At 34.1% G+C, this 262948-nt stretch overlaps 22 protein-coding genes, 2 long non-coding RNA genes and 2 pseudogenes across 46 annotated transcripts; 10 read left to right on the top strand and 16 right to left on the bottom strand.

The window, feature by feature from the left end:
* Window positions 1-1788: 1788 nt before the first annotated feature.
* LOC132040515 (CASP-like protein 2C1) lies at window positions 1789-4979 on the bottom strand. Of its 2 annotated transcripts, none has more exons than XM_059431170.1 (3): window positions 4752-4979; window positions 3896-3953; window positions 1789-2193 (listed from the first exon to the last, which is right to left on the bottom strand). In XM_059431170.1, exons 1-3 carry the CDS (start codon window positions 4898-4900, stop codon window positions 1903-1905), a joined length of 498 nt encoding a protein of 165 aa, XP_059287153.1. In that variant the 5' UTR covers window positions 4901-4979; the 3' UTR covers window positions 1789-1902. The 2 variants fall into 2 exon arrangements, with proteins under 2 accessions (XP_059287153.1, XP_059287152.1); XM_059431169.1 differs by having other exon boundaries at window positions 3896-4034; window positions 4752-4971.
* A 10821-nt stretch (window positions 4980-15800) lies between these two features.
* LOC132039660 (uncharacterized) lies at window positions 15801-16415 on the bottom strand. The gene is made up of 2 exons (XM_059430161.1): window positions 16292-16415; window positions 15801-16197 (listed from the first exon to the last, which is right to left on the bottom strand). The coding sequence occupies exons 1-2, from the start codon at window positions 16409-16411 to the stop codon at window positions 15904-15906; spliced, it is 414 nt and encodes a 137-aa protein (XP_059286144.1). The 5' UTR covers window positions 16412-16415; the 3' UTR covers window positions 15801-15903.
* A 2671-nt stretch (window positions 16416-19086) lies between these two features.
* LOC132040798 (probable xyloglucan endotransglucosylase/hydrolase protein 25) lies at window positions 19087-21489 on the bottom strand. The gene is made up of 3 exons (XM_059431468.1): window positions 21149-21489; window positions 20857-21050; window positions 19087-19573 (listed from the first exon to the last, which is right to left on the bottom strand). Exons 1-3 carry the CDS (start codon window positions 21428-21430, stop codon window positions 19204-19206), a joined length of 846 nt encoding a protein of 281 aa, XP_059287451.1. The 5' UTR covers window positions 21431-21489; the 3' UTR covers window positions 19087-19203.
* Window positions 21490-24393: 2904 nt separating this feature from the next.
* LOC132040283 (xyloglucan endotransglucosylase/hydrolase protein 24-like) lies at window positions 24394-26961 on the bottom strand. Its single transcript, XM_059430918.1, has 3 exons — window positions 26614-26961; window positions 26256-26449; window positions 24394-25092 (listed from the first exon to the last, which is right to left on the bottom strand). Exons 1-3 carry the CDS (start codon window positions 26899-26901, stop codon window positions 24693-24695), a joined length of 882 nt encoding a protein of 293 aa, XP_059286901.1. The 5' UTR covers window positions 26902-26961; the 3' UTR covers window positions 24394-24692.
* A 4035-nt stretch (window positions 26962-30996) lies between these two features.
* On the bottom strand, window positions 30997-35601 carry LOC132040083 (xyloglucan endotransglucosylase protein 7-like). The gene is made up of 5 exons (XM_059430700.1): window positions 35311-35601; window positions 34159-34262; window positions 33261-33483; window positions 32518-32711; window positions 30997-31677 (listed from the first exon to the last, which is right to left on the bottom strand). The coding sequence occupies exons 1-5, from the start codon at window positions 35536-35538 to the stop codon at window positions 31275-31277; spliced, it is 1152 nt and encodes a 383-aa protein (XP_059286683.1). The 5' UTR covers window positions 35539-35601; the 3' UTR covers window positions 30997-31274.
* Window positions 35602-50271: 14670 nt separating this feature from the next.
* Window positions 50272-51710, bottom strand: LOC132039930 (probable xyloglucan endotransglucosylase/hydrolase protein 23). Its single transcript, XM_059430489.1, has 3 exons — window positions 51368-51710; window positions 51068-51261; window positions 50272-50846 (listed from the first exon to the last, which is right to left on the bottom strand). The coding sequence occupies exons 1-3, from the start codon at window positions 51644-51646 to the stop codon at window positions 50447-50449; spliced, it is 873 nt and encodes a 290-aa protein (XP_059286472.1). The 5' UTR covers window positions 51647-51710; the 3' UTR covers window positions 50272-50446.
* A 4110-nt stretch (window positions 51711-55820) lies between these two features.
* Window positions 55821-57473, bottom strand: LOC132039989 (probable xyloglucan endotransglucosylase/hydrolase protein 23). Its single transcript, XM_059430584.1, has 3 exons — window positions 57132-57473; window positions 56843-57036; window positions 55821-56397 (listed from the first exon to the last, which is right to left on the bottom strand). Exons 1-3 carry the CDS (start codon window positions 57411-57413, stop codon window positions 55995-55997), a joined length of 879 nt encoding a protein of 292 aa, XP_059286567.1. The 5' UTR covers window positions 57414-57473; the 3' UTR covers window positions 55821-55994.
* Window positions 57474-72670: 15197 nt separating this feature from the next.
* Window positions 72671-74543, top strand: LOC132040220 (pre-mRNA-splicing factor cwc22-like). Its single transcript, XM_059430847.1, has one exon. The coding sequence runs from the start codon at window positions 72717-72719 to the stop codon at window positions 74310-74312; it is 1596 nt and encodes a 531-aa protein (XP_059286830.1). The 5' UTR covers window positions 72671-72716; the 3' UTR covers window positions 74313-74543.
* A 351-nt stretch (window positions 74544-74894) lies between these two features.
* LOC132039220 (E3 ubiquitin-protein ligase CCNB1IP1 homolog) lies at window positions 74895-77408 on the bottom strand (annotated as a pseudogene).
* Window positions 77409-81533: 4125 nt separating this feature from the next.
* LOC132039219 (putative F-box/LRR-repeat protein 23) lies at window positions 81534-85131 on the top strand. The gene is made up of 3 exons (XM_059429754.1): window positions 81534-81623; window positions 83372-83565; window positions 84648-85131. The coding sequence occupies exons 1-3, from the start codon at window positions 81534-81536 to the stop codon at window positions 85120-85122; spliced, it is 759 nt and encodes a 252-aa protein (XP_059285737.1). The 3' UTR covers window positions 85123-85131.
* Window positions 85132-87745: 2614 nt separating this feature from the next.
* Window positions 87746-89216, top strand: LOC132041156 (probable xyloglucan endotransglucosylase/hydrolase protein 23). 2 transcript variants are annotated; one of them, XM_059431975.1, is made up of 4 exons: window positions 87746-88083; window positions 88189-88382; window positions 88674-89107; window positions 89138-89216. In XM_059431975.1, the coding sequence occupies exons 1-3, from the start codon at window positions 87808-87810 to the stop codon at window positions 89065-89067; spliced, it is 864 nt and encodes a 287-aa protein (XP_059287958.1). In that variant the 5' UTR covers window positions 87746-87807; the 3' UTR covers window positions 89068-89107; window positions 89138-89216. The 2 variants fall into 2 exon arrangements, with proteins under 2 accessions (XP_059287958.1, XP_059287957.1); XM_059431974.1 differs by having other exon boundaries at window positions 88674-89216.
* Window positions 89217-91670: 2454 nt separating this feature from the next.
* On the bottom strand, window positions 91671-100350 carry LOC132041155 (calmodulin-binding protein 60 B-like). The gene is made up of 9 exons (XM_059431973.1): window positions 100193-100350; window positions 99887-100004; window positions 98706-98781; window positions 98094-98152; window positions 95943-96436; window positions 95250-95410; window positions 94940-95143; window positions 94500-94737; window positions 91671-92549 (listed from the first exon to the last, which is right to left on the bottom strand). The coding sequence occupies exons 2-9, from the start codon at window positions 99991-99993 to the stop codon at window positions 92017-92019; spliced, it is 1872 nt and encodes a 623-aa protein (XP_059287956.1). The 5' UTR covers window positions 99994-100004; window positions 100193-100350; the 3' UTR covers window positions 91671-92016.
* Window positions 100351-102817: 2467 nt separating this feature from the next.
* Window positions 102818-122223, bottom strand: LOC132040796 (transcription initiation factor TFIID subunit 1). Of its 3 annotated transcripts, XM_059431467.1 has the most exons (23): window positions 122029-122223; window positions 120916-120976; window positions 120390-120496; window positions 119961-120023; window positions 119715-119760; window positions 118777-119055; window positions 116778-116956; window positions 115890-116058; window positions 114707-115796; window positions 112980-113182; window positions 112632-112869; window positions 111502-111838; window positions 110228-110437; window positions 109980-110072; window positions 109450-109656; window positions 108752-108955; window positions 107720-108206; window positions 106675-106865; window positions 106466-106585; window positions 106286-106342; window positions 105214-106206; window positions 103277-103616; window positions 102818-103176 (listed from the first exon to the last, which is right to left on the bottom strand). In XM_059431467.1, exons 2-23 carry the CDS (start codon window positions 120959-120961, stop codon window positions 103169-103171), a joined length of 5667 nt encoding a protein of 1888 aa, XP_059287450.1. In that variant the 5' UTR covers window positions 120962-120976; window positions 122029-122223; the 3' UTR covers window positions 102818-103168. The 3 variants fall into 3 exon arrangements, with proteins under 3 accessions (XP_059287450.1, XP_059287448.1, XP_059287449.1); XM_059431465.1 differs by having other exon boundaries at window positions 102818-103616; XM_059431466.1 differs by lacking the exon at window positions 122029-122223 and adding an exon at window positions 121836-121918 and having other exon boundaries at window positions 102818-103616.
* A 2445-nt stretch (window positions 122224-124668) lies between these two features.
* Window positions 124669-127253, top strand: LOC132040700 (large ribosomal subunit protein uL16-like). 3 transcript variants are annotated; one of them, XM_059431358.1, is made up of 4 exons: window positions 124669-124819; window positions 125612-126113; window positions 126613-126694; window positions 126865-127253. In XM_059431358.1, the coding sequence occupies exons 1-4, from the start codon at window positions 124810-124812 to the stop codon at window positions 126931-126933; spliced, it is 663 nt and encodes a 220-aa protein (XP_059287341.1). In that variant the 5' UTR covers window positions 124669-124809; the 3' UTR covers window positions 126934-127253. The 3 variants fall into 3 exon arrangements, with proteins under 3 accessions (XP_059287341.1, XP_059287342.1, XP_059287343.1); XM_059431359.1 differs by lacking the exon at window positions 124669-124819 and adding an exon at window positions 124837-124959; XM_059431360.1 differs by lacking the exon at window positions 124669-124819 and adding an exon at window positions 124881-124989.
* A 156-nt stretch (window positions 127254-127409) lies between these two features.
* Window positions 127410-137527, bottom strand: LOC132040699 (bifunctional dethiobiotin synthetase/7,8-diamino-pelargonic acid aminotransferase, mitochondrial). Its single transcript, XM_059431357.1, has 15 exons — window positions 137323-137527; window positions 136034-136204; window positions 135558-135819; window positions 135010-135093; window positions 134189-134309; window positions 132488-132636; window positions 131941-132035; window positions 131477-131592; window positions 131257-131403; window positions 130713-130846; window positions 130468-130599; window positions 130151-130285; window positions 128884-128996; window positions 127803-128022; window positions 127410-127690 (listed from the first exon to the last, which is right to left on the bottom strand). Exons 1-14 carry the CDS (start codon window positions 137451-137453, stop codon window positions 127857-127859), a joined length of 1956 nt encoding a protein of 651 aa, XP_059287340.1. The 5' UTR covers window positions 137454-137527; the 3' UTR covers window positions 127410-127690; window positions 127803-127856.
* Window positions 137528-142282: 4755 nt separating this feature from the next.
* LOC132040300 (zeatin O-xylosyltransferase-like) lies at window positions 142283-144114 on the top strand (annotated as a pseudogene).
* Window positions 144115-144239: 125 nt separating this feature from the next.
* On the bottom strand, window positions 144240-148431 carry LOC132040299 (receptor kinase-like protein Xa21). Its single transcript, XM_059430939.1, has 2 exons — window positions 145414-148431; window positions 144240-144905 (listed from the first exon to the last, which is right to left on the bottom strand). Exons 1-2 carry the CDS (start codon window positions 148181-148183, stop codon window positions 144529-144531), a joined length of 3147 nt encoding a protein of 1048 aa, XP_059286922.1. The 5' UTR covers window positions 148184-148431; the 3' UTR covers window positions 144240-144528.
* A 4257-nt stretch (window positions 148432-152688) lies between these two features.
* Window positions 152689-165165, bottom strand: LOC132039596 (uncharacterized). Of its 3 annotated transcripts, none has more exons than XM_059430093.1 (15): window positions 164927-165165; window positions 161164-161243; window positions 160712-160829; window positions 160414-160592; window positions 158964-159046; window positions 158700-158884; window positions 156440-156501; window positions 156165-156273; window positions 155940-156056; window positions 155538-155657; window positions 155264-155384; window positions 155026-155182; window positions 154376-154448; window positions 153473-153600; window positions 152689-152978 (listed from the first exon to the last, which is right to left on the bottom strand). In XM_059430093.1, the coding sequence occupies exons 1-15, from the start codon at window positions 165144-165146 to the stop codon at window positions 152856-152858; spliced, it is 1875 nt and encodes a 624-aa protein (XP_059286076.1). In that variant the 5' UTR covers window positions 165147-165165; the 3' UTR covers window positions 152689-152855. The 3 variants fall into 3 exon arrangements, with proteins under 3 accessions (XP_059286076.1, XP_059286077.1, XP_059286078.1); XM_059430094.1 differs by lacking the exon at window positions 164927-165165 and adding an exon at window positions 161995-162037; XM_059430095.1 differs by lacking the exon at window positions 164927-165165 and having other exon boundaries at window positions 160712-160873; window positions 161164-161219.
* Window positions 165166-168034: 2869 nt separating this feature from the next.
* LOC132039527 (dihydrolipoyllysine-residue acetyltransferase component 2 of pyruvate dehydrogenase complex, mitochondrial-like) lies at window positions 168035-176805 on the top strand. Of its 2 annotated transcripts, none has more exons than XM_059429992.1 (19): window positions 168035-168189; window positions 171746-171839; window positions 172066-172154; window positions 172266-172348; window positions 172445-172485; window positions 172835-172890; window positions 172988-173062; window positions 173174-173266; window positions 173823-174059; window positions 174158-174230; window positions 174401-174489; window positions 174678-174763; window positions 174840-174915; window positions 175515-175582; window positions 175668-175734; window positions 175832-175927; window positions 176011-176113; window positions 176189-176284; window positions 176384-176805. In XM_059429992.1, exons 1-19 carry the CDS (start codon window positions 168151-168153, stop codon window positions 176452-176454), a joined length of 1632 nt encoding a protein of 543 aa, XP_059285975.1. In that variant the 5' UTR covers window positions 168035-168150; the 3' UTR covers window positions 176455-176805. The 2 variants fall into 2 exon arrangements, with proteins under 2 accessions (XP_059285975.1, XP_059285974.1); XM_059429991.1 differs by having other exon boundaries at window positions 168036-168189; window positions 172033-172154.
* Window positions 176806-177460: 655 nt separating this feature from the next.
* Window positions 177461-192781, bottom strand: LOC132039872 (uncharacterized). Of its 10 annotated transcripts, none has more exons than XR_009410508.1 (3): window positions 192651-192781; window positions 180083-180201; window positions 177461-179419 (listed from the first exon to the last, which is right to left on the bottom strand). It is a non-coding gene; the product is annotated as an uncharacterized LOC132039872 (long non-coding RNA). The 10 variants fall into 10 exon arrangements; XR_009410513.1 differs by lacking the exon at window positions 192651-192781 and having other exon boundaries at window positions 177461-178189; window positions 178273-179419; window positions 180083-181458; XR_009410514.1 differs by lacking the exon at window positions 192651-192781 and having other exon boundaries at window positions 177461-178638; window positions 179052-179419; window positions 180083-181458.
* Window positions 192782-196375: 3594 nt separating this feature from the next.
* LOC132041064 (mediator of RNA polymerase II transcription subunit 21-like) lies at window positions 196376-200961 on the top strand. The gene is made up of 4 exons (XM_059431820.1): window positions 196376-196585; window positions 198979-199056; window positions 200172-200223; window positions 200576-200961. Exons 1-4 carry the CDS (start codon window positions 196376-196378, stop codon window positions 200650-200652), a joined length of 417 nt encoding a protein of 138 aa, XP_059287803.1. The 3' UTR covers window positions 200653-200961.
* A 5614-nt stretch (window positions 200962-206575) lies between these two features.
* LOC132040688 (uncharacterized) lies at window positions 206576-226891 on the bottom strand. Of its 5 annotated transcripts, XR_009410751.1 has the most exons (3): window positions 226802-226891; window positions 223136-223281; window positions 214325-214501 (listed from the first exon to the last, which is right to left on the bottom strand). XR_009410751.1 is itself a non-coding variant. In XM_059431342.1 (2 exons), the coding sequence occupies exons 1-2, from the start codon at window positions 226204-226206 to the stop codon at window positions 214443-214445; spliced, it is 411 nt and encodes a 136-aa protein (XP_059287325.1). In that variant the 5' UTR covers window positions 226207-226229; the 3' UTR covers window positions 214325-214442. The 5 variants fall into 5 exon arrangements, 2 of the variants coding, with proteins under 2 accessions (XP_059287325.1, XP_059287326.1); XR_009410752.1 differs by lacking the exons at window positions 214325-214501; window positions 226802-226891 and adding an exon at window positions 206576-206594 and having other exon boundaries at window positions 223136-223435; XR_009410750.1 differs by lacking the exon at window positions 226802-226891 and having other exon boundaries at window positions 223136-223435.
* Window positions 209197-209888, bottom strand: LOC132041165 (uncharacterized). The gene is made up of 2 exons (XR_009410919.1): window positions 209579-209888; window positions 209197-209353 (listed from the first exon to the last, which is right to left on the bottom strand). It is a non-coding gene; the product is annotated as an uncharacterized LOC132041165 (long non-coding RNA).
* A 9668-nt stretch (window positions 226892-236559) lies between the features above and the next one.
* Window positions 236560-245788, top strand: LOC132041043 (uncharacterized). The gene is made up of 9 exons (XM_059431789.1): window positions 236560-236972; window positions 237469-239478; window positions 239596-239700; window positions 240201-240353; window positions 241786-241949; window positions 242058-242205; window positions 242412-242531; window positions 242645-242732; window positions 245225-245788. Exons 2-9 carry the CDS (start codon window positions 237592-237594, stop codon window positions 245389-245391), a joined length of 2832 nt encoding a protein of 943 aa, XP_059287772.1. The 5' UTR covers window positions 236560-236972; window positions 237469-237591; the 3' UTR covers window positions 245392-245788.
* A 7858-nt stretch (window positions 245789-253646) lies between these two features.
* LOC132039951 (transcription factor MYB36) lies at window positions 253647-255996 on the top strand. The gene is made up of 3 exons (XM_059430516.1): window positions 253647-253945; window positions 254245-254374; window positions 254933-255996. Exons 1-3 carry the CDS (start codon window positions 253810-253812, stop codon window positions 255786-255788), a joined length of 1122 nt encoding a protein of 373 aa, XP_059286499.1. The 5' UTR covers window positions 253647-253809; the 3' UTR covers window positions 255789-255996.
* Window positions 255997-259971: 3975 nt separating this feature from the next.
* On the top strand, window positions 259972-261552 carry LOC132040546 (TPD1 protein homolog 1B-like). The gene is made up of 2 exons (XM_059431196.1): window positions 259972-260107; window positions 261152-261552. The coding sequence occupies exons 1-2, from the start codon at window positions 260029-260031 to the stop codon at window positions 261472-261474; spliced, it is 402 nt and encodes a 133-aa protein (XP_059287179.1). The 5' UTR covers window positions 259972-260028; the 3' UTR covers window positions 261475-261552.
* Window positions 261553-262948: the final 1396 nt, after the last annotated feature.

Here is a 262948-nt window from a genome sequence, read left to right as displayed (position 1 = left end):
ATTGTAGTATACAAGTATTTGGGCTTGGTCTTGGGCTTGTTCCTAATATGAGCTTAAAAGCCCACTCCTGAAGAGCCCAATATATATTTTCCAACATATTATATACAAAATAAGTTAAAAGATTCTGCTTTAGCCCAAGAATTTTGTTTTTTGGACCACCTTATTTAAGGACTGTGTTGTCATAATAAAAACATTATTGGAAGGTACCCTATAAGTGGAAGAAATTGCCTGGTAAACCATTCAAATGGGCTAGTCTTTAATTTTCGGAACCCTTCAAATGGACTGATGTTTAATTTTGCCCTTCAAAATCGAACTTATACCTAGCGGGGCATAAGTTCTTTAAGAGCGCGGTACATAACTTGTAGAATATTATGAATGCGAAAATATAAAGTTATGGCTCGCAAAAAAGTTATTTATCCTGAGGGACAAAAATTAAAGACCACCACAAAATAGGGATAAAAGTGCCAATGACCCCAAGATTTTTGTTTTTAGGACCACCTTATTTAAGGAGTGTGTTGTCATAATAAAATTATTGGAAGTCCTAAACAATATATACTATAGAGGTTGTTCTAGAATTGGCCCAACTAAGAAATACCTTAACGTAGAGTATGCGAGTCAACTTGCTAAGCTTTTGGATTTGAAATATATTTTTCGAAATAACTTTCTTAAAAATTCATAAACTACATCAAAGATATTTCTAAGGACGTTGTTCCATTTCCAATCAATTGATGATTATGTAATCCTGTTTTGCCTTTTTTTTAGGTTTTCAAACCGATGTTTGGTATCCATATTAAGGTCCGACTAATCTTGATTTGAGTTGAAAAGCCCCACTTTGCGGTAAGGTGCTCCTTATCAAAAGCTACTTCATTCCTAGAACTCGAACTCTCAACCTCTAATAAAGAATGAGAGAGTACGTACTTATCAATCCACCACAACTTTTCATGGTCTTCTTTTTGACGTTTACTTTCACTAAAGTGTGGCTTTTTCAAACTTATTATGCAAACTACTAGATAAAGCTACAAGAAAGAAATACCTCAATCAAATAAAATGAAGAAGTGACATATATAGACGTTTTCACATTCTCCATCGAATCAAATAGTAAAAACGATTTAAGTTTTTTTAGTAATTGTGCATAGTCAATTAAAATTAAAGAGCTCAAAGAAACAAGATGAGTATATAGTATATACATATTAAAACTCAAAAGTAGGATTAGTAAGAAAAATTTGTTCTTAAAGAAAAACGTCCGTAGTTGTCCAAGTGGCAAGCAGCTGGTAAACCACAATACTGAAGAAGAATTAAATTGGGTATGGTCTATTTGCCAAGCTTTTCAAATGCTAAAAGTGTTTCCTCTTTTTTTTTTTTTTTGAAAAACACTTATTTTAGAAAAATGAAGGTGTTTACCCGAGCTTTTGGTGAATAAATAAGTGTCTTTCACTAGTAGAAGAAGTTGTTTTCTAACTTTTAAACAAAAGCTAAAAAGGTAGCTTATCCAAAAATGAGCGCTTTTGATTTTTCTAGGACAAGATCACCCATTTCAAAAATTCATATTTAGTAAGTAATTTCCTCTTATGTAATTTAACATTTAAATCAATAATTGAAAGGAAAAAAAAAACACTTTTAATAAGATCATACTTCACAAAACAAGTTGATTCCATAACTAGGGAATGAATTAAAGAGAAAGGAGGAAAAGAAAACTAGAGAAAATTGAGGAGATCTAGACAGTGAAAGAAATGTACTGCTTTCTCTTGTTTGGTTGAAGTAAACAGAAACTGTATGAACAATTCTCCATACTGTATTAACTCTCTCTTTATTAATTTCACTATGTTCCCTAATTACACAAGAAAAATAAATATTGCTGAATAAAAGGTAAGTGCCATATTACAAAGTCCACAATATATAAATTTATATAGTACTAGTAGAATGCAACTCATCATCATCATTTAATTTTCTTTTAAGTTTAAGGAAATGCTTAGGTGAGTAGAGCCTGAATAATTGATAGGCAGAAATTGAAGAGACCACAGCCAATAGGAGGACAGCAACATAGCCCACTATTAAAGCACTTGCAATTTGGATACAAAATTTTGGGAATTTATTGCATAACTTCATCCATTGTAAACTTTTAACCCCAAAGAGTGCTACTGCTGATGCTTGAATTGCTGCTGTGTTTGCTGCAAATACAGTGTACACAACCACCTGGACAAAATACATAGACATATACCAAATTACGAAAGATTTTTATGTTTTTAGGTCAATTAATTATAGGCAACCGTACATATATATATAATAAAATAATTGGAAAGTAATTTGAAAAATAAGACAAGTAATTAACTTGGTATGAGAGGTTAATTAAATATATTGATATAGTAATACACTACAATGTCAGTTTTTTAATAATAGTTGTTTTACGAGCAACCATGCATCGTTGCACGCACCCTGTGTAGTTGTGTATTATTCTACGAGATACCTATCATGTAGTCCTATAATACATGCATCGACTTTGTCGACCAAAATTTATGCATATCTTAAATCTATTAATCAACTATCATGCTATATTAGGAAATTTATTTTTAAAACAACATAATAATAAAAAGGAAACTTCCCATTAATGTGACCTTTCAAATGTCAAAAGAAAATTTGAGAAAGAGCGAAAAGGTCTTTCTATTTTTGTTGAACTGACCGATCAATATATATTTTAGTTAATCTTTTCCATATTTGTTACTATTAATTAGTGGTCTCATTTAAGTATGAGTTGTCTCACATTTTTTTTTTTTTTGTGTTAAGAGTGATAAAATCAATAGAAAATAGATTGCACTTGAGAAAAATAAAAGTTGGTATTGTAAAACTAGTTATATTTAATTAAGATTTTCATGATTTTGAAACCAAACACGGTGGATTTTGATTTTTTTTTTCTTTCAAAAAGCCCTACATTTTTGTTATTGATGAAAGCGCAATACGGAAAAGAAACAACAACAACAAACCCAGAATAATTTCATCAGATGGGATTTAGAAATGCGATTGGACAGAACATGACTTTTGACTTATAAGCCAAAAGCCATAAGTTAGAAATTCTAGCTTATGTCTTTTGACTTTTGGCTTATTTTTATCATTTTAACTTAAAAATAAGTACTTAAAAGCGCTTTTTTATTTATACAAACATTACAAAAGTGCTTAAAACTATTTTGGCTTAAAAACACCTAAAATGAGTCTGTCCAAACAGGCTCTTAGAGTAGACGAAAAAGAAAGAAACGACGAAATTGAAATCTCTAGGGTAGGGCATTAAATAACATTAATATCTCAACTATAATTCATATTTTCAGCTTTAAAAGCAACAACGTGGAGCATGCATGCTTATTAACAAACCTAATCACCTAACTAGCTCCACTGATGAAGGTAGAAATACAAACTTCCCACCTTCATTTATTAAATCTAGTCAATGCTCTGTTTAGTTATGTTTTTTTATAACTATCTCGTATTCTAAATTCACTGGTAAAAAAATTAATTGAGGGACATATTTTCGATTAGAAATTTCATCATTTTGAGAGAGCTCGAACTCAAGACTTCTATTAACAGTCAAATGGTTTTGTTCATCCCATCACATCCTTTGATGGTGTAACATATTATCCACTAGATTACATTAACGGACTTCTCAGAGAAATTGATCGCATTTATTTTTTGTTTGAAATCAACAATATTTCTTTTGGTCCAACAAACATATCTTAAAGGAAGCATATCTCTTACTTTTCTGCTTGATGGTATTAAAGTGATACTAAGAAAAAAAAAAGGCACAAACACAGAGACAAAATAGACAATTGGAAATTAAAAGGAACAAAAAAAGTAGGAAAAAAAGGAACATTATATTGTTATGATGGAATATTTTAGAGAGTTAATTAATTACCTGGTCTAAGAAGAAAAACAACCAACAATTCTTGTAAGATGATTGTTTAGCATCCCCCCTTGAAGTAGAAATGAAGAAACATCTTAACAGTTGGAGTACGTTATAACAAGCAACAGCAGCATCAATCCATACCAAAACACTACAAATATGGGCAATAATTAGTTTCAATATTATTTCAGAAATAAAAAACAGACGAAAATGATGCAATGCCTCTAAATATAAACTGCAATATTCTTGGCTAAAGACTATAATTTTCATGTTACATAATGATCCATATTTAATGTTGGGGCGTAGCCAGAATATATCTTCTTTTTTATTAAAAAAAAAAAATTAAAAAAATTAGTAACGATTGCTAGAATATATCTTACGGGTTTAAGATTTGAATTTCATGGTTCAAGTTCAGGATTCTATATTTACATGGTTCGAAATCTATATTTTATACTAATCTAATAATCTTTTTCAAGTTTCAACACGTACATAAATTATGAGCCAAAGATGCAGGTGCGGATAAACCCATAGCTAATGCAAAAACTCCTGAACGTACTTAAATAAAAGGGGAGATGGAGAAGAAAGAATATTACTCCCTCCGTTTCAATTCGTTTGGCTTGATTCGGAGTACGAGGATCAAACTAACTAATGTTCAGTGTGAATTCATATATAGAATTTTGAAATTTCTTTTATATAAAATTTACATATTTAAAAACTACATAAAAAATAGTATAAGTTACAATAGCTAACAAGTCAAAATATTTAATTTTTTTAAAAAAAAAGTCATGATTAAATAAAATATCCTTTGATTGTCCAAATATATCAACTAAGACAAACAAAGTAAAACAGTGACAGTAGTAAAACTCACCTCAAGACATTCAAATATTTGAAGGTGGCTTTTCGGTGGACATAGAATAGGACTTTAGTTTGAGTATCAAATCCAACCAAGACAGCAGTCAAAACCAAAAACACAGTAGCAAAAAGCCTTAAGAAAAACTCTTTTCTCACAATGTCCATATTATGATCTTTAAGTTTCAAAACTGATGGAAGAGATGATGGCAGATAGCATCATGCATTTATAATATGTTGTTAACACTTGCTGTTAATTTCGAAATCATTAATGTTATAGTTGTTGGTGTAGTGGGGAGGTTGAATAATAAAGTTCTGGTTTGTAAATGGTACACGTGATCAAGAGGGGACCTCATGTGACAATATAGGCCACTTCAAATTAAACGGTTCATACACATTCCTAAATATTGAGTTGCTATTACATTTAGAATTAAAAAGAAAACGAAAAAAAGTTGCTATTACAAGAGTATCATATTTTATTAGACTGAGAGTAGTCTAGCCTACTTGGCTAAAACTAGTGCGTTTGCCTTGGCTGAGCTCTTGTTATTATCTTTTAACAATAATAATAGTAATAATAAACGTATAAAAGATAACAATTGTTCAAAAGAAATTATCATATTTTTTTAATCCATTTTTGTCTGTCCTCTGAGTCTGAGTTCTCAGAGACACTGAGACATCTACTAAATTTAAATTATTATAATTGCGAATGTCATCAATTGGATGTCGTTAAAAAATCCAACACTAGGCTATCGCCTTTGATTCCTATCGATCATTTCACTTTCCAAAAGTTCTAATTAAAAAAAAATGGATTTTTTCTTCTTAAATGATTGTTAATTATATTCCTTTATATGATCTAATGTAATTATATTTTGTTTAGCGCATTAACTTAATCCCTCATCGCTGTCCCCTAGCTAATTAATAATCTACCTTCAATGTTAGGTACGGATAGTTGGAGATGGTTCTTGATTATAATCAAGTCAACGAGCTAAATTGATACACTTTGAACAAATTAATATTTCTGTTTTACATGGTATTGGGTGAAATGTAATAATAATACCAAAGGACACCTTTAATTTTCCTTTCTCCTACTTTATACTTATAAGACCTATATTTTAGTTTTACCAAAAATCGCTGCTTTAGTTTAATGTTTTAGTTTACGTATATCTCCCCGTTGCAAGTCTCCTTCATGTTAGGTTTTTGAGTTTTCCCTTCCTATGTGAAATTGGATTAAAAACCCAATCCAATTTGGATCAGGCCAATTTTGCCCAAAATTTCCTACATATAGGATCAATTTAGGTCTTATTTTCACAACACAAGAGTGAATTTATAGCGAGCCATATAGAGAGAAAAACGTGAGAGAGTTACGATTTTCGTCCGAAATTTTCGCTTCACAACTGATCCGCTTTAAATTGCGTGTTCCGATTCGTTAACCGTTGGATCGTGCTGAAAATTGAACTGGGGATTCTCAACATCTGGTTCTTCAATTTCAACGGCGGCGATCGGATTTTGTGTCCGTAGCTCCAGTTTTCGAGTACGAACAGTAGCTCGTTTTGGGGGGTGATTTCTCTCTTTTCTTAGCTAGTTTTGGTGCTATCTTTTATTTATTGTTGCTCCGTGCTTGGCTTTGTTGTTGTAGCCTTTTGGAGAACATTTGTTGTAACTCTTGTTGATTATAGTGGAGCTTTTGTGGGCCGGAGGTCGTGGATGTTTCCTCTTCACCTTGAAGGGTTTTACCACGTAAATTTAGTGTCTCTTCCATTCGATTTATTTTTGCTTGCTTTGCTATTTTATTGTTGGTATATTCTTGCTCGGATTTCCATTTGTGCTAGTGTTTATTGTCTTCTCTTGGTTAAAATAGTGTGGGAAGTTTTGACTTGGGTATTTCTTCTTCGTTACCTCGTCGTGCAATTTGGTTATTGCTTGTTTCTTCTAACAAAGTGGTATCGAGCTTGTGCTTGTATTTGGTTGTGTTGATTGTCTATTTGAATGATGGAGGCAAATATGAGCAAGATGGTTTGTTTACATATGGTAATTACCATATTTGGAAAAGCAAGATAAAAGATCTTTTTGTCGAAAATTGCATTTACTGTGTTTCTTAAAGCCCGAGTCTATTGAAAGATGAGGATTGGGAATTTGGGCACTTACAAGTTTGTGGCTACATTAGGCAATGGGTTGAAGATAATGTTCGAAATCACATTGTGAATGAGACAAATGCTAAAAGCTCGTGGGAAAATCTCGAGACACTTTATGCTTTGCAATAATAAGTTGTTCCTACGGAAAACAATTGATGAATATTAGATACAAAGAGGGCGGCCTATTTACGATCATATCAATGATTTTCAAGGTGTCCTTGATCGGTGGGTGCGGAATGGGTGTCAAGTTTGATGAAGAAATACGGGGACTTTGGCTTAATACTTTGTCACTCTTGGGAAACCTTAGCGTTTCTTTGACTAATTGCTCCCGAGTGATGGTGTAACTATGGAATATGCTAAGAGTGGTGTTTTGAATGAAGAGATGAGAAGAAGATCTCGAAGCTTCGTCTTCAACTTCACATCTGCTCAGATGTTTTAGTTCTGCGAAGACGGGAGGGAGAAGTAGTTTCGAGAGGTCAAAATGATAGAGGTAAAAGTAGAAGCAAGTCAAGAACCTCTAAGTACAAGAATCTTACATGTGACTTTTGTCACTTGAAAGTACACGTCAAGAAACATTCTTTACAAGTTTAAGAGAGACCGAGAAAAAGCAAAAGAAAGAAGGCGATAATGAAAATCGTGTTTAACATTATTCTTTGAAAATGACCTTCTTGTTGCTTGTGGTAAAAATGATATCAATCTTGTTTGTGATGAATCTACCTGGTTTTGTGGATTCGGGTGCCAGTTTCTAAAAATTGTCACGCCAAAGAAGGAATTATTTTCTTAGCAGACTCAGGTAACTTTGGAATGTTACGAATGGGCAATGATAGTGAGGTTGAGGTATTTGGCATTAGCACAGTTTGCTTGAAAAGTAAGAACGGTTCGAGGTTGGTTTTTAACAATGTTAAGCATGCTCCAGATGTTTGTCTGAATTTAATTTTTGTAGGAAAGCTTGATGATGATGGTTGTGATCAAACCATTGGTGGTGGCCAATGGAAGCTTCTTAAAGGTTCAATGATTGTGGCTCGAGGTTACAAGATGTCTGACTTGTACTTATTTCAGGGCTCCATTTGTGGTGACTCAGTAAATTTGGTGGAGAATGATACTTCATCAGAATGATAGCATAGAAGGCTGAGTCATATAAGCGAGAAGGGGATTGATAACTTAGCTAAGAAGAATTTGCTTTCTGGAGTGAAACAAGAAAAGTTAAAGAGATGTGTTCATTGCTTAGTTGGGAAATAGGAAAGAGTTTCCTTTCGAGTCATTCGCCTTTAAGAAAGCTTGATTTGCTAGAGTTGGTACATTCGATTTGTGTGGTCCTTTTAAAGTAAGCTCGTGGTAGTGCACTTTACTTTGTGACTTTTATTGATGATCATTCTCGCCAAACTTTGGGTATTTCCTTTGAAGTCCAAGGATCAAGTACTTGATATGTTCAAGACTTTTCGGGCCTTGGTTGAGAGACGATCGGGGAAGAAACTAAAATACATCCGCTCGGACATTGGTGGTGAATACATTGGTCCCTTTGATAATTATTGAAGACAGCAGGGTATTCGGCATCAGAAAACTCCTCCAAAGACTCCTCAGTTAAATAGTCTAGCAGAGAGGATGAACAGAACTCTAGTTGAGAGGGTTAGATGTTTGCTTTCAGATGCTAAGCTACCAGATTCATTTTGGGCGAAGCACTTAATCTGTTGCTTATGTTATCAATTTATCTCTCTTGTTGCTTTGGGTAGTGATGTCCCTGAATTGAGTTTGGTTTGGTAAGAATGTCTTTTATGCTCATCTGAGAGTCTTTGGGTGTAAGGCTTTTGTGCATGTTCCTAAAGATGAGAGGTCAAAGCTGAAAGTTAAAATTAGGCAATGTATCTTCATTGGTTATAGTCATGACGAATTTGGCTATCGTTTACATGATTAGTTGAGAAGAAACTTGTTAGAAGCGTGATGTTGTGTTCTTTGAAGACCAAACAATTGAAGATTTTGACAAAGTGAGAAGGTTGATTCTCGAACAATGAAAGCTTAGTTGATGTTGATCCGGTTCTGACTATTGCTTTTTGATGAAAATCTTCAAAATAATGAAGATAGTGATCGTATTCGAGAATGACCGGCGTGATGTTGTTAATGCTCGGTGGAAGATGATGTTATTGGCCCAACAGTCTTATTGATGTTGAGAGTTCTCTCGGAAGATCTATTAGAGAGAAAGTACCTTCATCTCGTTATTCTCTTGTGAGTTTGTACTCTTGGTGATGGGGGAGAATGAAAGTTTTGATGAGGCCATGGATAGTGAAGAAAAAGAAAGGTGGTTTGATGCTATGCAAGATGAGATTAAATCCTTGCATGATAATCATACATTTGATCTGGTTAAGCTTTCTAGAGATAGAAAAGCTTTGAAAAACATGTGGGTTTTTAGGGTGAAACATGAAGATGGTAACCCAGTTCCACGGTACAAGGCTAGATTGGTTGTCAAGGGCTTTAATCAGAAGAAGGGAGTTAATTTTGATGAAATCTTTTCTCCAGTTGTGAAGATGTTATCCATTCGGGTTATTCTGGGCTTGGCTGCGAGTCTAAATTTAGAGTGTTGCTTGATCGCCGGGATGACGGTTTCCTCCACATAGTTGGGGAGGGAGAATTGTTAGGTTTTGGGTTTTCCTTCCACGTGTGGAATTGGATTAATAAAACCCAATCCGATTTAGACCGGGCCAATTTTGCCCAAAATTTCCTCTATATATAGGATCAATTTAGGTCTTATTTTCACAATACAAGAGTGAATTTATAGCAGCCATATAGAGAGAAAAACGTGAGAGAGAGAAAGCGATTTTCGTCCGAAATTTTTTATATATATATATATATATATATTTTTCCGATTCGTTAAGCGTTGGATCGTGTTTGAAATTTGAACCGAGGGTTCTCAACACACTCGGTTCTTCGATTTCAATGGTAGAGATCGGATTTTGTGGTGCGTAGCTCCAATTTTCGAGTACGAACAGTAGCTCATTTTTGGGGGTGATTTTTCTCCTTTTTTCGCTAGTTTTGGTGCTATCTTTTATGTATTGTTGCTCCGTGCTTGGCTTTGTTGTTGTAGCCATTTGGAGAACACTGTTGTAACTCTTGTTGATTATAGTGGAGCTTTTGGAGGCCGGAGGTCCCGTGGATGTTTTCTCTTCACCTTGAAGGGGTTTTACCACGTAAATTTGGTGTCACTTCCATTCGATTTATTTTTGCTTGCTTTGCTATTTTATTGTTGGTATAGCTACTGCCCGGATTTTCATTTGTGCTAGTGTTTATTGTCTTCTCTTGGTTCAAATAGTGTGGGAAGTTTTGACTTGGGTATTTCTTCCGCTGTTACCTCGTCGTGCAATTTGGTTATTGCTTGTTTCTTCCCAACAAATTGTTGGGTGTGCGAACAAAGTACCACATTGGTAGCTAGAAAGAAAAAAGAGCTACTTATAAGGAGTTGGATACTCTTAATGATGTGAGGCCTTTTGGGAAAAATCGTGCGGGCTTGGCCCAAAGCGGACAATATCACATCATGTTAAGAGTATCTTTGGGCCGTTTTAGCCCAACAACTGGTATCAGAGCCAATAGTATGGCGGGATGAGTATGAAGATGGCGGAGTGTGGCGTGGGGACCCGGCTTAGTGCCTTTGCCCGTCTATGGGCCGGTTTATAATATTTACCCGTAGCTTTGAAGACGCCTACACAACCTTTGAAATTCGGTGACCGTAAATACTCTGACGATGTGGGTGGCACATTGACATATTGAATCTCTGACCCGTAATGAGTCATGTGGAACTTAGTTCGAGGGGGAAATTGTTAGGTGTGTGAACAAAGTACCACATTGGTAGCTAGAAAGAAAAAAAAGCTACTTATAAGGAGTTATATACTCTTAATGATGTGAGGTCTTTTGGGAAAAACCGTGCGGGCTTGGCCCAAAGCGGACAATATCACATCATGTTAAGAGTATCTTTGGGTCGTTTTAGCCCAACACTTCACTTGAAATTTTACAACTTAAGCACTTATCTGATTTTTTCAGAAAAATAATATCCTAATAATCTCCACCCAAAGGAATGTAAATGTCATGTAAGTAATAATAATCAAAGGATTTGCTTTTATATATGACTCTATAAAATTCTTGACATTATTAAGTTATTTAAAAATTAACTACAAGTAACTTCTATAAAAAAAAATGGTAGATTGTTCTTGTAAAGAGAATAAGTAACTTTCATACTAATGTGTGTTGTTTTCAGTTTGTGGTCCTTTATTTTAACTCATTTACTATTTGTTTTCTGTTTTGCTTAGTGGTATTTTGTCTACTCATCTATTTATTAATTAACTGCTTTACTTACTAATTAATTGCAGGTTATTAAGATGATAAAAGTCAACTTATTCTTCCATCATGGTGGTGATTGGATTAGAGTACCACATGTATTGTATGAAAAGAAATGGGTTCACTATTGAAGAGGGTATGATCCTGATCTCTTATCTTATATTGACATTGTAAATGAGTACACTTCCTAGATAGGATTTGTAGGTGTCCAGCAATTAATTGGCTGGACCATCTGGAAAGTACTTTGAATTAGAGGGTGATGAAGGTATTAGGAAATTATTATCATTTGTCTCTAAAGAATACCATGTCATTTATTTCTTTGCTACTGATGATTGTGAAATAGCTGTGCATGTTCCAAATATTCTACAAAATGATGAATCATTATTCTTAGTAACTAATTTTGTTAATGAAGTTGGGACAGATGTGCATGTTCCAAATATTCTACAAAATGATGAATCGCTTTTCTTAGTACCTAATTTTGTTACTGAAGTTGGAATTGATTATAGTGATAGTGACAGTAAGGATGAGAATGGTATGGTGTTTGATTGTCCAGAATATGATAGTGATGAATTAGAGAGACTTGTTACTTACAAGAGAAGGGCTATCACTGAAAATTTGAATGATTTTAGGGAGTTAGTTAAGGGTATGACCTTCAAGGACATACCAGAAGCAAGGAATTTCTGTAGACTTTATGCACTTCCAAACAAGAAAGAGTTAGTTGTTGAAAAAAGTGATAAGCATATGGTGAGACATGTGATGTTGTAGGATGCCCATTTATATGCCACATATCTGATGATGGGACAACTGTTGGGTGACTATTAAGACTTTAATTCCTCATAGTGATTGTGGTGTAGTATATGATAACCCACTGATTAACTCTAGTACCATAGCTCAATATTTCAAGGGAAAGTTACAAGATTACCCAAAATACAAAGTTAAAGATATGAGGGCTAACTTACATAGAGTTTTTGATTTAAATGCGAGTGAAGCAAAATGCAAAAGAGCCAAAAGAGAGGTTCTGAAAACTCTGGAAGGTAGTTTTACAGATAATTACAAAAAAACTGGAGGCTTATGCAAATGAATTGAGAGAATCAAATCCAGGAAGTGATGTTGTAATTAATTTGTCCAAGGAGCCACTAGCTCAAGGTAAAAGGAAATTTCTAAGAATGTATGTTTGTTTCAAGGCATTGAAAATGAGTTTTAAGGAAGGATTAAGACCATTTATTGGGTTAGATGTACATTCCTTAAAAGAAAAGCCAAGGGTCAAGTATTGGTTGTTGTTGGTTAAGACAGTATGAACCAGTTTTACCCTCTAGCATGGGCAGTAGTTGATAAAGAGACCAAGAGGACTTGGACTTGGTTCTTACAGCATTTGCAGCACTCACTTGAACTCCAGAATGACCAAGGAATAACCTTCATATCAGACATGCAGAAGGTAAACTACACTGTTATTTTTTACCTGTTTTTTTATAGGTTTTGTTCTGGTTTTTTGTCTTGAAGTTAAAGATTGGATAGTTAACACTTTATGGGTTCTGATTTTGAGTTGTTCATTTTGTTAATGCTATTCATTCTCCATAGAAGTACCAGTGGTTGTTTTGGTGCACCCGAATATAGAGCATTGTTTCAAACAAAACTGCATCATTATATCGGTAAATAAGCAAAGTGTAAATTTTAACAACTTATTTTGCAGGGCATGTGTTTACTACTTGTTTGCTTGATCTACTTAATGACATTTTTTTAGCACCTTGCTTTAGTGTCTTGGTTTGATATCAATTGTTTGGTTCTGTTTGGTTCTCTTTAGTCAAATTCTTTAGTGTAAATTCTGTTTGGTTCTGCTTTAGTGTTAATTCTGTTTGGTTCTGCTTTAGTGTAGATTCTTCAGTCAACTGTTTGGTCCTGCTTTACTGTAAATTCTGTTTGATTCTCTTAAGTCAAAGCCAATTATAAATGAAGCACACTCCTAGAGAAGCAAATTTAGCATACAAAAAATGCAGAAGAGACTTTTCCATCCCATTTAAAGTGCCTGAATTAGCATACGGAAAATACAACTATAAAACAATGGAAGAAAACAATAAGTTTCATAAAGCAAAAGCTTTGAGCATTAAGTGGATCTCATGTGACAAAACCAAAATAATGTTGATAACTGAAAGTATTTAACATCTTTTGTTATGTTTATTCCAGTTTCTGTTGATTTCAATTATTGATAACTGATAGTATTTCTAGCAAAATATTGTTGTGCTACTTTAGAGATTTAATCTGTCAATTAATATAGTTCATATTGGTTGTTGCTTGTATGTAGGGACTGCTTGATATAATAAATGTACTTGCACGAAGCATATCGGATCTTTTTTGTGTCAAGTAAATTGAGGCAAATTGGTGCAAAAGGTGGAGTAAAGGTGAGTTGAAAAGCTTCTGTGGTGGGGTGCATGGTCCTCCTATCTTTGAGGAGTTTGGAGACCAACTTGAACAGATGAAGCAGTTGGATGAACTTGCTGCAAAGGACTTAATCAGCAGGTATCCTCCAGAAACATGGTAAAGAGCTTATCTAGATACAGTATGAAAGAATCAAGGAGTGGACAACAATTTTACTAAGTCATTCAATTCTTGGATACTTGAAGCAAGGTATAAACCTATCATTGGAATGTTGGATGCCATAAGGACTAAGGTGATGAATAGGTTGAGAGAAGATGATGAGTTTGTGATGAAGTGGCATGGTTTGGTCAGTCCTAATAGAATGAAGTTGTATAATGAGTATCTGAAAATAACTCAGGTGTGCAAGGCTAATGGCAATGGGGACAGTGGATATGAGGTAACAGAAGGACATGATAGACATGTTGTGAATTTGAGGGAAAAGAGGTGTACTTGTAGGACATGGACCTTACTGGAATCCCATATCCACATGCAATCAAGGCCATGATTCACAAGAAAATTGACACATTTTTTAGATACATTGGTATCACAGCAAGGAGGCATTCAAGCTAGCATACAAACACAAGTTGCAGCCTGTTAGGGTGTACAGTTCTGGAATGTTGACCCTTCTCAGGCCATAGAACCACCAGCTTTGGTCAAACTTACTGGCAGACCCAGGATTAAGAGGGATAGAGGGAAAGATTAGGCCCTTAAGAGGCAAGGTGAATGGAAGCTTTCAAGGAAAGGTAGAGTGATGAGTTGTAACAAATGTGGAGAGCCAAATCATAATGTTAGGGGTTGTGATAAGGTAAATTGAGGCTTCTATTAACTGTTGTGTATCTAATTTTAGTATAATTAACTATTTTCTAACGATTTTTTTTTTTTTTTTTTTTTTTTTTTTTTTTACCTTTTTGTAGCCAAAGAAAGGCAAGCAGCAAGCTAAGGAAAAGCAACCTGCTAAGGGGAAAAAGAGGCAGACTAGGGGCTTAGTTGATAAAGCTAAAAATTCCCAAGTTGAAGAAAAAATCAACATAACAGCCCCTCAACCAAAACAAGACAGTCAGCCCATGCCTATTCCAGTGCATTATGGGCATGCTTCTAGTAGCAAACACCCCATTTTCTAACTTTGAATATCCTTCATTTGAGGAAGATGGCCCAAAGTGGTTTCTGAATTTTCCACAAGACTTCAAATGAGGCAGAAAGCACAAGAACCAGCGGAAGAAGGGACAATAAGCTTTAGAGATGAACACGATGGTGTTAGTGATGCAACTAATCTTCGGTCTCGGTAACAAGCTTAACAGCGAGGGGAATGATGCGATTACTACCAACCTTGACTTAAGGCTAAAGCTCAAGAGAGGATTGGGAAGTTGAATCCAAGAAGGGGACCTAACAATTGATTTAGCTTTATGAAATGTTCTTTTTTTGTGAATTATGGTGATGTATTTTTGCTTAAGACAGTACTCTTAATTTGCTAATTATGTAATGGTCAAACTAAATGGATGCCACATTATTACTTAGGGTGTATTAGTTTTTGGTGTTATAGCGTGGCACCCATACAACTATTGGCTTATTTTGTGTTGCGTTGACAGTTTCTTTAGCATATTTATGGTGTATGAAATGTCCAGTTGTTTTGGTGAATTGAATTATGATTAGTTTGACTGAAATGTTGATGAATGTCTAGTTGTGTTGGTGAGTTGAAATATGCAGTTGTGATGTGCAGAAACTGCAGTTGTGCAGTTGAAATGTGTATTAAGTGTGGTGAATTGAGATCGCAGAAAGTATGCAAAACTGTGTTGAAATGTGCAGAATTTGGTGGTAAAATTGTGTAGAAACTGTGTTGGTTATGTGCAAAAAATTGTTAATTGGGATTGTTGGTAAGAGATTTAAACTACGCAGAAGCTGGCAAAAAATGTTTAAATTGGGACTGCTCTTTAGCATATCTATGGTGTAGTTGAAATGTGCAGTTTTTTGAAACCACAGTAATCAGCAGGATATATTGACAATATTCATGTAAAAAATTGCAGCATATCTGCATTTGCAAGAGGTTAGTTACCAAGTTAGCCTAAAGTTAGACTCTTGAAAAATCACTGCTCTCTTATATCTTGAATTAGTTTCAAAACTTGTCACTGAACTAGGCAACATATAATTTAGCGTAGTTTAATAACTGAGAAATGAGCTTACAAACCAACACTTCAACTCCTAAACAAACAATTCTACTCCTAAACATCATCATCTGCCAAAACAAGCATCATCATCTACCTAAACAAGCCTTTCACTTCTACTACTAGACCAAGCATTATTCATCCCAAATTAGCAACAAAAAAATCCAACTAATACAGCCAATGAAATCATAAACAACATCTTCAACTTCAATATCTTCTCTTCCAATTTCCTTGATTTATTCACTTGAGAGTTGTTTATAGCCTCCAAGTTATCCACCTTTTTCTTCAAGTTGTCTCTTTCAAGCCTAATCGCATCCAACGACTCTCTTAAATTGTCAATTTTCACAGTAGCCACTTCCAATTTACCCTTCAAATCACTTATTTCCGACAAAGTATTGTCCGAAAAATTATCTGGCCACTCCCAAAAACCACAATTTTTAGCCTGTCCAAACCAATAAAAATACGAAAAAATGATCAACACTTGAATGAAACAACAAACTAAAAATCTGCACAAATAATTCAATAATAACACTGACCTTAGGTTTAGGACACTTACAGAATTTCCTACCAGGATTTGAAGGTATTTTCAAAATGAAAAAACGATTAATTTCACCACAATGACAGTACTTCGTTGAATTGCAACTAATTTCGGACATTGTAAGCCTTGAATTCACTGAAAAGCAAAACCCCAGATTTCAAAACACTAACATGCAACAAATTCAGACCCAACAATCCACAACAAACCTTAAAACAAAATTAAAAAAATTTAATATCAAGACTACAATAATATTATAGCATCAGTAACAGATAAATTATAAGGAACCTTCTACATGACTCAGATACTTGTCTCTTCTTCAATTACATCTTTTTTTAAGTTTCAGACATGAAGAAACCTTTTAAGTTCAAGTATGGTAGATTAGGGACACATAGCAATACTCTATCATAGGCTTCAACTTGATTGGTTCCCTACGTAAGATTACAGACTTCTTTGTTGTAATGGTTGCTTATCTATTTTGTATTTCTCATTTGACTTCTGCTTTAGTTTGTTTAAATTAGCTCCAGCAGCAACATGATTGATTGGATCTCCTAATACACTAGTTTTAAATCACCATCAGAGTTCATGCATCTCCGTACTAAAAATTATGATTTTCTTTTGTGCTCCGTACCAAATAACACTAATTTCGGACAGATAAAGAACAAAAACTGAAAATACAAGAGTATATCCGTGTCGTGTTGGGTTAAGTTGGTGTGTGAGAGAGAGAGAGAGAGAGAGAGAGAGAGAGAGAGAGAGAATTATTTTGGGGGGGAAAATGGGTTGGGCATATAATTTTGGGTGTCGGGATGATGTTGGTGATGCCACGTGGCAGGCCGTTTAACATAAGGGTATATCTAGACCATAGTATAACGATAAGGGTATAATTGGCCCTATAATATAACGAATGGTATGGATGAACTATTTCCCAAAGTTCAGGGATAATTTTGGCCCTTTTCCGTAGTTTTAAATGTGCATATAATACTATTTCATAATAACTTATAAAGATACATGTATATTTTACCATGTTCGTCGAAGATTTATTATATGTAACCTTTCCAAAGAAGGATATTCTTGTTATAAATACACCGTATTATGGAAGTCCATTCAAATACACGATTTTCTGGATAAGCTTGCAATTGGATAACCTTGCAATCAAGCAGGAAGTTTGCAATTGCAGGCAGGTTTGCAAGCAGCTCCCTGAAAAGCCCTGCAGCAACTTCCTCAGGCTTGGGATCAAGCAGGCAGCTTGCGAGTAGCTCAAGCAGGTAGTTTGCAAGTAGCTCAAGCAAGCAGCCTGTCAGTGGCTTCTGAAAAGCCTCGTAGCAGCTTCCTGAAAAGCCTCGCAGCTGCTTCTTTTCTTCTTTAAATAAGAAGTTAATTCAGTTCATTTGTATATACATCAATTGAAATAGCAATAAAATCTCTCTCCCAGCTTCTTTGACTACCTCTTTTGTTGGCGTGTACTTTCAATATTATTTCATAACAATTCTTGACTTTTACATTTGTTCACTCCTTCACATTTGTTCACTCCTTCATAAATACAATAACAACTTCAAATATATATGATCCATAGGCATTAGATAAATTAGCAAGTCATTAGCACAAAAAGTAGTCCTCAATTCAAATCTTAGTATTCCTTATTATAAAAAAAATGTAGAGACTCTTAAAAATAACTAGGCTCGCACGTAGTTAGGAGTGTATTTTAACGTGGGCATCAATCCCCTCAATGAATTCACTGCGGCATCAAATGTTGTGTTACATTCATACATATCTTAGTAGGCGTTTGGACATGCGGTTTGAAACCATGAGATGAAACCGGCGTTTGGATATGCATTTCATTTCATGATTTTAAATCATGGTTTGAAACCCCAAATCATCTAAAAAGACATGATTTGGGATTTCAAACCATGGTTTCAAAAATTTTAAATATAAAAATTGACCCATAAGTTTATATTTTATATAAAAAAAAAAAAATCATAAATTAGTAAATATTTTTAACAATTACTCCCACCAACCATTTACAACCTCATTAACTTTCACCAACCTTTATTTATGTCTACAATGTGGGAGGATTATATTAAAGAGTAGTTAAATTACTATTCATGTTAAATTTTCGTTTTTATTGAACTAAAATTTGATCAATTGATGTTGTATTTTTTAGAAGAGGCCTTCTAATAACGTATTAATTTTGTTATGAACTATGACTTGCTCATTTGATAAGATTGTATAAGAATTGAGAATGTTTTGATAGTTTTTACAACTTGTAGGAGTTTGGAGTTTTATGTCTATAAGAGAAAATACAACTTAAGTTATCCAAATTATATATCCAAACATGATCTGAAACCATGGTTTGAGGGTTTCAAACTATGTCCAAACGGCTCCTTAGTTAATTGTTCTTATATTGCAAATCCGTGACCTATGATATTTTTTAGGACGACACGTCAAATTTAGCACCCTCAAAGACTTAAAAGTCGGCACAGATACAATTATAGAACAAGTTGCATATAACACATCAAATATTTAAAGGACAAGAGCACTTAGAATGCTGTGCTGCTTATAGTGTTTTGGTTTAGCTTCTTGCAAAGATATATAGCTGATGAGGATAAAAGATTGAACAATAAGAAACATAAGATTAATCAAAAAACAGAAAGGAAAAAAAAAACGTAAAAAAGGTCAATGCGGACGAACACTTTTACCTCCATTATTACTACTAACACGTAACAATAATTAAACATACGCACATAACACTTTCAACTTCCAATATTAAAAACCATACATAGAAATATTGCAACACTCCCCACCTTACCAATTAGGCCACAACATAAATTATGGAGAGAAAAAAAGAGACAAAAATAGAGGAGGCTATTAATATAGACTTATTTTCTACTTATAATTCCTACATATTACTAATAATTAAGTGGCACTACACTCTGGAGGAAACCCTTGAGGAAATCTCTTAGTATCAGTACAATAATTATATATCATGTATTTTTGCTGCACCCTTTTCAATTTTTCTTTACTCACAGGATCCAAATTTGCTACTCCTAAAAATTTGCAAGAACTATTATTGGAAGAAGTATTGCAAATATTGGCATTGAAATTTCTGTAAGAGGCAATGAATGGGGCTTGGGCCCAATCAGTCTTGATAAGCCCACCCCTTGTGGCCCATTCATCAGCATTCCAAAGACTTGAGTAAAGTTTCATTGGTTGAGATTTTGGGAATGCCACGCCTCTGTCTTCCATGTTCTTGAATTCTCTTATTGGTACATTGTCCACTGAGAATCTGAAATTTTTTAAGATCAAATCATCAAAAAGATAATTACAGTAACATATATATCTCTAAAAACAAAATTATATATAAAAAGTACTACTCCCTCCGACTCAATATATGTGATATAATTTGATTAGGCTCGGAGTTTAAGAAAGAACTGAAGACTTTTGAAACTTATGGTCTAAAACAAAGCATAAATATTTGTCTGAAAATCATTTTACTAAGGGTAAAAGGGAAAGTTTTAAGTTAAATTATTTTTAAATATAATAATATATCATTCTTTTTCGGACAGACTAAAAAGAAAAGTGTATTACATAACGTGTTCAAGTAGGACAGAGTGAGTACATATTACCTGCTAAAATTAAAATACACTATCGATGTAAAAATATGACGTCAGTATAAATAAGTTAAATAATATCAAAATTTAGCCTTAATGAAGATGGCGACACTATATAGGAAAGGAAACCATAATATATAAAGAAACCACATAGACGTTTCGACATGAATTTAGTAATGTTTGAAAAGGAGAAGTACCTGAAGTTCAGTTAAAAAAAGCATTTGAAAATCAAAGTTGTGTCTAGAGTTTAGAAATACATATAAATTTCACTTGATGAGTACATTTGTAGGAACCCTTTTTTTATTTGAAAACCGGTTAAAACTAGTGAACTTCAAGTTGAAGAAAAAATATCTGCAATGTATAATAAACAATTTTTTTGGGACAAAAAAAATAACTGAAGAAAAATAACATGTTCAGACGTGCGCCTAAGTTTTCTATTGGATGTATTATTTAACACAGTTTGCTAGTAGTACTTATACGTTTTATGGTTGTTGAATATTCTGCTGGTGATCTTACTTACATTAATAGTGTATTTTAATTATGGTCCATTATATTCCTTCCTTCCCATTATAAATGTCATCTTAGCTAAAACTATTTGGCCCATAATAAGTGTAGTTTTAGGAAATCAAGACGTAAATTGACTAGTTTTTTTCAATTCTATCCTTAGACAAAAATAGACAAGTTAAAGTAACTTCTAAATGATTATTGGAAAAGCCACGTAATAACTTGGTGTTGTTGAATTCCAATGTCAAAAGGATTACTACTTGTACATGCTCTAATCAAAAGAAAAAATAATTTATTTTTATTATATAAGGGTAATTTAGTAAACTTCACATTGCATTATTAATTTTTTAATATCCGTGTTTTTAACTTATGTGACGCTTATTATGAGGCGGAGGAGTAAAGAACACGCTTTCTAAGAGAATTTCTTACACAGTTACTCCTATTTGACACTTACACAATAGTCTGTGGATTCCAAAGGACAGAGTATGTATGAAAATCAGCAGTAGGATCAAACCACAAGTGAAACTGTTGCTCTCGATCACCTTTGCCTTGTGTAAACACATTTGTATGAACTGTGTATGGCTCCCCAGTCAAATTCCCAAGAAACTCAAAATCTATCTCATCATGGCTTGATCCTTGTGATGACAACTAATTTGAAAAAAAAAAACAACATCACAAACATAACAAATAACATAAATAACTAATTTTCTTGAAAAAAAAAAAATTTTTGTAACAACAAAAATTACATAGTAAGCAGTGACAGTGCCAGCAGAATTTCCAGGGACCAATTTGATTTGCATATCAATTTTTCCAAACAAGTATTCCCTCTTTGATTCAAAACCAGAGCCTGAAGTATTATCAAGTGTAAGAGTAAGAATATCCCCATTATTTAATATGTTTCCCCTGCCATTCCCCCATGTGATATCAAAATCTTGATTAAGATCACTAGCAGAATATTCAACAATCAAACAACTTATAAGTACTACTAGCAAACTAAGTCTAATACTAAAGGAAGCCAAAGAAGCCATTATTATTAGTAGTAGAATGAGGATGGATACTTTTTAGAGAATTGAAAGTGGAATGAAATAATTGCCCTTTTATAGAGGAATGAGAATGGAAGAGACAAAATTGTGTCCAGAAAGGGTGGTTCAATGAATGCCATCTGAAAACAAGAGAGTTGTCAACAGCTTGCATATACTATAATGTAGCTAGCTGAGGGGATAAGGTAATTTTTCTGAATATAAAAATGGTTAAAATTTAGCAATATAGCTCGGTTTGTTCATTACTCTATGGACGATGACAAGAGTAATTTGTCTATCTTGTTGAATTAATAATACTGGTACAGTTTGTGGGAAAATAGATAAAAACTTGCAAGTATAGTACGTTTAATTAAAATGGCATGTTACAAAAAATTTGGTGCTGTAAAATTACGTGCAACTCCATTTTGGCAAAGCTGATGTAAGTCTCAATAGGAGGCCCTTGACATGTAAAAATATTCAATGAAAACTAAATAAAATGTAAAAGTTATAATTCTTATCAAGAGAAAACAACGATAACAATCGAGAATAATATTATCTCTCAAACACAACCAATTTACGTATTAATGAAGATCTTCATATTGGCATTTTTTTTTCTTCTGCTATATCATTAGCTATTGCAATTATTTTTCACATAGCGGGTTGCATATATAAGATTAATTAGAGTACCGGTTAAGCAGTGAAAGATATTTTAGAAGCTCAATTAGAGTACCGGTTAAGAAGGGAAAGCTAATTTAGAAGCTCATAAAAGTTTCTTTAGAGGTCAGTGCTACAAAAACCTATATGAGATCCTCATTATAATGTTTGATCCGTTCAAATTCTAACTTTAACTCAAGCACATTAACATTCTTAATACGTACTACCTCTTTTGTTAACCTTAGTACTCGATATTTATAGTTTTGTATATTTTCACAAAAGTGACCATTGACCTTCTCAATGAAGTAAGAAAGAGAGAAATGGGAGGAGGATACTCCTCGAAATTGGGAAAGAAATGATAGCTTTGTGCCTAGTGCCGAGTGATGAGTTGATTACTCTGATTTTGTTTTTTGATATTTCCTCAGCAATTTGCATGCAGATGCAGTCAATAATACTGTGTGAACTCATGACTCATCAACAATTTTTAGTTACGTGTCATCTTCTTGTGACCTTCTTTGCTATCTAGGTAATCCTGTGGATATACTATAAATTAAATAGTGACAAGATCAGTCGTCGTCTCAAACTTAGAGGTTAGGTTCAACAATTTGATTGGACCTAACTTTACTATTTAATTGCAGCATAGCGTGAAGATTTTCTTCGAAATACGATTGGACCTGACATTAATCGATTGATTTGTTAAACTCATGTGAGCAGGTTGGTATTTGGTTGGGGAATCAAGTGTACAAATATCCGATTTTGAGATCACTGTTTAAGATCACTGTTTAAGTTACAGTTGGAGGTTGAATTTGCTTGCAAGTTTATCTACTTCTAGAATAACTTCAGATATATGACATTAAAGTTATAAAGATTCGTGTGTGAAGTTGCAAAAATGTCTCGATTGGTATGACTAAACTTTAGTCACATATGACTAAGGTGCTTGAATGCTTTTTTGCATATAATTCAATCATATATTACTAAATATTTAAATATTTTTATTTAATGTTTGGCTTAACCGTTTCAAATATTTCAAATAATTTTATCTATAGTTGGCATATCGCATGTGTGAAGTTAATTTTGAAAAGGTAACACAATGGCCGATGTGTTATATATTGAGATTTTTATTTGAAGTTTGGCTTAATAGTCACAAACTTCGGACAAATGATTTGAAGTTTGAGTTTGGCTTGACATTTACTCATAGTATCATCATTTTATGCTTATCTCTATCCAACTTATTCATTTTCAGTACGAAATTAACTCAAAAATAAAGAACAATCTACGAAAACTGACAACACAATAAGCTATGAAATCTCTGTCAATGAATACTGGACAAAACTTTTAAAACGGGAGAAAAAGACTGAGAATAAGCGGAGGAACAATTTTGTCTTAAATTCGCCTAAATCGGGTACCAATTATATGTTATAAAAAATTATATAAGGTTTAAGTACAATTTAGAAGAGAGCAATCAAGTAGAACGACCGAGAAATTTTTACTATTTGGTCTTAATTAAATACGATTATGGCTTGAAAGTTTTGATGAAATTTCATGAGTTGTGAGGTTTATGTGCAACTTTGCTTGTGTACGTAAGATAGGGATAAGTGCATCAAGGAGTTGAAGGGATTTTGCCACACTTGACACTTGTTGATACACAGCATATGTTTTATGTTAGAAGGTATGTTCCTTATTAATAAAGCTATTTGAAACATATGGTTACACTTGAATTTAATCTATTATGCTTATTAAATGCTTGACTACAAATGTAAGATGAGAAAACATATAGCACTGCCGTGTACAGTTAAATCATTCTATAGTTTTTACTGCTATAACGAAATGATAATATAGTGAACATATAATACAACGTAATATAAAAAATTAGTTTAAAAAATGTCAACCGATAAAAAAAAAATATTATTATTATAAAAGATGATCATCATATAGAATCTAATGGTATTTATTTTAAAAAATGGAATTTCACCCACTAAATTAATGGTACCACAAATGAATTAGAGGCCTCAAAAAAAAAAAAAAAATATTGCAAATGCTCTTAACATGCCTTGGTCTTCACTTTACACTATTCTACTACAGAGCAATGTGTCGCCTCTAGCATGGGGTAAGTTGGACCAACAACTAAGTGGGATAAAATAGGAATTAAAAGCAGATAAATTTGGTAATTATTTGGCTTTTTAGCAGTCAATGCAAAGAGTGTAAATAGAAAAACAGACTATTATAAATTTACCTATTAAAACAAATATATGTCAAAGAAGCTTTAACGATGAATGAAACCTCATACATTAATTACAAAACTCACAACAAGAAAAACAGAAGATAAAAAGAATTATTATATATGCACTGCAATTATCATACTTCTGTAGCATTATATTTTATTGCATGATCCTATTCCAAAATTTATCATCTGTGAAAATGAATTTCGTCAATTACAAGAGGAATGTGATAATTAATCACCAAGACCGATAAAATCGATGTTGCGAAGACTCTTCAATACTTGTCAGATCCTCCAAAATTGCATGTCGGATCCTCCAAAAATAGTGCATTTTTGGAGAATCCAACACAGGTGTGACAACATTTCAGGAGAATCCGAGCAACACAAAATAATACAAGATTAACTAGTTGTGGAGTTGAAAGTGCATTCTAGAGGAAGGCCTTGAGGGAACCTTTTAATATCATTACAATAATTGTAAACCATATAGTTCTTTTGCACCCATTGTAATCTAGCTTGGCTTGTTGAATCAAGTTCTTGAGAGTACCATGGCTTTGTTGAATTTGTGTTGCTGCATGAGGATTTTCCAAATTCCCAAACACAAGCATTGGCTTTGAAATTTCTAAAAGAAGCTACGAATGGAGCATTGGACCAATCTGTTTTAACAAGGCCACCCCTTGTGGCCCAATCATCTGCATTCCATAGACTTGCATACACTCTCATAGGTTGGTTATTTGGGTAAGGTAGCCCCCTTGACTTCATGTTCTTGAACACTCTTATTGGTGTGCCATCCACATAGAATCTAAAAAAAATAGTAAAAAAAGGAAAAAAAAAAAAAAAAAGATATACAATATTGTCAATTTATTGTGAAGGAAGAAAAAACATAAAAATTTCAAGTTGTTAGCAAGAATCAAAGATGATTTGATAGATTTCAACTTCTAATCCTGTTATTGCGTCCTCCGGTCCATTTTAAATGTCGTTCACATAATAGTTGGGACGTTTTTCTTAGAAAATTGATGGTTTATTGGAGCAAAGGCTACATTTGTAAAAATAAAAAGAGAAAAGGGTCAAAAATACCCCTCTACTTTGAAAAAAGGGGTAAAAATATCCTCCAAACTTATTTTGGGTCAAAAATACCTCTCCCATCCTTAAAGTTTTCAAATATACCCCTATCTTGACGGAAATTATCCCCCAAAATAACCCGTAATTATTTTTTAAACCCGCTCCATCATTTAAACCTGACCCAACGAAATAATAACCCATAAGACCTCCTTATTCCCCCAATCCCCTCAAACTTCATACCTACGTATTGGGGGAATAAGGGAATCTTATGGGTTATTAGGCTGGGTTTAAATGATGGAGCTGATTTGAAAAATATTTCGAGTTATTTGGGGGGATAATTTCCGTCAAGATAGGGATATATTTGAAAAATTTAAGGATAAGAGGGGTATTTTTGATCCAAAATAAGTTCGGAGGACATTTTTAGCCCTTTTTCCAAAGTAGAGAGGTATTTTTGATCCTTTTCCCAAATAAAAACTTATGTCTAAAAGTGAATTCAAGATTTGAAATTTATGATCTGAAAACTAATGAATTTATTGATCATTTGAGTTTACTTGGTTCAAATTTAATATTTATACATATTTAATATATTCCTTAATACATATACGTGGTTTGAGCTAAAATTACTGAATTCGACTGAACGAATAATTTTAATTGGGCATCCTCATGCGTATATCTTCTTGGTTTCTAAAGCGACACGTACTTTAAATAAAATTTATTCAACTTAAACAAAAATGGACCAGAGGTAGGATAATATTGGTCATTATTATTGGAAATGTCGAAAAGAATAAGTCAATATTAAGATAAAGTTAAATTTATAAAACTTTAGGGTGGGAAAAACTAGAAAGATTTTGATATGTCTTGTATATTTTGTTTTGGACTCTAGAGTATAAGGGATATACTTACATAATTGTTTGGGGATTCCAAAGTATGGAGTATGTATGAAAATCAGCAGTGGGGTCAAACCAAAGGTAGAATTGCTGTTCTTTGTCACCTTTGCCTTGAGTATACACATTTGTGTGAATAATATAGGGATCTCCACTAAGGTTTCCCAAGAATTCAAAATCTATCTCATCATGTGTTACCCCTTGTGATGATAACTGCATATAAAATTGAAATAAGAAAATTCTTAGTAATCATAGATGATATTCCATATTTATCACGACGGATCAACAACATCATTTGATGCATATCAAGTCGTGACAACTATATATCATTGGCAAATACTAAAATACTTAAGTCGAGCCTTAGGTGTAATACTTACATAATATGTAGTAACTGTACCAGCTGAATTTCCAGGCACGAGCTTAAGCTTCATATCGATCCTTCCAAAGAGATATTCTTTCTTGGATTGAACACCAGAACCAGAGGCTTTGTCAAGGGATAGGGTAAGAAGTTTCCCATCGTTTAGAACCTTTGCCCTACCATCTCCCCATGCAACATCAAAGTCTTGATTGAAGTTATTAGAAGCCAAACTATAATGCAAAGAGCATAAGGCAAAAATGACCAAAAAAAGAGCTAAAGAAGAAGGAGAAGAAGAATAAGAAGCCATCGAGTAATTGATTTTAGTGATCTTTCTTGATATGACTTTTACAAGTTAAATATTGGTTTGTAACTTTGTATCCATAGGCTATATAGGGATGAGAAAGTCGTTAGGAACAAAAGAAAGTTCTTAGAAATTGGAGGGCCATTTTGGTAATGGTGTAGGACAGCTGGCAAATAGTTTTACTCCCACTATAATAGTGGGTGGGCCCTATGCATCTGACGTGGCCTAATTCGATGGTTTAGCAAAGTCCATAAAATAGTTTAGTCATCATTACACATCATAATGAAAACAAACTACAAACTCCTATACAAGTTGACGCGGTTTTAGACTTTTTAGTTTTCTTGGAGAAGATAAACACCTTTTCTTGTGTAATATTGAGTCACAAATTTTACTTTTAAAAAGTCTAATAAACCATATTTATATTTTCTTGAGGTTCTTAAGGGAGTAGTTCATATATTTTGAAATTGAACTCTAAAAAACATTTTTTTAAAACTTTTTATCAGATAGGGAATGGAAAGAGAAGTAGGAATGGAATTGTAAGAATCAAACTTATACTTATTGTGTGAGAAGTTTCATTGATATTACAAGGCTATAAGCTTTAATGGAATGTATAAAATTTCTCTACACTTAATTAGAGATTTGGAGTAGGTGTTCGAGCTCTGGAAGAAAAAATATGCGTAGGGATGCTAACTAATGGCCCTTACACTTACGCACTATGAATCTGGATTAATCGGGTCTCGAAGCAAATACCGTATATTGGATAGAAAGGCAAAAAAAAAAAAAAAAAAATTGGAACTACATACTATGTCAAGATTCTTTAAAAAGTTCATGAAATTAATTAATTGCAAATCTACTTGAAGTGCTTAATTGTTTTTACGCCAAAGCATGGATCCAAAGAAATTACTTGTATTATATAAATACAAGGATATGTCTCAAAAATTAAAGTCAAAATCCTTTAGCAGTTAGAAATGCTCAACACTCAAAATATTAAATTTACAAGTCGTCAAAACATGACGTTTGAGGCTGTCAGTTTCAATATATAGGTTGGCAAAACTAATTAACAAGAAGGTAAAAGGACTTATTAATCTAATGGCTAGAATCACTCTTTACCTACTCTTTGTTTATATGTGTCTAAATTTTAAACTACGCGGACCTGTCATTTTATGAGATTATGTCTCAACTTCAACTTCAAATAAATTATTTTTTATTTTTAACTAGATATTATCCAAACATCTATAAATTATTATTGCTTTGAACTTGAATCTACTCCAAGCTTAGCATTCTATCTCTCTCTCTCTCTCTTTTTCTGACTTTAGGATGTAAGAGATATTTAAGTTTTTATGCATTAATAATATAGGATTTAGACAATTAGATCGTTTAAAAAACAATTTATCAAATAACTCTACGTAACCACCTGATCGATTACCTAGAATAAATGATCACATATATATACTCTCTCCGCTCCATTTTACTTGTCGTCTTTACTTACAATAGATGGTCCGAAATAATTGTCATTCAAGATATAATTAACTATTAGTTTCCACTTTTACCCTTACTCAATAATGTATAGAGAGATTAATTTAATGAAAAAGGAGTAGTATTAAGTTGAGATCAAAGAACAATAAGAATAATTTAGTCAAATTATCTTTGTAATTAATATTTTTAAGGGAAGAGAAAAAAAACATGACAAGTTAAACGGACCGGAGGGAGTAAGTAACTTCTTGTACAAGGTCAATTTACTCAAATAATGTACAAAAATATATGTTGTTAATACTCTCTCCCCCCCCCCCCCCCCCCCCCGCGCCTCAAGTGTCGTTTAGCTCATTTCACGCTCATTAAAAATTAATAAATACAAGATTTAATTTACTAAGTTATCCCGTTCTTTAGATGTTTGTTGAAAACTGAGCATTATTGAAAAAAGTTTTTTTTTTTTTTTAATAATATAAGGCGTCATTTGGTGCATGGTATTTGGGATATTTTTTTTTGTACTTATGTTTAGTAGAAGGTATAAATTTATCCGGAATAATGATATATATGACAAATATATATATGTGGATGGAAGGGGTAAAGTCTGGATATACCTTCTTATACTATGTAAAATTCTAAGAACTATTTTATACCATCTTTTAGATGGTATAAAATAGTCCCAAGATATGGGATAAATTAGTCGGGGATTGTAAACATCTTTTCATTTTCATTGGCCATGCACCAAACGACCACTAAGAGTATAGTAAATGGGAAACTTTGAATAATAAATACCTCCATTTCATATTAAGTGAAATAAACAAACACTTTTTATTTTGTTTCAAAATAAGTCTGATAATTCAATCATCAATGGAAAAATTAATCTTATTCTTCCAAATTTACCCTTATTTATTATCAAGAATCATTAAATAACTTCTTTTTTTTCTAAGCATTAATTAGGGGTAAGTTAGTAAAAATACTCATAATTTTTTAAAGGGTGTGCATGAGCTAAAAGAGCCACTTATTGTGGAATGGAGTACTATTTTTTGTCTTCAATTCCTAAAGTGATACTTAAGTTTGAGATAAATCTTTTTGCTAAAGTGACACATATTTTGGGAAGAAGGGAGTATAGATAACTTTATTAATAATGATATGATCTATATGGGAAATATACATGTGGATGGAAGGGGAAAAGTCTGGAAAATTCTATTGGCTCATGTAGAAAATTCTAAGAACCAATAGATAAAAGTATTTCTTTTGCGTGTAATTCTAGTACATTCCGAATATGCTGCTATTTGAAGAACCAAAATTTTCGGATATTACTAGAAACGTCTTTTCATTTTCATTGGTCAATGCTGACAGCTAGAGAATCAATAACTGGTGCTCTAATAGTTAAATGGGAAATGGTCTTTGAACAGTAACTACTGTACTAGCTTTACATGGGAAGTTACAAATAAACAAACACAATTAGGTGTGTTTATGCAATGTTCATGTCTCGACAATGGTCAATGGAAACAGCAATTTGGTTCTCAAAGTGAATAATAACTTTTTAGTGCCTCAATTTGTCGAATTCCTTATTAATACTGCATTGTATCAGTAATATGAAGTTAGAAATTTCGCTAGAATATTTAAATTTTGAAGAACTGAATAATAAAAGACATAGATTAATAGGTGCATCGAATTTTTTCTAACATTATGGCACTAAGCAACTGCCTAAAACTCCATTCAAATGCGACTTGTAAATTGCGTTTCTCCAATCCGTCTTGTAAATTGGGCTTCTTAAATGCGATTGTAAATCGATTTTGTAAATGCTATTTGTAAATCACATTTTTAAATGCGAGTTTAAATGAGTTGTATATCAACTTCTCAAACGCGACTTGTAAGTTACATTTCTTAAATACGATTTGGAAATCGTGTTTTTCGACTTGTGCATCACACTTCTCAATTGTAACTTGTAAATCACATTTCTTAAATTAGACTTGTAAATCGAGTTTTTTAGAAGCGACTTGTAAATCGCCTTTCTGAAATGTCATTTGCTAACTCTCATTTCTTAAAAGCGCTTATAAATCACCTTCTTCTAATACCACTTGAAAATCCCGTTTCTGAAATGCGATTTGTAAATCACATTTGTCAAATGCGACTTGTCTTTAATCATCATCGCAATGTCTTTTTGTCTAACTGAGATAACCATGAATAATTTTCTTTGCCACGATATAGTCATCAATAGTATTCCTTTTGTTTCAATTTGTTGTCTTACTTTATTTTTGATTTTGTTTCAAATGAATGCATCACATCTAATTTCGAAAAACGTTTTTAATTTATAAGCTAAGCCAAACGGGCTCATAGTCATAAATAGTATTCCCTTTGTTTCAATTTGTTTATACTTTATTTTTGGTTTTGTTTCAAATGAATGCATCATACCTAATTTGGCAACTCTTTAATTTCAATATTCCACATGACATGTTTAAAATCACAAGATTAAAGAGACCTTTGGTACATTATACATATTTTTAGCTTAAAACCACAAGATTTAAAAGTCTATTTCGTTTTCTTTAACTCGGTAATATTCAAATTAAGACAAATAAAGTAAAGAAGACTGAAAATTATTTCTGAATCAGTTGGACCGGGCTTATGAAATATTCAAAGTTCTACGCCCAATGGCCCAATTCATGACTTTTTATATAAGCTCTAAAAGGGGACCAAAATGTTCTCTCTTTCTTTTCTCCCAAGCATTTAAGAGACACTTCTTAATTGTTAACAATCTATAACATCCTCCTGTATGATTCATTATATAGATTACAAATAAATAACTCCAAAATTTGTAATAAGTTAAAAAACCTGTAGAAAATCCCAAAATACAAGACATGTGAAACCTTATACGTAATGAATAAATTAAACTTGTAAGTTTCCTATTGTTATTGAAGCTTGCATTCAGGAGCAGGGCCTTTGGGAAACCTCCACTTATCATTGCAATAATCATAAATCATATGTTTTTTCTGCAAAGCTTTCATTTTCGCACGACTTCTCCTGTCTAACTCGTATGTTAGCCAGGCGTTGCTTGTATCAGGAGGAGAGTCGATATTGCATGAAGACGTGCTAGTTAGTCTTGAATAAATGCAACCTTCATAAGTGAAATTTTTGTAGGAAGCAACAAAGGGTGCTAATTTCCAATTAGTTTTGACACGTCCACCTTGCGTAGCCCAATCATCTGCATTCCATAGACTTGAGTATAATCTCATTGGTTGGTATTTTGGATATGAAACACCAATTCTCTCTGCATTTCTGTATTCTCTAATAGGTATGCCATCAACATAGAATCTACATTGAAAAACAAGAAGAAACAAATGAGTGAAAAATCCTATAAGGGAATCTTGGAAATTAAGAATATTCTTGATGTAATTAATTGCATAAAAGATGTAGTAATTCTTTGGAAAATTCCGATTCTGATAAAAAAAATGGAACTTGGCATAATTAAACTCAAAAGTTAGCTTAAGAGGTGAGGATTGTAGACAACCTAGGAAGATAAATTGTCATCGCACCTACCGATGTGGGACTACTAACTCCCCCCGCACAACAAGGCTTGACAATTAAAATGTGGACAGGATAATATAGGGGCCAACATCGGGTGGGTCCAGTATGATATAAGGATTGCCTTAGATCATATTAGATGACAAATTGCCATCTCACCCACCGATGTGAGAATATTGACAGGTTATCTTTACTTCTAAACTGCATTCCTCAATCTACTGATTCCTTTCATCGTATGCCTCCCCGGCTGACAATAGCCGAACCACGTTGCCTTAGTGCCTCGTCCCATACAGTTACTTCAGAACCAACGTGTTGCTCCTTGACTGAAGATGTTCAAGATATTGATGGATACCACATATGATTGAAACATGTTCTTTGTCAGGATTGAATGGTTAAGAATGTCTTCTCCTAGAGAAACTATTTCACCAAACGAGTCATAGATCGATCAAATGTGTTATTTTTTAGTACCAGGAAATTTTGTAGATAAATTTGCAAGATAGTGAAGAATGAATTATGTCACTAACTAGTTTATATAATCTCGGAAAAAAAGCTTGAATTGGAATTTTCTAAAGGAGGGAAAACACATATTTAAAAGAAATCTAAAGAAAGAAAGTTAATAATAGTACTTACATAATACATTTAGGATTCCATAGGATTGAATAGGTGTGGTAATCTGCAGTTGGATCAAACCATAAGAAAAATTGTTGTTCTCTGTTGCCTTTGCCTAGACTGAAAACATTAGTATGAAGAGTATAAGGATTCCCTGTTGAATTCCCCAAGAACTCAAAATCTATTTCATCATGCTTGTTCCCTTGTGATGATAGCTGCAACAAAGACAAAAAAAAAGTTATAAAATAAATAAATAAATAAAGGAAACTCTGAAATACAAAGGCAGCATTTTGTTTCCCCAAGAAAAAAAAAAGTTTAACTATATTTTTCAAGAAAATGCAATTTTTTTGGTTAATAGCAATTTTGGTCCTTCAAGTATTGATAATTTATGATTTTGTGATATTTGACTAATCATATTTAAGCTTCAATTAATTGAAATATGTACTTCTGATCCCTTTGCTTGTGATTTGTGAATATTCACATGTTTATGCATAATTATTAACCTTTCCTCTACGTAATTAAGCATGTGTTACGTTAAGCTTGTACTGTTGTAATTCCAAAAATTGTCCGAATATAACATACATTCCACAAAAAGGGACCGATAAGAATATTTCAATTGATTGAAAGTTAAATGTGCTAAGTCAGTTATTACAAAGATCAAAATCATAATTTAGCAATAACTGAGAGACCAAAACTATAACACACTTCAATATTTTTTTTTTTTCGTAATGTACTTCAACCGAATGTTATTAGAGAGGACTTACGTAAAATGTAGTAACAGTACCAGCTGAGTTTCCAGGGACAAGCTTAATTTGCATATCAATTTTAGCAAAGAGATACTCTTTTTTGGACTGGAAGCCTGATCCGGACTGCTTGTCTAAGGAGAGTGTTAAAAGCTCTCCATTTTCATGTATTTTTCCTCTGTCATCTCCCCATGATAACATAATGTGCTGGTGAAATGTGCCATTTACCAAAACTACTGGTGGGCTGCAGCAATATTTCACAAAAAAAAAAAAAAAAAAAAATATATATATATATATATATATATATATATATATATATATATTTAGTAGTTTGCCATAGTAAAAGGACCAAGAAAAGAATAAAGAAAGAATCTGCGACAAAAAAGAGAAATAAGCGATAACTATAGGTCATTCTTCTTTTTTTGGAATTTTTTTGTTTAGAATTTAAATTTTTCTATATTGTCGGTTTAAATGGATTTTATAATTATCAGGTCAGCTAAAAGATACATATAGATAAATATTCATAAAATGTGATATTGCTAATCTGAAAAAAAAAAAAAAAAAGCTATGATGTGTGAAAATTCACTTACCATGTCAAAAAACTTTTATACTATCCGTACATATAAGTTAAACTTTGTTGTTTATTATATGTATTTTCAATGTCTAATTAACTCATTAGGTAAAATATATATATATATATATATATTTATTTATTTATTTGGTGTTAGGTATTCTCTTTGGCATCCGAGTAATGCAGATTCACAGTGGGAAATGCCAATATGCAGGATAAAGCGCCCCTTACTCAAAAGGGGCTCCATTTTCAAGACTTGAACCCGATACTTCTGATTAAAAATAGAGGGGTATTATAAAGAATAACGATAAGAAAAAACTAAAAATAAGGAGGAAAAATATTGTGTACCTATCATGATTTTCTTGGGTTTTGGGCTTCAATAAGATACGACTAGGAGTGTTCTCCAGGTTGCGACGGGCTGAACTAAACGACTGAGATATGATAATATCTACCTGCTCATGTAATTAATTCCATAAACATGATTAATTTCAAATATTCAGATATATGTTGATGCTAGAACAAGGCACAAAAATCATTTTTATTCAAGAGAGATCTAGATAGAGGTAGGAGACACTAAAATTCTATCATCAATTTTTTTTTCTTTGTAAGTGTAGAATCATCTATTGGGATTAATATTTACAAGGGATCCTTTATGAAATTTGGACGAATGATCGTTGAAACAGGACGAAAAATCATAAGGCGAGCGTCAAATCGCTAGCACAAGTTGTTTCCCACATATACCAAAAAATGAGAGGGAATGTGATTCCCCATCAATTGTGACAGCTTAAAAAACAGCTGTTACAACTAAAAAGATTGAAGGACCATCAAGAAAACACATTGAGAAAAGTATGCACTTTGCATAATCGTAGAAACAACGCCAGAATTATCATATTGATTAGATTTTCGTGTCAATGGATATTAAAACATATATTAGAAAAACATGAATATTCAATGCAGAGACGGATCTAACATTTAAACTTTAGGGGTTTAATCCTTACTTTTTTTAGCATTGAGCCATTATATTTCTAAAGTTGTGGGTTCATATCTAATACTTATTTTAACTTTAGTAAATTTTTACACATAAATTTATACCCCGCATTAAAAGTTTGGGGTTCAATAACCCCTAATTATAGCGCTCCATCCGCCTCTGATTCAATGAACATTTTCGTTAGAACATTATTGGACCGTCGAAAACATTTCCGAGCTAATTTTTACACATTTTGTTAAAAAAAAAAATCGTCTGATATTTGCATACTATTTAGTATTGAACATTGATAAACAAGACTAAACAATGACGGACGTTCCGACTTGCTTGTCGGACTGTGAGACAATTGGAAACATTTCCGACAAGTCAATTTTCGATGAATTTCATTGGAAGTTTCCATCAGAAATTCATGAACATTGATCAACAAGATCAAGATTCATTGAGGACTACATATACAATCTTTGAGATGATAATAAAAGAAAGAAAGAAGAAGAATTTAGAAAAGTAGGACATACCTTGAAGACAAAAAAGGCTGCAATTAAGAGAAACACCAAGTATGGAAGAGAGGACCTGGACCTTGATGAATACCTTGATGGAAATAAAGCCATTGGACTAATTTGATCTTTGAAAACTTTTGCATTCTTGTTTTTGTATACCTCATAATATATTCTATACAAATGGAATTTTTTTTGTTCATTGATTAGTACTTTTTTTTGGGGATTCTTTCTTCGTAGTGGGTTCATATTGGTAACCAACTACGTCCATTCCTTCTTTCTTGCTGGCTTCAATCATCATCACCTAACTTTTTGTGGTCAAATATTCATATTTTAACGTAAACTAGCATCCTTTAATAGTTTGGTCCCATTTCTTTAATATATTCTTTTCTTTACAACATGGAAGATGCTATCGGTGATATTTATTAATACTTAATTGCACCGCATCTCCCACATCATGACAAGAATTCTTTTTGTTTAATTATTTTTTGGGATAATAGCACTTTTGATACTTAGGTTATTGGTTACATGACTTACATATTTAATATTTAATTTAACTAAGCAAATGTTTATTTTTGGCCCTTTCACGTGGAAATATGTCTTATATTTGACTTATATCATGAAATAATTATGTTGTGGAACAATTTACAGTTATGCTAAATTGTGAATATTCACGAGCAAAGAAATCAAACATGCACAATTTAATCAATTAAAGGTTTGATGTGATTAATAAAATTATACGGACTACCATCAGAATTATCAATAACTAAGAGATCAAATGTAATATTAACTTTTATTTTGTTGTTTTGTTATTGTCGGGGGGTGGGAACGCATCCTCTTACTTTTAAAACACTTTAATAAGATAATTATCATTCTTTAATCGTATTTGACTTTACTATTAAGTTATCTTCTTCCTCTTTCTCTAACGTTGAAAAAGATTATATATTTGATGGTTGGATAGTCTTTTCTGATAGTTACAAATAAGTTCCCAAAATAAAAAAAAAGTTCCAAAATGTCAAAATTTTGCTTTGATTGGTTATATTTCTATATTGGTGAAAAAACGTAAGGTTATATTTCTACGACCTAATAACCATGTGTGACCAAGTTATTGCCTTATTTTTTTCATCAAAAGTCAATTTGAATTAAAAGGTTGACTAACTCGCTAGATTACAGCCTGAAAATGATAATTATCAATGGAGACAGCGGAAGGATAAATTTAAGCAATAATTGTTGATATTTAATCTACTTTCTGTTACCACAAAATGTTCTGGGATGCACTCATGTTTGATAAGTTTTTATAATTAATTAATGTGATGGATTATCTTCAAACAAATTATTAATCAATGGAAATCTCTAAACCAGTTTAATCCCTTATGGGAGCAAAGATTTTCATTAAGAGGAGCCAAAATATAAAAACTCAAATATATAAAAAACCAAAGGAATTTGTATAGTATATATAGGTAAAAATATTTTTGCTTACTTATTTACAAAGTAATTTTCCGACAAAGGACTATCAATTTGACATCTCTCGGATAATAATGGCTCCGCCACTGCCTCCCGTGCATCAACCAAGTTTGCACTTTGCACTACTTATGTAAAGCCAAAGACAGTTAAGACCGAACAGTAATGGCCTAAATTTTACCAATTAGATAAGTAGAAACTGCAAGAAAAAAACATATCAACAAACAGATTTTAGCAGGGCATCTAAGTTAATTCTATTATTATATAAAAGTTATACTGGAAAGTGGTGCGTGCAATGCAAATGAGATATTACATAAACGTAAACAATGTACAAATTATCACAATATATGTTATATAGATAATAGATGCACCACCATTTCTGAAGAGGATTTCCCAAGAGGTAGCAAACACTACACATAAAGGAAAATCATCCTTAAGAGTTTATATAATAATAACTAGACATAAAACAAACCATAGCGGCCAAAAACTAGATCTAACTAATCTATAGGAATAGTTTATAAGCATGCCTAGCAAATCCTATAAAAGCTAATCAATTGTGGTACTTTTGAGTAAAAAGACCACATATGTTAGCAATCTCCATTTGATTTACCACTCTCACCAATGACAACATTCTTCGTGTTATTTTCTGGTAGATACATAGTAGAGTTATTCATCTCATAATTCACAAGGTACTGGTCAACGCAATCCATTGGATCACATTGGTCAGCGTTATTGTTCAATTTTTCATGTCCAAGATACTCACCATAACATTCTTGCATTGTATAGCCACCACTAGTACAGGAACTGAAACAAGGTACACCAAATCCTTCGCTTTTCATGGTGTGATCTTGTCTGATTGAGCTGCTGGTAGCTCTCGCAGAAGAGATAGGTTCGATCATCATAGGTGAAGGGGCGCATTGGTGAAAGGTATCATTTGTCATAGATGTACCTTCATCAAGGACGCCATTGAATTGAGGTACACAATTTTGGTAGTCATATGCACTAGTTGTGGACCATGGCATGTTACAAAATGTTGGCATGTGAGAGCTCTGAGCCAAGTTAGAAAATCTCGTGGGAACTTGAGGGTGAAATGTTGTTGCATGATTGTTGGGATTACATAACATGTCGATGCAGTTTGTGGGGCCGTGTCTAATAGAGTCCTGACCTGCGGACTCGGAAAAAGTGTCAATATGGCTGCTCAAGTTTTCATCAGAGGATTCGTGAACTTGCCCATCACAAGTGTCTAGAACTTCACCAATATATTCATAATCCCTACTTCTCTTTCTTTGGGTGAACATAGTGTTATCCCTATCTGATTTCTTGTAGATCTTGCACAAAACCCAATCATCCAACTGCACGAAAAAAAAAAAAAAAAGGAAAACAGTGACATACCATGGTTAATTAGGAAACATAACAAAAAATGAAGTAGAAAAACAATGAAATGATAAAAGTTACAACTACTATACAAATAAGAAAACCACAGCATTCAAGGACTTTTTGTTAAATGACCAAAGCTGAAAAACCAAAAGAAGCAAAATGAAAAAAAAAACAGATAACATGTGTTAAAATAACCAAAAGTAGTTGGGTTACTACATAAAGCAATTACAATAAATAACCTACTATAATATCATGCTTGGTTAGTGTTGTTTTTTCCAGTTCAACCATTCGGTATCTGAAATCACTGACATGACAAATGACATTCTTACGTGACATAATATTATACTTGATAAACCAAATAAATAGACTAGGAAAAAGATTTAAGTTATATATCCTTATAGTGCCATGATTTTCTTATACGAGTTACTTTATATCATAAATTAAGGTATATCATAGAGAATGAATGTAATTAGTTTATAAGTAACTTGAACGAACAGTACATAGAACTTAATTAACTCTTAGGAAAAATTAGAAAGTAATTAAGATAGTTAATTACCGTCTGGTCACCAGCTTCTCTTTCAGCTAAATTTGGAATCCCAGGGACTCTATACTCATGCATAATCCAATCAGTCTTTTTTCCCTTTTGTGCCTTTCCAAGGTAGAAAACTAAAGCTTTTTTAAATCCAACTATAGTCCTTTTAGGATCCTTGATTGGTTTATCAGCTCCAGTAGCTTTCCAATATCCATCACCAGCAGATCTGTTGGGTCGCTTTCCATTTGGGTACTTACGATCTCTTGGTGTTAATATGTACCACACTTTTTCTTCAGTCGTTGGCTTAACATGTGCTGCAAAAAAGAAATTAACCTAATTAAATAGCCATACATCCAACTACTTAAATTAAAAATAGCAGGCAGATGTGTAAAAGGTGTACAATTACTTATAATCAGTGTAAAATCCACGGTGATTGTGTAAAGATCCCAAAAAAATTGAAACAACAAAGTAAAGATGAGTGTTGAGTATTTAAGGAAAATATGCATCATAAGCAAGAAATAATTAAATTAGAGACAATCACATTATTTGTTGCACACATAAGATATTAATTAGTACAGATAGCTAGTAGATATATAAAGAAAACAAAATTATAGTTAAATTATCACTTAAAAAGGATTAGATTAACCTGAATATTGTGAAAAAATAGATCAATTGGTTGCCAATCAAAACCCTAAGACAAACCTAAAACAAGATTGAATTGAACAATCACATGAGAATTATAAGGTACACTAAATACTGGTACACGAAACTAAAACCTAAAAATCTTAAACCCATAAACCCTAGGCATCTTAAACAATCACATGAGAATATGACACAAAAAATACTGTCATAAACTCTTAAACCCTAGCCCTCTTAAACTATCACTTGAGAACAAAGCACACTAGACACTTATATAGAAGAAAAATAAAACACATAAAATCTTAAACCCTCGTCATCTTAAACCAAAAATTCAAAAGAAAAGGCATGTTAAATGGAATACTTATACAAGAACAGTAAAACATTTAAATATTAAACCCTTAAACACTAGTCATCTTAAACAAAAACAAACCGAACCATCAAGACTATGTACTAACCATTCATAAAATTAAAAAAGATTGTTCAAACAAGTTATGAGATTATACACATATGAACGACGTACCAGCAATCATCTCAGGGTTGTAGTTATATATATTCATCTCATAAATTTTGTTAGGCTGCAATGGCAAATTATCTATCTTCCGTTTCAAATAATGCGTAACGAGCTCATCATCGGTAGGGCAAAACCGATACCCTGGAGGGAAACTTTTGATATAAGCTTCAATTTCTTCAGCAGATTTAGTTTGATCACCATTGCTGTCATTGTTGCTAAGCACAGCAATAATTTGAAGCTCATTTATATGATTAACACTAATTGAGTTCTCATTAGAGATATTAGCATTGTTTGTAGGAGATGATGAGTGATGGTTCTCCATAGTGCAAGGGACTCTCAAAAGAAAACTAAAAACCCTAATTAGATGAAAGACGTCAATTAACAAGAAGAAGAGTTTTTATAATTATCAAAATGGTGTTTATGAATTTTTGTTGGAAAAGGAGTGGATGAGTATAGATTGTATTTCAAGATAACTAAAAATCTCTCAGGTATTTTCTATATATCTTTAATTTGTTGCTGATTGGATGGAATATAATTTGAAAGTTAATCCAATTTTTTTTTGGTTAAATGATTAGAAAATTAATTAAAACGTCCCTGTAATATGACTCATGTGCAAATATACCCCTTTATATTTATGAATTAAGACTTAATTAAACAAAGTCTATTAAAAAGAAAAAAAAAGTTTTTATAATTATCAAAATGATGTTTATGAATTTTTGTTGAAAAAGGAGTTGACGAGTATGAATTCTACTTCAAAATAATTACATATCCCTTCTATATTTTCGGTATATCTTGTTGCTGATTGGATGGAATAAAATTCATATGTGTTTTATTTAAATAATTGAAAATATTAATGAGAAATCCTTGTAATATGATTTGTTTGCAAATAGACCCCCTACATTTGCGTATTAGGAACATAATTAAACTCCTTAATCCTTATGTAATGGATATATTACAAAGTCATCATTTCCGTATCTTGTGATTTGTTTTAACGAATTTATATAGGAGTACTTATCACTTCATACCCCATATACAGTGTTGCCTTTTTACTTTTTTAACAATAATATTTCTACATTATTTCATAGTCCATTCATTAGGAACACATCCCAAATTGAAACGATAATGAAGATTAACATGGCAGGATGACACACACAAATAGTAAAAAGGGATGATGCATTTACTTTTTGCTTAGATTTTCATAGTTAGATTAGTGGGCACAAAATATAGTTATCATCCATGAAATTTGTGCCAGCTCATCTAAATAATGAAAACCTAAGCAAAAAGTAAATGCATCATCCCTTTTTATTATTTATGCGTGCTATCCTAACATGCTAATCTTTGGTATTGTTTCAATTTGGAATGTCCCCAATGAATGGATTATGAAATGATGTAGAAATATTATTGTTAAAAAAGCAAAAAAAAAATAACACTGTATGAGTTTGAAATGATAAGTACAACCAACAGAATATATGGTTATATATATAGATTTTAGTATTTCTATTTGTCGAGAAGTATATAAATTCACTAAAACAAATCACAAGATACGGAAAGGATGACTTTGTATATCCATTACATAATGGATTAAGGAGTTTAATTATGTTCTTAATACGCAAATGTAGGGGGATCTATTTGCAAACATATTACAAGTCATATTATTTAAATATATGAATTAACTTCCAAATTATATTCCAGGCAATATAAGATATCTTGAAGTAGAATTGATACTCGTCAACTCCTTTTCTAACAAAAATTCATAAACACCATTTTGATAATTATAAAAACTCTTTTTCTTGCAAATAGACTTGTTTAATTAAGTTCTTAATTCGTAAAAATAAGGGGGTGCATTCACACACGAGTCATATTACGAGGACATTTTAATTAATTTTTCAATCATTTAACCAAAAAAAAAATTGGATTAACTTCCAAATTATATTCCATTCAATCATCAATAAATTAAATATATATAGAAAATACCTGAGTGATTTTTAGTTATCTTGAAATACAATTCATACTCGTCCACTTATTTTCCAACAAAAATTCATAAACACCATTTTGATAATTATAAAAACTCTTCTTCTTGTTAATTAGACTTTTAATTGCCTTCTTTTATCTAATTAGGGTTTTTAGTTTTCTTTGGAGAGTCCCTTGCAGTATGAAGAACCATCACTCATCATCTCCTACAAACAATGCTAATATCTCTAATGAAGACTCAATTAGTGCTAATCATGTAAATGAGCTCCAAATTATTGCTGTGCTTAGCAACAATGACAGAAATTCTGCTCAGTAAAAAAAAAAAAAATCAAATCGCTAATGAAATTTTGCCTTAAAGCGCGAAATTTAGACCTTGCAATTTCTACCCATGCAAATTCTGCCTGAAGGTAGAATTTCTGCATGTGCTTGTGCCATATAAATTCTGCCTGAATGGAAAAATTTAAAGACTACCATCTTGAGAGGTAAAAATTAAAGACCACCCCACCAAAGGGCAATCCTGCAAATTGCCCGCCTTTTAATGCAAGATGGAACGGGCTTTTCTTTAGACTCAGTCTCAGACTCGAAGGGTCCATAACTCTTTACTTGGTTATACAACATAGAGATTTTACAACCAAATGGCCATCAAAACGAACCAAAGACCCTGTTATCCCTGTAATATACTCAAAAGGGTGCCTTCTCAAAAGTCACTTACCATACAATAAATCAAAAAATGAAAATTCATTTGATAAATATACTTTTCGTTTTAATTTATGTGTCTAAGTTAAAGATAATGTACCAAAATGTATGTCTTCAGCATGTTATGTAGTACACTGGGATTAACAAGTTACTCCCTCTGTTTCAATTTATATATTGGGTAAAAATCATTTTAATCCTCCAACTTTACTTTAAAAATCAAAGACCTCCCCAACATTGAACAATCGACATTTTCTACCCTTATCTCAACTTCCGTACATTGACCAGTAACTTTATATTATTTGATTGTCATCAAAGGGGTAAAAGGGAATTTCACTTATATTTTAATTAATTAGTTAATACCTTAATTAATAATATATAATTTTTCATAGTTTCCTGCGTTAATTAATTCTAACACTTTCTTCCGTCTTCAATTTTCTCCATAACCTAAGCAGTTCTTTATATTTTTAAAGAACCTTTCAAACCCTAATAAACAATTGTTCTTGGGAAATATGAAGGTTACAAGGATTTGAAAGGTTCTCTAGAAATATGAAGAACTGCTCTGGCTACGGAGAAAAATTGAAAATGGCGGAAAGCGTTAGAATTAATTGATAGAGGAAAATGTCAAAAATTTATATATTATTAATTAGGGTACTTACTAATTAATAAAAAAATATAAGCAAAATTCTCTTTTACCCCTTCGATGATCGGTCAAATAATATAAAGTTACCGATCAATGACTGGAGAAGTTGAGATAAGAGGATGAAAATGTCGATTATGTTGGGGGAAGGTCTTTTTTAAATAATTTTAACTTTATACTTTCAATGTAACCCATTATATACTGAATTTTTTTATAACCACATAAATATCATGAAATATTTAAAATTACAAATTTAAAATATCTTATAGTCACACAAATATTATTACACATTTAAGATCATGAGTTTAACAAATCTTATTTTTTTCTCTTACATTTTGTGCATAATCAGACTACATCAAATAAATTGAAACGGGAAAGCATTAAATACGAAAAAAAATGACATTTTTTACCTTAGATACTCTCCTACCATGGCCACCAAACTTTGGGGACTGAATGGTTCCACCACTTTGGGTGTGAATGGTATTGAACTTGATGAAGTCGATAACACCATAGTATGCAATATAAATCTCCTTTATTGGACCTTTCAGTTTGTAATTCCATTCAGTTCCACCAGAGCCTCCCCATGGCTCAACATACAGAGAGTCCTCCACATCCTGCATTAAAAAAAAAAAAAAGCAAATACATTAAAATGAGATATCTACTTTTATGAGCGCTCATTATGAATATAGTTGATAAAAATAAAAATTCTTGTACCATTAGGTGATTGTTGTTGTTCCAAGAACTCTGCCTTTCTTCAATGTGCAAGAAGCCATTTTATATAAGGCAAAGAGGAAAAGAGGAAAGACGTAATTAAGGTCGAAATGTATCTTCATTGCAGTGAGATGATAGATGATTTTGGCAGACGCAAAAGATTGTATTGGAAAAAATAAAAGATCTGGGGTGATGTGAAAGAAGTGAAAGTAAGAGGGTAGCTTTTGAAAGAGACATATTGATTTTCTTACTAGTAAGGATAAATACTTATTTATATAGAGTATTTGTACTAACTTACGTTCATTTATGGAGTATCATGCATACTTTCCAAAGTACGTTAATCCAACATTCACATTTGTTTATCATGTATACTTTCCAAAAGTGCATTAATCCAACACTATATTAGTACCATGAAGTTGGTAGCCAGAGCTAGCTTATAAGTCACACGTTTCCTTCTATTGAGTGCTACAAGCCACGTCTTGTAGCCAACCTATTTTATCTACTTGATAATTATTTTTGAATGGGTGTTCGAACATGAATCCAGTGATATTTTTGTCTATCGTAATAACTTTTCTATTTTTATGAAATAGGAGCTAAACGTCTTGTAGCCAACTATTATCTACTTGATAATTATTTTTGAATAGGTTTCATTTGTGGAACTATGCACTAAATATATTGTTGTTGTTATTGTTGTTGAAAAATAGTATCGCAAGGTCCTCCACTGAATGCAAGGCTGTAGCAAATGCAGCTATTAAGCGCTCATGTTTGTAGTCTTTACTATTTGAGCTTGGTTTGCATATATTCGACAGTCACCTATATAGGTGATGAGATGACAACATTGATGCAGCTTTGCTAGTCTCTTAGTTTCATGCTATTCATTTTGTTCGTGTTAAAGTAGGGGTGGGCATGGGATGGTGGTATATATCGAATATTATATCAAAATTAAAAAAAATTATATCGCAATTTCGGTATTATGGTATTTGATACGGTATTTGTTATGCATTTTTAAAAAGTTTGGTATTAATTCGGTACGGTATTCGGTATTCATAAGGAAATACCGAACATTATACCGAAGTATATAATTACATATACAATTCATATATCTTAGTATTATAATACCAATAAATATATAAACTAGTATTATTAGAAAACTAATTGTTTAAATGTTGAAACTTTGACTACTTTATCTTACTTTAAATGTCTTTTTTGTGTAATTGTTTATGAAGGAGATTGCTTGTACTTTTTTTTTTGAATATTTTTACATACCTTTTTTTTTAAAAAATATTTTTACATGTGTAAGGTATTTAGTACATAATAATTGAGACGTTTCTTAAGTAACGGAAGTCATAATTCTCCACGATATGAGTATATGTAAGCCGAAGTCGGACAAATTATGATACCAATTTATCATACCGTAAATACTGAAATCGAACTTTAAAATATCGAATCATACCGAATTAATTTGGTACGGTAATGATATAATATTTTTAGAAACCGAAATTATCGTATTGAAGATTCAAATACCGTACCATGCTCACCCTGTGATAAAGTGGAGCCCAATGATGTCTCTATATAGTTTATTTCACCAAGGATCAGTTAGTTGAAGTGCTGACAAAACCATTATCTTTTAATTCCTTCTATCCAAGTTGAATGCAGTTTCACCAACCTCAACTTGCAAGGGGAGTTTGTATTAACGAAATTTAGCTAATACATTTTAATATCTTGTAATAGGTGCTTAAAGTTAGTTCTGTTTATGTAATAGCATATATTAGTGTTAATTGTTACATTAGATAAAAGCTGACGTATGATAAATAATTTTCATATCTATGAAAGATGATTGTTTCTTAATTTTCACATATAAAAGACCGCGATATATAAGAATTAATTACTACTAGTTATTGTTGTAAACTTAAGATATTGTATCTTTAATTTCTTTTGGGTTTTAACCATCTTACACTTTAAAGGTAAGATTAATTACATGTAGAGATCTTATCAATGTCTTTACCTTTAATTTAGCATTCTTTTATTCAAAAAATTTCTTTATCGGTTTTTTTAGATCTTTTCCAAATTTTCCTTGTGATGCCAATCTTTAATTATTATTTTTTTGTACTGAAAATGCATAAGGTCAAGAAAGATACCATCTTGTGTATGGATCTAAAAAAGCATCACTTGATAATTAGTTATAGTTTATTTTCTCTGTTGATTCCCTTCCCCCGCCCCAAGAAACCCAATTACCCACCTCACTAAGATAAAAATAGCCTAAGCGTGTGGGGTTTAGGCATGAGGAAGTAGAGACGAAACTTCAGTGTAAAAAAGAAAGCAGGAAAAAGTGATGCCATCAAAGCTAAGTGACAGCCCATATTCTGATTTTTCCAACCTTATGCTATCATTTTCGAATAAAATTATATCTTGGGTTTTGAAAATGAAAAAAGGATTAGTAGAAAATATTTTTCTGAAAATGAAACTTTATTTAGTAGCTAACCTTTTCTTTTAATGAGCTTTATGCAGAGCGAATTTAAATTAGTTGAGCTTTAAAACGAGTATTAGATGCTGAGCGGAAAAAAAAATTAATGTAAAGAGATACTTCCTCCGGATAAAAAAAAGAGTCCACTTAGCCATTTTCACACCCCCTAAAAAAATACTAACTCCTAGATAAAAATAGATAATTTAACTAAACTACCCCTAATTAAATAGGCATTGGGATTTGATCATCTAACACTTAATAGGGGCAAATATGAAAAAATAAAGTTAATTCTTTCTTGATTTGCCAAGTGAATTTTTTTTTTTTTAATTCAACATAAAAAGGCTAAGTGAACTTTTTTTTTTTTTTTTTAAAGAGAGTATTAACTAGCAGGTGGGTGATTGTGATTTACCGCAACATCCAATAAAAATACATGCACTGACTTTAATGATTTGGGTGGAACAACGGACCCGAAACTTTTTTAACCCAAAAAATAACTTTTGAAACCAAACTAACCCTTTAAAAAAAAAAAAAACCAAACTAGGCTTCACGCACGCAAATCTTTGCATGAAAGGACCAAGATGTCTTTTTGAGTTTGGTCCTTTCACCAAGGATTTTGTGCAACTTTTTTTTTTTTTTTTTTTAAGCTATCAAAATCACGTTTTTTTCATACTTTTGGCAAAGATTAATCATGTTTCAAAACCTCGAAATATTAATATTTTATATAGAACTTAATATATTTTTTTGCGTACAATAACGTCACAAAATTTCATTACATCAAGTATACCTAAACATTTGGATCGTCGTTTTAGGAGTTGTAAAGTGCCTCAAGTAAGTTTTGTTTGCTTGGAAACTTGTCATCTTTAGATCTAAGTGTCATATTTTATAGGGTTTTGATTTAAGTGTTTTGAAATAAAAATATTATATTAAAAAATAATCCATCAATACGAGAGGTTCAATCAAGGTATAATATATCTCATTCAATGCTCCCACCAAGGTTTGATCCCATGTTGTTGGCATAAAAAAGAAGTAAGTAAAAAAGAGAGGCTAAACCACCAAGCCAAATTGGTGAATGTTACAAAATACACTTTTTATTTTTTGTACTGTTCATTAATGCTATCTAACTCGTTTTCATAAATTGAATTTCGAACCTCGAAATTGACATTCAAAACATCATTACCAAGGGATTAGTATCTTGAAATATATTTTTTATCATTAGATTTTTACTAGAGAAGAATGAAATTTTTGCACAAATTTGGGGCAAAATTCAAATTGAATGGGATAACGGGCGTTTTTTGAAAAATCGGCTCGGCCAAACAGCCTTGTGGCAGATTGTCCGCGTAGATCTCGAAAAAATACCCTAGATCAAAAAAAAGAATCGCGTAAATCGGACATCCAAGCCCAAAGTTATGACCATTTAAAGTTTCAATAATTTACAATTAGTTTTCTACCTAAGCTCCGTCCTTATTTTTTATTTACGTGAGTGAAGAGGCATATGTATACTTGATGTAATGAGTCGATATTATTGTACGCTAAAAAAATATTACTATATAAAATATTTATATTCCGGTGTTTTGAAACGTGACTAATCTTCGGTCAAAATACGGAAAAAAACTTAAAGATAACAAGTTTTCAAACTTACTTCGAGACACTTTACAACCCCTAAAACGACGATCCAAACATATATGTATACTTGATGTAATGAGCCAACATTATTTTACACTAAAAAAAATATGAAGTTCTATATAAAATATTTATATTCCGGTGTTTTGAAAAGTGACTAATCTTCGGTAAAAGTACGGAAAAAAACTTAATTTTGAGTTTGATTTCCAAAGAACAAAGATGACAAGTTTCCAAGCAAATAAAACTTACAAGTTTCCAAGCAAATAAAACTTACTTCGAGGCAATCTACAACCCCTAAAGAGAAATACTCCCTCGTGATTAAAAAAAAAGTCCGCTTAGCCATTTGCACATCCCTTAAGAAAATACTAATGCTTAGATAAAAATAGGTAATTTGACTAAACTATTTCTAATTAATTAAGTATTGGATTTGATCATATAATACTTAATAGGGACAAATATGAAAAAACAAGATCAATTCTTTCTTGATTTGCTAAGTGAACTCTCTTTTTGATTAAAAAAAAAAAAAAAAGTCTAACAGAACTTTTTTTTTATCCAGAGTATTCATTTTCTTACTAGTAAGGATAATTTGTATAGAGTACTAGTGTACTAACATACGTTAAATTATGGAGTATCATGTACACTTTCCAAAGTGCATTAATGTATACTTTCCAAAAGTGCATTAATCCAACACTATATTAAAGTACTATGATGTTGGTAGCCAGTGGACAGAGCTAGCTTATAAGTCACCCGATTTCCTTCTTTTCAGACTCTCCTTGCATAATTACTTTGAATATATTGTTGTTGAAAAATAACATGCAAGCTGTAGCAAATGCAGCTATTGAGTTCATGCTTGTAGTCTTTACTATTTGAGGTTGGTATCCATATTCAACAGTCACCTATATATCTTATGGTGTGATAATATTGGGGCAGCTTACTTAGCTCTTGGTTTCATAATAGAAACATCTTTTTTGACCGAAGTAAGTCATTATTTTAGCCAATTTACCAAAGTAATATGTGTCTTTAAAAATTTACAGAATTAGAATTAAATGTATTCCACATTAACGTATTATTTTATTCAAACAAAATTAACGGCAAAAAAGTTAATGGTGAATGGTGTTAAAGGGTAATTCATTACTGTGAGTAACATTTTATGCTTAATACGTGAACGATGATAACAATTCTAAAGAATTCGAGCACGGACAATCTCTATACGAAATCGACAACAACTGATCTTAAAAGATGGTTGTTTCTTAATTTTCATATATAAAAAACAGTGATATATAAGAATTAATTTCTACTAGTTATTATTGTAAACTTAAGACACAGCTGTATCTTTAATTTCTTTTAGGTTTTAACCATCTTGCACTGTAAAGGTAAAGATTAATTTCACGTAGAGATCTTATCAATGTCTTTGCCTTTTAGCATTCTTTTGTTCAAGATGTTTCTTTATTGGTTTTTAAAAATCTTTTCCAAATTTTCCTTCTGATGCCAATCTTTAATTTTTTTTGTACTGAAAATGCATAAGGTCAAGAAAGATACCATCCTGTTTATGGATCTAAAAAAGCATCACTTGATAATTAGTTATAGAGCCCGTTTGGATTGGCTTATAGCTTAAAATTGTTATAGCTTAAGTTCTGAAAAAAAATAAGTTGGGGTAATCCAACATTTATTTTTTTTTTATAAGTCGTTTTCACTTTATATTCGCTTTAGATAAACTAAGTTAAATGGGACCAATTATTTTTTTGAGCTTATTTTAAGCACAAAATGACTTTAAATTTTCACCAAACACTCAAAAAAGCAAAAAAAATTTTATAAGCCAACTTATAAGCCAATCCAAACGGGCTCATAGTTTATTTTCTCGACTGATTTATCTCATACGTAGTGTGAAGATTGCTGTAGATCAATTTGAGTTACGACCTTTAAGATCAATCAATATCAGATTTCATACAAGGATTGTTTCTTTAGAGCCGTTACCATCAGTTACGTATTAGGCATAAAACGTTACTCACAGTAACAAATTACCCTTTAACACCAATAACCATTAACTTTTTTACCCGTTAATTTTTTTGAATAAAATAATATCTGATACATTACTGCAGAATACGTTTATTTTAATTACGTAAATTTTCAAAAAAAAAGTATTATTTTTATGAATTGGCTGAAATAATGGCTTAATAGCAATGAATATGGCTAATATATTTTAATATCCCGTAATTGGTGCTCAAAATTTGTTCTGTTTATGGCATATATATTTGTGTTTACTTTGTATCAGATAAAAGCGGAAAATATGATATGTTAAGTAGAAACCAATGTGCAAACTAGCTCTTACTTAATGGATTAAACAAAAGGATAAACAAAACAAATTTATGGTACGCTTATAAAAGAATATATCAATTTCATGTTTATAAGAATTTATTACAAAACTAAGCTGTTTCTGATCTTCAAACCAATAAAAGAATCATTAAAATACCTTATATAAGATCATAAATAAAAGAATACTATGTTCCTAATATTTTTTTTTTTTTTACTTGTCAATGCTTAGTTGTTTTGAACACAATCAGCTGGAAATCCTTGTGGAAACCTCTTTGTATCAGTGCAATAATTGTAAACCATGTAATTCTTCTGCACCCATTTCAACCTCTCTTGGCTTGTGTTATCCAACTCTTCATTCAACCATGAATTGCTTGTTGAAGTTGCAGAATTGGAACTGCAAGAAGATGATGGAGTCTTGGGAATACAGGCATTTGCATTGAAGTTTCTGTAAGAAGCACTAAATGGTGCTTGACTCCAATCAGTTTTCACAAGTCCTCCTCTTGTAGCCCAATCATCTGCATTCCATAAACTTGAGTATATCCTCATTGGTTGGTTTTTGGGATATGACACTCCAATTGATTCTGCATTCTTGTATTCTCTAATGGGTGTTCCATCTACATAAAATCTGTTCAACCAAAAAACAAGAGAACCACAAGTCAAAATTGACACTTTTTAAAAAAAACATGAGAACCCAAAGTCAAGATTTGACTCTTATTATAAAAAAAAATAACAAGAGAACCTCAAGTCAAAATTGACATTTTTTGAAAAAACAAGGGGACTCCAATTCAAGATTGATTTAAAAAATGTGTAAGATTTTGAAGAAAGTTTGAATCTTTAATTACTTACATGATGCGTTGTGGATTCCAGGTGATGGAATAGGTGTGAAAATCAGCAGTTGGATCAAACCAGAGATGAAATTGCTGCTCTCTGTTGCCTTTGCCTTGGCTAAATACATTAGTATGCAGAGTATAAGGATCACCACTTAGATTCCCCAAGAACTCAAAATCTATCTCATCATGTGTTGGTCCTTGTGATGACAACTGCAATAAAATTCAAAAAAAGATCAGTTTCATTTCAACTCAATAAACATCTATACTATATAGTCTAGCTCAAAAATGTTACTTTACAAAAAGAAAAGAAGCTTACATAATAAGCAGTGACAGTGCCAGCAGAATTGCCAGGTACAAGTTTGAGCTGCATGTCTATTTTACCAAAAAGATATTCATTCTTGGATTGAAAACCAGAGCCAGATATTTTATCAAGTGATAGAGTTAAAAGGTCTCCATTGTTGAGTATTTTTGCTCTGCCATCACCCCATGTTATTTCAAATTCTTCATTAAATTTACCTCCAATAGCAACACCAAAAGCACTAACCATAACACATATCATAAGTAGTACTAATTTAGAAGAAGAAAAAGAAGCCATCTTTATTTCCTTATATTTCAAGATTTGAGACTTTTCAAGTTTGTTGGATGAATTTGAGTTGGACAGTCTAGGTGGGGTTTTATAGGGCTTTATTACCACCCAACCCCCACTCACCCACCTCACTAAGATAAAAATAGCTTAAGCGTGTGGGGTTTAGGCATGAGGAAGTAGAGACGAAACTTCAGTGTAAAAAAGAAAGCAGGAAAAAAATAAAGATTTGAGTATTGAGCTGGAGACAGAAAAAAAATGATGCCATCAAAGCTAAGTGACAGCCCATATACTGATTTTTCCAACCTCATGCTATCATTTTCGAATAAAATTATGTCTTGGGTTTTGAAAATGAAAAAAGAAGTAGTAGAAAATATTTTTCTGAAAATGAAACTTTATATAGTAGCTAACCTCTTCCTTTAATGAGCTTTATGAATGGTGAATTTAAATTAGTTGAGCTTCAAAACGAGTATTAGATATTGAGTGGAAAAAAAAATTAATGTAAATATGTATGGATAAGATTTTATCATTCAAGTCGGTTGGTTTGATCCAACAGTCAGAATATTCAAAATTCCAGAATATTAGGGGTCATTTGGTGCATGATATAAGCTGGGATATCCCAACACTAACTTTTTGTACCATGTTTGGTAGAAGGTATAAATTTATCTTGGGATAAATTTATACATTGTATCAAACAAAGTATAAAATGCATCCCATGGTATAAGTTGGGTTATAAAGATATCCTTATCACAGGACTATTTTATACCATCTAGGAGATGGTATAAAATAGTCCCAGATAAGTGGGATAAATTAGTCCGGGATTATAATCCCAAGATAATTTTGGTCATGCACCAAACGACCACTTAGGGGTCGTTTGGTAGATAGTCGAAATTATCCCGAGATTATAATCCCCAGACTAATTTATCTCATCTATTGAGATTATTTTATACCATCTAAAAGATGGTATAAAATAATCAAAGATAAGTGGGATAAGAAGGTATAAGCTGGGATATCCCAGCACTAATTTTTGTACCATGTTTGATACAAGGTATAAATTTATCTCAGGATAAATTTATACCTTCTATCAAATATGATATAAAAATTAGTGCTGGGATATCCCAACTTATACCTTCTACCAAACGACCCCTTAGAGTTTTATCATATAGAACCGCCTATTTGACTAGTAAGTGGGTGATTGTGATTTACTGCAACGTCCAATAAAAACACATTCACTGAATTTAATGATTTGCGTGGACCTACTGGCTGGCCTTTTACCATTTTAGATGTACATTTTGATTGGCCTTTTCATTTATTTATTCATCAGGTCCTTTCCAAGGTGCATTCATCAATTCCTTCATACTACTAGTACTTTAAACTTTAAGGGGTCGTTTGGCAGAAGGTATAAGTTCTAATATTTCAAAGATTAATTTTTTTACTTTATTTGATAGAAGGATAAATTTATCTGAGATAAATTTATATTTTTTACTTAAATAAAGTATAAAACGATCCCATGATATAGCGAGATATACCTTTTATATCACTTATCCGGAACTATTTTATACCATTGGAAATGGTATAAAATAGTCAAGATATTAGATAAATTAGTCCGGGATAATTTTGGCCTTGCACCAAACGACCACTAAAGTTGGTCAAAATCAAAGCCGGCTAAGTCACACGTTTCCTTCTGAAAATTTCTGAAAAAATGTGAAGTTCTTTAAGAAAAGCAAGAACTGTGTGATCCAATAAACCTCATAGCTGAAATTTCAACTCACTTTAAGTTCAAAGACGCACTACTAGAAAAAGAAATTTTTTCCATCGATATTCAGTGAAAATTTATCATATAAAAGTTGATTTTCGCACGTCTTTCGCACCTTACAATTTCATTGGAAAAACGCATGGTGAGAAATAAGTTCTCATTGAAACGTTGAAAAACTTTCTAATTTTTTCGTGTGAAAACTCTACTATTTAGTGGGAAATAGACACTAAAAATTTTTCAGTGAGAAAATAGTAATTTTTTAGTAGTGTCAGCATCCATATAGTCCTGGACGAGCCCGACACTTTTGTAACCCAAAAAAAAAAAAAATTTGAAACCAAACTAACCCATTAAAAAAAAAAGAATCAAATTAGGCTTCACGCATTAATAGATAAATGCGTGAAAGGATCAAACTGTAACTTTTTGAGTTTGGTCCTTTCATGTATGGATATGGAGGATTTGTCCATCCATATTGGTTCAAATTGCAGTGAGATGATAGATGATTTCGGCAGACGCAAAAGATTGTATTGAAAAAATAGAGTTGGGCTGATGTGAAAGAAGTGAAAGTAAGAGGGTAGCTTTTGAAAGAGAAATATTGATTTTCTTACTAGTAGTAAGGATAAATACTAATTTGTATAGAGTACTATTGTACTAACATACGTTAAATTATGGAGTATCATGCATACTTTCCAAAGTGCATTAATCCAACATTCCCATTTGTTTATCATGTATACTTTCTAAAAGTGCATTAATCCAACACTATATTAAAGTACTATGAAGTTGGTAGCCCGAGCTAGCTTATAAATCACACGTTTCCTTCTATTGAGGGAAAAGATTTCCACAAAGATCTTATGGCCATAATGAGTGCTAGCCATTTCATCCACTTGATAATGATTCTTGAATGGGTGTTCGGACATAAATCGAAAGAAATTATTTAAAGTTTTGTTGAAAAATATTTAAGTCGAGGGTATATCAAAAATAATTTTTTTATTTTTACCAGGTAGGGCGTACGCTTTTTCGTTTTCAGACTCTGCTTGCGTAATTACACTGAATATATTGTTATTGAAAAATAGCATGCAAGGTCCACCACTGCATACAAGGCTGTAGCAAATGCAGCTATTGAGCTCTCATGTTTGTAGTCTTCACTGTTTGAGCTTGGTATCCATATTCAGCAGTCACCTATACATCTTATGGTGTGATAATATTGGGGCAGCTTACTTGGCTCTTAGTTTCATGCTAAAAACACATTTATTTTATCAAAGTAACTAAGTAAGTCATTATTTCAGCCAATTCACCAAAGTAATACGTGTCTTTGAAAATTTTCAGAACTAGAATATTAAACGTGTTCTCATAAAGTAACGTATTAGACATTATTTAATTCAAAAAAATCCAACGGCAAAAAAGTTAATGGTAAACGGTGTTAAAGAGTAATTCGTTACTATGAGTAACGTTTTATGGCTAATACGTAACTGATGGTAATGACTCTAAAGAATTCAGCCACGGACAATCCTTGTGTGAAATCTGACAACAACTGATCTTAAAATCTGACAGTAGATATGAAAGATGATTGTTTCTTAATTTTCATATATAAAAGACCATGATATATATATATGAATTAATTGCTACTAGTTATTGTTGTAAACTTAAGATACGCATCTTTAATTTCTTTTGGGCTTTAACCATCTTGCACTTTGAAGGTAAGATTAATTACGTGTAGAGATCTTATCAATGTCTTTGCCTTTAATTTAGCATTCTTTTGTTCAAGATTTTTCTTTATTGGTTTTTAAAAATCTTTTCCAAATTTTCCTTGTGATGCCAATCTTTAATTATTATTTTTTTGTACTGAAAATGCATAAGGTCAAGAAAGATACCATCTTGTGTATCTAAAAAAGCATCACTTGATAATTAGTTATAGTTTATTTTCTCTGTTGATTTTTCTCATACGTAGTGTGAAGATTGCCTATAGATCAATTTGAGTTACGACCTTAATATCAATCAACTATCAGATTCCGTATTCTTTAGAGCCGTTACCATCAGTTACGTATTAGGCATAAAACGTTACTCACAGTAACAAATTACCCTTTAACACCGTTAATCATTAACTTTTTTGTCCGTTGAATTTTTTGAATAAAATAATGCTTAATACGTTAGTGGAGAATACGTTTATTCTAGTTATGTAAATTTTTTAAAAAACGTATTATTTCTATGAATTGGCCGAAATAATGGCTTATTGTAATGAATACGGCTATATTTTAATATCTCGTAATTGGTGCTTAAAATTTGTTCTGTTTATGGAATAGCATATATTTGTGTTAACTTTACATCAGATAAAAGCGGAAACTATGATATGTTTAGTAGAAACCAATGTGCAAACTAGCTCTTACTTAATGGACTAAAGAAAAGGATAAACAAAACAAATTTATGGTACGCGTATAAAAGAACATATCAATTTCATGTTTATAAGAATTTATTACAAAACTAAGCTGTTTCTGATCTACAAACCAATAAAAGAATCATTACAATACCTTATATAAGATCATAAATAAAAGAATACTATGTTCCTAATATATATATATATATATTTTATTTTTTTTAACTTGTCAATGCTTAGTTGTTTTGAACACAATCAGCTGGAAATCCTTGTGGAAACCTCTTTGTATCAGTGCAATAATTGTAAACCATGTAATTCTTCTGCACCCATTTCAACCTCTCTTGGCTTGTGTTATCCAACTCTTCATTCAACCATGAATTGCTTGTTGAAGTTGCAGAATTGGAACTGCAAGAAGATGATGATGGAGTCTTGGGAATACAAGCATTCGCATTGAAGTTTCTGTAAGAAGCACTAAAGGGTGCTTGACTCCAATCAGTTTTAACAAGTCCTCCTCTTGTAGCCCAATCATCTGCATTCCATAAACTTGAGTATATCCTCATTGGTTGCTCTTTGGGATATGACACTCCAATTGACTCTGCATTTTTGTATTCTCTAATGGGTGTTCCATCTACATAAAATCTGTTCAACCAAAAAACAAGAGAACCCCAAGTCAAGATTGACACTTCCTTGAAAAACAAGAGAATCTCAAGTCAAAATTGAAACTTTCTGAAAAAATAAGAGAACCCCAAGTGAAAATTGAAACTTTCTTAGAAACAAGAGAACCCCAAGTCAAAATTGAAACTTTTCTAATAAATAAGAGAACCCCAAGTCAAAATTGAAACTTCTTTAATAAATAAGAGAACCTCAAGTCAAAATTGAAAAGAAAAAAAAAAAAGGAGAACCCCAAGTCAAGATTGAAACTTTTTAAGAAACAAGAGAACCCCAAGTCAAGATTGACACTACCTAATAAAAACAAGAGAACCCCAAGTCAAATCACTTTTTTGAAAAAACAAGAGGATCAGATCAAGAATGATTTAAAAAAAAGTGTAAACTTGGAAGAAAGTTTGAAGCTTTAATTACTTACATGATGCGTTGTGGATTCCAGGTGATGGAATAGGTGTGAAAATCAGCAGTTGGGTCAAACCAGAGATGAAATTGCTGCTCTCTGTTGCCTTTGCCTTGACTAAATACATTAGTATGCAGAGTATAAGGATCACCGCTTAGATTCCCCAAGAACTCAAAATCTATCTCATCATGTGTTGGTCCTTGTGATGACAACTGCAATAAAATCCAAAAAAAAAAAAAAATCAGTTTCATTTCAACTCAATAAATATATTATCTAGCTCAAAAATGTTATACACAAAAAAACTTACATAGTAAGCAGTGACAGTGCCAGCAGAGTTACCAGGTACAAGTTTGAGCTGCATGTCTATTTTACCAAAAAGATATTCATTCTTGGATTGAAAACCAGAACCAGATATTTTGTCAAGTGATAGAGTTAAAAGGTCTCCATTGTTGAGTATTTTTGCCCTGCCATCACCCCATGTTATTTCAAATTCTTCATTAAATTTACCTCCAATAGCAACACCAAAAGCACTAACCATAACACATATCATAAGTAGTATTACTAATTTAGAAGAAGAAAAAGAAGCCATCTTTATATTTCCTTATACTTCAAGATTTGAGACTTTTCAAGTTTGTTGGATGAATTTGAGATGGATAGTCTAGCTGGGGTTTTATAGGGGTTTAAGAAGTAGCTAGAGCGTTTGGCCGTGTGGGGTAGTGTTTAGGAAGGTTCATAGTAAAACAGAAAGCCAGAACAAAAGTATTGAGCTGGACACAGGAAAAAAGTGATGCCATCAAAGCTCAGAGACAGCCCATATACACTACTACTACTGTTTAAGATTTACCTGTTGGCCTGAAGGTTACTCATTCCAACCTCACTCTCTCATTTTCAATTGCAATTGTCTCGAGTACCGGTCCATGAATTAGATTTTTTTATTTTTTATTATGAAATGTATTTTATTTATTGGGTCTTTTATAAGGTGAATTTAAATTAATCGGGATACTAAAATAAGTGTTATATATAGAGTGGAAAACAAAAATCTGTTGTAAAAATTTCATTATAAACTTTTACTCCCGTCGTCTCAAAATACTTGTCACGTCGTTTTGAGGGTCAAATTACATGTATTTTGACTAGTATTTTAATACGTATTTTTATCATATAATATTAGAAGACTTCGTAACTTACAATAATAATACTAGTATTTTACGTATCGAATATCAAAATATTAGTAATTAAGTATTTTGAGAGGGAGGAATACTCAAAATTCCAGAATGTCAGATAAATTATTTGACTAGCAAGTGGGTGATTGTGCTGTAAAATCCAATAAAAATACATGCACCGAGTTTAATTATTAATTATGGACCAACTAGCTGGCCTTTTACCATTTCAATTTCGGACGTGCATTTTGATTGGCCTTTTCATTTATTTATTCACCATGTCCTTTCCAAAGTGCATCATTTTTTCAACTCCTTCCAAGGTGCATTCAATACATCGTATTAGTATCAAGTTGGTAAAATAAAGCCCGCTAATACAGAAATACTTTGTTGATTTTATTTGTTCTTGTATTTTACCCCATTTTTTATATTATTTATATTATAATCCGACTAAATTTACATTCGTGTGGATATTTTATATACCGTGTAGCATAGTACTCCTAACAAAGACGACAATATATCTAATCCTCAAACTCAAAACTTCTATGAAAGATGAAAGAATACTCACAACTTCGCCATAACGTGGTTTCATTTAATTTGTTTTTATCTTCACTTAACGGACTAAGAAAATTAAGTGAAATATCTTTTTGTAGAGAAGAATATCTATAAAAGTTTGAATAGTACTAACCCTTTTTTAGCCAGGATTGCTCTTCATATGTGTTGGTCTTTAATTTTTGCCATCCATCTCATTTAATTAAAATTCTTGGGTCAAAGTACCTTTATTCGTTGGTCTATAAAATCAGAGATTCTGGGTTCGAATCCCAACGGAGAAAAAAAAAATTCGCGAGGCAAGGTTTCATAGAACTATGCCTATTTGGGCAAAGTTACATAGCAATTATGTCTTGTCTGACACAGTTTTGTAGAAATTATGTTATGCGGCATAAGTTTATAGAAACTATGACTATTCAGGCAAAGTGACAACAAAACTATGCCTTGTCCGGCATAGTTTTGTAGGCATAGTTCATGTAGGATAACTTAATTTTTAAAGAATTATGGCGGACAAGTTACATAAAAACTATGCCCTGCGATATAGTTATGTAGGATAACTTAGTATCCGGTATAGTTTCTATGTAACTTTGCCCTAATAGTATAATTCTATGAAATCTTGCCTTGAAAAATTAGGTCATAAATCCAAATTTTTATTTTAGTTTTTCAATGCCAAGGGGATTATCGATCATTTTTTTATTACTTAAAGTCCCGCAGGAAAAAATTAAAGACCTGCTATTTGAGGGCCAAAAATTATAGATCACCCCAAGATAGGGGCATCGTACGAATTGCCCTAGTTCTAGTACGGTAATACCTTCCCTACAATCTGAATGATAGCTTTTCCTTAATGATTTGTATTTTCTTATGATTCTACAGTAGTAATTCAACAAATGAATTGAAAATCAATTTTTAATTTTGGTCAAATTATCAAAATTAATTTATTTAATTAGAAGTGTTTTTTGAGAAAAAAATATGTTTGACCATTACTTAAAAACAAACTGATTTTAAGTTTCAAATTAAGAAAAAGGAAGTTACTATTAATTTTAATTTGGTAAAAACAACTTTTTGATATGGGTAATCTTGTCATAAATCAAAACATTTATTTTTGGAAAAGCCACTTTTTTGCTTTAAAGTTTGTAAAATAATTTCTACTACTAATCAAAAACATGCTTTATCTCTTCACTAAAAATTTGGTCAAACACCTTCATCAATTCGCTAAATAAGTATTTTTTAATAAAAGAATCTGGCCAAACAAGCTAGTATTAATCAATTAACTAGGTTATCAAATGCTAGATTACTCCTAGACTAACATGAGATGCTGGAAGTACCTCCATCCTTGGACTTTAGCAGCATCTAGCAAGATTTATACAACAGTTTTTCAACATTAAGAACAATGTAATGCGAACTAGCACTAGATAGCTCTTAACTAATGGGTGATGACAAGTATTTATAGTGATCAAAGAATGTAAAATACTCGTTCTATGGGCGAATTTGTGTGCCAACTTTGGGGCACGTGAACTCATGTTCTCTCCATAAAACTAGATAATTTATGTATATATTTTCTAAAATGGTATAATATTATCTGCTAGAACCTATACTACAAGAAGGTTAAATGGTGCACTTGATTGAAGATTGAGTTATTTACCTAGAGGACTAGGGATTAATTCCCACTTAATACAAGCTTCTCCTTATTTTTTTTTAGTGGTGAACCCATGTTTAGGAAATTCTAGATTCGCGGAGGCAAGATTTTTCCCAACAGAGTTCAAATTACAGAAATTGTTATTAGTGAGACTCGAACCTTCATTCTCTATGAAAATTTGAACCTCCTTTACGACAAAGCTAAGATTTTGGTTTGTGTTAAGCGGGATCAACAATTAATAGATACACATAAAACAAGAAATTTAACATATATACATAGTGTATTTCTACGACGAAGTGGGTTCGGAACCCCCTGGACTCCATGTAGCTCCGCTCCTGTCTACGTTGCACTTGGTAGCTTGCTCAAAAGTACTCATTCATTCCGCGGAAGGTTCTGAGCTGCAGTATAACATCTAGCGTTGATCAAACAATTTTGAATCTTGACTCTTAACTTGTTCCAAGCAATCTTCAAACTTTTAAATGCGGTATTCTTTGCATCAAAATAGCTCTCCAAACACCTTCTAACAAATTCTGAAAGATCATGCAACTCCTTAATGTGCATTCCTTAAATGCTCTAGTCTTGAAACAAGTCAATAGTATATCACCATTGGCTTATAGGTTTTTGAAAACTTATGTATGTTTTGAACCAGACTTTTTTTTTTTTTTTTCTTTGCAAAGTATCTGACTCTCCAAAAGTGCTTTGCGAAAGCATAGTTTAAGTTAGGAGGTTGCGTTGACATGAAGAATTTAGGCACTTCTTAATTAAGTTCATTTACGATTGTGCATATAACTTTAATTGCATTCATAAGTTACCAATTAAGGCGTAAACTTGATTAAATAGTTATATATATTCAGACACACACACAAAATTGTTCCATTAGGAGTGGATGGTAAAATGCCTGGAACAGATTGATTAAATAAATTTATAAAGTATGAAGTTCCTACCTTTGAACTTTGGATGACAAAAAAATGAATTAGCTTAGAAATAAATAAGAATCTATATACTTCTATAATATAAAGTCAGGCATAGATAAGGTGATGTAACACCTCTCTATGGCTTAGAATCATATTTATTCTTTTTCTCTTTTTTTTTTTTTGATTTTTTCCTCTTATTTTTATGTATCTTTGTATTAATATTAAATGACTCAATAATTAATTCTCCACTTCTTCCTATTTTTTCTCCCAAATTTTTCATTTCTCAATTGCAGTTTGCGGTTGTGCATTTAGTAATGCAATAAATAAAGGTTGGTGCGCAAAAAAATTGTTGCTTGCTGTGAAAAAGAGTCTGAAGAAAAAAAAGTAATATGGAAAACAAGCCTGATCCATTTGATGTGCCCTTTAAAGGCGGCTGTCCGTTTTCTTAAACTGAGCCCAAGTAGTATGCTAATATCACTTAATACGATTTGCAATTATCTTTCTCCCTTCTTTATTTGTTTTTTTTTTCAACCTTTATTTACTTTAAAAAATTTACCTCCATAACTCACCTATTAAATTTCTACTCTTAATAATATTCATAACACTCATGCTCTTCAAGTTTTCATATTCATAATCCCCAAATATTTAATTTAAAAGTCCTTATGGTATTCCTCCATTTTTATCTATATAAATTCATATTTTTTGTTTCATGAGACTCTATCCAAGGTTATTCTCCATTTTCATTACAGTATTATATTTATTCTTTTGTTTGACTTGAAGAAGAAGAAGAAAGGCTCTTGAATTGTGATAGGCTTGTGGGAGTGGAAATTGACAAGAGCTTGAAAAATTATGTATTGATTCCATATTTTTCCTTCTAATTTTTAATGATTAAGGTCGTAATGAACTGTGCATGGTATTATTTTCTTCTTTAGTTTTGTTCCTATGTACCTCTACGATGCCTCTTAAGTTTACTTTGTATATGAATTTATGATTGTTGTAAGTTGGTAATTTCTTTTCATTCAAATTAGTAACTTATGGTTTGAAGTATAAATTCATATTTTTTGTTTCATGAGACTCTACCCATATATTCATGCTTTTTGTTTGACTTGAAGAAGCAACAAGCTCTTGAATGGTGATAGGCTCGTGGGAGTGAATATCGACAAGAGCTTGAAAAATTATGTATTGATTCCGTATTTTTTCCTTCTTTATTCATGATTAAGGTCGTAATGATGTGAGTATTGTAGTATTTTCTTCTTTATTTTTTATCCTACGTACCCCTATGATGCCTCTTAAGTTTAATTTTTATATGGATTTATGATTGTTGTAATTTTGTAGTCTCTTTTGGTTCACATTAGTAATTTATGGTTGGATTAAGTCTGCTAATTACTATAACCAAATTTCAAAATTTATAATAGATTGTTTAAAAGGAATAAATTTAATTGATTGAAATACATCCTCCATTTGACGTTTGTTATGTTTAAGTTTTTAGAACTACCAAAAATATGCATCGCGATAATTAATAAATATGAATCAACATGGAGCGAGGGAGAATAAGGTAATATTAAAAAGTTTATGTACATGAAGAAGAACCATATATGTTTTACTTAATTTTTTTTTTTTTTAACTTTCAGAAATGGTGTATTTATATAATTTATTTTAAAGTCATTGTAAATTGCAAGAATAAATATTGACCTAAAGAAGATGATTACATGTGAATTCCCAACCTTTTTCTCTATGGAACCAATTTTTACGTCTGCATATTTATAGAAACAGCCGAGTAGGTGTAATGTTCTTTCATCTTTTGTATTTGTTTATTTTATATTTTTTTTTTATGTAGGGAGAAACTCCCAATAAATATTTAAAAGTCTTGACTTAAATATATGTGTGTGTGTATTACAAATATTATCTATTTATAAACACAGGCCATCTGGAAGCTTTCATGGACAACATGTAACATGTAATATTGCTTTTTTTTTTTTTCCTCTCTTTGGTTTAAACATGTAACCATTGCTTGAGGGATAATATTATTACGATATATATTTAGTAAATTATTTGTGTTTTTTATAACCGCGCGAAGCGCAAACTAATTCACTAGTTCAAAATAAAGTCAAAGCGAAATCATGTAGAATATTTCATGAGATAAAGTCGATTTAATTATTCAAAGAAATAACATGTAGAAAATGATCTAACGCACATTACAATCCATTATTTGTCAACATGCAGATCACTTATTTTTTTGTTTCCTAATTTATTGTGTCCTATAGTTAAAGACTGCAAAAATGCCAATATGAAATCATACTTATTAAAAAGGTACGTCTTACCTATTTGTTCAATGAATAAAAAGAAAAAAAGGGTCTAATATACTCCTCTATTTTGATTTATTTGTTTTAACTTCATATTTTGTTATATTATCAGGCTAATTTTACTCTTGCCGTTATTAAATTTATCAATATGCCCCTCCACTAGAGATTTTCCTAATCTGACCAAAACTACCCAATTTCAATCGAAATTATCCATTTCGAACGGATTCCCAATTAAACCCCACCCGTGACCCACTAGTTCTTTGCCTCAACAACCTCCGACCATCCCTTCCATTATCACAACCATCGTCATCACTTTCACGTCCGGTTACTCCCCTCCTCGCCCTCTTATCACCTCTTTCATCATCCTCATCATTCGAGTTTCTATCCCCATGCCTATGCCGCTCTACTTCTTCCACATCCTCATTGTCTCTTCTCCTAATACGCACTACAACATTATGCATAGATAGCTACGAAATGCAATGTAGCTAAATATGAAAATTTCCGTGGCTAAACACTTTAGCCACAAATTTTAATTTCATAGCAAAATGTAGCGTAGATAAAGGATAGCTACAGACTATACGTGGTCCGTGGCTAAGGATTTGATACTTATTGCTACGAGAGTTTTTGTGTTGTAGCTGTGATGATAAAACTTATGTGTAGATTCCTCATGTGTAAGGCTAGCCCATGAGATAGAGAGGAGAGGGGGTAAGGGGAGAAGAAGAGTCACTGGAATGGGTGAAGGAAAACAGCAAAAACCTGCTCACTTTTTTCCAAGTTCATCCTGAGACTGTGTTTTGTTTGTTTGTAACCCCAGAAAAGAAATAAAATTCCTGAATTGTCATGGACAATCCTACGAATCTATTATGTAACTTGATTTTTCTGATATACACTGATATATAGAAATATACACGATACACACTTGTTGTTTCATCCTTTAACAGCTTTCAGCTTTCTCCCTTTCTCTAATCTAATGTCTTTTACTAAGCTTTATTCATAGGTCCAAAAATCTGAGGAGGCATAGACAAGGTGATGTAGCACCTCTCTATGATCTAGAATCATATTTATCTTTCTTCTCCTTTTTTTTTGACTTTTTCCTCTTATATTTTATGTATCTTTGTATTAATATTAAATGACTCAATAATTACTTCTCCACTTCTTCCTATTTTTTCTCCCAAATTTTTCATTTCTCAATTGCATTTTCCGGTTGTGCATTTAGTAATGCTATAAATAAAGGTTGGTGCGCAAAAAAATTGTTGCTTGCTTTGAAAAGGAGTCTGACAAAAAAAGTAATATGGAAAACAAGCCTGATCCATTTGATGTGCCCTTTAAAGGCGGCTGTCAGTTTTCTTAAACAGAGCCCAAGTAATATGCTAATACTCCTTCCATTTCATAATAAGTGGCTTTTTAAACTTATGCACATTCTTTAAAAAAGTGATCATTTATGAGTGTTTTGACTAACTTATCTCTAATTAAATGCCTAGAAAAATAAAAGCTTAATGATTCTTGATTATGTAAATAAGAGTCATTTTGGAAGAAGAAGATCAATTTCTTCTTGAAATCCTAAAACACCATTTATTTTGCAATAAAATGAAAAGCCTAAAAAGTCACTTATTTTGGAATGGAGAGAGTATCACTTAATACGATTTGCAATTATCTTTCTCCCTTCTTTATTTGTCTTTTACCCTTTATTTACTTTAAAATTAAAAAAATTTACCTCCATAACTCACCTATTAAATTTCTATTCTTAATAATATTCATAACACTTATGCTATTCAAGTTTTCATATTCATAACCCCCATCACGTGAAAATTAATAAATATGAAGCAACATGGAGCGAGGGAGAATAAGGTAATATTAAAAAGTTTATGTACATGAAGAAGAACCATATATGTTTTATTTAAATGTTTATTATTTCTTTTTACTTTGAGAAATAGTGTATTTATATAATTTATTTTAAAGTCATTGTAAATTGCAAGAATAAATATTGATCTAAAGAAGACGATTACATGCGAGTTCCCAACCTTTTTCTCTATGGAACCAATTTTTACGTATGCGTATTTATAAAAACAACCAAGTGGGTGTAATTTTCTTTTATCTTTTGTATTTATTTATTTTATATTCTTTTTTTATGTAGGGAGAAACTCCCAATAAATATTTAAAAATCTTGACTTAAATATGTGTGTGTGTGTATATATTACAAATATTATCTATTTATAAAGCTGGGGCATCTGGAAGCTTTCACGGACATCATGTAATATTGCTTTTTTTCCTCTCTTTGGTTTAAACATGTAACCATTGCTTGAGGGATGATATTGTTACGATATATATAACATTTAGTAAATTATTGTGTCTTTTATAACCGCGCAAAGCGCGGACTAATTTACTAGTTCAAAATAAAATCAAAGCGAAATCATGCAGAATATTTCATGAGATAATAGTCAATTTAATTATTCAAAGAAATAACATGTAGAAAATGATCTAACGCACATTACAATCCATTATTTGTCAACATGCAGATCACTTATTTTTTTTGTTTCCTAATTTATTGTCCTATATTTAAAGACTGCAAAAATGCCAATATGAAATCATACTTATTAAAAAGGTATGTATTACCTATTTGTTCAATAAATAAAAAGAAAAAAGGGTCTAATATATTCCTCTATTTTGATTTATTATTTTAACTTCATATTTTGTTATATTATCAGGCCAATTTTACTCTTGTCGTTATTAAATTTATCAGTATGCCCCTCCACTAGAGATTTTCCTAATCTGACCAAAACTACCCAATTTCAATCGAAATTATCCATTTCGAACGGATTCCTAATTAAACCCCACCTGTGACCCACCAGTTCTTTGCCTTTACAACCTTCTACCATCCCTTCCATTATCACAACCATCGTCATCACTTTCACATCCGATTATTCCCCTCCTCACCTTCTTATCACCTCTTTCATCATCATCATCATCCTCATCATTCGAGTTTCTATCCCCATGCCTATGCCGCTCTACTTCTTCCACATCCTCCTTGTCTCTTCTCCTAATACGATGTTCATTCTCACCCAAATCCTACTCCATAAGCTCAACTTGTGCTTACAATCATAAAACTCGACAAGCACATACAATTTATCGATTCTTTAAAGGACCAATAATGTCTAAATATAGGAAAAAGAAAATTAGGATTTTTCAAATAGCGGTAAATTCTAGGGTTGTTGAAGAGCGTCATCATCATCATTTTCACGTTCAATTATTCGCCTTCTTGCCCTCCTATCATCCCTTTCATTTCGACCCCTCTCCTTCCTATCATCCCTTTCATTAAACCATCATCATCACTTTCACGTTCAATTATTTGCCTTCTCCCCCTCATATCATTCCTTTCATTTCGCTTCCTCTCCCTCCTATCATCCCTTTCATTAAACCATCATCGTCACTTTCACATTCAATTAGTCCCCTCCTTGCCCTCCTATCATCCCTTCATTATCATTATCATCCGCTGTGTTTGACCATAGTTTTTGAAATTGTATGTTTTGTTGAAATGTAGTTGTTTTGGTTGTGAAAAAAGTGATTTTTTTTGAAAAACAAGTTTTTCTTATTTTTGGAATTCCGGAATACAACTTCAAGATGTATGTGGAATTTTCATGGCCAAACACTGATTCCGGAAAAAAGTGAAAAAAAAGTTCTGGAATAAAGTGAACAATTCTTATGGCCAAACGGGCTCTTAATTGAAAAAACGACATATTTATGAAGAATACTTGTGAAGCTAGAGCTTCTAACAAAAGTAGCTGAATCGGCAAAAGTTTTTGATACTTAGATCCGCTAAGAAAGAGGGTGGATATTTTATCGGGACTGGGGGACTGTTTTGCAAATGTAAAAGTAAAACATCTTGATTAAAGGAAAATATATATGTATAAAAAAAATTAAGAAAATTCGTAATCTCTCATCAAAATTTTGCTTTAGGCCACAAGTATAGTTAAGTACCAAAATGCTTACCCATTAACGACGAAATGAAACTATTTTGATCAGCTTCATGTTCACTTGTAACATATTTGTTTGTTTATGTGAGGAAGTTGTTTGGAATTGGTGGTCCAAAAGCTAAGTGACAGCCAAGATATTTTTTATTTATTTATTTACGGATTTATTTTGTCAAAGAAATATTGGAGTGAGAAGAGATAGTACTATTTTAGTACTCTATATATATATATATATATATATATATATATATATATTAAGAAAGTATTTTTTTTTTAAATTATCCTTGTTTAGATAAGTGGGTTTTTACATAAATAAAAAACCATATTAAATAGGTTCTATTTAATTAGTTTTTTTTTCTTTTTTTACCCCTCCCCTAGGAGCTCCCCTTTTTGCTCCTTTAGTAACTCGAACCCATAGCCTTCGGGTTGAAGGTGGAGTGTGCTTATCAACTCCTCTTGTCTAATTAAGGTTGATTACTAATTTGGTGAAAGCATCTTACTTTCTAGGGTAAGTGAATTTCTTATAGAATTTTCAGCCAAAGTTATCATATACGACCTGTTAATAACAATCAACTTATAACAACATTTCATTATACTTTGGAACCGATTTTCTATGTTATATTTTACTTCTGTAACAAAATGTTACCTATAACAACAATATTCATTATTATAACAATACACTCTTTGTGATATTACTCATCGATAACAGCCTACTCCTTAGGTATTCATCCTTCCAGAAAAGATTGTTCGGTTTATTGAAACAATTTGTAGAAGGTTGATCTCTGCAATTCGGATATGAAATTGGAAATATAATCGAGATGGCCTAAAGAACAAATTGAGAGAATTTTCCTTGAACAGCTAACCCTAGAACTCAATTGAGCTCGAAAACTAGTAGAGAGAGAGAGAGAGTTTATTGCGATTGTACATCTTACATTGATATCTACAAGTGAGACTGTTACAGCTAGTTATACGCGGAGGAATCAGCTGAGCGTGAATGATAAAATGTCTAGAGAGTTTGTTATTAGTTATAACTAATTCTGCAACCGGCCTAACAACTTCAGCACGTGCTGTGACTCAACTAATTCTGACCTTAATAGCATAGGATAAGCAGTGGCGGGGCCAGGATTTCCACCGAGGGGGTTCAAAATATAAAAAAGTAAACATACGAAGAAGCCTAAGGGGGTTCAACATCTACTATATATACATAAAAAATAATTTTAACCTGGTAAAAACAGTATTTTTTTTTCTGCCGAGTGGATTCGGATGAACACCCTCGGCATAGTGTGGCTCCGCCACTGAGGATAAGCTGTGTTACCCTCAAGCGTCAGGTGGGCTGAATGTGGTCAATATTGACAGATGGAATAACCCAGCTATTTGCAAGCTGCTTTGGCATAATTCAGTCTCAACCTTGTCGATGGTGGGTTACAGTTCAACTGAGTTTAGGCAAATTCCGGATAGGCGGGCCAAACCTCAGTGCTGAGTCTAGGTAAATCCCATTATGTGTGTGCCACACTCTAGCTTAGGAGAACTGCTACATATGGCTTACCTCTTAGTGACGCATTTTAAAACTGTGCGGCCTAGGACCAAAACGTATAATATAACTAGCGGGTTGGGTTGTTACATGAATACTCTTTTTACAAAGAAAGTTATGAAAGACCCTATCCTCAAGGAAGTGATGATTCATAGACAAAGTAAAAAGATTGTTCAGTCACAATACAAAGCAAGCATCTGCTTGAATGTATATTTCCCGCATTGAAGATGAACTTAGCAAATAATATTCTAACCAATTCCTCGGTAAAACCATGAATTTGACACCCAAAAAAAAAAAAAAAAAAAAAAAAAGGAATAAGAAAAATAAATTGAAGAAATTAATTAAAAGACAAAGAAAGAAATTAGTTAAAGGCGTCTTAATTAAAAGTGTTGGAATGGGTAACTATGTTAGCTGTTTGGATTGTGTGTTGTTCCAATCATTTTAAAATATTAAGAGGAGTTTAAAACTTATTAAAGTGATTTGGAGTAGATTTGAGTTAAATTTTAGATCTAAATTTTTCAAATTTGTTAGTTGTCTAGATTGGTTATTTTTACAATCGATTCGAAACATCACGAGGAGTTCAAAACTCAAATATGAAGTTATTTAGTGTAGATTTGAGTTAAATTTCAAGGAGGCTCAAGGAGAAGACGAAGTTAGCTTTTTGTATAATAATGTATGATATTGTATAATAGTGTATACGAGTGTATTAACACCTCTTATACACTATTATACACTTATATACATAATGTGTCTGCCTTGTATAAAAGAGTATAATATTGTATAAAAGTGTATAGGTGTTTGCAAACAAACTTCTTCTATGATTTTCAGTTGCAAATTTTGTTCAAAATCAGTCCAAATCTATATTAAGTGACTTCAAATGTTGTATACAACCCTCCTTAGATTGTTTCTAACAAGTCTAAACAACACCAACTACAAATTTCTCACAAAATCAGATTCAAAAATTAAAACCCGCATATTTAAACTTGTTCAACTATGACAGATTACCTTAAAAATCTAAATTTCACCATCCAAACATTTTTAGTTTGTTGAACTAATATTTGAATCACAGTTAGTGATTCAGAGATTGGGTTGGAAGCTCTAGTTTTTTTTTTGTTTTTTTTTATTTTTTTAACAGCGATTTCGAGAACCTATTTGGAGTAGGATGTTGAATCTTGGCCTATTATTTTAGGACAACAACTTCGCAAAGTTGTACATAGGCCACCTGGTTGCAATGTATGTGTGTGGGTTGTACTTATATGTAATTCTCTTTATTTTATATACGGAAAAGGGTTAAAAATGCCCTCTTTCTATCTATTGGATCAAATTTGTCTTTCTCTCCACCTATTTGGATAAAAAAAAGCCCTTCCTTCCACCTTTTTGGACAAAAAAAGCCCTTCCTTCCACCTTTTTGGATAAAAAATGTCCTCATTATTTTCGAAATGACTCAAAAATTCTCTTCTTCCACTTGTTGGATCGAATGTATCTCTATTATTATTTTTAGGCTTAAAATTATCCCTTTATTAATGACACAATTAGATGGTATTTAATTAAATTTTAATTAAAGATGCGGCCTCATTTTCTTATATTAATCCCATTATATTATTTATACGTCAAACAACGTCTGCATCTATTGGAAACTATTTTACTTAGTTTGTTTAAGAGAATTATTGAAATTGCACCAAGAGTTCAGCAGATTTCACTCGTACATTTCTCTGCGTAAACAAATTCTTCTGTTAGTAAGTATTGTAGGCTAGAATAAAACAAAACAAAATGACTATTTGGGAAAACTGAATTACATATGGTGATATGTATACCAAGTTTAATTCAAAATTTGTTTGACAAACTCCACGACACATTTGTTTTTTACAATCCATATTCGAACTAATCGTTACATAACTGGAATCTTAAACAATTTTATACACTCGGATAACAAAAAAATATTCTCCACACTTTAAACCAATCATGAATATTTTGTAAAATTTATCAAGCTACTTTAACAAAACTTAAAGAAGCAAGATAGAGGAAAATTAACGAAAAATTATGTGATGGAAGTGAGGATATTTTCGAAACAAAGTAATTGTGCTACATGTATGATTAAAAGAGGCCACATGTTTAATTAAAATTTAATTAAATGCATGTAATTGTGTAGTTAATAAATGGGTAATTTTAAGCCTAAAAGAACATTCGGGATAAATTTGATCCAATAAGTGAAAGAAGGGTATTTTAAAGCCATTGCTTATGCGTTAAGCGCATTTTTGATCCAAATAGGTGGAAGAAATGACAAATTTCCAATCAAATAGATGAAGGAAGGCCTGCTACTTTCGGCCAACTTTTACACAAATAAGCCCGTGAGCTTAACCAGCTTAAGGATCAAAGTCAATTGCTCTAAATATTGGAAGAGATAGCCATTTTGGAAGAATAATCATCTTTAACCATTACTATAAAAAATATTAACATTTCGCCATTTTTTTATATGAATCTTTTTGGACAAAAGTACTCTTAATTAAATTAAAGTACATAATAACTCAAGCAATTGGTGTTGGATTTCAAAACCTTTACTTGTAAAACTCCAACATCGAATATGAAATTCCGGAAAAATTTAGGGGTTTATTTAAAGTGCCAGCACCTTTCTTAATACTATTTTTTTCAAAACAAAATTCCTAACTTCCTTTTCACTTCCTAACCGCTGTTCCCTTTTTTTTGTGCGGATATGTTTGCATTTATAATTTTTTGCATAAATTTAAAGTGTATTTTGGTCATTCTAATAAAAAAATAGCTTATTAGTTCTGTTTTATCAACTGTTTGTTAATAGTTTTCGCATTTATATTCAAACACGTAACTGCTTATTTATAAAATGTGTTTTAACATTTAAAAAAAAAGGCAGCACTTAAAACTTATCAGCTATTTATCATCAGCTAATTCATTCGGGCTGTACATCACTTGTTTGTCATATATTACATGTGTATATCATGTATAATGATAAGCACGACATATGTAGGATGTACAATTTATATACGCACGACATGCCGTCACTCCACTATCGTTAGACCATAACCGAAAAATTAAGTAAAATTATCTTATTTAAATCAAATTTACGTGATTAACAATTTATTTGATTAAGTTTTTGGAAGGCCAAAAGTGCTAATTTTTTTTTTTTAAATAGATTTTGACTTAAAAACATCTAAATTAAGCCAATCCAAACAAGCATTTAGAAGCACTTTGTAAAAGTTCGACCAAACACTAATTGCTGCTCAAAAGTGCTTTTCCAAATTGATTAGCCAGATACACACTACTTCTCGCCAAAAATATTTCTTCGAAAAACACCTTTTCATTTGGGGTGGTCTTTAATTTTTGCCATTCAAATTGGTGGTATTTATGTTTTACCCTTCGCTTAATACCCCAGGGTTGTGGGTTCGAACCCAACTCAGTAAAAAAAAAAAATCGCAAGAAATTCTGCCTTGCGAATCCAAATTCTACCTTGCAATTTTTTTCAAAATTTTTAACTGAACGGGAGTTCAAACCTAAAATTAAGGGATTTTTAGTGAAAGCCAAAAGTTAAAGATCACCAATTTGAGGACAAAAATTAAAGACCACCCCCGGACAGTCCTGCAAATTGCCCAAGTTCAATTACGTATGGGTTAAGCCCATTAATTCTCTTGAAACTTGATCTCCAAGCAACTATTCCGAATCCTATAGGAAATAAATAAAAAAATCCTAATCCTAATCCTAATCCTATTGTAATAGGAATTAGGAGTTGTAAGCATAAACCACAATTATAAAAGGACCACCACTTTAGCCAACTTAGGTCATCACTCATATTTTCCAAAAGATTTCTCAATGGAGGAAAGCATAGAGTACCAGAAAAAGAGTTGGATTGCTTTGAAAAAGAGCATAAATGGTTTTCTAAACAAAATCAATAAAGCCAACATAAAACACATAGTTCCAGAATTGTTTAGTGAGAATTTAATACGTGGTAGGGGTTTGTTTTGCAGATCAATTATGAAATCACAATTATGTTCTCCAGTTTTTACTGATGTTTTTGCAGCTTTAGTTGCAATTATCAACACCAAATTCCCACAAATTGGTGAACTTTTGTGTAAAAGAATGATTCTACAACTACAAAAAGCTAACAACAATAAAACTCATACATTAGCTACAGTTAAGTTCATTGCTCATCTTGTTAATCAACAAGTTTTGCATGAACTTATAGCTCTTGAATTGGTTACACTTTTACTTGATAAACCAACAGCTGATAGTGTTGATGTTGCTGTTTGTTTTGTTAAGGAATGTGGTTCTATGCTTCAAGATTTGTGTCCTTTAGGATTACATGGTATTTTCGAGCGATTTCGAGGTATACTTCATGAAGGAAAAATTGATAAAAGGGTTCAGTTTTTAATTGAAGATCTTTTTGCATTAAGGAAACACAAGTTTCCACCTGCTGTAACTCCTGAACTTGACCTTGTTGATCAAGAAGATCAATTAACACATGAAATATCTCTTGGTGATAAAGTTGACCCACAAATCGAATTGGATATTTTCAATCCTGACCCCAATTTCGTCGAAAACGAAAACAAGTATGAAGAATTACAGAAGAGGATATTAGGTGGTAGTGATGATCAAGAGGAGGAGGAAGAAGACGACAGTGAGGCTGAAGACGAAGAGGAAGAAGAATCTGATTGCCTGGGGAACCGTGCCACCCCCACACAACTAAGGATTGAAGATGAGACAGAGACAAACTTGATCAATCTACGAAGGACGATTTACTTGACAATTATGTCGAGTGTTGATTTTGAAGAAGCAGGGCATAAGCTGATGAAGATGAAACTAGAGCCTGGTGAGGAGATGGAGTTATGCATAATGTTATTGGAATGCTGTAGTCAGGAAAGGACTTATCTCAAATACTATGGACTTTTGGGACAGCGGTTATGCATGATCAACAAACTTCACCAGAAGAATTTCGAGGAATCATTCGTGCAGCAATACTCGATGATCCACAGACTTGAAACTAATAAACTGCGCAATGTGGCTAAGTTTTTTGCTCATTTACTTGGTACTGATGCACTGCCTTGGCATGTTTTGGCTTATTTAAGATTGACGGAAGAGGATACTACTTCTTCGTCTCGTATATTCATCAAAATCCTGTTCCAGGAGTTGTCAGAGCAACTTGGCATTCGTATGTTGAATGAGCGCCTTACTGACCCCGATATGCAAGAGTCGTTTGAGTCAATATTTCCAAAGGACAATCCGAAAAATACGAGGTTTGCTATCAACTTCTTCACTTCAATTGGTCTAGGTGGGATAACTGAAAATCTGCGAGAGTATCTGAAGAACATGCCAAGGCTTATCTTGAAGCAAGACAAGCGTGTTTCGAGATCAGGTGAATCAGATGGTGAAAGTGATGATCATCAAAGGAAGAGGAGGAGGAGAAGTTAGCTAGTAGATTGCTCTTAGTGTTGTAAGTCTTAACGTGTTCTAATCTGACCAAAAGGTAGTTAGCAAATTAGAAAAATCTTTTCCTTTTGGGGTTCTAAGTTTTTTCTGTTTTTGGAGGTTAGGGTGCTTTTGGATTCTTATATGTGTATTGGCTGTTAATGAGCATTAGTACAACAATGATAAACATGTATTGATCTATTTCTTGTTCTATTGAATGTTTTGTTATTTAATGTCTAGTATATTTGCTTTTCAATTCTTTTGCCTCTTTTCTTGAGTATCCGAGTTTATTTATGGCATGGAACAACTCGCAGTATGGCTCTAGCTTATTGATACATCTAAGAAAACTCTAGTTACAAAGAACCGAATTATCCATCCGGAGAGGATCGTTTAATCATAGCAAGAGCGCGAACTACACCACTGAACAAATATCAGGAAACCTGATCCATCGTTGCATCTTAAGTATATATTTCTCCACAAGATTGAAATTAAAACATTCCCCGACCTTACAACCTGGAGAATCAATAACTTGTAAGAACTCAGCTTTTCACATGTCAGCTTATTGGATGTAAATTTTGTGTCTTACTAGAACATTGCGGTCAGTTGAGGTCTCTTAATTGGTGAAAAGATGAGATTCCTAAGGATCACTGGGAATTGCTTACTCCAGCTCCAACACCAAACATATGATGCGTCCCTGGCCTTCTGTTTCCAGCATCTACTAGTATTGCTGATTGTCTAGCAGCAGGGGAGCCACTCGAGTCACCGCAAGGACCAGAGTTGGAACTTTTCTGTCTCACTGGAGGCCATATGATGTCTTCTCTTGGCCCTGGAGTTTCAGGTGCGAGAACTGAGTATTTAAATACTAAGCTGAATTCATCTTGTAAATACAATTTTTTTTGGCAATGAGTATTCATACACTAAGAAGAACACATCTTGTTTGCCAAACCACAGTACCAGCCTCGCATATGCCACATGATTATTCTGAATACAACATGATTACCTTTTCTCACATGTGATTCTGTCCATCATATTAGTAGTATTTGCAAAAAATCAGGTCCTGTCCTTGAAAAGAGGTTTTTGGCTGAATGACTGAGCACTTCACTGATTCATATTCGTTTATCAACTGATCATACATTTAATCAAGTTTTCTTTTCGCCTGACAGCAAGAAGCTATGTTAATCTGAGATTTGTAACCACCCCAAAGATTTTAATAGATGATAGTGGATAACAAGAGCAGACTTTTGAAGTTCCATGAATCAGAATTGACGACTCTGAGGAAGAGAAACCTGGAATTCTCAGAGTTGAAAACTCTTGAATTTCCTGCTGGTCTTTAGATAAGCTCTCAACCTCTTGTTGCATCATTTGTCACCTTTTAGTCATCTTCTGCATGCAGTATGCACTTGCTCCAACTTTTCTGAGCAATTTTCTTGCATCATCTCACACTTATGACGACATTGAGCTACTATCCTATTCATCTTGAGTTTCATTTCTAATCACGCTTCTGTAGGCACTTTTTATAACAGGCTACGATTGAGGAGAAAGTAAGGAAACTAATGTAAATACCACATTTCTGTATTAAGTTATGTTACAATTCAACTAACAACTCAATTATGTTAAGATAGTCTCATACTCAATTGTTGTAAATGGGGGGTTGTCTAAACCCTTTGAGGCTAACGGAGGACTGAGGCAAGGTGACCCATTGTCACCCTATCTGTTTGTCTTGGCTATGGACTATTTAAGCAGGTTATTAAATAATCTGAAACAAGCAGATGACTTGTTGCTATTTTGTAGGGGTGACCTCAATTCAGTTAAGGTAGTGTTTGATTGTTTCCAGAAGTTTTCTCTCAGACTGTTCTGATAGCAAACTTGAGCAAGAATTGTGTACTTTGAAGGGGTAAGTTTCAGCAGCAAAAAATTGATGTTCTAGGGTTTGTCAAAGGTGAATTGCGTATCAGGTATCTAGGAGTCCCACCTAGTACTAGAGATTATCAGCTATTCAATGCTAATCTCTGCTTGAGTAAATTCCTGGACAGCTAAAGTCCTGTCCTATGCTATCTGGGTTCAATAATTAAAGAGTTTACAGTTCTCCATTCAGGTCTTCTGGTCCCAAATGTTCATTACCAAAGATATCGTGTTACTAATAGACAGAGTGTGCAGAAGATTTATGTGGACTGGTGCCACTGAAATATCTAAAAAAGCTTTGCTGGTATGGGATAAATTGTGCTTGCCTATGTTTTCTGGTGGGCTTAACCTGTTAACCATAGCAATTTGGAATAGGGTAGCTATATACAAGATGATATGGAATACATGCAGAAAGGAGAAATTAAGGGTTAAGTGGATACATGCTTACTATCAGAAAGGAAGGATAATATGGAGGCCAACCCTAACTGCAAGCTTCTTGGATGGTCCAGAAGATTTTCAAAGCAAGGAACTACATTGTTGATGCTGGTTATACTTTCAGTGAATTGCAGACCATGCATGAGTTCTCTATCAAAAAAAATGTACCAGAAGATGATAGGGGTATTTCCAAAAGTTAACTGGAGATGACTACATTGCATTCATCAAAGGATCTTCCAAGTTTATTTATATTATTAAAGACTGGTGGCACCTTCATGTGGGAGAGACGGGGGGCTAGTCTTCTCTTCCGCTTTTCTCCTTATTAGCAGTATTCCTATTTAGTACTTGTGTAGTATCTTCTACTTCGTTTCTATCGTTACATGTTGCTTCTTTGGCTGTGCCCATCTTGCCATTTTGGTGCCATTACTTTTCTTTCTAGCCTGTCTTGGTATTTTGTTTTAGTTGCTTTGTATCTTGCTATTGTGTTGTCATATTTTTTCTTGCAAAAATGCTTCCATTTTCTTTTTTCTGTTGAGCCGAGGGTCTATTGGAAACGGCCTCTCTACCCCACAAAGGTAGGGGTAAGGTCTGTGTACATCCTACCCTTCCCAGACCTCACTTGTGGCATTACACTGGGTATGTTGTTGTAAAGACTGGGTGGCACATGGAAGATTATAGACTAGGGACAGGCTGTTTCAATGGGGGCTCATTACTGACCAAACCTGTCCCTTCTTTAATACTGCCCAGGAGAGCATATCCCATCTATTCTTTATTCTTTAAGTGTTGTGATGTTGCAGCAGCTATATTGGAAATGTTACTCCAATGGCAAGGGACAAGAAGACAAGCACTAGATTGGGAAAAAACTTGGCTGGGCTGTAACACATTGCAAAGGGAAGGATGCCACTGCTGAAGTATTCTGGATGACAATGGCTGGAAGCATTTTCTACTTATGTTGATAAAGAAATACTATAGAGTCTTCAACACATTCACCAGGTCTACTGCTACCCTTGTGAGGCTGATTGTTCAGGAAGTACAATTTAGAGGAAGTCTTAAACCTAAACTAGCTAGGAAGTTGCACGAATTAGATTTTTATCCTAGTTAGCTTGGGCTGGTGGAATGGGACGTTAAATATGAAAAAGTTGATAGTAGCTCTTTAGCTGTAGTCTTTGTATTAGCTAGGCAGTGCTTGTTGAAGTGAAGATTAAGGATAGCAGAGATGTTGACACTATATCACTGGAGTCCGTCCAGTGATATAGGAATTCTGTTTTTTTTTTTTTTTTGATCTGCAAATTCTCCCAGTTGGTAATAAAAGTTTTTGATTACCAAAAGAATGGTACATCTCGGGTAGTACATCAATTTAAATGAACCCAAGTTAACTACATGTTTTAAAAGTAAAACTGAACGTCACAGATGTTGCAACACAGGACAGACAATGAAGGATACCATCTGCATAAGAGTGTGAACAAATTTTAACTGAATGTAAGGGAAAAAAAATCAGAAATTTGATTAATTGCAGCCAATTTGGCAAAATGACACACATCAGATATGGGTAGACGGGAAGAAATCACTTGGTGTCGCCTATGTTAGATGCGAACCTTAATTCCCAAGATTGTCACTCCAGTTCTTCGACACTAAGCCACCCCCTTGGGGGGCTGGACCACACAAAACTAATAAATGTCTATATGGAATACATACAAAACTAGGGCACAGAAGAGGTTGACACAAGTGGTGATGGCCTGTCCTTCCGGTTCTAGCCAGCAAGCATTGCATCTCATCTTGACATTCAGAAACGATTGTTAATTTCATATCATATTATACAAAGTTCTGGAACCATACAAAGTTCTGGAGTCATTCAAAATTCTGAGCATTCTACAGAATAGTCAATAAAAACAATTAATTATCCCTAGAACAAAGTTGACAACATTGCTGAACAGATTTTATGTGAAGGACAGTCTAATGCCAGCTAGAATATCAATGACTGAAACCTCAAGGTGCTTAGGAACAGCTCAAATAGCAGGTTTCATACTTTGATACCTGAAAGGTACTAACTGCAAACATACATAACTCATTTTGATAACTAGCATAGGAAAGTGAGTTAACTATCCCACGAAATATCTAGGTGCTTATTTGTTGAAAAGTCAGAGTTTATCATGTTGATGAATACTCAACTTCTTTTTAAGAAAAATGCCATGGATATGCATGAATGAAGACCACTAAGAAATCAGGTAACTGATTAGCGTACCAGCTAAACTTCACTAATATAGTGTAATTTGTAAAACACAGTAAGTTATGTTAAAGAAACACAACATGAAAGATATTACAGATTCAATATATAAAAATAATTCCTATGCACATCCTTGAAAGACGTATCATTTTCTGTATTCTCAGACTTTATTCGTCAGCTTAGTGTATAGGTACTCTTCATAAGCTTGAAACTTGTATCAATAAGTGCATCATTTGGGTTTTTTTTTTTTTTTTTTTTTTTTTGAACTTTTATTCCTATGATTTTTGTTTAGAAGTTAAACTTTCTCTACTGGAAACAAGTCATGGAGGACTTTGTAGGCTAATGTCGCAATTTGTACTGGATTCCTTGACCCGAACCGGCATGTAAACAACAATTCGAATAACTAATATCCCAATTCCCAATTAAAAACTTTCTTTTTACTTTATCAATCGTGTAAAAAACATTTTACTTTTTATAGAGAAAAAGGAAAGAGCATTTAAAAATATCCACCCGAAAATCGAAATATGATAGCACACAGTATACGACAAAAACCCCTATTTTACCTCAAATAATGGTTCAAAAATAAAAGAATAAAAAGTTTTCAGTTACTTACTACTCACTACAGAACAACTTAGTTCTCTTTTTATTTGTAGTTCTTGCCCCGTAACTTTTCAAAATTGATTTAATTTTTTTTCTTAATAAAAGAATTATGGTGAGTATTAAGTTTTTCATATATATAAGCCTCTTGCATATTACTGACTATAGTAATTAAACACCGAAAGTTTTTAAAATATACTTATTAAACTAAATTAACATGCACTATCGTTATGGTCTAACTTAGACGTAGATTAAATGTTACTATATGTCAAATATGTGGCCAAGGGTTGTATAGTTTTTACAGGAAAATAGGAGGGTAAATTAGTCTTTACATACCAATGATTAGGAGTTGGTTAGAGCTGTTTTTAGAAGAAGCTGTTAGACAAGTTAATTATAGAGGTTAATAAGAAGATTAGCTCGTTAATTGTATTCCTTCAATTCTGATAAGATCAATAATATCATGAATAAGATCAATAACATCATTAATTGTACAAAGAATTGCTAGTCTTGGGTTAGCTAATCTTCTAGGGGATGGGTATGAGGCCAGGTTGGGTTGGGAAGAGGGGCGGATTTACATGATGCCGAGGGTGCTCAGCAAAAACTTACAATGTATATATAGGGTCGATTTTCTGTGTTTATGTACATATATTAACTTTTGAACACCCTGAATAAATGTAAAAGATTAGCTCAAGTAGTCTAGGGTGTTCAAAATTGTCTCTAGCGTCCTAGGTTCGATTCCCATAAACAATATTATATTTTATATTTAGCTTTTGTTATTTGCTCGAACCCCCTGAGTGAAAATCCTGAATCCGTCACTGGTTGGGAAGCAACAAGATAAGCACTCTTTTGGACTGCATTTCTAATTCCGTTCAGGATAATTTCCTCATATGTAGTTGAATACTTGAATAACATATACTTTGATCTATTTTTTTTCTTTTCTTATAACTGTGAAATTTGGGTCATGAATGTGCAAGCACATTGACTTTTAGGTACGTATAGTACTACCTCTCAGTAACATGCATGTGTGATGATGTATCAGTAATTTTACCTATCAATGCTTAAGCTGCAGATAGAATCAAATCATCTAGACATTTTAGTATTTGCTAGAAGCGCTGGCCTTAATTACATTAATACTTTGAATCTAATTATGAATTGCATGAGTGCTCAAAAAGAGTTCCAAAAGGCTAGGAGTTAAAAAGTTATAATAGAAAGTAGTGTGCTACCAGTAAATATTTAATTCTCAACTTGTACTTCGTGAACAAACTTAATGCCTTGAAACTTGAATTCGTAACATTGCAATATAGATTGTTTTTTCTTGAATATTGAGCTATGTTGGACTGCTCGTATATGGGTCTAAAGTTCTTGACTGCACTGAGTAAAAGAAAAGAAAAACTAGAGAAGAAACTCGAGGAGTGAGGCTCCACCTATGCAAATCTCTCAAGTATTAAAACATCTCTCAAGTGAAGTAATAAAAATCGTCTCTATATCTCACTGTTAAATAGTTTAACCAAAAAAATAATTATTTGCCTGCCTAAAAACATATGTTGTGTTTGCTGTCCATTTTAATTGATCTGATTCGATTGTTGGTTCCGTTTGACCTCTTGATTTTTCATTTTTTTTGTACAGCCTAACTTTCACCATCACGCTTGCCATAATTGGTTGCAGTCCTCTGTACTAAAAGAGTATGGGCTTGGAAACTTGTGTGTACTTGTTCGTTCTATTTTTCAATAGTTTTAAAATATTATGTTATGTCTATGATAAAATTCCGATGTTTTCGTAATGAATAGGGGGAGTAGGAAAGTCCAACTATCAGAAATTCGAAGTCGAGAACTTGCAAATTGACTCGAGGTAAGTCTAATTGGACATGCAGTGTAAAGTATTGTCTTCGAGGCCTAGGATCAACCCAATCAAGATAATAGAAAAAGGATTTAAGTTGACACTGAATAGAAAATTTGTACTATAAATATAACTTAATTAACACATTTATATTGCGGTGGTATTCATACAGAGTATTCTTCGTTTTTTTTTTTTAAGAGAATTATTTATAGTTCAAATAAGAGAAAATTATGAATTTGATTGAGGAGCGTTGGGCAGAATGGATCAAGGAGATGCCCTTGAAGATCACTTACCCAATTGTGGAAGGACATAAATGGAGAGTTGTCACCGGATTTGATCCAGAAAACATATGACAGAGTTACCTTATTGGTGAATCTTGACCGGTTTTGATCCAAAAAACACAGGGCGGAGTTACCGTATTGGTGAATCTTGGCCGGGTTACCTTTAAGGAAGAAAACCTCATTGTAGGTTACTTATAATTTAATTTGCGATTAATTCAAAAATAAAAGGAAAACGATGCTTAGTACACACATTAGATTTACTAACTCAATTGATTCTATTGTGTCTAGATTCCTAAAGAATATTCTGCATGAGCATCACCGATACGTTGTAAGATACTAGAAAATTATACTTTACGTTGACATACACATTATATAGTATGTGTTTTGAAAAAAAACAAAACAAAAATCAACTTTAAACTAATCTGAATTAAGTTGTAGACATAGCAAATTGATCGACATAAGAAGTTACTTAAAATATGCATGCTCTATTAAATTAAACAATTAATAACAATATATTAAAAGAAAAGAAATTCACACATTGTTTTGAAATTTTTTTGAGCGTTTGGGTACACACCAATTAAAAAAATAAGTTGGACTACCCCAACTTATTTTTTTTTTTTTTTTTTAATCTTACTATTAATAGAGATTTAGTCCATAATAAGTCATAAACCCAAGATAAAATCCAAACGTAGACACATGTTAGCCATCTAACGTGTGATTGATAATTACCGGAGCGAAATACAGTTGGAGGCGCAAGGGCAAAATAGTCATATTGTAACATTCCACGTAACCCTTGGCGCGTTAATATTCCTTCACTCTCTCAGTAGTTACTGTAATAGCTAATAAATGGTTCGTAGATGTTGAATGTTGTTTCATTCTCTTTATGTGGCTGAAGAAGATCCAGGAGATTGTTTTGCTTAGCTCTCTCTGATTAGAAAATGAAAATCGAAATTCAACCGTCCATTTTTACTTGTCCTGTATACTAAAAATAATTTTCCTGTTTGGAAATTCGATTATTGAGAGTTCATAGATATACAGATCAAAGAAAAGGAAGAAGAGACAGTTGAGAAATGAGAGATTGAAGAAGAGAGTAAATCATGTATTCATTATGATTAAGCTTGTTCCATACAATGACTAATTAAGCTTGTTCCATACAATGACTAATCATATGTATAATACACGAGTGATTACGCTTAACTACTCAGCTAATTTAACCTTATCATTAATTATTGGGTTGGAGAATTCAAGGAATTCTTAGTGCCTGCACAACTTTTAACGTATGTTTGATTAATTTCAATCATTAGGTTACTTAGCAATAATTAGGATAACATTGTAAAATTGTTATTCTATTTTTGGCTTACATGACAAGTAAAAATGGGCGGAGGGAGTAGTGTATAAGGCATTATTCCACTTGTATGTAAGATGAACGTTAATTCTCTATGAAGACTTAGGGAATATCAGGCTATCTCCTACTTTAAATCGAGAAAATCTCCTGGGGAATTATATGATGATGTGCTATATATGGTTGTTGTTTGATCTCTACCACTGAAGGTTTTTTTTTTTTTTTTTTTTTGTGGGTGACCTTAATATATAGAGTGTTCTTATTGAGCCCTTTAGATTTTGGTTTCCCTGAATTATTGCTATGTACATGTAATGACTTCTGCTGAAACTGAGTTCTAGGAGAATAAACCATTACATTACTGTTTATTCTATAACTCTTACTCTAATTAGTGCTTCACTATTGTTTAACTTTTGATTCACTATTCTTCTTCTTATTATTATAACAGGTATGCAGCACTTGGAGGCGCCTTTGCAAGGAACCTTGGATGTGGCAGCGGATCGACTTAAGGGATAGTAAGTGCATACCTCTCAAGGTGATGCGCAATCTATTCCGTGTCGCCATCGACCGTAGTGAAGGCAAATGTACTGAGATGAGTTATGCTTCCTGCGGATCTAATGACATCAAATACATTGCTGAAAGGTAAATCCATATCATAACAGTGAAATTTCTCAATTCAGGGACAATCCTACGAGTAGAAGATGGATAAAATGAAAGAGAGTAAGTAAAGAATATTTGGATGGAGTGGAGAGTTTTTTAAATCATGCTTTCTGTGAAAAATATGTGTGACTTCATATGTCTTCAGACAAAGGGTTTCCTTCTAGAAATGTAATGTGCTGCTTCAGGATTCTTATTGATGACACTCTAAAAATTTGAGCTTAAAATAATGATAAACCTTTCTTTGGGATGAATCAATCACACTGTTTCCAATGGTCACACCAGTTCCGACAACCTATAGTGCATACAGATAAAAGCACAATTAAGGGATTATGGTTGACTGTGATATTTTTTTGTTAATTAAAGAATTTTATGACAAAGTGAAGATATGTGCATCTCAACAAAACAAAACAGCTCATCTGCTCAGAATATCCCAGCTATCAGCTCATTCTAAGTTAACTATCAACTTCTAAGGCACTGTAACATATGACTCAAGCGTAGAAATTCAGATTTTGCAGCTTCCTTGCTAACCTTAGCTTCATATTCCCTCCTTGGAAGCCTGTATCTTAACTTTGTTTGACTGTGATATTAGAAAGCATGTTGCTTAACTTTCAGTATTGTGCTTTTGAGCTCAATGAATGTTCATCAATGGTTGACGTAATTGAGTGAAGTTAGATGAAGAATGAAGTAGAAAAAGAAGAGAGAAGAGACAGCTATTGAGTAGAGAAGAAAGAATGAATGTATTCATTATCATCAAGCTTGAATCCTACAATGAATGATCACAACTATATATACATCTTTTCATGAGAGATTAAGTTGTAACCTCTCTAACTAAACGCTGACGTGTAATGAGCTTACTAATTACTTAACTAACTCAGTTAACTTATTGTCTGCTAGGATATACATATCACTATACATGATATACAAACTACTACTATTATGTAACCCGATCTTTCGGATATACACTGATATACATAAATATACATGATAAACACTTGTTGTTTCATCCTTTAACAACTTTTTCCCTTTCTCTAATCTAATTTCTTTTACTAACCTTTTTTCCACAGGTCCAAAAATCTGAGAATATTGTGGCTTAGGGGTTGGGCAGGGGGATGGGGTATCCCTCTTTATTCTAGTTTGATTAGAGCAGCGCCGGGGTTATGCCACTTGGAGGAGCTGAGTCTCCAGGAGTGCTTCATTACACCAGCCTGTATTGAGGCCATAGGTGTGCACTGCCCCCGGTTGACGTCTTTCTCATTGACTCACTTTGATACTGTGGATTTTGAGACGGAGGAAGAGAAAAATGGGGATGCTCTGGCTGTTGCGACCTACTTGCCCCCACTACGCCGACTTCAGCTCATCGGCAACTCTTTGACCGTGTGGGGGCTTGAGGCGATTCTTGAGGGTTGTCCTAACCTCAAGTCCCTCGACCTGCGTAGATGTTTTGGAGTTCAGCTTTCAGGGTGTATCGGAGACAGGTGTAGAGAGATGGACTTCCGGCACCCCGGTGATTCTATGATCGACTTCATGTTTTTATTTTAGGGGTAGGTTGTTGTTCACACTTAAGACGACAGTGAGCTACTGTCCTATTCATCTTGCATTTCTAGTTCCTTTTGCCCTATGTAGGACACACTTCTATAGTCACTCTTCATCCTTTGGAGAAAGTAAAGAAACTAATGTAATTACCATATTTCTATTATATTAGAAGAGTAAAGGGGTGTGACAAACACCGCTAACATAGTCATTTACTATGAATTTGTGCTTCTGTCTATTGTACAATGAACTTGAAAAAAGTGGTAACTTTCAACACTTTGGCCAAAAACCCAACTCATTTCTAGCGAAGCACGTGCCCATGCTTTGAAGAGGCCTGCTTGGTGAACTGCTTATTTGCTTTGATGTTGCTTATTGTGCTTCTGAATGAAAGATCTTATGTTAATTTTAGAGGCAGTACTAAGCCACCACCAACAGTTTCTGTTTTCTCCTCCATATCATTTCCTTGCTTTGTGTTCTCTGCTGCTCTTCTTCCCTCTCACGCAACAGGTTTGCCACAACAAAACCTCTCATCCTTTTTAATTCAATATATCCTAAAAGGTTTTAGGTTTTAATGCTCAAATATTCTGCTTACTTCTAAGTCATGCAACATAGGAGGAGAAAGGTTTTATTGAGTCAGATTCTGAATAAGAATGTCAAAGGTACCGCTGTGTTCTTCGCCTGAGATACAATTGAGGAAACTTTATTAAGAAGTATGTTAATATTAACTGTATCAATGGATAAGGGTGTCTCTGTCAGTAGTTGACAAATTTAGATGCACCTGATTATGTACTTCAAATTTGTCTCAAGGAACTTGTCAGAAGTATGTTTGAAGTTTGATATGAGGAGAAAATATCACTGACTATTGTGATATCAAGAACTATTGCCTCTCTGTTATTAATTGTGACTGCTGCTTATAGGAAGGTCATGATTTTTTTCCCGACGGTATTCACCAATAAGATTATTTCTTTGTATGCCGCTATTCTTCTATTTGTGTTCTGACCTATTTCACGTCGTTCTTCGTTATGCTTTTTCATCTGTTCTTGATTTGGTTTTTCTGTATCTTGGTTGGGGCTTGGTATTGCCAGTGAGCTCTGCTACCATTATTTGTATTTATTTGCTGTGTTTTTCTGTTGTGATGTGTTAGATATGTAATGACGGATGTTTTATTTGTTATACAATTGCAATTTTGGTTATTATAAATTTAGCTGAATATGTTACTATAGCGCCTTGCTCAATCTATTGTGTTTATTCAAAGAATCGATCTGAACGGTGGTAGTTAGTACATGCGACCACACGGGGGTGGCAATTTCATGTCCCCTTTGTTTATCCTGAATTATTTGTGGGATTTCTCCTCATGGCATTCTTATCTTAGATCAGGAAATAAGGATTTCTCTCAGATCTCTCATCTAAACCTTATAAGGATCCAGTCTCTATTAGACCGTGCATGCCCTACTCTGATCCGGAATTGTATGGAAGTGTGGTTCGGTTGAGCAATAGAGTTCTGACTATGAGCTACTACTGAAAGTGTTATTGTTGTTGTTGTACCACATTGTGGTATTTCACTGGGTATGTTGTTGTAATGAAAGTGTTAATTGTTGAGTATTGTAAACTATCCATTGAGTTCTTATAGGATCTATCAGCATGTACTGTTCTTCTTTTGATATTTATATGAATGTGCCTGTGAATTTTTTGAACTACTCTTTGTATTACCGCAATTGCATTTCCTAAGCACTTGGTCTATATCAGAACAAGTGATGTGCATCATCAATGTTAAGGTGGACCTCTTTTCATTATTTTGGAAAATATAGATTAGTTTGGTGGCTTACTTGTATAGGCAAAGAAAGAGTAAGAATAAGAACCGTGGTTAGTTTTTATTAACAAATAAATGGTACCGTCAATATTGTTGTCGTACCAAAATTAAATTGAAGTCAAACCTTAGACCGTAAGGCTTCATTTTTTACAAATTTCTTAATGAAAGGCTCTACTAAAGTGGTTGAACGAAGGTGTATAGATGGTATCTTGGATATGCTTCACAAAAAAAAATCCAGCTTCAATAAGATTGATATACTTGATTTTATAGCCACGAAAATATCATGCTATATTAACAATCATAAATTTCAAAGAGTTTACCTATGCAAATGTCATGGCAGTTGAAAACTACAAATTTCAGACATCTTTTCTTTATAAACTCCAAACCAATTAAACAAAATCACATAAAATGTGTGTATTAGCTAGCTCACAGGAACAAAAATAAAAAATCCATGCAACATAGTAGAACTTCACAAAGGTAGGTACACTGAAATTAAGTAGACTATTTCTATATAATATCTCTACAATATTTGTTTGATAAGATAATTCCATGAATAAACAAACAAATAATAAATAAACATATGTCTTGGCTGTCACTTAGCTTTCTCTTTCCAACAACTTCCATAAATAAACAAACAAATATGCTAACCTTCTGTTTCCAGCTCAGTACGCGTATCCACCCATCCACTTCTTAGTTTTTACCTCTTTCAAGTTTCAAGCCCACAACTTTGTTACAGTATGAACCTTCCTATTTCCTTCTTCAACCCACCCCCCTCTGGAGGGGGGTGGGGTATAAACCCTTATAAAACCCCACCTAGCTATCCAACTCTAAATCATCCAACAAACTTTGAAAAATCTCAAATCTTGAAATCCTAAGATCTAAAGATGACTTCTTTTTCTTGTACCAAGATACTATTTGTGATATGTGTTATGGTTAGTGCTTTTGGTGTGGCAATTGGAGGTAAATTCAATGAAGAATTTGAAATAACATGGGGTGATGGCAGAGCAAAAATACTCAATAATGGAGACCTTTTAACTCTATCACTTGATAGAATATCTGGTTCTGGTTTTCAATCCAAGAATGAATATCTCTTTGGTAAAATAGACATGCAGCTCAAACTTGTCCCTAACAACTCTGCTGGCACTGTCACTGCTTACTATGTAAGTCTTATTTTTTTTTTTTCTATAACATTTTTGAGCTAGCTAGATTATATACTGTTTATTGAGGTGAAATGAAACTGATTTATTTTTTGAATCTTATTGCAGTTGTCATCACAAGGACCAACACATGATGAGATAGATTTTGAGTTCTTGGGGAATTTAAGTGGTGATCCTTATACTTTGCACACAAATGTATTTAGTCAAGGCAAAGGTGACAGAGAGCAGCAGTTTCATCTATGGTTTGATCCAACTGCTGATTTCCACACCTATTCTATCACCTGGAATCCACAACGCATCATGTAAGTAATTAAAGATTCAAACTTTCTTCAAAATTTACACTCTTTTGAATCAATCTTGAATTGGGGTCCTCTTGTTTTTTCAAAAAGTGTCAATCTTGACTTGGGGTTCTCTTGTTTCCTAAAAGTTTCAATATTGACTTGGGGTTCACTTGTTATTTTTAGAAAGTTTCAATCTTGACTTGGGGTTCTCTTGTTTTTTTAGGAAGTTTCAATCTTGACTTGGGATTCTCTTGTTTTTTTAGAAAGTGTCAATATTAATTTGGGGTTCTCTTGTCTTTGTGGTTGGAACAGATTTTATGTGGATGGAACACCAATTAGAGAATACAAGAATGCAGAACCAATTGGAGTGTCATATCCCAAAAACCAACCAATGAGGATATACTCAAGTCTATGGGATGCAGATGATTGGGCAACAAGAGGCGGACTTGTGAAAACTGATTGGAGTCGAGCACCTTTTAGTGCTTCATACAGAAACTTCAATGCAAATGCTTGTATTCCCAATTCTCCATCTTCATCTTGCAATTCTAATTCAGCAACTTCAACAAGCAATTCATGGTTGAATGAAGAGTTGGATAACACAAGCCAAGAAAGGCTGAAATGGGTGCAGAAGAATTATATGGTTTATAATTACTGCACTGATACTAAGAGGTTTCCACAAGGATTTCCAGCAGACTGTTCAAAATAACTGAGCATTTACAGTAAAAAAAATAATAATTAGTAATATAGTAGTATTCTTTATTTGTGATCTGTATAAGCTATTGTAATGATTCTTTTATTTTTTTGAAGATTAGAAACAGTTTTGAGTAATGAAAATGATATATTCTTTTATAAGCATACCATTAATATAGTAGTATTCTTTTATTTGTGATCTCTATAAGCTATTGTAATGATTCTTTTATTGTTTTGAAGATTAGAAACAGTTGAGTAATAAAAATGATACGAGTATATTCTTTTATAAGCATATCATAAATTTGTTTTGTTTATATATTCTTTTATAAGCATACCGTAAATCTGTTTTGTTTATTGTTTTCTTTAATACTTCAATTAAGAGCTAATTTGCATATTGATTTCTTTTATAACATCAGAGTGTTGCATATATACCCATTGTAGTCCACTGGAGTGGGTAGTTATATGAAAGATTTCTTTAATATTTTAACTTCCATTTTGATGAAATTATTTAATTCAAATGTGTAGAGTTATTTAGTTCTAAATAAATAATCTATACATAGTTTATGAACTTTTAAGACAAATACATAATTTAATGTATGTTCTCTCATTAGGGATTAGGGGTTCGAACATGGATATAAACAGCTCATTCTATCGAGCACCAATCACCGTGAAAATTACGATAGCTTTTGAAAAGTAGACTTTAAAAACAAAAAACAAAAAAATTGACTTAAATAAATAAGATTAGGACCTAAAAGTAATTAATTAAAAAGTTTTAAAAAATTTGAAAATTATTGTGAGGACTACAAAAGTAGCGATAGCTTTTTACTTTAAAACAAAAAAACAAAAAAATTGACTTAAATAAATAAGATTAGGACAATATTACACAAAAATTGTTTGAACCCTCAAAGAACATGATAAGGATATATACATCATTTAAATCTAATGGTAGATAAATCATTTCTTGTTGATATAGATAAAATTATTCAAAATCACAATTTACGAATAAAATATGACCATTATACAAAATTCAAGGTATTTGTTTCAAATTAGCACTCTAATATAATTTATGTGATTTTGAAATTGAAATGAAGATTTTTGAAATTTGTGATCTAAAACAAACCTTAGACATTTATGTGTCATTAAGTTGCCAAAGAAATTTTTTCAAGTTAAGTTATTTAAATATAACCACATAAATCAAACCGATCGAAGTAAGAGATACAAATTACACCTTTTACAAAGGCCCACGTAAATTGTGTTAAGAAAAATCAATGATGGTAAAATGAGAATACAAAAGAAAAAGAGAGAGACTCATCAAGACTCTTTTGATTAACGTTTATATATAATGGTAATGTATGTTCCCAACCTAATCACCATTGACTGGTTTCACATAGTATGTTTGCACCGGGAGAAAAAACTGAAAAAAAAAAAGATATTGGTTTGGTTTGGGCCACTTTTATTTTGGCATAAAAAAACAATGTAATTTATAAATATTTCTTAAATTTTTTCGTAGTTTTTTATCTATTATCATATTATTTAAACTTCTTAGAATTTTGAACAATAAGTTTTATATAAAGATCTACAAACCAAAAAATACTAACAAAAGAAATTCTATTTACCATTACACTATTCTTTGTTTTGCATAATTGATTTAGAGAGTGGTCATGTAATTAATACTTATTTGTCGTACTTATTTTAGCATGACTTAATATTTTTAATTACGGTCATTTTCTTTATGGCTTGTTAATTAGCAATATTTTATTTTAAGTTGAGTCATCACTCTTCTCACATTTTGTGTAAGAAACACCTGAAGTAAAAGTTATATGTTTTGTATCAAGACTATTCCGGAAAAAAAAAAAACCCGAAAAACCCACCGGGGTTGAAAAACCAATTTTATTGTTGTATAAATTTAAAAAGACGCAATTGATTTGGTTTGATGTTTAAAAATAAAGTGTCTTGTTGAACCCTCAAAGAACAATAAGGATATATACATCATTTAAATCCTTAGCATTTGATATAGGTTCAAATCACAATTAGATTAGACCATTATACTCATTTGTTTCAAAAGCACTCATAAAGTGATTTTGAAATTGAATCTCCTCTCATTAAATTGCCACCATTTAAATAGACCTACAAGAGGGAGACTCATCAAGACTGATTCGAGCCAACCTCCATTGACTGGTTTCACATAGTATGTTTGCAGGGAGAAAAAACTGAAAAATCTATGTTGGCCACTTTTTGGCAAAACCAACCCCATCAAACATAAAGATCTACAGAATACAACTTCCCGGTACACATTCTGGTGGGATTAACAATTACCCAGAGTAGTTGAGTTGAGGTGTGCTCAAGTTGACCCGAACCACACCATTGTTGATAAAAGGATCTATAAAGTGTCTTGTTCTTGTAACCTACCATCATTCTCTCTCTCATACCAGTTAAATACAAAATACAAACACATTGAATAACAAATAAAAGGATCTGCAAATAAAAGGATCTATAAAGTGTCTTGTTCTCGGAAGCTACCATCATTTTCTTTCATATCAGTTAATCAACCATCATTTTTGGCACTAAAAATGGCAATGGAGAGAGAACAACACCCATAATGTAAGTTAAACACTCAAATGCAAAGCCAATCAGCATCCTTTTTATCATATAAGTTCATATAGAATTCAACACACAGGAGTTCTTGAAAGCATATTTCCCTTGGGTCTGCAGACTACTACATTATATCTTGAAACAGATAAAGACAGTGAGCACAATGGAGTTAACAATGAGCGTTAAAAGTGAATTTACTGTACAGGCTTCTGTACATGAAAAAAACAACAATAAAATTCCACTAATCCCTCGGAAAATATACTATGCAGCATCGAAACCTAATTACTCGGGCCTTCATGACCACAGCCTTGTGAATAGTTATTCAAATGGTCGATGGTTAAGTCTAAATGCCCTACCGTTTCCAAACCAGATATTATTCCTCATCCAGTTCCACAAGCTGTGCACGCCTCTCAGCTGCCTTCTTCCGGACAAAGAAACCCCACCTCATTGCAGCCTTAATTTTCAGCCAACCCACAACAGCTTTTCCTGAGCGTGTACGGTCCTCATCATAACTAAAACCGGGAGATGGCGAAGGCATGAAAGATGGGAAACCATATCCATCTTCAGGCACATTGACAGAGTGATGGCCTCCCATGCTGAAAAGTCTCAGCAAATGTTGCATATCATCATTCTCAAGAATTTCATTGCTTCTCATTCGGATTTCCTCCTCAGACAAGAATTCGTCAAAAGGATTAAGATTGTTTTGTGTCTGGAATGAAGATGATTGTGGAGGACCAAGAGCCAGGCCAACATTGTTGTCATATCTCGTATTTTGGAGCTGATGAGTGCTGGTTATTTGCTGCTGAGGCGCAAATGGAGTGCTCTCAAACTGTGAGCGAGGATTAGAATTCATCATAGGACTTTGGGAAGGCATCCTAGCAACCATGCTGTCATTATAACCTGAACCTGTTACACCAAATAAAAAGATGACAGAATTATGACATTGATAGTGCAGGGGAAAGAAATAGAGAGCATAACTATAGGACCATAATGCACAATCATATCTCCTACACCCCACAGCTCTCGTCTTTCTGTTTTTTTTTTTTTTTTTTCATCCAAAATATTGACTTATCTTTCAGTTCAATACTCAACAGTCTCATCACGCTGGTGTCACACGAGTTACGGAACTCTTTTTTACTTCTGTACATTTTTTACAAGTCTCTTGAGAACTTAACATATGCCCCAACAGGAAGTAAAACAACAACATAAGCTTCTTCCTCCTCTTCTTGTGGATAAGGAACAAAAATATAAGAGCTACTAAAATTGTCTCGAGAAAATTTATTAATAAAATCACAAAGAGAACTGACTATTTGGTACATAATATTCACAAAAGATTATTACTGAAAGTCTCAGTCATCCTTATTGCATATTTAGGTCTATGATATTCGCGTTCTTCCCCATTACCTTTCTTTTTTCTTTCGATTTATTTCATCCTTCAGAGTAGCCACCCCAAAAATTGAGTCATACTTGAAATTATATTCAACTCAACCAGCAATAAAGCCAAGGATCATCAAACGAAGCACAGAATGACAAACGCATATAGGATAAAAAAACACTAGGTGATTTCTTCCCATCGGCCGAAGGATGTGGCCTAGTGGTCAATGAAGTGTGTGGAGAACCATCAGGTCTCAGGTTCAAATCCCAATAGAGAATAAAAATACTAGGCGATTTCTTCCCATTTGCCCGAGCCTTGGTGGGCAGAGTTGACTGATAGATAGCAGGTACCCGATGGAATAGTCGAGGTGCCCGCAAGCTGACCTGAATACCACCATACATAATCAAGAAAATAAAATAAAATGTCAAACTTTTTGTAATAGTTGTGAACCAATTACACACACTAATGGATTCCTCATTCCTATACAGCTTTGTCTTCTGCTCCCATTTTAGCAAGGCTTCCAAGGTGGGAGATGCGAGATTTAGCAACAGTCCCTAATCATCATATACTCTCCTGAACTCAAATTCCATACTAACCTAGATCACAAATTTTATTACTCACTTGTCTCAAGAGAAGTGCTAGACTTAGAAGCTTTCTATAAACTCCTGCCAATGCTACCATATAAATGTCTAATCTATGATAAGACCTCACCGCAATATTTCCTTATTACATATTATCAATCAATTAGAAAAGTTCCTGTGTGTCTAGAATCCATTACCACAACTCTGCTACGTTCCAGATCACCGCACAATCTCGATTAAGAAAAACTCATTTGCACAAACGCTATAGGCAAAAGTAGCTTCTGAAGCAAAAACAAAATGAAAATGAAGGGAAGGGGATCAAATTTTGACATGCTACAAGTATGCATTGCCCTCATATTGCCAAGTAAACGTACTCTAAGCACAGCCTAAGAGCATTCCCTTTTTTTTTTTTTTTTGGTGTGTGTGTGTTTGTGGGGGGGTGTTTAACAAAAGGAACAGTCTAGATTTAAACTAAGAAGTTACAATGCGCCATTTATAAGATTTTCCACAAATCTTTACTTGAAGTGCAGCATCTACACTATGGGAGGCAATCTTGATTCTTCTTTTCTATTATATTAGTATTTTCTGCTATATTAGATATATAAGACTTAACTTTACTATTCTCAGCAGTGAAGATGGTCAGTATGTACTCCAGGGATAAGATTTAATGTAGAAGATATATTCATTAAAAAAAATTCGAAGCTCTGCCAATAGACCACTAAAACGGATCAAGATTCAAAGTACAGTAAGCATACCATTAATGACTCATGGATTAGATAAACTAGCCAAATCAATTAAACAAACAGAAGTATTTGAAAGAAAAAAGATGGAGGAAGGAATAAAGAAACCACTGTCCTTACCACGAACGAAAGTATAAAATCCTGAAAATTAACATTTTACCTCCAATTAGCAAGTTGGGGTCCAAAGAAGATTGCTCAGATTGGACTGAAACAGGAAGTCGTGATTGCGGAAGCTGATTAACAAAAGTGTTGGGATAATCCACTGGCCCAACAGGATGCTCGTTCCTTGAAGAGCTTGGTTTTTGATTTTGCTTAATGTTCAGAAATGACTTGCCATCATATTCAACGACTTGATTCCAATTATCATACGCTTTCTTGACCAAAGAATCTACGTATACCTACAAGAACATTTGAAGTCCATAAGAGCTGCCACGTTCTTTATCAAAAGTTAAGCACCACAATTACATAGAATACACTTCAAATTCAACCGCAATTCGATATATTGAGAAAGTCAGCTGAATGAACATCCACTAATATCAACCCTAAGTAAAACTCAAAGAGAAAAAATAGTTTCATATATGTAAAAGAGAATAAAAAAACCTTCTGGCTGTCTGAAAGTGAATCTGCAGAATGGTATTGTTCACCAGCTATAAGGCCATTCAGCTCATAAATATTGTTGAAAACAACACCTACATTTCTCGAATCATCGGAATAATAGACATAAAGCTTCCCACTCAAGACACAAGTCTTTGCATGCTCTAATAAAGCGTCCCACATCTTATTTGACATACCGCTTCCAAGGATCTGCCAAAAATACAAGTCATATTGAAGACAAAGTGCAGCGAAATGTAAAGTTAAATTCTATTTCTTTTATTCACTTTTTCCTTTTTATAACCCACTAGACACTCACACTTCGTAGTTTCTGCGGATCTCTAACCACAAGCCTAAGGAAGTCTTCAACAGTAAATATCGCAGCCTTATTTAACCTCTTGTGGAAGGAACCATCCTTGCCAATCTTCTCCAATCTCCAGACCTCGTCATTTAGCGCTGGTGGATAATGTTTCTTGTACACTGCAGGGAGTAAGAAATTCAAAAATAGTCAATAACTGTTAATAAGGAAAAGGAGAAAATGACAAACATGGTCCCCTATCTTTGTTAGTAGGCTCAAATAGTCCCTTAAGTATCACTTGAGCAGTTTTGGTCCTTTAAGTTTGCCAAAAGTGAGCACTTTTATCTCTGTCAGGTTAAATTTAATCAGAACTGTGAAAACATAAAATATTTAACGGGAACTCACATTTGAAAATGCAGATTTTGTAGTTTATGCTATTTTTGTTCTATTCCAAGAGTCTGGTGAAATTTTTTATGTTACCGTTTCTGGAGTTCTGACAGAAATTTCTGGTGTTTGTAGTTCAATTTTATTTCACCATTCCGGTTAAATTTAACAATTAGAGTTTGGTAAATAGAGAGACCAAAAGTGGTCACTCAAGGACAAAAACTACTCAGTTGATAGACTATTTTGAACCTACTACCAAAGAAAAGGGACCATTTTCGTCATTTTCTCCAAGAAAAAGTAACAACAAAAAGTTTAGACTAAGCACCCTACATTCTCCACGATGATCTTTAACAGTGAAAGCCTCGGTCTTTGCTTCTCGTATGCGTACTCCTTCACAATATCCAGAAGCAACTTTCATGCCAAGTCTGAACTTCCTGCTCCTTATCCAACTTGAATTATCTGTAAACGTTAGATCCCCCAAAGTTCCAACACCATCCTTGAGTGTAACTTGCAATTCACCAGTTAAAAGGGGTCTCTTTCCTTCACGTTCTTTAACGACATGACTGTCAAATTCTTCTTGCGTCCACCCTTCATCATCTTCATCGTTGAAATCACCTTCCAGCACAACAACATCCAGTTTTATACATGATTCAGGTCCAGTATTCACAAGATGGCCAGTATTTGTGTCAATTAAGACAACATGGATAGCAGCACCATGCTCCCCTTCTACTTTGCCGCCAGTGAACAGAGGCAAAGCTAGCCTAGACCTAAACTGAAGCTGCAAGTTTCTTCCATCAGGCCCTTCAATTCTCTTAGGAGATGACCTGAAACCTGAAGATTTTAGGATGGCATCTACTAGAAAAACCTGTTTTGATTGCATATGACCAGAAATGCTTAAAATTTATTAAACCAACCTTGATATGCTTAAGGTTTATCAAGAAACCTGGGATTCAGGGATAGGGTATTTCAAAAATATTTGTCCAGAGCCCTGAGTCTCATAAAATTACTTTTGTTTCTAATATCATGGAAATTGTTGGAAAGCGAATATGCACGTAAAGAAAGAAGTTCAGCATACTCCCCTCATCCACTTTTTTGTAAGCATAAATGAAGAATCAATAATAACAAGACAATAAACTGCAACCTTAGGTTTATGTTAACATATTTGAAATTGTTTCATTAGACATGCTCCTTTTATATAACGTGGTGTCCAGACATTGCATGCACCCCAACTGTTCCACCAGCATAGGTAACGAGTAACTCTGCCCAAAGCTTAGGCAGACGAAAGGAAAATCACCTAATGTTCTGTCTCAGTTAGGATTTAACCCTGATCTCCACAACAAGCTGATATACAGTACTCAAATAATGTAGAAAATTTTGTATACATCTAGTGCAATAATGTTTATTTTTCATTTTTTGAGCACCCCTACCAACCTATGTTTGGGCAGAGTGGAATCCGTTTTTTTATGAAATGTTTACATCTCTGATGCACAACAAACCATTCTGGTGGTATCAGAAAAAAGGTATTTCAGCACTGTTAGCACCAAGAATATGGCCTATGATCAGGTGGTCAATGAAACTGGTACCGGAAGGCTAGAGTTGCCAAGAGGATACATCTAGCCAGTGGAATAGTCAAGGTGGGCATAAATTGTCCTGTACACCCCTTATTTTAAAAAGAACAAAAAGCACGAAAGGAGCACATGTCCTCGAAAATCCTTTCTTTAAATAACGACAACACGTTTAAAATGATCGCCAAAATCCATTAAAGATGCACAACTAGGAAAGAACACGCAACTTCACATAGATTACAGTAGCACATAGTTAGAATACTCCACATTCAGAAAAAGAACCACAACATAGCGCACACTGCATCTGCATCTATGTCTTAAAAAAGAAAGTACTAAGCGATGACCAAGAACGAACTAAAGTATTAAGGTTCCTTGAAAATTCTACAAGCATACTTCTTAATTTCTTTTGTTTTTGAACTTTCTTGATAAATCAATAACATGAGCTACACACATACTATGCAATGTAACCACAAGGTCCACATGACCTTCATGACTTCATCTCTCTCACCTAGAAGGATTTCTTTTCAGACAAAATTTCCCCATTCCTCGTTGATTTCTAGAGGGAGGAGGAAGACGAGGAAAGAAAATGGGGGATGGATTTGGAATTTTTTCAGAAAATAGCTTTTGTAAAATACAAATGATGAGATTGAGGAACTCCCAGGGTGGTCCAAAAGGGTTTAAAACACTAGCTTTGAACACTTAGTTGCCTAAATGAAACCCCATGAACCGGGGGCAGTAACACAATCTAGTGCAACTACAGGAGTCTTATTTGGCTATTTGGCCTTTTTAAAATAAAGAGGTAGAATTCTCTCACCTAGAAGCATAAAAATGCAAAAAAAAAAAAAAAAAAAATCGAAATAGCATCTATAAGAAAACCACGACTTAAAATGCCAAACAACATAGGTCATAGCCTAACCTTCCACCAACTCTGGCAGGGCCTAATTTAGCCAATGCTCGTTCCACCTCTTCACTAACCTGTTCAGTTCAAATGGTGAAAATCCAATAAGAAGCTTAGACATCGAATAACTGAAATCGCAAAAGATAATTTACACCAAATGTTAGAATATTAGATTTTGTACAAATACATGCACACGTCTTTATATAGTTATATGTGAAGGGTCATTCATCTTCTCACCCTAATAGCATAATCAACTACGCCTTGGGGAAATGATCCTTGTACAGAGAAGGGTACCCAAAAAAAAAAAAAAAAAACCGGTATAATTTCAAAACATAAAGGAAAGAACAAAGCTAGCTTTTACAGTTGAAGGAAGATAACTCTTATAAGAGCAAATATCTACAACCAGTCAAGATGACTTTCCAAGTTCAAGTTCCACATAAAAACGAAAGAAATGCAAACATTAGGACGTAACAAAAAAGCAATGGAGACCTGACGGTTATGAAAGGAATTACTACTCCAGCATTAAACATATTTCAAAGGAATTACTACTCCAGCATTAAACATATTCAGAAGAGAGAGAGAGAGAGAGATGACAGGTGAAAACCCAAATCCTAATGTTATATATCTTACAACTCTCCGAAGAATCGGCTCCAACGATGAGCAGAGCTTTTGAAGACTATCCACCTTGAGAGCTTCCACAATTACACTGCATAAAATATCATTTAAGACTTGATATCTCGGATTTCTTTTAGGCAGAGAAAATGCATAGAGGTATACATCTCTAAATGAGCATTTAAGCAATATGATGGCACACCACAAGTAAGTAATGACACCAAAGCATGTACTTATTTATCTCCATAACCCTTTGCTTTCCCCCACACAAATAAAAAAGGAAGAACCAAAAAACAAAAAAGGAAAAAGAAAGAAGCAGAAAGAAAATTGTTACAGTTTCGAAATACCCAACAAATCTTACCTGTATATTGTTTCCCAGATACCAATAGATGCACACTGAGCAAACTGTTAAGAAACTTATTGTATTATGTGACACAAATGTCAAACATGGATTAATCAAAACTATAAAAAGAAACTCAATATCAAAATATGTGAAAATTTGCACTAGATACATACAAAGACTATAACCAAAAGAAGAGCAAAATCACAGTTTACAATTGTGGGATCAAGCAAATATGTCAAAAGAAGAATTCCACAATCTTCCAACAACTAATTTCGGATTGCAAGAGAAACTACTGTAGTAATACTCTGGCTAGTTTCTACTGCCTCCGTCCCATTTTAACTATCACTTTAGCTCATTTCACACTCATTAAGAAAACAAGAAATACAAGGGATAGTTTACTAAGTTACCCTTATTTAATAAAAGTAGATTGATTGTTTGCTCTTAAATACCGTGCATTATTCTTTAATATTAAGGGTATAGTTGGAAACAATAATCAACTTTAGTCTTGAATTCGTAAAGTGACGAATTATTTTGAGCTAAAGGACAGTTAAAATGGGACAGCAGGGAGTAACTTTTACTTCAAAAGGATTAACTTTTTTCAGCAGTTACAATAATGAATCAGCCAAACAGTCAAAAGTATTATTTAGTTTTCTGCATCAAAATCCCAAGTTATAAATTCAGAAAAAAACACAATTACCACAGTTTCACACCACAGATTCAAATTAAGGTGACTAAAAACATGAACTTTTTTTCAGCTGCCTCAAAACTCACCCTTCATATACCACAATTAACAAGAAAAACACATCATAACAGCAACAAAATCACTTCAACTCAAGAAAAAAAATCACAACTTTACCTAGCTAAAGCAGGTCTTTTTCTCTCAGGCTGCTGTTCATCATCATCACCACCACCTTCTAAGTTCCTCTTCATAGATTTAGTCCTCTCCATATACCTAGTCTGCATTTAGACAAATTCTTTTTCCCAAAACAAAAAACAACAATCAACACAACAATTCACAGATCTTTAAGTTAATTCAAGAAAACACAAAAAAAACAAGATCCCCACATCAAAACCCTAATTTATATACACAAAATATACACATATATACATAAAGAACACAACTTTACAAGTGGGGTTTTCACTATATGTATGTAAAAGTCACCTGAGTGGTAATTCTTGAAAGCTTAGTTTGTGAAACTCTGAGATTTCACTGTTTCTCTCTCTCTCTCTCTCTCTCTTCCAAGAACTGAACACAGTATTTATTAGTTTTACAGTTTGTTTTTTGCCCTTTTGAGGTGGTAGTATAAGTAACAAGAAAATGATGAAAATGGTCCCTTATGTTTGAGCGTAGGTTCAAAATAGTCCCTTAAGTATGCGCTGAACAGTTTTTGTCCTTTAAGTTTGCAAAATATGACACTTTTAGTTTTCATCAAATATTTACTGAAGAGGTTTGTTGGAAAAAAAATTAGTGGAACTCACATTTAGAGGTATAATTTTTTTAATTTCTGCTACTTTTTTTATTTCTAGAGTATGATGTAACTTCTTGAGGTGCAATTTCTACTACTTATTTATATCTTTGTGATGTGTAGTGCGGTCTTTTATGTTGCATATGTTAGGTTTGATGGGACTTTCTTATTGTTTATGATTAACACTTCTTGTTTTCACTGCTTTCGTCAAATCTAACCAACATAAATGGTTAAGTATTTGACAAAAACTAAAAGTGTTAACTTTTAGCAAATTTAAAAGACCAAAACTATTCAGTGCATACTTATGGGACTATTTTGAACCTACCCTCAAACATGAGGGACCACTAGGTAACTATGAGTTGGGTGGGTGGTTGAAATACCTGGGGTGTAATGAAGGGGGTCCCACTTAGAAGACTATTGAGAAAAAGAAAGAGAGTTTTAGATCTTTTTGGTTTTTGCTTTTTTGTGCTTTGATGATGTTGGGTGGCTGCCTTAGTTCTGGATAGAATGGTAAGCAGACCAATTAGCTGAATGAGAATTGAGGAGATCTGGACCGTTTATTTTGGGTGAACTGGCGTCGGCATAAATTTGGTGGTGTCATCTATTGTCGTTTCTTGAAAGTGTTAAGATTAGATTGTATTTTAAGGGATTAAAAAGGGAAATTAAATTGTTAGTTATCACAAAAGTAAAATCTATTTTTTTTATGAATAGTTATAGTGGAATGATAAGTACACTCAGACCTCTCTATGATAATATTCACATATAATAATATCTCTTTATAATAATTAAGTTTTTTCAAAATCGATTTTTTATGTTATATTTTAGTTCTCTAAAATTAATTTTGCTATAACAGCAGCAATCAACTTTATAACAGCACACTCTTTATAAAATTAACCCACATATAACAGCTATCTTCTTTTTTTGGTAATATAATAATTATCATCTTTATAAAAATAGAATATCTATGATTATCAAAAATAAGTACAAAGATTTTGACTAAATATTTTATCCTTTAATAGACGATTTATGACAAAGAATATTATATGAATATATATATTTTCATCATTAAAAGATTTTTTTTCGTTATACAAAGTGTGATTAAGCTTAAAATTTGGCAATTTAAAATTAAAAAAAATAGATTTTATGCATATTTTTTTTGCCTATAACAGCGAAATATTATTTAAATGTCAATATTGTTATAGGTGTATAACAATCATTTTTTATAACAGCCAAAAAATTTCAAACCCAACGATGCTGTTATAGAGAGGTTTAACTGTACTACTCTCCTAATAAGATTTCTCATATTTGAGCTTTGAGAATAATATCACTTTTGGTAAAGACCGTTTTACTTTTAACATGGAATTGTTGAAACAAATAATCTGATGGCATATCATATATAATCTCATCGTCAAGAGGTACTTAATAGATGCACTAGGTGATTTCGGTCACCGTTGACTTGGGACGTCATTCTCTAACTGAACAATTTCGACAAATAAGTCAAACTACAAAGCGAATACCGTACACCGGATAAAAAACAAGATCGTTTCCTGTCAGAAATAGGTTACAAAATAGATAATGCAGGTCACAAAGGAGATTTTTAAACTAAACTTGTTTTTTTCTTTGAATTATAACAATTATTAGTTTTATTTAAAAAAATTAAAATTATAACAGAAGTGCTGTGTTTGTGAAAGGTACTTTATCCCAGCCTGATGTGCAAAACTTATGTTAGGTAAGTATAAAAGATTTGACACTAAAAATAACAAAAGAGTGAGACTTTGTATTAATAAAAAAAACGTATCAATGGCCTATCGTAAAAAAATTAGGGCAATCCCAATTAAACATTTGAATGACAAGTTCATATATAATAAACTTCCAGTAACTATCAATAACTCTTTTTAATTCATCCCTAACTACCATCACTTCAAACCAATGACTTTGGGAACCACGTGCATAAACGACTAATGCACTCATTTTTACCTAACCAGTGCTTGCTTTTCTTTGACTCCATCTTGAGAAATATTTAATAAAACAATCAGAATACCATCTAGATAAACATCATTCGTACATAATACAAGATACATTTATTAATCGTTTGATCATCAGTATATTCAACAAACTCTAATAAACCTCTGTTGAATATATCCTGATCACCTAGAATATATGTACCAACAGGATTAAAGTTAGATATTTAGAAAATGCCACCATAATGAGAAGTCCTCAACAAGAAGAAAATCAAGGGCATTGGTCGGGACTCAATTTACAAACCAACATAGACCACGTCACATAATTAAAAGTTCACAATAGTTAAAAACAGCAAGATGTACTATGAGGAATAAATCCAATTGATTAGCTGAAATTTCATTCTATTCACATAGCTGAAAGGGCAAAACTAGAACCAAGAGGACTATTTTACATAACTAAAATATTTTGCACATACATGTCACATAATTGAGCTCCCACTCTACAATTAAGATACAGTTAATCATTCTCTCCTCCACACCACATCGTCGTGTTGCCTTCCTTGACCATGAGTTAGAACAAAATGGTCGATACAGCATCATCAGCTACTAAATCCCATTATACGGTTGGGATACAATCCCTTCAGTCGCGTCTCGTTTATCTGATACATGTGTTGGGGTAGCTGCAACTGACACATCTAAAAGATCTATCCTCTAGATTGCTGAACAATAGACAACTATGAGTGACCAATGAAAGCTTGCTTAATGGCACTTAAAATCCAACAGAGACGGGTACAAATATGAAGCATCATAGCTCAATACCAGATTCAGCTTCAGCTAAGATGGAAGCATTCTCATCCAGCAAGTAGTCACAAATCTCTAAAAGCTGATCTGCAAGGGGAGGAATACCTGGGTTGCGCCCGTCATTGTACAGATGTGCATTGATGGTGATCTGTGCCACATCATGCCTGAATTGCAAGCGGTTTTTATATTCCAGTTTCCTGGTTCTCTCTTTGATTGTGGATAGGTCCATAGGGCGCTTTACATACTTGTGATAATCTGGAGCGTCCTTTCGGGTCACTGGCTTCAAGAAGAGGTAGGATACATCCACACGTGACTTCAGTGTGTCAACGATTTCTTCCAAAATATTTGACAAACCAACCTTCAGACAAATTCGACCACATCTCAGTTAAATAAAAAGACTACTGCACACCTGCCCTTTGGTACTACAGAAGAAGTAAGCAACTCTTAGAAAGAACAGATCAAATAAGATCAGAGGTTTTAATGACAAAAAGGTTCTTATCTTTGGTATGAGCAGTTTTGGTCCTTTAATTCGCCAAAAGTAAGCATTTTTTTGTTCCCGTCAAATATTGACCAAATTCTGATTGCTAAATCCAATCAGAACTGAAAATAGAAAATATTCAACGAGACCACACATTTGGAAGTACAGATTTTGTAGTTTATGTTATTTTTTGTCTATTTCAACAGTCTGGTGCAACTTTTTGAGGTGCAATTTCTATTGTTTTTGCTCCATTTTGTGTACGGTGTAGTTTTTTATGTAGCAATTTCTTGAATTTTGACGAAAATTTCTGGTGGTGCTGTTTTTTTTTTGTCACAGTTCCTGTTAAATTTAACACGAGTTTGGTAAATATTTGATGGAGACTAAAAGTGCTTACTTTTGGCAAACTTAAAAGACCAAAACTGCTCTATTGATACTTAAGGGACTATTTTGAACCTGCTACCAAAAATAAGGGACCATTTTTGTCATTTTACCCTTCTCTAACTGCAGCTAACTGACCAACCATGACAGAATTATGCAATAAGAGAATGTATACTTGCTTAAGATGTGACAATCACTCACATCAGAAAAACCAGACCAGCATGTTACTGTTTGACTAGATGCTCCCAGAAAATTAAAACTTATAAATGATTGTGTCAAACAACACTTGCCACAGTATATGCGATCCATACTCCTATAAGAGTAAGCAGGCCTTTTATCTTTTTCCCTTTCTATTTCACATGCAGGATGCATGGGCCTCAGTTTTTCAAAAAAACTAACCAGTAACCTCAACCCACCATGACGGTAGTTAGACGAGTATTCTCTTAATCAATACTATTCACTTCTTATCGGAAAATTCTATAAACACCACCATGCAACCAAGTTAGCCAACAAGAACATGAGAGATTAGACCATTTGGACACAACACAAAGGGTGTGTTTGGTAAGGAGGAAAACATATTCCGGAAAATGTTTTCCAATTTTTCCATGTTTAGTTAGTCAAAATGTTTTGGAAAACATCCTCTCTAGAAAAACAAGTTCCTTAAAAATGAGAAAAATGACTTCCTTAATGGAACTAGGGAAAACAAATTCCATAAGTGACTCCAAGCACATTGTCTCCTTCCTACCTACCCAATCCCCGAAACCCCACTACCCTCCCCTATAGTGTTTTGCTAGATTACTTATATTTTTTATTTTATTTTTTGAGACTGGTAACACTAGATTAAATATAAATGTTCTTGGGACAATATTTTTTTTTGCTTAGTTACCAAACACTAGAAAAAAAGTAAGAAACCCACTTGTTTTCCAAGAAAACATTTTCCATGGAAAAAAAATTTCTTCATACCAAACACACCCAAAATGAAATAAGGATTAGATGATCTAGGTCTGTGGCATCTGTGGCCATAGTAAGTGGACCAATCACTATTACCTGCAGAAGATAAGACATAAACAAGCTAATCAAGCACAACAGATTTAGTTACCTCTCCCCCTCTTCGGCGCTTTGTTGGTGGTGCAAGCTCTTTAGCATGCCTTCCGGACTCGAAAGGTTGCCTCCGCTTCATCGATCTGTCTCGATCTGGTATCCTTCTATCATTTCTTCTGGGAAGAAAATCATCCAAGTAATCATCTCTTATTTCAGGCTTCTTCTTTTTCTTCTTCCTTTCCTTTAGACGTTCTTCTTCTTCCCTCTCTCTTCTTATGGCATCTTGATAGCTTTCAATCGCCGCTAATTTCTCCTGCTCCTCTAATGCCTTCTGTCGCTCATATATCATCTTGGCTCTTTCTTCTCTCTGCCTCACAGCAATTCTCCTCCTCTCTTCCTCTTCCCATAATCGTTTATCATCCATTCTTTTCCTTGCTAAAGCCTCTTCATAGAAATGGTCCCTCTCTTGCTGCCCCAAGTACGACAATTCGTTGATTTTCTTCGTCTTCCTGAACTCCATGCCACCGCTTCCATCCAGGAAGCCTTCATCCATACTTGTGGAGTCCTTAAGTTGCTTGATTACAATTTTCTTGCTGCGATGTGACTCTGCAGTCTCCGTTGGTGCCCTTAGAACGGAGGACCTATGAGCTTCATCGGAAACATCCTCAGCTTTCATCTTATTTGAAAACTTGATTTTACTAAATTTTATGGGGGGTGGTACAGTTCCAGTTTCAGTATCTGAAGTCACCGGTATGTCAGAATTAAGTGAGGTAGCAGGCGTAGGTTTATCAGGAAGCTTGTCGGTTGAGCCACATTTAACCTTCAGAACTTTGGCCTTTGAACTGGAATTATCATCCTCATGAGCTTCGACCATCACATTCTTAGTAGCACTTTTTTGGATGGCTTTTTTGGAGAAGATCTGGGGCTGATCCAAGTGATCGGTAGAACTCATAGCTTTACCTGTAGTCTTTTCGAGATCAATGATTTCTGCTCGTGCCTCCACATCTTCCCCATACTTGGGACAATTCTTATTAGTTCTCATGTGACCAAGCTGTATAATAAGACCAGTCAATTGATTAGCCTTCATAACTTTTGGAATAAGATGATTATATTCAAATATAACCACGAACCTGACCACAGGCTCCACAGACAAAACTGTCTCTTGCTGACTTCTTCTCTTTCACGGGCTGTGTGCAACGACAGTATCACATCAGTTACATGTCTTATAAATCAAGAAACACTGGGCAGGGATATATTCAATTCAAATATATGCAGCTAAATGCAGAAGATAACTATGTAGGGACATTTACCTTAATTCCATCCCCTAGTATCTTAATTTTTTTATTAAACAATCCACTGTCCATAATATCAACTTTTTTCTTGGGTTTCACCTTGCTAGATGGGGTTCTTTTAGTAGCAAACCCTTCAGCCTGCAGTTATAAAGAAAATCAAAGAATTGCACCACCTGGTTGAGATACTAAGGACACAATGGAATTAGTGAGGAAAAAAGGGAAACAACCTCCTTCTGATCTCCGATGAAATTCAATGCATTTGGCCCATCAGACTTGATGCTTGGCTTGGGAAATATTTGAGGTTTTTTACCCCGATCAGTGCTTTCAGTAGCAAACTTGTATCTTATATCTGGCACGAAACCAACTTGCTCCCCCATGGCTTTGTCCTTTTTTTTCTTCTTCCGCTCAGCTTCATCATCTGCAAGATAGTAGTTAAGAGATAGAAATTACCAAATAAGAAACATGTTCTAAGATAGGCTGCACTTGCTCGCAGGCAACGAGAAAAGGTTACAATCCACCTCAAAGGAAAATTGTTCTCACATACCAATAAAAGGAAGTAGGCACTTTTCTTATGTGCACTTTGGATCAATTTATATATCAACCTCTATTTGGTAATATTTCCTATAATCTTTTTTTTATTGATAAGGTAAATAATTTTATTAACAAATGGGGGGAAACCCCGTATACAAGCCGTATACAAGCCATATGCTAAAAGAAGAGAACCTACACCAAAATATGGTTCTCAACAAAAGAGGTCCAATTCTCTATATCCTACGATCTTCTTAACCAAAGCTAATTCCGAGTTGGAGAGTCTTTCAAGGATAAGATGCAAGTTAAACAACTTGTCAAGACTTCCATAAAATCCTAAACAGTACTCTACTTTAGGCCAGGAGCAACATTGCTGCTTCATTCGCAAACTTCACTTGAAAAGGATTTTAGTATTGACCGCGCCGAGACGTATCAACAAAGAACCCAATCCTTGACAATACAAAATCCCAACTCATAGGCATAGAGGAAAATGTCATAGTCCACCATCCTACCCTACCCAACCAGCAGCAGCATAAGGACCCACTTAATATGCCTTTTTTTTCCATCCAAATTCCTCCCACTAAATCTCCATTTTCCAGGAGAAACAGAAAGTAACATTGAAGTGGCACCAACAGAGAAGGTACACCAAATTCTTAATTTTCTCAATCTTGCAGAATATAGCATCAAGATGTCAAGGACAGACTAGAAACAACATATAATAAAACATATACATATGTTCCATACCATCCATGAGCATGCGGCATAATTCTGCAGCTTCAGCTGCCTCATCCTCGATTTCCTCGTCCACCTGAGCCTGAAAGGGGCGTCTCCTCATCTTGAGTCCTTTGACTCCATCTACATTATCATGTTTGGGCTCATGACTACCCTCCTCACCATCCTCAAAGTCCTCTGCATCAAGAAGATTTTCCAAGTCACCAGCAAATGAGTCCAGGTCACTGTTCACTTCAGTGTCACTCTCATTTTCTTCACCATCAGCTGCACTAAGATTTTGGACTTGGCGGTCCCAGATCTCCTGACATTTTTCTCTGGTTTGCTGCTGCAGCTGCAAAAAGGACATGCGCTGGCCACGAGCATATTTGCTTATTGTTGTTGGATCAACTTTAACACCTGATGCAGCTTGCTCGCTAGAAAGTTTGCGAATCATAGCAATTCGGTGCCACCTTGTTAGTTTAGCAATCTGCTCCTCTGGAACATTAAACTTGAGAAGAACCTAAAATGTAGGGAAATACACACATGGTGGGATTATACTGGGCTTCTTGTTGTTGTTGTTGTATGTAGAATGAGAAACACATTGGGCTACTCATCCATAAACCACATACGACTAGCCACAAGATAAAAAAGTAGAAAGAGAAATTGGGTTCAATCTGGACATGAGCACTGCATGCATCAGAGCCATAGGACTAAACAATCAACTACTCATGCACCTATCAACTAGGCTGTAAACTAAATAAACACGCTTCCAATAAGCCAGAATTAATTTTGTTCTGAATCATCTTCCACAAGGGGTATATCCATTTAGGTTCCATAATCAAATCAGGGGAATTTCTTTTCCTCACAATTTACCACATACAGTAGTAGAACATAAAAAGAAACAGTCAGTCCAGATTGATAACAATCAGTTGACATATATGTCAATAGAAATGTATGTATGATATAAAAGCCAATTTATTTTTTTAACTAACCGCGTTTGATGCTAAGTCAAAAAAGCGGGAAGTTTTGTAAAATCCAATCTTAATACTATCCCGATCAACTCACCTCGCGTGCAGCTTCCATGCTCAGTCTTCGAAGGTCTGCATCAGTGCCTGTTACTGTTGAGCCTTTGGCAACAACTGCTTTTTTCTTGGAGATTGCATTTGATATTGGTGCCTTAGGAGTGGTGCGGACATAACTGAACCCTAATCCCCGACCAGATGGATCACCAACACCAGTAATTTCCAGACGCTCAATATTTTCTCTATCCTGCAGAAGAGTATCAAGAAGATCAAGTTTCAGGACTAGTTAGGATGTTATGAATTACAGAAAACAATGTGTGCACGTATCTCACAGCACTAACTTGATGAAACAGTACATGATACAATAGGAGTATTTATTATACTTTTTTTAATGATGAATGGAATGTTCCTTATACTCTATCAAGGCAGCAGAAAGTTTTGAATTATTTAAGGATACCAGGCTGCCATGTCAGCACATCTCTGATGACCAGGAAAAAGGTTAAGAAGACGGCAGAAGTGACCATACAAACACAAGAATAACCAAACGCAGTTTCTGAGATGTATTACCATGCATTACATTGAGAAAGTTAACTGCCAGTCACCAAGAAGGAAAGGACAGAGCTCCGAAGTTATTGGATTGAGTTTTCTCATACCACTCTTTCCTAGGCGCGCGCACTCCGAAAAAAGACACGCATTTTGTCGGACTAGACTACAAAGATAAATGACGCAAGTATGATCTACCTGGTTTGTACAGGCAACGAAGTTGCTACTCAAGTTCCAAGGTGTGATTTGAAGTTCCCTTTCAATATGTGATGCAGCAGCTAAAGCAATTGCTTCATCTGGGAGCTGGTTCATTGCAGCTGATAGACCTGTAGGATTAGTTAGCCTTGTAATACCTAGGCGCTTAAGCCTATACAGTCCAGCTTGCATGCTTTCATATGCACATACCTGAGCCAAAGAACACACACAAAACAAAGAATTTCTGATAAATAACATAGTCAACGTGAAACAGTAGAGAAATAGACTGTATTAGGGGCAACATATAGCGTAAAACATTAATATATTCTCCGGGAATGACATTTTAATCCTAGTCTGCACCCAGGTCAATGACTTTCAGGGGTCACAACAAGTGCACGACATCTCTTAATGACATTTTTTATAACCCGTTTTCCTTTTATTTTTATTTTTAATTGGGGGGACGGTGATCTTTTCAGGGGGTGGGGGAGGAGATGAGAGGGAAATTAAAAACAGGATCTTTTGAAAGAACTCACACTTTCTGGCGAAACCATCCTCCTCAATTCCTCCTCGGATGGTATCCGAAAATTGAACCTCATAACCCATTGGAACTGTCCATTTGATCTTCTCTGCATCATGTCAGCATCCAAGTTACTTAAGACAGACACATAAGGGGAAGGAGCACACACAGTGCGACGAAGACGAGTTTCAATAAAAAAATTCCCTCTAAATGTCTGTACTAAAGAGTTTACCCAGGAATTGAAATGATGCTTTCCAAAAGTACCTGCAAATCAGCACAATGTTTGAGCCTTTTCCTAAGAAAGGCCTCTGACAAGCTAGGGAACTGTGCAGACAGCTCATCCGCACGGATGAAAGGACGTGAACCGCGTTTTTCAATAGCACGAAATTCACGATACATATATACCAATAGTCTGTTCATTATGTAGGTCTGAACACCTTTTGATCCAGGAGCGATTACCTCCATGTGAGGTTCCTTCAAAGATAGGGAAAGGCAGATTAAACCAGGAAATAGATCCACCATATATTCATACAGAAGCAAAAACCATAAGATATTAGTCATAAATTATTCATGATGGATGATCCTCTTCTGGCATAAGATTTCACATAGCTATAGCATGCTTGCATATTAAAGAAACATGGTTACCCTCTTCAGGTATAAGCATCGACATAGCTACAGCATGATTGCACATTACAGATACATATATTAGCATACTGCACAAAGAAAAATCCAAAGCAGAATAGGAAAGCAAAATCTAGAGGACGAAGTGAATTGTCCTCAAGCACTATTGCAAATTTGTAACGAGAATGTGGTGTCAATATACCTCCATGACACATAAGTAGAAAAATCCAAAGAAAAAGGTACTTAACCAAAACAAATGAAAAGCAAACTCTACTTCCCCAGGAATAAAAGAAAGGAAAAAACACTTAAGTTACTAAATTATGTAGGTTCAGATTCAAGTTTCCTTCACGGGTTACTGATCATCCAATTTTAGCTTATTTATTTCAGATCTGGCAACCTAAGACCTCTTACTCTGCCCTCTTGGGCCTGGAATTTAGCATCACGTCACCATTAAAAGATATAGTAATGGTGTGCATTTTTGAATATGCAACTGTCATCAAAGCTACTTTTCAATCAAACCAATGAAAATATCAGGCACATGTAACATCAAGAGAACTTCTAATCGCTAAGCATTAAAGCTCAGGCCACCAGATCTAGCAAAACAATTTGAATGCTTCAAGGAGAGTGCATGTGGACAATGCAAAAATATGAGAAAATCAAAGGCATCCCCTTCACAGGAGTACCAACTCATATGCCTTCCGCATTTCAAAACTCAAGCTTATTCTCATTGTTTTAGGTTCCATGCTGGCAAAACATAATAATATGAATCCAGAAATATTCATGATGCCATGGTTCAAAATAATGTCTACTAAAACAATCAATATTTTAGCAATAAGTCATCAGATAATGATATATAAAATTTGCATGGTGCAATCAGGCAAGTACTTAGATGAGATAAGGTAAGGATAGTAGATAACCTGTTGCCCTACGACATCAATCCTGTCAATCCGCCTTATGGACAGCTTACCCTTTGCTGAGCGAACCAACAAATAATCAGTTGATGAGACCTTCTGCTGAAAAATTGGTGCCCTATACATATTTGTTTCAAGAGATGACTGGCTGCAGCCAGGTTTTATATCCCCAAGGAAGGGGGATTTATCAGCAGGATCAAGTGTGAGCACACTACCCAATCCAGTATTTCCGTTGCGCATCAAGGTGCCTTGCTGATCATTTGGAGATAATTTTTGGTAATAAGTACACAATCTTGCACCCATTCCGGCATTTCCAAGGAGCAAAGGTCTCTCCTCACAGTATCTGCAAGTAGAAAAGCAGACAAAAGTGTTGAGGCGGACTAAAGATACATGAAATTTAGATGAAACAAAGTTGTATATACATGAAAAGAAGTGATGAAATTCTTTTTATTTATTTTTTTAATCAAAAGGTTTCATTAGAAACACAACAAGGTAGTGACGAAATATGTACCATGTGGTTGCATAGAGTGCTTCGTTATAAAATCTATTCAATTGTTATACGAAAAGGGATCTACTCCTCACACCTAAAATTTAGATGAAACAAAAAAGATCTTTATTCATCAATAACACCAAGGCGGTCACAAAATATGAATGGACGTTGTATAGAGTGCTCCTCTGTCAATCCAACTGCTATACAAAAGGGGATCTTACTCCTTACACCAGAAATATAGATGAAAGGAAAAAGATCTCTTAATGCTTTATATATCCACCTCTATACAAATATAAAATTCTTCAGTATCCTGTTTGGTTATTGAGAAGTTCTATTACAACACAAAAAAAAAAGACTTCGAAAGATTCACACCAATAAACTACTTACATGAACACAAATATCCACTAAATCAATGCAAAAGACCTATTCAAATTGACATAAATCACTTTTCCTTTTATAAGCAAAGGTATATTATTCATCTATCACAACACCAAGAGAGTGCTGGATGTATCAACAGTACAAAAATTAGCCTCCCATTTGAAAACATACAGGGTATTTATCCATATTGAGCGTGAAATAAACGAAGAAGAAATGTCATCAGAATATCAACAGAAAATACACAGTAAAAATCTTTGGGTTTACTTACTCCATTAGGAAAACATGGCCATCTTTCACGGAAAGATCGGATTTTTTCTTAAATGCCCCAGGAGGACGCAGGGACTTGTTCTCACCGGGAAGCTTTTGTGCCCTAGGCAACAAATGTATCCTGGTACGAACAAGATGCAGCACAGAGTTTGGTGGCACATTTTGGGCAGAAAGCGATTTATCATCTTCAAGCTCCTTCCCACAATAAATTATCTTCACTGGCTCAGACAGTTTGAAATCTGTATACAAATAACATGGTGTAAGTTGGTAATAGCTGGGACATAAAGGTAATAGATAGATGTAATATAAGTGAAGGTTAGGACTTAAAAGGATAGAAAAAATTACAAACCAAGCTTCTTGGACGCCTTTGACTTAAGGGAAGAAATGTTTTCTTCTGCTGCCACATGAAGTTTACTTCCTTTGCCACCCAAGCTCTTCAATATGATTTTCATTGGCCCTTGTGTAGGCAACTTTCTCTGTTCCTTAAGTACCACCTCATTGTCATGGGGATGCCACAAAGCTCTTGGCCGATGAAAATTTGCTATATCTTTACTGCAAAGAGCAATAAATCACATCAACAAACATTAAAAACGAAGCAATCAACCAATACATATAATAAATCCAAGAGAACTCACTTCCCAATCTTGTAAATAGAGGTGATTAGGTAGTTCTAACATGGCACTTATGATGCTAATCCCTACGTCCATAGGACCGATGCAAGGACAGACTGTTTTTTGCCCTAGGTTGCTTAAGTCAACTAATAAAGAAATATAATCCAAATTTGTTCATTGAACTGCAAAGCAAAGTCACTTCTGGCTACATATAAGACATCATATAACCAAAGCAGGATTAAGTGAAATCCACTTGAAAGCTGATTTTTCGATTTTTCATCAAACTTCACGCGCCCAAAAGAGAGTGTATTCACTCTCTTTGCGCGTTCATGGGGGTGAAAGCTACCGAACAGCCAAGTATATGGGGGTATTTAGGACCAACAATAGTTTAAGTGTACACTGAATAAAAGGTGTCAAGTTCAGGAGGAGGAGGGTGGTCCCAAAATATGGGAAACAGCCTCTCTACCCCACAAGTTGGGGTAAGGTCTGCGTGCACCCACCCTCCCCAGACCCCACCATGTGGGATCATACTGGGTATGTTGTTGTTGTTGTGATGAGAGAATAGTGTGCTTTTTTGAGAATAAAAGAATCATATTTCTAGAGTCAAGAACCTATGCCTACCTAATCTATTTTTTTGGTGTGGGAGGGGTTTGTTAGAGAACATGGAGCAGTATATGGATTTCTTGGATTAACTTGGAAATTATGTAATTACACCATAATGGGGTTTAAGCACCTTTTTGCTGTTCGTAAAGTTTTCAACTTAGCACCTTTTTGAGGGGGTGGCTAAGTTTTTACTATTAATAGTCGTTACCTTTCTCAAAAAAAAAAAAAAAATGTAATTCCACCATGATAAGAAAATGGACCTTGAGCCTAACTCAACCTCAAAAGCTAGCTAAAAAGGTGCGAACTTCCCAAGACCACGTGAGGAGACCAAAGGACCACATCCCCACTGATGTGGGATATTCAACATCCCCTGCACGCCCAAACCTAGCAACTAAAGTGTGGACAATAAAATATGGGAACCCAACATTGTTCCCCTGCACGCCTAGGCCTGGCAACTAGATCAATATCACTGATAGTTAGGATGTGATTTTCAGTCGGGCCATCAGACAAAGAAAAAGGAGATATAGAGCACGGCATGTAGCTCTTTGGGGTGCAGCCCTTCCCCAGACCCTGCTAACGCAGGATGCATTGTGCACCAGGCTGCCCTTTTGAATTGAACATAATTCCATACAGATGTTGTCATGTTTTTCATGCTTTTGTCATACCAAACTTTTAGTGCACCATGGGGTATAGATGATACGGTGCTATTCATAGAGAACCACATTTTCAGGTTTTCTATCATTTTATACCGAGAACTGTTCCCGCCACATCAATGAAGTTATTACTTTACCAAAAAGAGAAAAATTAGAGTAGAATTAACCATTTATATAATAGAATGCCAAATGAAGTACACAAGACTTACTTGCTTAGCTTAGCCTTCATTGTTTGCAGCTTAAGAGCTGGTATTGAGTGCAGAACTTTTAGACCATGTGCAGTGCGTTTCTTTGAATGTGATTTTAGTTGCTGAGTTGACTTTCTGTTCATATAGAATTTGTCATTGGCAATATTGAAACGCCCGGATGAACCACTGAGACCATATAACTCGGTAGAATCACCATTACTGGGCTTTATTAAACCAGTTGTGATCATTGCTCCAGCATGATACAGAAGCTGTTGGCCATCCCTGTTATCCAAAACTTCGAAAAGCATTTGTTCGTCTTGAAGATCGTATATGAGCTTTGGCTTCAGAAAGGGTTGATCTGGTTCCCAAATAATGTTGTCCACCCAAGATTCCTCTAGCATATCCCTATTTTGTAATGTAAGCTTGCTAAATCGCCTTAAGGCATCGCTGCTAAGGCTTTCATCAGTGGCTCCATCCTTTGGAGTATCTGTGCTCTTTTGCCTATCTGCATTCAAGCGAGACTCTAATCTCAAAAGCTGAGGGTGATATCTTCCTTCTGATAATGAAATATCCAGGTGTTCTGAAGGTTGTTTTGAACCAAAAGGCTCCACAGAAACACTGCAAGAGAAAAAGGAGCTATGACCTTTCTCTTGGGGTTCAATTTCTTTTTCTGACTGAAGACTTTGAGACTCGGCCTCCACATCCAGTTGTTTATCAGTCAATGCTTCATAATCAGGTTCAGAAATCTCACAACTCTCAGCAGTGTTATCACTCAATGGAGGAGAATTATCCCAAATGATTCTATCCTCCCAGTCTTGCTGATCAAGCGGATAGAACTCAGGACAAATAGGTGAGCTCCAACCAGCAGAAAGATCCATTGATAGATTTTCTTTCATTGGTTCAGCACTACAACAAGAATCCTTTTTCTCGATTTTTGGCTTTAAGTCATCAGTCCCTTGAACTGTTCCTGGTTCGTTATCCAGCAACGTTAAAGCACTATCTTGATGTACATGGGTCATCCTCAACCAAGGAAACTCTTCATAGGACCCTCTCAGTAATGTAACTTCATCCTCTTCAACAATATCCAGTGTGTCCATGCCCTTGTATTTGTCTGTTGAAACAAGAATGCGCTAGAAAGGCTCAACCATAGTTATACTACAAAACAGAAATGAAGAAAGGGATTTTTCTTATTAGCAAAAGGTACCTTTGGGAACAGAGGAACGTCGCTCCCTCTTCTCTGCTTTCTTCCGAGGTTTATGGAGGGCAAAAATTTCAGAGAACTTCAGAATTGCCACCCCATCTTCTACACAAAGAACAGGTAGAGGCACAGAGCTTTGACTATCAACTGGCTCATCCAAAGCAAGAGGTTCTTCCTGACAACCAGCATAAAAAAGCAGCACTGCTTAGAAAACAAGAATTATTCTAAAGCAGACAACAAAATTAGACACTTATAGTCTCCATAAAGGCAACTTATCTGCAGCTGTTAGCTTATGCCAAGCATAGAGCAGAAATACATAATAGAGGAGAACAATATTTCAAAGACTTTCCAGAACTCCTTTTAAATAAACGCAGATCTCCAGTGGAACAGATAGGCAGAAAAGTAAAAAGAGAGTGCTTTATTATTTGTCGACTTCCCAATAGTGATAAACTGTGAAGAAACAAGCAAAATGAGTAAAACTAAAAGTTTGGTATATTACTAAGAGTGGTCCACCAGGAATCAGAGGATTTTAACTAACATAAAATCCATATGTCCTGACTCCTGAGTACTTCAGCCACTATAAATACAATAATTCAAGGTATTTATAAAATGCTTTAAATAGCATCATCAATCTTCAAGCACTGGAAGAAATTATCGTCACGGAAGAATATTCCAATAGCTATTTCAGGAAAATCTCGAGAAGCCGTTGAAAACATAGCTCGTAATAGAAAGTGACGCAAAGATATCAACTGTTTGATGACCTACTCCACAAGAAGGAAAGGACAAGAAGAGAGAAAGAAAGAGATGACATGCACTTCATGCTACAATCAGAATCAAAGGAACACACAAAAAAAAAAAAAAGTAGTTTTTCTTTTTAATTTGTAGAGGACAAACCTCCTGAAGATCTTCACTAGATTCGGGAACATCCGTGGATATAACTTCTTCTGGAACCTTTCGATCAAGAAGTTCTTCTGGAACCCTTTGATCAAGAACTTCTTCTGGAACCTTTTGATCAAGAACTTCTTCTGGAACCGTCTCCCCAGGAGAGATCACTTCAGCATCATTGTTGTACTCTAAAAAGAACATGACAAATAGGTCTACAGTGAAGATGCAAAGAGAAATATTTAAAGCTAATTTTAATGAAATTATGCAACTCCATGAATTTATTCCTTTTCCTCCTTTGGCAATCTTTTTTTTTAGATGAAGTCTTCTCCTCCTATAGTAATCTCCCTATCCTGACAAAACTAACGGACCTCTAACATCTTATTTTTACTCAAAACATATTTTATTATTGAAATTGATTGCCACCTTGAAAGACAATAATTTAACCCTAAAAATTCCTTATAAAAAATGTTAATCCAACGAAATTACACCGACCCAAGATAGTTAAAGGAGCTAGTTTACATCTAATTTCCCATCACATTCCTCTCTCCCCTATTATCAGAATCTTTACTCTCATGAAGTTTAACAACAATTAATAGAACACAAATTTCATAAAACCATTCATTTCTCTTGAGAAAATAAATAATCTTCAAAGGTGGAAAGATTTTTTGGTATTTTGCCATTGCTTGTTTACACTAATTTAAATTGCCTGTCCTTGTGCTGAGGGTCTACCGGAAATAGCCTCTCTACCTCCCAAGGTAGGGGTAAGGTCATACTCTCTAGCCTCCCCAGACCTCCCTTTGTGGAATTTCACTGGGTATGTTGTTTTTGTTGTTGTTGTGGAGATATTTTTTGGGACTTTTGGTTTAGAAGGGAGTTTCTGGATTGGGAAGTGACTGAATTTCAAAGATTGCTAGACTTACTTATGAGCAAGTCATTCCGGTTTATAACCCCTACGTTTGGTGGTGGGGCTTGGGGAATAATGGAATTTTATCTGTGAAGTCAATCTATGAGAACACTTTTTTTTTTTTTTGAAACTGGTAACTTGTATTCCTCAGCATTAAGGATATGCTGGCCACCTCCAAAAAAGAGCTTACAAGGAGAATATTAATTAAAAAACTCCTATGTGAACTTTTGGTTAGGGAGGAACATGTCTTTCCATGTAATGCACTATGGATCCCGAAGGTGCTGAGGAAGGTGTGCTTTTGCACTTGGCTAGCCGCTAGAGGGGTAATTTTGACAACGGAAAATCTTAGAAAGCAGAACGTTGTTTGTGTTAGTTGGTGCTACATGTGTATGGAGGGGGGCGAGGATGTGGATCACCCTCTTCTACATTGCGGGTTAACCATGAGGCTATGGTGGAATATGTTTAGGTGGTTTGGTACTCCATGGATTACCCACAGCTGCTGCAAACAATTTCAGCTCACCAAAAATTGCTAGCAGAAAACTGAAATTAGGCACAGTAGGCTGCAAGCAAGAAAAAGTTTGACAAATACCAACCACAAAGACTCATCTCAAGGATCAATTCTTTTTATCTAGTGTTTTAGGATAAAATCTTGCTTTCACAATTTTGGTTTTATTTTCTGCTAGACTGCTACCCTCTTACAGATGGAACTCTGGGTTATATTTTGCTTGAATATCTCCTGAGTTGTCAGTTTAAAATTCCGCTTCATTTGAGCTCCACATGTTTCTGTTGGTATGTGAATGTTCGAAAGAGCCATAACCATTTAACTGCTGAGGCAATTTGGTCGGCTTTCAATTTTCATTTTAGGTGAGGAGCAACTTTCCGTAATAAAACTGAGGTTTGTAGCAAACTAACATGAAGAAGAGCCCTATAAACCTTTTTTTTGTTGAAGAAGAGCCCTATAAATCTAGTAGTGTCAACCAGTAAAGAGATTAAAATATCACGAGTAAGATTTCTAAAGATTGTAGACAGTCATCCATACTTGAGAGTAACAATATTAATATATTTATGAAAAACCAGTACCCAAGAAAACATTGCTTTACTAACCTTTTTCAGGAATAGATTGAACTTCAGTAGTGTTCTCTACCACCTCCTGTTCCTTCTCCTCTTCCTTCTCCTGTTCCTTCTCCTCTTCATCCTCGTCATAGTTTTCATCATCGAAAACAGAAGCACGATTCTCCAAAGTAGTTAAAGAGACTTCTGTTGAAAAATAATCCCTCTTCGGCAATAATAGGTCCTCTTCGGTAACAGTTTGTACCTCAGGTCCTTCATACTGCTCATCGATGTCCTCATAATCTACAGCATCTTCTGCCTTCTCATCATAATCTGTGTGTTCAATGAAGCGGAGGGAAGAGAAGTAGTGAGAAATGACTTCTGAAAGAAAAGATTGGTCGAATAATATCCAATGGCTTCAGAATGATGATGAGAACCCAACGTAAGCTCTACGAAACACCGAACCGCGTGCTGTGAATTAATGTAAGAATATTCATGTAGAAAACAGATTAAGGAACTATAAGCCCACTGGAGTTTTAACACACCAAACTCCAGATATAATAGCACAAAGAAATGCAGAAACATAAGAATTTCTGGCACACAAAGACATAAAGAGTGTTAAACAAAAGAATGTCAGCTGAAGGCTAGTTTTGCTAAAGAGCTCCATTTGGTGGAACTATTTCAAATATCAGCATCTAACCTAACCATGAATATCAAACTAGTAATAATTTCCAGTATTTCCCAATTCACTGCAGTATTATGAATTATCAGAATGTCAAACACAGAAATTGTTTTTGGCTCTTTCTATAATGTATTACAGGTTCAAACCTATGCTTACAAGTCTAATTAAGAATGCTTTCACTTGTGATAAAGGCGAAATTTTATAGGACGAAAAGAGAAAGACAAAAGAATTGTCAATGAAAGTATCAAAGAACTAAATACTGATGAAAGTAAGAAACTGCATGAGATGGCATTCATGGAAAAACACGTACCTTGTTCAGCAGCATCTGCAGATGCTTGTGGGGACTTCACTGACAACTGAACATCCAAGGGAAAGAGATATGGAGAAAATATTAGCACCAAAACTACTCAGGTAGAAATTGGATAACAACCATTCATATTTATACCACCTGATCCGAAATATAATTCCAAATAAATCATAGTGATAAGAAATTGGGTCCACACTTCTCAGAAGATATAATTCCAAATTATAGATATAAAAGAGCTTTGATACATACATCTATCTCTGTCAGAGACGGACCAAGCTTGTCAGCTAAAGCAGCAAGATGCTCCTTGGCATCCTGAAAAACATAATTTCCATCAGAGTTTGACCTCTTAATAAGAAGACACCAGAAAAAACTCAAAACATACATCATGGAAGGGGTCTAAAATAAATGAAAGGGAGCTTAAAGACTTCAACACCCTCAATCAACGCCCAACCTCAAGCTGACCACTTCCCACATTAAATTACAAAACATGGTCCTTCTAAAGGTGTAAATGAGTTGGTTGTGCTGAAATTCCAGCAAATAATTATCCTGTTAGGTTCAACTGCTACTTGGAGACACTTTAGTACCTATACTAACAAATTTAATATGGGATCTCATAGCATACTAATAATTTGAGAGTCAAATGGCATAGGGAGAAAAGAATAAAAAGGAGCAAATCACCTCGTCAAGGTAATCAACATCGAGATCACCAGAGTAGTCAACATTTCCAAACATAAATCCCAAAAGTCGGTTACCACCGCCAGCTTCCTCATATTCGTCCTCATCATCTGCAAAAAACAGACATAATTGTCAATTAAATCACACTCAGATTGCCAGCTTCCTCACTTTGCAGAAACAGGTAGAAATAATGAGACAAGGCCAAATCAGAAAAGCGTGTTTTCAAAACAATGGCATGCAAAGTGATCCTCAAAAGAAAACGTTTGAAACAGCTGAATTAGTATCGGCATTATTGTACACAGGATGCTGAAATTACTAATTTTAGTTGCAACTTTTATATTTTAATTTTTTCAAAGAACCTTGAGCTTCGCTTTAGCTTCACCTCACAAATTGTTTAAAAAGGTTTTCTGTTCTTCACAAAATTACTGACTTTCCTTCATCCAGGAGATAATTATGGAAAGAAATCAAGAACCAGCTTACTAACTATCAAAATTAAAGCCGAAAAAAAAAAGAACAAATATAACATTACCTTCGTCACGCTCATCACGGGATGAGCCACCAGGTTCGTAGCCCATCTTAGGTCAGCAACTCTGCAACAAAAAAAAAAACACTTCATTATTCTGACACTAGCAATGGAACCAAATATACCCAACAAAGTTCCAAAGATTATAATTCAGAAAAAAACCTCCTTTTTACTGCCCTAATCCTGAAACACATTCAAATTGTGCAATATAGTACAGTTTCAAATCGTTATAGTCCAATTCATTGCAAGAAATGAAAAGGGTACAACAAAATTCACAAAAACACTTCATTATTCAGACACTAGCAATGGAACCAAAAATACTCAATACAATTCCAAATATTATAATTCAGAAAAAAAAAAACCTCCTTTACTTCCCCTCATCCTAAAACATAATCAAAATGTGCAAAACAGTAATCTTTAGTCCAATTCATCGCAAGAAACAAAAAAGCTACAATTAATTTCCTAAAAAGAGAAAAAAGGGGTTGTCTAATTAGACACTTGCAATGAACCAAAAACCCAATATAGTTCCAAAGATTACATTTCAGAAAGAAAAAAACCTCCTTTTTACTCCCCTAAAACACATCATTATAGTCCAATTCATTGCAAGAAACGAAAAGGGTACAATTAATTTCACAAAAAAGGAAAAGGGGTTGTCTAATTAGTCACAAACAGATGATAACATGTACAAGAAGAAGAAGAGGTACATACACTTCATTATTCTGACACTAGCAATGGAACCAAAAATACCCAAATAAAAATCTTTAGATTATAATTCATAAAAGAACCTCCTTTTTACTCCCCTCAATATAGTACAGTTTCAAATCATTATAGTCCAATTCATTGCAAGAAACAAAAAGGGTACAATCAATTTCACAAAACAAGAAAAGAGGTTGTTTAATAGACACAAACAAAGAAGAGGAACATACACTTAGATTATGTACCATAAAAGAACCTCCTTTTTACTCCCCTGATCCTAAAACACATTCAAATTGTGAAATACAGTACAGTTTAATATCATTTTAGTCCAATTCAATGCAAGAAACAAAAAGGGTACAATTAATTACACAAAACAAGAAAAGGGGTTGTTTAATTAGACACAAACAAAGAACAGGAACATACACTTAGATTTGTAGAAAGCTGAGAAAGTTTCTCTTTTTCTTTTTTTTTTTTTTTTTTTTTTCGAAGGAAAGAAAGAATTTGAGAGTGGATTTTTGGGTGTGTATTTATAGAGATTCACTTCCTTCTATGGAACTTTTGGTTTGGGCGAATAACCCACCGTTTTTTTTCTTGAACTATTTTCCTTTACATGAAGAAAAAAATTTTACTATGTGTCAAAAACTAATTTTTGTTGGGAGCTAATTGCTTTGCTGTCCATTGTCTAGCTTGTATATGACTCCCTTGTCTCAAAATAAGTGTCTCTTTCGCTTATATTACGCTTATTTAAAAAGGAGAAATGGTCAAAAATGTTTTTTTATTTTGAAAAAAGGGTTAAAAATATATTTCGTTATAAATTTAGATCAAAAATACCTCTTTTATCATTAAAAATTTCAAATATACTCCTATCTTAACGGAAATTTTCAACATAATCCGATTTTATTTTTAAACCCGCTTCATTTAAATCCGACCTAACTACATGAAAAATTAATATCCGACCAACTTATTCCCAAGTCCTACATCTGGAGCCACTAGGCATATGGATATTTTATTTAGCTGAATCAGGTTTAAATGGAGCAAGTTTAAAAATAAAATCAAGTTATATTGCGGGTTTCCATTAAGACAGTGGTATATTTGAAGACTTTCATGACGGGAAGGGTATTTTTGACTTAAATTTATAATGGAGGATATTTTTAGCCCTTTTCCTAAAGTAGAGGAGTAATTCTTTACCCTTTTCCCGAAGTATTGTGCGTTATATGAAGAAAATAATGTTGTGTCAAAAAATAATTTTGTTGGGAGCTAATTGCTTTCGCTGTCCATTGTCTTGCTTATACATTATTCCCGTCTCAAACTAAGGTATATTTTATTAATTTACTCCTACTTATTAAATATTTCTCAAGAATTGAGCACCATTAAAAAGGTATAATTCTGTAATATAAGGTATAGTGGAAATAATAATAGTACAATTAATTTTTTTTCTTGAATTTCTAAAGCGATATTTATTTTAGGACTTTTTTTTTTTTTTTGCTGAAGTAATACTGTATGTTTAGTGTAGCGTGCGTGTCACTTAACCAATAGGCTTTAGTCCAAACCATATATTTTCTTAAGAAGTTCATTATATATCTACGAATTATTTAATTTAGTATCCAATAACTTAAAAGAATCCGTAATTTCGAACCTACGAGCCTTCAAACTCGCCTCCACCTCCGACAAAACTTATTTTGACACGGAGGCAGTAGTGAATTTGCCCCAATTAGAAAGAATCAAAATATAGCTGAGTAACTATTGTAAACTGTTTTAATTAAAAAAAAAAAAAATTACTTATCAAATAATTTTATCTTTTCTCTATCCTTCAATTGTAACATTATATGTTGTCCTAATTATATTTTCAAATTTGACACTGACTTAAGACACGTGTAAATCACATTTCAGACATGCGCCTATTTTTGGAGAAAAACTCAGAGGAGAGGAGGAATGAGGAAAAAAAAAAAAGTTAGAAAATTTATGCTTTAAGTCGAGTCACATATCAATTCGTTGTTGTGAATATCAAGATTAGAAATTAATAAGTTTCAAAGCTTTAACTATTAGTCCTTTTGCAAATAGTAGGAGATCATTTGACCTAACTATTAAGTGGAAAGTAAAATGACCATTTCACATAATTTAATATTAAATTTGAACCTTTATCCCTTCAAATCTACTCTTCTCCGATTAATGATCCAGTTTTTTGAAAAACTTGAAGAGAAATAAATATGTTATTACGTTTTTTCTTTAGAAAATGTGTCAGAACCTTAATCCGCACTCATAATATATCGGAGAAATAATTGAGTAAACCTTAACATAGTTAATTTAATTTATTGGAAGCCTTCGAGGCTAATTTAACCAAATCTACTCATCCCCAATAAACAATTTATATAAAATTTTAAGAAGTTTAAGAAGAAATAAAGGGTACTCCATAATTAAAGAGAGATAAAGAAAATTTTAATTAAATAACCCTTCTCAACTAATATTATTAAATATCTTTTTTAGTGAACGTGTCAAAACTTAAAGAAACTTACTTTATTTTTTTATTTTATTTATCACTTTTAGCATAATTTTTTTTTCTTATTTTACCTATAGTATTAATTACTCATTTCAAATCATTTTTTCAATGCATTAAAAATAAGCATCAATTAATATGAGTATTATGGTAAATTATGTATTTTATTTATTATTTTTTAAGAGATGTATAAGTTCATAATGGATAAATAAAAATGAACGGAGGGAGTATTAGATAAACCTTAACATACTTCAATTCAATTGACTTGATCAGTTTTTGAAAATTCTTTCACACCTCTAATTTTTTTTGTTTGCACTTTTTCTTCCCTTTTTTGTTATCTTTTGGTGCAAAAATAGACACTTGTAAAGTTCCAGCCAAATACTTTACGTACTTAACTAGCTTTAGAATTCATGCACCACTAAATATATAAATATTTCATATTTTGCCTTGAAGGTTCTACACAAAGACTGAAAAAGACAACAGAAAAGCAAACTTTAATTAAATTTTCTCTTGTTCACATTTCAGTACAAGTGTTTACCTTACATCTGTTATGTCATATGTATGTCCAAAAATGCGGTGGAAGATATGTATAAATATGGGATATATTCAACAATTTCATCTTATTTTCTTGTGTTACATTTTGAGCTTTGACAAACAAGAAGCTGTTGGAACCTTGAAGAAACAAAAAGGAGTAACAGTACTTCTCTGCCATGGGAAGAAGTAAAGTTTTCTGAACTCATTGTCTATCTTTTCTTTTTTTCTATCATTGCGCACTTGGATTAATTCCACGAGATAATTCTGTCCATCAAGACTTGTAAACTTCGATTAATTCCACGAGATAATTTTGTCCACCAAGACTTGTACACTGTTCACTTCATTGTCTATGTCATGTATATGTTCTGAAACAATTTATTTTCTTGGGTTAAAACTGAGATTAGGAAATTTTGCTGTGTCTTTTACTTTTCTATTATCTAGTTGTCAAGGGATTTTTTTGAAGTTTGGAGAATATGTTAACATAGGAGTTATTCTAAATTCTTCTTTGCGGTAGGGGTTTGCCTTTTCTTGGATTAAACGAGGAGGAACCTATTTTTCTAAAAAAATAAAAATAAAAAGTTAAATTTCTTTTGGTATTTTCTATGCTCTTATTTACTGTCAAGTTTGGTTTCTTTCTTGATTTTGTCTGGGATCTGAATCTCTCTACTTAAGAATGTTTCTACTGAAAATCTATTGAGTAGTCTTTGCTTTTTATAGATAAGGCTTAGGAGAGATTGTCAAGGGAACAAATTCTCTAATTTTTAGCTAGAAATATGTACTTTAAATTGAAGCAAATAATCTCCCTGTAGCAAGGTGAAATGTAAGAATTTTGATATCTGTATACTGGTGTGATTGGTAGATTGGTATAAGGTGAAATGTAAGAATTTTGATATGTGTATACTCTGTTTAGATTACTCTAGCAAGACTTGCAAAAGTAGATTACTTACATGGTCACTGGAATTGCTTTTTTTGTTGTAGGACCTGCTAGGTGTTATCGTCAAATAAAGGGAAAGCCCTATCCAAAATCGCGATTTAATCGTGGTGTGCCTGATCCTAAGATTAGGATTTACGACGTTGGCATGAAGAAAAAAGGGGTCGATGAGTTCCCGTGCTGTGTGCATTTGGTTAGTTGGGAGAAAGAGAATGTGTCTAGTGAGGCATTGGAAGCTGCACGTATCGCTTGCAACAAGTACATGACGAAGAATGCAGGAAAGGATGCTTTTCACCTGAGGGTTAGAGCTCATCCTTTCCATGTTTTGCGCATAAATAAGATGTTGTCTTGTGCTGGAGCTGATAGGCTCCAGACAGGTATGAGGGGAGCATTCGGCAAGCCTCTTGGGACTTCTGCGCGCATTTCTATTGGCCAGGTTTTGCTTTCTGTTAGATGCAGGGATTCGGGCTCTCATCATGCTCAAGAGGCTTTGCGTCGTGCAAAGTTCAAGTTTCCTGGTCGCCAGAGAATCATTGTTAGCAGTAAATGGTATTGCTTTATATGTTTCTGGTCTTGTTCTTATATTGTTACCTCTAGTTGTCCACACTGCCTACGCTCTCACTTGTATGTTTCATACATAACAAAAAAGCAATTGTTAGGTTTTTGGTAGTTTTGCTATCCGATGGTTCGCTCTTAGTATCGACTTCATATCATCTTACGTATTGGATTTCAGCTCCATTTAGACTATGTTCTGTCTGAGGTACTCGTAGAACATCTATTGTTACTCGTAGAACAGCTATTGGAATTCAGTATGTAATCATTCTTTTGCAACTAGTTATGTTAGTAGCTATATTTCACGCTTTCTTAGTCTTCTAGGCACAATTGCTTTGTGGCCTCTGTAAACTATCAGATTTGACCAATTTTCAGCTTTGCATTAAGGATTCTGGAAAGGCACAGGATTGTGAAAAATCTAGGCACTGTTTGCCTTTTTAGAATGTATTCTTATTGATATGGTGCTTATATTAGTACCTACTCTCTTGCATTTCAGGGGGTTCACACCATTCAAGCGTAGCGATTATCTGAAATGGAGAGCTGAGAAAAGGATCGTGCCAGATGGCGTCAATGCTAAGGTTCAGCGTTCATTCCTGAATAGAACTTTAAACCAGTAGCTAAATTTTCTTCTGTCTCTATGTGAACCAAGTTTCTAAAGATTTAATTTATATCTGCACTTCTAAATATATCATCATTGTAGATGTAGCTAACTTGATACTTCTGTTCTTTTCTATTTTTTGGCTTGCAGCTCCTTGGCTGTCATGGACCTTTAGCTGCAAGAGAACCTGGACGAGCGTTTTTACCTGGGACCGTTTGAGACTGATCGTGATTCTTGATACGTTGAGACTTGGGATACTGTATATATATATCATATGTTTTGCTAGTGTAGTTTTTTAGCTCTATAGGAAGTATATTATATCTAAATAAAGGAATCAGATCCTCTAAAAATACTCTACTTTTGGAGGATCCGACGCACAACCCGTCGACATGCAACATAAATGTTAGGAGGATCTTGGCTTGTACTGTGTATTTATTGGCCTACATTCTCGTAGGGTCTATATTCGTGTTGGCTATGCAGCTATTAGTAGTGTATTATCTCTAAGTTACAATAATATATGGAAGTATGAGCTATGACTACACTAGTTCCAAGTAACAAAGAAAAATATTTGAGCCTGTTGTCCTTTTAATTGGAATCTGTAGTTTATTTTTTTGTTTTACACAGAGTGTAGATTATTAGTCTTGTTGCATAATTGAACTTAATATGTAATGCCGAAAACAGGAGTATTGTTGATATCTACCAACACTAATGGCAAGTTTATTATATTGGCAATGGATGATTACAACAAAATACAGCACAACCTCATGATGTTGATAATGGGAACTGAAAGAAACCCAATGCAATAAAAAGACAAATTTGAGCATACAAAACCTAAATGCTTGAAGGCAAAAGTTGGTGAAAGTAACTGTTTCAGCTATGTAGAGAAGTTTCATCATAATTCTAGTCCCTGCAAAATAACTACAAAGCTAAAGACGCCAAGCTCGATTCTTGAAATCACCTTCAACAAATAGAACCCCTGCCTAGCACACAACCAAAAAAGAAAACACATATTACAATGTGGCATGAACTTGAAATTGGAAAATACAAAAACAAAAACTAAAATATGAAATTGGATGTATGATTTTAACCTGTTCTGTCCAATAACAATTTGTATTCTTGAGCTTGACGCAAGATTCACTGGTTTAGAGCTCCTCAAGTCTTGTATACACCTTGTTTAATATGTTGCTGCAACTCTCAGGAGATGTGCATGGCCCACACATGAGATAAATGACATTGCCAAGAGGCCTCATATAGATTCCATCTTCACGGAGCTTCTGAATGAGAGATCTAGCATATAGAGAAGCATACCTGCACGTTTTGATACAAAAATTGAGCTTCAGAAGCATCACAATTTGAAACACGGAGTGAGAATTTGGGGATTACAGCAATCCAAAAGATGCACTACAAGCAAAGATAAAAACCAGAACAGCCCGCTACATAGAAAGTGACCTTTTTTGGCGACAAATCTATATAGAAACTGACTTATATGCGGTAATTTTTAAATCAAATTCCTGCGCTACGACAAACAGATTCACAAACACCTATGAGCATCAGATACGTGCAAGATAACAAGAGTCCTCGATATAGCAACTGAGTTTGTTGTGCTAAAGCTAAGAAAGGAACTGACTTGTATGGTGTACTTGCTAGTCAAATGCCTGCACTACAACAATCAGATGTACAGTCACTGATGAGCAAAGCATCACAGTCCTAACACAACACCATGATTAGTTCCAAGAACCAAAGGGGCACGGTGAAGGAGAAAGAAACAAAGTGTTCACTTCCCTTAATTAAGGGATCTGGTTACTTTATATCCAATTTCTTAATCCAAAAAAATCATGACTTCAAATTGTTGCCATACTAGTTTTTTCAACTTCGACCAAAAATTGACCAAACAGGATTCTCCTTTGGGGTACTTCAAGGTGAAAGGTCAAATAACTCCCACATGAAGTTTTGCACGTTATTACCAACGAATTATGCATGTCAAAAAAGCAGTCTCTAGCTAGTCATATGCCTTAAATAAGCTTCTAGAGAGCTCTATGTCACAGCTTACATATGTTGCACCACTTTACTATGGTATTTAAGGTGAGCATAAGATTTTCCATGGGTATACAATCACTGCATTGACAATAAAAACGACTAATTTACAAGAAAATAACATAGACTACATACCCAGCATTAGAGCCTTCAGCTCGAAGTTCCAATGCACATAGAGTCCCCAACACAACCACTCTATGCACTGCTGGAAGTAAAGAAATTTGTCTCACCAAGTCTGAATCCCACAGCTGCAAACACCCAAGAAATGATGAAGTAAGTGGGAGACACAAAATAACATGTTAAAAACAAGATGTTGGGAATTCATCTTTTATAACAGACCCCTTACAAGTTTTTAACAAGGTGACCTAGCGCTTTCTTAATTTTTTGTTCAGATTTAATAGGTGGATAATGGTAAAAAAATTGGATCAATGTAATGACTATGGATACTTTCTTCAGTAGTAATTTGAACAGTGGTACAAAGAACCTATGTTACGTAGATTCATTTATGGGTATGTGTGTAGCACGGGTGTGCGGAAGTATCCAGCATGGTAACAAGTTATAACAGGTCTTTTGCTACATTTTAGTTGAAGGATCCATGTAATATAGCAAAAACCATTCGGTGATTTTAATGTCAATCAAGATTCAAGATCACACTTGGTGCTCTAGAGTGCGCCCCTAATATTTTGGCATACAACACTAATATGCTTGCCCAACTTCGATAGGTTCCAAATTTATGGGCTCCAATTGTTTGTGCAAAGAGATTTTTAATTAGGGAAATTGACACACCCAAAAAATAGCAAGAAGATGTATAATATTGGCTAGCGGATGTAAATATTTTTGGCCGAGTGACCAAACGTGTAACTTCCCTTTTAATTATCCTAAGGATACTGTGCTCAATAGTCTGAAACAAGGACATTTACATGTTTCCACCAAAACAGTCTAGGAGACGAAATCAGAGAACTGTTTTTTGATCAAGTACGAGAGAAATCAAAAAACTGTTACTAGGAAACTTTCATAAAAATGAGGAGTGATGCTGTTTATGCGAACAGAAAGGTAATGCAGCTTTTAGTTATCGTTGTATTTATTAAATTATACTCCCTCCGGATCAAAAAGAGTTAGCCTTTTTTTCTTGGGTCAAAAAGAGTGTCCACTTATCAAATCAGAAAGAATTAACCTTATTTTTTCAAATTTGCCCCTATTAAGTGCTATGTGATCAAATCCCAATACCTATTCAATTAGGGGCAGTTTAGTCAAATTACCTATATTTTCTAGAAGTTAGTATTTTCTTAAGGGCTGTGCAAATGGGCAAGTGGACACTCTTTTTGATCTGGAGGGAGTAATGAGCAGAATCCTGATGACTAAAGTACAATGACATTTATCAGCCAACTGCATTTTCACATACCTCCCTGAGCAGCATAGCTTCAGATATCAGATTATGATTTGTTTTGGAGTCCTTAAACCATTTGATTGACTTTACAGCAGCTGCACAACCCAGTGCATGTGCAGTGTAAGAGTGACCATGCAAGAGCGCCTGGAGCTGAAGCAAAGGAATGAGGTTACACCACCAATCATATGATATGAGGACTTGAATTGGGTGTAACCACCAATGGGGCGCAAAAAGGGAATTTTAGCAGATCCAACAAAGTTTGGGCCGAATCAAGTTTTTGCTCACAGAAAGCAAATACTTGACAAGCAGATGGTAAACACTGATGAATATACCTTTGAATCTCCAACAAATGCTTCAAATACAGCTTCTGATGCTAACGTGACAGCCAAGGGCACAATGCCACCAGTCATCAACTTGGCAAAGCAGGCTATATCTGGCTTACAGCGGATAAACTCCGTAGCAGACTGAAAAAGCAAAAGAAACAAATTGAAATTCCTAAAAACCAGAGAAGTGATACGTCAAGTGATCTGGCTGACAACCCCGAAAACTCATACGTCAAGTAATCTAGCAAACAAACCTCTGCTCCCAGACGCCAGAATCCCGTAAAAACTTCATCGAAAATAACAGGAATTTTTTTATTTCGGCATTCTTTAACAAGTACTCTCTGAAATAGTGGGTCAACCATTTCCATTCCTCCAGCACCTTGTATCACTGCAAATAAATGCAAGTAAACGGCATTGTTATAGAAAGTTAAAGAATCATTAAGAATAGCGTAAAATATTCTTAATTAACTGTCATCGCAGACACTAAAGAAAATCATTAAGAATATTTTACACAATATTACTAGATTGTTTAATAAGTAATGATTAAAAAGTTCCATGAATTTGAAAATTATCTTTATCTCATATAGCCAAAAACTCCTATATGGAAAGCCATTGTGCATGTTGTTCACCAACAATTTCAAAAAGAGAAGTAAATTATATATAATACGAGTATGGAAGAGAAAGATCCAAAAGAGTAAATGCATCTAGAATTACATAAGCATGTGTCATGACCAAGAAGGAAAAGATGGAGGGAGTAAAAGACCAAAAAGAAACTTGTGCATGTGTCAAAATTCTTGCCTGGTTCTATAATCAATGCTCCAGTCTGAGTAGATCCGCTTGAGTCCATAATTAGCTGTAATGCTTGCCGTATATGCGACTGATAAATATCAGCAAGCTTTGAAGTGTCACGGCTTTCCTTGAATATGTTCTCACGCAAACTGAAAGCTGACAAAGAAACCAACACTTACAGTATTGAAAACTGAAATAAGAATATCACCAGAAGTTATGCTTCACTTACTCAAATCTTCAACACTGGGATTTTGAGATGCAATCTCCCGAGGAAGGCTAAGTTTCCAAACACCATCACACATGGCAACTGTTGGCGGATCTAAAAAATGACCTCTTCCCTTATACCTGCAAATTTACAATATGTTCAATACTTCAGAATTTACCTAAGGACAAAACTGTTAAAAAATCATGTTCACCCAAACTGCCAAGACATACACAATCCGGGGAAGGGCTGCACCCCAAGGGGTGTGATGTAGACAGCCTACCCTAATGCAAGCATTAGTGGCTACTTCCACGGCTTGAACCCGTGACCTATAGGTCACACGGAGACAACTTTACCGTTGCTCCAAGGCTCCCTTCTAGACTAGCAATGAAAATTCAACCTCCCAAAGAAATAACAAAATGCTTTCACAGAAATGAAAATCCTCCGCCAAAAGAAATAATGGAATAGTTTCCACAAAGATAAGGCCGTACCATGGTTGCTGGTAAAAACCAGTAAAAGGTGATGGCGCTTGTGCTTCCATAGCACCCAAAGTGTCACCATGGTAAGATCCTCTGAGGGCTAAAACCTGGTTCATGACACAGAAAGCTCCTTACATAAACTAACATTTTGCAATGCATATGATAGATACTAAATATTACGTTGCTGTCAAATTTTTGAAAGGGAGGAAACTTGAGTATTAGGCTGTCAAGCATTTTCCAGCAGAATCTGACCTTAAAACTAATGTCAAGTGTGAGCTAATAGCAAGATGGCTTAATTTGGTAAAGAAACTAAAATGAATGATTTGAAAAGCTACTCAGCTTTTGCTCAAACTTGACATCGACTGAGATGTCGGGTCTTTACAAGCACCCAACTGAAGTTGTTCATTGATAATTCCTTGTTCTCCAAGTCCATTAAGTAAATGACGTGGCACTTTCAATAGTGAAAGCCGATACTTTGGAACACTTTTGGCCAATCAACATTATCAACTCAACAGGTAATACAAAGTGCCACAACTAGGAAGATGTTAAGTAGACCAACCTTTAAATCAACACGACTTTCATCATTCTCAGCCACCAAATCATCAGAGACAATCTTGTGATCAAACAAGAACTTCCGTAGTGCCATTTTCAGAGCAATTTCAATAGCAGTAGAGCCATTATCTGAAAAGTACACTCTCGAAGCCCACCCTAACAGAACAATGTGGTTCAAAAACTAATATTAGCGCAGTCTGGAAGTGTTTAACATTATTTAGGTATACAAATAAACATGAAATACATTCTGGCACACAACAATTTTTGCAAATGCCATTTCATAATATTTAGATACAAGCTTAACTAATTATTTGGACACAAATAGCTAAGACATACGAATCAGGACAGTTGGAAAGAAACAAATGAAAAGGAATTCAAATATTCTTCTTACCTGCACATCATGTAGATTTAGAGCCTGTTTGGATGGGCTTAAAAAAAGCAGCTTATAAGCCCAAAAAAAATAAGTTGGAGTAGCCCAACTTATTTTTTTTGGCTTATAAGCTGCTTTTTTTAAGCTAAGCCAAATGGGCCCAATTATTTTTTTGGGCTTATTTTAAGTACAAAATGGCTTATAAGCTGGCCAGCCAAACACTCAAAAAAGCTGAAAACAGCTTATAAGCTGTTTTCAGCAACATATAAGCTAAGCCAAACGGGCTCTTAGTTTTTCATGCTTATGGAACAAGCATAAAGGAGTGTACGAGTCCAGCTCAACCACTTCACAGACATCATGTAGATTTAGTTTTTCATGGTTATGGAACAAGCATAAAGGAGTGTACGAGTCCAGCTCAACCACTTCACAGAATTTCCAAGAGAGGGAAAAAATCGATATAAGGAGAAAAGTCAGAATCGAGGCATTCCTTGCCTTATCAAGTAGTATTTAACTGCTTATGTTTTGATAGTTAAAAATTTATTGCAGAACATTTGTTGTTTGAAGAAGGTAAATATCTTGCCGAACATGTAGGATTGATAAAGATATCAATACATTACCACATGAAAAAAAGTGCTGCATAGAGACAGTCAACCATCTTTTTTTACATTGCAAGTGGACAGACCAGCTTTGGCAGATCTTTGTCAAGATGAGGAATATTAAATGGGTGAAACCAGGTAACATAAAAGAGGTGATGAAGTGTTGGAACAGAGATGGAAATGCAGCAAAGAAGGAGGAGAGATGGAAGATTGTCCCAGCAAGAATATGGTGGACAGTTTGGAAGGAGAGAAATCAGAGATGTTTTGAGGACAAACAGAGTAGCATGCAGAGATTGAAGTTAAATTGCCTAGGATTATACTACTTTTGGTGTAAGCAGGAAATGAGAGATCAGACAGTAGATATTTATTCAGCTTTAGATTGGTTATGATATAATGTAATAGTCAGGGCAATGTAAGTTGTAACACTTTTGGAGGGGGACTACACTTTTGGATGTAGTAAACCTGTGGATATATAGACTAACTGTTACCATCTCAAAAAAAAAAAAAAAAAAAAAAAAAGTGCTGCATAAATAATTAGCAACATGATCCCTCAAAGAACTGTAATCAACAAAAACAACAAGAACAAATGAAATATAGAGAGTGAATTCATGTCCTATATGCTCTCTCATGGAGAAATACAAAGAGTTTCAAAGATAAGAACACTGATTAGGCTCATCACTCCAGCTCGGTGATTTCCCTAAGAAATGAAAAGGCAAGCACGGATAGGGTTTTAAAGACAAACCTTTTCCCACGCCATCAATCAAAAGTTCAGCACACTCCAAAGCCGGCTCGTAAACATTTTCAGGAAACATTACATGCCCATATCTAGCAGTAGCATAACCCACATCTCTTGCAAGCTCAATCTGAAACCACCTAAAGACAAACAGAGAAAATCGAGTGACAGTCTTATATAATGCTGACAAATTAATTAACAGGGTACTTCATCAAAAAAAATAATAATAATAATAATACTAATAATTAACAGGGTAAAGTCTTCAAGACAGCAAAGCGAACTGGGAAACAGCATATATGAAAAAATATAGTTTTTTTGCTCCAGGAGACGTCTCTCTAACTGAAACAATTACCAAATAAAAGTTCTTTTTTTTTTTTTTTTTTTTTTTTGTGGGTTGTCTCTCGTTTTGGCGAGAAGAACCACCCTCATTCAGCAGCATATATGGAAAAAGTGCTAGCATTTTCAGGAATTTCGGTTTCTCTGTTTCCGGGCATGGGACAAAAGTATTAGCAAGGTTTGGGCTTTATATGGTCTAAGTTATGTCTAGGCTCGGGATTTCTGCACTCAAAATCATCCTCATTAGTTTGCTCATTTAAGGCTCATCAGAGATGATTGCATCTGTGATTGATAAGTTGGTGACAAAGGGGACAATTGTTTCCATAAATTGCCAATTATTGTTCAATCATACGCATTTTCATTCCCCCCTTGTTCACTATTCGAACACAGGCATGCACATGCCGCAGACAAGTTCGTGGTTATAGTGATTTACTATAAAACAATCATAGAGGTCGACTAAATTGCTATTAGAAAGGACAAATGTACAGACTGACCTGTAAAGTAGCATCAGGTCCCTGCGTCCACCAACTTGCACAAGCATCAAATTGTTGAGTGATTAAATCAACATTATTATTAACCTACAGCAGAAGCAGCAAATGCAACCAGCGTGTGGATGGAAGGTTAACACACAGCATAAGAAAGGAATATTAGTTTCTCTCCTGATAGAAATAGCAGATAGATGGAAGCAGTTATAACATCAAAGAAGAGGGTGAAAAGGGAGATAGAGGAAAACAAGAAGAATATCAGCAATCTATGGTGTTCGTAATCTTCAAAAATGTCGACTGGTGCCTGTCAGATCCTCCAAAAGTAATGTATTTTTGGAGGATCCGACATGGGTGCAGCAGCATTTTAGGAGAGTCCGAGCAACATAGTCAGCAATAACAATATCACTAATATGTAGATAAAATGCAGCAGTCGAAGAGTTTTAGAACAATTATTTCTAGGATAGACTGCTGAGCATATATTCCAAAAGTACCGCCAGAAATGAACTAGATTGATGACAAAAAACAATGCATTTACATAACTTGATAACATTCACAACCTTGTGCACAGCAAAGTTTTCTCCACACCGTGAATCTATTACTGTCACATTTTCTTCGGGAACAAGTTTGTGTTGAGTAAAGGGCCACCAGAAAATATCATGTGCCTTCCTTGGCATGTCGCGTAATCTAGATGTTCTCTCCAGAAAAGCTGACTGCATTATTTCTTCAAGAGAACGAAAAGTAGCTAGCGCTTCTTGGAACCACTCCATCAGGTTACTTGACATCTCCTTTGGTACAGGTGGAAGAACAAGCACAGGGACCCTGTCAGCCAAGAAATGAGCTTTCAGCTCCTTTTGCTTCATAATGAAAATACATGGAAACAAGATTGGGTGGTACACCCATCTATATATTAGGGTCTTAACTGAAACAGTAGAAGATACACACTGATAATGCCTAATTGATGGTGTTGAACTATATCTTCTACCAAAAAACAAAAGACAAATTCAAGTCAATAGAAAAACAGCTATAGGCTCACCTTTTCCGTAAGTAAGATGATAAAGGACCCTCATTAACTAGGCCATGGTCTTCAAGTACTACAGCAACAACATCATAACCTCGAAGTTTTAAACTTTCATAGGCTGAAATAGTTCCTGAAATACCCCCTAGCCTTCCATCACCAACAAGAATAGCTGGGAAGCGGAAAGGTCTGTAAAAGCAGAAAGCAAATCAGAAATTGGCTGTTGAGCCATAACAAGTAAAAGTGTGAAATCTTCACAAGAAAAGAAAAGAAAACAAGCAGTTACATTTGAAGCTTAAATGGAGCAGTCCCTAAAGTATTTGCTAACAAGAGTAGCAGATACTAGTGTTGCTTTATGTGAAACACATTTAATTTTCTACGACTTGCCCAAGCAAGTATTCAATTAAACATGACTTGATAACCAATAAAGAAAGATCTTCCTTGCAGTATTATAAGGTTGAGTTTCCACCTCTGCCATTCTTAGTTTTGAACAATGAACACTATGAGTAGCATGTATCCTAAAGCTGAGTGCACATTTCTACTGTTTGCCTACAGTTTTCCAATGATCCTCTTCTTGAAGGTGAAGTGGGGTTTAGCATACTTTGACTCTTTGTAGGATTCTCAACAAAATGTTCAGGTTGAAATCAATGAACTACAAGTCATTCGACAGGAACAAATTAGAGCGACTGTACATTATAATCTTTCTTACTTTGAATCTCTAGTGGATTTGTAATCATGGATTGCTACTTTAGGGGTTCAAAACAAGAGCAGATAGCTAGAAAATATGCCAAGTAATTCCATGTGCCACCTCAATTCATCAAACAGTAGTCACTAACATAGAGCAAAAGTTGCATACTTTTAAAAGGCATCTCACTAACTTGGTCACCATGAAAATTTCTTTGCGGAATAGTGCGTATGATCACATCACTGTTAGGAATGTAAGCTTAGGTTTTGGCCTAGGTAACTGACTAGATTCCTCGTCTGACCTTTTACTTACATATGTACAAGCAACTATAACATTGTCAAGTAGGCTTGATATTGCAGCACTCTTAGCATTAAGCTCATTATACTTCCATGGTTCCACCAAGTCAAAGTTTGACCAAATGTATGTTCTCTTTTTCAAGATGAGGACAAAAGCATGTAAACTTTATATTGGAGTATAAGTAAGATTAAGATTCCGAGTGTATCTTTCCTCATATATTCTCATTTACAAAACCAAATGTCTATCTAAGTACCGCATATCAGCAGTTAGTCCTCTTGGCATATTGAAAGCTACAAATTCCAACGAACGCGAAAAAACCACTCACCTATACAAGTCGCATTGAAGTGAACCAGATGGTCCTGGACTAGCAACACCACCAGCAGTCTCGATCACACACAAAACTTCGCCTTTTTCACTTTCGGATTCATCAATCCCTCCTAAGCAACCCTTCAACATCCCCAACAACTCACCATCCTCCACTCTAGCATTTTCCCTCTCCGCCACTAAATGTGGCGATAACGCCTCTTTCCACCCGTGATTATATATATATATATATATATATATATATATATATATATATATATATATATATATATATATATTATGTTCTCAGTCCCTTGCAATCTACTCTCCTCATACAACCCCAAATTCACAACCCCATCCCTTTCTACTTCAACCCCACCTCTCAAAACTCCATCTTTACCCAAAACCGACGATTTAAGCACGTTATTCGAGGCAAAAACAGGTCGATTTCTTTCAGTCCCTCGCAGTGTACTCTCCAAATTCACATTCTTTCCCCTTTCTGCTTCAACCCCACTTCTCAAAACAGCATCTTTGGCCGAAACAGACGATTTAATCACATGATTCGATGCGAAAACGGAGAATTGAGGTCGATTTTGGGCGAAAAATTGAGAGAATTTACTATAAACAAATTTAGAATCAGAGTCATGAGGGAAGCCAGTTTGAAGAGGCTTTAAGTAGATGAATTTACGGTTTCTTGAAGAGAGAAAAGAAGTGGAAAGGCCAGTAGAAACTAAGGTTTTACCTAAGGAAGTGTTGGAACCCTATTTTTATATATATATATATATATATATATATATATATATGGGTATGTAATGGATGGTTGTGTTGAAAGAAAGCGATGGAGATGGTGGTGGGGGTGGCGGAGGAGGGTGGTGAAGAGGGTGGTGGGTGGTGGTGACATGGTTGCAAGTGGAACCCTAGTAAAAGATTGTGTGGAGAGTGTGAGAGTGAGAGTGAGTGAAGTGAAGGTTAATGGCTAGGAGTTAAAAGATAAGGGGGAGTGGGACCTTTTTTTTTTTTTTTTTAAAATTAGGTCACCTGTTAAATATTTACCACCCTTTTGGACATTATTAGTTTGCACTATTTTAATGCATATAATAATTAATATATATATATATATATATATTCAAAACACGATTAATATAACATGTAGTTTTGTGCTCCGTATCTAAAACTTTATTATATTGGAATTTACGAATACAAAGTTTACACTTTTTTTTTTTTACATTGTTTGTTTTTTAATATGGGATTCACTTATATATATTCAAAACACGATTAATATAACATTATTTGTCGTATCTAAAACTTTATTATATTATGTTTGTACGAATACAAAAGTTTACACTTTTTTTTTTTTTACATTGTTTGTTTTTTTAATATGGGATTCACTTATATATATTCAAAACACGATTAATATAACATTGTAGTTTGTGCTCCGTATCTAAAACTTTATTATATTAGTGTTTGCTACGAATAGTTTACACTTTTTTTTTTACATATATACTTTTTTTTTATATTGCTTGATTTTGTTAATACAACATCCACTTTTTTTTTCCATGCGACTTTTTTTACTTTTTTTTTTTTTTTTTATATATAGACTTTTTTTTTTTTTTTATTGCCTAACGGACGACCTCATGAGTTTTACATCAACTGTAACTGCATTTTGTAAATATTGTGTGGAGAGTGGGAGAGGAAGTGAAGTCAACGGCTAGGAGTTACGAAAAGGCGACACTGGCGCCCAGTCACTTATATTTTCTTTTCTAGTCTTTCCTTTTTTTCCGTCTTATCCGCTATACAAAAAATACATTTTTAGTTTTATTTGTTATTTTTAGCATGTGAAGAGAAGAACGTATTTCCTCCGTCTTAAATTATTTATCATGTTTCTCCCTTACACGTCCCTTAAGAAAATATTAATTAGGAGGGATTTTGACTATTGCACCCTTATTTGTGTCTTAGGATATAGCCTCTCTTCATTTAATATCTACTTTATTTATATGTCATCTTCATATAATTGAGGTGTTTGTAATGTTTAAGAACAATTTTACTAAGGGTAGAATAGAAAAATAGTACTAATGAATGTTGTCTTGAAGTTCTAAAATGACAAATAATTTGAAACAACTATTTTTTAAAGCACGATAGATAATTTGAGACAGAAGGAGTATCTTTTTTCATGTTTTAATTAGCATTATTTACTTATTCCCCAATGATTTCATAAAATCCAAGACTAAACAATAATTAATTTAGATATTGTGTTAAAATACTCATATCAATTATTATTTCTTAAAAAATGTGTAAAGTCCAGCCTGAACAAGTAAATGGGAGTAGTTTGCTTTGATTTGTGTCATTGTTATATTGATATGTGACATTGTTATACGAGTTAATATCAATATTATTTTATCTATGACTTAATTTAGTATATGCTAATTAACTTGACGTATCGAAAACACCCTCTCTATCTTCACAATCTTCTTCAGACTCCACTTGTAAAATTATACTTGGTATTTTATTGTTGTTGCTAATTAACTTGACTTAGTATTGTAATTTTATTATTGTCGAAAAATTATATAAAAGAGGCAAGAAAATACAGTCTCTTTTTGTTTTTATTTTGCATCTGAAAAGTTATTAAAATGTGGGTTAAAGTGAGGCGGATTTTGACACTAAGTAGTAGTTGACGCCTGCTGCCTGCATTTTACTGAATCATGAATGTAGCAATATTTTATTGTTTCAGTGTTCTTTCATAGCTAATATATGCCTCTATTGGCTTATTTCCTATCTAAATCTAGAACTTTGCCTTCTTTCTTGATGGTCAATGGACCCCAAAATAGCAATTTTTTTAACCGGCTACTTTTATTTGTTCACTATACTAAAAATTAATCTCTACTTTTACTTGTCCTGTTTGAAAAATCAAGATAAAATTTATCACTTAGTTCCTCAATGGCCTTATTATTAACTATAACCATTTCCCGATACATTTCCAAAACATTGAATATTATTCCCTCCGTTCACTTTTACTTGTCCAGTTTGGGCGTTGCACATCCTTTAAGAAATAATAATTAATATGTATTTTACCACAATATCTATATTCTTTGCTTTATGGTGCCTTTATCGCTTTTGTTGTCGCAATATATTTTCAGCATGAAGATCTTCAAGCATGCATAGCTCAATCCAGGGGCGATTTTAGGCCCTATTTTTGGAGCACGTGAACACATGGTCTCACCGTAAAACTAGATATTTTATGTATATATTTTCTAAAATTAGTATAATACTACCTACCTGAACACATACTAGAAAAGACTAAATGGTGCACTTGGTTTGAAAGTTGAGTTGTTTACCTAGGGGACTAGGGATCAATTCCAGCTTAATACATTTTTCTAATCCTAGATTCGTTGCTGGCTCAATCGAGGTATGAAACAAGATTTAGTAACCTCATGAATACTATACTATAAAGCGGATATTATGTGTTGTTATGGTTGTCAGATTGACTAAGTTGTTTACTTGAAAACATCTAATGATTAGAATAATATCCTAACTTAGTTGATCACAAGAATAATTTTGATATTGCAGCAGTTCAGTATATCAACTGAAGCAACTGAAAAGACAGTGCTACCATTAAGTTCAGTTGGAAGCCTAAGCCAAGAAGGTACGTACGAAGTGACAGGCACTTTTAGAATACATGTGCCTACTTTGAGTGATATATTTGGCCTTTTTGTTCTATATATATCCATCGCTTTTAAAAGATAAAGGCTGAAAGGAAGAAGGGAAAGGATCATTCATATTGTTACAATAATCTTTTTTTTTAAAAAAAAAAAAAGGAAGATGAGAGTAATGCTATGAGTCTAACAAAGTTGATTTTCTATTCAATTGTACAAAGGTGCTGGCATCACTTTGGCTTTATATATTTTTTGTATCTTCATTGACTTAGTTTTATTCAAGTACCAAGTAAATTTAATTCTAGAGAAGCAAATAAGATATAGAAAGCAACAGCTGCCATATGATGTAGATGATGAGGTTGTTTACCCCGAAATTAGGTAATAAGTTGAATTTGTAAGTGATGTATAGGATATGCGGACAAACTTTGATCTATTTCGATTTTTTAGGGGAATATATATGCGGGTTTGTATATAATGACTTATATATAAATATCTATGTGTTAATAACTTGGATGAATATGTTAATGTTATGGATTTGAGCTAAACATATACGTATATTTCGATGCTATGCCGTGTATGGTTGAATCAAGTCGAACAACACTACAGTCCGGACCAAAAAGAGAGAGAAAGAGAGAGAGAGCTTCAATATAAATTCTATTACAATGTTTTAGATCTGAAAAGCTAATCCTTAAAAGTAGGGAAGTGCCCCCTATTTATAGTTTTGCCCTATGGGCCTTTCATACATCATAAAACCCTTTTTAGAATAAAGGAAGCCCTAATAAGGATAAGGTTGGGTCGTACGGTCTGACACCCATACGACTGGCAGCATTAGGTGGCAAAACGATCTTCACACGTGGCAATTGAATAACTGATCGACCGGACTAACGGCCATGATCAACTCGGCCATGGAGAAACCGGACTAACGGCCACGATCAACTCGGCCATGGAGAAACCGTACTAACGGCCACGATCAACTCGGCCATGGAAAAACCGGACTAACGACCACGATCAACTCGGCCATGGAGAAACCAGAGTAACGGCCACGATCAACTCGGCCATGGAGAAACCGAACTGGCTGTGATAAGTAGTTTGCCCCGGATAAATTGGACCTTACGGTTTTCCTCCGACTTCTTCTGATCAAGCACTACTGATGTAATACCCCCGGTCTGAGCGCTCGTGCTTGTTTTCTTCCTTGTCTTGGTCCCCGGTCTCACCGGTCAAGCATTAATCCGACTTTTACCGTATACAGAGGTAAAGTTCAGTTATTTAAAATCATATCTTAAAGTCTGACAAAGCTTTTTTTTTTTTTGTATCATATCCTTTAGACTGCCTTAAAATATGTACTCTTTGTTGACTTCCTTTTGCTTGGAAACCAAGAAATATCATCTAGAGATGAGTTAAAGCAAATTCTATATAACATGGTCCTTTATTAATCAAGATCTACACAAGTAACACCAGTAAACACATTAGATCATCATCATCCATGGCAGATGATCAACACAGTTTAGAATCTGTTGTTGTATTTGTAGTGCCATTTCCAGCACATGGCCATCTCAACCAGCTACTACAATTTTCATGTCTGATCTCTTCATATGGAATTCCAGTTCATTTTGTTGGCTTCAAAACTCACATTCATCAGGCTAAATCAAGAAACCATCAAGATTTGCAGAAAACCCATTTCCATGAATTTCCAACTCCACATTTTGATTCACCTCCTCCAATAATTCCAAATTCCACCTTGAAATTCCCAACACATCTCCAACCATCTTTTGAAGCCTCTAAACAGCTACACGAACCATTTTCGAATCTCCTCAATGAATTCTCCAACAAAGTAAAAAAGAATAGTTGTAATACATGACCCTCTTATGTCTTCTGTGGTGCAAGATTTTTCTACCATTCCAAATGCTGTGTCCTATGCCTTCAACTGTAGTTCAGCTTTCACTCAATTCTTTAGCTTTTGGGATGCTATTGGAAGACCTTTTCCAGTAGAGTGTATGCCAAAAAATATACCATCTATGGAAGGGTGTTTTTCTTTTGAAATCATGAACTTCATGGCTTATCAGTATGAGTTTATGCACTACAGGACAGGTGATCTATTCAACTCATGCAGATTGATTGAAGGAACTTATGTTGGTCTGCTAAACAAGTTGGAGATGAATGCAAACAAGAAGCAATGGTCCATTGGACCTATACTACCAGATTTAACAATATGCAAAAAAGATTCAAGAAGCAGGCACAAAAGCTTGGAGTGGCTAGATAAACAAGCTCCAAAATCTGTTCTTTATGTCTCTTTTGGATCGACAACTACGATGACTGATAAACAAATTCAAGAATTGGCTATGGGGCTAGAAACCAGCAAGCAAAAGTTTTTGTAGGTACTGAGAGATGCAGATAAAGGAAATGTTTTTGATGGAGAAACAAGAAAAGCTAGATTACCAGAAGGGTATCAAGAAAGAACTGAAGGAATAGGTATCGTGGTAACAGAATGGGCACCACAGTTAGAAATTCTGGGACACACTTCAATTGGTGGATTTATGAGTCATTGTGGATGGAATTCATGCATGGAAAGTATTACAACGGGAGTCCCTATATTAGCTTGGCCAATGCACTCTGATCAACCATGGAATGCTACACTAATATCTGATATTTTAGAAGTTGGCATTCAAGTGACAGAACAAGCACACCAAATTGAACTTCTTAGCTCATTAACAATTGAGAAAGCTGTAAACATATTGATGGTGTCTAAAGAAGGGGAAGAACTAAGAAGCAGGGCTGAAAAGTTGGGTAGAGAAGTTTGGAAATCAAGAGATGAAGGAGGCGTTTCTCAACTAGAGCTCAATTCCTTCATTGCTCACATTAGCAGATAGATGGTTTTGATCTATGTTGCTCGGACTGTTCAAAAATGCCGGCGGGTATCTTGTTGGATCCTCCAAAAATAGTGCATTTTTAGAGGATCCTACACAGCTGCAACAACGAATTTTGGAGAGTTCGAGCACAAGTTCTGAATTTCGATTACGCTAAGTTTGCTTATTGTTGTATGTCTTTCATTAGTGTGGCAAAGATTGAGGGCGACTAAAATAAGTTTAAGACACAAAGTTTGTTGTGTGCGTTAAGATCAAGCGCTTATCATCATACCAAAAGATATAATTCATAGCAACTTTATTTCTTAACCAACTCCATCAAGCGAGCACCATGTTCAACCATGACTTTGACTCAGGCCATTCGCGACCCATCACCTGGGCCTTGCCATAGGCAGCAACGAGGTAGGCATTACCCAACAATTTACACATGAAAAAAGATGCCATTTTTATTAATCAAACATTACAAAACTTAAACTCTAAATTTAAATTCCTATTAAACTATGAATGACTTTACAACAACATAGACAGAACGGAGAACCCAAAAAAAAAAAAGCTCGAGAAGGTTCAGTAGGCCGAAATAAAATTTTCGATCCCAAATTAATCGACATCAAGTTTGTAAAAAGAACCAAAAGGTGGTATGAGGAAGGTTCAGGCAACAGGTTACTAGCCGACAAATGGCTAAAATTAACCAAAACATAAACTGAAAATAAACAAAGTTTAACAAATTTCACTCTCTGTTTTATTCTTCTTTGTTTCCAAGAAGAAACTCTCTTTAAGTTTGCCAAGTCTATTCACTACATCTTTCATATTTACCCTCTCTTCTTGTCTTTCTTTTGTACAGTCCAAAGCCAACTCCATCAAAGAAATTATGCAAATCTCATTTGTAGAAGTGATCTCTTCTTCACCAAAGTCAATATTTCCATCAACAATTGTCTTCAAAGCACTTGGAAATGATTCACTTATCCATTGTCTCATATTCATATTTTCATTGAAAATCTCCTCTGTTGGTCTTCTTCTAGTCACTATCTCTATTAACATTATGCCATAACTGTAAACATCGCCACCAGTGGACACTATTCCCTCCGAGCCATACTCTAAGAAACACAAAAATAGCAAACTAATATGTTATAACGAGTTAAATATAGCGATAGTGTAAAAAGTTTCTATATGGTCAGTGCATGCAAGTTAAATTCATTTGATTCCCCTCCCTACCTACCCTCAACACGATCTACCCTATAAGGGATGGATGTTTTCTTATATAGGAACTAACTGTAAAAGTAGCCACTGGTGGACAATATATCTTCCGAGCTACTCTAAGAAACACACATAAAAAAGGCAAAATAATCTGTTATAACAAGTTAAATAGCGATTGTGTAAAACTTTTCTATGCGACCATATAAGGGTTGGGTGTGATCTATGGTGTAAAACTTTTCTACGCGACCATATAAGGGTTGGATGTGATCTATTGTGTAAAACTTTTCTACCCGACCATATAAGGGTTGGATGTGATCTTAGTTTCCCATATTAAGAAGGGTAAGTGGATGAAAATATATGATGAAAAAAATTAGAATAAGAAAAAAATCAAAGAGAAGAATTGTTTACCTGGTGCAATGTAGCCAACAGTCCCCAATGTTTTAGTTTGTGCCGTGGACTTGTTTTGAGCTAAAATTTTTGAGATCCCAAAATCACTAACGTGTGCCACCATGTCACCATCTAAAAGAACATTTTCAGGCTTCAAGTCACAATGGACTATAGGTGTATCATAACCATAGTGAAGATATTCTAATGCCACAGCCGCATCAAGCATTATGCTAACTCTTTGAAACATGTCCAAGACTTGATGTTCCTTCCCATACAACCAATTTTCAAGGCTTCCATTTGGCATATACTCGAGAACGATGGCTCTTACGTTTTGATTGGAACATGTTGTGATCACCTTCACAAGATTCCTATGCTTAATGCTTCTCAGCACTTCACATTCGGCATCAAACCTCTTGCATCCCTCATCATTTTGAAGATTTAGTACCTTTATCGCGACCATAGTTCCATTAGCCAATATTCCCTTGTAAACAGAACCAGAACCTCCTAAGCCAATCATGTTAGAGCCACTGAAACTATTTGTTGCTTGTTGAAGCTCACGGTATGAAATCAACGGGTGTGTTGTGATTTCTGTTAACTCTTCATGGTCTTGAATGTTCGTCGTTCTTCTTGTTCTTCGCTTGATCCAGACGAACAGAACAACAAGTATGAGGAAAAATGACGCAATTACAGGAATGACAACTGCTAGCACATGTTTCCTAGACTTTGATAGTTTCGGTGCATTATTTGTAGCACATTGAGAAACTTCTGATATAGGTTTCCCACATAAACCTCTGTTTCCAACAAAAGATTGAGGTGAAGATTTTGAAAACACACCACTAGTAGGTATTTCACCTTCTAAATGGTTGTAAGAGAGATTAATTTCTTTAAGGTACTGAATTTTTTCTAAGGACCTTGGGATGTTTCCTGATAACTCATTTGAAGACAAATCCAAGAACTCCAAGCTTAACAAACTGCCAAATGATGATGGAATTGCACTCCAAAATGAGTTGTTTGACAATGAAAGATAACTCAGGCGTTGGAGGTTCCCAAATGTACTTGGAATCATACCGGAAAATTGGTTGCTTGAAAGATCTATACCTTCAATAGCCTTTAAATTTCCAATGTCAAGAGGAAGTTCCCCTTGTATTGAATTTTGTGTCACATTTAGTAAAATCAGGCTATCCATTTTCCATAGACTTATAGGTAGACTTGAGGTGAAGTTATTGAAGCCAAATGAAAGCCATTGCAGCCTAGTGAGATTTCCAATGCAACTAGGAATATTCCCAGAGAGCTCGTTTTCATGTAGAATCACGTCTCCCAAATATACCAAGTCACATGTTTCATCTGGAATTGGCCCTTGTAGCTTGTTTTTGCTTAGATATAGCCTTTGAAGTTGCTTTAGCTCGCCAATCTCTGGTGGAATGGTTCCTGTCAACTGGTTGTCGCTCAAGACTAGCGACAACATGCTGCTCATGTTGCCAATTCCTCTTGGAATTTGTCCCTTGATCTGACCATTCTCTATGTTGAACATTTCTACAGTAGACGAAAGATTGCTAACAGAATCAGGCAAGAAGCCATTCAAGGGGCTGTTAGCCATTATCAGGAATTGAAGCATCCTACAATCCACCAAAGAATTCAAGAATCCAAGCTCTTTTTGTCCTGGTTCATTTGTAAGCTGATTGCCACCAAGATTCAAGAACTCGAGCTCGCGTAGATTTCCCAAGTTACTTGGCACTGGGCCTGCAAAAAAGTTATAGGACAGCTCCAGCTCAATTAGTGTTGTAGCATTTGTGATGTACAATGGGATTTCTCCTTCAAGCTGATTATCTGCCAAGAAAATTCCTTTAAGGTTTGGAAGCTGAAGGCCAACAGAGGTTGGAATTCGCCCCGATAATTCGTTAGCAGTAAAAGCAATGTACTCCAAAGAAGATATGTTGAAAATGGATTCTGGTATTTCACCAGTTAGATTATTATAATCAAATCCCAACATCTTCAACTTTGATAAATTTCCTAATTCTTGAGGAATTGCACCACCTATGTGGTTATTCACACAACCAAGGAATTGCAAAGTGGAAATATTAGTCAATGAAAGTGGAATTGTGCCACTTATTGCATTCTGAGTCACATAAAACCTCTCAAGCCTATTTAGACAACCAATATTCCTTGGAATTTGACCTGTTAAGTTGTTGTAAGACAGAACAAGAGTTCTTAGCTCACTGAATTGGCATAGTCTTGAAGGAATCTCGCCGATAATTCGATTATAACTAAGGTCTATAACTTCAAGATTCAACAGACCCTTTACTTCATTAACCAAGAAAGAACCAGAAAGACTATTGTTTACCAAATAAACAGTACGTAACGATGATATGCTGAAAACTGAAGGAGGAATTGAACCTGAAAGCTGATTATGAGACAAATCCAACTCTACAAGTTGGCTCAGATTTCCAATCTCAGATGGAATATTACCACTAAAACTGTTGTTACTAAGATTAAGCATAGTAAGAAATGACAAGTTAGCTAATGATGGTGAAATTTTGCCTTCAAGAATCATGTTAGGAAGATTTAAAGACATGACCCTTTGGCTTTGTGGAGTACAAGTGATACCAAACCAAGAGCAAAATGAAGTATTTGTAGTCCAATTCTTGGACAAGAAAGAAGTGTTATTTGTAATGAGATGTTTAAAAGATAGCAAAGCTTCAATGTCTGTTCCATTTGGTGAAGCTGCATATAAGGAAAACATAGAATCTTGAAATAGTAATAGTATAAGGACAAGAATATAGCTTTTCTCCATTCTTTTTGCCTTGACAAGGAAGATTTGAAGACTTAATGAGGATTTTTTTCTGCAAGAAATATGTGTTTTGAACCAGACTAACCAACTTCCCAAATGGTCAAGCAAACACAATCTATTCTTCGAATCAAAAGCAACAAGAAAAATAGAAAGAGGCTCTTGCCAAAGGAGACTACTGTCTGTTTAGAAGTACTTATTTCAACTTGTAGAGTAATCAAGCTATTTATTGACAATTTGCATTACAATTTGCTACGTTCTTTTATCATATTTTGTCTAATGAGAATTCAGAAAAGTTTGTGATATTTTCATGCTTGACCAAATATTATGACTTTATGATGGTAAAGTTGATTTCAAACTCCTAGTTAAGCGTGAACATTTATCAGTCAAATGCATGAACCGGGCAGATATGCCAAAATTCAAGTTGGTGAAAATTGTGTAAATGTCATTATTATTGTATTTTTACACGTTAAAACTTCAACTTTTGACTCTTGGAAAGTAGCAAGTATAGTAGTTATAAACTTTCTAATCCACGTTGAAAAAGATTTATTTTTGTACTATCAGTTTTGTCATTTAACATGTTGTAGTTAGAGTAACTTGCTATACTTATTATCAGAGGCGAATCTAGAATTTAAACTTTAGGGGTTCAACCTTTTAAGATTCTTAATTGAACTCATTGTATTTTAAAAGTTATGGATTCATATCTATTATTTAATGTAGTTTTAATAATTTTTTACACATAAATTTATGCTCCTTATCGAAAGTTAGGGGTCCACTTATAAGGCTACATAAGCCCCTGCCTATTATGGACAGATATCTGAAGTTATCTTTTATAAAGATTTTTTTTACGCCATTAGCGTTTAAAAGTCAAGCTCATTGGGGAAATGGGAATGCGTTGACATATTTTTGTCTTCATATATGATGTCTAATTATTTATAGAACGGTTAATCAATGGCTCAAACTGGTGAAGACCAGTCTTCCTAATTTAATGTTATATGGTGGAAATTAGTAAAAGGGAAATAAATACACCAGCTTCCAACGAACATTTCATTGACAATAGTTTGTCAGCAAAACAAAACAAAACAAAGAGATTTAATGTGACTAAAAAGTCAAAGGACTTGTAGGTCACATAGGTTTGACATTATTATTGCACTTTTGATATATCCGTTATTAATTAATTCTAGTGTTGATTGTGAAATTTCACCAAGCATATTTAACTCTGATTTAGTTAAAATGTTTGCTCTTTATCCCCTTTACATAGGAAATATGCAATTTTTAGAACTGTATTACCCTTAAATATGGAATAACATACAAAGAGAAAAAGATCAAAAGTGCATAATTTATTAAGTTAGAATATGTCACCAGAATCAAAACCAGAATTTGTTGATATTTTAGGAACTAAAAGCATTAAATTCTCATTTACTTTATAGGAAAAAGGGTCAAATATACCCCTTTACTTTAGTTTAATGGTTAAATATACCCTCCGTTAGTCAAAGTAGATACACATATCCCTTCCGTTAGTCAGAGTAGCTAAATATACCCCTTCCGTTAAGAAAGTAAACAAATATACCCCTCAGTTGATAAAATCCCCAATTCCACCATTAATTACCCGATTTAACTTAAAAAAACCCATGCCCGACCCGCCCCGACCCGCAAATTAAATTCTTTCCACCCAAATATACCCACCACCACTACAACCGACCCAACACAACCACCACCACCACTTCCACCATCACCACTACCACTGAATGTGTAAAAAGAATGTATAGAAAACCAGTCACAATAAAGAAGAATGAATCTATCAACACCAAATTGACGAAATCAAATTGCATGAAATTCTTCTGTAATATTCTCCTTTCTCTTTCTTTTACCTTTTTCTGTTTTTTCTTTAATCTTTTTATTTTGTACTTCCTTGTTTGTTTCTAGGAAAAACGTCAGGACTTCTTTTCATTTTTTCTTTAACTTTTCAATAACTAAGGGCTAAGGTGGATAAAAAAAATAGAATGAAAGAAAAATAGTGGTAAAGAAGCTTACCATTGTTGTCGGAACTGTTTAGGGGGTAAGGGGCAAGAGGGAGTGCTAAACAGTGGTGGCGGTGGTGGTGGAAGTGGTGGTGGTTGTTGTGTTGGGTCGGTTGTAGTGGTGGTGGGCATATTTGGGTGGAAAGAATTTAATTTGCGGATCGGGGCGGGTCGGACATGGGTTTTTTAAAGTTAAATCGGGTAATTAATGGTGAAATTGGGGATTTTATCAACTGAGGGGTATATTTGTTTACTTTCTTAACGGAAGGAGTATATTTATCTATTTTGACTAACGAAAGGGGTATATTTATCTACTTTAACTAACGGAGGATATATTTAACGATTAAACTAAAGTAGAGGGTTATATTTGACCCTTTTTCCTACTTTATATGTAGACCGTAGTGCGTACGCAAGAAGAATGAACACATTTAAGAATCCTTGTGTTACTTATTAACTAGTAAACTTAACCGCGTTTCGCGCGGTCGTAAAATACATTATTAAATATATAATTTAATCTAATATTTATATATTAAAAAATAATCAAAATTATTGTTTCCGTAAACTAAAGTTATCTTTAATTTTTCTTTCAAAAGGTTAGCTTAAACATAAAGTTTGTAATTTCAACTCATATTCATTTTGCAAAAGAAAAAAAGAAAAAAATAAACAAAACTTCACCTACATTTTATATTAAACAAAGAAGCTAAAATAAAAATAAATAACAATAACCACACAACAATTAGACCTAAATCAAAATTGTCTAAATATCTTGTTGTTGGAGAAGCATGATTTCACTATCATCGTTGGTAAGGTTACACTGGCTTATAGAGTTAGAAATAAATTATTAATTAGTTTTTGAGGAGAGAATAAGTAGTGCTTATTTATATTTTTCTACAGAAGAAATATGAATTCATGTGATATTCTTCTATCAAGCTTTGAGCCATTGATAAAAAATTAGGAGTAGAAACATCATTTTATTTCATGCTCCTTATAGGTAAAATATCTCATTCATATGAATTAGTCATTTTAAAATTAGAAATTAAATGTAAAAGTCTTGTTAAAAGAGAAATATGTTGCTGCAAGAACAACTTTCTCGAAACCCCGACCGTAATTGAGCCAAGCTATTCATACATTCTTATTACAAGCACCACAAAACATTCATAATTAGATCGAAACTCAATTTTTTTCTTTTTCTAAAAGAAGTTTTCCCTTCCTTAATTAAAGTATTCATAGAAATCAACGCATTATTATATGGGCAAAATGTGGCGTTTTGAACTTGAAAAAGACAAATATAGACAAATATAGTGATACCAAGTTCTTGTCCTTACATTCTTAAAGATGCAATGGCCTTATGAGACTGCTATAGTGCTGTAACGTCTATTGCTTTACTAAATATACCCTCCCAACTAACAGCTCTAATATCTCAAATAGGGTTCCTAAAATTGTGAAACTCAATCTCAAGTGGTCTTGGTTGTATACAATGATACCAAAAACATATGTAGTATCATATAAATATACACAAAAATAATACTTTTTCAGCCATAGAGTATATTGTGAACCTTTTCGTTGATCTTCAGATATTGTAAATTTGTAACCAATTAACCCCATTCTGTTATCACCGCGTTCCAATAAAAATTTCCTGCCGAAAAAGCTCTTATCGAAACATAACAGGTCATGACAAAACTTCTTCGTACCTGTGACATTCAGCCATTTAAGTGTCAAAAAGACAAAAAATATTGTTAGAATTATAATACATGATGAATAACCAAAATTTCAATTGCAATGAAAATTTTAGGATGAATCAATGCAATTTAAAAGGAACTAATGAGAATTGCCATAGTGCACGCTCACAATTTGGTTGAAGCAAATACATTTCAAGTTGTAGCAAAAACCTGTGGTGTCATATTTTGGCAGCTTCAAAAGGTATCTGACCACAACGATACATTTGCCCAAAGCTATTGCCACCTATATGTTCCTTTTCCTCATAGTCTTGGCCACAACCACACTATTGCAAAAATGTTAAATAGGAATGGTGAATCTGTGGAAATTTAAGCATCAGAGAGCAAAGAAAACGTTTATTTTAGCGGGGGACACCAATATGAGAGGTTTTCTATAACTGATGATATAACTAAATACTCATTAAGATATATTAAATGTGATAAAAACAATTAATTTCCAATTATTAAAAAAATTAAATGAAGAAAATGTAGGGAAAAGCCAAAAAAAGGAGAAAAAAGATAAAATAAAATCCTTAGCCATGGAGAAGTGCCACATCACCTTATCTATGCCTAACTTCATTATATATATAGATCTTTCTTATGAGTTTCCATTTTTGTTACTTTTATCATGCAATATTCTTTCGTTTAACTTTAGTTCTGCAATCATCCTCATCATTTTGAAATGAATTTCAAGTTATATACAACAAAGAGGTTTTGCCGCTAAAACTGGAAGAACCTCACAGGGAAAAAAATCATGTCATGAACAGGTCAATCATAGTTTTAACTGTACATTTGGGAAGTGTAGAATAGGTGATACATTTTCAAATGCCTTTTTTGTACATCACATAATGGTTCAAGGAAATGCAGAATTGTTTGGGGGTTTGGAGGGACACTGGCGTTGCGTCGTCCTTCGTTCCTCAATGACATGAAGAAAAAAAAACGTCATGCCAAAGCTTCAGCCATAAGTGAACGATGCTTCTGTTGCTGCTCATACAGGTCGCGGAAGATGCTGTATTTGGCATCGTGGTACTTCTTCACTTTCGCGTCTTTAGACGGATGGACAACCTGCCATCAACCGCATGGAAACCATAAGGACAGTAAGGATCGATGAACCTTAAAGGAAATACGTTTTTCAAAGAGGTCGCACCAGGTACATAGTCCATAGTGGAAGATATAAGATAAAATTACCAGAATCTGGTTTTGCACAGTAAAAAAAGGCAAAACATGAGCAAGTTGCAAGAGAAAGAGAGAACGGACAATAAATAAATACTTCCTCCGCTTCAATTGAAGTGTTTTAGTTTGACTAGGAACAAATTTAAAAAAAATAAGGGAGACTTTTGATTTTGTTGATCTTAACTAAAGATGTGTGTAATGTAATAGAAAGAAGCATTCTTATTGAAACTGACTAAAAAGGAAAATAAGACACTTGAATTGAAAAGGAGGGAGTAAATATTTTAAAACATAAAAAGGAAGGCAGCAACTATGTGCTGAGACTTATGTGGCTAAAGGTTCCTCTTCGTGTGAAACAGGAGGATAATGTACAATAGTCACATACAGACCTGACCAGCTGCATTCATTGCCTTCATGGCTTCACGAACGGTAGGATATTTCTTTGAAGCAACAGCACCAAGAATAGCAGACCCCAACAGCACAGATTCATTTTCGCGAGGAAGAATGATAGGGTAACCTGCACAAGACATGATACAGCTTGGAATTGTTTAATATATCCAAAACACACAGAAAATTAGGATTATTCAGTACTGAGTTTGAAGGCTTCATGCAGATACTGAAAGATAAACAAATTGAAAGCTGTTCTAGATGAGGTCCAAGCAAGGATATTTATGCAAGCTTTGATTTTTTGTTCTGGTGTCAAAAACGAGCATATTAAGCAAAGCTTTGCTTTTTCTGGCGTCAACAAGGACGGAATGACAGTGCATTTTACAAGAATAGTTCAACTCTGTACAGTTACCAACAACAACAACAACACACCCAGTGAAATCCCACAATGTGGGGTGTGGGGAGGGTAGAGTGTACGCAGACCTTACCTCTACCTTGGAAGGTAGAGAGGCTATTACCGACAGACCCTCGGCTCAAGAGAAAACTTGACAACTCAGTACAGTTACCCAAAAAAAAAAAGAAGAAGTAGAATAGTTCAACTCTGGTTCACTTCTACGAAACTGAAAACAGATACCCAAAAGCTTAGATGTGTAAGATGCTCTTCTAAACCTAAAAAAAAATGCCAGTTAGCAGCTCCCAGGCCACTGGATAACTGAATAATATTTAAGCTTTGATTTAAATTTGCTTCAACTGACTACCTGATTGGGAATGAATATTTAATAATCTCTTGCAATGTATTTATGCAGAAAGTAAATGCATCCACAGCATGATATATTCATCCACTTCATGTAGATCACATAATTCATTGATAAACAGCATAAAAAGAGGGGGAGAGAGAGAGAGACCAATAATATCCGCATGCTCTTGAACAAATAGGCGATTCTTTGCAAGTCCACCACAGGCAAGTAGTGTGTCAATCTGGACATAAAGAAACAATTACATGGAAGAACATCATTTCAAGCAATGCAGTAATATTCGTTCAGGTTTCAAAGTGAAAGGCACATACACTTCATGCTAAAAGCTTTCAGCATAACAAAAGCAATAAATAGAAGATCAAAGTGATCAATAACAAATGGATGAAAGTTCAACGTAGGTGTCTGGCACTGACATTTTCCACCAATTAGTCAGCATGGAATTGAATATCATAATCAGAAAGAAAGAAATCTCATCAACCACCCGAGCAAATGATTAAAGCTCCTATGCAAAGACACTGATATTAGACCAAGATAGTTATAAATCGGCTAGGTATCGACATGGCATATTGACATCACTACAGACAGATAACCCTGTGGTGACATTTCTTAAAGTCTTCCTTCATAGCTGATGCTTTATTTATATATGGAAATTATCAGAAAGCATGAATCTGGAAATTTAGCGGTTGCAACTGCTTTTAATCAGAATCTACATGAGCTATCAGAGTACAAAATATAAGTAATCCCAAATAAGAGAGCAATAGCAATTCAATGCATAGTAGTATCAGGAAATGAGTCCTCACCTTATGTCCATTAGCATTGCAGTGCTCTACTATATGGCGGGTTCCATATGCAATGCCCTGTACTGTGGCAAGATAGAGAAGTGCCAGCTGCTTTTCACTAGTGTCCAGTGTCAAACCAGAAATCGTACCTTTTGACTTTGGGTCCGCAATAGGAGACCTGACAGAAAATTTGTATGTAATCTATAACGGATAGGCAATCGGGGTGAAAAGCTTATTAACCAATTCTACAGCACTATACCTGTTACCATGAAAATCTGGGAGAATATGAATATCATTAGTCAATGCAGCTATAAATGGTGACCCTTCATCTTGCTTCATTGATTCCAACATCTCATTTAACAAGTCAAATATTGAGATTCCTAGCAGAAGATAAACTTTAAGTTTTAAGCAGGAGAACACCACAAAAAGGGGGAGAAAAAAAAAAAAAAAAAGCAAATTGCAAGGGAGTCAAGAGAACTTTGACAAGGAGCACCAGAAATATTTCCATAAGTGCCACATCAAGGTCCTCTTACTTCGAGATGCAGCACGATTTGCAAGATGAGGAGATGCGACGTGATTTTCAATTATATGGTCTAGCAGTGAACCAGTAGCACTCTGTCCTCCTTCAGTGAGCCAGTACTCGGGCACCATTGCTGTAAATATTGCGAAGAACAAAATGACGGAACATCATTTGCTTGTAACAAAAGCAATAGGATATGCAGATAAAATATAGGAACCAATGTTTCAACCAAATGCAGAACCTAATATCTAACCATAAGCAATTCTTATACAGCTTTTAGCAATAATAATGTCAGTTCGACTATGCATATGCTGAACAACCCCTAAACCTTGATATACCTTGATATTTTATCATTTTCATCATTTCTACAAAAACGGTATGAAGGAACAGGAGTACATTGCAATTGTAGGTGTACCTGACCAGAAAGGTCCCCAGACTCCAGGTATGAATAACTTTGTCCTGGATACTGCCATGTGGCATGTGGAAGTACCACATACGAGTACCATACGCCTACTTATAGCATCCTCATCATCTTTCAAACATGCAGTAACAATCCATCAATAAGTAAATCTAGTCGACAATATAAGCAAAGATATTTTGATCATTCAACATAATCCAGAAATTACTCAATGATAATAACCTATAGATTCAGAATTTGATGCAGGTACACTTTCCATTACACCCACACCACCAGCATGAGCATCTATCAGTGCAGTCCCTACTGGTGTCCCCGCCATCAAACCCAATTCCTGAAACATAAAGCAGCACCTTAGTAAAGTAACTCAAGCATGAAGTAAGTAAGTGCGCTTATAACCGTCAAAAACCACAAATGCTTGCATCATTGGGAATGATTGTGTGCTTCTTTTCACTTTTGATAATAATCAAGAAGGAGTCTGATTCTTGTAGATTCTTCACCTTTGCAGCATTCAGTGTTAAACCCGAACCCAAAGCATGACCAGGGAATGCTACACTTCGCCCTGCACATTTTTATTATAAAATCATGATAAGAATAATTAAGCAGTTCTTAAAATCAAAATTTCTTAAGACGACGAAGATGCCTGAGGAATGGAGGTGGAGTATGATGGTTCCTTTGTACAAGAACAAGGGTGATATTCAAAGTTGCAACAACTATAGAGGGATCAAGCTGCTAAGCCACACTATGAAAGTGTGGGAAAGGGTGGTGGAGATGAGGGTGAGAAGAGGCGTGTCCATTTCAGAGAACCAGTTTGGATTCATGTCGGGGCGCTCGACTACAGAAGCCATTCATCTTGTGAGGAGACTGGTGGAGCAGTATAGGGAGAGGAAGAAGGACTTGCACATGGTTTTCATCGACCTAGAAAAGGCCTACGACAAAGTGCCTGTAGAGGTTTTGGCGGAGATGCTTGGAGGCTATAGGTGTACCGTAGCGTACATTAGGGCGATCAAGGACATGTATGAGGGAGCCAAGACCGGGGTAAGGACGATGGGAGGTGACTCGGAGCACCAGTGGAGATGGAGTTGCACCAGGGATCAGCTCTTAGCCCATTTTTTTTGCCTTAGTGATGGATTGTTTGACGCGGCAAATCCAAGGTGAGGTGCCATGGTGTATGTTATTCGCGGATGATACAGTCTTGATTGACGAGACACGCAGTGGAGCGAACGCTAAGCTGGAGGTTTGGAGACAAACTCTGGAGTCTAAAGAGTTCAAGTTGAGTAGGACCAAGACAGAGTACATGGAGTGTAAGTTCAGTGACGTGACCAATGAGGCTGGCGTGGAAGTGACGCTTGGTACCCAAGCCGTCCAAAAGAAAGGAAGCTTCAAACATCTTGGGTCTATTATACAAGGAAATGGAGATATTAACGGTGATGTCTCACATCGTATTGGTGCACGGTGGATGAAATGGAGGCTCGCCCGGGAGTGTGTGATAAGAAGCGTGCCACCAAAACTTAAAGGCGGTGTTCTACAAAGTGGTTATGAGACCGACTTGTTGTACGGCGAGTGTTGGGCGATCAAGAACTCTCACGTCCAAAAGATACGAAAGTTGCGAAAATGAGAATGTTGCGATATGTGTGGGCACGCCGGGCAGAGCAGATAGATTAGGAATGAAGATATCCGAGATAAGGTGGGAGTGGCATCGGTGGAGGGACAAGATGCGGAAGCGAGGCGAAATGGTTTGGGCATGTGAGGAGAGAGACACGTATGCCACAATGCGGAGGTGTGAGAGGTTAGCTATGGATGGTTTCGAAGAGGTAGAGGTAGGCCGAAGATGGAGAGAGAGAGGTGCTTAGACAGACATGGCGCGATTCCGGAACTTACCGAGGACACGACCTTAGATAGTGAGGTTATGGAGGACTCAGTTAGGTGGCTAGTAGGTAGTCGTAGTTTTGATATATAGTCTATTGCCATTTGATGCTTGTTACTATTTGTTGTTTCTTGTACTTCAATTATCTTATTTATCCGTGGTAGCCATCGCTTTTTTTTCTCGGATCGCTCTATCATGACTTGTTCGCTTTCTTTAGTTTCATTTTCATTTGCTTTGAACTTGTGCTTATCCGACCTTTCTTATGTTTTCTCTTCGAGCAAGGTCTTTAAAAACAACCTCCCTATCTTCCGAGATAGAGGTAAGGTCTGCGTACACTTTACCCTCCCCAGACCCCACATTGTGGGATTTCACTGGGTATGTTGTTGTTGTTGTTGTTGTTGTTGTTGTCAAAGTCAAAATTTCCACCATACGAACAACATAAATAAATATTGACCCTTCGAGACAATTTACCTAAAAAGTTCAAAAGATAATTTTTGAAGTGGCAAATTTGTAAATTTTGATCCATAAATAAATTAGAAAACAGTAACAAACAAACACAAAAAGAGAAAGAAATTAATAAATGAAGGAAAAGGATGCGAAGCAGAAACTACCCCTGTTTGCCAAGAGGTACAGATCAGTAAATGCTGCTGGCAACCTAACATGAAATGATGCAAATATTTTCCTCTTTTTATTTTAGTAAGACAAGACAAATCCCCACAACTAATCCCTCATACATGAGAGGTGATTGTATCTGTTTCCGAGATTCATTGCTCAATTTTCAAACTCTTTCAACAGCCTCACATTGTAGCATGGCTTCAGATAAGATGATGAATTTTTTTTTTTTTTTTTCAAGTCATAAATTTTGGTCATTTAGATGAAGCTCCAAGAATTACCTATCTTAGCATGGTGCCCGTCAATAAGATCACCTAAACCAATCTCCTCCCAGAATCCATCATCCCATCCACAAGCTTCCATACCACGGGAATCTTTCTCATTTATCTGCTGCATGTGTGCATGGCCTAGATATGTCCATTTGCAGACAGTGGTGCATAGACTCCTCGTGTCATCTCCTGTTGCTCTAATAAGTTAACAGAATAGATGACATCACCTCCTCCTGTTTAAAACTTCAAAGTTATAGTTCATGAGCTGTTTCTTACTTGTATGTTAACCAATCACTTAGATCCATCCAGCGAAATGCCATCGACCAGGATTCTTGGAGATTTTCCTTCACCCACAAGAGCTGTAAAAACAATTTTCTATCAACAAGCTATAGATAAAGTATAGCAAGATATGATGATCAAGGAAGTAACTAAGCAGAAACTTCAACTTTTCCTTTTTGACTTCCCACGGTAGAAAACAAGAAGCGTGAAGGTGTCAAGAGCATATCTCTTGGAATTTAACTGATCTCAGATAATATTGTCATTTGATAAACTAATGGCATAAAAAAAGAAAGCATGCATTTCCTAATGATGCAAGGAGCTTCCTTAAAGCCTAATGGGATGGAACATTTCATAGATAGCTGTGACGAGAAAACTCTATAATATGATAAAATACGACTTCAATGAAAAGCTAAGAAACGCTATCTGTTAATTTGAACTAAATACAAAATGAACAGTCAAATGGGATGAGTCCAAGAAAATCTATAGTACTATGAGATTGTATCAATCTGTATATCTAACTCTTGTATTATTAAACATAACACAACTAGCGGAACTATTGTTATTGTTACAACGCCAAAAAGCTATGGAACCATGGCATCCCGTTGGTTTTACTTTTCATCCATGTCACCACTCTTAGTGTGAGGTTAAGTTTTTTTATTTTTCAACAACTCTTAGATGATAAGAATGCCGAGGGGGGTTTACCGGAAACAGAGTCTCTACCCAACCAAAGGTAGGGGTAAGGTCAGTGTACACCCTACCCTCCCGCACCCCACTTGTCGGATCACACTGGATGTGTTGTTGATTTTGTTGTTAGATGATAAGCGTTGTTCACTACAAAACTGTGAGAAACAAGAGAAGAAATTTGGAGAATGCTTAGATGATATTTTTAATTTTCGACTGACTTAACACTAAATTTTATCATTACTCCTCCTTATACTCAAGGTGGTAAAACCAACTTAAGTTCGCTATAGTGAACTCACCAAGCCTGAACCAGAACTTGCCAGAAGAATTGCCAATGGGTAAAAGTCCCCTGCAACTGGAGCAGTCACTGAAAGACTCACAATCCCACCAGTACGGTCCAGCAAGAGACTAGAATATAAAACTAAGAAACAGAATGAAAATTCAAGCCAGGTGAACGGCCTGAATTAGAATCTGTCAAAATTGTAGAGGGTCTAATATTATGTGAAAGCAAGAGAAGATATTCTTGGATACATAGATGACTGCACGATGTAATATGAGAGGTGCGAAGTACCTTATTCACTTACTATATCTCTTCAATGTGGGACTAATTAATATTTGACTAACTTATCACTAACATTCTAGTAGAAGTATTGCCATAAAGGGTCACTTAAACTAACCAATAAATGGTACTTTAAAAAATCAAGAATATCATTCACGAAAAAAGATCCAAGACATAAACAGCAGTCCTTCCTACTCGTATATGTACCTTTGGTGGCTCCATCTCAGGGGATACGCCTCCTCCACAATACTGTAGTACAGGTGAATTAGAGGCGTTGATCCTCTCAGCTTGTTTTACAGCTCTATGGTCCATCCACACTATGATGTTCCTTCTAGTATCACCACTCCATGAAACCGTGACAGGTTCACCCTCAGAATCAACAGCAACTGCATAGAGGAACCAATTCATCCATTTTATTTACTACCGCAATTCTGAATTTATATAATTCAATCAACACACTGGACAGATTCACCAAGATGAACTGCAGCAGTTAGTGACTACATACCAAGAGAACAAGTAGCAGCAAATCCCAGTCCCTTAACTTCTTCCTTGGAAACGTTTCCGAGGGAACATGCCGTTTTTACAGCAGTGCAGACAGCTAACCAGATATCAGTCGAAGATTGCTGGATTTGACAAACCACATAAATGAAATCAGAAGCACAAAGAACTGAAAAGGAAGAAATCAAGCACTACTTCAGAAAAACAGAGTACGGTTTTCTCATTTCTACCTTTTAATTAACATCTTACTATCAAGTAACATATTATAATGTGACACAACCACCAAAAATTGACTAAAAGAGATTGAGGGAAATCAACCATATAGACAAACAACATCAAGCAAGAACAAGGAACGTCCATTCTTAAAATAGTGATGGAAATCAACCATATAGGCAAACAACATCAAGCAAGAACAAGGAATGTCCATTCTTAAAATAGTGATGTTGACTGACGTCTGACCTCAACACAGTCACCGTCTTTCCATATCTGTATTGGACTACTGGCAGAACCTAGAAGCTTCCCATCCTCATTAAAGAGACCTGCACTAGATTGTGATCTTAACATTAATTACATAAGACCAATCAGCATTGAAAATAGCAACAGAAGCTTAACGTTTCAAAAGTGCTATTGTTAGTAGTTTGGCCAAGCTGCCAAAATCTGCTTATTTTAAAAAGAGTATCTTTTTTTCTTTTTTGACAAAGTAATAAGTTTCAATTAAAGAAGGGCAAAAAACATGCACATAGACAAGCAGTATACCAAAAGGTAGAAGACCTTACAAAAAGACATGGTTTTCTCCGAAAGACATCCAACTTTCTACAGATAAAGGAACCTCGTGGGTGCACCAAAAATAATAAGGGAATTTGAGGTTACTCCTCAAGTGTACACGATCGTTCTCTAAGATCTCATATTCTTCTCTCTCCAAACAATCCACATGATTCTTCCACCATAACCAATATCAAAAGCCCCATAACACTAATCATAATCAGCTTCAACCGACCAATAATGAAAAACAAAGACCAAAAATAACAATCAAGACAAAAATCCCATGATTTTTTCACCATAACCAATCTCAATACCCCAGGAAAAAACCTATCACAATTAAGTCATACCAACAAGCATCAAACTTACATATTGCAAAATCCAAAATTCAAGAAAAAAATAAGACTTTTTCACCATAACCGATCTCAAAACCCCTGAAAAACCAATCACAATTAAGTGATACAAACAAGCACCATATTCGCAATACTGCAAAGAATTTATTCAGAAAAAAAAAAAAAAAAACACCTACACCTACACGAGCACTGCCAGTACCAACACCCATACCATCAAGTCAACGTCAACACACAAAACCATGAATTTTTCACCATAACCAACCTCTAAACCCCAAAACAAACCAACTTTACAATTAATTCATACCAACAAGCACCAAATTCACATACTGCAAGAACTCATTCAGGGGAAAAAGAAAAAAAAGAAGAAGAAGAAAAAGAAGAAAAATCCACCTGCACGAGCACTACCAGTACACCAACATCCACACCAATAAGGAAACAAAACCAAAAAATAACCATTAAGTCAACGTCAACACAAAAAGCTACAATGATTTTTTCACCATAATCAATCTCAAAACCCCAGGAAAAAAAAACCAACTTTACAGCAATTCATACCATCAGGCACCAAATTCACAATACTGCAATAATTCAGTCAAATAAAGAAAACCCATGATTTTTTCACTGTAACCAACCTCAAAAACCCAGAAAAAAAAAAAAACAACCTTTACAATTCATTCATACCAACAAGCACCATATTCACAATACTGCGAGAATTCAAAAAGGGAAAAAAAAAATTACAATACAGCAAGAATTCAAAAAAAAAAAAACCTTTACAATTCATTCATACCAACAAGCACCATATTCACAATACTGCAAGAATTCAAAAAAAAAAAACCAACTTTACAATTAATTCATACCAACAAGCACCATATTCACAATACTGCAATAATTCCAAAAAAAAAAAAATGCATAGGCACTGCCAGTACCAACATCAACACAAAAAAACCCATGATTTTTTCACTATAACCAATCTCAAAAACCCCATAAAAGACCAACTTCATACCAACAAGCACCAAATTCACATACTGCAAAAATTCATTCAGAAAAAATACCCACTTGCTAAGTCAACATCAACCCAAAAAAAAAAAACATGAATTTTTCACTATAACCAATCTCAAAACCCCATAAAAAAACCAACTTTATAATTAATTTATACCAACAAGCACCATATTCACAATACTGCAAGAATTCAAATGAAAAAAAAAAAAAAAAACACCTGCTACCCAACAAACACACCATTAAGTCAACATCAACACAAAAAAGTGGAAAAAAAAAACATGATTTTTTAACTATAACCAACCTCAAAACCACAGTGATGTAGGCTATGTGTCCACTAAACAGTATATGAGGGAAGGACTTGGTTATCTATCAGTTTCCTGAGACAGTGCAGTAAGTAAATAGACAAGATATTACCATGAAAAGCGCCTTGCTCAAGGGAACCACGACCTACCTCGTAGGATTTCCAACTCCATTACACTGAGCAACTTCATATTACAACTCTTGCAACCTAGGAATTAACACACTTAATCTCTCAACCCTTATAATAACTCTAGTCAAAGACACTCTACTACACCTAGACTAACTCTAGCCTAGTGTACCACCCAAAAGTTTGTGAGGATTAACCTCCTACAAGCAACCTTTGAGAATTCAAAATACCTATTAACAGCTTCTTAAAAGAGAAGAGTAGGTTTACAGTTTAAAGAACAAACAAACAAAGACTCACAACAACCAAAGAACATAAGACATAACTGTGTCCGGATCAGTAACATAATCAGGTGTCCGGATCAGTCCTTGGTGTCACCGGATCAAGTGTGAAGTGGCTTTGTTCTTGAGAGCACTTGAGAACTTGTGGCAGCAAGGTTTGCACAAGATAGTTTAGGTTTTCAAGTGGTACCCAATATGTTGGAACATGTTGTATATATATTGGGGAGCATGTGGGTGTGATAGAGACCACTCATCCCATGTTTGACTTAAAGCATGGGCCGCAGCACTGCTGTACAGTTGTGCAGTGGGCAGTGCAGCTTTACAGCTGTTACTGCTGACTGTACGACGTACAGAGAGAACAGATCGCAAACCAGGTCTCTCTCTGTTTCTCCAGCAGTTTGACAATCATCAAAACGTAGAATGCACCTAGTCTTATCACACAAAAAATACCAACTTTACATTTACTTCATACCAAACAAGCACCAAATTCACATACTGCAAGAATTCATTTTAAAAAATGATTCTTTTCACCATACCAATCTCAAAAACCCAGAAGAAAAAAACCATCTTCACAATTAAGCCATACCAACAAGCACCATATTCACAATACTGCAAAAAATTCTTTTTCACTGCCAAGTACCAACATCCACACCATTAAGTCAAATTCAACACAAAAACCCATGATTTTTTCACTATAACAAACCTCAAAACCCCATAAGAAAACCAACTTTACAATTAATTCATACCAACAAGCACCAAAACTCACAATACTGCAAGAATTCATTCAAAAAAAGAACCCCATCTGCACAAGCACTGCCAGTACCAACATTCACAAAACTAATCATAAGTCAACACAAAAATGTGATATTTTCACCATAACCAACCTCAAAACTCCAGAAAAAAAAAATCAACTTTACAATTAATTCATACCAACAAGCACCAAATTCACAATACTGCAACAATTCAGTACAAAAAAACAACTTTCCAATGAATTCAGACCAACAAGCACCAAAATCACAATACTGCAACAATTCAAAACAAAACAAAAAACCAACTTTACAATTAATTCACACAAACAAGCACCATATTCACAATACTGCAAGAATTCAAAAAACACCTGCTACCCAACAAACACGCCATTAAGTCAACGTCAACACAAGAATTCAAAAACACCCTGCCACCCAACAAACACGCCATTAAAACAAAAAAGTGAGAAAAAAACCCAACTTTACAATTAATTCATACAAACAAGGTTTTTTCACACGCCATTAAGTCAACATCAACACAAAAAAAGTGAAAAAAAAGCATGGTTTTTTCACAAAAAACAATCTCAAAACCCCACAAAAACCCAACTTTACAATTAATTCATACAAACAAGCACCATAAAAAAAAAAAAAAAAAAACTGTACCTGCACGAGCACTACCAGTACCAACATCAACACCAAGAAATACTGAACGAAGAGTTGTTGGAAGAAGGGTAGTTGTTGTCATTTCCACGTTAGATTTTGGAAATGAATTAAAACGGTAATATGAAGAGTTGTTGCCTTGCTGGTTTTCTAAAAGTAGTGAGGTTGTACTTCTATCTGTCATGGATTTTCTTGAATCTATTTTCTTTTCTTTATAATCCATTTTTGTCCCTTTCCTATTTTTTTTTTTTTTTTGTGGTTAAATTTTGTACTACTATTTGGTTTGATATTTAAAGATCTGGAAAAATAACTGGTTTTTTTTTTTTTTTTTCTATGATGATGATGTGAAGAAGAAGAAGAAGAAGATGATGATGAGTATCTAAATTTTGATTATCTATTATTTTGCTATAAGTTAGTTAATATGATTAATATTTTTGTGTTTTTGTGCTTGTCTTGGTATAGTGCATGACAATTATAATGTATTTGCCTAAGAAATAAATGAATGGTGTTTTATGAATGATAGAATGGTAATGTGTGGATGGGGTTGCATTTAGGGGAATGGACACAAATGTAGAAAAAAAGAATCTACTTAATTTGAAATATAGAATTAAAAGTTATCACTAGTGTAATAATCTAAAAAACAAAATTACTCTAAATGGAATATTTTTTGGAAAAGACATAGAAATAAATTTAGTTAAGTTTTTAAAAATAACGGTCTAAATTGTTTGTATGCAGTTTGATTGTTATACTAGATACTTATTATATATAGCGGCTATAAATTTTGTTAAAAGATCTTAAAAAATTTGAGACGTGTGATGTTATCATTGTACGTTCAATAGATATCAAATCAGTGAAAACTCACGTAATTTATAAGTCGCATGTGTATGTTTTCACTCCTGTTGGTGATGCGATTATAGTAAATCGAATAAACCGATCTTGTTTCTGTAAGCTCCATTTGATCGATCATCAAATTATAACTAGAGCTTATGAAACTACTTATTCACAAAACTTTATTCTAAGCAGACAACTTGCTTCTATGGAGCTCATGTAAGCTTTTCATTACTGGTATTGTCATAAAATGATCACTAAAATAAAAGCAATCATTTTTTTTTCGTACTAATGCCAATAGTGTCTAAAGCCAATTTCTCTTCATCATTCAAAATACTAAAAGGCTCAAATATCTTTATCGAATTATCAGAAATGGCTCATTTATACCACTCATCAATAGTTTGGCTCATTTCTGCCATCAAACTATCCAAAATGATTCATTTATGCCACTCATCAATAATTTGGCTCATTTATGCCGTCGCCGTTACCAAAATCACTTATCCATGCCATTTTTCATTAACCCCAATTTTATAATACCGGATATGACACGTGACATTCAATTAGAGGTCTACATCGTTTAATTAAAGCAGCCTAATTTTTAAATTCCAAATAAAAAAAATCGATCCATACACCTGACCCAACCACCCACAACCATAATCTAGTTGGAGGCCACGTGTCATATATGGTATTGTAAAACCAGCGTTATTAAAAAAATAACATGAATGAGTCATTTTAGTAACAACGATGGCATAAATGAGCCAAATTATTGATGAGTGGCATAAATGAGTCATTTCGGATAGCTCGATGACATATATATGGCCAAACTATTGACGAGTGACATAAATAAGCCATTTTTAATAATTCGACGATATATTTGAGCCTTTTCCATTCAAAATACAGGTGGAGAATATAATATCCAAAGTTCCCAGAATATAAAAAGCCAAATAATAAAACGAGAAAAAAGTCTTATACTGAAAAGATAGATGCATTTTCAAAATTTGGGAGCCGCTGTATCGCTGTGACCACTGGACCTTAGACCTTAGCCCACCTTCGCACTTAGAAAAAAAAAACTAATGATTACTTTTAGTACCTTAATTAGTTATCATTTCAATTTTTATTGTTATGATACAAAATACATTTAATTTTTAAAACTTACACTTTAGATATTATAGTAAAATAATTTAATTATTATATATTCCCAACATAAAAATAAAAAATCACATACTTAAGTATCATAAGAACTAAAATACAAATTTATCCGTGACAGACCAAAAATGCTATTAGAAGGACCTATTTGGTTATGAGAATCTTTTATTTTTTTTCCCACTTTCAATACATTCAAACAATCAAATTTTACAAATTATAACCAAACACAAATTCAACTTTAACACCAACTTCAAAATTATAAATAAAGTGAAAAATATTTTAATTTTTGTGGTCAAACACAAATACCTACTTAAACTTTTTTTGAAAAGTGCTTTTTAAAAAATACTTTCTGTGAAAAACAGTTTGTGTTTGACCAACTAATTTAAAAAATACTTTTGAGCAGCAATTAGCATTTGATTAAATTTTTAAAAAGTGCTTTTAATTGTATTTTTCTCAAAAGTGCTTTTGAGAAAAAATTATTTTTTAGCTTCTAAAAAATTGCTTCTGCTACTACCCAAAAACATTTATTTTCTCCCAAAAAATTTAACCAAACACCTTATTTTTTTTTTAAAAAAAACACTTTAAAAACAAAAAAATTACAAGGCCAAAGAGGCCGTAAGTTTGCCACTCAAAAAACGAAGATAACAAAATAGAAAAAAAGAAAGAAGAAAGAATAAGGATGTAAATTGGTGCTGTCCATTTTAATAGCAGTATGAAAATAGCAGTATGAAAAAAGGATTACAATTTATTTAGACATAATAATTAGAGAAAAGAGTCCAAAATATCTCTCTATTTTGGGAAAAGAGCTAAACATATACTTTCTCCGTCTCATAATAAGTATCACTTTAATAAAAAACACGCATATTAAAAAATTAATAATATAATGTGAAGTTTACTAAATTATCTCTATATAATAAAAATAAATTACTTTTACCTTTTCATTAGAGCATACACAAGTATACTGACGGAAGGGGTAAATTTGACCCCAAATTTTAATATAGGGTAAATTTAAACTATAAATTATAGTTGAAAGTTAAATTTGACCCTTTTACCTACTTTTTATCATCACAAAAGTAGAGGGGTATTTTAACCTTTTGCCTAATAATAAAACAAACAGAATAAAGAACGAAAAAAAAAAAAAAAAAAAAAGGGAAGGATCAAAATTAGTAGTCCATTTTAATAGCATCTGTGTGTCTGCCCCAAAAGCCAGCCACCATCTTCAGCCGCCTCTTTCATCGGAGAAGAATTAAACGATGACTTACGCTACTCACGTTCTTCGTCACTCCAATAAGGTGCCAAAATCATTCAGATTTAACAATTTTGAATCCCTAAAATCTGCGTGATTAACTATTGTATGATTGTTCTGATCCCTATTACTCCCTCATTCTGCCGCATTTTTTAAAAAATAAAATACTTTTTTCTCCATCGAAATACACTTGTTATGATTTTGTATGAGATTTATGAATCGGAGCTTAAATTTTGCTTGCAATTGAGCTATGAATTAGTGAATTTCATGTATTGATGTTAGGTCGAATGAAACGCATTATTTTAAAGTCAATATCTAGAAAATTACATTTTTCTTCATCGAAATAGATTTGTTATTATTTTGTATGCGATTTAGGAATCGGAGTTTAAATTTTGCTTGCAATTGAGCTATGAATTACTTCATTTTAAAGTGAATATTTAGAAAATTACGTTTTTCTTCATCGAAATAGATTTGTTATTATTTTGTATGAGATTTATGAATCGGAGTTTAAATTTTGCTTGCAATTGAGCTATGAATTAGTGAATTTTAAAGTGAATATTTAGAAAATTACGTTTTTCTTCATCGAAATAGATTTGTTAGTATTTTGTATGAGATTTAGGAATAGGAGCTTAAATTTTGCTTGCAATTGAGCAATGAATTAGTTCTAGGTTGAATGAAACGCATTATTTTAAAGTGAATATTTAGAAAATTACGTTTTTCTCCATCGAAATAGATTTGTTATTATTTTGTATGAGATTTAGGAATCAGAGCTTAAATTTTGCTTGCAATTGAGCTATGAATTAGTTCATTTTTATGTATTGATATTAGGTTGAATGAAACTCATTATTTAGAAAATTACGTTTTTCTTCATCGAAATAGATTTGTTAGTATTTTGTATGAGATTTAGGAATAGGAGCTTAAATTTTGCTTGCAATTGAGCAATGAATTAGTTCTAGGTTGAATGAAACGCATTATTTTAAAGTGAATATTTAGAAAATTACGTTTTTCTCCATCGAAATAGATTTGTTATTATTTTGTATGAGATTTAGGAATCAGAGCTTAAATTTTGCTTGCAATTGAGCTATGAATTAGTTCATTTTTATGTATTGATATTAGGTTGAATGAAACTCATTATTTAGAAAATTACGTTTTTCTTCATCGAAATAGATTTGTTAGTATTTTGTATGAGATTTAGGAATAGGAGCTTAAATTTTGCTTGCAATTGAGCAATGAATTAGTTCTAGGTTGAATGAAACGCATTATTTTAAAGTGAATATTTAGAAAATTACGTTTTTCTCCATCGAAATAGATTTGTTATTATTTTGTATGAGATTTAGGAATCAGAGCTTAAATTTTGCTTGCAATTGAGCTATGAATTAGTTCATTTTTATGTATTGATATTAGGTTGAATGAAACTCATTATTTAGAAAATTACGTTTTTCTTCATCGAAATAGATTTGTTATTATTTTGTATGAGATTTAGGAATAGGAGCTTAAATTTTGCTTGCAATTGAGCTATGAATTACTTCATTTGGATTTATATCGATGTTAAGTCGAATTAAACGCATTTTAAAGTGAATATTTAGAAAATTATGTTTTTCTTCATCCAAATAGATTTGTTATTATTTTTAGGAATTGGAGCTTAAATTTTGATTGCAGTTGAGCTATGAATTAGTTCATTTATATGAATTCAGAGTCGCTGTGATTCATATTGATGTTAGGTCATTTTAAAGTCAATATTTAAACAATTACTTTTTTCTTCATTGAAAATAGACTTGTTATTGGTCATGTTTGATTAGCTACGAGATTTAGGAAATGGAGCTTAAATTTTGCTTGCAGTTGAGCTATGAATTAGTGTTACTTTTTATGAATTTGGCGATTCATATTGATGTTAGGTCGAATAAAACACATTTTTTTTTGAGATGGTAACAAACCGAATGAAACGCATTTTAAAGTCAATATTTAAACACTTACTTTTATCTTCATCGAAATTGACTTGTTAGTCATGTCTGATTTTGTATGAGATTTGGGAATCAGAGCTTAAACTTTGTGCTTGCAGGTGAGCTATGAATAAGGGCCCGTTAGGCCATGAAAATTGTGAAATTTGAAAAAAGTAGTTTTTGTTTTCAAAGTGAAAAATGGTATTTTAGAAATTGGAGTTGTTTTTGGCCATGAATACAAATTGGAATTGTTTTTGAATTTTAGTGAGTGATTTGAAGTGCAAAAAGTAAAAACAACTCTTTGGTGTTTATTTTTATGGCCAAACATGATTTCCAGAGTTCAACTCCGGGAAAAAGTAAAAAATATGCATGGCCAAACGACCACTTAATTCATGACTGTAGGGGTTAATTTTTATGAATTTGGAGTCGCTGCGATTCATATTCATGTTAGGTTGAATGAGAAGCATTTTCTCATGACTGGCAGTTTGATAGTCGGAAGCTGGTTAAGTGCTCACACCTAAATGAAATTTGCGATTTTTATTAGTCGGTGGTGTCCAGGCCTGCTTGCTGCTACCTACGACCAGCAACTCTGAAAGAGTGAAAGGCTTAGGCAAATAGGAAGGAGTCACATAGTGGGTGTTTGGACATAAGAATTGTGAAATTTGGAAAAAAGTAGTCTTTGTTTTCTAGTGGAAAATGGTATTTGGAAATTGGAGTTGTGTTTGGACATGAAAACAATTTGAGTTGTTTTTGATTTTTTGTGAGTGAGTGATTTGGAGTGAAAATCGTGAAAACAACTTTTTGGAGTTTTTCACTTCAAGTTGAATTCCAGAAAATTGTAACAACTCTGTGTCCAAACAGTTTTCCCGGAAATAATTCCGGGAAAAAGAGAAAACTATCCATGGCCATATGGGCACATAGTGTTTTTTGGATTTGAACCTGAGACCATATGGACTTGCTGTGTCCCACCAGCAACTCTGCCCACAAAGGCTTAGACAAATAGGAAGGAATTGTCTAGTGTTTTTTGCTTCCTCTGGAATTTGAACTTGAGGGCATATGGTTCTCGTCCCACTTTATTGGTCAATAGGTTACAACCTTGGGTGCAAAGAAAAATCTTTTCGTCTTGTCGATAGTAGTTTTAGTCTTTTAGACTCATGGCATATGGTTTGCTGCTTGATATCAGCCATATGGTGAAATCTACGTGAATCTCAAGCAATTTGGCAAAACCATTTCGATCCTGGAAATAGAATGTCACATATACTTGCTATCTGTAATTAGTTATTTTTTCCAGTCTTTCGCCTTCGTTTCTAGGTAATAAGTATTCCATCTTCTTCCCTCGCGGTGTTAAAAAAGGATAAAAGCAAAGAAAAGAAAGGGATCATTTTCTTTCCTCGCGGTGTTAAAAAAGGATAAAAGCAAAGACAAGAAAGGGATCATTTTCTTTCCTCGCGGTGTTAGAAGAGGATAAAAGAAAAGAAAGGATAGACTTTAAATTATATACTTAGGATGTAGCAAATTCAGGTCATTTCTTTCAAATTCCATTCGCCTAATCTAGGTCATGTATCTGGTCCTTCCCTTGGAACATCCAAGTGTGAGTTGACTTATGCCCGAACCTGTTCATCTCATTTTTTACTGTTTTCCTTGCTCTCAAATTATTTGCAGATCAGAAGTTCTTCAAACTTAATACGGCACGACTCTGCTATTCTTGTCCGCTGGTTCAGTAATGGCACGAGGCCTTCTATGGAGAAGGGAGACGGTAAAGTAGTAGATTATTGTTGTTATGAATTAGTCACATTATCAGATGTTTGTCATTATGAACATGTCCATGAAGAATATCTAATGGTTACTTCTTTTCTTGTTATTGGCTCTTGCGTTGTCTGTAATTGCCTAATTGGTGATATCTTCATTTTTTTTGTATTGTATTATTCAAATGCGTGTGGCTTTTACAGATATTTTAAGGTGCCAGTCTGGTCTCATATCAGGAGAGAGACACAACATTCCGAAGTCCTTCAATAGATGCAACTCAGCTTCAGCGCTCTCCAACAACAGTTGTAGAGCAGCATCTCCCACGGTTGTGACTAAACCTCTATTATTTTGTTACCCTCCTTTTGTAACTTTATTCCTGTTGAATTTTGAGCAGTAATGTTTACATCAAGTTATCTTAACGTGCTTCTAACTGTAGATGTCATTTGGAAATGCTCTTAGAACTGCAATTGCTCCATGCGCTTCCACCGGTAGCATGTCTTTCATGAGAGGGTCTTCAGGGTTTGTTCTCTGGCTTACTACCACTTCTAAATATTTCTAAAAATAACTGTTGATCATTCTCTTGAAGCAGATTCTGATTTGTCTTCTTTGTGTCAGATCACAAGTGCCTTCAAGGAGGGGTTTCTCCACTGCTTCAGGTACTTGTTTTCTAGTGTCACTTTGGCATTTGGCTAATTAATTAGAAAATCTGTTGTCAGGGCATTCTCCAAAATGCTCATAAACCATTCTTTATTTTAAAGAGCATTTATCTAGTTGCTGCAACTTTAGTTCCTATTAATCGGTTAAGGTTCATTGGACAACTTCATGTCAATGTAAACTAATAGCCTGTTTGGCCAAGCTTTTGGAGGCCAAAAGTGCTTATTTTTTTCCCCAAAAAGTAAAAAAAGGCAGCCCGGTGCATTAAGCTCCCGCTATGCGTGGGGTCCGGCCCGGAGGGGGAACCCTCGATTTCGGAATCAAATTAATCTGGCACCTTCTCTGTTTCAGATCTTCCTCCACACCAAGAGATTGGTATGCCCTCTCTTTCACCTACAATGACAGAGGTATTTAGCTTCTCTCACTTAAGCTCCTCTGAGTATCGTTAGTTCTTTACACTTTTGTTTGTCTTAGCGCCTCAGCTTTTCCATACTTGTGATGCAGGGAAATATTGCCAGATGGCTAAAGAAAGAGGGTGATAAAGTTTCTCCTGGTGAAGTGCTCTGTGAAGTGGAAACAGTAGGATCATCTTTTAGCTGCTGTTGTCAATATATTGTTAAGGGAGTTTTCTCCCCTATGTGTCTTAACTTCTGGATTCCGGTATTTATGCTACTCATTCAATCCCTATAGGATAAAGCAACAGTGGAGATGGAGTGCATGGAAGAGGGATATCTAGCTAAGATTCTTCGCGAAGACGGAGCAAGCAATATCAAAGTTGGAGAGGTATTGATGCTTAAACCAATTGATTGAGACTACCAATTGGGACTGTTGTATCTTGGTGTTAGATAATTTAGACTTTAAGCCATGTGGTATAAGTGACTCGCTGTTACCTGTATTGTTGAGGGACTCATGATTATCTGTATTGTTGAATTTTGCGTTTGTTGGTTCAGGACTTTCACTGTGTATGTAACATCTCTACAAACTTATATAGATCTACATCTTTATAGTTGATGTATCACACAGCACATTCCATCACAAAGCTTAATGCTTGGTCCTTCTGGTTCCTACATTTGACTTATATTCTAGTTGGTACTTTGTTTCTAGGCTGGCCCTTTGGTGGTGAACCTTTGATGTTTTAGCTAATAGCTGAATAATGAAGCTGACAATTCCCCTATTTGCACCAGCTCAGTCACAATAGGCTCCTAATCTCATATAATTGACCTATCAGAAATAACTTTCCCCTGTGAATCTCATTGTCCCTTGAGCTACATGCCAACAAAAGCTACATCATTGTGAGAATTAATTTCAAAAAAATTGATGAATGTTGGAAATTCTGTAGGTGATTGCTATTACCGTTGAAGAGGAAGGTGATATTGCAAAATTTAAAGATTACCAGCCTTCAACATCAGATGCTACGCCTTCACCGAAAGAGCCTGCTTCTCCACCTCCTCCCAAAGAAGAGGTTGCCGAGAAGCCTGTCACCCCATCAGAGCCAAAAGTTTCTAAACCTAGTGCGCCTCTGGCAGATCGCATTTTTGCTAGTCCGCTGGCTAGGAAAATAGCAGAAGATCACAATGTACTTATTTTCTTCAGTTAAATTTGATTTGAAAATATGATTCACATTTACATGTTTTAGCCTTGATGTTAATTCTGCATTCATATGAACATGAGCAGATACCTCTCTCAAACATCAAAGGAACAGGTCCCGAGGGACGTATTGTGAAAGCTGATATTGAAGATTATCTTGGTAACCTTCTTCCTAGTCTGCATATATACTTATATGCTAGTTGATGTTATTATTGATTTTATTTCACTGAACTTGTCTCCTTTTTTCTCTTATGGAAGGAAAGATTTCCTTTAAAATTATTTGTGTAGTCGTAGAAGAATCAATAATCTTTTTTTCCCTTGATAATGTAGCTTCTCGCGGAAAGGAAGCCCCTGCAGCAGCTCCCAAGGCCGACACGTCTCTTGATTACACAGATATTCCTGTTTCACAGATAAGAAAGGTACTATTTACACCTCTAGGAGGGGATGCATCCTCATGTCCTAGAATTAGCCAAAATTGAGATGCTTGTCCGTGTTATCTCCAATTCATCCCTTGTATTAAGTGTTAGCTCTACTTTTTGTTTACTCACTTCTTTTACAAGCACAGGGTTTTGTCGTAGTTATACCAGTTTTGGTGTAATCTGTGCAGGTGACAGCTTCTAGGTTGCTGTTGTCAAAGCAAACCATTCCCCATTACTATTTGAGTGTTGATACATGCGTCGACAAACTCATGGAGTGAGTATTACTTTCATTGTCCAACATCAATTTTATTTTATTTTGTTATTTATCTTGCCTGCTGCTTGGAATGCAGATTGAGGAGCCAGCTCAATTCATTGCAAGAGGCTTCAGGAGGAAAGAAGTTATCTGTTAATGATCTTGTAATAAAGGTATGAAATACTCCATTAAGATTCACTGTGCCACCTGACAAGGAAAAAGGAAAAGAAAGCAATGGTCTTGTTGTCTCGTCTCAATGAGACAATTCCAGCCTTCTTTCTGTATTTCGTGGAGGGTCCAGAAAAGAGAGAAAAAGTCTTGTCCAAAAAACGAGGGAGAGAGAGAGTGACTATGCATGGACCTTTGTGTCAAAATTGGTGCCTGGATCTCGTAGATATATCTCACAAGAAATCTGAGTAACTCTTAACTTGATTTTAAGTGTTGCATCTTATCAAAAAACAGTTACTCCTCTGTCTATATATGACGTTTAGAACTATTGGGAAATCGAACAATTTTTCTTGGCGACATTTTTCTGGATAGTTTATTTTCTTTTGATAGGCAAAGAAGTTACAACTTTCAGTAGTACTTTTAAGTATAGTTACTAAATATGTAGAATTCACACTTATTTGAATTAATCACGTGTGAATGCATTAGGTCTTTTGACCACTGTTTTGACGTCATTCTTTTTTGGAATGGAAGAAGTACATGATACGGAATATATAAGAGATATTGTCATCTGTTATTTATGGTGACCTGGGTAACTTCATTTCAGGCTGCTGCTTTGGCTCTTCGAAAAGTTCCTCAGGCCAACAGTTCATGGACCAATGAGTACATTCGCCAGTAAGTGGAATATATGAAGTGAGAAGATTTCTATAGTTGAAATTTGCAATGTTTATTAATAGTGCATTGTTTCTTGCAAACACAGGTATCACAACATAAATATCGGTGTAGCAGTGCAGACGGACAATGGACTTTACGTTCCAGTCGTCAAGGTTTGTTCTCAACCCTATCTAGTGCTTATAATAATTGGATGTTCCTTGATTCTTACTACCAGTTATATTTCATCTTGGAAATCTGTGTTGTTGGCAGGACGCTGATAAGAAAGGGTTATCCACTATTTCCGAAGAAGTGAAGAACTTAGCCGAGAAGGCAAAAGGGAACAGCTTAAAACCACAGGATTATGAGGTGTGCATTGCAGTTAAATATCTTCTTTTCCTTAGTTGGACAAAAGTATATTTTATTTAATTCACTTGTTTCTTATTTCACAGGGAGGGACATTCACCGTCACCAATTTGGGAGGGCCTTTTGGCATTAAACAGTTCTGTGCCATCATTAACCCTCCACAATCAGCCATCCTAGCTGTTGGATCTGGTAAGTTAGCATGTCATTGAGTTGTTTTGTTTCAGCAGTGATATCGTGTGCTCATCATCGCTTCTTCTTAAACAGCTGAGAGAAGGGTGGTTCCAGGATCGGGCCAAGACCAGTATAAGTTTTCCAGTATGATGTCTGTAACACTGAGCTGTGATCACCGGGTGATTGATGGTGAGTGACTTGATTGGCTTATTTAGATAGTTGGTTCTTCATATCCACCTCTTTAAGAAACAACTCACGGTTAGCCTTTAATAATTTCCTTTTGTCCAGGTGCAATTGGTGCAGAATGGCTCAAAGCATTCAAAGGCTACATAGAGAGTCCAGAATCAATGTTACTGTAGATTGATACTTCCTTTTTTTTTTTTTTTGGTCGATCCTTTGAATTCTTCACGTTTTCCTCAACAAATGGGATGTACTTGGATGTATGATAAAATGGGATTTTACGTGCCATGGCCTGATCTTATTGCTTGATATAAGATCTTTATTTGGGAAAGTGGCTGAACAACTTGGGAATAAGAGGCTGCAAGGCTATGTACCATTCATTTAGGCTTTTCGTTCGCGCAGAGTGTAAACTTCAGTTTTTTGCTCGAGATCATTGAGTTGATTATCTGTCTGAAGTAGATGGAATACTTGTTGTAAATTCATCTTTTTTTAATAAGATTCACTAATCTGCAAGTTTTGAGATGCTTCAACATGAGGTTGTTGCTTGAATCCATGATTATCTTCTTGACAGTTAGTTCTTATATAAAAAAACATCTATCCCTTGTAGGGTAGATCGAACAACAAAATCAAGCGCTAATTATAATTGGGTTCGAAAGTTGATGTTTGTACATATTTAAGTGAATTTCTTTGAACATTTATGGTGTCTCGAACAATATTATTGAATTCAGCCGAACATGTAGCTTACGATGTGGAACCCCCCCCCCCCCTCCCCGGGTTGTAGTCTCTATCTTGTCATAATATGTGATTATGGAATGTACTTGAACATTTTTTCATCGCATTAGCAGAAAATTAAATTACTCTATTGCTACTATCTTATAATGTGGAAAAAAGTATCTATCTTTTGATTAGTTGACTTATTCGTAAATATTATAATTAGATTGCTAAATTTTATGACGATATTTATTACTTTGAGTTGATGACTTACTAATTAATTTGACATTTGGAGATTAAATTAAACCTTTTCCCCATAACAATGTTTTAATAAAAGGAAAACAAATTATGAATATTAACCCAAATAGAGATTCAAGAAAAGCATATTATAGAAACTAGATAGCCCGTGCCCGTGCACAGCACGGGCAATATGCCCGACATTGTCTTATGACATTGCCAAAAGGTTCAACGCCGAAGAAGTAACTTATACTTGTTACTATAATTTATCAAGATTAAATGTCTACAACATGTTAATGCTCCATTATATATTCACCTATTGAGGAACAAAATTTTACAACATATCCAAAAGATTAAGAAATACTATGTTGCAACATATGTACATTCTTAGGCTGCTTCCCACATATTTACAAAGTGGCCAAAAAAAATGCATTCCTTTTGAAAGTCCATCATTCCAAGCCTTCTTTTGTTGCAGTCAACAAAAATATTAGAACCTGCAATTACAAAACTTAAGCAATGCCAAGAAGTAAACGCAGGAGGAGACAATAAGAACAAGAACATAGGCTAAAAGCAATCTTTTCAATTCAACAGAGTTGTGACATTGCCTCTTGATTATGAACCACTAAAGCAGCCAGAACAATGCCTTTCGCCTACTTGTTCACAACCTCTCACGTATGAAACACTAAAGCAGCCAAGCAATACCTTTTGCCTACTTGTTCACAACCTCTCGCGCATGAAACACTATAGCAGCCAAGCAATACCTTTCGCCTACTTGTTCACAACCAGGACAGAGCAGTTAGTTTTAGAGTTCTCAATATTTTGTGGAACCATCTCTTTGCCCAATTCCCAAGTTATATAACATGCAAACGCTTCAAGGTAAGTGTAGAAATAATATTTCTAGTTGAAGAAAGTCCTATATCTCTCAGCTTCTTCATCTTCCAGCTGTAACTAAAAACTATAAATTTCCTACTAGAACAATTAAATTTCTAGAGTAATTAAAAAAATAGCAAGCTGAACATTGCATTAACTCAAGCACGACCACTTCATACCATGAAATTAAAGACGGTTGCAGAAGATCATAAATTTATGTATATATTCCTTGTTTGAGAGGATGACCAAAAGCATTGCCTGGGGGTCCGCTGGAAAGTGAAAAACAGAATGAAAAGAGTAACAGAAGGTAGTCTTCTGTTATCTTCATACAGTAAAACTAATGTAACATAGCATAAGCATTCTGGAAGGTAAGACTCCTTCGGTCGCACCTTCAATCGAAAAAACGAAGACTAAAGCATATCGCAATACCTCAAAGTCTTTATATTATGGCAGACAGTATAAGTTGAAAATAATAGTAGCAATTTACAAATCTTCCCACTTGAAGAGCTTTCTCCTAAAATCTCTACAGTTCTTGTATTTCCCATCTGTTTTGCAGCATTAGCAAGGTGAGAGAACTTGTAGTGCACCATCACAAAATTGTGACAGCTCGGCTTTTATTTAGATGGAAATATGGAGATCTAGTCTTTTAAGTGAACCATATGAAAAATAAGATCAGCCAACCTCTAGTGCACAATATGTAGAGAAGACATCAAAAGAGCTTACGGTAAAAGTCCGCAAGACATATATAAAATAATAAGCAGTGACAGTTACTCTTGCTTCAAAACTCGGAAAGGAAATTACCAAGCTTTCCACGATTTGACAAACTTAAAATAGCGCCAGAGAAAATTGTAGCGCTTGATGAAGAAAAAGCTTTTCTAGTTCAGGCAACAAAAACTTGTATTTTGAGATGAAGAAAATCAACAATTAGCAAATATGAAAAAAGGATAGTATGACATACCGTGAAGGTTATCTCTACCTGAGAATCACCGAAGATAGGCACATAAAAGCTGCTCAAATTGGTATTCTCATGATTCCTTCCTTCATGACTTCAGATTGTATCGGTTAAATTTTCCAACTCTTGGACAGAATGTCGACCAATAAAATGTGAGAGTCCTACTATATTGGTCAAGTTTAGGATTAATAAAATGGCTCAACTATAGCATTCTGTCATATTTCAAATTTGACATTGTTATGATAAAACAATATGCTACTTTACTGAGCTATCATTGTTCGAAGACTACTTTACCTTGAAATGACACAAAAGTTAAAGTAATTTCCAGTCGTACAAAAGCAAAACCACATGCAAAATTTATATCTCCCAGTGGCCTGCACCAAATAACTTAATCAGTTATAAATAAATGAGATGTATGAATTCTCATGATTCCTTCCTTAAAAATTTATTGTTGGCTAGCAGATGTTTAAAACTGTTTTGCTATTGCCATTTGAACATGTTGACCAGAGAAGAGTGAATTGGTCGTAAAGCTAACAACTTTTAACTACCTGAACAGTAGAGTTATTACATATATTTTATATTTAAAAAGGAAATTAATAATAAGAACTTTCTTTCACCAGGCTATTATTGCTCATAGGCTATATTACTTTGAAATTACATAAACTGCGCGTACTACTCAACAGCATAAAAACAAATAGAACCAGGTTCACATGGAAAGATTATACTTCCTCTGTTCCAATTTGTGTGATCTAGTTACTATTTGGACTTTTGGAGAGTTGAAGATGTTATATTTGAACACGATTTAATATTTAAACTATTTTGAATTGTTAACTATTGTAACTTATAGTACTTTTTATTTAGTTTTTAAATATGTACATTTATTCGTACTATGGATCAGGTCACATAAAGTGGAACGGAAAGAGTAGTTTTTTTTTTTTTTTTTTTTTTTTTTTTTTGGAGAAACTGGTACTATAAAAATTCTAAAAGTAAATGGAAAAAGTAGTTCTTTAGAGATTGAAAAAGATAAAATTGCCCACCTGAAATATAAAAAGGAAGAATATTATCTAGAGCTTTTATTTGCTTTTTGGCTCGATCATTTGCTGCAGCAATAAATGGCTATGAAAAAATGTTATTCAGCTCCTTTCAAATAATCCTCCTACAAATACAAAGAGAGAAGACTTGGTAAGAACTCAATTGTAGTTCACATTTACTCTATAAATTGACTGACATGTTATACGTGCGGATCAATGGCTTTATACTTCATTCCTCACCAAGACTTACCATTGCCGTCAAGTATTATCTCGAAGTAATGCAAGATTCTCTAATTCCCAGTTGTCCCGAGAGACATTTGAAAGATGCTAAAGGAACAAATATTAAGGTGCTAATACTTGAAACTGCAGAGATTTACATAAATGCATTTTACAAGTGGAATAAACACTACCCATCTAAATCAACACTGAAAATCCACTTACTACATCATAGATGGTAAGAAGATTGAGAATGCAATTTCTAAACTAACGAAACATATGAAGAAACATTAGTAGACTTGTTACAACAAGAAACATAAAAACCAGTGCTCTCAAAATGTATTTTTTGATTTGAAGAACTTTGGAGAATACCATCAATACAAATACAAAAAAATAATAAATGCTCGATATTGAAGCTCTGTGACATATGTTGATGCCATTATACTACTCATATCCTACTGCTTTGGCGCAACTATGTTTTACTCTTAGAATATATAGTCCATATGCTACCAAATATAATGCATTTGAGAAAATTGATTTATTGTGATTAAGGAAATCTTTGAATGAACTTAGTCATGACTCATTTCCATTACTTGTACTATCCATCAATGATGTCCATAATTTGTTTTCCTTCTATAGAACAAAGTGTCAAACATATATAGAGCATAGGAAACAAAAGTAAAACACTCAGGCAAATCTCCACAATCTCTTATTTTGAGTGGATTCAGAATAAAGTTTCATAGACTAATACAGTAGATTGGCATAGCAGCACATATAGCATAACAAAAAGATCAAAACTCACAATATAGAGTAGCAAGCCTCGCGAAATCATGTTCATGATGGTGTAGTCAGAGACAATGCTGTCTCCCTCTGTATGATCAAACAAATGAATCTAGACATGTATTTGATCTTTCTCTGAGCATTATCACCAAAATATATACATGCAACTTCAGTGAAGGTCAACATTGCATACAACCAATTATGAATTCAAAAAGTACAATTAAGCAAATCAATACACAGTCCAAGTCGACATACACCCATAACAGAACAAACAAAGACAAATGGGAAAAGCAAAATAAACAAGGGACATACAGAGAAACTGAAGCGCAGAGAAAGAGAAATTGAAGTGAATATGCAAAGGCGAAAGAGGAAAGAATAATTGAAAACCAAAAGGAAATTGATGAAAGCAAACCACAAACAAACCCTGTAGACCTCTAATCCTCTATTCTGCTCTCACAATAACAATTAAGTACAAGAAGCTTTAATCCCTGTAAGTCTCTAACTTTTTCTTCCCTTTTCTTTTTTGGTTACTTTTTGCATGTTCCCTACTCTTTGTTTGTGTAATTATTTTTGTGTCTTTGAAGTTTTACTTGAATGAATTGCTTCTCTAGTCTTTCATCTTGTATGTGTTTTTTATTTTATTTCTCTGTTATTTTAGATTTTCTCCACTGATTTAGGTTTTTTCTGTTGATTTAGTTTTTATCTAATGATTTTGGATTTCTCTATTTATTTAGATTTTCGGATACTTTTTTTCAGATGGAAACTACAACTACTCAAAAAGAGGTGGAGCCAGTGGAGGTAACCAACAAAGTATCTCCAACTACTTTGCTGGAACCTGAGCTTGACGGTGATAAAACTCGTGATATTACTTCCAATCATGCTAAAAAGCGGAAACAAACAACTCTTTGCGACCCTGATCGTAGCCTTGTGAGTAGTGACAGGAGAACATCCGGCGTTTGGAAACACTATTCCGAATATCTTGATAAATGGGGTAAGAAAAGGGCGAAATGTAACTACTGTACTAGTAACTTTGCTTCTGAAAGTACGAATGGGACCTCAACGCTATGGAGACATTTAAATGAGGTTTGTCCTAATTCCCCTCTTAGAATTATTGACAGAAATCAATCAAGAATCAAGGTAGTTAAAAAAGGGGAACAAGCATATAGTACATGTACTGTAGAAAAGGTTGTGATTAACGTCAATGAGATTAGGAGAGCCATTGCTGAGTTTGTCATTATTGACGAACAACCTTTTAAAGTTGTTGAAGGAGAAGGTTTTAGGAGATTAATGGCAGTTGCTTTGCCTAATTTTCAATTACCTTCTCGCTTTGTTGCTAGACAATGTTTGAAAATATATCAAGAGGAGAAAGAAAAGCTTAAAAAGCTTATTCATAATCAACGTGTATGTGTTACTAGTGATACGTGGACATCACTTCAAAATCTAACTTATATGGTTGTCACTGCCCATTGGATCGATGATGAGTGGAATCTGAAAAAGAAAATTCTCAACTTTTTCCAAACATCAGATCATAAGGGTGAGACAATTGCTAAGGGGATTGAGGTGTGCTTATTTGATTGGGAAATTGAGAACATATTCACGGTGACCTTAGATAATGCAAGCGCTAATGATTACGCAATTAAACACTTGAAGAGAAGAATTGAGGATTGGAAAGGAGGCATCTTAGGAAATGAGTTCTTACATGTTAGATGTAATGCTCGTATTCTAAATTTGATCGTGAAAAGAAGGACTCGGTGAACAAAATGAGTCTATTTCTCGGGTAAGAAATGCTATCAAATATGTTAAGTCCTCAGCTGGAAGGTTTGATTCCTCTAAGTCGTTTGTCGAGAAGGTTAAGATTGACACTCATGGTCTTTTGACTTTAGATATTGAGACTAGGTGGAACTCCACATATATGATGCTAGATACGGTGTAAAATTTGAAAAGGCATTTTCAAGAATGTATGATGATGATCACAAGTACCTCAAGTATTGTTTAGAAACAAATAATGTGGGAGGGCATCCATCGATAGATGATTGGAAGAATGTTAAAGTTTTCATTAAGTTCCTTGAGATTTTCTACCGGTGTAACTTTGAAATTCTCGGGAACTTCATATGTTACTTCCAATTCTTTCTTCCATGAGATCTTTAATCTTCAAAATATAATTTGCAAATATGTTCGTAGTGAAGATTCTATTTTGAGTGGCATGGCTAAAAAAGATGGAGCTTAAATTTAACAAATGTTTGGGGTACTTTTGAAAGTATGAACAAGTTATTATTCATTTTTGTTGTTTTGGATCCTCGATACAAGTTGAAATATGTGGAATATCTGTTTAAAAACTCTTATGGTTGTTTGGTGGGAGCCGAAAAATCGAAAAAGGTGATGGATACTTTGAGTCGCTTGTATGATTACTACATGAGTTCTTTTTGTGGGACTCATACCGATAAACTTGGTGGTCAAACAAGCTTGGATGATGAAATTGATACCATGCATAGTGACGAGATGTGGCAAACACAATGGGAGAAATATTTGGCAGATGAAGACAATACTGAAAATAAATCAGAACTTGATAAGTACTTGTTAGATGATTTGGAAAAGACCAAAGAGTTAGATATTTTGGCTTGGTGGAAAGTTTCTTGCTAGATATCCAATTATTTCTATGATGGCAAGAGATGTTCTTTCTATTCCTATTTCTCTTGTTTTCTTGAATCGCCTTTTAACACCGGTGGTCGGATTCTTGACTCTTATCGAAGTTCTTTATCACCAAAGACGTAGAAGCTCTTATTTGCACTCAACAATGGTTAAGATCAACTTCCAAAGAATGCAAGCTTGAAGATCTTTTAGAAGAAATTCAAAACTTGAGATAGTTGAAAAGGGTAAATTTTCATATTTAACTCTTATGAATATGTCTTTTATGTTTTAAAAATTCTTAAGGCCTACTTTGTTAAACTTTTTTCTTTATTTTTTCAGAATATCTTTGGCACTACCTTGAGCATTGATTAGTTTGGATGTTGCAATTGAAATTCATGGTGCAACTGTTTGGCTCTTTGGTAGTTAATTTTCGGGTTATTCTTCTTTGTTTCACCAGAAGTACTTTTGGGTTATGCTATTGACTTGTTTTTTGTATTTAATCACACTTTTATGCAAGCAATTAAATGATCTTTCTCTGGTGATAGTTGGGTATATGGTTCTTTTGTGTTGATCATTCGGAGGACTTTTTAAAGACCTTGTTATTTTGTTCAACTTGATTAATCAAAAAGTAATGTATATAATTAACCTTTTATGGGCTAGCCTTCTTAATTTTGTTGTTGTGGAGGTTGTACTACTCGTGGATAAGATTAGTGTTGGCATGTAATAGATAACAATGTTTTCTTCTGTCCTCGCTATCTTTGAATGAGTTCAGGTATCTTTGAAGATTAATGCCGTTGCTTTGAAGTTCTGCGATTTGCAGTATGAAGGTAGTATATATTTGACATGAGCCTGGATGGAGCGACATGGGTAATGATAAGGATTCATATATCCGATCCCAACTTGCTTGAGATTAGGCAGCGTAATTGTTATTGTCGTGAGTATTACATATTAGATAATGTAGAACCTACACTGTTAGTGCAAATAACAAGCGCAAGTTTGTAAATAAGTTTGTCAATTTTTTTGCATTATAAAATATATTATTACAACCCGTAAAAACCGAACCAAACCGATAAAACCGAAACCGATAGAATTTATACTATAATGGTTTGGTTTGGTTTGAATATTAAAAAAAACCCGCCTTAACTGGTTTGGTTTGGTTTTAACCAAAAACCAAGTCAAACCGGACCATGAACACCCCTAATGTTAACCATGCGTTAGCAATACAATCTGTAGGATATTGTCGTATAAAATTTATTTACTAATATGAAGATATGAGTAGTGGAATCCAAAATTCTAAAATAATTTTACAATAAAAGTTGATAGTTTTTCTTTTTATTGTTTACTTTTTTATATTCTACAAACTACTACAAACTATAATATTGTTTAAGCGAAGCTCAAATCATGAAGTTGACACTTAATTTAAAAAAAAATTGGAGCCTCAAGTTTTTAGGGGCCTAAAGTGAAGGCTTCACTAGCCTCCCCCCTTGAGCCAGTTCTGAAGTGAACAAATGAATAAAATATTCAGCCTCCATTATAGTATGCAGAAAAAAATATTAAGTTCTATATAAAATATTGACATTTCGGAGTCTTGAAACATGACTAGTCATTGGTCAAAGTATGGGGAAAAAACACTAAGTGTTGCAAAAAAAAGATTTATTAAAATAAGATGTTGGTATCTTTTTATGGAAAAAACACTAAGTGTTCCTTCAGTGTGTTATTTCGAATATGTTGCGATCTTTTTAAAATAAGATTAATTATTATGAAAGAGATACCCAAAAAATATACTTAATATTTACTAAAACATGTACCCGCCTAGGTTTGATCCCTGGTGGTTGGGATAAAAAAGAAGTAACTAAACCACTAAGCCAAGTTTGTGAAAGTGACAATGTGGACATTTTTATTATTTATAAAGTTCACTAATGCCATCTAACTTGTTTTCATAAATTGAATTTCGAACCTTGAAATTGACATTCAAAACATCATTTTTACGGGATTACCATCTTCAAATATATAATTTTTTAATAATTCATTACTAATCCATCGTTAAATAGAATTGACTACAAATTTTACCGTTTAACTTTCTATCAATAGTTCATGTCTATTTAGTAGAGAAATAACCTAATATTTAAAAGAATATTGAAAGTCTCAATTTGTTAGAATATTGGGCTATCCTTTTAAATTAAATAATGATGATTTATTTAGATATCTCTTATATTTTATTTTCTACTATTTCATTATTGTTGCTTTAAATTTGTATTTTACCACCGCCCTCTCTCTTTGACATTTCAATTTTCCTCTCTCTCGCCGCCCATCTCTCCCCAACCCGACTCTCTCTCTCTCTTTTCAATGGCCCTCGTGCATTGTTGATGGCTCGGTGATGGATTGATTTTGAGATGGTGGCGGAGAAGATGACAAAGAGGTGGAGAGATTAGGGTTTTGTTGGTGATGGAAAGATTAGGGTTTTTTGGTGGTGATGGTGTCTCAGATTTGGGTTTTTGGTGGTGATGGTGTCTTAGTTTAGAATTTTGGTGGTGTTGGAGAGATTAGGGTTTTTTGATGGTGGTAGTGTCTCAAATCTGGCCATGTGTATTTGTTAAAAGCCAAATACAAATACATTGAACACAAATACTGTTTTTTAATGTATTTGTCTTTGTATTTTGAGTGCATTTTTTAGTGTATTTTGTTAATACAAATACATTATTTTTTTGAATGATTTGTCATGTATTTGAATTTTTGGTCTTTATACGAATGTATATGTTGAAATCCATTCAAATACACGAAAATTTGAATATATTTGGCTTCATAGTAGTTGGATTGTACACAATGTATTTGAAATACATCAAAAAAAAACTCCGAAATACATCTAAAATACATAAAAAAAATCACTGAAATACATTAAAAAAAAAGACACGGAAATACATTATGGCAAAAAAAAAAAAAAATCACTGAAATACATCAAAAAAAAAAAATCACTAAAATACATCAAAAAAATATATATTAATATCTAATTTAATAGTTCCACCATTAAAGGCTAAAATCAAGGGTCATGTTTTTTTTTTTTTTACCTTGTTCTCATGTATTTGTTGGCAACAAATACATGCGAAAACATACACTATTTTGCCAAAATGTAGCTACAAATGGTAATATTTAAAAGGGTAGCTACAAATGGTAGGAAGCTACAATAAGGTAGTCATTTGAGAAATTTTACCTTAAAAGAATATTGAAAGTCTCAATTTGTTAGAATATGTGGGCAAAAAAATAATGATGATTTATTTAGATACTCTTATATTTTATTTTCTACTATTTCATTATTGTTGCTTTAAATTTGTATTTTACCAATTTGACATTTCAATTTTCCCATTCACTTAACCCTCGGCCCCGTGTGGCCGAAGTTTAAATGGCTCGGCCCACTTGACAAGCTTACTTAAGATTTAATTTGAACATCTTGAAAACTTTCTCTTCTAGGATTATATCCTTAACGGTTGAATCTCCCTCTCCCAATCCACCATCGCTGGTTGGCTCTCCCCATCCGCCGCCCTTTCCGCTAGTTCAATATGCTCTTCTAGTATATCTCTAACGACTGGTTGAGCATTTCCCGCCGGCGCTTGCATGAGCATAGCCGGAAATGCCGATACGAGACTCTCAAACCAATGCTTAATCAGCAAACAAACACAACCACAAACAGAAATTGCCATTGTTCTTTGAAGTCTCTTAGACAAAGCCCATAACAAAGAGTTGTGGAGCCGAAGTCGATGGTGGCTAGTTGGATGAGTAGGGTTACGAGAAAAATCTCGAAAATAAAACATGATATTGAGAGGAGCTGAACGTCATGGATTGGAACACATTTTGTAAAAACATAAGCAAATAGAAACCCTAAACCTGGACCTACCATATTGCATATCTTTGCCAATGGTGCTTTGATGATGGGGTTTCCTGTTAAAGTTGTTGAATCAACCAAGGAGTAATCATCAGCATGCAAACTCCTCCTATGATTACAGAAATGCAACCAATAAAATAGTGCAACTTATTTTTAGCTTCACCAAAGTGATAGGCATACCACCCCATTGAACAACAAGACCCAATAATGAAAAGGGATGAGAGAGTCCAAACAACATGTCTTATTTGTCTAAGGGTGATTGCAGTGACGTACGTGGAATTTTTTGCAAGCAGTGTCGATATTAAAAGAATTTTAATTAAAAAAAAAGGTACTTTTAATAAGAGGCCTATATGTTTTTTAATATTTTTTGTTTATAGTGTATATCCTTAATAACATGAAGTCTTTAATTTCACTTAATAATATTATCGCTATCATTTATATTAGTAAGTATTAATTCAAGTTAATAAGATGTTAACCATGCGTTAGCAATACAATCTGTAGGATATTGTCGTATAAAATTTATTTACTAATATGAAGATATGAGTAGTGGAATCCAAAATTCTAAAATAATTTTACAATAAAAGTAGATAGTTTTTCTTTTTATTGTTTACTTTTTTTATATTTCTACAAACTACAATATTGTTTAAGCGAAGCTCAAATCATGAAATTGACACTTAATTTAAAAAAAATTGGAGCCTCAAGCTTTTAGGGGCCTAAAGTGACGGCTTCACTAGCCTCCCCCCTTGAGCCACTTCTGAAGTGAACAAATGAATAAGTCACTATAACAACAACGTAATTTAGAAAAATACAATTAAGGTGTTCAACTGCAACTCTCCTCGATGAGCTTTTATTTTTTGAAACATATCCGTAATAAACTCATTACAAATATTACTAATTCTTTTTTTTTTCTACAAGTCACAAAATAAATACGCAAAAGCTCAGCAAAGACAATAACTTATAAATCACTATAATGACATCATAGTTTAGAAAAACACAATTCAAGTATAAAATTACAACTCTCCACGATGAGCTTCTATGCTTGAAACATATCTATAATACACTCACTGAAAATATTACTAAATAATTTTTTTTATACAAGTCGTAAAACAACCACTCATAAGATCATCAAATGCAATAACTTATTTTGGCAGCAATATGAATTTGATGGACGTTGGTTTACTTGGTTTTGAAACTTTATTTTTGGGTAGGCTTCAAATGATCAAGATCTGACTTCAGTAAATTTTCTAAACAATGCGATTATTTTTTTTAGAAAAAAAAAGTCATTAGGGATGACCAGATTCGAACACTCGACCTCGATAGTAAAACTAAAGGCCTAGACCAGCTGGTAGACGAATTCACTTTTATCAAGCAGTGTCATTTAATTTATATATAACCAGTACATGTTTTGGTTCGCCAGATTATTTATGTATGTATAAATTTAAAAAAAAAATTCGGGCCAAGCCGTGTCGGGTGACATCGCTTGGCATCATGTGCTTCCGCCCCTGGGTGATTGTCATTTTGATTGAAATAGCTAGAGAAAAAATAGTGGTGGAGGAGAGGTTTGTAATAGTGCAGAGAAAAGTGAAAATGGTGTGGTTGGTGTGGTGGATGAGGAGTCCGGAACCAAAATAACCCCATAAAAAAGACAACCGACCAAAATATTCCAAAAAAAAAAAAAAAACTCATACAAAACTACCTTTAATGCAGTATTTTACTGCGTTAAAGGACTTAACCGTTATGGCACCGTTAAGTCATTTAATGCAGTAAAATAATGCGTTAAAGATGTTTTTTTTTTGTATAACGCAGTAAAATACTGTGTTATAGCGACCGATAAAAAAAACATATTTTTTGTTTTCTTTTTTTGGCAACACATAGTGGTTTTTTTCATACTTTGACCAACGATTAGTCATGTGTCAAGACTTCGAAAAGTCAATATTTTATATAGAACCTGATATTTTTTCTGCATCCAATAATGTAGGCTCAATGCATCAAGGATACATAGACGTCGGATCGTTATTTTAGGGGTTGAAAAGGTGCCCGAAGTAAGTTTTGTTTGAAAACTTTAGGTTTAGTTTTCTATTTTTGTAAGGTTTTCCAACCCCTAAAACGACGATCCGAACGTTTACGTATCCTTGATGTATTGAGCCTCCATTATAGTACGCAGAAAAAAATATTAAGTTCTATATAAAATATTGACATTTCGGAGTCTTGAAACATGACTAGTCATTGGTCAAAATATGGGGAAAAAACACTAAGTGTTGCAAAAAAAAAAATTATTAAAATAAGATGTTGATATCTTTTTATGGAAAAAACACTAAGTGTTCCTTAAGTGTTTTATTTCGAATATGTTACGATCTTTTTAAAATAAGATTTATTATTACGAAATAGATACACAAAAAATATACTTAATATTTACTAAAACATGCACCCGCCTAGGTTTGATCCCTGGTGGTTGGGATAAAAAAGAAGTAACTAAACCACCAAGCCAAGTTTGTGAAAGTGACAATGTAGACATTTTTTATTATTTATAAAGTTCACTATTGCCATCTAACTTGTTTTCATAAATTGAATTTCGAACCTTGAAATTGACATTCAAAACATCATTGTTACGGGATTACCATCTTCAAATATATAATTTTTTAATACTTCGTTACTAATCCATCGTTAAATAGAATTGACTACAAATTTTACCGTTTAACTTTCTATCAATAGTTCATGTCTATTTAGTAGAGAAATAACCTAATATTTAAAAGAATATTGAAAGTCTCAATTTGTTAGAATATGTGGGCAAAAAAATAATGATGATTTATTTAGATACTCTTATATTTTATTTTCTACTATTTCATTATTGTTGCTTTAAATTTGTATTTTACCAATTTGACATTTCAAAAAATTCACAATTGAATGGGAAAAAAAGAGGTTTTTACTTAAGATTTAATTTGAACATCTTGAAAAACTTTCTAACCGGCCGGTTTCTACCACCAGCCTGAGGCGGCACAACCACCGGATTCTCCACATGAATCTGCATATTCACTGGTTGAATCTCCCTCTCCCCATCCACCATCATTGGTTGACTCTCCCCATTCGCCGCCCTTTCCGCTGGTTCAATATGCTCTTCTAGTATATCCCAACCACTGGTTGAGCATTTCCCGCCGGCGCTTGCATGAGCATAGCCGGAAATGCCGATACGAGACTCTCAAAACAATGCTTAAGCAGCAAACAAACACAACCACAAACAGAAATTGCCATTGTTCTTTGAAGTCTCTTAGACAAAGCCCATAACAAAGAGTTGTGGAGGCCGAAGTCGGTGGTGGCTGGTTGGATGAGTAAGGTTACGAGAAAACCCCGAAAATAAAACATGATATTGAGAGGAGCTGAACGTCATGGATTGGAACACACTTTGTAAAAACATAAGCAAATACAAACCCCAAACCTGGACCTACCATATTGCATATCTTTGCCAATGGTGCTTTGATGATGGGGGTTTCCCGTTCAAGTAGTTGAATCAACCAAGGAGTAATCATCAGCATGCAAACTCCTCCTATGATTACAGCAATACAGCCAATAAAATAGTGCAACTTATTTTTAGTTTCACCAAAGTGATAGGCATACGACCCCCATTGAACAATTAGACCCCATAATGAAAAGGGATGAGAGAGTCCAAACAGCATGTCTTATTTGTCAAAGGGTGATTGCAGTGACGTACGTGGAATTTTTTGCAAGCAGTGTCGATATTAAAAGAATTTTAATTTAAAAAAAAAAGGTACTTTTAATAAGAGGCCTATATGTTTTTTCATATTTTTGTTTATAGTATATATCCTTAATAACATGAAGTCTTTAATTTCTCTTAATAATATTATCGCTATCATTTATATTAGTAAGTATTAATTCAAGTTAATAAGATGTTAACCATGCGTTAGCAATACAATCTGTAGGATATTGTCGTATAAAATTTATTTACTAATATGAAGATATGAGTAGTGGAATCCAAAATTCTAAAATAATTTTACAATAAAAGTAGATAGTTTTTCTTTTTATTACTTTTTTATGTTTCTACAAACTACAATATTGTTTAAGCGAAGCTCAAATCATGAAATTGACACTTAATTAAAAAAAAAAAATTGGAGCCTCAAGTTTTTAGGGGCCTAAAGTGAAGGCTTCACTAGCCTCCCCCCTTGAGCCACTTCTGAAGTGAACAAATGAATAAGTCACTATAACAACAACGTAATTTAGAAAAATACAATTAAGGTGTTCAACTGCAACTCTCCTCGACGAGCTTCTATTTTTTGAAACATATTCGTAATAAACTCATTACAAATATTACTAATTCTTTTTTTTCTTTTTTCTACAAGTCACAAAATAACTACGCAGAAGCTCAGCAAAGACAATAACTTATAAATCACTATAATGACATCATAGTTTAGAAAAACACAATTCAAGTATAAAATTACAACTCTCCTCGATGAGCTTCTATGCTTGAAACAAATCTATAATACACTCACTGAAAATATTACTAAATAATTTTTTTTATACAAGTCGTAAAACAACCACTCATAAGATCATCAAATGCAATAACTTATTTTTGGCAGCAATATGAATTTGATGGATGTTGGTTTACTTGGTTTTGAAACTTTATTTTTGGGTAGGCTTCAAATGATCAAGATCTGACTTTAGTAAATTTTCTAAACAATGCTATTTTTTTTTTTTAAAAAAAGTCATTAGGGATGACCAGATTCGAACACTCGACCTCGATAGTAAAACTAAAGGCCTAAACCAACTGGTGGACGGAATCACTTTTACCAAGCAGTGTCATTTAATTTATATATAACCAGTACATGTTTTGGTTCGCTAGATTATTTATGTATGTATAAATTAAAAAAAAAAAATCAGCCAAGCCGTTTCGGGTGACATCGCTAGGCATCATGTGCTTCCGCCCCTTCCATTGAAAAACCAAAAAAAAAAAAAAAACATATTTGGAAATTTTCAAGAAAGCTAAATAGGGTATGGACACAATATGATGATACTGAGTGACCTCAATTGAATCCGAAGAGAAGATTACAACGATTTCCTTACCGCATGACTTGGTAGTCAGCAGAAGCTCTATGACTTCCGAAGAGGAAAATGGAGAAAGGGAAAAGTTAGGAAGACGTTTTTGTAATTTCTAGAAAGGGTAACACGTGGTTGCATTCAAGGTTCAAAAGCAATTTACAATTTAGCCATAAAGCAATGTATATTTACGAATCTGCCCTTCGTCGTTCTAAGAAGTTTCACTTATTAATAGTCTAAATCTAAATCTAAATGATGACAAACGATGGCATATGATTAGCTTTTCAATTACAACATTAATTAATGAATATCATATAACAAAGTTTTGAAGATTATCTTCTAGGCTCTGCAGTAATTGTCGGAACAATCCTTCATGCAACCTTGCCATTGTTTGTCATCTGCACAAAGCAAAGAAATTCATAAAATAAATATGTTAGTAATAAAGTCGGGAGGGAAAAATAATAATAAGAAAGACAAGATACAATTAAATTAGCTAAGGAAAAAGGATGACATGAGTTATGACCGTTACAATTTGAACAGACAAAAATGATTCATTTATACATAGTTAGTTCGAGAACTTAAAGTTTACGAGTTCATATAATGATGTCAAGTTAAGGGTTGATTTACGCAATTGTCCCATTTTAGGTCAATATATTGTCCCAATTTTTTTTAAAATTGTGCAAATATATCTCTTTGAAAGTTATACTTCCGAACAACGTTAGCCTCGACCCTACTGTTTGCTCATATATATATATATATTGCACAATCTTACATATTTATTACGAGCCGTAAAATAGATTTCTCCTGGATATTGAAAATTCTCTAAGATCTATTCAAAGCCAAAAAAGTTTAACGAATGAGAAGGTACCTTTGATTAAACTTGCACACTTGTGAATTGAACAATCAAGATTGCAATAGTGCATTGGAGAAGAATTCTTATTGAGAGAACCCCCACATTATCTTGCACATGCCATGTAACAACCAGGATTTTGGAAACATAAATGAGCACATTTCATAAAACATTTGGGATCGATTGGTCCACAGTATACTAATTGTGAATTAGAAATCAAAACTGGCATCACTATTGTTATAAATGGAACAATATTTGCCCCAATCATCTTAGCGATATTTTTTACTAACTTGTTTGTTCTAGATTTATGTTTTTGGTGCTGCTTATATATAGAGATTTGAGTCATAAAATGTGTCTTATATAGTTATACTATATATGTACCTCAACTTTGGTAGCATTCAAATTGCTGATCTTGCATTATATTACCACTATCTTATAATAAGGAAAATTAAAGGATATATATTTATATAGTTAACACATTTTTATAGCAACAAATTTGTTATATATATTTATCTATTGAATGTATCTAGGTTGACATGATTAAATTTATTAATTTACCAAAGAGAAGATTAGTCACAGCAAGTTGAATTGAATTAGGTCCACCTTAACTAGAGGTCTTGGGTTTGAATTTTAAAATATGAAAAAAAAACTCCTGGTAGGGAGCATCTTCTCTTTAATAGGCACACGGCTTGAATCCAGTTTAATGGGGGGCCTAATTGGGGTACTGAACACCGAGTAAAAAACTTAAAAAAACGTGTTTTTCCCTTGATTACAAAACGTTGCTATACATAGTTTAAAGTTTTCTAATACAAATATTTGGTATTGATTTGATGTATACCTTTATATAAATCCCTCTTCAATGTATCTTCTCTTAAAACTTGTATGTATTGATTTAGAAGATCAAGGACCACAAGACTAAATAATTACATCTGCATTCGGTGTATTTAGGTACGCCTCCATATCTTTAAAAAAAAAATAATAATAATAATTTACATTTTAAAGCGCGACATATAGGTCATAAAACTGATCTCTGAATAGAAATTTGTTGAATTCAGAGATATACAGTGATATACATAGATGAACAGAAAGTATACACTTCAATATTGAAGAACACAAGAGGTAGGATGTTTAGAGAGAAGATTTTATTCATATCTCATGGATTGAATATGATTGTGTTAAGTGATTACAATCTACATATTAACTACTTAACCTCAAATCTCCTCATTAGTCGAGACTGTTCTAACTAACAGTGTCAATAACTAACTTTGGGACTACATTATAACTAACTTTGTGAAGGGGTAAAGTTGCTTTACTGTCCTTGATGATCTTCTTCTCTTTGTTTAACACACCCCCTCAAGCTAGGAGCTATAAAGACATTGAGGAGTCCTAGCTTGAAGCATAGATGTTGATATTGAATCCTGTTTAGGCCTTTGGTAAGAATGTCTGCAGGTTGGTTTGATGTACTTAGTCTTTACATGATCAATGCATCTGGTTTAGATCTTTGTTTATTTAGAATGAAAAGAGGTAGGAAGCATGCGCTTTAAAAGCAAAATCAGCAGTTATTTGTATCCTCGCGTTTCTTTAATATTAACGTCTTTTGTGATATGAGTACTACTTGGAAGTTGGTCAACTCCTCTGCTTTACTTCTTTTGTAATATCAAAATTCTTTGCAATTATTGGATTGCATCTAAAGACAAGATGAACGGCTTGTTATTGTTGATAGTGTTTGACACTCAATTTTAGCCCTCCTTATTTTTAAATTAACTAGTCAAGCTCGTTGAATTTCCAAATAGAGTGAAATAACTGTTTATAAAAAACTAAAAATATTTTAAACTAGTTTTGGTGTTAGTTTTCCATTTCATAATATATATATAATTCACACCAATAATTTTAAGTATTAATTATGTTCAAAATAAGTGATTAATCTAGTATTTATCTCAATTTGTCAAATCAAAGTCACTTACGTCTTAACCCCAAATCGTTCCCAAACTTTGCTCCCCCCTTTTTCTTCTTCTTATTGTTTGGTCTGTACAACTATAGAAATCATTTTAAAGAAAAATTTAGGGGTTGAGTTAGATTTCTTCAGTCATATTTAGAGGTTAAGTACTTGACTTCAAATTTCCTTCAAGAATTGGACTGAGTCCCACATCGTTTCTTGAACTCAACTCCCAAAAATATAACTCTCTTTATTTTGTCAAATCGTGAGTGAAAGGAAGCATTCTTGAATCTCGTTCGCTGCAGGTAATTGTGCATGACTTCTCTACAGGTTGTAAGATGATGCTTAGTTATCTCAGTCTTAATTACAGTTTCTGCTCTTAATCTTTGGATGAATAATAGACTGTGGTTTTGATGAACTGATTGGAATGGAAAGTGGTAACGCTCTTCTTCTTGCTTCTTGAACATGGTGATATAATATTTGACATGTGCTCCTGCACTTTCCAAAGGAAAAAAAAAATTGTATAATTGCAGGCACATTCAAGAGTACCTCAGTGTTTACTGGTACTGTGATTGATGTATGTGATTGAATTAACACATTTATCTTTTATGTCTAAGAGAGATTGGATTGGCAAGTTCGAAGATAAAGAATAACACATTTGCATCTTTTGACTTAAACGTCTAATATCCTCACCCACTCTCCTTAAGTGATGATAGATTTGTGCAGAATTTTTGGATGTTGATAGATTTGTTAAATGGTTCACTTCAGTTGCTGCTCTATTCTTTTCTTAAAAAAGGGGTGCTAAAATTGATTGTAGACAATGCTCTTACATTGCATTTAACAGTGCATATCTGTTTATTGTTTTTTTTTTTTTTTTATGCTTTTGTGGAATATGTTTAAACATTGAGAAAATGCATAGACAATACATTCACTGCTTTTTTAGCAATTTAGGGAAGGATCTGCAAGATGGATATCATATCACAGCTACAGGAGCAAGTAAATACAATGGCAGCTCTTGCTTTCAACACTTTTGGTACTCTTCAGAGGGATGCTCCTCCTGTTCGTCTCTCACCTAATTATCCGGAACCTCCTCCTCCTAATCCTACACAAGACTCAACCAATGTTGCAGACCAACCAAAGCAAATGAGTTCTGCTTTTGTTAAGGCTGCCAAGCAGGTAAACCTTCGCATTTTCTTTCTATTACACCCTTGTTGCTTATACATCACTAAGATAAGCAAGCCACAGAATATAAAATTTTCATTTTTGGTCAAAAGAATGTCTTTTGGTCTTCCTTGACTAGTCTGTTTATGTTTTGAAACATCAGATCTTTAGGTCATATCATGGGGATATTTATGTGTACATGCAGTTCTATACAAGATACATTAAGTCTTTGTTTGTTGAGACTTGAAACCAGTGTGGCTGAGTTCAAATACCTAAGTCCTTTGCTGTTCATTTTAACGACAAATACAATAATGCTATTGTCATCACCAACTACTCAAATTAAAACCTGACTGAGACGCATAATGGTGGGAAAATTCCAACGACAGAATGTCATACGTCTAGGGATTTTAGCTTGAGCACTTGCTCTCAGGTCTGGACCTTGACATCTAGGCCAAGTCTCAGCGGGTAAGCCTTTCGTCAAAATTGGAAAGCTGAATTCTAGTTTATCGCACTTCAGCTGTTTTCCTATGAAATGTATATGGACAACTCTGTCATTTTCTCCAAGGTGTTCAAGTTCACAGTTTTATTTCCTTGCCTCACAATCAGAGGTTGTCTATTCTAGCATTCTGCCAAACTTAAGCTGCACAGTCACAGCACTTGAGAGTACCCTTGAATGTTGGGTGAAATGATTTCATCCGGGTCGGATCCGGAGAATTATTTGATCCGGATGAATTATTGGGGGGAAATGGATTGGGCGTCTAGGATTAGGACACATGGCAGTCCGTTTAGATTAGGGGTAAATTTGGACCATAGTATAACTGTAAGGGCATAATTGGCCCAATAGTATAATGGTAAGGGCATAATTGGCCCAATAGTATAACGAAGGGTATGGATAAACTATTTCTCAAAGTTCAGGGGTAATTTTGGCCCTTTTCCATATTAAGAAAGGAAAAAGAAAGTTCACAGTGTAGTCATCACATGGAGAGCCTGCTCATACACCAATGAGTTATTGTCAACTACTACATAATGTTTGGTAATGAAACAGACATCAAACTTCAGGGAACTAGTCTAAGATAGACCAGCCATAACATTCACAACTAAAAAAACTTAAAAAGCAGTCAAGACCGGAAAAAAAATCAAGAACCAGGCCAGAGTAGAAGTTATGAAGACGATGAGATATTAGAAAAAGTTGCAAAGCTTCCCTAAATACTTCAGACAAAGCATTTGAAGTAATTGCATAAGACATGGGTTTCTAAATAAAATCACATTTTCCTGATTCTATGCTGAACAGATCCCTGAAAAAATTTTCTTGTGCATATTTTGCAGTCTGTTCAGCAAAATGAGGAGACCTATACAATAGGGAAGCAATATTCTGGAATTGCCTGACACAGCTAGGAAGAGTGAAAGACTATGAAAGACTTTAACATGATGCTTAAAAGTTATGACCAAGAGAATTACGATGATTTTACCGAGTGCACTCGTCTTATCAGCTATTCCAGAATGCAAAAAAGTTGGCAGATAAGTTCATGAAGTAGCTTAATCATTCAGATTCTCATCATAATCAACAAAAAGGAATTGGCCTGAATGAGAAAAATAAGCAAAATCTTGCCTGTTGAGGGTATTGCACATAACCAGCATATGCACCATATGCATATTGTGAAGGATCCTGGGTGGCTTCATAAGCATAGGCATCATAACCTTGTCCATAGCCTTAATAAGCACTCCATTGACTCGGATCAGCAGGCTGACCCCATAGACCAGAGTCCTACAAGATAGCACCATCTTTATCAGTTGTTAGACAATCAATAACTAGTGGAATATAAGCAATTCAGATCTACAGTTAATACCAGCATGCTGAAAAATAGTTTGCTTCTTGATGTACACACATAACCCAAATATCTATAAAGAATAGATCCATATATAGCACACAAGATTTTATAATGTTTGTGGTAATTTTTGACCGCTCGTCTTAAATGAATTGCTTTTTCAAAGCCTAACAACAAATTTGGTGCAATAACCTCATACATTTAACTCGAAGTCCATCACCTAAAAGACTTCTCAATTTTGTTTTAAATGGCGTCTAAAGGACTCTTTCGTATTGCACCGGTGCTGGAAAAGATTGGACTATTCCCTAAAGAGACTTGGGAATGAAGATTCTTACCAACATTAAAACAATTTCATGACATGGATTACCTTTTTTTTTTTTTTTTTTTCAGAAAGGTAGCAATATTATAAATCTTCGGCACAAAGGCTATGGTGGAAGTCATATTTACAAGTTGAAAACAAGCAAAAGTATACATCCTTGTTCTTCTTCTAATTCGGACCAATTACAATGTGCTCATAAAGTGCAACTGTGCTACAATGTCATTGTATTCTTGACAACATAATCTCTTTTTTCTTTTGCGCAGTTTGATGCGTTGGTTGCTGCTCTTCCTTTGTCAGATGGGGGTGAAGAAGCCCAGTTGAAAAGAATTGCAGAACTCCAGGTAATAGACTTCTGTGTAAATAATGGGTGTAAATAGCGTGTTGACATATGATATTTGAACAAGGTGATGCTCCGCCTCCCTCCGATTCCAATGTCATACTCTCACTGAGAAACAGAAGCTCTACCTAGGGATGGCAATGGGGCGGGGCGGGTGCGGTGCGGGTTTAGCCTTAACCCGCAAAATTTCTGTGTTTTAAACCCGCCCCGCCCCACGTAAACCCGCACCCTAAGTTGCACTATCATTTCTCTGTGTTTTAAAAATGCCCCGTATCCGAAACCCCGACAATATTTTTGAAGACGCACCCACCCCGCCCCGCCCCCGCACTGTTTTCTTTTTAAAAATCTAGAAAAGCTAAATCAAATTTTAATACTAAATTATTTTTGCATTAAAAAATAAACTAGGAATGTATCTTGATTCTTGATAAATAAACTAAGAACCTTTGTATGTCATACAGAGCCAAACCAACAGATTTAGATGGTTTTTTTTTCTTTTTTGAGATAAGAACTAAATGGATGGCTTGTGTAATTAAGGATTATATATTTTTTATTTTAAGTAGTATTATATTTACATAATAATATTTCACATACTAACTCAGATAAAATAATAGTATATGATTTCCTATAGTTAAGTTGGTGAATATCGAAAATGGTTAACAGAAAGTCTTTTCTCAGTTGAACTTATAATTACCTGAGCTCTATAATTTATTTTGGAAACTTCTTGCATACATTAAATTTTAAAAAAATTAATTTGGTAATAATGGAATCCCCTTGAAGATGGAAGTTGCTGTTTGTTTCTTCTACCCTTCTACAGAGATGCAACAAAGGAAAATTTACAATCTCTAGGAAGAAACCCGCAACCCGCCCCGCACTAAATTTTCAAAAAAATGTTTCAACCCGCCCCGCCCCGCAACCGCATAAGGTCAAACCCGCCCTGCCCCGCAGCAGATCAAACCCGCCCCGCCCCGCCCCATTGCCATCCTTAGCTCTACCGTAGTTAAATTAAAAAATAAAAAGGATAAATAAAGATTATTCTGTCATATGTTTTTGGGCGTAGTGTTTTATCTATATTTTCACCCAATAATTCTTACTCTGTATGTATGTATGTATGTGATGTAGGCTGAGAACGATGCAGTTGGCCAAGAACTTCAAAAACAACTGGAAGCAGCAGGTAAGAATTTGTTCTTAGTGTATCTGACATAGCTTTGGTTTTGGTGTAGGCATTTATTACGCAATACATGGCTATACACACACAGACACACACAGAGACCGAGATGGTTGTGAACTGATTGAGCTACTACTTCCAGCTTATCAGTCTTCCACCAACCTATATCATTTACTTGACTGCACAATATGTGATGGAGGAATGTTAGCATTCGTGTATTTGTTTTTCCCTTGTTTTCCTTCTGAGAGAGTAGTGAAAGTTGATCTAGTTAGGCTAAGGTCCAAATATCTATGTGCCTCCTTATATCATTAACTTTTTGTTTATTCTGAGACACTATTTGCTGATTTTGGTGATTTAGAAAAGGAGCTAAAGCAGGTCCAGGAGTTGTTCAACCAAGCAACAGATAACTGCCTGAACTTAAAGAAGCCAGAATGAGTTAAGGGGGTAGATACCTCAGTTTGATAGATCCAAGGGGACAGTATTTGCTTGAGAAGCCTTTTTTTGCTGATATGCCTGGGAGGGACACAAATCACCTATATCAGTTTTTCTTGGGGGTACATTTACTGACTGATTATATTTAAACTAGGTGTGTTCTGACATTTTCATTTTAAGTTCTTGGTCACTGCCAGAGAAAAGAACTCTGTATACCAATGCATCTGGTTTAGATCTTTGTTTATTTAGAATGAAAAGAGGTAGGAAGCATGTGCTTTAAAGCAAAATCAGCAGTTATTTGTATCCTGGTGTTCCTTTAATATTAGCGTCTTCTGTGACATGAGTACTATTTAGAAGTTGGTTAACTCCTCTGTGACTCCAGTGCTTTCATAATATCGGAAGTCTTTGCAATTATTGGATTGCATCTTCTATGGTGTGCATTTATCCCAAAACTTACACACACAGCGAGATGGTATATAAAACCACCCACTACCCAAACGCTTATGGTGTTAATTCGTTTGACATATTTTATGGGGGTTATCTTGTTACAATGTTACTTCATGTAATACTGTGTCTTGTTTTCCTTCTGAGAGAGTTGTTGAAATGTTACCAGTTGGCAAGGTCCAATAATCATGTAACCAACCACAGCCATCCTTATATCATTAACTTTTTGTTTCCTCTGAGACACTGTTTGCTGATTTTGGTGATTTAGAAAAGGAGCCTGCCAGGAGTTGTTCAACCAAGCACAGATACTGCCTGAACTTAAAGAAGCCAGAATGAGTTAAGGGGTATTATACTTCAGTTTGATAGATCCAAGGGGACAAGAGCCTTTTTTGCTGATATGCCTGGGAGGAACACATCACCTATATCAGTTTTTGTACATTTACTGACTGATTATATTTAAACTAGGTGTGTTCTGACATTTTCATTTTAAGTTCTTGGTCACTGCCGGAGAAAAGAACTCTGTATACCAATGCATCTGGTTTAGATCTTTGTTTATTTAGAATGAAAAGAGGTAGGAAGAATGTGCTTTAAAGCAAAATCAGCAGTTATTTGTTCCTGGCGTTCCTGATAAAATTTGGAGACTGTAACTTCTCTGCTCCAGTGCTTTTATATCAGAAGTCTTTGCATATTGGATTGACTATAGGTCCCAAAACTTGGCAGCGAGTATATAAAACCACCCATAATCCATGATTATGTATGCAATTATATTTCGAGAAACCATTTGTAAAAACTGCTATTGAAAGGTGAACCAACAGCGAGCAAAATAAAGTTTTAAGCATTGTTGGAATAGCCAATACAAATCATGCCTGGAAGCACCCAGCAACTCCTTTGACCAGCAGATCACTGCAAAGAGGAAGGGATATGAGAATTCAAAACACATCATCATTTTTTATGAGCAACTGCTGTTCTCATTTTAAGTATCAAATTCTTCAGTGAATAATTTTGCAGAGTGTAAACTCCAGTTTTTTGCTGGAGATCATTGAGTTGATTATCTGTCTGAAGTAGATGGAATACTTGTTGTAAATTCATTTTTTTTTTCCACTAAGATTCACTAATCTGTTGAGTTTTGAGATGCTTCAACTTGAGGCTGTTGCTTGAATCCATGATTATCTTCTTGATTAACATATGACAGTTGTCTGTTTGTTTCAATAAAGTTTGTCAGAGCTAAGATAGAGTTGCAGAGTGATCGCACTGAACCTTGATAAATTATAGCTTTGGTCGTGATTAGAGGTGGCAAAATGGGTTAAAAATATGGTTATCCGTCCGATCCAACCCATTTTAAATGGGTTGGATACCCTATCCATTTAATATTTCAATATGAGTCAACCCATATTATCCACTATGGGTAAATTGTAAAATGGATAAAACCAACAAGTGTGTTTGGTATGAAGGAAATATTTAAATTTTAAAGCATTGTTGTTTTGGAAAATATTTTCCAGTGCAAATATAAATACTACCTCCCTTACACTTCTCACCACCCCCCCTACCCCTATCGCACCTCTTCAAGTACCTCTATCTACCACCACCCCTATCTCTCAACTTTGCAAAACTAGACATTTTGTGAAAGTAGTAACTTTCAAAAATAGCAACTTTGCAAAAGTAAAAACAAAAGTAGCCGCTTTTTCAAAATATTACGCGAAAAGTAACTTTTCAAAAATATGCAAAAGTATTCACTTAAGAAAATAGTCACTTTTTGACTTTGTGAAAGTAGACACTTTTTAAAAATAAACTTTTTGAAAGTAGTCAATTTTCATGAATAGTCATTTTGTGAAAGTAGTTACTTTAAAAAATTCCCAAAAGTAGCCATTTTTTAAAATAGCTTCTTTGTGAAAGTATTAAAATAACCATTTTTGAAATGTGCCATCTCCAAGATAGTGGTCAATTTTGTAAAGTAGCCATTTTTTTAAAGTGACACAAAAATGGCTACTTTTGTAAAGTGGCCATTTTTGAAAAATGACAAAAAAGTTGCTTATTTTTGCAAATTTGCATTTTCGGTTGTTGACCAGCAGAAATAAATTTTTGCAAAAATAACCATTTTTGTGTCACTATAAAAATGGTCAATTTACAAAAATAGCCATTTTTTGTCATTTTTAAAAAATGGCTAAACAAACATAGTCACTTTTTTGGGGTTGTCTTAAGTACAAAGTAGTCATATATGAAATAATTTCGTTTGGGAGGGGTGTAAAATGGGTTTGGTGTGGGATAAGATGGATCATGGGAGTGAAGATGATTATCTGATCTGGGTAGATGGAATACTTGTGGGTGGTAAATTGGGGTTTGGATCTCTTTTCCAAAAAAGGTTTTCTTTGAGGTCGTGTCATTGAAAAGGTTCGAAGTTCTATTCTTCCCACAAGCTTGAATCCATGATTATCTGGATTTGTGGACAAAATGGTAAATTAATCTTCTTGTTTCAATGCCAACATCTTTGAAGAGCTTTGGATAATATGGATAATATGGATATCCATATTATCCACTGAACCATTTTTTAACCGTGTTAAATATGGGCGGTAAGTTGCGATCCGTTTTTTGTCAACCCATTTTCGACCCGACCCATATCCGGCTTTGCCACCCCTAGTCGTGATGATAAGCGCATGATCCTAACACGCGTAGCACAATTTGTGTGTTACAGCTTATTTTATTCCCCTTCAATCTTTGCCATACTATTGAAATTAAAGACATACAACAATAAGCAAATTTAGTGCATCGGAACTTATGTTTGCCAAGACTCTGAAATAGTTGCAACGCCCATATTGGACCCTCTATAAATGTACTATTTTGGATGATCTGACACGCACCCGTCGGTATCTTTAAAGAGTCCAAGCTACATGGATCATATAATCATCGATCTGCTAAGGTGAGCAATGAAGGAATTGAGCTTTAGTTGAGAAACACCTCTTGATTGCCAAACTTCTCTGTCCAACTTTTCAGTTCTGCTTCTTATCTCTTCTCGTTCTTTAGACACCATTAATCTGTTTACAACTTTCTCAATTGTGGAGGAGTTAACTAATTCTATTTGGTGTGCTTGTTCTGTCACTTGAATGCCAATTTCTAAAGTATCAGTTATTAGTGTAGCATTCCGTGGTTGTTCAGAGTGCATGGCCAAGCTAATATAGGTCCATGGTAATACTCTCCATGCATGAATTCCATCAACCAATTGAATAGCCTAATTATTCTAAATGTGACACAAAATTCGATACAAGGGGAACTTCCTCTTGACATTGAAAAACTGAAGTCTTTTCAAGCAAAAAACTTTCAAGTACATTTGGGAACCTCAGAAACCTGATTCATATTTCATTGTCAAACAACTCGTTTTGGAGGGCAATTCCATCATCATTCGGCAGTTTGTTAAGCTTGGAGTTCTTGGATTTGTCTTCAAATGAGTTATCAGGAAACATCGCAAAGTGTCTTAGAAAAACTTCAGTACCTTAACTACAACCATAGAAGGTCAAAATACCTACTAATCAGTTGTGGAGCCAGGATTTTTACTAAGGGGGTTCAAAAATATAAAGAAGTAAACACACGAAGAAGCCAAAGGGGTTCAACATTTATTATATAAATATAAAAAATAAGTTTAACCTTATATATATAATGTAATTTTTCACCGAAAGGGTTCGGGTGAACCCCCTTGGCGCTCATGTCTCGCTACGATACTAGTGGTGTGTTTTCAAAATTTTCCCCTCAATCTTTTGTTGGAAAAAGAGGTTTATCACTACTAAAAAAAAGGGGAATTACTGGCGGACAAATTATGTGCTAAACAGCAAAAATGAGTTGCTGATCCTATTTAGCGACGGATTATCAAAAAAATATGTTACTTACAAGCAATTTAGCGACGAAGTTCGTAGCTAATTCCAGGCTTTCGTGGTGTATGTGGAAACCTATCTAATAAGTTCTCAATATGCTACAAATAGGGAACGAAACGATAAAAGTCTTGGAAACACTTGCTAAAAGGTGTTGTTCCTGTGATTGTCTCAATTTCTTCGTACTTGTTGTTCTCTTCGTCTGGATCAAGTGAAGATCAAGAAGAAGGGAACTTCAAGATTATAAGTAGTGTTAAGAGAAATCACAACACCAGTTGATTTAATACCGCTAGCTTCAACAAGCAACAGAGAATTTCAGTAGCTCTAACATGATTGGTTTAGGAGTTTCTAATTATGTTCACAAGGGCATATTGGCTAATGGAACTATGGTCGCGATAAAGGTTCTAAATCTGCAAAACGAGGAAGGATGCAAGAGGTTTGATACCGAATGTCAAGTGATGAGAAGCATCAAACATAGAAATCTTGTCAAGGTGATCACTATGTGTTCAAATCAATGCGCAAGAGCTATCGTTCTCGAGTATATGCCAAATGTAAGTCTTGAAAATTGGTTGTGTGGTAAGGAACATCAGGTCTTCGACATGTAGCAAAGAGTTAGCATAATGCTTGATGTGGCTATGATATTAGAATATCTTCACTATGGTTATGATACTCCTATAGTTCATTGTGACTTGAAGCCTGAAAATGTTCTGTTGGAGACATGGTGGCGTAGTTATTGCTGTAAAGTCATTCATAGTTCAACATTTAAATTTGAAGTTTAAGTTTTGTATACAGTTGCTAATATTAAATCAATATTTTTTTTTATAGAATGAGATCCTTTCACCCTTCACCCTTAACCGGAGGTTTCGGGAATGGAGAATTGATTTCTATTTGGTTTTTGGTTCACCTAATCAAAACCCAATCAAATCGAACCAACCGACGCCTACCCATTCAGAGGAGGATTCATGATTTGAACTTTATGGGTTTGGGATGATCGAACAACAAAATCAAGCGCTAATTATAATTGGGTTCGATATTTGATATGTGTACATATTTAAGTGAATTTCTTTGAACATGTATAGGGTCTCGAACAAAATTATTAAATTCAGTCGCACCTGTAGCTTACGATATGAATCCCCCGCCCCCTCCCCACCCCCCGGGGTTGTAGTCTCCAACTTTTCATAATATGTGACTATGGAATGTACTTGAACATTTTCATTGCTTTAGTAGAAACTTAAATTACTTTTGCATTGCTACTATCTTATAATGTGCATAGAAGCATCTATCTTTGGATTAGTTGACTTTATTTGTAAATATTATAATTAGATTGCTAATTTTTATGAAGATAATGATTACTTTGAGTTAATGACTTACTAATTAATTTGACATTTGGAGAGTAAATTAAACTCTTTTCGCCATAACAATGTTTTAATAAAAGGAGAACAAATGATGAATATGAATCCAAATAGAGATTCAAGAAAAGCATATTATAGGAATGATGACAAACGATGGAATATGACTAGCTTTTCATTTACAACATTAATTAGTTAATATCATATAACAAAGTCCTGAAAACTATCTTCTAAGCTCTAATTTTGCAATAATTGTCGGAACAATCCTTCATGCAACCTCGCCATTGTTTGTCATCTGTATAAAGCAAATAATAAATTACACAAAATAAATATGTTAGTGAACTCGGAGGAAAAAAGAATAATAAGAAAGACAGGATACGATTGGCCAACGAAAAGATGATCTCATATGAGTTATGATCAGTTGTAATTCGAATAGACAAGAAGGACCCTATAAAGATTTCATATATTTTATTAAACGAACTCCGATAAAAGGGGCCATAGATTCCTACAACCATCTCAAGTTAAGGAAAGATTTACGCAAATGTCCCATTTTAGGCAATATTTAGATTTTGTCCCAACTTTTTAAAAATGGTGCTAATATATAGCCCTTGGAAAGTTATTCTTCAGACAACGTTAGACTCGAGCCTAATGTTTGCTTATATATGGCTCAATCTTACGTACAAAAACATTAGATTGTCGTCTAATTTTTTACAATAATATAACTTAAAAAAATTTAGATCGTGCTCTGCTGTTTCTTAAGATTTTTAATTTGCTCAAAATGGATCTTTAGACTGTGGTCCAAAAGGTCGATAAGTTGCAAAAGAAATAAAAAGACTGTCATTTACAAATTGACGAAAATTCCACCAAATTAATATATAATAACCAGACCAACGAATTGGATTTCAAGCTAAATATTCTTGGATTTCTTAACACAAATAAAGGGCTTGGACAAAATTACTGAGTTCATCTTTAATGCATACCTAATAATATAGATCTTCCCCTATCGTATCACTAATGTTTTAAGATCTTGTATATTTTACTTACCGGTATGCTATAAGAAGACCATATTACTAAAAAAAATACTTATAATGAGCCGTAAAATAGATCTCTGCGAGATATTGAAAATTCTTTAAGATCTATTCAAAGACAAAAAGAAGTTACAAGAACTAGAAGGGTACCTTTGATTAAACTTGCACACTTGTGAATTGAACAATCAAGATTGCAATAGTGCATTGAAGAATAAGTATTCTTGAGAGAACCCCCACATTCTCTTGCACATGATATGTAACAACCAGGATTTTGGTAACATGCACTAATGCAGTCCCTAAAACAGTGTTGATCCAAACAATATACTAATTGTGAATTAGAGATCAAAATTAGCATCGCCATTAATTTCATAAATGATATAATATTTGCCTCAATCATCTCACCCATATTTTTTACTAACTTGTTTGTTCTCAGTTTATGTTTCTGGGTGCTGCTTATATATAGAGATTTGAGTCACAAAATGTCACTTAGGTGAACTATGTACTTTAACTTTGGTAGCATTCAAATTGCTGATCTTGCATCATATTACCACTATTTTATTATGGAATTAAAGGATATATATTTAAACAGTTTACATATTTGTAATAGCAACAAATCTGTTATATATGTTTATATATTAAATGTAGCTAGATTTGTTTAACCAAGGGAAGATTTGTCACAAATTGGATTGAATTAGGTCCACCTTAACTAGAGGTCTTGAGTTTGACTTCTATAGTATGAAAAAAATCCTGACAGGGAGTGTTTTAATTTCCTCTTGAATAGGTATACGGCGCGAATCAAATTTAGTGGGGGCCCATCTGGGTATCGAACACTGAGGGAAAAACTTAAAAAAAAAAAATGCATTTTCCCCTTGATTACGAAACATTGCTATAAATAGCTTAAAGTTTTGCATTCAAATATCCGGAATTGATCTTTGTGTAATTTATACGAACAGATATGCTTCTATATTTGAAAAAATGCAACATACAAGTAAATAAGAACATTCAAACATTTTAATTTCGTACATTTTGTTTGACGTCATGTGTGAAACACATCTTAATTGAAAATAATCATTTATGCGTGACAAAAATTTTGAGTAATTTTTTTTTTATAGACGTGACATGTCACATATTATTTATTCCTTTGATGTATACCAGACCTAAACGATGTGAAATAAACTCGTCATTAGGAACGGATGAATTGACTTCGATTTCAACGAGGTCAATTACGACTACCCCACAAGTGACATTCAAAATTGATTATCTCCTCCCCATCCCCACACACCACCCACATCCACCCCAAAAACCCACTTCCTACCCCCAAACCCCCCAGCATCCCAACAATCACCACCCCCCACACCCAACTCACACTGTTACACACCCACACCCAACTCACCTACCCCCCACCCACCCCCACCCCCACACCCAACTCACCAACACCCACCACCCACGACCCACCCCCACCCCTAACTCACTCACATCATACCCACACACTAAACCCCACACCCACGACGAGTTCATTTCACATCGTTTAGGTCTTGTTCCTTTGATGTATACCAGACCTAAACGATCTGAATGACACGTCAAGCAGATGTCATTCTCTTAAAACTTATACCTATTGATTTAGATGATCAAAGACCACAAGGCTAAACAATTTCATCTATATTACTGTATTTAGGTAAGCCTCCATATCTATTTATAAAAAAAAAAAAAAAAAAAAAAATTAACATTATAGAGAATCACGGTTTAATTATAATTGTCATCTCTAATATTTTCTAACTGCAAAATGCCATTTCATCTTTTCTTAATTTCTTTTAGTAAAAGGAACACAAATTGTGAATATTAATGCAAATATAGAATCAAGAAAACATCTACTATTGAAATGCTGGCAGGAATTTCATTGATTAGCTTTTATTTTACAATACTAACATCATAGGACGAAGCATTGAAGACTATGTATCCTTTAAGCTCTAATTTTTGCAATAATTGTTGAAACAATCATTTATGCAATTTTTCCAATGTTTGTCATCTGCACAAAGCAAATAAATAAGCAAAATAAATATGTTAGTAGTACACTAGGAGGAAAATTAAATAATACTAATAAAACAATACGGCAAGGAGGAAATAATCTCATATGAGACCAGTTGAGTTTATTTCATACATTATCCTACAAAGAATGTACTCCTATGCCTTATACTGATCTCCGAATAGATAAGCTCCAAAAGAAGTTGAAAAAAAAAAAAAAAAAAGGTACCTTTGATTAAACTTGCACACTTGTGAATTGCACAACTAAGGGTGCAATAGTGCATTGGAGAAGAACTATTCATGAGAGAATTCCTACATACCCTTTCACATACTAAGTAACATTCAGGTTTTTGTCCCACACATCCACGAATACACTCCTTAAAACAATATTCATCGAATTTACAATATACTAATTTTGAATTAAAGATCAAAATTAGCATCACCATAATTGTCATTAATGGAATAATTTCTATCTTCTTAGCCATATTTTTTGACTAATTTATTCTCAGTTATTTATTTTGGGTTTGATGATCTGATGGTGTTTCTTATACAATATATACAGATAGATTATTGCAGCATTAAAGTTGCTCTTGCATTACCGTAATAGTTGGCTTATCTGTAACAAAAAGTTTGTTGTATATTAAATGTTGCTAGATTACACATGATCAAATTTGTTTGCTAAGGAGAAGATTATTAGTTTTTTTTTCAAAAAGCATTCGGTGTCTGAATTTATACCTCCTAGGCGTACTATGAGGGGTAAAGCCCTAAGAGGAGGATTCAGGATTTAAAGTTTATCGGTCACTCCAACCAACTCAAGTTAATACAACAATAATAAGTAATTTTTATGGTAAAATATTTATAATTAAGTAACTCATTGGACAAAAGCTAATGAGTTCACGTGAACCCATAATTATCACTGCAGATTTGCTCCTGAAAGCGCTCCTTGCCAAAGATTTCTTCATTTCAAAAGCTCGAACTCGACTTCTGGGTATGACGGGAGGAATTCTAACGTTCCACCACAATACATGGGTTGACAAAACATTATATATTTAATTTCTTATAAAAGAAACATCTTATATAGATTTACTTGAAGGAAAAATATGTTAGAAAAATTATTAATAGTATGTTAGAAGTAAGTGCCCGTCATCAGTTAGAATTTTTTTTTTTTTTTTTTTTTTTGCTTTTGCATTAATCTTCAGTAAGCTTGTAAAGACATTTTTTTTGCGCGGATTTCCCTTCAAACGCTGGTCTTTAATTTTTGTCCCTCAAATTGTTGGTCTTTAATTTTTATTCTTCACTTAAAAAAATGACCGAAAATATCCTGAAGTTTCAGGTTCAAATCCCGCTCAGTCAAAAATTAAAAAAAATTGCAAGGCAGAGTTTGCAGGCAAACTCTACCTATGCCTGAAGGCAAACTCTGCCTTATAAGGGAGAGTTCATGCAAACTCTACCTTAAGGCAAACACTGTCTTATAAGGTAGAGTTTGCGAAATTCAAACTCTGTCTTGCGAATTTTTTTTTAAATTTTTACTGAGGGATGGTTCGAACCCGAAACTCAGAAATTTTTAGGCAAAGGACAAAAATTAAAGATGAGCAATTTGAGGGATAAAAATTAAAGACTGCCCCGAAAAAGGACAATCGTGCAAATTGCCGTTGTAAAGAACCAGAAAAAAAAGTGGGCTCGCATGTGTGAGAAGTGGGCCTGAAGGCAAAATTAGTGGATCTGCTCCTCACCCTTGCCCTGAGGATCAATTCAAATCATGTTTTTAGAAAAATATTTTTTACATTTTGAGTCTACCATAAATATATCCAAATACACGTAGGTAAATAAAGCATGTACATTTTATTTAAAATAATGAAATACATCTTAATTGACAATAATGGTTTATCAGTGTTAAACATTTTAAGTAAAAAAGAATTATAGACGTTATGTACCAGTGGCGTACGCAGGATTTTTAGTAAGCGGTGTCGATATTCATAGAAGAAAGAACGAAGATTTACTCTATCACAATATATTATAAGACACATCTTTGACCCATTGGTTTAATTTAGTTTTAAGTTAGAAGAGGTCTTGGGTTCAACACTACTTAACCACAATTTTAAGCAAAGATGTTATTTTTCCAAAAATATGCTTAGGTTGAGGTAAGATCCTACAACCTCGAGGACCAAAACTAGGCGCCAAACCACCTCACCAAGAGATATCCTTTGTCAAGAGGTGTCGAGTTCGTTATATATTACTTTATATATGTATATATTAATTAAAATTTTAAGACGAAGGGGTGTCGGTGTGACAACCCTTAGTTCAACGATAGTCCGCCCCTATTATTTATTGTTTATTGATTTGATGTATACCTACATATATGTCGCTCTTCATGTGTACCTACATATATATATTCATGAAGAGCGACACATATATATGTATACATCAAATCAATAAACAATAAATAATAGGGGCGGACCCACGTTGAACTGGGGTTGTCGGTGCGACAACCCTTCGTCGGAAAATTTTAATTAATATATATATATATATATATATATATATATATTAATTATTTAGTCATTTGCTCCTTCATATATATATATAAATAATTTCATAGGTTTTCGTGTATTTAGGTACGCTTCCTTATCTAGTTTTTCTTTTTAATGATTTAACATTATAAAGAATCATGGTTTAATTAAAATTTTCATCTATAATATTTTCTAACAACAAAATGCCACTTCACTTTTTCTTAATTTCGTTTAGTAAAAGGAAAACAAATCTTGAATAGTGTTCCAAATATAGAATCAAGAAAATATTTAGTATTGAAATGCTAACAGTTGACTTCATAGATTAGCTTTTATTTTATAAAACAACATTAACATGATACAACAAAGCTTTGAAGACTATATATCCTCCCAGCTCTAATTTCAATAATTGTTCAAACAATCATTCATGCAACCTCTCCATTGCTTGTCATCTGCACAAAGCAAATAAATACATAAAATGAAAATATTAGTAATAAAGGAGGAGGAAAAAATAAATAATAAGAAAGACATGATATAATTAGCCACGGAAAAATTTATCTCATATTAGTTGTGACTTGGGTTTCGATATGATTCCTATACCAATCGCGAGTTAATATATACTAATAAACGGACCAAGGGACTGGATTTCAAGCTAAATGTTCTTATACGTTTAGTGGATTTCTTAACAGGAAAGGTTGGGAATGATCGATCTACATCAAAAAATTTGGCTTCCTTTCCTAGATACAAGGTCTGGACAAAGTTACCGAATTTACGTAAAACATATATAATACTATAGATCCGCTCCTACCATATAACCGAAAGAACATATGTAACGAGTCATGAAACCAATCTCTCCAGCTATTAATTTTTTTTTAAGATCATTATTTATTCAAACCAAAAAAGGTTATCAAAAAAAGGTACCTTTAATTAAACTTGCACGCTTGTGAATTGAACAACCAAGATCGCAATAGTTCATAGGAGAAGAAGTATTATTGTGATCATCCTCACAAAATCTTGCACATGCTATGTAACAATCAGGTTTTTTATTTTGACATGCACGAATACACTCCCTAAAACAATTTTCATCCAATTTACAGTGTACTAATTGTAAATTAGAGATTAAAATTAGCATCACCATAACTGCCATCAATGGAATAATTTCTATCTTCTCACCCATATTTTTTGCTACGTTGTTCTCAGTTTATTGTTTTGGAGTTTGATGATCTGATGGTGCTGCTTATATAAATAGGTAAAATTATCCATATGTCTAGAGTAACTTTTAGCTACTTCTTGTTACAATATGTGAACTATGTATATGTTATACTGTCTTCTTTAATAGTTGTACTTCGGTTTGGTAGCATTAAAGTTGCTCTTGCATTACCAGTATAGTTGACTTATCTCTAACAAAAAATCTGTTGTATATTAAATGTAGCTAGATTTACATGATCAGATTTGTTTGCTAAGAAGAAGATTGCATCTTGTTTATTGCTAGACCACCCAGTATCACTACAAAAAAATTAGACTTAGCGACGGACAAATTCTGTAGCTAAACAGAAAAATTCGTTGCTAATCTTAATCTAGTGATGCATTATCAAAAAGTTATGTTAGTTAAGAGCAATTTAGCGACAATATGTGTAGTTAATTTTAGTTTTTTTTTTTTTTTTTTTTTTTTGTAGCGTATTTAGTAGCTACTAGCCCGACTAATTCGGAGTTGTAAACATACGACACTATGAGAAGTAAAACGCTCTGGGGCTACTAGAAGTTTCTCCATCTCCAGAACTCAAATCCGACTCTAATTATTAGTGCAGGACTTCTAACCATGGCACCACATTTCTTGATGGGAAGATTATGCCGAAATAAATTGATCTTTGTATATTTTATACTAATGATATGTGTTGCTTCCATATATGAAAAATGCAACACACAAGTAAGTAAATAAAAGCATTTAAACATTTTATTTTCATAGATTTTATTTAGAGATTTAACGTAATGTGTGAAATACATTACAATTGACAATAATGGTTTATGAGTGATAAAAATCTTAAGTAAAAAAATATGCACGTCACATATTATTTATTGATTTGATGTATACCAGTGCGGGAAAAATTGGTTTTGTAGATATCATTCTCTTAAAACAGATCCTTGTGGTCTGGTTCTTCCCCGAACCCCACACATAGCGGGAGCTTAATTAGTGCACCAAACTGCCTTTCTTTTCTTATTATTATTCTCTTAAAACTTTCACATATTGATTTAGATAATCAAAGATCACAAGACTAAAAAAATTCATCTCTATTCGTGTATTTAGCTACGCCTTCATCTACTTTGTTTCTTTTAATAATTTAAACATTATAAAGAATTATGGTTTAATTAAAATTTTCATCTATAATATTTCCTAACTGCAAAATGTCACTTTAACTTTTCTTAATTTCTTTTAGTAAAAAGAACACAAATTGTGAATATTAATCCCAATATAGTTTCAAGAAAAACATCTACTATTAAAATGTTGACAGTAAATTCATAGATTAGCTTTTGTTTTACATAAACTAACATCATGGAACAAAGCTTTGAAGACTATATATCCTCTGAGCTCTAATTTTTGCAATGATTGTTGAAGCAATCATTCATGCAACCTCTCCATTTTTTGTCATCTGCACCAAGCACGTAAATACACAAAGTAAATATGTTAGTAATAAACTCGAAGGAAAAAGTAAATAATAAAAAGACATGCCAAGGAGGAAATGATCTTAATATGTGACCGGTTACAAGTTGAATAGAAAATATTATCTTACACAGAACGTACTTTTATGTTTTATTTACCAATTCGTTCAGTTTATTTTTATCGATCTCCTACGAAAAGTACCAAATGACTCGAAGAATATTAGTAACGGGCCGTAAAACTGATCTCCCTCAAATATTTGAAAATTCTTTATGATCTATTCAAAGCGAAAAGAAGTTCACCAAAAAGAACCTTTGATTAGAAGAAAATGAACTTAACCAACAATGGTTATAATAGGGTGGTAAGTTGTAACACCCGTACCATTAACTCGGACCTTGAGCATGATCCTAGACCAAAAGAAACCAAAAGAAAACATGAGCCTAGACTAAGGCATCACCTGCGAATCGCATGTGCTACATGCGAGTCGCAGGTGGTGTCGCATCTGCTGACAGAGAGGTGCCAAGGAAGATGTAGCCTGTGCACCACATGCGACACCATGTGCGATTCGCATGTTACACATGCGAGTCGCATATGTCATCGCATCTGGTGACAGAGAGGTACCAAAGAATGACGTGAAGGTATGCGGCACTGCTGACGGTTACGGTGCAACATGCGACTCGCATGTTGCACATGCGACACCATGTGCGAATCGCACATGGTGCGCGAAGGTATTTGTGTACGAAAGTTTTCCTCGTTTTTGGCACCCTATAAATAGGTTTTCTAGGGTCTGGGACTCATTATTCAGCAGTTAAATCATTGGTATTCCTTGTGGAGCACATGCAAGTGTTGATTAAACATCTCCTAGGGATTTCTTACTTTTGGTATCTCCTCCACCCAACTTTTTGGTAAACCCTAACTAAAACCGTTCAAGATTCAAGAATCAAAATTGGGGGAATACTTCGAAACTCGGGTCTCTAATTCAAGTGTTGAAGCAATTAAGGTATGTAGAACTTCCAATCCACATGTGGGAATCTCTACGTTCTTCCCCGTACTCCGTTTCTTGATATCCATGAAGTTCAAACCCTAGGGCATTAAACCAACATATTGGTAGCCCGTATTTATGTATTTATACACATGAACTTTGTATCTATATTCGTTATTGTATTCTAATCTTCCATTACGGTTATTAGGAACCCTAGCTTAATCCATGAATCATGAATTCTTCCTCATGTGTTCGCATTATGTTATATGAAATTTTATGATTTTATGTAGCAAGTTACAAAGCATGTTTTCAAGTCAAATTATATATCTATATATTTATGAACTATTGTTTCTACTCACGAATCAAGAACATGTTTGCAAGATTATGACAAGTTATCTCATGAAACCATATTACAAGTTATTTCGTGAAATCATGATTACAAGTTATTTACAAGTTATTTCACGAAAATCATGGGCTTCTTAGCCAACTATATCATGTTCATGTTTTGGGATTGCTTAGTTAACAGAAGGCTCGGATAGCTCGAAACTACGTTGCCACCGTAGGATAAGGGTTGTCGGAAAGTAGGCAACACCTTCATTATGCGGTTTGGATCCTTACATGCTTATTTTCACGTAAATCTCATATCCCACGGCAAGGTGTGAGTGTTCTCTGGTAGGGCGCAAGTACCGGATCATGTTGTCGGTTACACTATAGCATTTCCCCACGTTACAAGAAGTTTTATATTCATGTATTTTCATTGAATTCTTGTTTTCGGACTTTACTCACGTTTCGTACTCATGTCCAAGTTACATTCGGTTTCGGTTCATGTTACATACCTATGTATGCCATGTTCTTCATTTCGACAAGTTTTACATACTAGTACTATTCACCATGTACTAACGTCCCTTTTGCCGGGGCACACTTCACGGTGCGCGATACCGACTTTCGAGACATACGCTGCGCGATGGGATCGCCTCGGTATCGACTTATTGGTGAGCCCCACTCCTCTCGGGGTTCCACATGGAGTCTATATATATTTAGTATGCGGTCTATGGTAGTCCGGGCCGTATCACAGTAGTGAGTATTCAGACATGTTTTAGAGGTTTCATAGATAGATGTTAGTTTACAGAGTCAGTGGTGCATCCATGTTACAGACTATTATGTTTTCTTAATGTTTCATGCTATGAGATAATTTCAAGACTTTATTCCGCAAATTATATTTTCATGATTTATTTAAATTGCGTCACATAGATATGTTGTTTGATGCCCATGTTGACAAGCAAGCCATGAGGTTCGCTCGGACACGTAAAGCAAGGCCGAGTGCCGTGTTACGCCCCGGAGCCATGGTTCGGGCGTGACAAAACTTGGTATCGAGCCTAGGTTCAAGAGTCTTTAGGGAGTCTATGAAACGTGTCCGGTGGGGTCACTTTTATATGTGTGAGGGCCCCATACATATAAACGATTGACCACCAAGACATTCGGGATTTGTCTCATTTCTTTCCACTCTAGATCGTGCCATGAAGCTTAGAGCAATAAGTAACTTCTCTTTATCTCGAATTACGTACGTTTCGAATGCGCGAGGAGATGAACGGGTAATTCAAGGTCCAAGTAAGGATATTTACCCATAGGGGGTACAATTATGCAATACTTTGGTAACGAATGAGACTTCGAAGTGCTATTGAAAGTGGAATACAATGTAAGTTGCTCGAGAAGGGGTGTAGTGGAATGAATGGTATGTTGAATGAAATTGATGTCCTTGAGCATGGAATAAAACAGGGAGAGGATATTAGAGAAATTAGAAAAAGGAGCCAAGTCAACAAGAAAAAGGTAAATTATGGAGCATCTCTCGAGGAAGAGGTGGCGGCGTTTTCTATCGGAGGTCATTAGGACCCGCTCCGTTGCGATTCTGATTGAAAGGGAAAATAAACGGGGAAAGTGTAACGGGTACGGTTTGATTTGGACATATGAGGTAAGTCAAGTCATTTTTATCTTGTGTTGAAATTGGGAGCCACTGTGTGGCTATGATATGACATGATATATATATGTATATATATGCGGCCTTGTGAGGCATTGTTGGTATTTCTGCGTGCGGAGTTTTGGGATAGTAAGAAATGCGAGAGGAAACTCGCCAAAATTTTTCCTAGAAATAGAAGGAGAATGAGATATAAGTTCGTAATATGTACGGAAAAGCCATGTCAACGGTAATGATAAGATTTGACTAAGTTATGAATACGGATGACTTTGAGAAATAAGATTTGATTCCCTATTCAGATGAACACCTTGAGTGGGTGACTGTTCAGATATATCCGAATGTATATTGGAAAACAAGGGCTTAATTTAAGTTCAGAGTAGAGTGATTAGTAGAAGAAGAAATCGGCTAAAGCGTAAGAGAGCAACCTATAGAAGAATAGCCTTTAAGAGTTTTCAAAAGAGGTTGTCCTAAGATTTACAAGTGTGAGCGAGAGTTAAGTCGTTAAGATAGAGTATGCCATTTACGAATACAGTAGCAACCCGTTCATGTAAGTAAATTTAGTTCTTTTTCTTCATGAGAAATTGGTCAAATGTGAGTCAAAAAAAAAAAAAAAAAAAAAGTCAGTGTTGTAGAGTACAAAGGAATTGCAGAAGGTAAGGAATGTTAATTGGATCCCATCAAAAGGGAAGAATTTGTAAGTATAAGACGTTAGCCTTGGTCTAAGGGGGAGATACATAAATCTCCCGTACGTCCGGTGGGATAATTGAAGACAGAAGGGTTAGTATGAGATATGAAGAACCTTAATTCGGTTAGGTTGGCATAATGAGATAGTCTCCATAGGGAATATGTCTAACCGAAGTGAGTAGAATGATCGTCAAATGGATCGTGTCAAGTTCGATTACTATCGATTAGGCGATCACGAGAAAAGCTATAAGATCATGCCCGGTTATGTGTCATAAGGGCGGTGCCATTGCACAAGACTCAATCTTTAAGGTGCTCGTGAAAGACTTAGCGCACCGTACTATGAGTGTTTTAGAAAGTATCTAGAAAAAAAAAAAAAAAAAAAAATCAGGTATGGGAAGTACAGCTCATGATTTAGGCAGACAAGAGAACTAAGGTGAAGGAAGTTCACTTCTTATCCAAGCTAGGAATTTGACTTTCGGACTTCGAAGTGGGTGGAGTTATTGCCCGAACATGGCATTCACCTTAGTTATTGAAGTTAGAGAGAAAGTTTGGTGATTCCTACTTCTTGCGGATGAAAGAGAGGATTCACGAATAGAAAGCCTTAGCTTTTGAGCGGGGAGGAGATAATGGTACCTTGAGATATCAAGGCAGATTATGCGTTTCAGATGTAGATGGACTCAGAGAACTATTTATGTCAGAAGCTCACCATTCTAGGTCTACCTCGTTCAACTAGGAGGCATGATTTAATTTGGGTGATTGTGGATGGACTTACGAAGTCAGCGCACTTCTTGCCAGTTAAGACTACAGATGGAACAGAAGATTATGCCAAGCTATATGTTAATGAAATTTCCGGATTGTATGGGACCCTAGTGTCCATTATTTGATTATGGTGCTCGATTCACAACGAACTTCGAAAATTCTTTCGAAAGGATTGGGTACCGAGGTGAACCCTAGCACTGACTTTTGATCCTCGGACAAATAGTCGGGACGGATACACTTTATTCGGGTCTCGTATTTATAATATTCATGATTTTTTTCAATACTCGGATATCGATCCGGTACTCGCGTATTCATGTCGGTCCGGTATTCGGCTAATCCGGTATTCGATAGCTCGGTATTGAGCTAATACGGCGATCGATCAGCTCAGTATTCAGCTAATCCAGTATTCAGTCATCCCAGTATTCAGTCAGTTCAATAGACACTCAGTTTAGTATCTCAGCAGTTTAGTAACCTTGTATTCATTCAGTTTAGTAACCATGTGTCCTTGATTTCAATGGTAATTAAGATGACCACACACTCTCATTGAGTTTCGTATAATAATAATTATCGTACTAGTATTGGGATGCACCGTTTGAAGCTCTGTATGGGCGAAGGTGTAGATCACCAATTGGTTGGTTCGAAGTTGGTGAAGCGAGTTGCTAGGACCAGATTTGGTTTATCGAGCTATGGAGAAGGTCAAGTTAATTCGGGGAGCGTTTGAAAACGGCTCGGAAGTCGCCGAAGTCTTACACGGATGTGAGGCGAAGGGACTTAGAATTTTCAGTTGATGATTGGGTGTTCCTAAAAGTCTCACCCATGAAGGGTGTTATGAGATTTGGCAAGAAAGGCAAACTCAGTCCCAGATATATTGGACCTTACAGAATTCTGCGAAGGGTTGGTCTAGTAGCTTATGAATTGGAGTTGCCACAAGATTTGATTGCCGTACATCCCGTGTTCCATGTGTCCATGTTAAGGAAGTGTGTGGGGGACCGTCGTTAGTTGTTCTGATACCATATCGGTTAAGGATGGTTTGACTTACGAGGAGATTCCGTAGCCATTCTTGATCGTCGAAGTTCGCAAGTTGAGGACTAAGGAAGTAGCCTCGGTGAAAGTCTGTGAAGAAGTCGGAAAGTTGAGGAAGTTACATGGGAAGCCGAGAGGGTATGAGATCCGTAAGCTTGTTTCGGCCGCGAGAGGAGATTTATGATGAAACACCAAGATTTTGAGGTATGTAAGCTTTCTTTTCATACTTTTGGTCGTGTGTGGCCAATTTATAGTGCTATTGTGATATAGTCGTGAGGCAATGATATTATGGGCTATTGTGACGGGTTGGTAGTGCCATATTACGGGGAAAACTCGACGAAATTTTTGTAGAATCCCGAATGTTAACATTCGAGGACAAATGTTCCAAAAGAGAGGAAAATGTTACACCTTGGAAATTTCCCCATTAGCGTACCGCGAATAGACCTACGAAGGGTATGACGTATACGAAAAGGTGACGAGTAAAAGTAATATTTAATTATTATAAATGAGATTTCAAAGACATTTGAGGTAGGAGACTAAAGTTGTTAAGGAAAGCAAGGGATATGTTGTGTGTCGGGCAAGAATTACGAGTATCGAATTAATGAGGCTTAATGACATTTTGGAGAAGAGTTATAATGTCGCTTATGTATTCATGCCTCACGTTTCACGTTCAAGTTCATGTATGCGCTATTCATGTCTCATGTTTGGGCACTAATGTTTTCATGAAACTATGTCATATCAGTTTCCATGCCCCGTATGTCATGTTATGTCTCATGTTCCATGCTTACGTCAACTATCCGGTGCCCGTGTTCATGCCTCGGTATTCATGTTTCCATGTAACCATGTCATGTTAGTTCAGTCTCTATGTTTCACGTCATGTTTTCTTCACGTTCATGTAGTCAAGCCATGCCCAGCCATGTCCTTGACCATGACCCATCATTCGAGGACGAATGATCCTAAGGGGGAGATATTGTAACACCCCGTACCATTAACTCGGACCTTGAGCATGATCTAGACCAAAAGAAACCAAAGAAAACATGAGCCTAGACTAAGGCATCACTGCGAATCGCATGTGCTACGTGCGAGTCGCGGTGGTGTCGCATCTCTGCCCCGACGAGAGAGGTGCCAAGGAAGATGTAGCACTTTGTGCGCACATGCGACACCATGTGCGTCGCATGTTACACGTGCGAGTCGCATATGTCATCGCATCTGGTGACGAGAGGTACCAAAGAATGACGTGAAGGTATGCGGCACTGCTGCGACGGTTACGGTGCAACATGCGACTCGCATGTTGCACATGCGACACCATGTGCGAATCGCGCATGGTGCGCGGAGGTATTTGTGTCGAAAGTTTTCCTCGTTTTTGGACACCCTATAAATAGGTTTTCTAGGGTGCGGGACTCGTTATTCGCAGTTAAATCATTGGTATTCCTTGTGGAGCACATGCGAGTGTTGATTAAACATCTCACCAAGGGATTTCTTACTTTTGGTATCTCCTCCACCCAACTTTTGGTAAACCCTAACTAAAACCGTTCAAGATTCAAGAATCAAGAATTGGGGGGAATACTTCAGAAACTCAGGTCTCTAATTCAAGTGTTGAAGCAATTAAGGTATGTAGAACTTCCATCCACGTGTGTGGGAATCTCTACGTTCTTCCCCATGCTCCGTTTCTTGATATCCATGAAGTTCAAACCCTAGGGCATTAAAACCAACATATTGGTAGCCCGTATTTATGTATTTATACACATGAATTTTGTATCTATATTCGTTATTGTATTCCTAATCTTCCATTACGGTTATTAGGAACCCTAGCTTAATCCATGAATCATGAATTCTTCCTCGTGTGTTCGCATTATGTTATATGAAATTTTATGATTTTATGTAGCAAGTTACAAGCATGTTTTCAAGTCAAATTATATATCTATATATTTATGAACTATTGTTTCTACTCACGAATCAAGAACATGTTTGCAAGATTATGACAAGTTATCTCGTGAAACCATATTACAAGTTATTTCGTGAAATCATGATTACAAGTTATTTACAAGTTATTTCACGAAAATCATGGGCTTCTTAGCCAACTATATCATGTTCATGTTTTGGGATTGCTTAGTTAACCGAGAAGGCTCAGATAGCCTGAAACTACGTTGCCACCGTAGGATAAGGGTTGTCAGCAAGTAGGCAACACCTTCATTATGCGGTTGGATCCTTACATGCTTATTTTCACGTAAATCTCATATCCCGGCAAGGTGTGAGTGTTCTCTGGTAGGCGCAAGTACCAGATCATGTTGTCGGTTACACTATAGCATTTCCCCACGTTACAAGAAGTTTTATATTCATGTATTTTCATTGAATTACTGTTTTCAGACTTTACTCACGTTTCATGCTCATGTCCAAGTTACATTCAGTTTCCGTTCATGTTCTATACCTATGTATGCCATGCTCTTCATTTCGACAAGTTTTACATACTAGTACTATTCACCATGTACTAACGTCCCTTTTGCCGGGGCACTGCACTTCACGGTGCGGATACCGACTTTCGGAGCATACGCACAACGCGATGGGATCACCTCGATATCGGCTTATTGGTGAGCCCCGCTCCTCTCGGGGTTCCACATGGAGTCTATATATATTTAGTATGCGTCTATGGTAGTCCAGGGCCATGTCCTGGTAGTGAGTATTCAGACATGTTTTAGAGGTTTCATAGATAGATGTTAGTTTACAGAGTCAGTGGTGCATCCATGTTACAGACTATTATGTTTTCTTAATGTTTCATGCTATGAGATAATTTCAAGACTTTATTCGCAAATTATATTTTCATGATTTATTTAAATTGCGTCACATAGATATGTTGTTTGATGCCCGTATTGACAACGAAGCCATGAGGTTCGCTCGGACACGTACAAGCCAAGGAGTGCCGTGTTACGCCCGAGCCATGGTTCGGGGCGTGACATAAGTACTCCTCCATCCTTAACTAGAGGTTTCGGGTTCAAGCCCTGAGAATGAAGTGCCTTCGGTAAGGAGCGCTTACCCAAATCTGAATTATCGGGCCTTAAAAAGGATACCAAATATTGGCTTCAAACCCTCCCAAAAAAACGACAGAGATGTCATATGTTTTATTTACGATCTCCTATGGCAAAAATCATATAATAAAAAGAACATTCGTAATGGGTCATAAGCCAAAAGAAGCTAGAAAAAGAAGGTACCTTTGATTAAACTTGCACACATGTGAATTGAACAATCAAGGTTGCAATTCATGCGCATAGGAGAAGTATAATTGAGAGATTTGTCACATAATATTTCACAGGTTGTGAAACATTCAGGACTACTTATATGACATGTAAGAACACACCTCTTATAACATTCTTGATCCAACTTACAATATACCAAATGTGAATTATTAGATATCAATATTATTCTAGCATCAAAATTATCATCAGTGGAATACTTTCTATCTGTTTAGCCATATTTTCTGACTAATTTGTTCTCAGTTTATTGTTTTTGGCTTTGATAAGATGGTGTTGCTTCTATAGATAGATAGATTATTATTGATATTGCAAAAGTAATTAATTCTAACTTGTTACAATAAGTGAATTATGAATATGTTGTACTGAGTGTTTTAATATTTGCACTTCACTTTGGTAGCATTAAAGTTGCTCTTGCATTACCAGTATAGTTGACTATCCGTAACAACAAATTTGTTGTATATTAAATGTAGCTAGATTTACATGAACACTTTTGTTTATGAAGGAGAAGATTACATTTAATTTTTTTGAAGAACCATCCGCTATCTTGTACCTACTTATTTGACTAAACCTGATTTATACCACGTAGGCCTACTATGAGGGATAAAGTGTTGTGTAGAATTTGGGCAAAAGCTAATAGGTACAAGCGGCGAATGTAGAGCATAGTATATAGGTTCACAGGAACCCAGTAACATTTCTGTAGACCTGTATTTTTATTAAGAAATTCATAAAGTATATATAAATATATATGTGAATGTAAACCAAATTATTATTGTATCCTAATTTGAGAACACTAGAGGAACCCATAAATTTTAAATCCTGGATCCACTTTTGGTTCATGTGAACTCATAATCATCACTGCTGACCCGCTCCTGAAAGCGCTCCCTATCAAAGGGATTTTTTCATTTTTAAAGCTCGGATTAGACTTATGATTATAAGTGGAGGAATTCTAACCATTCCGCCACATATCTTGATGGTAAGACGACGTCGAATTAAAGGGCCTCATCAATAGTTGGAAATCTTGTTGGGTAATAAAAAATAAAAAAAAGTAATTATTTCATCACTAATGTTTCATGCATGCGTAATTAGCAAAGGTGGTCAAATGCTGATATTGGAATTGTACCAATGCAAAGTGTTATCTTGATAAGGTTCTCTTATATATATGGGTTCACAAAACATTACACATTTAATTTCTTGTAAAAGAAATATCTTATAGTTTTAATTGAAGGAAAAAAGTGTCAGAAAAATTGTCAATAACATCTAAAAGTAAGTACCCTTCATCGATTAGGAAGAACTCTTTTTTGAATTAATCTTCACTGAGCTTGTAAAGAATTAACTAAACAAAATGAAATGAGACAAAGGAAGGATAAGGGTCGATTCCTTTTTCATATACCTGATTTACCAAACAAAATTAAACGAGTTTCTCCACTCAAAGTTAATGTGATAATTGATTAATAATCATCTGGTGCTTCCCGAACATTAAATGGTTAAATTAAAAACAAGCCTTCCATCGAATTGTAATAAAAAATTACTTATTAATAATGAAGTGGAAAATTTATATAACATCTTATACCATTGATTGTACGGCGAATATTCCTTCGTCCTTAATTAGAGGTCTCGAGTTTGAGTTATGGGTATGAACAAAATTTTGATAGGAAACGTCTCCTCCTTGTATGATTCTTACGCAACATGAATTTAATTAATCCGAGTCCAATATAAAATTAAACACCAAGTGAAAAAAATAAAATAAAAAACTAAAAAAATACACTACTTATCTTCTAATTAATCCAAACGGAGGATCAAGAAAAGCAAATATTATAGAAATGATGGGAAACTATGACATAGGATTAGCTTTGTTTGTCATCTGTATAAAGAAAATAAACATGTTAGTGAAGCCGGACTAAAATTTAATAAGAAGAAAAAAAATACAAGATGCTATTAGCCACGGAAAAGATTGATCAATATGAATTATGATCAATTGTAAATTGACTAGACGAACATGACCATAAATATTTTATATATTAATCGATCTCAGGCAAAAAGTACCATATAACAGAGCCGGTAGATCCCTACAATCAAGTCAAGGGATGATTTACACAGAAGTTCCCCTTTAGGCTAATATTTAAAATTTGTCCCTATTTTTAAAAGTTGGGAATATATAACCTTGAAAAAATTATCCTCCGGAAACGTTAAATACGGGTATAATATTTGCTCTTATATTGCTCAATCCTTATGATCAAATTGTCATCTAACCTTTGGATTAACGTAACTTAAGTAATTTTAGACCGGGGTCGGACGTTAATATGATTTTTAATTTGCTTAGAGAATGATCTTTAGACTATGATCTAAAAAGTCAGGAGAAATAAAAAGAAGGTCATTTACTGATTGGTGAAAATTTCACCAAGTTAATATATAATAACCACACCTCATTTGTCCTCTTGGCTATTGCCAATTTGAATAAAAGGATGCCAGTTCAAAAAAATATAATAACCACACCAACAAATTGAATTCCGATCAACAATTAGTGGATTTCTTAATATAAAAATATAGGATCTGGACAAAGTTACTGAACACGTGAACCCATATAACCAAAAGAACAATTGTAACGGGTCATAAAATAGATCTTTTCCAGATATTAAAAATTGATTCAAGCCAAAAGAAGTTAGAAAAAAGAATGTACCTTTGATTAAACTTGCACATTTGTGAATTGAAGAACCAAGATTGCGATAGTTCATTGGAGAAGAAGAACTATTGAGAGAATCCTGACATGTTTTTTTACAGTTTACTAGACATATAGGATTTTCCACACATCCACTAAAATAGAGAATTAAGGATTGATCAATTTCCCCACATACTTTTGCACATCCAATGTAACAACCAGGAAATGCGTAACAGCCACGAATGCAAATCCTAAAACATTTTTCATCCACAGTACAATATACTAATTGTGAATTAGAGATCAAAATTAGCATCACTATTGTTATAAATGGAGTAATATTTGCCTCATTATTCTTCTTAGCCATGTTTTCCATTAACTTGTTTGTTCTCAGTATATGTGTTTTGGTGCTGCTTATATATAATATGGACATTAAAGGAGATATACTTGAACAGTTGACATATTTATTATAGCATCAAATCTGATATATATATGTATATTAAATGTATCTAGATTGACATGATTAGATTGTTCTTTTTTAAATTAATCTAGTTGTGTAATTACACTTGTGCAACTATACAGTACGCTTATAATCAGACTATAATTACTTTATGACAGATAAACACGTCGTCACAATTACTATACTATGTAATTACTAGGTTTTGTAATTATTACCCTAGTAATTGCACAATTCCAATCACCAGGTGGCTCTCCAAACACACCTTTACCGATCTCCTATGAGAAGGACCAGATAATAAAAAGAACATTCGTAGCGGATCATAAAAATCCATTGAAGCCAAAAGAAAGTACAAAAATAAGGCACCTTTGATTAAAACTTGCATACTTGTGAATTGAACAACCAATATTGCAGTTGTGCATATGAGAATAAGTATTATTGACAAAATAGTTAGTCACATATTATTCCACAGGCTGTTAAACATCCAGGATATGCACAACATGCAACAACACACCTCTTATAACATTCTTCATCAAATTGACAATATACTAATTGTGAATTTGAGATCAACATTAGCATCAAAATTATCATCAATGGAATAATTCTATCTTCTTAGCCGTATATTCGATTAATTTGTTCTCAGTTTATTGTGTTGGGGTTTGGTAATTAAGATGGTGTTGCTTCTATATATAAATAGCTATTAACTTATTATTGATTTTGCAAGAGTAAATTCTAACTTGTTACAATATGTGAATTACGTATATGTTGTACTGAGTATTTTAATACTTCTACTTTGGTTCTTAGCTTTTTTATTGGTTTCCCATACGTGTCCGGTACCCGTATTCGAGCTCGACTATTTCTGGCTTCTGCGGCGTAGGTCCCCTTTGAAGGAGCTCTCTCTATCAAGGATTTTTTCATACCCAGGACTAAAACCCGAGATCTTTGGTTAACGGAGAAGCAGCCCCATTCGCTGCATCACATCCTTTGATGGTTAGGTTCGTAGCATCAAAGTTGCATGCTCTTGCATTACCAGTAGTTGACTTATCTGTAACAATAAAAATCTGTTGTATATTAAATGTAGCTGGATTTACATGATCAGATTTGTTTATGAAGTAGAAGACCACATTCAATTTTTTTTGAAGAACCATCTCGTATTCGGTTCTTACTTTTTTGTCTAAATCTGATTTATATCGTGTAGGTCTACTATGAGGAGTAAAGGGCTAAGTGGAGGCTCTAGCTGGATTTAAAGTTTATTGGTAATTGTAACTAACTCAGGCTCATACCACAATAATAAATGGTTTAAAAGTCAAATTTTGAATCCGCTTTTGCTTCACGTGAATCCATAATCATCATCGCAGATCCGTCGATGAAAGCGTTCCGTACCAAATTTTTTCTAATTCTAGAGCTTGAACTCGACTTATGATTATAAATGGAGGAATTTTAACTATTCCACTACGTATTCTGATGGTAAGATTACATCGAATTAAAGGGTATTATCAATAGTTGGAAATTCTGCTTGGATTTTAATTTAAAAAGTATTCATCACTAACTGTAGCTGGCTATATAATATGTCATGTACATGAGAATTAGTCCTTCCTTCTCATTGTATAGCCTTGATAATGTAGTCCTTAGGAGAGTCTTACTTAGGAAAGAACATAAACATTTTTAATTATAAGAGTAAATGTTGTGAGATTATATCGTCTTCTCGATAATAATAACAATAATGACGTGCACGTTTTTGCCTCAAACAAGTAAAAATCTGTTGTATTAAGTCTCACTGATCTGCTGTATTAAGTCTCACTGATCATGTTAGGTTTGAATCCCAACAAAAAAACAACATTGGTATTGATTTTTTTTTAAAATCTATTATTAGAAAATTCATAAAAATTGTTTGGGAAGATCAATAGGACCATCAGAATGGAAAATCTATATGTATTCGTTTACTTAGGTATACATACCTCCTTATCGTAGGGATCTAGCAACTTAGTTGATTGGCTGCTTGAAATTTTACTTTATCGGTGAGGGTTTGAATCCCCACGTTGTAATCCCCTCCTCCATTTTTCCTTCCCCTACCCCATATGGCCTTATATAATAATGTACAAAAAAAAAAAAAAAAAAAAAAAAAAAAAACTCCCCATTTCGTCTTTTTCTTCTTAATTAATGAATTAACATACAGAATTTTTTTGCAGCAAAATGCTACTTCAACTTTTCTTAATTTCTTAGTAAAAGGAAAACAGATAGTGAATATTAATTAATCCAAATAGAGAATCAAGAAAAACATCACTTATTGAAATGCATTGCAGACAATGATGTCATTGATTAGCTTTTATTTTACAACATTAACATCATAGAACATAGTTAAGAAGACTATATATCCCCTAAGGTCTAGTTTTTGCAATAATTGTTGGAACAATCCTTCATGCAACCTCTCCACTGTTCGCCATCTGCAAAAAGTAAATAAATACAAAAAATAAATATGTTAGTAGTAAAAACCCAAAGAAAAATTAAATAATAATAAAAAAGATACGAGGAAATCATCTCATATGACCAGTTCCAAGCTAATTAATAGAAAACATTATCCTGCAAAGAGCACACTCATATGTTTTATTTACTAATCAGTTATATTTATTTTTAACTATCCTTGTGAAAAATACACATGACTCGAAGAACATTTGTAATAGACTGTAAAACCGATCTCCCCCAGATATTAAAATTCTGTAAGATATTAAAGCCAAAAGATAATAGAAAAACGAAAAGAAACTTTCATTAGAAAAAATGATCTTAATCATCAATGGTTCTAGTAGAGTAGTAAATACTCCTTCATTATTAATCAGAATTTTCGAGTTCGAGCCTTGAGAATAAAATAATTTCGGTGCGTAGCGCTTACCCCCCAAAATGATTTTTTGACGCAAACCTGGATTATCGGGCCTCAAAGCAGATGCCAATCATTGACTAGAAACCTTTTTTAAGAAATCCGACAAAGATTGATCCCATATATTTTATTTACCAATCTCTTATAAGAAGGACCATATAACAAATTTTCGTAACAGGTCATAAAATCAATTCAAACCAAAATTAAAGAAGTTAGAAAAAGAACCTTTGATAAAATTTCCACATTTGTGAATCGAACAACCAAGGTTGCAATAGTGCATAGGATAAGTACAATTAAGAGATTCCAGGCAATTTAATCCACACATTTTGTAACATCCAGGATTTTGATAACATGCACTAACACATTCCCTAAAACATTTTCGATCCAATCTACAAGATACTAATTGTGAATTAAAGATCAACATCAACATCAACATCAAAATTGTCATCAATGGAATAATTTCTATCTTTTTAGCCATATTTTTGACTAATTTGTTGTATTTCGTTGACAATGTGCTACTTATATACAAAAGAATTATGTGGTAAGGATCCCACAAAATCAGTAAAATAAATGAATCCTATCAAGTAATTAAAGGTGTAAGAATCAGAAATATACTGTAATAGAATCAAGAAAATATGATACTGATATGAAAAATATTCTATCCTAATTTAACTCTAATATCTGATGGTGTTGCTTATATATATAGATGGATTATTGATATTGCAATTGAATTAATTTATATTAAGAAAATCACTTAATATGTATAAATAATTTTTTAGAACCCAATAAACTGTCTTTTTTAAAATAAAAAAAATCAATACTCGTAAATTCAAAATTTTGGATTCGCGTCTAAATAATATAAGTGAAGCTACCATACTTTTAACATGGCAAGAGATCATTTGTGTTTCATTCTAGTTTTATAAAAGGAAAAGAATAAAAAAGCAGATTCAGTGGGTGCTTGGACATAAAAATTATGAAATTTGAAAAAGAAAAGTAGTATTTGTTTTCAATTGAAAATTAGAGTTGTGTTCGGACACGAATACAAATTGGAATTGTTTTTGTATTCTTGTGACTTTTTTGCAGTGAAAACTGGAAACTATGAAAACAACTTTTTTTCCAAAAAATTATAATAATTTTATGTCCAAACTGTATTCCGAAAAAAGTAAAAATTATCCATGGCCAAACAAGCACTTAGAGAATTCAGATTTTCAAGATGAAAAAAAAAAAAAAAAACATAGTGAGGACACCTCTTGAAAGCACCACTTGAAAAAAAAAAATTAAAATTTAGATATACTATACTTTTTCTCCAAGTATATTGCAAGTTGAGTCATGAACATGAGGCTCTCGGCCATTTTATTCACGAGAATATATATATATATATATATATATATGGCCAAATATAATCTCAATTCTACCTTCACAACTAGTGCGTGACGCTAGCCGGCCTATGTTTGCGAAATATGCTTTCATCAAATGAACGGGTTGAATTAAATTTAAACTAGTCAAATCAATAAACGACTTATAATAGTAGACGTTTAAAGTTTGCTTAGATCAACTTGAGTTGAGTTAAGATGAGTTAAACCACGGATTGTTATCCAAATTGTTCAACATTATCCAGTCTTTTCTTATTTATTCTTTTGTTTTTTGTTTAAGAAAAATGAGAAAAACTTCCGTCAGGTGAGATTAATCAGAGGCCTGAGTATTAGTGTCGAATTTAGAGGGATTCCGAAGTATTATGGGGTCGTTTGGTACACGGTATTAACTGGGATATCCCAGCACTAACTGTTGGATTAATTTTGTACCATGTTTAGTAGAAGGTATAAAATTATCTTTGGATAAATTTATGCCCTGTACCAAACAAAGTATAAAGTGCATCCAAAACTTAAAGATGAGATATCCATCTTATCTCATTAATCCTGAGATTATTTTATCTCATCTCTTAGATGGGATAAATTAGTTCTAAGAGATGGAATAAATTAATCCCGAGATAATTTTATCTACATATCAAACGACCTCTTATATGCTTAAAACACAATGATGCCATAACGGTTATCAAGATTTTTAACTACCAAGTTTTTTCCAATTACTAATAGCAATAATTCTACTGCAAAAACTAATGATCATTAATCTCTTAAGTAGATAAGATATCGTTCAACTATTGGTTATCAGTGGCTATGAATTTTGAATATCAACTATTCTAGATGATACCGAAGGTCAGGTGGGAAATAAAAAAAAAATATCTCATGGTATAATTATGACCAACAAGATGAATCATATACTCCTAGTACAATAGGCACAAAAGCACAAACACACGTCATAAAGTAACAAGATGACACATCAAAATATCAAATGACACCACTTTTGACAAATACATCAGATAATGATAATACAGACTTCAATAATTAAAGTCTTTTTCCTTTGAAATGTGTGGCCATTATTGGAATTCCATTGACAGTTTATGACGCTATTATTTATTTTAAAAAAGTGATATATTGTTGTATTTGACATAATTAATTAGTGTGTGGGCCGGGGACGACAGGGAAACCGGCTCTATGACCCCGGTGGTTGCCGATACACTTTTCATAGTATAGCACATAATAACATGTTACATGTACTCTTAAGTTGCAATCTCAAGTGGTTAGAATTTCTTCACCCGTAATCAGAAATCACGTTCGAGCTTCAGAAATAGAGAAATTCTTGATAGGGAGCGCTTGAAGGACGGATCTGCAGTGATGATACGGGTTGATGTTAACTCAATAACTTTTACTTAAATCATGTATATATATTAATTTCTTTTACTAAATATCTATAAATACTTAACTGTAAGTCATTACTGTAATATTAACTTGAGTTAATTGCAGTCACCAAAAAAAATTTAAATTATGGATCCTTCTCTTAGTGCTTTACCCTTCGTAATAGGCTTATGCGGTACAATTTTGAATTAGTTAAATAAGTAGGTACCAGATATTGAATGTTTCTTGAAAAAAACTATTCCGTCTTGTTAAAATCTAGACAGGGATGAGAATTTAGAGAGACAAGAATAATGAGATAATTCTTTCTGCTTTTCATTCATCATAATGACCTCCTTATATACAAGTAAGGTCATCCTTACCCTAGTCTAATAAGGTAACCTTATTCCAATAGAACTACAAATCATATATTAACATAATTACAAATTCACCATAAATAAGACCAACCCTATTATAATTAGACTAGAATAGGGTTCCCACCGACTTAGGGATTTACCAACTTTAACTGATGTGACCGGACAAACTGGTTCGGTCACACCCAATCCCAATAAGTCCGTCTCAAATTATCAATCGTGTTTTTATTTTTACATGTCTCTTAAGAAAACATTAATTGGGAGGTGCTTTTGACTATTATACCCTCATTTATATCTTAAGATATTAGGTGTTTTTAGTCTTCAAGAACAATTACTATTAAGGAAAAATGACAAAAATATAATAATTTTGCCTTGAATTTTTATAATGATAAATAATTTGAGACAACTACTTTTAAATAAATTAAGACGGAGGGAGTAAATGCAATCTTCCCCTCAGCAAACAAATCTGCTTAAGTAAATCTAGCTACATTTAATATAAACTAACAAATCTACTGTTATAGATTAGTCAACTACAGTGGTAATTATTAATGCAACAGCAACTTTAATACTCTCCAAAGTGAAGTACAAATATTGAAGTACACAGTACAACATATACAACATAATACACATAGGATAACAATTTAGATTTCACTCTTGCAATATCAATAATCTATCTATATGTAAGCAACACCAATACCATCATACCATCAAGCCCCAAAACAACAAAGTGAGAACAAGTCAAAAATATGGCTAAGAAGATTGAGGAGGATATTATTCCATTTATAACAATAGTGATGCTAATTTTGATCTCTAATTCATAATTAGTATATTGTGGAATCAATAGCAAATGTCTTATGGACTGTGTTCGTATATGTTTCCATATCCTGGTTGTTACATGGCATGTGCAAAAAAATGTGAGAATTCTCTCAATAATCCTTCTTCTCCGGTGCATTATTGCAATCTTGATTGTACAATTCACAAGTGTGAAAGTTTAATCAAAGGTACCTTTTTCTTCTAACTTCTTTTGGCTTTGAATAGATATGCTAGGATTTTCCATGTCTAGTGAGATTTATTTTACGGCTTATTATAATTATCTTTTTAGTTATATGGTCTTCTTACAGAAGATCAGATCTTTGTAAGATCATTTTTTCTAGTCAAATTGTAACGGTTCCCCCCCCCCCGCCCCCCGCCCCTCTCCCCCCCAAAAATTGGACTAATGTATCAAATCTTAATCTAATGCTCTTTCTTTTTTCCTGATTTATTCACTATTAAAAAAATAAAAATTAGGTATGAAATTCGTCGCTAATCTGTGTTAAAAAATCCATCGCTATCAGGATTTTTTTTTATAATTAGTCGTGATTCCGTCGGTAAATAGGATAAGTGACGACTTTTTATTGTTTAGCGGCATAAGTTGTCCGTCGCTTATTATTGTTTTTGGCTTTGAATAGATCTTGAAGAATTTTCAATAACGGGGAGTGGGGGAGGGGGTGGTTGGGGGGGATCGATTATATGACCCGTTACAAATGTCCTTTGAGTCATGTGGTGCTTTTCATATGAGATTAGCAAAAATAAAACACAATCGTTCACTAAATAAAACATAAACGTACGTTCTTTGTAGGATAATTTTTTTATTCAGCTTGTTACTAATCATATGAGATTATATCCTCCTTATCTTTGTTTTATTTTTTTTTTTTTTTTTTATCATTTCATTTTCTTCTGAGTTTACAATTAATATCTTATCTTTATTTTTGTGTAGATGACAAACAATGGAGAGGTTGCCTGAATGATTGTTCCAACAATTATTGCAAAAATTAGAGCTTACAGGATATACAGTCTTCAAGGCTTTGTTCTATGATGTTAATGCTGCTTTTTAAAATAAAATCTAATCTAATTTGTATTTTAATTTTCTACTTGGCTTATCATTCCAATTTGTTTTGGTTTTCATTGAAAAAAAAAAAAAAATTTAAGGAAACTTGAAGTACGACATTTGACAATTGCAAAACATTATAGTTGAAAAATTCCATTGTTGTTTGCTTTAGGTCTAGACCGGCACAAATTTGTATTTCGAGTTACATCACATTAATGTTTAAAAGTGTGCGTGTCATATGAATTTTATTTGTGCCTTATAAAGCTTTTCACATTCTTCTCTCATTTCGCTGTGAGATTTGCCTAAGGCAATCATATGCACCTCATTTTTAGAAGTTTATCGGTAAAAGCCTGTCAATCCTGCTTGACCCGCCCTCATCAGCCCGTCCTTCATCATAGGCATCACCAAATATGTTTAACCAGAAATTACAGCGAAATTTAACTTTATTAGCACTACTAGTCTCACGAGGCCCGTGCTAAGCCTCGGCCCAACTCCAGATATAAAATGTAATATTTTAATTAAAGAAATATAATTTATGTTGGTAATTAAACTTCAAATAAGTATATTTTCAATACATAAAGGTAAAACTTTCATTTAACTCCTTTTATATCTTAACTTTCATTTTGATTAAATTATTTATGCGGAGCCATAATTTGAAATCTATGAGTTTCGAATCCTAATTTTTTAATTTATTTAATTCTAAATTAATAATTTATACATATTTAATGAACTTTTAAGACAAATACGTAATTTGAACCAAAGTGCTACCGAATCCGATCAAAGATCGACACTCTAATTCCGCCCTACTTCAAACTCATTTTGTGTTTAAAAGATTAATTTTTAGTTAACCAAACAAGAGATTTTAAAGATAACCTGATCTTGACTGATAATATTGTCTTCATTTTCAACCTTATATTGCGTCATTTAATAATTTTTAAAACCATCTGAAAATCATTTTTGTACTAATGTTGGTAAACACATATGGGCTCATTAAAGTATAAATATAAAGTAAAAGAAATGCCTACATATGAGTAAAAGAATTTTTAAATTCTCAAATTTCATAATACAAATATAAAGTAAAAGAAATGCTTACATATAAAAATCTAAAATAGCGAAGAAATGAAAAAAAGAAGAAACAAAGAGCAACAAGAAGCAAGAATATCTAGCGAAAGAAATGACTATTTTTCAGGTTATAGATAAGATTAATAGAAGAAAGCAACAGGGAAAATAAAGTGCAGCGGATGAGGCTGTTCCTCCCTTAATCAGGGGTCTCAGGTTCGAGCCTGAGTGTGAAAAAAATCCTTGGTAGGGAACGCTTCCCTTGATTGGGCCCTATGCGATGTGAACCTGGATTAGGTGAGCTCCAATGCTGGTATTGGATACCGAATAGAAAACACGTAAATAAGGCAGAATGTCCGATAGCTTTTAAAAAGTAAACCATAAGAACAAAAAATAAATATGACTTTAAAAAATAAGACCAGGACCTAAAAGTAAATAATTGAAAATTTAACATTTTTGGGGAAAATTTTGTGAGGACTACAAAAGTCTTTTTTGTAGTCCCTTATATATAATAGTAATAGTAAAGTAAATTTGAGGGACTAAAAGTGCTAATATCCCTAAAAAGAAAGAAAGTTAAAATATTCATTTGGAGCACTTTTTGTTTTTTTCAGAAAATAGTTTCTTGATTGAAAACGACTTGTGATGTACTTTCTTAAAAGAAAATTCTCCAAAAAACGGTTATATCTAAAAAATTCACCAAATTAAATTTGGACCATCCATAGTGCCTATACATTAATTTATTCCTTCTTTTTTCAATTTTCTACCCGGTGTTCACTATTCGTATTAAGTCTCGACTTTTCACCCGACGTTCGCTATTCATATTGAAGTTTCGATTAATTTGATTATAAATCGCGTAAAGGCCTGTTTAAGAGAAAAGTAATCCTTAACAAAAAAAGTTCTACACTCAAAACTCAAACCTGTGATATCTCCTACCCAGGGGCGGAGCCAAGTAGGGCTTAGAGGTTCATTTGAATCCCCTTTCGACCGAAAGTTATACTGTCTATATATGATTGAAATTATTTTTACGTATATACAACAGATGTTGAACTTCCTTTAGTTTTTTCATGTGTTTATTTGCGTATCTTAAACGTGAAAATCCTGACTCTGCCGCTGTTCGTGCTAGGTAGTGTTTATTCCGCCATCATACATTATAACATATCCCCAAGAATATTTCATTAGCCAGTGAATAGAATATGCCTAAGTAGGAGATAAATTGATGCCTCTATTCCATGTACTCAAATATTGCCAAGTGTCCCTCTACCTGGCATCACCCCACTCCCCTAAACACCACCTACCCCAGCCCACCCCCAGCCCCACCAATACACAGAGCAAGCATCAATGGCGCCTTCATCTTCTCTCATTTCTTTCTAATAATTTCTCACACACACACAAAAGAAAAAAAATAAAAAAATTAAACATTGCCTTATGCTTTTAATTTACACTGCCTTTTATGGTGACAATTAACTAGTTTTCTTTTCTTGGGTTTTTTCTATATATCTATTTGTTAATTAATTAATTTTTTTTTTGGAATTTTGGGTACTTGTAGAGATTAAAGATTCAAATTTTAGTGTCTCTTTAGGATATTTAATCCAAGAAAGCTTGAATTTTGGTGGTTTTTTTTTTTTTTTTTTTTTTTGGGGTACCTTAGAGATTAAAGATTCAATTTTTAGAGTCTTTTTTTAAGGAGATTTAATAAAAGAAAGCTTTTAATTTTGGTGGGTTTTCTTGAAAGTTGTAGGCTTTGGGTGAAATCAAGAATTTAAGACGGGCATTTTCTTTATAAGGTAATTTTACTGATTCTTTATGCTAAATTTGGGTTATTTGATTGATTTAGTGAATTGGGTTTGAAAATATTGAATGATTTGTCTAATATTTGGAGCTTTCTTGGGTTATTTGAGCTAAAAATTGAATTTTTATGGGTTTACAATGAATCTTTTGAGTTATATGGGGAGTAGTTTGTGATTTTTTTTTTTTTTTTTTTTTTTTGTGGGGTTTGGTAATTTTTGCTGGAATTGTGATATTACTGGTGTGTAATGCTCATTTGTGTTTTTGATTTGTTACTGAATAGGATTTGGAGATTTTTGATTCATTGGCTTAGTATTTGATACATTCTTGGATTAACTTGAGCTGAAAATTGATGAATTTAGCTGTTGAAAATTGTTACTATTTATGTTATTGAGAGAATTCTTGAAATTTTGAAGTATTTGGTGAATATTTACTGTTGAATTCTGTTATATTGTTTTTGAGAGAATTCTTAAGTATTTTGGTGAATACTTCTAGGCCATTGGTGATTCTTGGTGGACATGGTTGTTAACTTTCTCGAATTTTCAAGTTGCTGAATTTGGAGTATTATGAGTTCTGATACTAACTCAGAAAGCTTGGATTCTGACTGCTAAGTGACCAATGGATAGCCCCACAATGACGAATCCTGGCTCGGTTTCTAGTTCTAATGATGACGCTCCACGCGTTAAGTTCTTGTGTAGTTTCTCAGGAAGTATATTGCCAAGGCCTCAGGATGGGAAGCTTCGATATGTGGGTGGTGAGACGAGGATAGTGTGTGTTCCGCGTGATATTTCTTATGACGAACTCATGGCCAAAATGAGGGAAATCTTTGAAGGGGCAATGGTGTTGAAGTATCAGCAACCTGATGAGGATCTTGATGCTCTTGTCTCGGTAGTGAATGACGATGATGTGGTAAATATGATGGAGGAATATGATAAGTTGGGTTCTGGTGATGGAATATGTGGTCTCAGTAGGCTCAGGATCTTTCTGTTTTCCCACCCTGATCAAGATGGATCCTTGCATTTCTGTGATGGGGATGAGAGGGATAACGAGAGAAGATATGTGGACGCTTTGAATAGCCTTAATGAATCCCCAGAATACAGAACGGGACAACATAACGAATTTGATGAGCAGTGCTTTAGTCAGATGAATCTTGATGGCGGTCTTCATAATTTGAGGAGTAATGAAGTGCCTATACCTCAGATGAACTTACGTCACCTTACAATACCACATTTAGGTATAACTCAGCCCCAACAATCGGTTAATCAGAGGTATAATGAAATGGAGGCTCCTTGGAGTCCAGCATACTATTCTCCTAGACAGCCGGGACACCTTGATGTCCCACGGCCATTGTCGGAGTTTCCCAATTCTCCTTCTTCGTCGCGGTACTATTCTCCATACGCTGATTTCCAAGAGAGAAATTTTGAGGAGTACGGTCGTGTTCAGGTTAATCATCCATCTGTATATGATCACCAGCCTCAATATACAGATAACGTAATGTTATTTCCAAATGGACCTGTACCTGACAAGTCTGGCTTTCCAGGAAATATCCTTCATGGTGCTAATGCATTCGAGGGGAACAGTATATGTGAGCATTGCCGAATGACTTTTCAGCCAAATACTCGAGTTGAGGAACCACAAATCCATGCGTCACTTTGCCAAGGTCTTAATTATGAAGACCTTCGTCAAATTCGAACTGGACGGGATCCTCCTGGTAGTCAGGTATATCATGATCAGGTAGTAGGGACGGGATCTCAAATTCATCTTCCCTTGGTGGAAGATCGTGGAGTTCGCTATGGAAATTCACCTTATGCTGCTTATGGACCAGATACAGGATACCAGGTTGCTCAAGCAAATATGCCTACACATCCTTTGTGGAGGAATGTTCAAAGCCCAGGTCATGGAGGTCCTTCTTACGACGTTGCAAATCCACCCCAGCTGGTCAATGGTTCTGCTAGTCCTGGATTTGTCAGGGGTGTAATGGAAAATAGTCCTAGGTTGCAATCTGGAATCGGGTTTGATGGTTTTTCCATGCCTGAATATTCTTATGCACCAGCCCAAAACTTGATGTCAAATGCTCACACCCCGGTAAATCAGTCGATGCAACGTACTGTAGAAGCTATTCAGGCGCCAGCTGGCATGCACACTTTTGCAACTCTGGAGGATCCGGTGTTAAAATCTGATATATTAGAGCCTTCAGGTTTGCTGGAAGGCTCTAATATATGCAGCAGCAGTCCGACCGAAGCATTAATGGAAAAAATTCCACTTAACCCTGTTTGTCCTGTGTCCACTTGCCTGGAAAATGCTGTAAAAGAAGGTGTTTCTGCAGATACTGAGACTATTGATGCTAACAAGAAGCCGCAAAAGGATCGGTTGACTTCCTTATCTGATGCAATTCCTTCTCCTGAAAAGGTAGCATTACATCCAAGTGTTAAGGATGTAAAAGCTGAAGTACCAGAAAATGCTGACACTGCTAAAGTGGCGAATGAGAATGATGCAGAGTTGGCTGTGAGTATCATGATATTATTATTATTATTATTATTAGTAGTAGTAGTAGTAGTAGTTTGCATCATGTATGTTTTAAAAGGTGTTATTCTATATGTGTACCATCTGTTTGATGTACAGGATGTCCAAGGGGGTTTGGAGTTTGATTCAGAGAATGACAATGTTAACAATTCCAAGATTGAGCCAACAAAGGCTGAGGAAGAAGCTATTGAGAAGGGATTGCAGGTTCTTAAAATCACTTCGTTTAATTTACATTCCAACTGTGATTCTTCTTAGGGTAGTATGGGGAAAAGCTTTTCTAAATTATAGTTGTCTTGTGTCGTGTTAGTTGTTTCTTCTCTTTCTTCTTCTTAGATTTTCCTAAGGAGATTATAGGGAAAACCTTCTGCATTTATTTGTTTATGTTCTGCTCCCTCCGTCCCAATTTATATGACACTCTTTCCTTAGTCGGTCCCAACAAAATGATATCTTTCTATATTTAGTAACAATTTGCTTTTAAATTTTCTATGTTACCCTTAATGAATGAGTTTATAGCCACAAAAATGTTTCAGGTTTGTTTTAGACCACAAGTTTAATAGTCTTTTTATTTTCTCATAAAACTCCGTGCCCCGTCCACGGAAATTGGGACGGAGGGAGTATTTATTTTAATGAATATTTTGTTAGGTTTTTGTTTGTTTCATGCATCTTTATTTGAATAAATCTTTATACATGTTACTTTGATATAGACAATCAAGAATGAAGATCTCGAGGAGATCCGGGAGTTGGGTTCCGGGACATATGGATCGGTTTTTCATGGAAAGTGGAAAGGGTCAGATGTTGCTATAAAGAGAATCAAAGCCAGCTGCTTTGCTGGTAGGCCATCTGAAAGGGAACGTCTGGTATGTCCCTGGTGTATAGATTTTTTTTTTTTTTTTGTTTTCTCAAAACTTCATGTCTGTAACTCTGTAAGCATGGTGGATACTCACACGTCTATCTGTTTGGTTCGTGAAGAAAATTTTCAGTATGATACCTTTTCAAAAAATCCTATTCTTAAAGTCAGATCGACTTGATTGGACTTTTCAATTAGATACTTGCTTGATAAATAAGAACACTAGTAGGATATATGGCAAGTCTATTGTTGCAATCCCAAGATGTGTTTCAAAGAGTCACCCAGATTCACTGATGTCCTAACAAACCCTGAATTGTGTTCTACTGTTCTAATAATGATACATTAGTGCTTTGAAATACTAACTTTCGCCTATCCAAATTACAAGGAAAGATTATTGGAGTCATCCTTCTGTTGAGTTGTATTTGTGAGACTAAAGTTACTACGAGTTGTGAAACAAAACTAATTTTACTACTTTAATTTTCTAAATTATCTGTATTTTAAGAAATTAACCTTTAATCCAGAGGTCTTAAAGCATACTGATGTCTCATCTAAAGAATATTCCCCTAAGTGAATTAAATTTTGGCTTAGGTAGTGAACTGTGAAGATGTTCCTGTTCCGCCAACTGTCACTAAGTTACATTACACTAAGCTATGATGCTCTTATTTTTGGCATTAGTCTTTTTTTTCAATGCGAGCATAGCTTTAAGTGACCGTACTTTCATATCATCTTTTATTTTGAATGTCTACACAGCAAAAAGCTAAAAGTCCATTATTATCTTTAATGTTTACGAGGAGGAATAAACAATTTTAGTAGCGTCTAAGGTTTTGGCCAAGTGGTCAATGAAATTGGAGGGGAACCATGAGGTCTCAAGTTCAAATCATAGGAGAGGAAAGAACACTGGTTGATTTCTTTAAACCTTGGTGGACAGAGTTACCCGGCACCTGTGATGGTGGGAGGTAGCAGGTACCTGTGGAATAGTTGAGGTGTGAGCAAGCTGGTCAAGACACCACCGTCATTAAAAAAAAAGGAAGAAAAAAAAGCTATTTTAGTAATTGTATCTAGAAATAAGGGCTTTTAAGGCACATGTCTTTGCACTTATCATACCTTTTCACTGTTCCTGCTGTATCCTAGTACTTGGTGGTTATCATCAGTGTTCACCGGAAAAGGCCAGTTCTCATTTCTACACCTTCTAAGTAGAAACTTTTGAAGTATTACATTAGCCATTTTCTACCAAATTAGGTAGGAAGAAAGATACAAATGACATTGGCTAAGTGTGGTCAAGCATCTTTATTACCACTGCTACTTATGACCTGAGTTCTAATGTTGAAAATTAATTTGAAGCTACACTTTGCTTATAGCAGCTCTTTGTGTCATTCTACCTTCATTCTCCATAATTAGTCTATATTTTGTAGCTTATCTTAATTTCCTCTTCTGTTCATTAGATTGCAGATTTCTGGAGGGAAGCTCTGACATTGAGTTCACTGCACCATCCAAATGTTGTGTCTTTTTACGGTGTAGTTCGTGATGGTCCAGATGGATCTTTAGCAACTGTTACAGAATTCATGGTCAATGGATCATTGAAACAGTTTTTACAGAAAAAGGACAGGTATAGTTTGCTTTTCATTGTTTTCCAACTGTTAATTTAAAGGACATTATTAATATTTCTAGATAGTCCAAATCCCCAACATATCTTTGATAACTATTTATTCAACAGGACTATTGATCGTCGTAAAAGGCTTATTATAGCCATGGATACTGCTTTTGGTATGGAGTATCTGCATGGGAAAAATATTGTTCACTTTGATCTAAAATGTGAAAATCTGTTGGTAAATATGCGGGATCCACATCGACCCGTCTGCAAGGTATGATTAATGCTCATGCTTTCTTTTAGTCTTGGGTACATACTCATATTTGCTAGGAAAATATGACAAAACAAATTGAAACAGAGGGAGTATATCTGAACTCTGAAGCTTAAAACACATTTAGATTTGTGGAGTTCAGTAAATATGTAGCTCTCGTACTGTATTGGATATCTGTAATGCCTGACACTGCATTGATTTACCTTTAGATTGGTGATCTTGGCCTATCAAAGGTGAAACAACACACTTTAGTCTCGGGAGGTGTACGTGGAACTTTACCCTGGATGGCACCAGAGCTCCTAAGTGGAAAAACTAAGGTGACAGAGAAGGTAATGTCTTGTCATTAGAAGTGGAAGTTATCTTGTTGTGTGTTGCTCTTTCATGACGTTGTTGTTGTGTGTTGCTCTTTCATGACGTTATTGTTATATTTTCTGCCATGCAGATTGATGTTTATTCTTTTGGAATTGTTATGTGGGAGTTGCTCACTGGTGATGAACCATATGCAGATATGCATTGTGCTTCAATAATAGGTATGTCCCCATTCTAAATCCATGTTTTTTTGCTTTTTCACAGCTTGAAACTTCCCTACCCTTCCCTTAAAACAAATGCTTTCAGAGCACCACCGCAAAAAAAGGGATTAAGAAAGAATTAGATAATTCTGGAATATAGCAGGACGATTTATGTATGCTCAAACTACTTGATTCATTTGATGCCTGGATCTTACTGGCATGTTTTTTTGTGGTTACTTGCCTAGTTTCTGTTTGGCAGAATGCATCGGGACCCCCCCGACCTTGGCGACTTTTATTCAGTGCACACTTAAACTTTACCTTAGCCTAATTATCCCCCTCAACTTGAAAATATGATAGGCACGACCCCTCTGAACGCTGACAATCCATGAGAGTGTAACGTACGCGTTGTCACATGGATTTTGTCCATGTGGACTTTTTTAAGAATAAAATATACTATATATTTTTACCTTTTTAAGTTCACCAATTAATTGAATCATCTTTTTCGGTCCAAATTTGTAAAAAAAAAAAAGCCCGGAACAACGATATTTTGACTATAATTTTTTTCTTTTGGATAAAGATAATGATATTCTAATCAAGTTATTTATATATTTGTCCAGGAAAAGAAGAAATGCACAGAGAACAAATAAATGTTGCATCTCAAAAAGAAATAAATAAAATTCCAACAAAATATTTTACGAATTTGACTCGAAAAAAGAATAATGCACATTTGAAATAAATAGTCATTGCCTGAAAAGAAAAGTACACAACTTTTTTTTTTTTTTGTGAAAAATGCACCGTCTAAACTTCGTTACTTTTGCTAAACCTTCTTTTTATTGACTAAAATAAATAGAGTTTCAACTAAGGTTTGTAGATTTGGATCCAAAAAAAAAAAAATACATGTTGAAATAAATAATCATTGTATCTAGAGAGAAAAAAATGCAATTGGGATAAAATATGCAATGTATATAAAGAAAAAACAAAGAGAAACACAATTGAAACAAATAAATCATTATATTGATTATCTGGCAATTAATAGTTGAAAAATACCCCACTTGGAAGCTGATTTTTTGATTTTTCATCCCTTCCACGTGCCTAAAAGAGAGTGCATTCACGCTCTTTGCCACACCAGCGTCTAGGGGGTCGAGGCTGTCATATTACCAAGTTCAAGGGGGTAATTACACCAACGTAAAGTTTAGGTGTACTCTGAATAAAACTCGAGAAGTTCAGGGCGGTCCTGACCTATTCGGCCTTTCTGTTTCTATGTGCTTCTTTCATCATAAAATAATTAGCATTACTTTCTGAGCCGGCAAGATGGAAAGATGACTAATTCGGTGGGTGTTTTTTAACATGTTGGCTAGATTTTCACTGGTCCAAATGTATTAATATTGCAACATTAATTGTTAAAACTTACTCTTGTTTATGTGATCATGCACGAGCAGACTGCAATATAAGTAACTCGAGTACCGTTGAATAAATAGATAAATAACTGTACTTTGGTCTATTCATTGTATTGTCACCAAGGGGTGCAGTATCTGTTAGAATCCCTGTCCATTTGTGACATTCTGCCAATGGTCACCTGTGAATGCTCACTGTGGAATCTTTAATTATTATTTAGGCAATGTCTAGGTCACATAGGAGAGTAGTATCAGTTATACTGTACAATGCAATCGAAAAAAGATCGATCATTTATGCATGTCTGATGGCTGTCTTTTTCCATTTGCTGTTGTGTTTGTCTTAGTAGCTCCTTGTATATTTTCTGCCCTGATCTCTAGCCTTGTGATTGTAAATTGTTAGAAAATGAACTTAGGACCTAAATCAACTCCAAAAACTAGAACATGAGATGAGACTGCTCTCGTCCACAGCACCTATACGTAGGACCTAACTCAACTCCAAAAACTAGATCATGAGGTGAGACTGCTCTCGTCCATAGCACCCATCTCTTCGTCCTCTTTGGACAGCCTTCAATCAGAGGCCTTGAATCAGTGGTTTACGGAGACAATTAGTCATCTGCTTATGGCTAATCTGCTCTTCAAATCTTATCTTAGAATAGGTTGGAACTATTTAAACATGATACGCTTATTCCGAAAGTACGCGTTTCTTGCTCTAAGTCCACTGGGTTGGACCGAACTAGTTGGTCTGGCAGGAAAATTATGACATAAAAGAAGCGTTTCAACCAATCTGGGATACCAAAACCCCCTTCTGCACCGACATCTGGAGCGTGCACAGTATAGCATGAGGACCTAACATTGGTTAATCCAATAATTGGGTTGGATCTGACTCTCATACCATGTAATGTGTGATCATCTCATCTAAAAAATTAACCTGTTAGAGAGAACACGTTTATTTATCTGGTTATATCTTCAACACCAATCGCAGTGTGCAAGGTGTTTACTTAAGTACTATATATAGGCTGTATAAGTCACTTATGTACAAAACTGGTTTCCGCATCTGGGCGTGTGTGAATCATTCATGTTTACTTGATGGATTACTTATGTTGTTTTTATGATATTTAGGAGGAATCGTTAACAATACACTGCGTCCACAAATTCCAACATGGTGTGATCCCGAATGGAAAGCGCTGATGGAGAGTTGTTGGGCCCCTGATCCTGCAGAGAGGCCATCATTCTCAGAAATCTCTCAGAGATTGAGAACTATGGCAGCGGCAATGAATGTCAAATGATGTTTACATATTGACCGAGAAAAATCAAAATAAATTGTAGCCCATGTTTTCACTTTGAAGTTGCTATTGTCTCCCAAGATGGCACCAGCTATAATAAACATTCTGATATATGTTTTCTCGTCCGATGACTTCATATGCCTATTAATATTATGAAGTCATTGCTACTCGGACGTTCTAGGAAGTTATTTTCTGGAAAGACCATCGGGTTGGCTGGTATTTCAACTTTGTGAAGGTCGGCATATGCTAACGTCATGATGATGATGCTATTGCAGTTCATTCAGATATATTCATTTTTCTTTTTTCAGATATCTGTTGGAACTGGTAAAGCAGTGTACATAGATTAATGTTAATGACAATTTATACATCTGAAGTTATATGAGTTTCAGTTTCTGTATTAGATTAGCGTCCAGTAGAAAATCACAAGGAGGGTAAGTTGCTCACTTTCCACGGTAAGTTGTTGAGATAAGGTCTTTATGTTATATACACAAATATATAGTCTGCTGGAACTATTCTACTTTCCATCATTATAATTTAACTTGATGTAACATGTTATACATCTGTTATTCTAGGGTATTCTTAATACTTGTTAATAGAAATGACATAATTTTACAAATATATTTTACGTTGCTAGTGAAGATCATGTTTTGTATTTGTCACACCCCAAATATGGAGGAGCGGACAGACATCCGATGCCATGGTAATTTTTGTGGAGATAAAACCAGAAATAACATGGTATATTTATGATGCTCTCATTAAAACCCCAATCAGTGTGGTCTTATCTTAATTGTCTAATACAATAACAACATATTTAGTTTAATTTTATATGTGGGGTCTGGAAAGGATAGAGTATACGCAGTTGTTACCCCTACCTTGGGAGGCAGATGTTTTGGATAGACCCCTCTCGAGAAGAAGCATTTCAAAGTCTATTGTCATGTTGTAATAACTATGTTTTTCATTGAGATGGTGTTTAGTTCTATCTCTATTTTCAATTTACGCAAAAAGCGCGACTCAATCTCAAGTTAGTCAAGCTTTTGATTTGTTATACTTTGATCATTGACCTACTGAAAATATCCCCTTTTTCTAATTGAAATGTCTCGGAAGGTTAGTGGCACACTATTTGAAATTCGATGAATAGGGGATTTAACTCTCTATTCTTCTCACCTAAATACCAAACTCTCGTATATGGTAAATTCGAACTTGTGACACGCGTCTAATTGACATATTAGATCAAAACCGTACCCTGAATGTATCTTCTTTTATACGAGCCAAAGCTCTTATCTCAAGAGAAAAAAATAAGTGAGTGTGCTCTACTTTGCTAACACTACAAGCACAGAAATGGGAACAACTCTTCTAGCAATAAAAATAATATAGTTGGCAAAATTCAATATTTGGTAATAGCTTAGTTTTATTGTTGGCATATATTAGAATCTTTTAAAGATAATTTTATTTTTGTTGCCAAGCAATTTAATTTTGTTGCCATAATATTGACTGTTGTTGCAAAAAGTACTTTCGGCAACAACAAAAAAGTTGTTGCACGTCGTTGCAATAACAGCAGTTGAGAAAAATTTATGCAACAACAAAAAAAATATTGTTGCCAAAAGTATTTTTTGTAACAATAGTTTATCTATGGAAGCAAATATATTTTTGTTGGCAAATGTCTTATTTCTTGTGGTGTAACTCTCTCTTGTGTTTCTTATCATGAGGATATCCTCATGTCTAACTACAAAGAAGATGGAGCTAAGTGCATGAAACTAAACATAAAGTTTAAACAACACACAATTTGCATAAAGATTGGGATATTTTATAAAGATACACAAAAAATTGATATATTATATTCTTGTTCCAACCTACCAAGCCAACCTAATTAGACAAGCTATAGCGTTTGTATAAACTCCTAGTTGACTTAATACTTCTTCTGTTGTTCCTTTTTTTTTTTTTTTCCTATATAATTTTATTTGACTAGTTTCCTGATATTTGCATGGACCAATCAGTTTCCAATTAAAACAATTTAATTAAAAACATTGTAAATAGTAAACCAAAGGTCAAATTCCCTTACATCATCATCAGGGTAGTTGATCTTTCTAGAAAGTAGAAACTGCAAAAATATTTTTTTGTGTACCTAATACGCGGCATTGTACTTTTCAGTAAAAAGTCAAAATTCTTTTATGTCCCTTTTGGCTTACCAAGTGTCAAGAGGAAAAGTTTTAAAGTAAAATAGTCAAAAATAAACTACTTGAGTTGGGAAATTAGAAGGAAAATGCAGTAACTTCCAATGGCCAATATTAATTTTCTTGTTAAAAAGAGAAAAAAAGAAAACCTATAAACAACAACAACAAAAACTAGTGTAATCCCACAAGTGGATCTGGAGAGGATATTGTGTACGCAGATCTTACCCCTATCTTATGAAGACAGGAAGACTATTTCGGAAGACCCTCGGCTCAAGGAAAGGTGAAGAGGCTATACACTATAGTCTAAATTTTTGAAACTTCATGGCGGTAGCTATTTTTCAAAGAGAAGGCCGGAAAATGACCAGTGCGCGTTACTTCTAAATCGAATATGAATTAATTAGATTAGTACATTCTAGATATTATATGGTTAAGAAAAAAAGGGTGCAAATCCATGGTAACTTAATTATAAAGTCAGTAAAGAGATAAGGCCAAGTCAATTTCCTTGGATGCCACATTGTGATATAATTCATTATGGGTTTGTTAAAATGAGGGGTTGACAATCGTACATATGAGTTAAAAATTAAGGGACTAATTAAGAGTACTCAAATTATATTCTTTTATATAGTATTATTCTACAAAAAGTGAATGAAGTGATAATAACAGTTGTATTAATTTATTGATGCGGCTTAATTATTGTTGAAGTAAAACAAAGGTCATTAAAGGTCTCCTTCAAAGAATATTTGGTTATAGATTGTATAGAAAATAAAATTATTTATTTTATGTGTATCAAGAGTCCATTGTAGAGCATATTTGTCAACCCTATTGTAATTAGAGAGGCCAATTTTTTTTTCTGGTTCCTAGATCTATATAAATTAATTTCCCTTAATTCCCTAATGTCTCTTTCATTAATTCCTTGCCTAGGTGGATCATAGTATCATAGTTTAATTTTATAACTTGAAATAATAGTCATAATTAGTCCACTTTATATGAACGTTACGTTGTTCATACATGAAATCGTTAATCGGATAAGAATATGAGACTTATTACTAATCAAGCTAGCTAAGAAACTAGCCATCTCTCTCTCTCTCTCTCTGCGCGCGCGCATGTGTGTCTATATATATATGGTTTTGCATACTGGTCCGATGAACTCAATAGCTTTGACCTGCGTATTTATTTTGTTTGTCTTAAAAATTCATTTAATATGTATAAATTATTAATTTAAAACTCATTAATAAAAGTTAAAATTTCAAATCTTAAGATACATATTCCAAGTGGCGATCAGGCTGGAATTGGATGTGCCAAGTTTGTTTGCTTGCTTAAAGGAAGGCTATCCGATGCGATCAATTACCAAACACTTAATTAACATCATAGTAAGATATTATTCAAGCTAATATATTTGTATAGGATTTTCATAAAATAGGGGTGTAAGTGAAACATTTTAAAGTATAAGGGTTGTATCTGCACATGAATCATATTACATGAGTGTTTAGTGTATGTAATTTACCTAATAATATACTACGGAAAATTGAAAATGAATTATTTTGAACTCGCTGAGTAATTTATCATACATTCTAATGTAAGTTCAAAAGTACTTTTTCTATTAAAAAAACTGCCTTGCCACTCACCCTCTTATTCTAACACTATTTGCAGATTCATATTAAGATTTTCCCCAAATTTCTTTCACAAAATTAATGAAAACTATACCTTTTAGCTCTAGGTAACTTATGATAATTGAGATTCCATAAGTCAAAAGACAGATACTTATCTAAATAAAACTAATCAATCACTTGTACTATATGAGAGACTAATTAGGAAGAAAGATTGTGGGGTTGTTTTGGTAGGGCAAAAAGCTATTGTGCCCTAGCTAGATATTAATTTAGGTGCATAAAGTAAAGTCAATTAAGTTAGCACCAATGATACCACATTAGAATTATTTTTGGTATTCAGCGAACAGAAAGCCGTACTTATCTTCTTATATTGTCAATAATACTAAGCTATTGATAATACACTATTTTTTTTTCTTTTTTCACGTACACACACATTCATGTTTCGTGTCGAAAATATTAGGTTCAGTTGCACCCGAAACTAAGCTACATCTGCCACTGCCAAGCTAGGTACTCCCTTGTCCCAATTTATATATGTATAATACTTCCTTTTTTAGTTTGCCTCAAAACAAATGTCATAATTTCTTATTTAGAAGTAATTTGACTTTAAACTTTCCATTTTAATTACCCTTAATGAGATTATTTATAGTTACACAAATGTTTATAGCTAATTTTAAACCAAGTTTCACAAAAAAAAAAAATCTTAAACTTTATGCTCAGTCGAACAACGCTATATAATTGAGACAAAGAATTAGTCCGTGGATATATAGTAAAAATATAATAGCTTAAACTAAAAATATTCCATGGATATATAGTAATTTACGTATAATCCCTGTATGTTATGTATACAATTTATGTATGCCGACTAGGAAAAATAAACAGTGAATGTGGCCGGCTATTTGTGTAAAAATTCCTTAATTTATTAGGTACATAAAGTAAAGTCAATTTAGCTAGCACCAATCAGAGGCGGATCCAGCATTTAGATTTTGTGGGTTCAATCTTAAGATTTTTAATGATGAACCCATTATATTTTAAAAGTTAGGGATTCATATCTACTATTATTACAATTTTAATTATTTTTACACATAAATTTATGCCCCGCCTCGGAAATTAGAGGTTCAATTGAACCCCCACTTAATAGGCTAGATACGCCCTTGGCACCAATGATACTACATTATAGTATTTTGGTACATATTTAGCCAACAGAGCGCCATACTTATCTTGTTATAAATATTATTTTAAAAAATAATATTTTCTATAAGCCAAGTGTTAGAGTCTTGTTGATGATGCATGAAAATTGATTAATGTTTGTGTCAATGGAGAGAGAGAGATTCTTGTTTATGGAGAAAGACAAACAGAAACATGTTTTCTTCTTCATAAAGATCTGAGTCAGTTTGCTTATTAATTTATCAAAACACCTTTTGAAATTTTGATAGTTTTCTGCTTGTTATTTCTATGCAAGTGAGGTTCTTGGACCTCTTTGTCCTTCTGATAATCGTTGTTTAATACACAAAAAATGGTTTTATTAGGAAATAATATAATATATATAGTAGAGGGACCAAGGTCAATGAAGGTTTGTTTTCTCTCTCTCTGAAAAAGCATTGAATTTCTTATAATACATTCATTTGTTTTTTTTCCCTTACATTTCTTTTTGAAAGTTTAAGTTCTATGCACTAACGATGATGGTGTAAAAAAATGTATACACAATTATCATTTAAAAGGTAATTACAACAATAACTTCATTCAATATGTTTGTTGGTAACCTAAATTAAATGATACTCTAATTAATATGTTATACCAAATTAAATTACATGTAAGTGCGAAAAATTCATTATGTTGTCAGTGTATATAATTTAACACTAAAAAAAATAAAAGAAGAATTAACTATGGAATTGGTCCCTAACTATCGCTAAATAGGCAGTAGGTAACAAGTTGTTTTTTTTTTTTTTTTTTATTTTTTATTTTTTATATTCCTCGCTAATCCGTCGTTGAATTGGATTAGTGACGAATTTTAGTTGTTTAGTGACAGAAATTGCCCGCCGCTAATTTCTATTTTTCAGAGTCTAAATTCTTCTTTTTAAAGAGTTATTTACATGATCCTGATCTTGATTGAAACCCTAGCAACTTGTTTCAAATAGGGTGTCTAAAAGCAACTAATAATTTATGTAAATTACCCTTAATGCCGTAATCAGCGACTTGACTCGTTGATATATATAAGCAGATGGTATTAATTTATTATATTTAAGAAGACTTTAAGGTTTGTTTGTGACGGGGCTGAATAGAAAATGATTTTTACAAGTGCTTCTTTTTTTGTTAAATTTAATTGAATTATGTATAGTTCATCTCGATTTTATACTAATTATTAAAGCAACGATAACAAAGTAAGAGCTAATGTCTTTCTAGAATGCTTCATCAATAACGTAATTAACTAGATGCTGAATTGCTAAAACAAATTGATATCGGGAAATTGTTGAAGTATTTCCTAGCCGGAATTTTATATTTAAACCAATCTAACTAATAGCTTGATCTCTCTCTAGTGCAGGAAAGATTTAACAGCAGTTTCAAGACTCAACAGCAGATGCAGCTTTTGGAGGAACTTTTATAGATAATTAAGGACAATATATGTTGGGATACTCGGGTAAAATGAAGAATACTTAATAACTTAAAGCCGTATTACATAACTATAAAGTAAGGATGATCAAATAAGAGCTAAAATAACAAAATAAATGAGATATAAAGAATTTGAAGTGAAAACAGGTTGTCTACTTGCTATCAAGCTTATAAAAATTAGAGGAAATGTGATATCACCTTCTGAGACCTATTATTAAAGATTGTATGTAATTCATGGAAGCCGCAAGGCTACTATTAACCATGTCTGACAGGAGACAACCCAATGTGCAGATTTTTTAGCAAATGAATTATCATAGACATGCCGAAGATTTACTAATCTGGAAACTCATGCGAATATGAAGTTTCTTCTCCTAGCAAATTTGAACCATTGTAGATTTTAAACAATTGTAAGCATTTTATTTAGTTTTTCTAATGTACCAAAAAATATATATACGGCGTTTTTTTCCGTTAACTTTTTTATCTTTTTCTCCATGTCTTATAGTTAACTCTTTTAGCTAGCTTTGTTTTTTTTAATTTTTTTTTTTTATCTCAACTTGCCAAAGTAAGTTATGTTCTTAATCTGGTTCCACCAAAATGAACCACTAAATGAATATGGATAAATTGTCGATGTATGCAAGTTGGCTGACATAAAATGCCTATCAAGTTGGAGTCCAAACAGTTTACCCACATAAATATGTCTTTCACTTTTTTCTTCTTAAATATTTAAGAAATACTCATCAAGTACTATAAGTATCCTTTACTCGAGAATTAATCGAGCCATAAAGTTGTAGAGACTATATAACTCCAAGGAGTATAAAAAAAAGAATTCGATTAATCTTGAGACATAAAAATGGGGATTTAGGAAATTCATGTTTATTGATGTTAGAAAATATACTTGTCCCACCCATATCTTTTAGATTTTGAGTTGAATACTCAATTTTTTTCATGTGATATTAGAGACGAAATTTAGTAAAGCCATTTTCTTGATGCAGCTTATTCTATCGCTTTGGGCTTCTCTTTCTCAAATGATTAGTCGATTGAGCTGCTCTAAGCTTCTCACATCTTCTCAGTTCAGCTCATCGAGCCACTACCTTTCTTGCACACTCACTCTTTGAGCCTACTGTCTCTTTCTTTGCTTCAGGCTCACTCCTTTGCTCGCTCGCGCACACACACTCTATATAATTTAGGCTACTCTCTTATGAAAAAAAGGCCAAGAAACAAAAAATAATAAGCCAAAAATAATCTTCAGAACAAATGTAAACCTAGAATTGGGTGAGGAAGGATGTTAGAGAATACAACTATTCCTTATTAGTTTGTGAAAGAGTTTTCCAAGAGGTTATAATATCCTAATCAAGTCACTCCACTCATTAGATACTCAACTTCTTTCACAAGCGAATAATCAACAAAATTTGATCTAACTGTGGAACTACATATTATGTTGTTCGAACTCTTTAAAAATGTATGTATGCGATACTATTAGAGGATCCAACCCACACCAGCAACATATATTTTTAGAAAGTCCGAGCAAGGCTCTGCATATTATATAGTATATGTTATGTGCTGTAAATTCTTATTTGAAGGCACATTTAATTATCTTTTGTCTGGAACCAATATCTAAACAAAAGTAGGGCAATAATCCAAGATTTTAAGGGCAGTGTTGGCGACAAATTAAGAGGATGGAGTCTTCTTTCTTGATTTTAGCTGTAGAATTTCATCCACATAATAAGATAACATATTAATGAAAAAAGCTACACAATTTTAATATTATATTTTGAGAGAAATTTGGATAGTCCTTTGTCATGTTATTAATAAAAAATATTAGCAGTGAGCTAATCCAAAAATGACAGATAAACCCTAGAGAGATGAGAAGACTTTTTTGGTTTTTCAAAAGTATCACATCACCCACTCTTTTTCTACCTATAAAACCAAGTCTTCTCTTCCAAAAAATTTCAAACCAACAATTATCACAAGTACTTCAAGAGTTAAAGATTTTGGAAGCAAAATTCATTAGAAAGAAAAAAAGAAAAAAATTAAATATGGGGAGAGCTCCATGTTGTGACAAAGCAAGCGTGAAAAAAGGTCCATGGTCACCAGAAGAAGATGCAACACTCAAGGCATATATTGAAGAACATGGCACTGGTAACAATTGGATTGCTCTTCCCCAAAAAATAGGTACATATTCTTCTATTTGTCCTCTATGTATCGATTGTTTCGATAGAAAAGTACATTAAAAGTTTCAGAGTTTGTTTTTTCGAGACTTATTTGATTGATGAAGCTACAAATCCTCGAAACTTGTTTGAGACTGGGCTTAAGAGATGTGGAAATTTTATTATAATAAGAAAAATACCTTAAACATTGAGAGTTTTTCAGGCCTAATTTGATTAAGGATGTTTTAATTTTTTTTTTTTCTTTAGAAAGACCTAGAAATCCTCATAAACTTGTTTGTGACTGACGCGTTGTTTTTTCTATAGGGCTTAAGAGATGTGGGAAGAGTTGCAGGCTGAGATGGCTCAATTACTTGAGACCTAATATTAAACATGGTGGATTTACTGAAGAAGAAGACAATATCATTTGCAACCTCTACATTAGTATTGGCAGCAGGTAAATATTCATCTCTCTCTATCTCTCATAGATAACCACAAGACAATAACAACAAAAAGTAATGGAAATCCAACTAAATTACTTTGTCCTTTAGTCCTTGTTACGTTGTTAAGAGATCATTGTTATGAATTTCTCTCATCTCTATAAGGTTCTTAAGACCTTTTCTTCATGTTTCTCGTTCATGATCAAAATTCCTTTCCAATTTAAATTTGCTTAAGTTTGTGCGGCCTATCTCATCTGAAAGCCTAATTAAGCTGTCAGAGAGCAGACTTTTACTTAATTGTATTATGTCTCGAAACAATCTTTATCTCATCATGTTTAAAAACCCTTTTTGGAAACTTTAGGTTCTTAAGACCTTTTCTTCATGTTTCTTGTTTATGATCCAAATTCCTTTCTCTAAGTTTAACTTTGTTTAAGTCTGTGACGGCCATCTTATATAGCTGAAAGCGCGATTAAGTGTTAGAATATAACAGACTTTTGATTATTTAATTATATTATGTCTCGGATCGTGCAACCTTCATCTGATTATGTTCAAAACCCTTTTTGTAAAAACTTTAGGTGGTCTATAATAGCTGCACAACTTCCTGGAAGAACCGACAATGATATCAAGAACTATTGGAACACTAGACTGAAGAAGAAATTGCTTGGAAAAAGAAAACAATCTCAAATGAACAGATTATTGCTTGCTAGTGGTGGCCAAGATCTTAAGGAACCAAATGGATTAGAAGAAAATTCGTTATTACAAAACCTAAGCAACTCGGCTCTTGAAAGGCTTCAACTTCATATGCAACTTCAAACCCTACAAAACCCTCTTTCTTTCTATAATAATCCATCACTTTGGCCTAAGTTAACCCCTCTTCAACAAAAAATGATCCAAACCCTACAAGCTAATGGCACAAATGAGAACCAATCACCCCTTTTCGCGCCGATGAATCCTAGTGAAAACCAAGCTCGTGATCATGAATTAGGGCAGAAAGTTGGGATCAATGAATTTGCTAGTACCATGAGTACTACTAGATTCAAGGTGAATGAATTAGTGGAAAAAAGTCCAATTGATGACTTTAACAACAATAAAAAAAATGCTCTTGACACAAACATAGGGCAAGAAAACACTAGAGAAATCCAGATTCAGGGTGTTCAGGGGTTTAGTCAGCTAGAGATCGATGACCTGATACTCAACAACAAAGGATCGGTAGGCCTGAATTTGCCTTCAGAGAATCAACAGATAGCCGAATTCGACTGTTTTAAGGAGATGGATGATGGATCAAGGGACAATTTGGCATGGTGGTCTAATGATTTTGACACAAATACGGCTTCTTCATCAAATTCTTGGGGTTCATCTTCAAATATTCTTCATAACACTCATGAAGGGATGTATCATCAAGATTATGCACTAGGATATAATTTGCAGTGACAGATAGTTATGAGGGTGTAGAGAGGCATTTGATAATATTGAAAGGGGGAATAGGGAAAGCTTGTGGGTAAATTAAAGTTTGTTGTAAATTTTTGTGTGAATAATGCTTTCTCTTTGTCATCTTGCCATATAACTTGTATGACGTGACTGTCAGTTAATATTTCCTTTTTGTTATCTCTTAATGTAAAACATATGCTAGTATTATCCATCTGAAGTCCATTTGAGAGTTAACTTAACTAGAGTGAATTATATATTATGACAGACTATATATTTGTCGTGAGACATTTGGTTCACGAATCGAAAACCTATCTCATAGCGAGGCCGAGTCTGAATGAGTATATATACTTAGTCGTTGGAGCATCCCGAGTATTTCATTTAAGGGTTGTTCTTGTGCATTTCCTTATTAATTTTATAGCAGTTAAGTTATTGCTTCGATTCTAAAAGATATAACTCTTGGGAATGATGAAATATATGCAGTCATACTTCATTTTTTTGCGAGAAAAGTACGTTAGGGTTTGTACGTACTTAGTGGAACATTGAAATAGTTAATAATTGTTAGTTAATATAATCAAAATATTTAAAGTATCTTGAAATGTTTGCATACCTCCTTGTTTTATTGCGTAATAACTCCTTCTTGTTGTCCTTCGACGTTTGCTGTACGGAGTTTGGGGGTTTAATTATGATGTTTTGTACGTGGCTCGATTCTCGAGAAGGAACTCTTTATTTGGAGCTAATTTATTGAGGGACAACAAGTTAAAGTATATAAAAATTAGTAATGCACGATTTATAGTGTTGAGATTACAATGTTGATTGTATTTTGTTGTAAGGTTAGCTCGTTGTATTAATTGTGCGATTATCAATTTTGCTGGAAGGAAAAACCAACCAAACAATGCATTAACAGTGCTAGTTTTTATATTATATGGAGATCAGGAGAAAATTAATGAAAAAATAGTCCTTTAATGTTTCAGGTTGGTTTAATTCCTTTTTAAATATATACCAGATAGTTTTACTCCATTATGTTACTAAAAAAGCGAGCATTTTGGTCCGATGTTGTTTATAATACACGGCAATAGTGATCTTTAATAATATTAACTCGTGAGAACTAGGTAAATTAATGTAATTTGGTGTAAACATGCACTAATGTGAATAATTTTTACCGCAACTTAAATGACCCAAAAAGTGATTGTAGGGACCAAAATAACTCAATAAAAAAAAAAAAAGTGACCAAAGTAACAATAGGACCAAATTGCAAATTTACAGTTAGTATACTTAAACCTAAAGATAACAAGTTTCCAAACAAACAAAACTTACTTCGGGGCACTTTACAACCCCTAAAACAACGATCTAAACGTTTACGTATACTTGATGTATTGAGCCTACATTATTGTTTGCAGAAAAAGATATCAGGTTCTATATAAAATATTGATATTCCGGCGTTTTGAAACATGACTAATCTTTGGTCAAAGTATGAAAAAAACGTGAAATTTCAAAACTTTAAAATTGAAAAAAAAAAAAAAAATATAACCCCTATTGCGCACTAATTTAGTGCGCAATAGGACTTTACTGTAAATTTGCAATTTGGTAACTTTTTTATTAATTGAGTTATTTTGGTCCCTACAGCCACTTTTTGGGTCATTTAAGTTGCGGACTCTTTTTTCACCCTCACCAGTCACCTATCAAAGAAGAGACTTCCAGACCTATAGGATATTTTCTACTTAACTTTAAAGAAAGAAGGCTACAAATAGTTTAACCAATCAAATATTATTATCTCATGACCAACAAGAAAGAGGGGAGAAAATATACCAGAGATCTACTGATCAAGAATTAAAAGTAATTAAAAATGGAATTATTCTTCCAAATACAACAAGACAAAGTCCACCAAATTTCCACACAACTAACGTGAGTTACAACTTTCATATAGTGCATTCTTTTCCTATTTATTTGTTGTTGAAGGACTTGCTTAAAACTTGAGAGAAACTAAAGAGAAGGGATTTAATTAAGTTATATATATTAAGTACAAAGATCGATTCTTTAGACTTTTAGTGTAGTACATATCATTTTTGTCAGGTTAATGACAATTGATATTCATTATAGAGATTTATTGTAATTTAAGTGATGTGATTGTGTAAATGTGTATATTAGAACTGATCAACTGGCTCAAGATGGTGGAATTTTGGAAGGCTTCTCTTGTGAAATGGTGCAATTATATATATGATGTAAAAGCGTTCAAGTCTTTTCAGGTGGGGTACGCGCGACTGCGTTGATGATTGATGATTGAGTAGTTTCATCATAAGATGTCGTATGAGAAGCGTGATTTATTCTGTGTCAGCCAAGGAAGGATCAGAGTAAGAGCAATCAGCTGAATGATTGTTATTCCACTTACAGTTAGCAACCGACTATAATTTTGCCAATTTTTTGTTAAGATTTTTAAATCAGGGGAATAAGAGGAAATTGGACTTTTTTTTTTCAATAAGTATTTGTTTGGGGAAAGAACGTCGTTGTCCCCCGAAAACAAAATAATTATCCCTCCATACCCCTACTTTCATGCCCCTGAAACGATTTACCTGAAATGCCCTCGAATTATGATACCAACATGGTATATAAATATACTGAGATAGCATCATGTTCATTTATTCAAAGGACACGTTTTTTCCCAAAAAAACCTCTATGATACCATCATCTTGTGTACATATACTATGATGGTATCGTGGAGGACTGCTTCAGTCCTTCAAGGAGACATTCCTCAGTCCTACGCGATACCATCATGGTACATAAATATATTGAGACGATATCATGGATGATTGCTTCAGTTCTTTTCTTAGTTCTCCATGATACCATCATGATATATAAATATATTGCAAATGGTATCATGAATGAAGGGTTTGGGCGAGGGGGTACTCGGGTAAATATTTTAGGCCGGTTGAGTAAGAAGCGAAATTAGTCTTGAAGGGAGCATGAGCGGGTAAATATTTTACATTTTAGGGTATTTCGTGTCGTTTTCCCTATTTGTTTCCCGGCCCATACCCTATTAACTGGGCCAGAAGTTAGCGGAGCTTGGGTAAGCATGCCCAATCGATATGGGCTTAAATTAGTTCATTGATATCCAACTCACAAAACAAACGAAATAAAAAATAAAAAAAGAAGAAAACCAAAAGAGTACAATAATCAAACACCAAAAAATTCGTTCCTCTTCCCCTACTATTTTATCCTCTTACCAATTTTCTAAAAATTGATTATTTTTTCAAAAATTTTACATAATCTGAAACAAACCCGAATTCTCAACACAAATATATATAATCACCGATAGTCAAATTACAACTAAAACACTCAAACTACCGAATTAAAATGGAAAATGCTGAAATCAAGTAACTAAGGATAGAGATGAGAAGTTAGACTATGAGAAAGGGATGAGAGGAACAGACAGTTTTTTCATAATACGTATCTCCTTTCTTTCAAACACTTAGTCCTTTTTAACTTGTTGCTAAATGGGCCTAGATCCCAAATCAACTTTTGTGAAACCCTTTTGGGCCTATTGCTGCTTCTTGGCCCAATTGCTACTTCTATGATATCCATATGATTCATAACATAATCATAGCAAAACTTGGTAGTATTAGATTGCTTCAAAATGAAAATAGAAGAATTGGATGATTTTTTTTTTTTGGTTCCTGCTGATTCCTTAATTTTTACTTTTGATTTTAAATGGTTTTCAAGTTAAAACATTGTAAGTATATCTTATTTAACAGTGAATGTGGAGCTAAGTTGTGCGTTCATCCGAACTCAATAATTCAAATGAGTTGTGGTAAAATTTCAATTATAACTCATAATATTTATATCATGGATTCACCTCAGACACTATTTATTTTCTTGGATTTTTTTTCCTGGCATAACAACTATTGGAGAAAAAGACAAAGCTATTTATCAGACTCTCTTTGAAATGTAATGGATTTTTTTTGTTGCATGAGATTACAATAATATAAAAAAATTCTGAAAGATGTTATTTTCTTACCAAACTTTGTTGATGAACATTAATGTGTAACAGCTAGTGTACTATTCAACATTTTTTCATTAAACTGATTATCTAACCAGATGTGTGCAATTCAATTCATCATTGCAGAACCACGTGTTTTCTCCTCATTATATCTTAACGTTCAAAAATCTGTAAATATATATATCAAGTTTCACACCTAAACTCACATACCAATATTTCTTTTTTGTCACACTAAAGTTCTCCTAGGGGCAGATGCTTCATCCTTCAAGCCATGGAAAATACTTATGGCTAGCTTTAGTGTCTTTGCTTCTCTTCCCCTTCACAACTTCATGTATGTTATTCTCCACATTTCTCAAGTAATTAATTCTGTTTTCTGCAATTTTTCTTCTTGTTGTTTCTGAGTTTTTTGGTTTTCCAGCCAGTGTTCGATATCTGTATTGTGGTCTGATTAATTTAAATTTGTGCTGAGTAAGACTCATTAAAAGGGAAGAGCTCCCTACCAGCTCCCGGTCTCATTTATAACTTATTTGACAAAGCTTCTTGAAAATCGAAAGTGTTTTTCTTAATAAAAAAGAAGTGTTTATTTTGGAGAATTAAGGTATTTGTTCGAAACTCTGAGTGAAAAGTAAGTGTGTTTGAGTTATAGCAGAAGCTATGTTGTTTAATATATGTTCGCCACCTTATCTTTTATGTTGCTCAAGTAATTAATTGCAAATATTTGAGTTAACTCTTACTTATAGCCAGTTTATTAAGAGTGCATTCTTTTTCCTCTATAAAAAGTGTCTATTTTGGAGAGTTAAGGTCTGTTTTCAAGCTTCCGAGTGAACAAAAAAAATGTTTTTGAGTAATTGGAGAGAGAATTTTTTGATATCGAGAAGAAGCTAAGAAAGTATTTTTTTAAAAAAAGTACATGACAAAAAACACCTTTCAAAATAAGTTAATTTTGGAAGTTGGCCAGACATGCTCAGTCTATATGATCTTACAAACTTACAATGTTGTAAGGTATGGTAAATAATTTATGCAGTTTCAAGGGCGCTTGATAAAAGAAAATGACAAAGAAGAAGAATCTCAAAAGTTAGATGAAATGTCTATATTTGAGTTTAATTTCTATATACTGACAGTATAGATAGTTCGATTCCTTCTAGGAAATTAAAGAGTTACATATGACAAATATAGTCTTCTTTTTCCATATTCAGACTACGGAGTCAATGATTTGAGCAATGAATATTTGATTCTTTCTTCAATATAGAATCATTCACACCAATTGTTTTTTTTTATAGTATAGTGACTAAAACATAAATTCGAATTTGAAAATGAAAAGTGTCAATTGCCCTTTACTTGTTATTCATTCATTTAACTGATTTTTAATTTGTAGGTTGGTTTGACTATACAAGGAAATGTTCTCCAAATGATATACAAATATACCAAGGCCCATCTGGTTTTAGTGGTCTTCATATACCCCAATATACAGTGCAAATTGTGAATGAGGCCTCAGCTAATGATGGGGTATTTGATGTTCAATTACATTGTGGTGAATTTGCTTCTGCAAATTTGATTGAACCATCAATATTTAAAAGAATTGGTTGTGGTATTTGCCTCTTGAAAAATGGCAAAAGGATTCTCCCTGGAGAAGTGATTTCTTTTGAGTATTCAAATATTCTTCCTTATGATTTATCTGTTAGTCAAGTTAAGTGCTGATTATCAGAGGCGGATTCAAGAGTTTATGTTTATGAGTTCTGAATTCATAACTGTTTTTGTTTATCGCGTTCGAGGATAGATTATTTATGTGCATTGAATACAAATATAGAGTTTGGGTCAAAGCTATATATATATATATATATATATATACAGGTCTTTTTTGGTTCCCTAGACGGTATCCGGTGTCCTTCGGGCTGGACTACTTCGGATTCATATCGGAAAGTCTCACTTTAAAAGATAAAGCGCTCTCTGCCAAAACCGAACTCGAGCCTACATGTCCTAGTGTTTGTAGGCCAGTCCGCGACTTAAATAACCTTGAAACTAACAAATGGGACCAAAATAACTCAGAAAAAAAAAAGTGACCAAACTAGGCTTTGCGCACTAAAAAGGACCAAACTGCACTTTTTCAGTTAAGTCCTTTTGCGCACTAAATTAGTGCGCAAAAGAGGCCGTCAATAAAACCCTTAGCCATTTTCAGATCACTCTTCCTTCACCTCCTCCATTTTCACTCTTTCAACATACTTTAGCCTCCCCAAAATCATGTCTCAAAGCTACCGTGATACCGTGAAGTTCGAGTTGCAAGGTCAACTTAGGGAAGCTCTTGAAGATAATGAGCTTCTAAAATCGTTACTAAGAGAATCGGAATGGAAAGAGAGTTTTGCAAAGGAATGTCTTGGAGACTCTCAACTGGAGGCTAAGTCTTTGAAAGAGAAACTCAAATTTTGGAGGATGATTTGTGGCCTCTTGATGTTGGTTGTAGTTTTTACTCATTTTTTTGCCGTTTAGGTTTATTATTTTCTATGTATTTTGTATTTGTTTTTAGTTGTTTTTTTTATGTATTTTGTATTTTCTATGTCTTTTTTTATTTTTTGTCTTTTTGGTATTATGTAACTTTTCTGTTTTTTTAATGTATTGTGTAATCCGTACTTTTTTAATGTATTTTTTATTTTCTATGTCTTTTTTTGTATTATGTTTTTTCTTTTATTTTTTGTCTTTTTTGTATTATGTAACTTTTTTTTTTTTAATGTATTGTGTAATCTGCACTTTTTTTAATGTATTGTGTATTTTGTATTATTTAGAAACTTGTCATCTTTAGGTTTAAAATATTATATTTGAATGTACAAATATAAATATTATATTTAAAAATAATTCATCTAATATGAGAGGTTCAAAAATAATTCATTGCATTAACAAAGCAACACATCATTTTTTTACAATAACAAAATATTCAAAATAAAACTTCAAGTACGAGAGGCTCTTTTACTCCGAGATGTTCTGCCACCCCGAGACATACTTGCACCACCACGGCCTTATTGCCCACACGAACGCTTATCATGGTCATACTCCTTACATGTAAAGCACTTGCGAGAGTAAGTCCTATCACTGACATCCATTTGATTGGGCATACGACTTCGTGAGTTAATGCCCAATGTACGGATGTAATCCTTGTTAGCAACCATTGAAAACGACTCTT

The sequence above is a fragment of the Lycium ferocissimum genome, chromosome 12 (assembly GCF_029784015.1).
Source record: "Lycium ferocissimum isolate CSIRO_LF1 chromosome 12, AGI_CSIRO_Lferr_CH_V1, whole genome shotgun sequence".
Lineage (NCBI taxonomy): Eukaryota > Viridiplantae > Streptophyta > Magnoliopsida > Solanales > Solanaceae > Lycium > Lycium ferocissimum.
This window is presented reverse-complemented; position numbering and strand designations above follow the sequence as displayed.

Bases quoted from the DNA above. Each gene is read 5' to 3' on its own strand.
- LOC132041156 (XM_059431975.1), top strand. From the start codon at position 87,808: ATGACTTCTTTTTCTTGTACCAAGATACTATTTGTGATATGTGTTATG. The intron at 88,084-88,188 runs GTAAGTCTTATT...ATCTTATTGCAG, and splicing joins GCACTGTCACTGCTTACTAT to TTGTCATCACAAGGACCAAC. The intron at 88,383-88,673 runs GTAAGTAATTAA...TGGTTGGAACAG, and splicing joins TGGAATCCACAACGCATCAT to ATTTTATGTGGATGGAACAC.
- LOC132040083 (XM_059430700.1), bottom strand. From the start codon at position 35,538: ATGAACCCACTACGAAGAAAGAATCCCCAAAAAAAAGTACTAATCAAT. The intron at 33,484-34,158 runs GTACACAATATT...ATATTGCTGCAG, and splicing joins ACCCAAGAAAATCATGATAG to CCCACCAGTAGTTTTGGTAA. The intron at 32,712-33,260 runs GTAAGTCCTCTC...TCTTTGTTGCAG, and splicing joins GTACTGTTACTACATTTTAC to CTATCATCACAAGGGAACAA.
- LOC132041155 (XM_059431973.1), bottom strand. From the start codon at position 99,993: ATGCAGACTAGGTATATGGAGAGGACTAAATCTATGAAGAGGAACTTA. The intron at 98,153-98,705 runs GTAAGATATATA...TGAACTGAACAG, and splicing joins AGCCGATTCTTCGGAGAGTT to GTTAGTGAAGAGGTGGAACG. The intron at 95,144-95,249 runs GTGAGTGTCTAG...TATTTTTGGCAG, and splicing joins ATCCGCAGAAACTACGAAGT to ATCCTTGGAAGCGGTATGTC.
- LOC132040796 (XM_059431465.1), bottom strand. From the start codon at position 120,961: ATGGGCTACGAACCTGGTGGCTCATCCCGTGATGAGCGTGACGAAG. The intron at 106,586-106,674 runs GTTGTTTCCCTT...TTATAACTGCAG, and splicing joins TCATCGGAGATCAGAAGGAG to GCTGAAGGGTTTGCTACTAA. The intron at 106,207-106,285 runs GTTCGTGGTTAT...CTTATTATACAG, and splicing joins TCTGTGGAGCCTGTGGTCAG to CTTGGTCACATGAGAACTAA.
- LOC132040220 (XM_059430847.1), top strand. From the start codon at position 72,717: ATGGAGGAAAGCATAGAGTACCAGAAAAAGAGTTGGATTGCTTTGAAA.
- LOC132040299 (XM_059430939.1), bottom strand. From the start codon at position 148,183: ATGGAGAAAAGCTATATTCTTGTCCTTATACTATTACTATTTCAAGAT. The intron at 144,906-145,413 runs GTAAACAATTCT...TGTGTTTCTTAG, and splicing joins TGTTGGCTACATTGCACCAG to AGTATGGCTCGGAGGGAATA.
- LOC132039930 (XM_059430489.1), bottom strand. From the start codon at position 51,646: ATGGCTTCTTTTTCTTCTTCTAAATTAGTACTACTTATGATATGTGTT. The intron at 51,262-51,367 runs GTAAGCTTCTTT...ATTTTATTGCAG, and splicing joins GCACTGTCACTGCTTATTAT to TTGTCATCACAAGGACCAAC. The intron at 50,847-51,067 runs GTAAGTAATTAA...TTGGTTGAACAG, and splicing joins TGGAATCCACAACGCATCAT to ATTTTATGTAGATGGAACAC.
- LOC132039951 (XM_059430516.1), top strand. From the start codon at position 253,810: ATGGGGAGAGCTCCATGTTGTGACAAAGCAAGCGTGAAAAAAGGTCCA. The intron at 253,946-254,244 runs GTACATATTCTT...TTTTTTCTATAG, and splicing joins TGCTCTTCCCCAAAAAATAG to GGCTTAAGAGATGTGGGAAG. The intron at 254,375-254,932 runs GTAAATATTCAT...TAAAAACTTTAG, and splicing joins TACATTAGTATTGGCAGCAG to GTGGTCTATAATAGCTGCAC.
- LOC132039527 (XM_059429991.1), top strand. From the start codon at position 168,151: ATGACTTACGCTACTCACGTTCTTCGTCACTCCAATAAG. The intron at 168,190-171,745 runs GTGCCAAAATCA...AATTATTTGCAG, and splicing joins TTCTTCGTCACTCCAATAAG to ATCAGAAGTTCTTCAAACTT. The intron at 172,155-172,265 runs GTTGTGACTAAA...TTCTAACTGTAG, and splicing joins GTAGAGCAGCATCTCCCACG to ATGTCATTTGGAAATGCTCT.
- LOC132041064 (XM_059431820.1), top strand. From the start codon at position 196,376: ATGGATATCATATCACAGCTACAGGAGCAAGTAAATACAATGGCAGCT. The intron at 196,586-198,978 runs GTAAACCTTCGC...TCTTTTGCGCAG, and splicing joins TTGTTAAGGCTGCCAAGCAG to TTTGATGCGTTGGTTGCTGC. The intron at 199,057-200,171 runs GTAATAGACTTC...TATGTGATGTAG, and splicing joins AAAGAATTGCAGAACTCCAG to GCTGAGAACGATGCAGTTGG.
- LOC132040798 (XM_059431468.1), bottom strand. From the start codon at position 21,430: ATGGCTTCTTTGGCTTCCTTTAGTATTAGACTTAGTTTGCTAGTAGTA. The intron at 21,051-21,148 runs GTAATTTTTGTT...TTTTCAAATTAG, and splicing joins GCACTGTCACTGCTTACTAT to TTGTCATCACAAGGATCAAG. The intron at 19,574-20,856 runs GTAAGTGTCAAA...AAAAAATTTCAG, and splicing joins TGGAATCCACAGACTATTGT to ATTCTCAGTGGACAATGTAC.
- LOC132039596 (XM_059430093.1), bottom strand. From the start codon at position 165,146: ATGGATTATAAAGAAAAGAAAATAGATTCAAGAAAATCCATGACAGAT. The intron at 154,449-155,025 runs GTGAGGACTCAT...CTTTATGTCCAG, and splicing joins GCAATGCTAATGGACATAAG to ATTGACACACTACTTGCCTG. The intron at 153,601-154,375 runs GTCTCTCTCTCT...TGTCTTGTGCAG, and splicing joins AGAGCATGCGGATATTATTG to GTTACCCTATCATTCTTCCT.
- LOC132040700 (XM_059431358.1), top strand. The intron at 126,114-126,612 runs GTATTGCTTTAT...CTTGCATTTCAG, and splicing joins ATCATTGTTAGCAGTAAATG to GGGGTTCACACCATTCAAGC. The intron at 126,695-126,864 runs GTTCAGCGTTCA...TTTGGCTTGCAG, and splicing joins CAGATGGCGTCAATGCTAAG to CTCCTTGGCTGTCATGGACC.
- LOC132040283 (XM_059430918.1), bottom strand. From the start codon at position 26,901: ATGGCTTCTTATTCTTCTTCTCCTTCTTCTTTAGCTCTTTTTTTGGTC. The intron at 26,450-26,613 runs GTAAGTATTACA...TTTTATATGCAG, and splicing joins GTACAGTTACTACATATTAT to TTATCATCACAAGGGGTAAC. The intron at 25,093-26,255 runs GTAAGTATATCC...TATTTTTTTTAG, and splicing joins TGGAATCCCCAAACAATTAT to ATTCTATGTGGATGGCACAC.
- LOC132039660 (XM_059430161.1), bottom strand. From the start codon at position 16,411: ATGTCCGAAATTAGTTGCAATTCAACGAAGTACTGTCATTGTGGTGAA. The intron at 16,198-16,291 runs GTCAGTGTTATT...TGGTTTGGACAG, and splicing joins GTAAGTGTCCTAAACCTAAG to GCTAAAAATTGTGGTTTTTG.
- LOC132040688 (XM_059431342.1), bottom strand. From the start codon at position 226,206: ATGGAAAACATGGCTAAGAAGAATAATGAGGCAAATATTACTCCATTT. The intron at 214,502-225,854 runs GTACATTCTTTT...TGCTTGGTGCAG, and splicing joins ATGTGCAAGTTTAATCAAAG to ATGACAAAAAATGGAGAGGT.
- LOC132040546 (XM_059431196.1), top strand. From the start codon at position 260,029: ATGCTTCATCCTTCAAGCCATGGAAAATACTTATGGCTAGCTTTAGTG. The intron at 260,108-261,151 runs GTATGTTATTCT...TTTAATTTGTAG, and splicing joins CTTCCCCTTCACAACTTCAT to GTTGGTTTGACTATACAAGG.
- LOC132041043 (XM_059431789.1), top strand. From the start codon at position 237,592: ATGGATAGCCCCACAATGACGAATCCTGGCTCGGTTTCTAGTTCTAAT. The intron at 240,354-241,785 runs GTATGTCCCTGG...TCTGTTCATTAG, and splicing joins CATCTGAAAGGGAACGTCTG to ATTGCAGATTTCTGGAGGGA. The intron at 242,206-242,411 runs GTATGATTAATG...ATTTACCTTTAG, and splicing joins CACATCGACCCGTCTGCAAG to ATTGGTGATCTTGGCCTATC.
- LOC132040515 (XM_059431169.1), bottom strand. From the start codon at position 4,900: ATGGACATTGTGAGAAAAGAGTTTTTCTTAAGGCTTTTTGCTACTGTG. The intron at 4,035-4,751 runs GTGAGTTTTACT...CCATATTTGTAG, and splicing joins AAATATTTGAATGTCTTGAG to TGTTTTGGTATGGATTGATG. The intron at 2,194-3,895 runs GTAATTAATTAA...TATTTTGTCCAG, and splicing joins TGTTTTTCTTCTTAGACCAG to GTGGTTGTGTACACTGTATT.
- LOC132039219 (XM_059429754.1), top strand. From the start codon at position 81,534: ATGAATTTGATTGAGGAGCGTTGGGCAGAATGGATCAAGGAGATGCCC. The intron at 81,624-83,371 runs GTTGTCACCGGA...TTATTATAACAG, and splicing joins TGGAAGGACATAAATGGAGA to GTATGCAGCACTTGGAGGCG. The intron at 83,566-84,647 runs GTAAATCCATAT...TTTTTTCCACAG, and splicing joins ATCAAATACATTGCTGAAAG to GTCCAAAAATCTGAGAATAT.
- LOC132039989 (XM_059430584.1), bottom strand. From the start codon at position 57,413: ATGGCTTCTTTTTCTTCTTCTAAATTAGTAATACTACTTATGATATGT. The intron at 57,037-57,131 runs GTAAGTTTTTTT...ATTTTATTGCAG, and splicing joins GCACTGTCACTGCTTACTAT to TTGTCATCACAAGGACCAAC. The intron at 56,398-56,842 runs GTAAGTAATTAA...TTGGTTGAACAG, and splicing joins TGGAATCCACAACGCATCAT to ATTTTATGTAGATGGAACAC.
- LOC132040699 (XM_059431357.1), bottom strand. From the start codon at position 137,453: ATGTTGAAGGGTTGCTTAGGAGGGATTGATGAATCCGAAAGTGAAAAA. The intron at 132,637-134,188 runs GTTTGTCTTTAA...TTGTTCTGTTAG, and splicing joins GATTGATGGCGTGGGAAAAG to GGTGGGCTTCGAGAGTGTAC. The intron at 131,593-131,940 runs GTACGGCCTTAT...GTAAATTTGCAG, and splicing joins GGTTTTTACCAGCAACCATG to GTATAAGGGAAGAGGTCATT.